This window comes from Delphinapterus leucas, chromosome 2, assembly GCF_059928025.1.
Source record: "Delphinapterus leucas isolate spDelLeu-1000000601 "Yukka" chromosome 2, BTC_Dleu_Yukka2, whole genome shotgun sequence".
Taxonomy (NCBI): domain Eukaryota; kingdom Metazoa; phylum Chordata; class Mammalia; order Artiodactyla; family Monodontidae; genus Delphinapterus; species Delphinapterus leucas.
In genome coordinates, this window is record NC_143130.1 from 156,119,201 (window position 1) to 156,387,344 (window position 268,144).

General features: G+C 42.8%; 7 protein-coding genes, 1 non-coding gene and 2 pseudogenes across 17 annotated transcripts; 5 read left to right on the plus strand and 5 right to left on the minus strand.

Annotated features, from left to right (window-relative positions):
* Positions 1-7,339: 7,339 nt before the first annotated feature.
* TMED8 (transmembrane p24 trafficking protein family member 8) lies at positions 7,340-31,499 on the minus strand. Of its 4 annotated transcripts, none has more exons than XM_089908018.1 (7): positions 31,127-31,215; positions 18,744-18,869; positions 17,575-17,656; positions 11,730-11,852; positions 9,855-9,996; positions 9,145-9,450; positions 7,340-7,888 (listed from the first exon to the last, which is right to left on the minus strand). In XM_089908018.1, the coding sequence occupies exons 4-7, from the start codon at positions 11,850-11,852 to the stop codon at positions 7,671-7,673; spliced, it is 789 nt and encodes a 262-aa protein (XP_089764144.1). In that variant the 5' UTR covers positions 17,575-17,656; positions 18,744-18,869; positions 31,127-31,215; the 3' UTR covers positions 7,340-7,670. The 4 variants fall into 4 exon arrangements, with proteins under 4 accessions (XP_089764144.1, XP_089764143.1, XP_022432153.2 ...); XM_089908017.1 differs by having other exon boundaries at positions 11,730-11,859; XM_022576445.3 differs by lacking the exon at positions 18,744-18,869 and having other exon boundaries at positions 11,730-11,859; positions 31,127-31,499.
* SAMD15 (sterile alpha motif domain containing 15) lies at positions 30,377-49,477 on the plus strand. Its single transcript, XM_022576442.3, has 3 exons — positions 30,377-33,341; positions 34,184-34,282; positions 40,023-49,477. The coding sequence occupies exons 1-3, from the start codon at positions 31,704-31,706 to the stop codon at positions 40,257-40,259; spliced, it is 1,974 nt and encodes a 657-aa protein (XP_022432150.1). The 5' UTR covers positions 30,377-31,703; the 3' UTR covers positions 40,260-49,477.
* Positions 42,392-61,873, minus strand: NOXRED1 (NADP dependent oxidoreductase domain containing 1). Its single transcript, XM_089908019.1, is given in 8 exon segments — positions 42,392-43,757; positions 51,857-52,021; positions 52,023-52,073; positions 52,721-52,873; positions 53,421-53,601; positions 57,907-58,118; positions 59,822-59,993; positions 61,804-61,873. Coding segments are annotated over 8 exon segments (1,182 nt in total). The 3' UTR covers positions 42,392-43,579.
* Positions 61,874-63,551: 1,678 nt separating this feature from the next.
* VIPAS39 (VPS33B interacting protein, apical-basolateral polarity regulator, spe-39 homolog) lies at positions 63,552-88,414 on the minus strand. The gene is made up of 20 exons (XM_022576444.2): positions 88,275-88,414; positions 85,437-85,529; positions 84,476-84,581; positions 81,991-82,134; positions 80,846-80,884; positions 80,428-80,492; positions 79,649-79,705; positions 75,769-75,861; positions 75,088-75,121; positions 74,480-74,582; positions 72,265-72,292; positions 70,824-70,897; positions 69,306-69,381; positions 68,732-68,866; positions 68,082-68,123; positions 67,670-67,759; positions 66,512-66,598; positions 65,844-65,933; positions 65,320-65,424; positions 63,552-64,563 (listed from the first exon to the last, which is right to left on the minus strand). The coding sequence occupies exons 2-20, from the start codon at positions 85,527-85,529 to the stop codon at positions 64,543-64,545; spliced, it is 1,482 nt and encodes a 493-aa protein (XP_022432152.1). The 5' UTR covers positions 88,275-88,414; the 3' UTR covers positions 63,552-64,542.
* Positions 64,527-64,605, plus strand: LOC149750331 (small nucleolar RNA SNORD36). The gene has a single exon (XR_016392300.1). It is a non-coding gene; the product is annotated as a small nucleolar RNA SNORD36 (small nucleolar RNA).
* A 468-nt stretch (positions 88,415-88,882) lies between the features above and the next one.
* AHSA1 (activator of HSP90 ATPase activity 1) lies at positions 88,883-96,777 on the plus strand. The gene is made up of 9 exons (XM_022576440.3): positions 88,883-89,074; positions 90,446-90,636; positions 92,396-92,478; positions 92,880-92,997; positions 94,105-94,193; positions 95,051-95,179; positions 95,637-95,738; positions 96,215-96,266; positions 96,384-96,777. Exons 1-9 carry the CDS (start codon positions 88,995-88,997, stop codon positions 96,554-96,556), a joined length of 1,017 nt encoding a protein of 338 aa, XP_022432148.1. The 5' UTR covers positions 88,883-88,994; the 3' UTR covers positions 96,557-96,777.
* A 3,289-nt stretch (positions 96,778-100,066) lies between these two features.
* Positions 100,067-116,759, minus strand: ISM2 (isthmin 2). Its single transcript, XM_022576438.3, has 5 exons — positions 116,404-116,759; positions 107,623-107,865; positions 106,180-106,531; positions 103,787-103,870; positions 100,067-102,499 (listed from the first exon to the last, which is right to left on the minus strand). Exons 1-5 carry the CDS (start codon positions 116,533-116,535, stop codon positions 101,982-101,984), a joined length of 1,329 nt encoding a protein of 442 aa, XP_022432146.2. The 5' UTR covers positions 116,536-116,759; the 3' UTR covers positions 100,067-101,981.
* Positions 116,760-126,806: 10,047 nt separating this feature from the next.
* SPTLC2 (serine palmitoyltransferase long chain base subunit 2) lies at positions 126,807-236,894 on the minus strand. 7 transcript variants are annotated; one of them, XM_089908021.1, is made up of 13 exons: positions 236,602-236,691; positions 214,449-214,526; positions 210,393-210,587; positions 200,232-200,386; positions 198,129-198,277; positions 195,920-196,044; positions 194,353-194,446; positions 191,218-191,323; positions 189,782-190,001; positions 187,336-187,462; positions 144,315-144,450; positions 141,532-141,661; positions 126,807-127,179 (listed from the first exon to the last, which is right to left on the minus strand). In XM_089908021.1, exons 3-13 carry the CDS (start codon positions 210,516-210,518, stop codon positions 127,060-127,062), a joined length of 1,488 nt encoding a protein of 495 aa, XP_089764147.1. In that variant the 5' UTR covers positions 210,519-210,587; positions 214,449-214,526; positions 236,602-236,691; the 3' UTR covers positions 126,807-127,059. The 7 variants fall into 7 exon arrangements, with proteins under 7 accessions (XP_089764147.1, XP_022432140.2, XP_089764146.1 ...); XM_022576432.3 differs by lacking the exon at positions 214,449-214,526 and having other exon boundaries at positions 236,602-236,885; XM_089908022.1 differs by lacking the exons at positions 126,807-127,179; positions 141,532-141,661; positions 214,449-214,526 and adding exons at positions 151,306-151,372; positions 166,790-166,830 and having other exon boundaries at positions 144,360-144,450; positions 236,602-236,894.
* LOC149750332 (small ubiquitin-related modifier 1 pseudogene) lies at positions 164,285-166,442 on the plus strand (annotated as a pseudogene).
* On the plus strand, positions 214,289-219,803 carry LOC111176210 (protein transport protein Sec24C pseudogene; annotated as a pseudogene).
* Positions 236,895-268,144: the final 31,250 nt, after the last annotated feature.

Sequence of the window (268,144 nt, forward strand, 5' to 3'; positions counted from 1 at the left end):
AAGAATGCACAAAAGCATCACGAAACTGTTACATAATATAAAACGCAAGAACTGAGCTATTTCAGGAACCATAGCTCAGTATCATCTATGTATCTCAGCAACACATTCAGTGCCACAGGGTGGTAAAAATATGGTGTTTTAAAGGAAAAACCACTCAGCAGGACATAACAAATAACAATTTCGGTAAGAGCTATTAGAAATCATAGGAGATGCTGACAGCATTCCTCATGATAGGGTACATGTAAAACAAGTTGACCTCAATAAACGATTGCTTGGGATACTTTGATTTTAAAGAAAAGACTGTGACACTGTTTCCCTTCCAGACCCCTTTTTGTAACGTCAGCATCAGTGCACAATACAGAACGATAAGGAAAGAATGCCATTGTGGTTGCCAGTTGCTTAAATATTTACCAAGAAAGCATGATCATCTTTCAATCAACTGATAGATCTCAGTGCATGGCACCAAAGCAGGACTTTCAGAAACATAAGCTAAATGGCATATAGTAGTTTAGAAAAATCCTTACCCAAAGTCTGGCTTCCTTATAATCCTATAATCCATCACTTTAATTACAAAGCAGCTTTCTTCTGGGGATTTCAAAACACTTCCCATTATTAAGGGAAATGGGTACACCAGATTCATGGGTTACTGGATTGCTTTCTCCAGACTCTACTTGCTCTTGAACATGGCTAAATGGAAATAATTCAACTTGATTAAATAAAAACAAATCCATTTATGGGACAATAATCTCAGAAAGGGCTGCTAGTGTTTTTAATACAGAATTTCTTAGTAAAATGTACTGCTTAGGACATGAGAGAAGGAATTAGGATAATGTTTTCCAGATGATTCTTGCCTGAACCTGAAAACCAACAATAACAGTCACTTACAGGTAACATTACAGATGAGGCATTTCAAACCTGAGTGAGAGAAAGAGTTCAGGAAGAGAGCTCCTTTACATGACGGTGAGTTAAGGGCTCTTCTGTAATCCCATATACTATAATATTTCAAACCAAAACTTAACAATTGTTCATGACCCTGTATCAGAACATTTAGAAGATACACTTTGTCCCCTGGAAATCATTTCACATATATTATTTTATCCCTAGATAAGTCAAAACTATCTGCTTAAAGTGACAGAAAACTGTGAATTTAATTTTGAAAAAGCCTGTATGTATCTCTAGGCTTCTGGGGCACCTCTTCCTTATCTCTTAAGAGTGAAGAACAGCCATGAAATGAACTCTGGTCCACATGCCTGGGGGACTAAAAGAAATCAGATCATGAGTTCAAACCAGTGACTGGGACTACAAATAATTTCAAGGCCAGAGTCTTGTGCCTTTGGACTTAGTTTTTGAGGGACTGACTGAACCCCACTATCAAGGCTTTAGGCAATTAATTGGGTTTTCCCAGGTTGGTGATAAGACTTTTAAATAGGAGGAGTTTTGCTTGGCCTTCTTGGTTCCAGCAGGGACATGCAACACCCCAGAGGGAGCAGTGATTTCTGAAATCTGGCCACGCAATACTTAGCAAAGTTTCTCTCACCCTTTGGGTCCCAAATCCTACCCTAACCTCACTACCTAAATAACTGGGTAGATGTCAAAGGAACGTCCACAGGTGCTGGACTGGTTGGACAGAGCAAAGGGGCAACACTGACCATAACCAGGTACCAAGAGAGCCAAAGCAGCTCTTGCCGGGGTGTCTCCACCCATTCCCAGAAAAGAGACCGCCAGGAACCAACTCCCAGAAGGTTCTCCTTTGCAGAAAGCCAGAGTCACTGCCCACAGAAGACTGGTTCCTTCAGTGGGCTCTGAAGCCAGACTCTGAGAACCTGCAGAGCTCACGCTCACTCTGAGATTCCACTCACAGCCGGTGACAGAATCTACTTCCCGTAGATGGAGGCCTTGCTCTGTTTCTTAGCCAACTCAATTAATTTGTCGTCCTCATCAGCATAGCATTATCACATCCTCTGCACTCACCTGGTAAAGTTAATAAGAGTTCCAACCACACAGTCATACACGAGTTACCCAGCTACCCCAATGTGGGACTGTAAGTCATGATCCCTCCTCAGCCCTACTTCCAACCTAGGTTGATCGCCTTTATCTACTCAACTCACGTTATTATTTAATTCTGATTAACCGGTAAACTGAGGCCTTGGATACCATGCTGCCAGTGCTAAACAATACTATAAATAAGAGAAGTGGAGGGGGGCCTCGTCCCTCTCTTTACCTCTCAGCTGTGTGGAAATGAAGGCCTAGGGACAGGATCCCATGTGCATGAAAATTGGGACTTTGGCCATAGGAATATTCATCATCTACTGGGTTGCTGGAAAGTACCCAACTTCTGACTGGTTTTAGACACCTATTCCCTATTTACTCCCCAGAGAATCATGCATCATGGCTCCATGAGCACAATCAAATACGATGAATACAATGACTTGCTCTCTAAAGAGCATAAATCCCTTAACAAGCTACCCCTCACAACAACAAAAAATGAAACCACCTTCCTTCAGACAGAAACTCACTTTCCCTTTTCAACCACTGAGATTCTACATGGATGGTGCTCTTTCCTTTTCTAGAAAATTCAGGTTTCTAAAAGGTATACACTTTTGGCCAGGTGGAAAGAGACTAGTTAAAGTGGTTGATTTGGACCTTTTAGACCTGGGAGAAATTCTAAATGGAAGCTCTAAAAGGAAAAACAAACTGTGTCTGTTTGGTTGGTCCCATTGCCTGCTGTGTGTATGACTGTCCCACACAGATTAAAGAAGATGGCGATTCCTACACCTCACAGGGAAGTCAGCCTACAGAGGGCAGAGCTTGTTCACAAACACACTCTTGTGGCTTGAGGCTCTTCTGGGATGTTGGTCAAAATTAACCTGTTTCATCCCTTTTTAGCCATAGTCAAAACCAACTGAGGCTCCAGTGACACAGCTGGAACTCCTCCTAGCCACTTTCTAAACTCACCATCTTTTTTCATGGCACTGGACTCACAAGTCTCAGAGAATATAGAGATGAAATCAATCTTCAGGTCAGGATTACACTTAGCAGAGGAGACCTACTGAAAAATATTTCTAAAGTCGATCCTGTTGGAAAAGACAGGTAGGTTTGGGATTTCTCCAACAAGCACAGTGAGAACCAGTGAGGCTTCTGGCCTAAAGAACAATTCCAACGGATGAAATGCAAACTAAAGAACTACACAAAATCAGGATATGAGCAGAATTCTGGGATACATTTGATAGCTTTTCTCTCTTCCTCTCATTGTTTTCATTCCTTACTATCAATATAAAAAGTCAGTTCACAAGCTGCATGAACTGTTTCACTCTTGCCCTTTCCTCTAAAACAATAGCCTTTTGTGTAAATGTTAAGGTCACTCGGCTCTGTACCTTAGAACCTTATACTTTGGGGGTAAAAGGCAACCTTTTGCAGAAAAGCAGTCTTAAAATAAATACAAAAATACAGACTTTAGCGTTTGGGCTTCACCTAATTCTTTCAAAGAGGGACTGGATAGGGCTCATCAAAAACATGCAAACACATATTTTCTCTAAATGATGTTTTACAACAATATCTAAACCCAGTGATCAAGATAAGACAGTGAGCTTTCAGGTTTAACTCTTTCATATACATATTATAAGGGACAATATATACTTTTTAAAAGTCTAAGGTTTTCTTTCCTAAATAACAGATTAAAATATTTTTAAAGTGCATGAATCAATTAAGAAAAAAATAACTAAGAATGGCCTAATTTCAAGTTGCTACCTACTTCCCTTTTAAAGCTACATATTATCTGAGGATTGAGTTTTAATTTCAGAGTCCTGAGGATGTGTTGGAAAGCAACAGAGATTAGAATAAAGTCCTTCCAGAGCAGTTTCACAATTACCTTCACTCTGACATGCCAGGTAGAGAAGAAAACATTAGAAATTATAGCCTGAGGGAGAGAGGAAATACAGCATGAGTTTTGAAAGATGGAGACCAAGAAACATTTTTATGAGGACCACCTCCCCAGGTAACTGGCATTGAATGAAATAATTTTGCTAATAAACCAGGAGCTCTCTGACATAGGAGAGCTGATGTCTGTGCAGGGAACATACTCTATTGGATACCTGTCAAAAGGAACAGAATGGCAGAATCATCTTTGTTTAAAAATTAGCAGTTTATAATTTTAACATCTATGTGCTGGATATACATAAGGGTGCTTACTATATACTTCTTTTTAAAAATTTTTTTTAAACATTCTTTTTTTAAAAAAATTTATTTTATTTATTTTTGGCTGTGTTGGGTCTTCATTGTTGTGCGTGGGCTTTCTCTAGTTGCAGAGAGCGGGGGCTACTCTTTGTTGCGGTGCGTGGGCTTCTCATTGCGGTGGCTTCTCTTGTTGCGGAGCATGGTCTCTAGGCACGCAGGCTTCAGTAGTTGTGGCTCGCAGGCTCTAGAGCGCAGGCTCAGTAGTTGTGGCGCACGGGCTTAGTTGCTCCACGGCATGTGGGATCTTCCCAGACCAGGGCTCGAACCCGTGTCTCCTGCATTGGCAGGCGGATTCTTTTTTTTTTTTTTTTTTTTTGCGGTACGCGGGCCTCTCACTGTTGTGGCCTCTCCCGTTGCGGAGCACAGGCTCCGGACGCGCAGGCTCAGCGGCCATGGCTCACGGGCCCAGCTGCTCCGCCGCATGTGGGATCTTCTTGGACCGGGGCACGAACCCGTGTCCCCTGCATCGGCAGGCGGACTCTCAACCACTGCGCCACCAGGGAAGCCCTCTTTTAAATTTTGTTTGCTGAAAATTTTTCAAAATAAAATGTTGGGAAAAATTAATACTCTAAACTTTCTAAAAGCCCCGCCTCTCAACAAAGTAGCAAAACTAAACAAACTGAAGAAACTTAAGAACTCAGCCACTCTGTGGAGAGACTTCCAGGCTCTCTCCTACTGTGAAGTACCTTCTTTCCATTGTATGTTAATACTTATTTATCCTCTAAAGAAGACGGTGAAGGTGAAAGCAATGATTTTCATTTGATTGTTTGGTTCTGTAAACTCAGACAGGGAGAGACTAAGGAAGTGACTACCTCTTAGGGTCTGGTGGACTATGAAATTCTCAGTAATTACTTGTGTTTGTTAAGTAATATTTTGTCCCTAAAGTTCACTAATTTCAGATACTTAATATAGGATAGTGAATTAATTAGATGGTGAATTAATTTACCTATTTTTTGTGAATGGATCAAAGAAGCACTGACTGCTAATGAAACACCAGTACAGAATGAAATGTAACAATGTCCAGGACTTCAAAAGTGACCAGACAATAAGAGGCACACAGAGGTGACGGGAACAAGTCCCTCAGGCTTCCTTGACGCAACAGAACTAGGATTCCAAAGAAAATAAGTACAGGCTCTGATGGCAAAAATAAACAACAATAAATGTTATCCCAGGGAGCTTCCAGTGGCCTGACAGCTCCATTTTAAGAGAATGTCAGAAGTTAATAATAAACGGGAAAAATAAGCCAGGCTTTAGCTGACTGGAGAACAGCTCAGTAGAAAATTATTTTATAAAGATTCTACTCAATTAGCTAAGGCGTGATTCAACTTCAGTGATGAAAAGAGCAGTCATACAGTTACCAGATGGGATGACGCAGAGCAAGTTTGCTTTCACTGCCCAAATAGGCAGTCACTAAAATAATTTCTAACTTCTTACAAGGTATATAAATTTGGGCCAGTATAATCCTCTATAAAATGCACTCAAATATAAAATAATGGAGGTATGAGGCCGCTCAGAGGATGCGGATGCTATGGTGGTCCACAGCATCCTCTCCTACTTGGGGCTTTGCCCCCAGAGGAACAGAAGGTGCGGCTGTATCACCCTTTGTTCATAACGTAGGTGCCACTACAGACCTATTGTGAGAAGCCCTGTTCTTTGAGTTTCTGCTTCTGTGCAGAGGGAAAACTTGGTGTGAGGCACCCACACAAGGAATGAATGAGCTAAAGGAAACATCGTGAAGAAGCTGACTCCTCAGAGCAGGCAAAGGACTTCGAAGTCCTAGAATCACAGGATGCCTCTGGTTGGCTAGTCAAGTCCTCTGCACAATCTGGGGCAAATGGGCAGATTCCCTCACAATCTAGAATTCCTAACAGGGAGCGCTGGGGTAAGCTGGCGTAATCCATCCATCTGAGAAGGGGCAGACTCCTCCCAAAGCATTACAGGACTGACCTGCAGGAGTGGAACATTATCCCTTCCCCACTTCTCCTGAAATCGTCAGCTTTAACTCCACAGAAGAGGTGCCCTCAATGGCTCAGAGCAGATGGAAGCCTTCTGAGAAACAGACGGAAACTGTCTCAAAGGCAAAATGAAATGTGCTTTAAAAATAAATAAAGTAATAAATAAATCTAATTATTCCTCAAAATCCTAAGGCAGTAACAGGCTTGACACAAGAGATAAGAAAGAAGGAGGTACAGATAATCGCAGTGGTCCCTTCTCTGCCCCCTCCTCCGCTGGGGCCCTGGGCACCCCCCTGCTCTGGTGACACTGGCTGCAGCACCCTGGGCCTCAGGGCCCACTGGGTGGAAAATGCAGTCGCCAGGGACTAAAGAACAAATACACCAGCAGCAACAGTGAAGTTTCATTATCACCTTTCCTGAGAGACTTTGAACACCAAAAGTTTTGAGCCCTCAACGCAAGAAACCTAAATCCAGAAACTCTAGAAATCTGACTGGTTCCAAAGCAAAATTTCTAAATAACACTCCTAAAGACCAAAAAAAAAAAAAAAAAAAAGTCGTGGGAAATCTGGAGTGTTGTTTTATTTGTTTTTTTTAACATCCTCTCTCAGACTGTACCCCTCCTTCTTTGATTATACAAAAAAAAAATAATTTAGTAATACCTGACTTTCAAAAATGTGGGTTCTGACATCAATCCAGTACCTAATTTCTACCCTTTCCCCTTCGACCACCAGTGCATCCTGAAACAGGAAGTGAAAAACTGGAGGCAGTTTTTCTTCCCAGAAGACCTTAGACTACAGTGATCATCATTTTGGATTGCATGGAAGTTCTTCCTGTAATGGCAAAGACACAGACTTAGAAAAGGGAAAAGAGGAGAGAAAGAGGTGGAGTGAAACCACTAGGACTAATAACACCCCTCCAGAGGCAGTGAGGGCTCCCAGCCTGTGCTAGAGACCACAAAGAAACAGCAGGTGGGAATATGGCAGTGGTGAGAGGCTGGACAGAGCTTTCTCCATCCAGGATACTGGGCTCCTTCATGGACAATGTGCTTTGCTCTCTTCCAGCCCTTTCAAAAAGTGGAGAGTGGGTGCCACTAAACACATCTGCAATAAAAGCTCTGGAAGAGAAGAGAACAGCAACTGAAATAATACACCTTGTACCAAAACAAAACTATATTTAAAACGCAACCCCCAACTTCCTTTCAGGCTTTTGCCTGATGGTTTCCTCCACAGAGAGATTTTGCTGGAGTCTAAAGCCAGAAGAGCGTGAGTCAGGGACCACGGAACAGGGGCACTACACCACCATCTGCAGAAGCCTGGGAGGGGGAAAAGCTACATGGGGTCAACAGTCAGGCACGCCAGCCAGGGCGTGAGGGTCGGGAGCCCCACGCTCAACTTTTAGCTCTTGCCTATCCAAAACAAGAGGCCCCAGCTGGCAGCCTGCTCCAGCCAGCAAACACCGCCTGCCCCCTGTCCCAGCGGGCCTTCAGCTGGTGTAGTAGATGTGGAAGTAGAGAGTCTTGTTGCGCAGCAGGGAGTAGGAGTTGTCGAACTTGAGCAGGTAGATGCCCTCGCCAGGGTAGTCGTGGCTGCCGGCCTGCACGTCTCGGTGGCTGTCCCGCCGGTACACGGGCATGACCTCCCCATAGCGGCCCCGCAGGGAGCTCCTGGAGCCTCGCTCCACGTCTCCAGCTGGGACAGGGTCTGCATGAGCAAAAGGCAGAGTGTCTGGATATGAGTTCAGAGACCAAATACGCCTACCTGAGGGTGAAAAGATGGACCAGGTAACCCAGTGGCTTTCACCCAGGGGAGATACTGTTGCCCTCCTATGGGCATTTGGAAATGTCTGGTGGCCTTCGGGCCATCAGAGTGACCAGTTGGTGATACGGGCATTTAGTGCTCAAGGGTTCAGGAGTGCTAAATATAGGGATAGTACCTTCTCAACAAAGCAGTGTCTCACCCCAAATGCCAATAGTGTCTGCACTGAGAAAGAGTGATTTAGCCTTATAGAGCCTTCCTAGCTCCAAGAGTATCTGGAAATTTCCAAGGGGGAGAAAAAGATATTTAGAAGGGAAAATTCTGACATCTTTTCATCCAACAGGTAAAAGAACTCGCTGAAGGAGGTGGGAAATGTGGAAAAGTGCTGAAATGCTGGAAGTGCTATATGGAGCGACCCCGAACTCCTACTGGTCCCCATGAAGGTCAGCAAATAAGATCTGAGGTTCTCCTCCTTCCTGAATACATGCAGATTTCCCTGCAGACTTGCTTTTCCATGAAGAAGCAAGTTAAGGGAATGACTTAATGACTTAATCTTTCCCGTAAGATTATATGGGAAAATAAAGGAATAAGGCTAATGCTTAGAACCTACTCTTATACTACAAAACAAACAAACAGAAAAAAGCAGCTTCAGGGCCATGTGAGTAGGCGCTGCAAGTAACAGCTGGAACAGAGCACAGAGACTATTTTTAAAACTGCTCTTGTCAACCAGCTGTGACAGTTTGGAGGGCGGAGAGAATCGGTACATTTAGCAAATTGTAATCACTCAGTTTGGTTCCAGACCAAGAATAAATGTAAATATCCCACAAGTAAGAGAGAAACATAAAATAATCTCAGATTTATACATGTGATCTGAAAAACACTGCCCATACATACACCAGCAGGGGTCCACCCCTTTTCCTGCCCCCAACCTATCCCTGTCCCCAAGGAGATCTTGGGGGACATGGCTAGGTACTGATTAAAAAGAAAAGAAGCTTTCCACTAAGGCATCAAAGCCACCCCACCAGAATGTTCTTTGAGGGTCTGACTTTGACCTGCATCACTCAACTTAGCTTGCCATGCTGAAAGGGATTCTTCACCTGCATTCTCAGGAAGAGGACGACAGGTACAACACAGGAAGTGATCGCTGCAAATTAGGTTGAGACAGAAAAGGAAACTGCAAATTATGTTAAAATTAAATTTACCTTCAATCTCCTCCTCTTCCTCCTCATCTTCATCCTCATCCTCACTGGAATCACTGACCTGCACCGTTATGTCAGTGCTGGTTACAGGGGTCCAGTCAAAGTAAACTCCAAAGCCAATGTCATAGTCATCGGTCGCAAACTCCCAGCAGACACGCTTCCCCTCTGGGTGGGTAGGTACCCGGATGGTCACCACCTCACCCCGCTTTACCACCAGACGGCTGTTCTTCTCTTTGCCCAGCTTGCTTTTGAATTCCTTCATCTTGGCAAAGGTCCAGATGCATGGAGGTGCCATCAGAGGCGGGGAGACTGAAAGGACAGGCAGCTCACTACTGAGAAAGAAACCCGGAGGAAATGCTGCCACACCCGGCATTTTGCTTAGGGAGGTTGTCATAGTCGAAGACATTCTTCCTACTGGCTTCCCTGACTTCTTTTCACAAGGAAGGAGAGAGCACTGCCCTGAGGTGTGTCAGCTACTCAGCTTAAGAAATAGGTCTCTTTACGTACCATATATATACCTGGTACTCTATCCAGAATGTAATATTCAGACACTAGTTGTTTTTCCTCCTTTTGTAATATAATCACCTATGTAATCTTATGCTTTCCCCTTCCTTTCTTTCTTTCCTTCCATCTGTCTGCCTGCCTTTCTTTAAGTACCCACTGGGAACCAAACAAAAAAAAAAAACCACCTTCCACACCCCCAAAGGTCTCACCTCTCCTGTGGTCCCCCAGAAGGTCTGCAGATTCCAAATCAGCTGAAAGAATATCTACAGCTCCTGTGTGCTCAGACTGGATCATAACGATGTCCCCAGACCTTGGCAGACCATGGTACTTAGCCATCTGCATAAGAGAGCTCTGGTTACAGGACATATATAAAGGCGGATTCCAATTAGCCTCTTTCCACCTGAAGGCTGCCTCCCCTGCCCTATTACCTCCACTCTTCCAACTCACAGTCTGAGTGCTAGTCAACATTCCTGCTCCCTCCTCCAGCCACAGGTTGCTAATAAATTCTACCAACTTTTTTTAATGCCATCAACATGTTCCCTAGTTTAAAGCTTCTTTCTTGTTCTCTCCTGCTTTTTGCAACTTTCCCACTTCAGACCCTTCATAAAATCCTTGCCCAAGGACATCCTCAAAATTTGCTACTGACTTTTCCATCGACAGCATTTCTGGGCGCAGCGTTTCTGGGCCATGCCTGCACAGTCTCTCCCTTCGGCTCCTCTCAGGACAGCTCTTGCATCTGGGCTTTAGCTCAACCTTCACTTGGCCACACATCCTCCTGCTACAATTTCCATCCACAGGTTACTTCCAGGTCACTGTCAATCAGTTCACCAAAGTACTGCAGAGAGAGAATCTGGCTCCTACTCTCTGGCTGTCTGTCTCTCTCTCTCACCCATGGCACACCTTGGATGTCTCACCCTATAGGTTGTCTCATTCACTAACAATGTTGTATAAATAATCACAATCTCACCTTAGACCAGCCCCAGGATTTGCATTTAAACAGTATATTTGCTGCCAGACATCTAACTTGCATGTAAGTGCAAATATCACTCGATACTCGCAAAGCCCTCACTGACCCAAGGCAGGAGCCTGCAGTCTCTCCCTAGTGGGTTTCACTTCAAACCACTCAGATTACCATTCCCCTATTTCATGCTATTATGACTTAATTTCCTGCCCCTTCTCCAAGCAGTTGACAAGCAACTCAAGAAGGAATGTACGCCTACTGCCAACACGGAAGAGCACATCAGTGAGACAGCAGTCCAGATAAGGAATCAGAATTATATTTGCAATAAATGAATGAATGAATAAATGAATGCTGTAATCCTCCCAGACTATTTTCTCATAATATCTGTTTCTGAAGAGTAAGTTCTCCAGCTCTTATTTCCAATGTTAAATGAGGTAAATCAGACTTTGACTAACTTGCTTGAATGAGTCCTTCCTCTTACAGAAGGTTAAACAAAAGATTTAGTTTGCAACTTAACAGTTGCATAGACTTAGTAAAGTCACTAACAGCTCTGAGCCTCAGTTTCCTCATCTTTAAATTGGGGACATAATGGTACCTATCTCACAGGGTTGTTCTCAGGAGTAAATGAAGTATTGTATTATGGATAAAAATGCTTTGTAAACTCTAAAGCATCATACAAATGTAACTATAATGTTCGGCACTGTCTTTACTGACACCATTTATTATTCTAATATATATGTTAATAATGGTACGAACAGCCCATCCCTCCATGGCAGGGAGACCACTACTACTGGTACCATTTCTATGGAATCTTTACCATAAATACCGAGTAAATCTACCACAAGAAAACTGAGACTAACACATAATCCAATGGTTGAAGTTTCCTCACATCGAGTGGATTTTAGACAACATGGGAACATTCATTGTAACACTTCATTTTTTGAATAGATGCTTACTGGGTGCTAGTACAGTGATGGGCCCTGGGGAGGATACACATGATCATTCCCCAAATAATTAAACCTGAGATGACAGTGCTTTCTAATTCCAACCCACCCAAATGCATCTAAATTCTGTTGTCACAAACTAGTGCTTTTCAGAGAGAGAGTAAGAATGTGCGCCCTACCTTGCTGAGGACCTGGGCCTGGTCTGCAGACAGCAATTCCTGTTCCACCGAGGCCTGTGCCTCCATGGCACTGGCTGCCTTCTGCTGATCTTCTGTGGCATCCTCCCTCACCGGAGATACCATCTGTGGCCTCCCAGAGAAAGAGAGCATGTCAGTTCAAGGACTCTTTTTTTTTTTTTCCTGGCTGCACCATGCAGCTTGTGAGATCTCAGTTCCCTTGTGGGATCTTAGTTCCCCAACCAGGGACTGAACCCGGGCCCTTGGCAGTGACAGCGTGGAGTCCTAACCACTGGACCGCCAGGGAATTCCCCTCAAGGACTCTTTTCAAAGGCACAATGGTCCTGGAGAAACTCAGAAAGAAAAAAACCTTCAAAGGGTACCCTCAACCCCTGTTTCCTCTGGCATTTGGGCCCACCGTCATTTCAGCTGACCACTGCCCAGGGCTGAAATGGCCTACAATGAAGCAGTGACAGCATGTGAGGGCTCAGGACTGACAACACCACATCCCAGGCTCCGAGAACCACGGTAAACACACAGCTCAGTCATCTGAGATAGACCGCAGGTCTGGTTTTTATTCCTCAGTCTGGGACCGATGCCATTTGCTCTGCACAGAATTTCAACAAAAGAAGAGTTAGAATCCCAGGTCTGTTCCACACATAAAGCTGCTGTTAGAAGCAAAGGGAGGAGGCCTCGCCTAAGCCAGAAACTGATCACAAAACAAAGGAAGTACAGACTGATTAGCAAGGCAACCCTCTCCGCCTTATCCCAGGAGCATTCAGCGTTTCCATTCACACCCTATCACTGATATCCATAGCACACCCAGTTCACTTTTTTAAGCACGTTAATCTACTATCCCAATAACTTAAAACACAACTATTGGGACTTCCCTGGTGGCGCAGTGGTTAAGAATCCTCCTGCCAATGCAGGGGACATGGGTTCAAGCCCTGGTCCGGGAAGATCCCACATGCCATGGAGCAACTAAGCCCATGCGCCACAACTATTGATCCCAAGTGCCACAACTACTAAAGCCCGCGCACCTAGAGCCCGTGCTCCGTAACAGAGAAGCCAATGCAATGAGAAGCCCACGCACCAAAATGAAGAGTAGCCCCCGTTCGCCGCAGCTAGAGAAAGCCCGCATGCAGCAACAAAGACCCAATGCAGCCAAAAATAAAATTAAAAAAAAAGAAAACCACTATTCCAATAGCTGATTTTAAAGAAGCAAGGGAATAATTTATGCTCTCTTCCATTTCTTCTGGCTTTGGAGAGACCAGAAAGTGAGTTAAGAGCCGGGGCTGTAGCACAATACCCCAGGCTTCTTGGAAATCTGTTGCCAACAAAAGGTGGCGTGGAGTCTTTAGACAAGCAGTTATCAAAGTATGGTCCAGGGACCCCTGGCGTCCTTAAGACTCTTTCAGGGGAGTCTGTGAAGTCAAAACCTTTTCATAATAATTCTAAAATATTATTTGCCTTTTTTCATTTTCATCTTCTCAAGAGTTTACAGTGGAGTTTTCCAAAGACTACATGACATATGATATCACAACAGAACGAATGCAGAAGCAGATCTGAGAATCCAACTGTCTTTTGTTAAGACACACATTAAAGAGATTTACAACATCCCTCTTCTCACTAAATTATTTTTTCTTTGGAAAACAATTGTTTTTCATTAAAGACATGTTATTTATATTAACATGTAATGAGTTCCTTATTATTTTAAATGAATAACTATTTTTTAATTTTCTAGTTTTAATTACTAGTATAGTAAACATTGTAAGATATAATTCACATAAACAAAAATTCTTTGAGGTCCTCAATAAATTTAAGAGTGTTAACTTTTGAGAACTGCTGCTTTAGGGTATCGTCCATTTCCTCAGACAGGCTGAGCAAACAACTGGGAAACAGCACTACAAACTGCACGGGGAAACAGAGGGCTTATTTTGGAGTTCATTAGTTTCTTCTTTCTTTCTTTTTTAACATAAACAAGAAAGATCACTCCTAGTTTATAAATTACCTCTTCTTCAGATAAAACAGAGCCATCTTTTGGGATATCTAAGTCACTCCAATTGACCTCAGAACAAACAAGAGGTAGTTACTATGAAAATCAGAGCTGTGGTTGATTATTCTGTGTGAACTATAAATTGGTCTAGGCTGTGAGCCTATTTTATTCTCTTAAACCCAGAAATTAGAGCCCATTTTGGTTCCTTGGCACTACTTATTATGTCTCCTCCTCTATTAGGAGGTGAGCTTGATGGCAGGGACTGGGTCTTACTCCCTCTAGACTAACAGCTTCCATGGCCAAGCTTGTCGCATGGAACCCTGAGGCCCTTTGCACTCTGACCTCATCTCCTAGAATGACCTCCTCTTGCCTTGCCCAGTCCACGCCAGTCACAATGGCCTGTTGAATCTTTGAGAGTACTCGAGCACCTCAAGCACTCCCCCACTGAGGGTCTGGGGGCCTGCTATGGCCTCAGCCTAGAATACTCTTCCCCCAGTTACTCAGGGCTTCCTTCCGTCCTTCAGGTTTCTGCTCAGCCATCACTTTGGGAGAGGCGTCCCCTCCCTGGCTCATCACTCTTTACACCCGTACCCTGTTCATTTTTCTTCACTGCACTGATGACTGCCTGACATATTATGTACCATATTTTGTTGACTGCGAGATGCATATTTGTTTTCAGATTTTAATACAACTGAAATACAGGATGTCCTAAAAACTGGTGGTATCTTAAAACTGCCGTGGGCCTGCAGTGACACGGAATCCCTCCTCAGGGGATTTGCATTTGCTTCTGCCAGGGCTTGGGAATGCTACCAACTGAGGTGACTTGAATTATGTTCTGTTTACGAGTTTTGTTTGGACCACACTTGCAGAGTGAATTTACACAACAGACTTGTGGCTCATATTCTCAGGGGAGGTATTTTTCCCCCCCTTACACAGCGCCAAGGTTGAGACATTCAAGTTGCCCTGCTCTCCTTTTCTGTGTGGAGCAACCTCTTTCCTTGTTTCTCTTTTCACTGAAGGGGCAGGCTTTTGTGGGAGGTCTCTTATTAGCCTATCTTGGGCATTCTTTCCTTTCTTGGTGGTATATAAAATAACAGTACATCTTATAGTTGATGACAACTTAGATTCTATGAAATGCGATGTATACTTTTTTTCCATCTACCTCCCCCACTAGAATATAAGCTACATGAGGCCCGGGATGTGGATTGTCTGTTCACTTGTGGTGTCTTCAGTACCTAGAACACTGCCAGGTAACAGCAGGCTCTCAATAAACATCTGTTGAATGAATAAATGAATACGTTAACTTTTGTTTGGGAACAAAAGAGGACTATTCGGAATGTGAGAACACAATAGTTAATCTGACCATCAGCCTGACCTTACTGTATATGGCATCTAAAATGTAGTTTCTTCCTTGCCTTTGTGCATGCTACTTTGCACAAATATGGTTCTGCTTATTTAAAAAATATTTTAAACAGCACATGCATAAATTTAATATTCACATTAGCATTTTATGCTCTGAAGAATTAGTGAAAGGTACTTTGGGAAAGATAAATTGCAAATCACTTGATGCAGGTGATAAACCATGTAAAGGAAAAACTCTCACTGTAAGCCTTCTGGTTTATGCTAACCCAGAGCAGGGAGGCCATCCCAAAGGGAGGGAGAGATTGGCCGGCCGGCCAGCCTCACTAGAAAAGACCGAGAGTCATGCCGTTTCCATTTCTAAAATATACAAAACACAAACACCAGACTTCAGGCGTCATGCATGCTGGATTTTTTTTTCTTCACACATCAGATTTTAGAAACAAAACTTGAAATTTTTATCTCCTTTTTTCTAAGAATAGTCTATATTCTTCACTCAAAAAATTTATTTACTCTTAATATGAAAAAATCAGCTCTGTACCAAAAGCCATCTCCCAAGGATCCTTCAAATCAGCATGTGCAGGGACTTCCCTGGTGGTCCAGTGGTTAAGACTCTGCGCTTCCACTGCAGGGGGCAGGGGTTCGATCCCTGGTCAGGGAACTAAGATCCCGCATGCCACGGGCCATGGCCACAAAACAAACAAACAAGAATCAACATGCGCAGAAAAAGCGTGGTGGCAGGAAAATGGAAGGACAGAAGGACACTCTTCTCACAGCATTTGATGAGAACATGAATTATCTCAAATAATCAATGCCTGGAGGAGGCTATGTCTTCTAAAAGTATCCTTATATGTAATAACCTAGTAGCTCTAAGCATAGAACTCAAAACCCTTCTGTTGCTACTTATGAGAAATAAGCTTTAGAGTAAACAAAACTAAAGCTGTGTGAACTTGGGGAAATTATTAAATTCACTGTTTCATTTTCCTCATCTTAAAAAAATACTTTATTCAGTTTGTTACGAGGATTAACTGAGATAATACATTTTAACACCTAGTACAGTATTGTACGAACAGAAATATTTGATAAAAAGTAACTATTTTATTATCATTATTACAGAGAGGCGTTCAATAAAGGGTGGCTATTATATTATTATCACCAACTGTATTAAAATTATATTAATTATTATTATTTTCCATTGTCTGAATTCTGGGGGAAAAAGTTTTATTTCATATACAAAGGAAGAAGAGAGAATTTCTACTTAAGAAATAACATTTTAAAAATATCATGGGACTTCCCTGGTGGTCCACTGGTTAAGACTCCACGCTTCCACAGCAGAGGGCACAGGTTCAATCCCTAGTCAGGGAATTAAAACCCTGCATGCCGTGTGGCATAGCCAAAAGAAAAAGAAATCTTAACATACCCCCACCCCCAGCAATCAACTTTGGGTGGGGCATGGAGACCACAGGTTCTACTGGACAGTACTGCACCATGAGCTGATCAGTTGGACTATAATATTCTCCAAAATATTCTCCAAAATAACAGTTTTTCATTAATTATTCCATTAATGTTTTGTGGCTTCCACTTATTCTAGGGCGCAGTACTACTGTTCCCTTTCTGCTATATACTCTGATATCAGTGATGGCAGAAGGATGAGATGGGTGGAGAGGGAAATTAAGAATGACAACCTGAAGATCATCCTCGTGGTTTAATCTGAAAATTACATAATAAAAAACTGCCTGCAACACTGTGTTTGTGTGTGTGCATTTTATGGGTAAAAACCAAACACATGTTCTCTTGAAAGTCCACCTGTGGACACTCTTTTTCTTTCTTTTTTTTTTGGGGGGGCGCTGCATTGGGTCTTCGCTGCTGTGCGCTGGCTTTCTCTAGTCGCGGCAAGCAGGGGCTACTCTTCGTTGCGGTGCGCGGGCTTCTCATCACGGTGGCTTCTCTTGTTGCAGAGCACAGGCTCTGGGCGCGTGGGCTTCAGTAGTTACAGCATGCGGACTCAGTAGGTGCGGCACACAGGTCCTAGAGTGTATGGCCTTCAGTTGTGGTGTGTGTGTGGGCTTAGTAGCTGTGGCACACGGGCTTAGTTGCTCCACGGCATGTGGGATCTTCCCGGACCAGGGATCGAACCCATGTCCCCTGCATTGGCAGGCAGATTCTTAACCACTGTGCCACCAGGGAAGTCCCTGGGATCCATTTCTAATGTTTTAACATTTTAACCTGGTCTTCAAGAGGAGATAAATGAAGACACTACACTATTTGTTACAGTTCTATTCTCTGAGAGTTAAAGAAAATTTTATAACCTGAAATAGACCTGCATTCCCCCTAAACACACTTAAGGATTGATTAATTAATGACAAAACACTCCATACTCTTCACTTCATCTTGTCTTCCCCCTTAAAGTCACTGTTTACTTCTTTCATCAATTACTATCTCAGAAGATAAAACCCCGAGAAGCATTATATCCAAAGTAGTTGCTGTCCCTACCTGTAGGGTGAGGAATGGGGTTCCGGATCAGAGGCAGAAGCTGCTAGAGAGGTGACCTTGGTGACTTCCAGATCTTCATTCTCTAGAAAATCATGGGAAGAAAAATTCAATACCGGAGAAGGAACACAATCATAATTATCTTGTATCTTTTTTAAAAATCTGGCAGTTTCAACCAACTTTCCCTTTCTAAAAATAATCTAGGCACAAACTTTATACTCTGGGAGCCCCAGTACATAAATTATTCAAGTCCAAGTATTCTCAGACCATTATAACCTACTCATAAAAAAAATGTCATTTTCCAAAACAAGTCCCCACAGAATTCATCTTAATTCAAGGATCACATTTCACAGAAAGCAAATGGTTAAACTAGGCAGAACGTAGAGGACAGAATGGAATGTAGAATGAAATGAACTGGAATTCAGTGCCAAAGTAGAGAGTGCCACCTCTACAATCGATCAGCTCACATCACCGTATCCAGGGTCGGGTAAAGGATTTTTGTAATTTCATTCATTTACTCACTCACTCATTCACCAATGACTTACTGAAAACCGCTCAGCATCGTCAAGGAATATACAGGTGAAATGTACAATGAAGACCAGTTTCCCAGGCTCACAACAAGCCTGTGACTGGTATTATCATTGCCACTTTGCAGGTAAGGAAACTAAGGCATAGAGATAGGATGCAAACCCAGGCAATTATGCTCTTAACCATTAGGTGTTACTAAGTTTCACGGTGTATTCATGTAGCCTTTCCTGTGAGCACTCAGAAAAGCATATGGTTTAGTGTGTTTAGATAACCCCTGGTGAACCTCCTCTAGTTAAGACAGCAAAAAAACTGAAGCCCAAAGTTCACTTCTCAATATAAAATATAACTTACTGATGTAAACCTCAAACACTGAAAATTTCAGAGTTTGGTAGCAACATAAGAGTATAAATGACAGGTAAATATTTGTGATTCAACTTTAGTCTCATTTTTTTTTTGTATGTGAATAGGATCTATTTTCTTTTTGTCAACTCACATTCTCATAGGTAGAAAGACCTTACAGCTTATGCTACCTGATTTTCCTCTTGTGAGATAATAGAAAATACATATATTAGTTTCTGCCCCCAGTTCCTGGCACAGAACTAAAACCTTTATAATTCCCTAAGTGATTAGAGCACTATGAGTACCTTTTGTTCTAATATTTGGTCTTTGATTTGGTTCCTGCCACAGAGTTCCTTAATCCCATGGAATTTCCTGGGTGATAACAATGTCTCTTGTTCTAATGAAGTGCCTCTTGGGCCCCTACATGGGGGCTGGTAAAGAGAAAGACAAAGCCATGATTAGAAGCTTGGGATTTTCAACCCCACCATCCTTTCTCCAGAGAGGGGAGAAGGGCTGGAAATGGAGTTAATGATTGATCACACCTACATGATGAAGCCTTCATAAAAATCCCAAAAGTAATGGGTTTGGAAAGCGGCCAGCTCAGTGAACACATCTCTATAGCAGGAGGGTGACCCACCCCAGCTCTGTGGGGACAGAAGCTCCTTCGCTTGGGACCCTCCCAGACCTCGCCCTCTGTATCTGACTGTTCATCTGTAACCTTTACCATATCTTTTAATAAACTGGTAAACGTAAGTGTTTCCTTGAGTCCTCTGAGCTGTTCTGGCATTTAATCAAACCCAAGGGGGAGGAAGTCATGGGAACTACCAATTTGTAGTCAAGTCTGACAGAAGTTGTGGGTAACCTGGGGAACTACTACTGGCAACTGGCATCTGAAGTGGGATGGGAGCAATCTTGTAGGATTGAGCCCTTAACCAGTGGGATCTGACACTATCTCCAGGTAGATGGTGTTTAGAATTGAGTTAAATTGTAGGACACCCAGCTGGTGTTGCAGAGTTGCTTGGTGTGGGGAAAAAACTCCACACATCTGGTGTCAGAAGTGTTGAGAGTGTGGCTGTGTGACAGAGTAAAGGAGAAACACAGGAGGACTGAGGTTTTCTTTACACCTCTCAACAAAGGAACTGAGTCTAAGACAAAAGTCAGACATTCCCCAGGGTCCCCTAGTCTGTGAAGAGGCCCTTTTCACCAAGAGATAACGAGAATAAAAAGTTCTTCCCTATGTTGACCTAAGTAAAATTCACTTCCTAATAAATTCTGCTCTTCGATCACTACTCCCCACAATATCCTTTCAAATATTTACAGCCTGCTATCACATTTCCTGCAAGTTCCTTCCCAGGCCGACCATCTCCAGTTCTCTCCATCATCTCTTTGTTCCATTTCAAGAAAAGAGCTAAAATGGACAACTTTTTCAGATGAGTCCTAAACCATGCAGAGTACATGGAGACAATCATCTCTTAATAAGGGCACAGTATTTCTTGACGTAAGACATTAACTGGGCACTAGATTTTTTTAACTGCAAACTTACCCCGTTGGCCTAAATAAGTCAATCAAGATCTCCAAGGGCTTATAAAAATAAACTTATTCCAAGCTCAGTCTCTCCTATGCTCTATTTTTGAAACAGATTTTTGGAAAATAACTGACATCTTAACTTAAGTGCAGGACTTCATGTATCCGTATTATTGATTTTAAATTAGGTTTTTGAAATGACACAAGTACATGCTTTGCGCATTGTAGAACAAATTAAATACAGATAAGAAAACATTCTGCATTTACCCTTCCAGACTTTAATATACAAATAATCCATTATTCAGTGTAGAAAAATCAGGAAATACAGACAAGAAATAAACAAAACAACCAAACACAATCCCACTAGCCCAAAATAACCACTGTTAACATTTTGGTGCATATCCTCTCAGAAATATATTTATACATATACATACACATATATGTGCATATTTATATGTATGACATATATAGATAAATGTATACGTATAGACATCTATATATTTATATATTTCCCCCCCCATCCCCAGCAATCAACTTTGGGTGGGGCATGGAGACCACAGTTTCTACTGGACAATACTGTACAATGAGTTGATCAGTTGGACTATAATACCTACTAGCTCAGGTATGAATACAGCTTTTCATTAATTATTCCATTAATGTTTCATAGTTTCTACTCATTCTAAGGCTCAGTACAAATATAAATGTATATATAATATTTATATATTATATAAATATTTATATAAAAATTCTATTTATATACCTATATTTCCAAAAGGACATGTACCTAATATTACTGAACATTATTCATGAAAATTTTTCAGGGTCAATAAAAATGGGACTAGGGCTTCCCTGGTGGCGCAGTGGTTGAGAGTCCGCCTGCCGATGCAGGGGACACGGGTTCGTGCCCCGTTCCAGGAGGATCCCACATGCCGCGGAGCGGCTGGGCCCGTGAGCCATGGCCGCTAAGCCTGCGCGTCCGGAGCCTGTGCTCCGCAACGGGAGAGGCCACAGCAGTGAGAGACCCGCGTACTGAAAAAAAAAAAAAAATGGGACTAAAAAAATAATTTAAAATGGCTGCATATTACCCCATAATTTCTTTAACCAATCCCCAAGCCCCTATTGTTAGAGCTAGACTCTGTTTCAAATCTTTCCCTGTTATAGAGAATTATGTTATATTAGAGATGTCTACAACCCTCTCTTAAGAACTTTGCCTGTCCACAGCCTTGAAGGGGCAGTCCTGTGACCAGGGAACACTATGTTGGCTATTGGTTTTGGGTGAACATCTGCCCCACAGTTTCCAATTCTCTTCCCCCAAGTCTGGGGTTGGTACCAGAGACCAAAACAAACTGTGAAGAGCCTCAGTCGGGTCAGGGACTGAGGCTACCTTTTGGAAGAAGCCTTTGCATGCCATGCAAAAGCAGATGACTAAGCAGAGGAGACAACTGTCAGAGACAGAAAATAATGCATTCAAGCAAAAAGAAACAAGGCGTGGTGGCGTCCAGGCAGCTGGTATCAGGTGAACCCGGATTAGGGACAACCAAAGAAAGCTGCACCTTGGCCTCCTCTGAGCCAAAAGCTGAGCCCTGGATTGTCATTTTATTATTTATAGGAGTTCTGGATACAAATTTTTGTCAATTGTATGTTATAAATACCTGCTTCCACTCTGTGATTTACCTTTTCACTCTTCTAATGGTGTCTGTCCTTTGATGAACCAAAGTTCTTAATTTTAATGTAGTCAAAATTTATCAATCTTTTCCTTTATTAGTCTTTGCGTGTCCTGTTTAAGATGTCTTTCCCTACACTGAGATCAAGAAAATACTCTCCTTTATTATTGTCTAGGAGCTTATTGTATTTTTTTTCACATTTTGATCTACAATCCAACTAGAGTTGATTTTTTGTGTTTATGGTGTGTGAGATAAGGATCAAGGTTTTTTTTCTTTTCCTTCCTTCTCTTAGGGTATTCAATTTTACCAGCAATATTTACCATTCTTGCCCCACTACTCTAAAGTACAATCTTTGTTGCAAATGAAAGATTTTGTTCCTAGGCTTTTATTTCTATTCCTAGGGCTTAACTGGGCTATTCTGTAAAAGCCTTAAAATAAGTCTTGATTGTAAATCAACTATATTTCAATAAAACTTTTTTTAAAAAGTCTTGACACCTGATACACCAAATCTTCCCATCTTGTTGTTCTTACTTGAGTGTCTTTGGTATTGGCCTTTCATTTCTTTGGTAATGGCCTTTCATTTCTATATCTATTTTAGAACCAGCTTGTCAAACTCCACCCAGATGGCCCACCAAAACCCTCTAGGATTTTTATTGGGATTGTATTTTATCTATAAATCAAGTTGGGGAGAATTGACATCTTTACAATACTGAGTCTTCCAAACTAAGAATATGGCAGATCCTTCCATTTACTTATTCTTTAATTTCTCTCAATAATAATGTATTATAATCTTCTGTATAAAGTTTTTGCATATATCTTGTGAGATTTGTTCCTAGGTATTTGAAGTTTCTTTATTCTGTAGTAAATTACATATATATATATATATATATATATATATACACACACACACACACACATATATATTTAACTTCTTCGCTAGTACACAGGAATGCAATGGAATTTTGCATATTGACCTATATCCAACAATCTGGACAAATTTATTAATTTCAATACATTGCCTATAGACTCTTTGGGATTCCCATGTACACAATCATCTGCAAGTAACAGACGGAATAGGACTCCTTTATAATCCCTACATGTTTCATTTTTCTTGCCTGACTGTTCTAGCTAGAATATCCAGTAAAATGATGAAAAGCAAGCGGTGAGAGTGGACAACCTTGTCCTATTCCTAAGCTCAAAAGGAAAACTTTCAAATTTCCCCATTAAATTTGATGCTGCTTGTAGGGACTTTGTAGATATGCTTTATCCAATTAAGAAAGTTTCCTTTTATTCCTCGTTTGCTAAGAGTTTTGAATCATAAGTAGAGGCTGAATTTTACCACTTTTTTCTGCTTCTACTAAACTGATAAGTTTTATCCTCTACTGTATTAAAATGGTGATTATACAGCTGACTTTTTTAAAAAAAATGTTAAAGCAACTTTTCATTCCTGGAAAAACCCAACTTGGTCATACATATTGCTGGATTCAGTCTGTTAACCTTTTGCTAATGACTTTTTGCACCTATGTTAATGAGGAAGATTAAACTGCAATTTTCTTTTCATCTGGGATCATTTTGATTCTGCCTAAAGAATTCAGTTACCTGTAGGTGATAAATCCTGTTTTTGATTGCCTGAAAATATCTTTATTTCACCTTCATTCTTGAAGACTATTTTCACCGAAAAAAATTCTATATTGGTAGTTATTTTCTTTCAGTATTCTAAAGATAATCTAGCTTTCACTGCTCTGTGCATAAGTCAGCTTTCAGTCTAATTACTATTCCTTTGAAGGCAAACTGTAATTTTTTTCTGGCTACTTTTAATATTTTTTTCTGGCTACTTTTAATATTTTTTTCTGGCTACTTTTAATATTTTCTGGCTACTTTTAAAAATGCTTTGGTTTTATAGAAGTTTTAATTTAATGTGTACCTACTGTGGATTATATACCCCTACCTGGGGTGTACAGGGCTTTGTGAATCTGTAGATTCCATTAGTTTTGGAAAATTCATAGCTATTATCTCATCAAACATTGCTTCTGTCCATTCTTGCTCTCCTTACCTTCTAGGACTCCAATTATACAAATGTTAGACCTTTTTACCATATCCTCTATGTCTCATCTCTTTCCTGAATTTTCCATTGTTGTATTTTTACATATTTTCTTCTGACCTTTCTTCCAGTCCACTGTTCTCTCTTCAGGTCTAATAACTTGTTGTTAAACCTATCAACAGAATTCTTCATTTTCATCTGTATTTTTCAGTTACAGAATTGCTATTTGGTTCTATTTTTATAAATTTCAATTCTCTGCCAAATTTCTCAACTTTCTCTTTTACCTCCTGAACATAATAAATATAATTTTTAATTGAAGTATAGTTGACTTACAATATAATTATTTTTAAGTCTGTATCTGGTAACTCCAAAATCTGATGCTCCTATGGATCCATTTTTACTGTCATTTCTTTTGATTTTTGTTCATATTGTGTCTTTTCATGCATTTGGTCATTTTTGATACATGCCAGAAATTGTTCCTATAAAACTGTTTGTCAAAATAATTTGAAGACTACAGTGACCCTTCAGAAAAGATTTGCCTTTGCTTCTTCCACATACCTGGGGGCACTAGCACCCTGGGGTTAACTTAATCCAATTTCATGAACTCAGATGTTTCTGAAGCTGAGCTGTAGTCTTTGCAATGGCCTGCTTCTAACTTACCCTTACTTCTAGAACATGGCCTTTCATGGTCCTAACCCAGAGAAAAGGGGGTTAACCAGGGTTTCCCCTACTTGATTAACCCCTGTTGCTTTAGTTCAGAGAAGCACTTCCACAGTCTTGCCATTAAGCCTCCCCACTTAGGAGTTCAGCATATCCTCTCAGAGGAGAAAGGAACCCCAAATTGGACTCTCATCCTTGGACCGCTATCTTTTTTTTTTTTTTTTTTTTTTTTTGCAGTACGCGGGCCTCTCACTGTTGTGGCCTCTCCCGTTGCAGAGCACAGGCTCTGTACGCGCAGGCTCGGCGGCCATGGCTCACGGGCCCAGCCGCTCCACGGCATGTGGGATCTTCCCGGACCGGGGCACGAACCCGTGTCCCCTGCATCGGCAGGCAGACTCTCAACCACTGCGCCACCAGGGAAGCCCTAGACCTCTATCTTTATACTTCTGCCCTCACATGGATCATAGCCTAATAATTATTCATTATCTGACTAGCTGACTAGCTTTCCAGGATCTTCAAGCAGATGCTTCTATTTTGCCAATTATTTCCTAATTGTCCCCAGCGGGAGAAATAATCCCAATTACCTAGTCTAACATTACTCAAAACAGAAACCTGCATTGCCTCTACCCTTTTCAGTTTTAAGATACCTTAGTGAATAAAATGGAAACAAAATAGAATTTTTACAAGTCTGCCTTCTTTCTGTCACTGGCGAACAGTATCAGCCTCTGTAAGTAGTGGATCACGGTGAAGACTTCGATAAGGTTGAATTTTTAGACAGAAATGAAAATTAGCACAAGAATAAAGGAAGTCAGTAGTGGATTTAAAGAGTAACATAATAAAATAAGCTGTAAGGACATACTGTACAACACGGGGAACATAGCAAATATTTTATAATAACTATAAACAGAGTATAACATTTTAAAATTGTGAATCACTATATTGTACACCTGTAATTTATACATTATACATCAACTATACTTCAATGAAAAAAAGACGGCTTCCCTGGTGGCGCAGTGGTTGAGAGTCCGCCTGCCGATGCAGGGGACACGGGTTCGTGCCCCGGTCCGGGAAAATCCCACATGCCGCGGAGCGGCTGTGCCCGTGAGCCATGGCCGCTGAGCCTGCGCGTCCGGAGCCTGTTGCTCCGCAACGGGAGAAGCCACAACAGTGAGAGGCCCGCGTACCGCAAAACAACAACAACAACAACAAACAAAAAAAAAGAATTGTATGAAAATCATCCCGAAGGAAATTTACAAACTGTATTTCATAGAAACTTTATCCGAGATAAAAAAAACTCCAGAAGAGGTCAGTTCCTGATGAGCAGAAAGGCAAAAAGAGATACATAGAATGGCTCCAACTTACAATATAAACACAGTGAAGAATCTCAGGACATGCTTGTGTGTATTTTTTCTGAATAGGTAATATATGCACATTATTCAAAATTCAAAAAGCATAAAAGTATACAGTGAAAACTTCCTCCCATCTCAGTCCCTTCCTCCAATGTTACTAGGTTTTGTATAGTCTTCCAGAGATATTTTGCATTAAAAAAGTGTGTGTGTGTATAAAAAGAATATATATATACTTTTTCACACAAATAATGGACATACTAGACATGCTAGCATACACGTTGTTTTTTCTACTTAACATCTCAGAGACCTTTCCATAACTATATATAAAAAAACTTCCTCATTCTTTTCCACAGCTGATTAACATTTCAATGGCTGGATATTCCATAATTTATTTAACCACTTCCCTATTGACATTTATGTCCTTTCTAATCTTTTTTTTTTTTTTTTTTTTGCGGTACGCGGGCCTCTCACTGTTGTGGCCTCTCCCGTTGCGGAGCACAGGCTCCAGACGCACAGGCTCAGCGGCCATGGCTCACGGGCCCAGCCGCTCCGCGTCATGTGGGATCCTCCCGGACCGGGGCACGAACCCGTGTCCCCTGCATCGGCAGGCGGACTCTCAACCACTGTGCCACCAGGGAAGCCCCTTTCTAATCGCTTACCATTACAAGCAATGCTATAATAACCTTGCGTCTGTGTCATTAAATAGGTGTGTGATCTATAGGATAAACTCCTAGAAAAAAAAGGATCAATGAGGACATATATTGTAATTTTGAAAGATATTGACAAATTGCCCTCCATAGCATTTGTATCAATTTCCACACCCCTCAGCAATACATGAAAGTTTGTGTTTCTGCACACCGTTGCCAACATATAGTGAGATATTGAACTACCCAGCATAGTTACGATTTTCACTTCCCTTATTGTGAGTTAGGTTGAGCATCTTTCATATGTGAAGAGCCACTTCTCATAGCATCTTAACAACTTAATGTATGCAGGGAAAAAAAAGTGAAAAGAGATATTGCTTTTGATTTTTAAGGTTAAATATATTCGCTAAACTATGTAAGAACTACTGGTAAAACAACTTGTAATTGGATTCAGAGAGGCAGGAAGTAAGAAAAGGAGAAAGAAATACATGTTTATTTCCAGAAGTTTAAAGTGTGGAAGATGCAGTCCTGTTTTAAACAGAGAGAAAACAGGGCTTCCCTGGTGGCGCAGTGGTTGAGAGTCCTCCTGCCAACACAGGGGATGCAGGTTTGGGCCCTGGTTCGGGAGGATCCCACATGCAGCAGAGCTACTAGGCCCGAGCTTCACAGCTGCTGGGCCTGCGCTCTAGAGCCCGTGAGCCACAACTACTGAGCCCACGTGCCTAGAGCCCACGCCCCACAACAAGAGAAGCCACCATAATGAGAAGCCCACGCACCACAACAAAGAGTAGCCCGTGCTCGTCCGCCACAGCTAGAGAAAGCCCATGTGCAGCAACAAAGACCCAACGCAGCCAATAAATAAATAAAAAAAAAAAAACAAAAAAAAACCCAGAAACCCAAAAACCACTGGGGCTCTTTGGCATAGACTTCCACTCTTTTGCTCCACCTAATATAGTAACCACCAATTTTTAAATTTTAATTGAAGTCGAAATAGCCACAGATAAGCAACATTTCCATCACTGCAGAAAGACTTATTGCACTGCTCTAAGTCCTACATAAGAATAATGAACAAGTTCACCTGACCTGTTTGCAGTCCTTGACGTCTACATGCATCAGTAGCTCTCAGGGTCATATATACCAGACCAAGTTCTGCTCACTTCAAGGTCATAACAGACTTTGCCCTTTATTTTCCCCAAAGCTCCCTAAACTTAAAAAACAAACAAACAAAAGAACGATGAAAGAAAGAAAAGCCCTGTTCTTAAGTGATGTAACATATGCCTCAGAGAGTTTCACTATATAAAGAGTGATCTCTCTCTCCTCTTGGGAACTGAAGGACCCAGGTGCCCCCAAATAAAAGACTATTAAAAACAATTACAGTTCATAAAACAACAAGAACACTATGACCAATGGAGAGCTTAGTTCAGAAGAACATCAACATTTTTCTTACTTTATTACCAAAACCGCAGCTGACAAACACGAAGACCCTCAAAAGGTATTCTTTGCCTAGAATACTTTTAAAAAACAAGTCATGGTTATTCTGGATAATTATAAATTCCTGCTTTGAAGAACAAGACACATTGAAAAAAATCAAAACCCTTATTTCAATAACAACTGAATGTCCAATCTCATTTCTTATTGCTGAGAGAATGACAGAAACCTCTTTTGTTGTTATTGTTGTTTTTGGCCGCGTGGCATGTGTGATCTTAGTTCCCCAACCAGGGATTGAACCTGCTCCCCTGGCAGTAGAAGCACGGAGTCTTCAACCACTGGACCACCAGGGAAGTCCCCTGAAACCTCTTTTGATTTCATTCTTAGGCCTCTATTGCTTACTCATTGGATCATTTTCCAGAGGAAGGTGGCAGAAAGATCCAATCAAACAAACTGCTAGTTCCAAGCAGTGTTTTGAGTTTACTCCCAAGCCTATACAACTCTGAGTTAAGCCAAATGCATGCTTTGCACACCACTTTGGAAACCCAGCTGAACTCTAACTCAAGGTTTCTCAACAGCTGCGCTACTGACATCTGGGCCAGATAACTCTTCATTGTGGGGGCAGTTCTGTGCACTGGAGGCTGTTTAGCAGGTTCACTGGCCTCTACCCACAAGATGTCAGTAACAGCGCTTCCCCTCCTCCCCAACCCAAGTTGTGACAATCAAAATGTCCCCTGGGAGAGGCAAAATCGCTGCTGGTTGAGAACAACTGCTTTCACCTAAAGAGCATTCTCGATATCTCAACCCTAATTCCTCATATTCATTTGATGCTCCTTCAAACCTGTGTTGAGACTTTGTCTCACAATCCAGCAAATATTTACAGAACCTCTAGGACACATCAAGGACTCTAGGAGAGAAACAGACAAGATAGAGTCTGTCCCTACCCTTAAGCTGGTTTCTTGGGGGTACGTACATAAAGAATTGTAATAGGGACTTCCCTGGTGGTCCAGTGGTTAGGACTCTGTGCTTCCACTGCAGGGGGCGAGGGTTCAATCCCTGGTCAGGAAACTAAGATCCCACATGCCGCACAGTGTGGCAAGAATTGCAATAAAAGACACCCAATTATATAAAGTTTTGAATGGTCGATTTTTCTTCCTGGGTACTCTCATCTTACCAAACTAAAAACCCCTAGACAGCAAAGACCGTAACCTGCCCTAGAATACCAATACTTGATTAATGGCCAATAAAAATAAAAAATAAACTATTCTGAACTTCATCATAACAAGGTGACAATTTCAGACAGACAGTAAAAACTCCACACCTAACTTGAGCAAATAAGTTAACTTCTCTCAGCTGTAGTTTGTTCTTCCGTAAAACGGGGAGGAAATGACTGTTGACAGGATTAAGTCAGATAATACAAGGAAATCTTTTTCCACATTCTGGCACAGAGTAAGCATTCAATTAATGTAAGCTATCATTACTATTATTTTATTAGCTATTTTATTAGCAACAAATCTTACCTCAAGGGGAAGAGCTTGCTCTGAGCTACAATAACAAACCCCTACATGACATAAAAGAAATCAACACTCACCCTGTTTTCTGAGGGCAAGAAGAAGAAAGTAATAATAAGTATTTCCATCAACATCCTGGGAGGAAAATGTGAATGCAGGAACCAATTACAAGGTTTGGGGGTGGGGGGAGAGACACACTCAGAGACAAACCCACTATCCTCCAAAACATTCCTGGACTATTCTTAAGACCTTTCTGTTTAAAATGCTTGGGTATATTTGCCACAAGGATCTAAAGAGGAAGTAAAAAAAAAATCCTTAATTTATAAATATTAACACATAGATGTTTATGAGACTTCCTAAGTGTTCATTTGCTTAATCGTTCAGAAAGTATGCTTAAAATTTCTATTGCTATAATGTTAAATACATGCCAGCAATTCTGAATTTACTACAAAGCATAAGAGTTCATAAGAAGGAAAAAAGACAACAATTGTTAGATATTTTAAAGTAAGAGAATATAAAGTCACATGAAAAAGCTGGGTGATTCAAAGCTGTGTGTGTGTGTGTGTTTGACCCAAGCAGCATTAGGAAATGGGAGATATTTAGGATAGAAGTAAAAGATGGGGAAAGTCACCATACCCGGAGATACACATCCAGGAACACCTCCTCTGACAGCACGTGGAGTTTCGGTGAGCAAAAACAGACCTTATTCTCATAACGGATAACACCAGTTTACTGTGTACCGTGGCTTAGGCACCAAGTGCCTCATACATAGTGGTCCATGCAACCCTATAGTGCCCACATTTTATAGATGAGGAAACAAACACAGATTAGTGACTTGCCCAAGTAAATTAAAGATTCACACTCCAACCCAGGCATCATGGCACCACCTCTACTGCTATACTTCATGATGTCTATTTTAATTTCAGAACTGGAAATTTAATTTTTACTTGCTACTTAGTGAGCCCAGTACTCTCCCCCTACCTACCCTGCCGTATTTCAAATGAGAATCTTTTTAGTTGCATCCCGTGTGGTGATGATAAGGAGGCTCGGAAGGTAAGTGTAATCGCTGGACACTTTCGCCTTCGGACACTGACAATGAAGTAATCCACATGGAGGAACTAGCGTGGGTGGAAGTAAGACAGTCTCCGGAACAAGGGGAGGGTCCTGGAGAATGAGGGAGGGTCGCCAAAGTTCCTATTTCAGCCCCGATTTCCTGCCTTGGCTCTGGCCGCTATGTTCATTCAAAAGACCCCAGAGCCCACCTATTTCCAACTGCGCTTTTCATCTCGCCCACTCTGAGAGGCGGAGAGGATGGATGCGAGGTGAGGCGCGGGGCCCTATATGCAGGCAGGCTAGAGCAAACGGGATTCTGGACAGATGAAGGCGAGGCTGCCTATTCGGATGGGGGCAGAGAGGCGCGTGGAAAGGCTGGGACCTGGGACAGAGGTGAGGATCGGGGTGGGGAGCCAGAAGCAGGGGCAGCAAGGCCGGTGGGGTCGGGGTCGGCAGCCAAGGAGTGATGGGCAGGCGTGCTGAAGGTGAAGAGGCGCCAGGGTCAGAGATGCCCTGTCACTATCATCCGGGCTGTTCTGAGAAAGGAAGCGGGGCAGGAACCAAGGCATTTCGAAACAGGAGTAGAAAATAATCTCGAGCGAAGACCAGGCCCTAAGGATGGCGGGGGCGGGAGTCGCGGCCCGGGGGAGCCGGGCCCGGGCAGGAGCGAAGGCAGGGGCTCCGCGCGCGAAGGGGCTGCCCAGGCCGGTCCGCTCCTCCGGGCAGCGCGGGTCAGAGCGCGGCCGAGCCTCGCACCGAGGTGCGGGGTCCCGAGGCCGGCGGCACCCACCCGCCGGCGCCCGGCCTTGCGTACCTGAGGCGGCCGCCTGGCTCCCCTCCACTCCCGGGCCGTCCCCGACGCCGTGCGCCGGCCCTCGGCGGGCTGCGGGGCTCCAGACGCCCGGCCCCTCAGCCGCCCGCTGGTCCGACATCTGCAGCGCGCGTCCGCAGCGCCTCCGCAGCCTGCCGCAAGTGGCTCCGGAAAGAGCCGAAGGCCCAGCGCGCCGGGAAGAGCCGAGCGGAGCCCGCGGGCCGGAAGGGGCAGCGCGTCGGCCCCCGAGCGGTCGCGAGAGCTCTGGCTAGCGGAGGCCTGCGACGCAGGCTCGGGGAGGGTTACTGCGTGCTTATGATCGCAGGTTTTTAAAGTCAGTGCTTGAAAGAAGAAACGAAACCTGGGGAAGATTCAGTGAGACCCGGCCGGAAGTCGTGGTATCCATAGACACGCTATCGGAAATTGGGGTTGCTAGGAGGCCTGGGCGCGTCGGCTAGTGTGCGTTACGGCAAAAGTCCCAGAAGGTTACGATTCCGGCCCCGGTGAAGATGAAGACCTGCAGCCTGAGAGACCAAAACTTCAGTCTCTTAAGGTGACTGAAGATGTCGAACCAGGCAGCATGGCAGAGGCAGGGCCAGAGCTGCCTGTAGGGACTGACCAAGAGCCACAACCAGAGACGCAAGAAGAGGGCTTCAAAGAGGAGACACCGGCGAGTGCTAAGAATATACACCTACGACTGAAACCCACCTGGACGTCCGAGGAAGAGGCTCCCCACAAGTCCAAGACAGACATTTCTAGCGAGATTGAGCTAGGGATTCCCAAAGAGGTAAAGTCGGAGACATCCAGACAGATAGAGCTTTTCAAGGATTTGGAGGTCCTTGTGGACGAAAAGCATGGGGAACCAGAGGAGGAAGCCAAACCAGATGTCGCAGAGGATATGCTCATAGAGGCAGCTAAGGAAACAGATCTAGAGCTACGAAAGGAAACCGAGTCTGAGGTTCCAGGGGCCACAATCAGTGAGACAAGATTAGAGTTACTAGAGGGGACCAAACTAGAGGTTTGGGAGGAGTCACTTAGAGAGCAATATGGAAAGACGGGTCTGGAACCTACAGAGCAGACCAAACCGGAATTTCCAAGTGAGAAACTAAGAAGATCAATTGAAGAGGCAGATCTTCAGCCACCAAAGATGACCACACCAGAGATTCCAGAGGAGACACAAAGTAAGTCACCTGAGGAGAAAAGGACAGAGCCACATGAGCAGGCCATACCAGAGTTTCCAGAAGAGAAACCAAGTATGTCTACTGAGGAAACACAAAGAAAGTCAACTGAAGAGAAAATTCCAGAGCCACTAGAAGAGATCGAATCAGAGTTTTCTGAGGAAAAATCAAGAAAACCAATTGAGGAAACAGTTCTAGAGCCATCAGGAAAGACCAAACCAGAAGTTCAAGAGGAGACACAAAGAAAGTCAACTGCAGAGAAAGTTCTAGAGCCACCAGAGGACACCAAATCTCCAGATCAAAAAGATAAGCAGAAAAAATCAACTGAGGAGACAGGTCTAGCACCATCACAGAAGTCCAGATCAGAGGAGACACTAAGAGAGTCAACTGAGGAGCAAGTTCCAGAGCCTCCAGAACAGACTAAACCAGAGTTTCCAAAGAAAGAACCGAGAAAGTCAACTGAAGAAACAGGTCAGGTGCCACCACAGAAGATCATACCAGAGGTGCAAGAGAAGACACAAACAGAGCCAACTAAGAAGATAGATTCAGAGTTACCATATAAAGCCAAACCACTACTTAGAATAGAGACACGTGTAGAATTTGCCAAGGAAGATAGGCCAGAACCAATCAGACTTAAGTGTTCTGTAGACAGGGATGAGCCAGAGTACTCTGACTATCAAACAAGAAAGTTGTTAGTAAAAGAAACTAAAGACGTTTCAAAAGACTCTGTGTTAGAGTCTCTTCCAATAAGTGAAGTAGACTCAGTGAATACAGATTATGAGTTTTCTAAAGAACTCCAAAATCTGTTTCAGTTTTCTGATACCAATTATGAATTCTACTCATATTACTCTGAGTCTCAGAGGGATTTAAAAGAGTCCTCTAATGAAAAGAAAGATCTGTCCCCAGAGTCAATGACACTGGTACCTAAAGATAAAGAAACCCAGCCAAAAAAAAGTACTGACCTACAATTTGGGTATCTTGAATGGAGCCCAGAGAAAGTTGCAGAGTGGATTTGCCAGCTAGGCTTCCCTCAATACAAGGTATACAAAAATGACATTTTTTGTAATCGTATACTCTCATTCCTCTACCTCTTATTCCTCTATCCTTACCTGAGCTTTTGCATCTTCACTAGAAGGAGTGTAGAAGAGGCATGGACTATGGTAGAGGTAACTTGGATTTTAATTTTGGCCTTTCCACTGATACATATTTGTATATTGGGAGAGGAAGGAAAGGTCACGTTTGTTTTTCCTATTCATCACAGTGATTATACTTCTCTGCAATCCTTGAATAAAGACTAAGAAATTTATGTAGGTTTCTTTTCATAGAAATTTGTATTTCTAAAAAGATTTCATCCAAGGTAGACTTTTTGGTACTTTGTTAGGTTGTTTTAGTAGCAACTCCCTTAACTTGAACTTGTACTATTAATCTTAGTGTCTGCCCCAAATGTGTTATATGTATCATGATCACCTAACAGTACTAATTTATATAGCCAATTAACCAAGGATAGTTTTCTTTTTTAAATAGGGTGAATCCTATTATTTCACTGCCAACTATGTTCCACAAACAAAACAAGATCTGAAATCTTTGGTACCACTGTAGTTAAAAATGTAGTTGAGGCAAGAAAGAAGCACTGGTTGTATCGTGCAAAAAAAAAAAAATTAAGCAGCAGTGTGAAATTTAATCAAGAGTTTAGATGGAAAATATGTGGGATTATTAAATTAAAATTTTTTATCAGTACAGAGCTAGAGACAAATATGATTTATTTATTCCTCCTCCCCTCCCTCCCTCTTTCCTTCCTTCCCACCTCCTTTTCTCTTTCTTGCTTTTTTTCTTCCTGTATTTGCCATACATCTTTTGAGTAATGTTCTCATTGTACTGATAGGAGTGTTTTACCACAAACTTCATCAGTGGCCGAAAACTCATCCACGTAAACTGCTCAAACCTCCCTCAGATGGGTATAACAGATTTCGAGGACATGAAGGTGAGTTGTGTATAATTTCCCACTAGAGCACTGAAACAGTGCTACCATCTCAAACCATCCTCCTTTTATTCCAACCTGGCCTCCAATTTCTCCCAAAGGTGTTATCATACTCCTAGTTTCCCAGGCTCGGAGTGGTTGCTTCCTCTCTTTCCTTTGATCCCCACAAAGATCCCAAGAACTATCAATTCCTCCTATAGCATCTGGTTTTCTCCATTCCCACTTTTTCAGACCTTTATCAGACCTTTACTAGAATGTACTTAGAATGTACCAGTAGCCTGCTTTTAGCCTCTGTCTATAGGCCCTTTGGATTCAAGGACCCTGCTTTTAGACTCTCACCTTCCAACTATTTATACAGCATACTACTCAAGGCTTCTTTGGATCCCCTCTACTTACAAGGTAGTCTCAACTCCTCAGCTTAGGATTCAGGCCCCTCCACAAGTTTTCTCCCACCACTGTTCTCTCGCCTGGTACTCTTCTATGTGAATCTTCTGCTTCAGCCTCACAGGTCCAGCTCACACCCTCACAAACCTGTCTTGTGCATTCTTCCCTCTGCATCTTTGCTCAGTTCCCCGCCTCCCCTGCAAGACTAATAGGAATCTTAACCATCCCTCAGGACCCAACTCAATTCTCATCTCCCCATGAAGTCTTTCCTGATCTTCCCAGCCCACAGTAACCTCTCCTCCAAAGCTGTCATACATTTTATGTCTCTAACACCTACAGAAGTGACTCACCTTTCCCTTTGTTCTTCCTACAAAATACTAAGATGACAGAGAATGTATAGGTGAGACTGGTGAGGGGTGCAGGAAGAAAGAAACACTAATTTTTTTCTTTTCTTTTTTCATGGAAAGACATTTTAAATATAGCAGTGTGTACATGCCAATCCCAAACTCCCAATCTACCCCTCCCCTCCCCGCTGGTAACCATAAGTTCGTTCTCTAAGTCTGTGAGTCTGTTTCTGTTTTGTAAATAAGCTCATTGTATCGTTTTTTTTAGATTCCACATATAAGCAAAATCATATGATATTTGTCTCTGTCTGACTTACTTCACTTAGTATGATAATCTCCAGTTCCATCCATGTTGCTGCAAATGCATTATTTCATTCTTTTTAATGGCTGAGTAATATTCTATTATATGTACCACATCTTTATCTGTTCATCTGTTAATGGAAATTTAGGTTGTCTCCATGTCTTGGCTGTTGTAAACAGTGCTGCAATGAACACTGGGGTGCATGTATCCTTTTGAACCATGTTTTTCTCTGGATATATGCCCAAGAGTGGGATTGCTAAATCATATAGTAGCTTTACTTTTAGTTTTTTAAGGAACCACCACACTGTTCTCCATAGTGGCTGTATCAATTTACATTCCCACCAACAGTGTAGGAGGGTTCCCTTTTCTCCACACCCTTGCCAGCATTTATTGTTTGCAGATTTTTTGAAGATGGCCATTCTGGCGGGTGTGGGGTGATACCTCATGGCAGTTCTGATTTGCATTTCTCTAATGATTAGTGATGTTGAGCATCCTTTCATGTGTTTGTTGGCAATCTGTATATCTTCTTTGGAGAAATATCTCTTTAGGTCTTCTGCCCATTTTTTGATTGGGTTGTTTGTTTTTTTGATATTGAGCTACATGAGCTGTTTGTAAATTGTGGAGACTAATCCTTTGTCAGTCGCATCATTTGCAACTATTTTCTCTCATTCTGTGGGTTGTCTTTTCGTTTTGCTTATGGTTTCTTTTGAGTTAAATTAGGTCCCATTTGTTTTCTATTACTCTGGGATATGGATCGAAAAAGATATTGTTGCAATTTATGTCAAAGCATGTTCTGCCTATGTTTTCCTCTGTTTTATAATAACCAGTCTTACATTTAGGTCTTTAACCCATTTTGACTTTATTTTTGTGTATTGTGTTAAAGAATGTTCTGATTTCATTTTTTTATGTGTGGCTGTCCAGTTTTCCAGCACCATTTGTTGAAGAGACTATCTTTTCTCCATTTTATATTCTTGCCTCCTCTGTCATAGCTTAGTTGACCATAGGTGCATGGGTTTATTCCTGGGCTTTCTATCCTGTTCCATTGATCTGTATTTCTGTTTTTGTGCCAGTACCATACTGTTTTGATGACTGTATTTTTGTAGTATAGTCTGAAGTCAGGGAGCCTGATTCCTCCAGCTCTGTTTTTCTTTCTCAAGATTGCTTTGCCTATTTGGGGTCTTTTGTGTCTCCATACAAAGTTTAAGATTTTTTGTTCTAGTTCTGTGAAAGAGAAACACTGATTCTTCTCACCTGGCCAAGGGAGCACTGGAAGCCACTATCCTGTCTTTCCCATTTATAGTGATGCACTAGCTTGGTAAAAAGGGGAGAGAAAGTCAATCTTATTTATTCTAGGGACAAGCTAGACAAGATAGCACTTGCTTCAGCTTTCTGTCTTAGAAAATAATTCACAAAATATTTTAAACTATTCACTCCATCAAGTGAACAAAAGAACTCTGTGATAAATATTTGGAGAAGAATATAGATGAATTGCTTATTCCTTTCATATGCATGATTTTATGTTACAAACTAGAGCCTTATAAGCTTAATAATATCTCAGGAATTTTATTACACCTGCCTTATTGCAAGCTATTTAAATAGCACAAATTCATAACAACATGTCAGCAATTGTCACTAAACAAAAATATATATTTTTTAAAATTTTCAAATGATTTTAGTTTTACAGAACAGTTGCAAAGATAGTACAGAGAGTTCCCATATACTCTTAAAAATATATATTTATTTATTTATTGGCTGCGTCATTCTCAGTTGCAGCACGTGGGATATTTCATTGTGGCATGTGGGCTCTGTAGTTGCAGCACTTGGGCTCTATAGTTGTGGCACATGGGCTTAGTTGCCCCGCGGCATGTGGGATCTTAGTTCACTGACCAGGGATTGAACTGGCGTCCCCTGCATTGCAAGACCAATTCTTAACCACTGGACCACTAGGGAAGTCCCCCATATACTCTTAACCCAGCTTACCCTAATGTTAACATCTTATGTAACCATTTATCAAACCATTTATATATTTATCAAAACTAAGAAATTAACACCAGCACAGTACTATTAAACAAACTACAGACTTTATTCAGATTTCTGCAATTTTTCCACTGATGTCCTTTTTTCGTTCCAGGATCCAGTTGGGGATACTATCTTGTATTTAGCTGTTATGTTTCCTTGGTCTCCTCCAATATATGACAATTTCTTGATCTTTATCTTTCATGACCTTGACACTTTGAAGAGTAGTGATCAGGTATTGTGTAGATTTCCCTCAGTTTGAGTTTGTCTTATGTTTCCCATGAGATTATGCTTTGGGGGGAGACTATCACAGAGATGATGAGCCCTTCTCATCTAATCATATCAGGCAGTACATGGTATCAATGTGATTTATTACTGGAGATGTTAACTTTGATCATTTGGTCAAGGTGGTGCCTGCAGGTTTCTTCATTACAAAGTTACTGTGTTTCCCTTTTCATATTCTCTTCATTAGGAGTGGGTTGCTGAGTCCAGCCCATACTCAAAGAGAGGGGAATTAAGCTCCACCTCCTGGAGGGAAGAGTATCAAAGAGTTTATGGACATAGAGTAAATACCACAGTAATCGATATACTGGGGGAGGTGGTTTGAGGCTATGCAAATTACCTGTTCCTTCTTAAAGTTTTGCCCACTAATTTTAGTATTCATCAGTGTATCTTGCCTGCATCAGTTATTACTATGTTGTTCTAATGATGATTTTGTTTCCTCATTCCTTCCATGTTTAATTGGAACTCTGCTTAAGGAACTCTTCTGTTTAATTGTCCCTTCTTCCCTATTTGGGAACTCTTTCAGTTTGTCTCCTGTGTCCTTTTGACATGTTCCCGTTATTTCATTTTATTGTTTTTTAGCATTTTCTGGCACTACACTTTACTTCAGACGCATTTTCTATTTTCCTTGCTACAGCCCTAGAAGCAGGCATGTTTCCAAGGAGCCCTGGTTGCTTTTATTAGAGAATGGTATTTAGAAACTAAGATGTGGTCACTAGTTGTGCTTGTTGCTACTGAGGTATTACTGCTTCTAGGCACTCTCAGCAGAAGGATGTAGGAAATATATGTATATATACTAACCCATGTATACACAAATATTTATCTTATTTCTGTAAGCATGTGTTCGTACTGATATCCCCGACTCTAGTCCATCACCACAGGGTTCATACTAGCTTTCATCCTTCCTACTCCCTACCCCACTTTGCTTCTTTATAACTTCTTTCTCTGACAGTGAGAAACCTGGCTCTGCTTATTTATAAATACGTATCCCTATAAGAAACAAATTTACCAAAAGAGTACAGTATTTGTGTACGGTTCTTTTTGTCATTAGCCTTACACTAACTAGACAAAGCACTGTTTTTCAAAGTTAAAGTTATTTAGGTCAGCTCCTTTCTTCCCAGCCCCCTTCAGTGAGATTTTGTCTTAATTTGTAATAAAGTTAGATTCATCTGCCCAGAGTTTATATTCCATCATGGGTTCCCACAACATCCTGGCTTTTAAAAATTTTACCTGCAGTAAAGTCACTCTTTTTAGTATACAATTCTGTGGGTTTTGACAAATGCACAGGGTCATGTATCCACCACCACAGAACTGTATAGAACGATTCTATCACCCTAAAACTTCCCGTGTCCCCACTGTAGTCAGCCTATCCCTCCACCTAATCCCTGGCAACCATTAATCTGTTTTTTATCCCTATAGTTTTTCCAGAATGTCACACGAATGAAATCAAATAATATGTAGGCCTTGAGTCTTGCTTCTTTCCCTTAGCAAAATGCATTTAAGATTAATCCACACTGTTATATGAATCAACAAGCAGATCTTGAGGACATGATACATCTGCTTTAATAATGGTATTTTAGCTATCTAAAATGTACTCCTAATGGGCAGTTTTGCGTCAGGTTAAGAATTGTCTGTGGTGTGAATTTTCCAGCCTTGTAACTATGGCCAGTAGTTTTAAACAAACAAAAATCCATTCCACATACTCCTTTGACTGTGTTCTAGCAGCAATTTCACGGACTACATTCTCACTCAGAGGCAGAATATGAATTCAAATAGCAGTGTTATAACAGACCTGCGATTAAAACTAGACTTTGAAAATGCACTGACAGTTTAGGATATCAAGTGGCATGGTACTCAATGAATACAAAGTATGTTTTAGAGACACTGAAATTGTGGCAAAAGATATTTTAAAAGAATATACAAGTATAGGCACTAATAAAATAACTGGAACTTTAATGTCTGCTTTTTAGTGTTTGAGATTTCTTTCCAGGCAAATAAATTGAATAACTGAGTAATAATTTTTTTCTTAGTTAACTGAGCCCCTTATAAAGTTATTTATTAACCTTCCTAGAGAAAGTCATGGCTCCTAATCTGAACATATTATCTGCTCATATCATTGGTCAAATTGCTCAGCCAAGAAAAAGAAATGAACTCATCCATGGCTATCTGATGCAAGGGTCTAGAAACATCTTTAAGTGGCACTTTTAAAAAGATAAATCATATGATGTTTCTCTTAAGAACTGTGTTTTGATAATGCCAGGGTAGGAAGCCTTTCAATGTGTTATCTCGTTATTATTTCCCCATAGAATTAGCTTAAGGGGTTAGCATTCAAGAGGTCTAGGAATCTAAGTAAAACTTACTTGATTTAGTTGTATTTTCAGGTTAATCCCATTAAAAAATTATCCTTGCATTACAGGTAATTTCTCAGCATACCCGGGAGCTACTGGGAATTGAAGAGCCATTATTCACACGCTCCATCAGCCTTCCCTACAGGGACAATATTGGCTTATTTTTAGAGCAAAAATGTCATAGTGGAGTTAAATATGATTCCTTGACCTTGTCTGAATTTGTGCAAGCAGTGGGATTACAGGATTATGCTCCAGAAATAACCACCCCTGAAGAGGATGCAGCATTATATTCCATTGAACCATAGGGCAAGCCGTTTCACTTAGCTTGAAAATCAAATTAAATTATGTGGGGGAAGAAGTGTGGTATTTCTGCATTTTCTTTTTCTCTTCATTCAGGATCAGAGTTAGAACTGCTGGCTCCATTCCTAGTTCTGCCAGTGACTCACAGCACCTTCCCTTTATTTGTGTCTCAATTTAGTCCCTTGTTAAAACAAAGATAGCAATATTTCTCTTTCTGGGTAATTGTAAGAATTCCTGATAAATTCTAGTACTTCATCTGGTAGTAGGAGCACGATGGAGAAACAGACTAAAAGTAAAATCACCTGCCAACCCAGATAATCCTCTTCATAAGTGCAGACAAGGGAACAGTTTTATTACTGAATCAGCATAAAATCAGACTGTGATGCACATTACAGGCAGGCCACTAAAGAGATTGCCAAGACAAGGAAATCTCACCCTTCTATATAGCCAGGCAGATATAATCCATTATTTACATGTTGACTGTCTGTATCCAAAGGAAAAATAAAAGTTCTCATATCTTTGTGACAAACAGAAAGTTACTACCTGGAGCCAAGCACTTAGGCTAAACCCCCAGCGTCAGGGAGACAAAGTGCCATCCTTCTAAATGCTCGCATTTCAAAGAGGCGGCTCCAAGGGCCCCCTCCCCCAAAAGACAGTCCCGGGATGGAAAACTGGCAGAAAGTTTATTCACCTTTTTAGAAGAGTAGCATACATCTCAAAAACAGAGAAAAAGGATTTATATTACAAGTTTTTAAAAGGAAATGTGTTATGCTGTTGGTGGGAATGTAAATTGATACAGCCACTATGGAGAACAGGATGGAGGTTCCTTAAAAAACTACAAATAGAACTACCATACGACCCAGCAATCCCACGACTGGGCATATACCCTGAGAAAACCATAATTCAAAAAGAGTCATGTACCACAATGTTCATTGCAGCTCTATTTACAATAGCCAGGACATGGAAGCAACCTAAGTGTCCATCAACAGATGAATGGATAAAGAAGATGTGGCACATATATACAATGGAATATTACTCAGCCATAAAAAGAAATGAATTTGAGTTATTTGTAGTGAGGTGGATGGACCTAGAGTCTGTCATACAGAGTGAAGTAAGTCAGAAAGAGAAAAACAAATACTGTATGCTAACACATATATATGGAATCTAAGGAAAAAAAAGAAGGGTCATGAAGAACCTAGGGGTAAGATGGGAATAAAGATACAGACCTACTAGAGCATGGACTTGAGGATACGGGGAAGGGGAAGGGTAAGCTGTGACAAAGTGAGAGAGTGGCATGGACATATATACACTACCAAACGTAAAATAGATAGCTAGTGGGAAGCAGCCACGTAGCACAGGGAGATCAGCTAGGTGGTTTGTGACCACCTAGAGGGGTGGGATAGGGAGGATGGGAGGGAGGGAGACGCAAGAGGGAAGAGATATGGGAACATATGTATATGTATAACTGATTCACTTTGTTATAAAGCAGAAACTAACACACCATTGTAAAGCAATTATACTCCAATAAAGATGTTTAAAAAAAGGAAATGTGTTATGAAAAAGGAGGCGGGAAGTTCTCATTCCTTTTTGGCATCAGAGAACAAAATTTTAAAAATATTTTTTTAGATTTGTATTTACCTGTTAAAACAACATGGCTTATAGAACTATATCATTGACCATGGACTAGGGTCTGGGGTTTGTTTACAAGGCATTTTATATGGTAACTCCAGACTTTTATAAAATGAAATTCAGACCAGAGTCTGCCTGTGACTGGACTGTTCAAAAGAAATTAAAAATACTTCTTGTTGCTTGAATGACTCCAATTCCACTCTAGTTTTATAGACTAACTTCTCTTTCTCTTCCCAGCCACACTTCTTAATCCTAAGAACCACTGTAGGGCTACCATAATCCAGAAGGGCAATGATGTACCCTATCCAGTTCCTTACATCTGAATGAATAGTCAAAGGAATCCATTTCTTTTCCTACTGAGAGAAAGAACAGTGCCTCAAATTAGCATTCATGTCACGTGTTAATGTTTGATGATGAACCTAATTTTTTCCCAAGTGGACTAGCAAAATTTTCTTATACCATTTAACACCATACCATTGAGTCTGCTTCGCTCACAAGCATGCAAAAAAGAAAAATGTAAATGATTTACCTAAGACCATGGTGGTTTACATGTAGAGTGAATGGTTTTGTTCCAAAGCACTTTAGCATTTGGCAAACAATAGTTCTGTTCAGTGACAGAGCATAGTCAGCACCATGCTTTCTCAACTTTATGGTTACTGCTTTGTTTTCTACTCTATTATAATTGACATAAAGTAATTGCAAAACGTAAAGGAAATAAATTTGAACTGTAGGTATAAAATCTATATTTTGTAGAATTATTTTTAGCCACTTAATATAAATGCTGGCTTTTTTTTGGTGGGGGGGGCTGTGTTGGGTCTTCGTTGCTGCGCACGGGCTTTCTCTAGTTGCAGCGAGCGGAGGCTACTCTTCCTTGCGGTGCGTGGGCTTCTCATTGCGGTGGCTTCTCTTCTTGCAGACCATGGGCTCTAGGCATGCAGGCTTCAGTAGTTGCAGCACATGGGCTCAGTAGTTATGGCACGCGGGCTCTAGGGCACGCGGGCTTCAGTAGTTGCGGCATGTGGGCCCAGGGCACGCAGGCTCCAGGGCACGCAGTCTCCAGTAGTTGTAATGCCAGCTATTTTTTAAAATGGTTTTATGGTTTAAAATAGTTTAAAGGGGAACAGCTTTAAATAAGATAGTACCAGAACAGTCATGTTTAGCTGAAATAAGCCTAAAATGAGTCATAATTCAATTAAGATTGTTTACCACACATTTTATTTTTCTACTCAAAGTGTGGGACAATCAAGGTGTATCATTTGTCAGCTACATACTGCTAAAGGGAAAGAATGTAACTACATACTGTAGCTACATATTGTAGGAAAAGAATGCTACAGAAGAAGTATGTAACCATTTAATAATGACAATATAACTTCTTGAATTTAGCTTTTAGACAAGAGATAATTTGAATTAACTGAATTGATAATTAGCTGCTGGGGAAGCAGCTTACTTAAGTGTGTCAGGTTATGTGGTTTCATTCAGTTGCTTCCAAAAGCCGGACACACCCAAATATACTGATGTAAAGAACCTTTTGTTTTATTCTAGATTTTAAAGAGCCATCAGTACAATTTTCTAATTCCTTACTGCCTAACATATGGCAGACACCATACAGTCACATGACTTCCACTGTCAATTATGATAATCAGGGCATTACCACTGTAGAGGGAGAAAAACATCCTGATTCCTGAGGTCTCTTCTCTTATTGGGATGAAAAACCTGTGGAAACCTCTGGCTCTTGTTCTTTGGTTAGGGTGATACCAAATGAATCACAGTATAGGTGGGTAAGGTTGTCCTGAAAAGTAGTGCTGTGTGAGAGATACTGGCTAAAGGGAGTTTCCTTGAGTTGCACAGCAGTCAGATCAAACCAGGGGAAAGGCCTGGGGTAAGGAAAAAAATAGTGTTACTTTTTTATGTCTGTTTAATACATCTGATTTTGCTGTTAAACATTTCCTTTAAAGAAAGTTCTCCACTTGGAAATAAGGTTCTTCATTTTCTATATCAAACTAATTAAAATTCTTAGTTAAATTAAAAATTCATCTGGGTCTATTCAACACGTGGATTTAATTGTACTTATGAGTTTTCACACTTACAATTCTCTAAGTGCATTTAGGGAGGAATTCATAATTAGAGAATGATTATGACAATCAAATCAACATCCTTTTCAGTATATTTTCCTTGAATTTAGAAAGAAAATACATAAGAGGATCATGGACATTAGGAATGGAAAAGACCTCATTTCTTTTACAATATCCTCTTCAAAAAAAAAAAAGATACCCTCTTCAACTGTATAGGGAAAGAAGTAGGAGTTAACATGCAAATAAAAATGGGGCAATGTTAAGTATTAGTCTGTAGTGGAATTCAACTTAAAAAGCATTAAGACATAGGGTTTTATAGTATTAAAAAAATCAGGAGTAAAGCAAGGATATCTGCTCTCACCACACTTATTCAACATACCACTAGAAGTTGTAGCCAGTGCAATAATGCAAGAAAAGGAAATAAAAGGCACACAGATTGGAAAGGGAGAACTGAAACTGTTGCTATATATAGATGACATGATTGTCCATGTAGAAAATCCAAAGGAATCTAAAAAAAAGAAAAAATCTCCTAGAACTAATAAACGAATTCAGCAAGGTCATAGGATATAAAATAAACATAAATTTTATTTATATATATTAGCAATGAACTCTTGGGCAAAAAAAACCTAAAAATGCAGTTCCTTTCACACACAAAAAATAGAATACTTAGATGTAAATCTAACAAAACATGTACAGGACTTGTATATTGAAAACTACGAAATGCTGATGAAATAAGGAAGATATAAATGGAGAGATATACTGTGTACATGGATGGGAAAATTTAACATTATAAAGATGTCAACTCTCCACAAATTGATCTATAGATGCAATGGTAAAACAAAAATTAGTGACAACACCAAATGCTGGCGAGGATGCAGAGAAACTGAATCATACATTGCTAATGATGTAAAAGGATATAACAACTTTGAAATACAGTTTGGCAGTGTCTTAAAAAAATAAACATGCAACCAGTCATTGCACCCCTGAGCATTTGTCCCAGAGAAATTAAAACTTATGTTTACACAAAAACCTGTACATGAATGTTCAAAGCATCTTTATTCACAATAGCCAAACACTGGAAACATCCTAGATGTCCTTCAACAGGTGAATGATTAAACAAACTATGGTACATACATGCCATGAAAACATAACTGCCATGAAAACTACTCAGCAATAAAAAAGGAATAAATTATTGATACACACAGCAACTTGGATGAATCTCCAGAGAATTATGCTAAATGAAAAAGGCCAATCCCCAAAGGTTGCATAATATATGATTCCTTTTATATAATATTCTTGAAGTGACAAAGTCATAGAAATGGAGAACAGCTCAATGGTTGCCAAGTTGGGGAGGAAGGATCAAGATGAAGGATCCCTAGTTATAGAATTGTTCTGTATCTTGACTGTATCAGTGTCTATATCCTGGTCGTGGTATTGTACTATAGTTTTACAATATCTGTGTATAGCCATTGTACTATGGTTTGTTCCATTGGGGGAAACTGGATAAATGGGTACATGGGATTTCTTTGTATTATTTCTTAATAACTGCATGTGAATCAAGATTATCTAAGAAGTTTTTTTAAAAGGGGGTATAGAATTAAAAAGTATAATCTACCAAGAAGATGTAAAAAGTACAAACTTCTGTTCATCAGATGATATGGCTTCAAACTTTATAAAACAAAGATTATAAATATAAAGAGAATTTGAGAAACTACAATCATAGTAGAAATATTAATATGCCACGCCTCCCATTCTAACAGGTCATCTGATGTAAAAAACCATATAGCAGCACTTTTCCAACTTTAATGGACATATCACTTGGGAGCTTGTAAAAAGGCAGATTCTGATTCCATACATCTGGGGTGGGGACCCATAATCTGCATTTCTAAACAAACTCCCAGATGATGGCATGGTTATCAGGCAGTTTGAGTGGCAAGGATATGCTGAAAAGGGGAGAAATAAAGTGAAAAAATATATTCTGAATGATAAGACCACCCCTCTCCCTACACACGTGCAGCTTTCTTTCCCCAAGTTGGGTCCCAAAGACTTGAAGATACCAATATTCAGGGTTTCCCAAGGAAAAAGCTGATCAAACCACTCTGTAGTAAAGACCACAGTAGCAAACACAGAGTTTCCAAGCATCTTTTTAGTAACCAGGATCTTAAATATGAGCAGACAGGACTTCCCTGGTGGCACAGTGGTTAAGAATCTGCCTGCCAGTGCAGGGGACATGGGTTCGAGTCCTTATCTGGGGAGATCCCACATGCCACAGAGCAACTAAGCCCATGCACCACAACTACTGAGCCTGTGCTCTAAAGCCCGTGAGCCACAACTACTAAACCCACGCGCTTAGAGCCTGTGCTCCACAACAAGAGAAGCCATCGCAATGAGAAGCCCTGCACTGCAACAGAGAGTAGCCCCCGCTCGCCACAACTAGAGAAAGCCCATGCGCAGCAAAGAAGGCCCAACGCAACCAAAATAAATAAATAAATTTATTTTAAAAAAATATGAGCAGACAATCAAGGTTCTCCATATACTTGAAGAAAGCTCTAAAATGAATGATAGAGACCAAAATAAATGGTCAAAAAAATCCTGAAGGAAAGACTCCTCAGAGAAGAAAAAACTCTATCATTTACATTCTCAAAGGGATAAAAGATGGTATTGCATAGGGAAATGACAACAGGATGCTACATAAAAAAGGAATATTTGGAGACTAAAAAAATCTTTGAAAGTCAAAATATAGCAAAATGAAAATATGTTCTAAATATAATAGTAAAAACAGGATAGTTGAGGAAATCTCTCAGAAAGCAGAACAAAAATGCAAAGATAATGAAAATAGGAGAGCTAAAGAAAATCAGAAGATCAGCCCAGGAGGTCCAATATTTGGCTAATAAAATATTCAGAAGAGAGAACAGAGAAAACAGAGGGAAGGGGAGGAAATTATCAAAGACATAATAGGAGAAAATTAGAGAACTTGACATGCAGATTGAGAAGGACCATTGAATGTTCTGTTTCTTTTATGGGTGGCAATTACATGGATATTTGCTTAACAATAATTCATTAAACTGTATATTTATGAATTTATGGAATAGGTACTTTTCTGTGTACATATTTTACAATCTTTTTTTTTTTAAGTTAAGGGGAAAAAGGGAGAGGCCCACCAACTGCCCAACACAGTGCATTAAAATAGACCCACATCATGACGCATAATAAAATTTCAGGATGCTGAAGTCAAAAGATACTATAAGCTTCCAGAGAGAAAAGGAACAGATTTCAGACCAAGCATGAATTGAAGAATTAGAAGGGCACTGTACCTCTCAACAGCAATTTAAAAGCTGAAAGATGATGGAGAAATGCCTTCAAAATTCTGAGGGATGGGCTTCCCTGGTGGTGCAGTGGTTAAGAGTCCACCTGCCAATGCAGGGGACACGGGTTCGAGCCCTGGTCCGGGAAGATCCCACATGCCGCAGAGCAACTAAGCCCGTGCACTGCAACTACTGAGCCTGCACTCTAGAGTCCGTGAGTCACAATTACTGAGCCTGTGTGCCACAACTACTGAAGCCTGTGCCTAGAGCCAGTGCTCCACAAGATAAGCCACTGCAATGAGAAGCCCGCACACTGCAACAAAGAGTAGCTCCAGCTCGCTGCAACTAGAGAAAGCCCATGTGCAGCAATGAAGACCCAACACAGCTAAAAATAAAATAAAAAATAAAAAAATTCTGAGGGAAAATTGTTTCTACCCTAGATTCTTTTTTTTTTTAATTCTTTTTGTTGCAATGGTGAATGGGATTGTTTCCTTAATTACTCTTTCTGATCTTTCGTTGTTTGTGTATAGGAATGCAAGAGATTTCTGTGCATTTATTTTGTATCCTGCAACTTTACCAAATTCATTGATTAGCTCTAGTAGTTTTCTGGTGGCATCTTTAGGATTCTCTATGTATAGTATCATGTCATCTGCAAACAGTGACAGTTTTACTTCTTTTCCAATTTATATTTCTTTTATTTCTTTTGCTTCTGATTGCCATGGCTAGGACTTCCAAAACTATGTTGAATAATAGTGGCAAGAGTGGACATCCTTGTTGCTTTGTATTTCTGTGGTGTCCGTTGTAACTTCTTCTTTTTCATTTCTAATTTTACTGTTGAGTCCTCTCCCTCTTTTTTTGATGAGTCTGGCTAAAGGTTTATCAATTTTATCTTCTCAAAGACCAGCTTTTTGTTTTATTGATATTTGCTATTGTTTTCTTTGTTTCTATTTCATTTATTTCTGCTCTGATCTTTATGATTTCTTTCCTTCTACTAACTTTGGGTTTTTTCTTCTTTCTCTAGTTCCTTTAGGTGTAAGGTTAGATTGTTTGAGATTTTTCTTGTTTCTTGACGTAGGCTTGTATTGCTATAAGCTTCCCTCTTAGAACTGCTTTTGCTGCATCCCATAGGTTTTGGATCGTCGTGTTTTCATTGTAATGTGTCTCTAGGTATTTTCTGATTTCCTCTTTGATTCCTTCAGTGATCTCTTGGTTATTTAGTAATGTATTGTTTAGCCTCCATGTGTTTGTGTTTTTTACGTTTTTTTCCCTGTAATGGATTTCTAATCTCATAGCATTGTGGTGGGAAAAGATGCTTGATGTGATTTCAGTTTTCTTAAATTTACTGAGGCTTGATTTGTGACCCAAGATGTGATCAACCCTGGAGAATGTTCCATGTGCACTTGAGAAGAAAGTGTAATCTGTTGTTTTTGGATGGAATGTCCTATAAATATCAATTAAATCTATCTGGTCTATTGTGTCACTTAAAGCTTGTGTTTCCTTATTAATTTTCTGTGTGGATGATCTGTCCATTGGTGTAAGTGAGGTGTTAAAGTCCCCCACTATTATTGTGTTACTGTTGATTTCCTCTTTTATAGCTGTTAGCATTTGCATTATGTATTGAGGTGCTCCTATGTTGGGTGCATATATATTTATAATTGTTATATCTTCTTCTCAGATTGATCCCTTGATCATTATGCAGTGTCCTTCCTTGTCTCTTGTAACATTCTTTATTTTAAAGTCTATTTTATCTGATATGAGTATTGCTACTCCAGCTTACTTTTTTTGGTTTTTTTTTTTTGCAGTACGCGGGCCTCTCACTGTTGTGGCCTCTCCCGTTGTGGAGCACAGGCTCCAGACGCGCAGCCTCAGCGGCCATGGCTCACAGGCCCAGCTGCTCCGCGGCATGTGGGGTCTTCCCAGACTGGGGCATGAACCCCTGTCCCCTGCATCGGCAGGCGGACTCTCAACCACTGCGCCACCAGGGAAGCCCCCAGCTTTCTTTTGATTTCCATTTGCATGGAATATTTTTTTCCATCCCCTCACTTTCAGTCTGTATGTGTCCGTAGGTCTGAAGTGGGTCTCTTGTAGACAGCATACATATGGGTCTTGTTTTTGTATCCATTCAGCGAGCCTGTGTCTTTTGGTTGGAGCATTTAATCCATTCACGTTTAAGGTAATTATCGATATGTATGTTCCTATTACCATTTTCTTAATTGTTATGGGTTTGTTTTTGTAGTTCCTTTTCTTCCTTTGTGTTTCCCACTTAGAGAAGTTCCTTTAGCATTTGTTGTAGAGCTGGTTTGGTGGTGCTGAATTCTCTTAGCTTTTGCTTGTCTGTAAAGCTTTTGATTTCTCCTTCGAATCTGAATGAGATCCTTGCTGGGTACAGTAATTTTGGTTGTAGGTTCTTCCCTTTCATCACTTTAAATATATCGTGCCACTCCCTTCTGGCTTGTAGAGTTCCTACTGAGAAATCAGCTGTTAACCTTATGGGAGGAGTTCCCTTGTATGTTATTTGTCATTTTTCCCTTGCTGCTTTCAAAAATTTTTCTTTGTGTTTAATTTTTGTCAATTTGATTACTATGTGTCTCAGCATGTTTCTCCTTGGGTTTATCCTGCCTGGGACTCTCTGCACTTTCTGGACTTGGGTGGCTATTTCCTTTCCCATGTTAGGGAAGTTTTCAACTGTAATCTCTTGAAAGATTTTCTCGGGTCCCTTCTCTCTCTCTTCTCCTTCTGGGACCCCTATAATGCAAATGTTGTTGCGTTTAATGTTGTCCCAGAGGTCTATTAGGCTGTCTTCATTTCTTTTCATTCTTTTTTCTTTATTCTGTTCTGCGGCAGTGAATTCCACCATTCTGTCTTCCAGGTCACTTATCCGTTCTTCTACCTCAGTTATTCTGCTATTGATTCCTTCTAGTGTAGTTTTCATTTCAGTTATTGTATTGTTCATCTCTGTTTGTTTGTTCTTTAATTATTCTAGGTCTTTGTTAAACATTTCTTGCATCTTCTCGATCTTTGACTCCATTCTTTTTCCGAGGTCCTGGATCATCTTCACTATCATTATTCTGAATACTTGTTCTGGAAGGTTGCCTATCTCCACTTCATTTAGTTGTTTTTCTGGGGTTTTATCTTGTTCCTTCATCTGGTACAAAGTCCTCTGCCTTTTCATTTTGTCTATCTTTCTGTGAATGTGGTTTTCTTTCCACAGGCTGAAGGACTGTAGTTCTTGCTTCTGCTCTCACCTAGATTCTCTACCTGGCTATGTTCTCGGTAAAATATTAGGTTAGAATAAAAACATTTTCAGACACAGTCCCTAAAAATTACTTCCTACGCAGGCTTTTCTAAGGAAGCTACTGGAGAAGGACAGATTCCACCATAATGAAGAAGGAAATGAATCCAGAGGAAGAGGGGTCCAGGAAAAAGAGATCCAGCATAAGAGAGAGGCAAAGAGAATCCCAGGATAAGGGGGAAGGAAAATTCCCAAACTGAAAGTGTACCACAGGTCATTGGTGATTAATTAGAACACAAAAGATAAGAGGGGGGTAAGATCAAGGATTACTTCCAGGTTCTGGCCTGAACAACTCTGCAAAGGAGCATGTAATGGCAACCTAAGTCCCCGAAGTGGAAAAGATCACCCAGGAAAAAAGTGTAGAATGAAAAGAAAGGAAGGCCTAGGACAGAGCCCTGAAAACTCCCAGATTTAAGGATAGGGCATAAGAGGAGCTGGCAAAGGAGGAATCGGAGGGGCAGGAGGAAAATGAAGAGAATGAGAGGGTATCATGAAAGCTAAGAGAAAAGATTGTTTCAAGAAGGAAGGCATGTTCAATAGCCAAGGAAGCAAAGGATTTAAAAGTGTCCAGTGAATTTAGTGACATGGAAGTCACTGGTAACAAGGGCAACCATTTTTCTCTATTAGATTATTAAAGATTAAAAAGAATGATCTAATAGTTATCAAGCTGTAGTGAAATGGCACTCATACACTATTGGTAGAAGTATAAGTATCACTTTTTTGATAAGCAATTTAGGAATACCTATCAAACATAAACTATATATAACCTCTGACCCAGAAATTTTACTGGTACAAGTGTGCAAAGTTTAAGGATGAAATGTTCAAAGCAGCCCTTTGTGCAAAATGTGGGGCAGAGGAACTACATTGCCATCAAGAGGAAATAGGATGAATAAATGTAGCTAAAGAAATGTATCCAATGGATGTCTGCACAGTGCTCATAAATGAAATAGATATGACTGTACTAACATAGAATGGTACCTATGATGTAGTAAGTATAATCCCCATGTTTCTAAAATGTATATATAGATACAGATATGCATATATATTATAATGACAATATAAATATATGTTTGTAAATGCATAGGTAGAAAGACAAAAATACAAAAACCATCAGAGGTAAAGTCTATGAAAAGGGATTTGGGGGGCAAAGGAGGGCTCTCACTTTTCCACTAGTTGAATTTTTTTGAGAAGAATGTATTCAGTTTATACATTTCTAAAGATAACATGAAAGGAAAAAAATAAAAAGCATCTTCTAAGAAAACTGTGTGGGAGAAGTTAGAATGGCCACTCATCTAATACTTTACCTTTTCCGAGACAGGTTCTTGGCATAGGCTTTGCTGACAAAATCTTGTGCTTGAAATTTTTGGAAAGACGCTCTATCTTTCTCACAGGCTTCAAAGTGCTTGGAGAGGAACAGTTCATTGAGAAGGCGCAGCGCCTGTGAGCGGGGCATGTCCTTTCCTGTGCAGTGTTCCTGCATAGAACACTCCCTCCAACCACCGGATATTGAGGATTATCCCCTAAACATCAATGAGAAAGGAAATGCCAGTTAGCACCGCCAAAAAGGTTTGCAGGGAACCTAGGACAAACCCCAGACGGTGAACAGCCACCTTCTGTCCAAGACAGTTTGGTTATATGAACCTCAAGATAAGCGCTCTTCCTTTCCAGGCCAAGAACCCTGTGTGTGCCCTTTATAACACATTGCATGTTGACCCTACCAGAGGAAGACAGATATGTTAATGTAGGCATTGCTGATGACAAATGCATCTCTAGAAATCTCTAGAATGGTCCTTGCCAATAAGGCAAACTGCAAGGTTACAGTAAGGAAAAGCCATTTAGTCCCAGACACTGCATCCTCTGGTTTAAATAGGCTCTCTCCTCTGGTTGTTTCCAATTCATCCTTAAAGGGTCTGATTAATCACACTTCTTAGCTTTCCCTAAAAAGGCTACTTTTTGCCACCAAAGCTGTTCCCATGTAAAACCTAAATAGCTGAGAATGTATCTAGCTTGTACTTATACACACACATACACCCTCAGCACACATGCATACACGCACACACACACACATGCACGCGCACACACACACACACACTCAGGGCTTTAATAAGATAGCAGTAGGCCAAGAGGAAGGTAATTTTTAAAAGTACCAAAAATATCGTGAGCCATTACCAGTAGGACTGTAGGGACAGGTAGCCTGAAGAATCACAGGGTCTTGGAGAGCAGCTGTGATTTCCTTATTGGCCCCCCAGATGCTGGCAAGATCTTCAACACACTGATACTGAGGTCACAAGACATTGGTGTGGTTCAGTAGGAGTTTCAACCTGAAAGTAAAGCCACCAACGCAGGAAGTGCAGGGCCCGGACTGGAATAAAGCACCACGTGACCCACTGAGTTTACATCCAGCCCCAACAATGTAGTCCCCTGCACAGCACTGCTCACAGGCAAACGCAGGTGTGGGTCGGCACTGGGGCACTACATCTTGGATGGATTGTTCACCCATCCACTCAACACTTATTCAATGTCACCACAAGCCAGGCACTGAGCTAGACACTCAAGGTACAAAAATAGTATCTGACACATGCTCCGGATCAATTTTCATGCTGTTGAGTGGCGTACAAGGGGAACACTCCTCAGCTTCAAGTAGCTGGAAGTAATGCTCTACTGCAGTTCTAAACATTTGCACATCAAAGAAAAGGTCCCACCCACAAGTGCTGGAAAAGCGGGGAAGACACAGTTTCAAAGGCTGGCTGGTCCTTCTGCCAATGAAGCTGCTTGCACCTTATGACTGGGAATGACCAACTCCAAGAGGTAGGGGCCAGGGTGGAGATGAGCAGTCCTGCCAATCCTGTGCTCACCCTAACAAGATACCTGGGTAGTGGGACGGCAGCCACAAAGCTGTACACAATGCAGGCTTTTCCAAGGCTGGTTTGAATTTCTACACAGATATTAGACAGCTGAGATGGCAGGCAGCAGAGGAATATCACGTTGGCCCACTCCACCAGAGAAGAGTTATGGTAAAAGCACTGGATCCCCAGTTTCTTGAATTCATCTGGGAGGGAATAAAGGAAGTCAGAAAAATCACAGTACAAAGAACTTTGAACTCAACATCAACTGTGGGGAGAGGATGACAATTATTTTATCTCAAGTCTTGTCACCACATTAATCAGAAGAGATTCCCTCATGCCTTCTAAAAGCCACACAGCGAAGCCCTGACCCCATGACTGTGGCAGCAGGTGCCACTGCAGCAGTGCTCGAGATCGTAAGATAATTCATCCTTACCTTATGTTTTAGACCAAATGCTAGAATTTTTCAGAGTGTCTTTTTTTAGGAAGAAAAAAAGTCTGAATGAAGCCTTCTCCAATTTACAGAATTCATCGTGTACCAGATAATGTACGAAGTACATACGTTATCTAAGGGAATCTCATAAGGACCTTATGAGACAGAGGCTAGTATTATTCCTATATTATAGATGCGGAAACTGGGGCTTCAAGAATTCTGTGACTGGGCTGAAGTTAAACAGCTTAACTGGCTTGAAATGATGGGAAAGACTGAGAGAGTGGAAGAGTATAGGGCAGAGGTTGGGAGGAATTTGCAAAAATATGCTTACAGTTTCAGTAAAGTATACACAATTTAATGTCAATAAGATATTTATAGATGTAGAAAGAAATGTGATAACTCATGAAGTTGCTAAAAACACTTCTTGGTAGTTAATCATTTAATTGTACTTATTGTGATCTGGATCCTCAAAAGTAAAAATGTGAACTCACATATGGTAGTATGTTTTAAGTGTTATCAGAGAACAGGATGTTAGACATTGCAGAGGTCAGTTCTTCTCTTAACCACCACAAGTATGTGATAAAGTTGATGCTGAGGTTATCTGGGTACTCAGGTACTTCCAGGTAGGAAGATACACAGGACAAAGAAGAACTTTAGAAAACATGCATATCCACTTTTCTTCCATATGTGGTCCTCAAAAGTGCACAGAAGCTGATGCTGAGCATTTTGAATTCTTGCTTCCTTAATACAACATACAGTGATATTCTATAACTGTAATTTTATTATTAATAAACATATTGCTTCCCAGAAGAATATATGCATTTTATTGAAATGTCATATATACTGGTCCTATTGATGAGATTTAAGAAATCTGCCTTGAGGGGTTAAGATTTTTTTAGTTTCCTTAATAAAGAAGGAACATTTACAAATCAATAAGAAAAATCATACAGGCATCCAACAGAAAAATTGAACAAAAAAGAACTCAAAAATAATGAAATAGCAATAAGCCTATAAAATATTTTAATTCTTCTAGTGATCAGTGAAAGACATTAAAATAAGAAAAATTGTAAAGGCATATTACAATGGTGATTTTAAAAAAACGATTCCCAGAATTAACAAGCGTGTAGTAAAATGGGTATTCTTACACACTGTTGATGAAAGTTTATACCTGAACAACATCCCTTGTAGGTCAATTTGAAAAAATATATTAGAAGTTTCTTTAAAAATTAAATATACCTACCATATGACCCAGCCACCCCATTCCCAAGTGTTTACTCAAGAAAAATTAAAGCATTTCTCCACACCAATATTTGTACACAAATGTTCATAATAGCTTTATTCCCAAACTGGAAACAACCTGAATGTCCATCAACAGAGGAATAGATGAACTATGGAGTATCCATGCAATAAAACACTACTCAGAAATCAAAAGAATATCAATACATGCAACAACATGGATGTATCTCAAAATAATTATGCAGAGTGAAAGAATTCAGACCATTGCGGGGAGGGATAAATTAGGAATTTGGGAGTAATAGATACACACTACTATATATAAAATAAACAATAAGGACCTACTGTATAGCACAGGGAACTATACTCAATATTTTGTAATAACCTATATGGGAAAAGAATCTGAAAAGGAATATATGTATATAGAATATATTCTGTATAATATATTATATATATACATATAACTGAATATATATAACTGAATCACTTTGCTGTACATCTGAAACTAACACAACGTTGTAAATCAACTATACTTCAATAAAAAAATTAATTATAAAAAGAATTCAGACCAAAGAAGAAGTACAAACTGTATGACTCCATTTATACAAAATTCTACAAAATGCAAACTAATCGGTAGTGACAGAAATCAGATCAGTGGGGATTTCCCTGGTGGCGCAGTGGTTGGGAGTCCACCTGCCAGTGCAGGGGACACGGGTTTGAGTCCTGGTCTGGGAAGATCCCACATGCCGCGGAGCAACTAAGCCCATGAGCCACAACTACTGAGCCTGTACTCTAGAGCCTGCAAGCCGTAACTACTGAAGCCTGCGCGCCTAGAGCCTGTGCTCCGCCACAAGAGAAGCCAATGCAATGAGAAGCCTGCACACCACAACGAAGAGTAGTCCCCGCTCTCTGCAATTAGGGAAAGCCCACGTGCGGCAAGGAAGACCCAACACAGCTAAAAATAAAATAAATAAACAATTAAAAAAAAAAGAAATCAGTTCAGTGGTTTCCTGAGTGGGTTCTGCAGGGAGGTAGAGAGATTCATTACCTTGATTACGTTGATGGTTTCACAGGAGCATACATGTGTCACAAAACATCAAACTGTACACTTTTATTTTTTTAATTTATTTTAAAAATATTTATTTCCTTAGGCTGCGCTGGGTCCTTAGTTGCGGCACGCAGGATCTTTCAGTTGTGGCATGCAGGCTTCTTAGTTGCAGCATGCGGACTTCTTAATTGTGACATGCATGTGGGATCTAGTTCCCAGACCAGGGATTGAACCCGGCACCCCTGCATTGGGAGCTAAGTCTTACCCACTGGACCACCACGGAAGTCCCTATACACTTGTTTTTTTTAAATATTTATTTTCTTTTTTTTTTTTGGCTGCGTTGGGTCTTAGTTGCAGCATGTAGGATCTTGGCTGAGGCATGTAGGATCTTTTTTTCATTGCCGTGCGTGGGCTCTTCATTGCGGTGCTCGGGTTTCTCTCTCGTTGTGGCTGTGGATTTTCTCTCTCTAGTTGTGGCACGCGGACTCCAGAGCATGTGGGCTCTGTACTTTGCGGCTTGCAGGCTCTCTCATTGAGGCACGTGAGCTCAGCAGTTGTGGCACACGGGCTTAGTTGCCCCGCAGCATGTGGGATCTTAGTTCCCTGACCAGGGATTGAACCCGCGTCCCCTGCTTTGGAAGGCGGATTCTTTACCATTTTTAAAATGTGCAGTTTAGAACTTCCCCAGTGGTCCAGTGGTTAAGACTCCGCACTTCAATGCAAGGGGCATGGGTTTGATCCCTGGTTGGGGAACTAAGATCCCACATGCCTTGTAGCCTGGCCAAGAAATTTTTTTTTAAATGTGCAGTTTATTATATACAAAGTATATCTTAATAAAGCTGTACCTGTACTTTGACCTAGTAATTTTGTTTTTTAAATTATGTACAAGGAAGTCCTACTAAATGAGACACAGTTACATAAGTTATCATACAGTCATACTTAGGAATACTATACAACCTTAAAATCATGAGTTTGAAGACTGTCAAATAATATGAGAATAGGCTCATGATACATTAAGTGAAAAAAGCAGGATACAAAAAGCTTTGTAGAGTGTTAATTACTGATATAATGAGAGGAAAAAATGGGAAAGAAATGATAACCCTGCTAGAATTATAGGTAGTTATTATTTACTTCCCTATAGGGTAGTTTTCTAAATTTTCTATAACATTCATATATTACTTTACATTAAAAATATTTTGAAGTATAATTTACATACAATGCGACACACAGATCTGAAGTAAATAGTTTGATCAACTTTGACAAATGCATACACCTATGTAACTCACACCTCTCTCAAGATACAGAATATTTCCAACTCCCCAGAAAGTTCCCTTGGGCCTCTTCTCAGTCTCCCCAGAAGCAACCACTGTTCTGATTTCTATCACCATAAGTTAATAAATGGAAACATTATAAAACTTTAAAAAAATTTTTCAGTAAATGTTATTCTAAAAAAATAAGACCAAATATTTGGAACTGGTAAACACCACTCAGACTCTAACTGGTCCAGTTAGAAAATTTGAATTGTTTGGAAAGCTTCTCTATATCAAAGACCCAGAAAGATATCTCGCCACCAAGGGCACAGGGAGGAGATATGGATATAAATATTTAGGTGGAGAAGAAAGTTGCTTTAAGGAACAAGTTAAAAAACCATCTTTCTGGCTTTTCTGAGGGCCAGCAAGCTGAGAACTTGGCATGCTGTATGCGAGGATTCCTCTTTTGAGGGACCCTTTCAAAATGGCCTCGTCACCACCTAAAGAGCACACCCAAGCCCCCCTTCTACTGCGCAGGGCTCCTCACCCAGGGCTTCTGGCCCCCGAGTGGAGATCCTCAGGCTGCCAGCTGGGATGGGGACAAGCTGAAGCAGTGTATGAGCCAGCTGCTTCCCAAGGTGGCCACCTCCAATGATGCCCACCTTTAACGCATCGTCATCAGGAGTATCTTCACGCAATCCAGCCAAGCGACATCTAGAAGTTTGCTTCTTCTGTAATGATTTTCTGGAGAATGATTCTCTGGAGAATGAACACAGACACACACCCAAGTAAACGCAGACCCTTAGTCCTTCTTGACTGTCAACCTCTGATGTTCTCTGGTTTAACTTCCTCACATGCAGCCTGCTGTGACACCTTAAGTACTTCAGAGAGAAGAATTCCAATTATGTCCCACTAATCCAGCTTCACTGATGGAATGAAATGTTCCTCCTGAGTGAATTTTCCAGGAAGTAAAGCATACCCCTTTCAAAGGATCAGAACTTGTTTAAAACATTCTTAAGTGAACATTTTTTGGGTTATATGTATTGTGCATTTCCCTGCCTTCTTAAACACAAGGTCTGACTACTTAACCATTTCTTTGACTCAGGACCATCACTGTAAACAGCCTAATTACAATTACACCTTATCCTGGAACATGGGGAGCCAGTTCCTTCATTGCTTCCCGTGCAGACAGCTGTCAATTTCCATCTCCATCAGGATGAGTGCACCCCTCTCCTACTATACACCTCCTCTTTCTAGTTTGCTATTTCAGTTCTGCACAAACCCAGGAAACCATGTAACTTAGCTTTTTTCCAAACGTAATGATTTATAAAAGTAAATGGTTTATAAGGGAAAACAGACCTAAGAAACTGAGGATCAAGGATCTGAGGCCACTCTTTCTGGAGGTTCACTTGACCCAAGATGAACAAAGTCGGACCTCTGAATACATAAGGCATTTTTTATGTTGTTATATGGCAATCTTATATTTGTTCTGTATTTCTGTGAAAATTGGAGTCTTAAAGCTCTGGAGTTTCCATGTAAGCATCACAAGCCCCATTCTATTTAAGGCTTCTCTTTTGGTTAAAAGGAGAGCATTTTCTCTCTGTGCCTGATCCTTCCAAATAGAAGATGCCTCCTGGAAGTTTCCCATGTTGGTTTCTCATCACTCACCTTGGAGGCAGCCAAGAGGTTTACTACGCATCCTTATCAGTCAGCCAGTCAGCAAACATCTTGAGTAGTCTGCCTCCTCGGGTATGTGCTGTATCTATAACATGTTTAACTCAGATCTGGTCCCACCATCTAGGAATTAATCTAATTTCAGAGAAAAGTAAACTGAGAAGCAGACTGAGGGGTTGGGGGGTGGGGACAAATGCTCCAAGAGTGACCTAGAGTTACAGAATCCAGGAGCCTAGTCCTAGGTACTTGGCTCTCACACACCTCCTATTTAAGCGTCAGAAGCCAGGACTGGACTGAGAGCTTCTTTGAAAATCAGTATTCCTGGTTTCAGGCAAGTCATCCGGCCATAAGGACCCCCAAATTTCCAGGAAGCTTTCTTGTGAGGAAGCATTCCACTGTTAGCTCAGCCCCAAAAGAAAAAAATGACCCCATTTTCAGCCAGTAGCCATGGAATGGCTAGTGATTAGTAGCTGTGGCAGACAAGCTGGTCATCCTGATGAGGGAGTGAATGATAGGATGGATGAACGAATGAATGAATGGATTATTTAATGTCTACTCACTGAAAGGAAATCACCACTAATCCATGCTTTATTACATAAACACAGCCAAGGGACCCTGGTGTGCATTTCCCTGGTGCTTTCAGACCAGCAGTACTCGAGTGTGGGTTGGAAAAGGTAGGAGGACCCTCCCCCTGCCAAAGTTACTCTCCAATATAAAAAGTTTAAGTCATCTGGATTCTCTGCAGTGAAATTCTTCTCCATCTGCCTGACCTTGGAGACCCAGGTTACCTCAAATTATGGAGTAGCTTGCAGAAGAAGGTTGCATGGGCACAGGCCTTGGTCATCAGCCCATGAGAACGGCCCAGCAAATACAGCCAGCTGTGGTCTTCCTCTTGAATCCCATACTCAAACTGCAGTGTCTCAAGGTCCTCTAGCATGTCCATCTCCAAACCAGCATCTCCTGCAACAACAGACACCAATCAACTCGGCTCCCTGTCCGGGAAGAAGAAGGAGTCTACACAGGAGGGTGTGTGTGCCCAAGTCTCAGGGCCTCCTGATGGTGGCTTCAGCACCTCTCCTCCCGGTTATGAACTGGCAGCTCTCATCCACTTCTCTGAGTGTGAGTCCTGGAGAATTCCTAAGCACTGACTACCCGTGAGTCAGGAATACTGAATTCATGGAAAACCTGGACAAAATCCATATAGGCTCCAGGCACAGTTTTCAGCAGATGCATTTACATTAACAATGGGTTTCACAGGCACACTTCTCCCTTCCATTCTCTCCTAGGTTTTAGACATAGGACTGAACACTTAGACCACATTTCACAGAAATTCTCCCCTTTCAATAAACTCTGTGTTCCCCACAGGGTAGAAAAGAACCCAAACTAAATATCACGGTCCTTTATCTAGGGCGGGGACATCTAGATTTTAGAAAATGAAGCCAGAGAGGTATAAGCCCATCCACATATATCTCTCACCAACCAAACAGAGGAGAAGATGGCTCTGCTCCTCAGTGGTTCTGGTACTGGAGGGTAAGAACTACATTTTCAGGGAGAATTACCCAAGAAGGTTGTCATTATGACTCCTTAGCTACCGGATTACTTCAGTCTTGGAGCCTTAAAGGGGCCAGCCCCACTTGGAGGTTTTCCAGACCTGCAACATGAGGGCAAGAATTCCTTCACTACTTCTTGGAGTACTACACCAGGGCAGTATGGGATCCCCCTTTTCCCAACAGAAGTTTCTAGACTTCTAGTTTTGTTTTTTTTTTTGGCAGACTGCAATATCATACAGATCTTAGCACTACTCAGAGTTATTTTTCAAACCCCTTCTTTTTGTGTTCAAGAAATCAATGAATAAATAATAATAAATAAAACAATAAACAAAATAGATAAAATAAATTCTGAGGATCTAATGCACATCATGGTGACTATAGGTAAGAATACTGTATTGTCTACGTGAAATTTGCTAAGAGTAGATCTTAAGTGTTCTTACCACCCCCACAAAAAAGGTAACTGTGAGGTGATGGACATGTTAATTAACTTGACTGTGGTACTAATTTCACAGTGTATATCAAATCATTATATTGTTATCACTTAAATATATACAATATTTATTTGTCAATTATACCTCAATAAAGCTGGGAAAAATAATATTCAAAACTCTAATCTATTTTATAGCAATGGCAAAATTGAGATCAGAATTCAAAACTGCTCCTCTCTAACCTTTTTAAATTAAAAAAAAATTTTATTGAGGTGAAATTCACAAAACAGCCATTAAAAAGTGAACAGTTCAGTATATTCAGTGTTGCTCACCCACTACCTCTAGTTCCAAAACATTTTCAACTCCCACCAAAGGAAATGCTATACCCAATAAGCAGTTACTCCCCATTTCCTCCCCACCCTCCCACTCAGCCCCTGGCAACCACATATCTGTTTTTATCTCTGTGGAATTACCTTTTCTGGCTATTTCACATAAATGGAATCATACAAAACGTGACCTTTAGTATCTGGCTTCTCTAATCCCTTTTGTAGGAGGGCTGTTAGGTCAATCGCTTTAAAAGCAAAGTCTCCAGCACTTGAAGTGAAGAGCAGACAAGTTTTCAAGTCTAAGAAACCCTTCCTTAGACCGTAACAGTGGGTAGGCCATCTGAATGTTGCAAGTGATGTTTCCTGATCTGAAGGAAAGAGACGCTCAAAACCTTCCAACTCAGCATGACAACGCAGCACACGTTAACTTGTATAAGCGTGGATTCTAGACCCATCCTTTACTTACGCATTCTCAAAAATGGGGATCTGCTGCTTGTGGCGTTGTAACACATCGAGTTGGCTAGGCTGAACTACATTTTCCAGCATTCCCTTCCCTGTCTGTTTCCAGTTAGGGTGTGCCACCACAGGAGAGGTTTCGTGCGGATCTGGAGGTGGAAGTGCAGCAGCCGTTTGTGCTTGCGAGGCTGGGCAGGCACTTTCACTGTCTGCGGGCGGCGCTGTTGCTGTGGGGCAGCAGTTGGGCCCGCAACTGCTATACCTTCCCTGGGATCCTCCTGTAGCTTCTCAACTCCTGGGCCAGGGGTGTGTTCAGCTGTGTGACAAAGGCCACCAGTGAGCTTCCCCTGCAGGTCATCCACTTCCTCAGGTTGGGGGCGGTGAGAACTGGCAGGGGTTCCAGTCCATCCTCATGGGCTCCAGCTCATCCTTGCTCCCCCTCCCCTCACTTCTTATCCATCTTCCCTTCCCACTGCCTGCCCTATGGATTTCTAGCTCTACCACCAGACATGAAGATAACCTTCCAGAGACTGTACCGGCTGCCACACTTGAGCAAGGTCAAAGCCCTGTAATGAATCCCACATGTAGATTAGACAGGTGGACAGAGTGGCAGACTATATAATCCTAGTGGCTCTGCTTCTCTAAATGAACCCTCATACACTAGTTAGGTCACCACTGTTTATTTGAAGATCGGTCAATAACTTCAGCACAATTTAGCGAATTAAACTCCTGTTTCTTCAATAGCAAGAGGGTTGATTCGGAAAGGAACCAAATATGAGGTTACCTGGAATTGCAAAGGCCATTACAAAGTACAGGAGCAAAAGATGGAATCTGATCCCCTTAGAGCAGGCTTTCTCCACACTGGCACTACTGACATTTGGGGCCGGATAATTCTTTGGTGCAGGGAGCTGCCTGTGCATTGTAGGATCCTTAATAGCATCCCTGGCCTCTATCCACTAGATGCCAGGAGCTCCATCCAGTTGTTGCACAAAAAGTGTCTCCAGGGCTTCCCTGGTGGCGCAGTGGTTAAGAATCCGCCTGCCAATGCAGGGGACACGGGTTCGAGTCCTGGTCCGGGAAGATCCCACATGCTGCGGAGCACCTAAGCCCGTGCACCATGACTACTGAGCCTGCGCTCTAGAGCCCACGAGCCACAACTACTGAAGCCCGTGCACCCAGAGCCCATGCTCTGCAACAAAGAGTAACCCCTGCTCACCGCAACTAGAGAAAGCCTGCGCACAGCAACAGACCCAACACAGCCAATAAATAAATAAATAATAAATTCTTTAAAAAAAAAAAAAGCGTGTCCAGATATTGACACGTCTCTTGGGGGGCAAAATTGCCTCCAGATGAGAACCACATTGCCTTAAAGCCTGCTGTGTGCCTCTGTACGGGCATCTTCTCTTCACCCTACCACTTCACCCACTCCACACAGCCACGAAAGCACAGAATCCTACAAGCTCTGAGAGAATCGTGCCCTCCCCTCACAGATTAAGATAATGAGTCCAGAGAGAAGGGGACTCGCCCAGCACCACACAGCTTGTCAGTGGTAGAGCTGGGACGAGAGGCCCGGTCTTCAGCCAGGGGGCAGTGCTCCCTCTGTTAACCACACGGCCCTGCTTTGCCGTAAGCACTGTTACTCCACAACCTGAAGTGCTGACAGGCTGCTGAATGCTGTCACCAAGGCAGATTTGTAGTGGTCCCAAGAGACGGGGCAGATGTTTCACTGTTCTGTACAAAATAACTGGGAGGGAAAGAGAAGGCACCAAGGAAGCAGCAGCTTTATTAGGAGTCTAGGCATGTCTGGGAAACCCAGTTCAGTCACGGAGAAGAAAGGCTAATATTGGTACAGGAATGCAGGAAACTGGCATTACAGAATATCCTCTCGAAAACCAACCATGAAACTAAAACCTCCATCTTAATAGCCTAACAGAAAAGCTGCTGAGTTTAGCCCCGGTGAAACTTGTGGAAGGTCCTAGTGAAATAATGAGATTTGTGCAGAAAAGGAGAGCTTCCTCCAGCAATGCTGAATCTGAGCTCCATATAAGGTTAGGGGTCTGGGTGGGAGGGAAAGGTAAGGGGGATGCTCTCATCTGTCACACAAGGCCACCTCGGGGTGCAAGTGAGAGAGGAACCAGTTTTTGTACAAAGGGAAGACCATGGCAGCAGAGGGACGCTGGCAATGTCTGTCATGAGGCGGAGGACTCTGTACAGTGTGAGGGCGCCTCCAACAGGTCCTGGCAACACTGGCAGCGCTTCCTGAGGCCCCTTGGGAGAGAGCCATTCCGGTTCTGTCCTGACTTCCTTCAGAGCAAAACTGCCAATGTCCAGCACCAAGTCCAGGGTCATAATTAGCTGAGGGGAATGGAGTGGCCACCCTAGGACACCTGTACCTCTCAGTCGAGGAGACTTCCTTTCTGGAGCAGTCACTTTCCGCAGACTAAGAGAGATCTTGCCCAATATGGGCCCAATCTAGAAATTATTCCCACCTTCACATAAGCACCAGGTGGAGAGAGTCCCTCATGAGGCAAAGCTTTAGATCTTGCCCCTCAGATGATGGCCCCTGGACAAAAGATCGGTCTGAAGCTGTCGGTGCCCAGGTGCTAGTCTCTGTCCCACAGGTAGCAGGCACTGCCTGCTGACGATGGGCCCGAGCGATGTGATGCTTAACTCTCCCAAGAAGAGCGCTCTCTACTTTCACAGGCAGGAAAGGAAGAAATGAGGCAGGTTTCAAGGGAGCTGATGCCACTTAATTCTTCCATCGAATTTGCTGTGAAAAAAACAAACAATGATCAGTTTTTCACTGATCCTTACAGATAGGCAGATGGAATTCGATAAAACAAGGCCCACATCTAGGTAATGTAAGGAAAAGAAGGATGCAGGGGGGGAGGTTGAGAAAAAAATTATTTTTAATGTGGGGGGGAGTTCATTTATTTAGAGATGGATTAAATACCTATTCTGTATCTTACAAGCCTGATTTAGGGCATTTATTCTGGTTCTGCCTGCCTGAGGACAAAGATTCACTAGCTTTAGCTTGTGGAAGGTTCCAAATATCTAACAGGGACCTAAGCTCCACGTTAACAATAAGCTCAGCAATTTTCTGCTATGAGAGATGAGTCAGCTGTGTTCCCCAAATAGCTAAAATCTATTTCACCCACTTCTCCCTCCCAACAGGAAAGTCACATCCAGCCCCAGGCAACTATGCAGTTTGGATATTCTGAATCTGTAACGTTTGTTTCTAGACTCCCAGCAGTTAGTCCTTCCTACCTGCTAGGTTTAACAATGATCAGAGGGCTACAATTGTCAGCGAAGGTCCCCACATCACCCTTATGTCATCCCACATCTCAGGAGTGACTTCTGCTGTTCTAACCAGTGCTTTTGCCCTGTAGGCCCATAGGAGACCCTCATCAAGAGATCCACAGGCTTGGCTGACAGCAATCCCATCCAGGCCGTGGGAATATAAACTCAATGCTACTCTATGAACTGTTTACTGACACTGCTGGAGGCGTAAGCTGCAGCTGCTCACCGAGCTGTTGAGAATGGCATCAATCTTCTCCTCCTCGGCAGATCCTTTATCCACCTTGCTCCTGTACACCAGCAACTGCTGACGATCCTTCAGGTCTCGGCAAGTCTATCACCAAAACAGACAACAATAAAAACCACCAATCAGCCTTCTCCAGAAGGGCCTTTTTCCTTTTGTCACTCCCGTTTTGAGCTAAGTTTCAAGGAGAAGCCAGGAAGCTACAGTGGGATAGCAGTGGGGTCAAGCACCCACTGAACTTCATGCTGAAGAGAAGTCTACAGAGGTTACGTGGCTTGATTCAGTTCTATGAATTCTCCGAGTGCAACGAATTTATAAAAGCAGAGAGAAACCAGTCAGAGGGCTGGGAAAATCATACAGGAGTGCTGGTCTCCAAACTAACTCTTGCCAGACCACTTTATCCACTGAGTTGAAACTGACAGACGAACCTCAGAATCTAGGACTTGAGACTATAATCTCCCACTTCCCACTGAGGTCTAACTCAGGGTTTTCATTTCTTACGGACTCACATCAATGACGACATCATGACACTTGAACTTGGTGGCTAAGTTCAACTTTGTGTCCACATCTTCCACCAGATTGACATACTCCTGTAATATCTGTGAAAAGAAGTACTTCTGATTAATGATTCCCAGATGTATTAAACCCAGAGCTCTGAAAGGTAGAAAAAAAAAATCCTGAAGAAGGAAAAGAGTCAGTATCTGCAGTCTACAATTCCCATCATCAACCACAGGACTAGTTTTGCAGAGGGAAATGAGGTAGACTCTCTGCAGTACCTCCATGCTCCCCCAGGAAAGAAGGGAAGGGCCCATTCCTCCTTATCCCAGAGCTAGATACCCATGCCAGCAACAGGTATGCCCTAGACCTGACCCCGTGCTGTGCCCCCCTGCTCCTTGATGTCCTTTCTCATTAAGTTCTCTTTTTGCATCATTTGAATAGTATGTCAGTACTCCACCTGGGCTAAACACAGTAGATGCTCCTCAGAGAGGGCAGACTTGGATTACTTCTTAAGGGCAGAGGAGAACTTCCTTCTCTGGCCTTTTCTATGTCAACGTGCAGTACAACCATTATGCTGCCTTTAAGATAAGACCAGAGCAGGTCAAGTCTCCCATCGCTGAGCCCTAGAGGCTGAAAGTTAGGTTTCCTAGAAGATCCTGTACCCTCTAAGAGCCATTACCTGGACAGGGGCACTGTTCTTGTGCAAAATTTCCACAACCCGATGGAAGCCAATGGGTGCTCTCTTCTTGGTATAGCCCAGCCAGTTCTGAAAAAGGAAGATGGGGCAGCTGTGGGTAGGCCAGACGTCTGAGCTAATCTCCCTATGTTTTATGGTCAGACTAGAATAACATGGTGATGAGGAGTGGATGAATGCGAGGCGGGGGAGAGAGAAATGAAGAGAGATGAGAGTTTCAGAAAAGTCAAGGAACTCAGGAGGGTGGAAAAGAGTCAGAGGTATGAAATAAGTTCTTAGATCTATAGGCACGAATGCAGAAAAATGTCTGTGAAATATGGCTAAATAAAATAAGCAATTTACTTAACAATCCTTGTAGTATGAACTTATCTGGGTAGACTAATCCTACCCTTTACATCTTTATATTCATATAAATGTTTACTTGTCAGTTCATGAGGAAAGGTCTGGAAAGCCACCCGTCAAACTTTTCACAGTGCTTGCCTTGAGGAAGGGACTGAGAAAGGAACAGGTGGACAATGGAAGAGGAACGTCACTCTTTACCCTCTACACTGTCATATCGTGTTTGATTTTGACACAGGCATATATTGCTTTGGTAGTTAATGTAGCCAATTAAATAACTAACAAAGGGGGAGAACAAAAAACTGTCAAACCCATAATGGAAAAATGGATATTTAAACATAAACTAATAGAGACATGACAACCAAATGTAATGCAAGATCCTTGACTGGATCCTGACAGCACACAAAAACAAAAACAAACAAAAAACAGCTCTAAAGAGCTAATTTATATGTATGATAATATTCTTATATTAATGTTAAATTTCTTGAGAATGATAATATTGTGGTTACAAATGAGATAAATGCTTAAGTAATTAAAGGAAAAGTATCATGGTATCTGCAACTTACTTTCAAATGTTTCAGCAAAAGAAAAAAAGCATATGGTAAAAATGTTAACAAATTAGTGAAGCAGGTGAAGGCTGTTAACTATTCTTTCAGCTTTTCTTTAGGTTTGAAACTTTGGAAAATAAAAATCTGAAGGAAAAATGTCTACCAGTAACTAGAACTTGAGACTCCCAGGAGGCATGGGATGACAAGATGGTATCGCCAAGGCATCAGCGGCATGGAACAGTCCCAGGGCACCCACCTTTGTGGTAAAGAGGGCATCGACATCATGCCAGGCCCGAAGCTTGGCGCGAGCAGCCAGGGCTGTCAGCACATACTGTTTTTCTGGGATCTAGAAAACAGACGTCAGGGGAAATTAAGGAGAAGTAGAAATGCATCAGGGGATGTGCTTGAGAATTTGGAAAGATAGGCAAAAATATTCCCTGGTGTTGATTCTGCCTCTTAAAATCCACAAATCTCTCAGGTTTCCAAGCCCCAGCACTGCTGCAGGCCATTCGGTTAAAACCTCCCCTCACTTCCCACAAACTTACTCCATTTTCCCCTTAACCTTGAACGTTAAGGGACTTACTACTGTGCAGGGATAGAAAGCAACATCCACTCCATGCAGTTACTCTGATACTACTTTTACCAAACACTGACTAATTTATATCTACCTTAAATGTCTTCTTCAGGTTGACTGGACTGCTGAATGTGCCCTAGGATGAAAGTGAAGAAGGAATTTTAGTGGTATTTCTCAAATACTACCAATCTCCCCTTTTCTTTTCCACTACATAGACAGTCTACATTTCACTCCGTAACCATTTAAACCCGGAAATTAATTTAAGAGAAAAGCTCCATCAGGTCTAACTGGATATCACCATAACCCAGCTTAAGAGGACTGGATTAACAGGTATGGTGTATTTCCCAACTTTATGCTAATCCTGTTATCATTATGATCATGCCCACCTATAGTCATTAAATTTACACCTCTTCAAAAAATGTTTTTAAAGTACCCACAAGTAACTATCCCCCGCTGCTCTTCTCTGTACTGTGTGAATCCATTTGAAACCATGGACCTTTGAACAAAGACTGCTATGGGAGCAGCACCGCTCCATGCCAGCTCACTGGAAGCCATGCAAACTCTTACAGACCTCTTTTCTCCTCTTGGTTCACCCCTGCTGAGAGCCAGGAAGGCTTCCCAGATGGATTGCCGAGAATTATGTGCACCCATTGTAAATAGGATATGCTGAAGTACTGGCTTTGAAATATGCTCGTCTTGTGCAGTGAGAATGTGTGGGGCCTTTCTTTCACGTTCTGCCTGTACCTCAGCCTCTGTGTAGTGGTAGAAGCAGGAGTAGAAAAGCGTCGTCACTAACGGCATGTTGAGGATAGAAGCTTTGCGGGGGTGCTTCCGGAAGATTTCAGTCTGTCCTGCTGATTCTAGATGTCGATCATTTGCCTGTGGTGGCGTGAGCCAAGTGAAAAAAAGGACAATGTCCATGGAGTAGAGGCAGGAGAGAAGCCTTTAATATTACAGCAGTTGTGCTTCCTACCCTAGGAAAGAGGCAAAGAAGAGAAAAAGAAAAGGAATTGCCTAGGATGGCCCAGAGGAGCTTAAAATCCAGAAAATGATGCCAGGCCCAAGTTGGATGGAGGAAGACCAGAGAAACAGTGATGAAATGGAGTTCTGGGAAATACTTCCAGGTTAATAGCAAGTGAGAAGAAAAAGGATGCCTGAAGACAATGGACAGAAGGCTACCACATAGAGAGAGAGAATGAAAGGCTCTTAGAAAATGTAACAGGAAATGACCTATGTGGGCAGAGCAGAAGTCTCCTAGCTGCTGAATGGCAGTGAGCTTTGGCACTGAAGCAGAAAGTGTAGAGACAAGGAGTCTAACCTCGATAATGATCTGACGTTCCAGGAGCGTGTAATGGTCTTGTATGTGTGCAGAATCTTCTGCTGAAAATGGCAAACTGGGAGAGGGCCAGAAGGTTAGTACCTCATTCTCTACTCAAACAGGAAACAAACCCAACTAAACCAAATCACCACTGTAAGCATAAAAAGCTCGTGGGGCTTCATAAATCTGACCTCAGTTCACCTTTAGAGCATCCCTGAAAGGCAGAGAGAGAGAAAGCAGAAAATAGAGGAGACCGTTGGCTGGAATTTTATATTTAAGGTTTTGTCAATTCGAGAAGGAGCCTGAAAGTCCACGAAATATACAGTCACTGGTGATTTTGCTGAGGAATGAATTAGAATCCCCTCATTGTGGGAGTTGGAATGTTTGATGAACGAGTCACTTAGCTAGTGACTGAGCCTAGCCAGCTGCCTATCATCCACATCCCCGTGAAGCACAGCGGTTCCTATCATTGCTTAATGTCAATGCTTAACTCTCCTTAAGGGGCACTTACCTTTGTTAGCAATTTTCTTTTTTTTTGAGCAATTTTTATTGGGGTATAGTTGCTTTACAATGTTGTGTTAGTTTCTGCTGTACAGCTAAGTGAATCATGTGAGCCATTTTTTAATGCAGAGTAATAAGGTAAAATCAAGTTACACAGCACGGCGGTATGTTTGTAGATCAGTAAAGATCTCAGAGCTCTACATAATGTCAAGGGTCCCATCTTCAACACTACATTGTATTTTTACACATGAAGAAGTTGAGGGACAAACAGTGTGTTGCCTAAAAGCTATATGGTAAGTCAATGGGTAAGGCCAGGAATCAAAGCCAGATTTTAAACTCCCAGTTCCCAGACCTTCCTTCAGAAAGTGCTGCCTTATTCCCCTACTCCACTCACTCCAGGAAGAATTCTGAAATTCAATTACACTCTCCCAGATAAGTGTGATCCCCAGCCAATTTTTGGAAGAGATAAAGAAGACAGCAAAAGCTACTTCCCAGAGAACTGTGTGCCCCATCACTGGAAGAATAATATGTGGGGCTGGTTTTTACAGGGATTTATATTCTGAATGAAAGCTGGACTGAATCAGTAGTTCTTGGACTGTGGAGTTTCAAGGACCAGTAACACTGAAAATAATATATAAGGTAAAATGTTGCCAACTTTTTCTTTTAATATATAAGGAAACACAAAAAAAATTACAACCCATTTTTCTACCAAAAAGGGGGTGGAGGAGGAGGGGAAAAAAAAATCCCAGAATAAAAGGCAGTCTTTCAAATTAAATAAATATAGCTTTAGGAGAAAACTCTCTACATTGTCCTTATTATTCTCAACTTACCACCTATCAGAGAAAACTCTGTGGGGGACTAGTGTTTGGAACCACTGAATGAGATGATCATTAACGATGCTTGTATGATCCATTGTTAGCCTTTCCCTGCAACCATCCATCCATTCTACCCTTTTTTAGTCTCTTCATTGCTCTGTATAAGAGTATTTATAGTTAAAAACATTTCTCCCCCACTTACCCAATGCAGGTCTTAAGAAATTCTTTTCGTTTCTCGGGGTCCTGAATGTTCAAATGCTCTCGATAATGGGTTAGCTACAAAAAACAGAGAAAGGCTTTGAGCTATTTCTTTTCCTCAGAAGGGCAAGGTAGCTCTGTAAGTAGATTTCCCATGCTTAAAAACTAAATTCTCATTACCAGAGATTCCTCTGTGAATAGATGAGGGGGCAGGGGGTGGGGAGGAGGGCAAAGAATGATTCAAAATTATTATCTCTAACTGCATTATCCAATATGGTAGCCACTAGCCACTAGTTTCAAGAAAAAGTTGTTCTTAGGAAATCTTCATATTCTACGGGGATAAACTAAAAGCAGACTCTCAGCTTTGCCAATTGCAAAGTTTACAAGGTTGAAAAACTCCCAATTTATATACAACAGCATGCGTGATAAATCATCTTCAATTCAAACATAATACAGAATATGAAGAAAATATGAAAGTTTTAGATAAAAATAAGTTATGCAAAACACATTTATTTTCACTGATTAATCAAACTTCAAAATAACAAACTTTATAAGAATGCTATTTGAAGAAAATTCCTTATAGTTTTGAACCTACAGAAATTAAAAATGTAAACAAAAAGTTTTTCAAAATGATTACTACAGATTCCCAATCATTTTGAGTAGATTTAGATAAAGGGTTTTTGAGATTTTCCCATGCCCTGAATATTTAGTACAAATTCCTTTTACAAAATATTACTGAAAAACATTTTCCTGAATTATATTCTGTTGCGCAAAGAAGGTTAAAAATATATTACCACCAATGTGTGGTACAGCGACTAAAAGGACAATCCTGACATTGACGGCACTGAGAAATTCTTACCCCTGCACTATAATGTTCAACTTTTTAAATGGATCACTGAAGTCTGAATAATACAATTACATTTTTGGTAAAATTTCAGATTTATTCTTGTATTCCAGGAGTTTCTTCTCTAATGGTGAAAATTTGCCCCAAATCAATTTTAAAAGTCATTGAGCTCTCAGCCAAAATGTGTACTGGGTGCACCACCAGCAGCCTGACCTATCTTCCTTCATGACCTGTATCTGGTTTCTTATCCCTCTTTGCTTTCAGTATTATCTTTAGTATTAGAAGCCAAAACCCCAAAGCTCCAACAAACCAAGAATTGAAAACAACTAAAAATTAAGAGACAAACTCCAAACTGACCAGGCCAATTTTCATTCAGCTATTAAAAAAAAATTATTCATAAGCCCAATCAAAACAGCATATAAAAAGAAACAAAATGGTACATCATTTGGATTGTTTTTAGGCTTCCCAGATGCCTTTCTCTCCTGGATATAATCAATACCAAAGGAAAGAAAATATTCAATCAGTTTGGGATCTTGGAGGCTGGGTTTTGGCTTAGACTTCTGTTAAAGAGGCCCCCAACTGAAACAAAGGCCACACTTACCGCAAGCTCTTCTGTTCTATCTAGGAACCTGGGAAGAAGCAGAAGGCAGCAGGGCATTTTTATTTATTGATGTGTGGCAGTATAACCTCACAAAATAGGATGACTGCTCTAAAAGAAACACAATTCAAACTCATTTGCCTCTATACATAAGATAAACTCTTCTCTTCTTAAACTCTCTACTAATCAGCAACACCTTGAGAACACATGGTGGATCAGGCATCATCGTTCCCCCATCTACCTAGCTGAGCAAAGAGCAAAGACGACACTGCAGGGCACTAATAACTGTAATGTTAACAGATCTGACAGAAAGGCTCAGAGCCTCCGCAAAACCTTAGCCCACAGCAGTCTTCTGTTTTTTGTTTTTTTTTTAAATACAGCTGAAGAGTTTTTTTTTTTAATAAATGTATTTATTTGTTTATTTATTTTTGGTTGCATTGGGTCTTCGTTGCTGCGCGCAGGCTTTCTCTGGTTGCGGCGAGCAGGGGCTACTCTTCATTGCGGTGCGCAGGCTTCTCATTGTGGTGGCTTCTCTTGTTGCGGAGCACGGGCTCTAGGCGCGCAGGCTTCAGTAGTTGTGGCTCACAGGCTCCGTAGTCGTGGCTCGTGGGATCTAGAGCGCAGGCTCAGTAGTTGTGGCGCACGGGCTTAGTTGCTCCATGGCATATGGGATCTTCCTGGACCAGGGCTCGAACCCTCCCTGCTGTGGCCTCTCCCGTTGCGGAGCACAGGCTCCAGACCTGCAGGCTCAGTGGCCATGGCTCACGGGCCCAGCTGATCTGCAGCATGTGGGATCCTCCCGGACCGGGGCACGAACCCGCGTCCCCTGCATCGGCAGGCGGACTCTCAACCACTGCGCCACCAGGGAAGCCCCGTTTTTTTTTTTTTAAAGATGAAAACACTTTTCTCTGTCATTACAATCTTGGAAACAGGTTGTCTATACTGCCCTCTGTTGTTTTCAGGTACAGCATACAATGTGTTTGGTCTCTCCCCAAAGGTGGTAAGGCCTTGGAGAACAAAGACTTGTCTTCTTACCCTAAATGGACCACTATAATTAACATCACTAATTTGGCATAGAGGTGATACTTAATAAAGCCTTGTTGATTAGGAGGGAAAGAAGGAAGGAAAGAAGGAAGGAGGGAGGGAGGAAAGGGTTGGGGGAACAACCTGTCTCGATGAACATGTCTTCTGCAAATTCCTGGCTAACCATCTGTAATCTTGATCCTGCCCAGGTGACCTGCTTTCCCCACCTTAGTCTTCAGGGCAGCTCATCACTGTGCTGAAGCCATGGGGTAAATGAAGTTACCTTGGGCCACATGTCAGCCTAAACAGAGGTTCCAGCCCCTTCTCTGATACTGAAGAAAGGACATAAAATAGTCCCTACCAGTTGAAATGAGACAGGGAAGAAACACATGATAGAAGACAGCCGCCCCCAGTAGATACGCCTACCTCTTGCCTCTCTACCTATCAAAATCCTACCTAGTCTCACAGGCCCAACTCAATTCCTAATCACTTCCATGAGGCTCTCCGCAGATATCCTGACTGAAAATTATATATGCTTCTTCTGCTCTTCCACTGTACTTCTCACTGGCATCACTGGGGACCAAGTAATAAAAGATACCTTTATTCTAGGTCTTTTGTAAGAAAATACGTAATAAATATTAATACTACAGACTAGGCATTATGCTGAGTGTTTATACACATGAACTCTTTTCATCTTCATAATGACCTGTGGGGCGGGTATCATCATCTCCATTTTACAGATGTGAAAACTGATGCTTGGAGAGGTTGAGTAACTTGCTCAAGGTCACGCTATGAACTAAGTGGTGGAGACAATATTCAACGCAGGTGCTTGACTCCAGAGCCTGGTTCTTAAGCACCTGCTGCACGGTCACTTTATCACAGGTTGTGGTACATTATTAGTTATCCCATCATGTTTCTTTTTTCTTTCTTTTTTTCTTTCTTTTTTTTTTTGGCCGTGCTGCACGGCTTGCAGGATCTTAATTCCCTAACCCAGACTTAACCCTGGCCATGGCAGTGAAAGTGCCAAGTCCTAACCACTGGATCGCCAAGGAATTCTCCCATCACGTCTCAATATCCTGTCTGATAAGCATTTCCATAAAAGAGGGGCAGTGTCCTCTCTTTCTCTGTATTATCGCCCAGAGTGCTTTGAACAAAGTACTTAACGAACTTTATAGACCAGATGATCAGTTCTTACCTAAAGAGGTCCAAAAGCAGCTTTTGATCCCCTATCTCCTTAAGGAAGTGAATGAGATGTCTCAGGGCAACCTGCCGTACCTCCAGCTCTCGGAAGAGGATCTCTAGCAGGCAGGAAGAAGGAGTTAGATGGGGAAAGATTAAAGCCTATTACTCAATAGGAAATTGCTCTCCCTACTCACACATTCCAAACATGATCTCCTCAAAATCCACCAGAAGCTAGGAATGGTTTTCTATGGTGCCCATCCCTATGGCTCAACCCACCAGCAACATACTCCATGGTCCAGGGCAATGCTTAGCCTTTGTGCTAACTTTCAGTTCTCACCAACACAAACATCAGGCACTGAGCATGGACTTTCACATCCTCAAACCCACATAGCCTGTCTGTCTAATAAATGGAGGGGCTTTGTAGTTACTGTAGTTATCACCCTAAAGGAAGAACAACTGCCCTCACGGTTGTGATGTGTATTCAGAAGTCTCAGGCCACCCCAGCTGTCCCTAAAATAGACTTGATGCTGGTAAATTCTGGTATGAAAGCCACAATGCCATTCTCCCTTCAAATGTAGTAGACACCTTACTGACTGAAGATTTCCCTTAAACCACGCTCACCTTTGCTCAATGTCCTCTTCAGGAAGATCAGAACCTAGAGGAAAAAGAGAACTAAGAATGAATTATCCTGTGTAACCGTCCAAACACAAGGCCCTGCCTGAGCCCCTGATGTCTAGGAATGAGGCCAGCAACTCATTAGGAATCTCTGCCGGTCTATACAATAGGTTTCTCTATGTGATAGAAGGACAGGTGATGGACATATGGAATGAGCTGTGTCTTGGGAGTCCACATACCTGTGCCCCTACTGGTGAGAGGCACCTCCCTCCCTGTGTGAGAAGCTGCTCTCACATCTCTCCTCCTTCAGATTATTTTTGAGAACACGAGGTGGCCAACCTACTGCTTCTGGGTCATAATCAAGAGTGCCACACACAATGCATATCCTGCCAGCTAAGCCTTAGAACACGTACTTCTGAGAATCTTCCACTTCAAGAGGAAACCCAGGGTCTCTACTTGACATTACCAACAAGGACCTACTGTATAGCACAGAGAACTATACCCAATAGAATCTGAAAAAGAATAGCTACATATATAACTGAATCACTTCACTGTACACTCAAAACTAACACAACACTGTAAATCAACTATACTTCAAATAAATAGATTTTTTAAAAATCTATTCTGATTAGACTTTCAGAAACAAATGAAAACAATACTTAAACAACAACAAAACCCACAACTCACCGCAGTGATGACGTTTCCATCACGCATGCTTACTGCTTCTTCTAGGAGTTGTAGCTTGTCCTGTAAGGAGCGGAATCTTTCCAGGGAGCAGACCTGGCAGCGTAAGAACAGAATTGGTGTGCAAGGAAGACAATTTCCTATATTCTTTTGTCACTGAATACTGAAGAATGGGCAAGAATAAACTAAAATGTCCCCAAGGAGAGCTTCTTTGTTTTTACACAACAGCCCCCAGCACTCTATGAGCCAAGAGATTCCCATCATACCCTCCCTAGTTCAGCCTTATGCTCTAGAAGATGCTGATGTCCTGATGAACTCTTGCCAAAGTCAACGGGTAGAGAGCTCACTTGTTCTCTTTTCCTCTTTTTCTTTAAATCTGTTTTTTCGGTTTGTTTGTTTGTTTGTTTTCAAACCCTTGTGTTGAGGGCCGACTTTCAGTAGGTCGCAGCGAGGGAGCTGCTCTGCTACGAACGAGACGCTGATCCAGAAGCAGGTTGTCTACGAATAGTTTAGGACCAGGTTCCCCAGGAACGTGTGGTGTGTGATGGGCAAGGTGGTGGCTGCCTTTCCAGCAGCGCCCTATGTCCTAGGACGAAGGGCTCTCTGCACCAGACCCTGGTCCCGAAGTTCCGCAGGGTACGCCATGCCACCGGAGACAGTGGGGGACCAGCTATCTGAGGCCAACTTGTTCTCTTTTTAATGGGGCATAATTTACATAGCATAAAATCTACCCTATTTAAGTGTACAGTTCAGTGAGTTTGGCAAGTAAATAATTCCATGTAACTACTACCACAATCAAGAAACAGAACATTTCCATCACCCCAGAAAGTTCCCTTGTCCACTCTGATGTCAATACCCTTCTCCCATCCCTACCCCCCAACAACCACTGATCTGTTTTGTCACTAAAATTTTGCCTTTTCTAGACTTTCAGAAAAACAGAATCATACAATATGTACTCTTTTGTATCTGGCTTTTCACTCAATATAATGTTTCTGAGATGGATCTATATGTTGTGGTATTAGTAGTTTGCTCCTATTTACTGGTGAGTAGTTTTCCATTGTATGGGCATACCACAAGTTTTTAGTCCATTTACTTACTGATGGATATTTGAGTTATTTCCACTTTAGGGGCCGTAACAAATAAAGTTACTATGAACATCTGAGTACAAGTCTTTGTATGAACACATTTTCATTCCTCCTGGATTGTAAATGTCTAGTAGTGAAACTAAATGTGTTTAATTTTGTAAGAAACTGTCAGACTACTTCCCAAAGTAGTTTTACCATTCTACCTTCCTGCTTGCACTGTATGAGAGTTCCAGCTGCTCTGCATCCTCCCAATGCGTGGTAAGATCAGTATTTTTAAATTTAGCCATTACAGTGGCTGTATAGTGATATCTCAGTTTTAATTCATGTTTTCTTGATAACTGATAATGTTGAGCATCTTTTCAAGTGATTATTGGCCACTTATGTATCTTTTTTGTGATATAACTAGTCAAATCTTGAGCCAATTTTTATTTATTTATTTTAAAAGATTTATTTATTATTTATTTATTTATTTAATTTATTTTTGGCTTCGTCAGGTCTTAGTTGTGGCACACGGGATCTTGGTAGAGGCATGCAGGATCTTTCGTTGCCACATGGGCTATTCGTTGCGGCGCGTGGGCTTCTCTCTAGCTGTGGCATGTGGGTTTTCTCTCTCTAGTTGTGGCGTGCAGGCTCCAGGGTGTGTGGGCTCTGTAGTTTGCAGCACACAGGCTCTCTAGTTGAGGCACATGAGCTCAGTAGTTGTGCCTCGTGGGCTTAGTTGACCCATGGCATGTGGGATCTTAGTTCCCTGACCAGGGATCAAACCTGCGTCCCCTGCATTGTAAGGCAGATTCTTTACCACTGGACCACCAGTGAAGTCCCCTTGAGCCAATTTTTAAATTGGATTGTTTGGGACTTCCCTAGTGGCGCAGCAGTTAAGAATCTGCCTGCCAATGCAGAGGACATGGGTTTGATCCCTGGTCTGGGAAGATCCCACATGCTGCGGAACAACTAAGCCTGTGTGCCACAACTACTGAAGCCTGTGCACCTAGAGCCCGCCTGCTACAACTACTGAAGCCCACGCGCCTAGAGTCCGTGCTCCACAAGGGAAGCCACCACAATGAGAAGCCAGCGCACTGCAACGAAGAGTAGCCCACGCTTGCCGCAACTAGGGAAAGCCTGCACACAGCAACAAAGACCCAACGCAGCCAGAAAGATTTTAAAAAGTTTAAAAAAAAAAAATTGGATTGTTTATCTTATTACTGAAGATAATTCGTTATATTTTATATACATATTCTGGATAAAATCCTTTATGACACATGTATTTTGCACATATTTTCTCCTAGCTATGGTCTTTTTGTGATTTCTTTCGTTTGTCTGTTCATTTGAATTTATTTCATTTTATTTATTTTTGGCTGCACTGGGTCTTCGCTGCTGCATGAGGGCTTTCTCTAACTGCATCAAGAGGGGGCTACTGTTCGTTGAGGTGCACGGGCTTCTCATTGCGGTGGTTTCTCTCGTTGTGGAGCACGGGCTCTAGGCATGCAGGCTTCAGTAGTTGTGGCTTGTGGGCTCTAGAGCGCAGGCTCAGTAGTTGTGGTGCACGGGCTTAGCTGCTCCATGGCATGTGGGATCTTCCCAGACCAGGGCTCAAACCCATGTCCCCTGCATTGGCAGGCAGATTCTTAACCACTGCACCACCAGGGAAGCCCGTCTTTTTGTGTTTTTAACAGTGTTTTTAAAGAACAAAAGTTCTGGGCTTCCCTGGTGGCACAGTGGTTGAGAGTCCACCTGCCGATGCAGGGGACGCGGGTTCGCGCCCCGGGCCGGGAGGATCCCACATGCCGCAGAGCAGCTGGGCCCGTGAGCCATGGCCGCTGAGCCTGCGTGTCTGGAGCCTGTGCTCCGCAACAGGAGAGGCCACAACAGTGAGAGGCCCGCATACTGCAAAAAAAAAAAAAAGAACAAAAGTTCTTAATTTTGGTGAAGTCCATCTTTTCAATTTTTCCCTTTCCATTTGATGGTTTTTGTGTGCTTAGGTAATAAGTCTTTGCCTAACCCAAGGTCACAAAGATTTTCACCTATATTTTCTTCTAGTTTTATAGTTTTAGCACTTATTCTACATTTAGGTTTATGATCCATTTTGATCCATTAATTATTATGATGTCAATTCTCCCAAAATTGGTATATAGATTCAATGCAATCCCAATCAAAATCCCAGCAGCTCTTTTGTAGACACTGACAAGCTGATAGTAAAATATATTTGGAAATACAAAGGATCTAGAATAGCTGAAATAATTTTGGAAGAGAAGAATAAAGCTGAATAACTTATATTACCTGATTTCAAGATTTACTACAAAGCTACAATAATCAAGGCCTTGGTAATGGCATAAGGATAGACAAATCAATCAACCAGAAGAGAGTCCAAAAAGAGACCTACGTATATATGGCCAATTCATTTTTGACAAAGGCACCAAAGTAATTCAATGCGGAAAGAATAGGCTTTTCAACAAATACTGCTGGAACAAATGGAGAACCACATGGGAAAAAATGAATGTCAATTTTTACCTCACACCATACACAAAAGTTAACTCACAATGGATCAGACCTAAACATAAAAGATTGTTCTCACTCTTACAGGCACTACTTTTCACTCTCATCCATCACTCTTTCCCCCCTTCCCCATCAAAGCAACACTAAACCCTGGAGAATCAGAAATTTTGCAGCTGACTTGTCTTCTTAGTGGATTGATTTTCCTCCTGAAAACCACTTCATTTAACAAATATAACTGAAGAGAAAGGTCAAGCTGCCCAGCTTCCCAAAAAATCTCACAAGAATTCTCTCCCCAGTGGCCTTACCTTGCCCTTCCGAAGGCGTCGCACTGTGTCACTGGGGCTCCAATCATTGCTGTAATCCTGAAATATTAGCAACGCATGAATCCCAGGAAGTTAAGGGATCAGAATTGTAAGTGTGCCCGCTCCTCATCTCAAACTCATAAACTTAGTCCCTAAAGGGAAGATATTTTGTGGAAGGAAACGGATGAAAAAATAAGAACTGGGATGGTCTTGTTCTGAGTTTCTTAAGGAACTAGAACAGAGACAATACAGGCAGGAGGAGTTGGATCATACAGGGAATGGATCAACTAACAAAACCAGCAACGCTATGCCTAAGTGATTCAGGATTTCAACCCCTAAATGCAGTTTTGGGACTCTAATTAACGGCTTTGCCAACAGAGGGAAAGAGAGGAACGTGTTCCTTTTTTGGACCTTATGATATCGTTTCTTCCTTTTGAATCGATTTGCTTTTTTATGTGCTTCATGGGAATATGAGTTCCACCAAGCTTCCAGACCACAGCGGTGATCAAAAGTTTCAAAGTACAACCTAAAAAAGGCAGCATAATGGGTAAGGAAAGTGTGCCAGAACTGAATCAGAAAATAGAGATTCTGAGTCCAAGTTCCACCATTTAACTAGCTGTGAGACTCCAGGCAAGTTCTGTTTAGAAATCCAGTTTTCTTACCTATAAAAGGGGTTTAAAATCATACCTGCTCAAAGATTTGAGAAAATCAAGCAAGATAACATATGTCAAAGTATGTCAAACTGTATGTAAAGATATAACACAGTGTAGGATATAACTCACCCTATACTCCCCCTTGGGTCTCCCTAGCTCTGGAGCATAGCTCTTGGCAGGTGTGTCCGACAGAGCTGAAAAAGAACAGGCAACTGATTCAGAAAGGCACCATCTCCTGCCATTCCCTTCCTCTACTGCTTCCTTCTCAGGCACATTTTTTTTTTTCATTTGGCCCCCAAGGTATCATTATGGCCCAAAGTAGATCCCATTCCTCCCCCAAAGACAGCATCCCTAGAAGTTACCCTTTGCCCCTGTAACCGAATGGTCTTGACCTCCTTACTCAGCATCAGAAAATCTTTCTAATAATGATGATAGATTCAGAAGAAATGTCATCATCTAATTATCACTTGTCCCCATGACTCCCCAGGTTGTACCCCAGATCAGTAACATCTCCCACAGTAATCAAGAGAAGAGGGTCAATGCCTACCATCAGAGAGGGACTGGAAACTTCCAGGTCTAGTTCTCCCTAAAGGTAAAGTACACATAAGGTCAACAGTTCAAGTCAGAGCCATTCAGGCTTGGTTAAGGATGCAGTGCACATAGAACTTTTTTATGCAATATGAGAACTTAAGGCTTAAAAAAGTTTTTATTCAACTTCAGAAATTTGAGGTGCTACAAAAAAAAAAGGCACTGAGGAACAGTTTTTAAAATTGTGGTTAAAATATACATAACATAACTTTACCATTTTTAAGTACACAGTTCAGTGGTACTGAGTACATCCACAATGTACAATCATCACTACTATCCATCTCCAGAAACTTCTCATCATCCCAAATTGAGACTCTGTACCCATTAAACACTACCTCCCATTCCTCCTTACTCTCATCCCCTGGTAACCACTATTCTACTTTCTATCTCTATGAATCTGACTATTCTAGGTATCTCACAGAATGGAATCATACAGTATATGTCCTTGTATGTCTGGCTTAATTCACTTAGCATAATGTCCTCAAGGTTCATCCATGTTGTAGCATGTATGAGAATTTTGATCCTTTTTAATGCTGCATAATATTCCACTGCATATACATGCCACATTTTGCTTATTCATTCTTCAGTCAACGGACATTTGGGTTGTTTCCATATTGTGGCTATTCTGAATAATGGTATTATGAACACTGGTGTATAAAAATACCGGTTCAAGTCCCTGCTTTGAACTCTTTTTGGTATATACCTAGAAGTGGCCTGCTGGATCATATGATTGTTCTATGTTGAATTTTTTGAGGAACTACCAAACTGTCTTCCACAGTGGTTGTACCATTTTATATTCCCACCAGCAGTGCACAAGGATTTCCAACAGAAACGCACAGGGGTAGGGAGGAATTCTGACCTAGGCAAATTTCTTCAGTACCTGTCACAGGGTTAATGTCAGTTTTGTTCATCATGTTCTAGAAACCCAGTCCAAGCCCTGTGAATTCCCCTCACTTCTGCCCTGCCTGATCCCCAACTGCCAGCTCCAAAGATTTTTTGTCCCTCAATAATCTTTTTCTTACAGAGTAAATGAAAATTATAGCCTCAGCGGTTTTTTTAAGAAAAAGAAAAGGACTCCCTGTCCCTTTAACCATCACTCTTTACCTCTAAAAAGGCTGCTCAGGGAGTAGGTAGAAGCAGGTTTGGGTAGTTGTGCATAGGAGGAGAAGCTGTTTCGGTTCTTTAGCTGTTCACGCTCATGGTTTGACCCACTATTACTAGCAGTCTCTTTGATGGACCACGAGATACCTGCAAGATAATAAGATCTAGATCAGTAATTCTCATCCAAAATAATGCCTTGGCATCCAGCATTCCAATAAACTCTAAATGATTTTCATTAGAGGCTCTGGTCCCTTGTCAACATGAACTTAAAAAATTGGGGCAGGGAGAAAGGACAGAATCAAATAGACCCATCAACAGAAAAAAGGGGCAAAGGAACTGAATAAATGGATCACAGAAAAGGAAATACAAGTGGCTATTAAACATGTGAAAAGATGCTCAACCTCACTCTTAGTAAGAGAATTACACAAAATAAAAGTACACTGAGATACCACTGGCCCCCTGTAAGACTGGCAAAGACCCAGAAGTTTGGTAATACCCTGTGTTGCCAAGGCTATGGTAGAGAAAGGAATACTCTGACACTGCTGGTGGGAGTGCAAACTGGTGCAACCCCTGTGAAAGGCAACTTGGCAATATCTAACCAACACAGATGCAAATATTCTCTGGCAGTAATTCCACTCTAGGAATTGATCTTTCGGACACTCTTATATGGGCAAAATACAAGGTTATTGACTGCAATATAAGCAACAGAAGACTGGAAACAATCTAAAGTTCATCAACAGTGGACTGGTTAAATAAATTATGAGAAATCCATACAATGTACACTATGCTGCTATTTTTGAAAAGGAAGAGGCAGAATGAGAAAGCTCTTTATGTACTGATATGGAAAGATCTTCAAGCTATACTGTCAAGTGAAAAGAGCAGGGTATAAAGTATGCTACCACTGGTGTAAAAAAGGGAGTAAAAATATATATTCCTATATGTATTTCCAAATGCAAAAAGAATCTTTAGATGAATACACAGAAAGCAAACAACAGCAGTTGTATTTTGGGTGGCCAGGGCCTGAGAACTGAGTAGATGCATGACAGTGGGGGAGGGAAACTTTTCACTGTGTGCCTTAAATACTTTTTAAATCATGTGACAGTATTTCCCAGTTTAAAAAAAAACTTGGGCTTCCCTGGTGGCGCAGTGGTTGAGAATCTGCCTGCCAGTGCAGGGGACATGGGTTCGAGCCCTGGTCTGGGAAGATCCCACATGCCACGGAGCAACTAGGCCCGTGAGCCACAACTACTGAGCCTGCGTGTATGGAGCCTGTGCTCCACAACAGGAGAGGCCGTGATAGTGAGAGGCCCACGCACCGTGATGAAGAGTGGCCCCCCGCTTGCCGCAACTAGAGAAAGCCCTCGCACAGAAACGAAGACCCAACACAGCCAAAAAAAAAATCCCCCCACTGAATTAGCAGAGTTTAAAAACAAAAAAGCTTTAAAAATACACTTAAAAGTCAGATGAAGGGACTTCCCTGGTGGTGCAGTGGTTAAGAATCTGCCTGCCGGGCTTCCCTGGTGGCACAGTGGTTGAGAGTCCACCTGCTGATGCAGGGGACACAGGTTCGTGCCCCAGTCCGGGAAGATCCCACATGCCGCGGAGCGGCTAGGCCCGTGAGCCATGGCCACTGAGCCTGCATGTCCGGAGCCTGTGCTCCGCAACGGGAGAGGCCACAGCAGTGAGGCCCACGTACCCCAAAAAAAAAAAAAAAGAATCTGCCTGCCAATGCTGGGGACACGGATTCGAGCCCTGGTCCGGGAAGATCCCACATGCCGTGGAGCAACTAAGCCCATGCGCCACAACTACTGAGCCTGCGCTCTTAGAGCCCGTGCGCCACAACTACTGAGCCTGTGCTGCAGAGCCTGCGAGCCTAGAGCTCCGCAACAAGAAGCCCGAGCACGGCAGTGAGAAGCCCGAGCACCGCCCGCCAGCAGCAACGAAGGCCCAAGGCAGCCTAAATAAATAAATAAATAAATGAAAATTAAAAAAAAAAAGTCAGATGGACTCTGCAAAGGTGTAAGTGGTATTACGAACAGCTAAGCAGTGAGACTTGGTGGCTAAGGAAATCAGTTCTGCTAGCCAGTTATGAGCATTTCAGTCAGCAGTTCCCAAATATGACTGCATATCAGAAGCATCTGCAGTGCTTATTATCAATTGAGACCCCACCCTACCCCCCAACCACCCCCATCCCCAAGACCTACTGAAGCAGAGTCTCTGGAGTGAAACCTAGAAATCTAATTTTAACAAGCACCCCAAATAAGTCTGAAATAGCCAGCCAAGCATTAGCCCTAGGGTAGCAGGCCTAGAGAGCCGCATGGAAACTACTGCTGTACTTCCCCAGTATCTTCTCCTGGGTTAAATTTCCAGATGTGTGCTCATCTGAAAATAGTTTAGCCTCATTCCCTTCCCTGACAAGTATTGAGGAGACTTTACTAGTGGTAAGAACCCTGAATAATTAATCCTTCCTAGGGCCTCTTGTACTTACTTCCCACAGGTTCCCCGCTCCAGCTGACTCTCTCCAGGTCATCGTCGTCATCATCATCATCCACGAAGTCTCGAAGGCTATTCACTGCCCGCTTGGATTCCTTTAACTGCAGACAGACATAAGGCAGGGCACTCAGGCAGTCATCACTCTCACCTCTCTTTCTGACAGCCAAGAAGGCTGAGGAACTGGCTCTTGAAGATGGCCAACGTTTTCACCCTCTGCAACTGAAAGCCTAGCCTGCTAGACATTTGCCAAGAAAACAATTTGCTTTTTAGCCCACACTGGAGTCCAGTGACAAAAGGTCAGGAGGAATCAAAACTGCTTTTGAATTCTAATCACACTCCTGGTATTGACTTGCTTTGTAGTGAGGTTATCCATCTCTCCAAAAATGAATCTGCTTCCCCATTTGTAAAATAGACACAATAAAGACAAACTTCCAATCCAGTTCATCCTTCAAAAATAATAAATTGGGCTTCCCTGGTGGCGCAGTGGTTGAGAGTCCGCCTGCCGATGCAGGGGACGCGGGTTCGTGCCCCAGTCCGGGAAGATCCCACATGCCGCGGAGCGGCTAGGCCCGTGAGCCATGGCCGTTGCGCCTGCGCGTCCGGAGCCTGTGCTCCGCAATTGGAGACGCCACAACAGTGAAAGGCCCGCGTACCGCAAAAAATAAATAAATAAATAATAATAATAATAATAAATTATATCACATGATAAAAGACAGGGGGGTTCTTGAAAAAAAAACTCAAAGAAATCAATCATCTTAAGAATGTAAAGGAAAAAGGGCAGAGAGTTGGTTTTTACAATCCCCCTCTTTTCTCAGGGTTCTTTTCCATGAAGATTTTTCTAAAGATCTGACTGAAAACACTTCTGAGCCTCATGGAGACAGGTTACTGAGGATGCAAGGGGAAGGGTACACAGTGGAAGAGGGTGAGACCTTCAGCAACTGTTCATGGAAACCTACCTGTGAGAGCTCATCATCTTCGTCATCAAAGGTGAAAGCCTTGAACTTGGAGCTATTCCAATACTCCTCCTCATCACCCTTTGTCCAATTCATCTGGAGTGAGAGGAAGATAGATATATGTCCCTTTCTGGATTCCCCTCAAAAGAGCTCCAGAAGTTTTAAGTTCCTAGACTACAAACTCCCCACAGTAATCAGGGATGTGTGAAAGTGTCTGGTAAAGCAAATACTGAACATGCCATATAAAATCAGATCCTTGGGTCTCCAATCAAATCATACTTTTGATCCTCTGATTACCCACAAGTAGTCATTCATTCTTAGAGCTGCTACTTTCTTCACGGCACTCTCTCAGGTGCTGTAAGGAATATTTAAAGTGCAAAAAATAGTCCCTCTCTGAAGGACCCTACAATAGAACTCGGGTAATCAGCATAGGTTATGTATAAAGGTAATAGTACAAAGCAGGCAAGTGTTAAAAGAATGCATCACGAACTTTGCTGAATATACAATATCAATCAAAGCAAGAATATAACAGATAATAACTGCATTCATGTACTCAACATGTATCTATTGAGTACCATCTCTGAGGCACTGTTCTAGGCTCTGGGAATACTACAGTGAATAAAACTGACATATATCTTGCTCTCATGTGTGCTTGTTAAATGCCTTAAGGCAAGCAAGCAATTAAAGGAAGCTAAATTATCCCCCTTGTATCTTCAAATCATGATTAATTTATTAACAAGTATTGGCCAAAATGTGGGAAATGAGGGCATGGCCAAAAAAGTATATAAAGAATCAGTCAAAACACAAGTCCCTCTCATAACTACTCTAAAATTAGATTTCACCCCGAAAAAAAGTTTTGCCTTAGAATTACAGACTAAACTATCAATGCCAACTGGATTAGAGTGAAAACTGATGTAAGCCAAGAACCAGGTACTGAACCTTCCACAGCACCCAAAATAACTCCAAAGGCTACAAAGTGTCAAATTCTAAAATATCAATTTGCTTTTTCTTTCATCTCAGTAGCACCTTTCTCAATAGAAGGTTAAGAAACCTCATCATGGCAGCCCCATTGAGGCTCCCAATGGCCCTTAACATACTCTGCTCTCACTGTGTTTTCAGGGGATCCAGGGATGGCAAAGGTAGGAAGACAACTTTTTACTATCTGGTTCTTTCCCATTGCGGACATCACTAATTGATTTCTACTGAACCCAAATATGGCTTAAAAATCTTTTTGTATATTTAATCCAGGGAGTCAAAACCAAATAAAAAAGCTAGCAGAAACAATAAAATCATCCCTTATATTGGAACAAGCATAGGCTTTGTAGTCAGGCAGACTTGAATTCAAATGTCGCTTCTCCAATTCTGAGCAAACTGGGTAAATATTGTTATTTACTTCTAAGCCTTGGAGAAAGTGATATCCTACCTCACAGGGTTGCAGTGAAGAATAGGAGTCAAGAAACAGCTAACAAACTGCCTAGCATAGAGCAAATACTAAATGTTAGTTGTTTTTAGTATAGGATATCTTCTGCCATCTTTCTATCTCAGCCATCTGCAAAATTTGGGCGTAACAATAGAAACCTACCTTTTAAGACTGGTGTGAGGCTTAAACCAGTTAAAACAATACATGTAAAGCACATATGCTGACAGAAAACTAATGTTCAGTATTAATTTTTATTATTAATAAATCGCTATCTTGGAAAAAGCTAGAAGAATATTTCAAAGCATTCCTGAAGCTTAAAAAAATTTTGATACAAAAATTCTGAGTAGCCATCACAAACACTGAAAGTGTGCATGCAGCAGGTAAATGCCTCTGATACAGGTGCCGGTTTATAAAGCACTTTGTAATCCTCAGAACAACCCTGTAACGCAGGCCTGGCAGATTCCATTTCACTGATGAGGGAAATGAGACAAAAAAGGATTAACTATCGAAGTATTAAGCTAAAGCTAGCTGCTCCTAGCTAATCCAGGTTTTCTGTCTCCTGGGTCATTTCCACTCTGATTTGCATGGTCCTTTTATCACTCTAGGGAAAACGAAGGCAGGTCATTACTACAGTAAATAAATAAATGTAAATATCTACGGATGGGCATAGAATGTGTCTAACAAACCCAAAAATCCACCAGAGGATTTCTGGAATCTTTTTTAACCATGCAACAGCAGTGGACATCTGACACTAATCTGTACTTCTAGCGCCAAGTCAGAACACAGATTTACTTAGCAAATAAAAAGATAATGATTTAACGGTTCTAGAATTTATAAAGCAACCAGGTACAATTTTAAGAGGGACTGAGAAAACTGCTTCAACATGATTTAAAATATTTCAAAGGCTTGTCCTTGTCGCTTGTTTACTGAGATCCCACCATATAGCTTAGTAGATCCGAGGGAAGAACAGGAACATGACAAAGAAAGGAAAACGATTCAACCAAAAATATCTATAACCAACACGCTCCCGGCCTTAGGACACCCCAGAAACCAGCTACTGAGAAGTTACATTCGGATTCATTTATCATTTTTAGAGCCAGGCTACGAACTGAGACGAGGAAATGTGGGTTAAACTAATAAGACTCTACGGGCGAACGTCCAGGAAACACGGATCAACCACAGTGGCCAGAGCCCAGAACCCTGGTACAGTAAATGCTCGTTCAAAATCAGTTGTCTGGCCTCACTCGCGGCCCCAACCCCGAGTGGACAGCGGCTGCCTGCCCACGGGTCGCCGGGACTGGAGTAACAGAGTCAGGCCTGGGGGGCCTAGGGACGCCTCAGAGAACAGGGTGAAAGGATATGGATGCGGAGAGGCTTGACTTGGCCAGATATGTGGCCCAAGGGCTTTGGGACACCCTCACCTCTTCCACACCGAGCCCTCCCTCTCAGGTCAGCGTCAGAGTCCTCAGCCGTTGGTCCGGCCTTTCTAGACAGGTTATGCGGCATAGAAAAGAGGCGGAAGGGGATAGTCCCGGAGAGAGGCGGTCGGCTGTGGGGACGAGGTCCGTGGGGTCAAAAAAACGGCCGCAGGGCATGCTAGAAGTTGTAGTTCTTTCTGCCTCCGTCATCGGGCGCTGCCTTGACGGGCCACAGGGGCCTGTTGACTACAACTCCCAGAATCCGCAGCGTACCGTGCTTAAGTCCTTTCCTCTACATTTTCCGCGGTTACCCTGCGGGTCAGTCAACAAGACTACAACTCCCATGAGGCTTAGCATGGCCGATTAAGGGTTCAGGGAAACAATGAGAAGTGTCCCTTGTGTCTCCACGGGTGAGGAATGACCGTGTGAGCGGTAGCATTTCGTGTCTTTTAGGCGATAACCCGAAGGAGTTTGAAGGATCCCTAGAACAGACAGAAGTCAAGGTCCGGCGAGGCGGAACGGAAGCACCTGGTGGGAGGGAGGAGGAGCCGGAAGTTGAGGCGGGGAGGGGGCGGGGGCGGGGAGGTGGAGGGAAAAGCAAGCCAGGAGGTTCTGCGGCCGCTTCTAGTAGTTTCCAGGCGCTGCCGGGCGGCTGGGTCCGCGCGGTCCTGAGGCTGTGGCTGTGGCTGCTCGGGAGCTGGTGGCGGCGCGACCGGAGAGCCGATGGCCAAGTGGGGTGAGGGCGACCCACGCTGGATCGTGGAGGAGCGGGCGGACGCCACCAACGTCAACAACTGGCACTGGTGAGGGCCAGCGGGCCAGGCCGCGGGAGCGCTCCGGCCGGGCCAGGGTTGCAGGGTCCCTGGAACCTCGGCCGGGACAAAGCTGGGGCCGAGGCAGCCTTTCCTGCCCGGAGATGGGTGTGGGTCCTTCCTGTTACAGGGGTCCGTAGTCCCAGGTCCTTCCATCCTCCGGCCTCCGTTTCATTGGCGGGGGAGGCGGGGGGACGACATGGAGGGCTGCGCCCCAGACGAGGGGTTTCAGATATGAGAACAGAACCCCTTGGCTGCTGCATTCAGCCTGAGCGGGGAGATGCTTCCCACTCGTGGCCGCAGGAGTCAGTGAGACCCAAACCGCCGTGGATTGTGTTGGGAGACTGCAGTGTTAGTCTCGGGAGGGTTGGAATTCCTATTTTCCGGCTTACGGGTGGAATTAAAAGTCAGTCATAGGGGACTGCTGCCTCACTCCAGAAGGCTAAGGTTTAGAACGTGTTCTGCCGGTGCCCAGAGCCCAGTGATGCTGAAGGCGCCGTGGCCTATCACCCGGAACTATTAAGTTAGTTGTATTGTAGCTCCAGGGACTGCCCCTGGTTGCCGGGCAATCATGGTTTATAACCCAGCCACTCTTAAAAGCCTGCTCTCCTTCATGAAATCCTCTACAAGTAATGTCTTATCTTTTGAGTCCAGTGAACTTTGTTCATACTGTCTTTACTGTATTTTTACTTTGTTGCAGCTCTTTTTACTGTTGTTTTCTCTACTAGTTAGAAAGTGGGGAGGTAGATAGTTTTTCTTCTCTATATCTCAGCCTGCTTCCTTTCCTCTTAACACAGAGTGTTTGACTTAATTTTTGTTTGTTTTGAAGTGCCGGACTTACAACATTGTTTTCATGGCTATTTAGAGGGCATAGAATGTGTAGAGCCTTTATAGCATAGCCTGAATTTGACAGGTCAAAACACTGTGCTAATGAGATCAAGATTATTGGTTTATCGTTACTGGACCTTTTAGCTCAATACTGCATTCTGTTGGCCCCGTTGTGTGCTCCTGACTTCAGCAAGATGTGCACAGTTTTCCACTTGGTCAGACGGGGGCGCTGCGTTAAAGTGTCTAATGCTGACCCCAGCACCATCATGCTGAGAAAGGAAAGCAGAATTTTCCATTTAGTTTGAAACCACTCTATTACAGCAGTTGTCCTTATTGATAGTATGGGACTCCTGGTCTTCCTTTTAGGAGTCCCATACTGTCAATAAGGAGTAACGCGTTTGTGGACATACTGGAGTGGGGCTGAGGGTTTTGTGTTCTTTTCCAGCCTCCTTTAGCCTTGGATGCTCTTGCATAAAGCAAGCAGTTGTATCCTTCATTTGGCTGCTGGTCCATAGCTTTGTTTCTGTTTCGCAGGACAGAGAGAGATGCTTCAAATTGGTCCACGGATAAGCTGAAAACACTGTTCCTGGCAGTGCGTGTGCAAAATGAGGAAGGCAAGTGCGAGGTGACAGAAGTGAATAAGCTTGATGGAGAGGCATCTATTAACAATCGCAAAGGCAAACTTATCTTCTTTTATGAGTGGAGCATCAAACTAAACTGGACAGGTAAGTCTATGCTTGGCTTTTAGGACAGAGGTTAACCGCGTTTTGATTGACCTGTTCAGGAGCCGGGGAGAACAGTTTTTGAGAGGTTATGAACTTTTTTCAAGGGAGATAATGCTGTTTTGGAGTCCTATTGAAAACAGTATTGGATCCTGAAATTCTTCTGCCACTGTGGGACACTATTAATGGGTTTCCTCTATCAGAGTCTCACAAGTCCCCAGTGATGAAGCAGCTGAGCTGCTGAATCTTTGGACCTGGTCTGTGTTGGGACATATAATGTGACATTTCTCAGACTAGCTATTTCTGCCTCTTGGATGATTTTTAAGTGGGGAAGGGGAGTTTTTTGGTTTTCTTTCTTTTTTTAAATTTTTTTAAACTCTCTCCAGTGTGACCCTAACAGTTCAGAGTGCTGTGGTAATGAAGCTTGCATGTGATTATAACTTGGGTCAGTTTTATTCTCTAGCTTAATGTCCCTTTTGTGAAGATATTAACATAGAATTGGGCCCATGGTTAGATGGTCCTGACTGTTGAGAGGCTGAATTTTAAAAGACAGTAAAGTTAAAAGGGTACATATATGGGGCAAAGCATGAAATAAATTTTTGTTTCAATAAACATTTCTCAAGTGAATGTTAATAAAGAGGGGAAATGTATTTATCGTCTTTTTTTGTTTTTTAAACTACTAAAGCACAGCAGTCTGGAAGGAACCTTAGGTATCATCTTGTCCAGTCTCCTTTTTATAGATTGAGAAACTGAGGCCTAGAGAAGTAAAGATAAATAAGTGTTTTGTGAGTTAACTTTGAAAAACAGTTAGTTCCGCTGTAACATGACACGTGTGTCTAAAGATCACCACACTGTGCAGAATCTCTCAACAAAAACCACAGGGCTTGTCGGGAAGATGGGGTAGGGACGTGACACTACACTCAAAAGTTTTATCAGAAACTAACACACCGTTGTAAAGCAATTATACCCCAATAAAGATGTTAAAAAAAAAAAGTTTTATCAGTGATTTTTTTAAATTTAGGAATGTAAAAATTGATGGCACAGTTTACACATGTTAAATCATAAGAAATACATAAATAACATGATAAATATGATGCTTTACTTTGACAAAGACCTGAAGTTTGCTTGTGAAAGTGGGCGTCAGAAGCCTTGAGGCATGTGGGTTATTGTGAGGTGGTGGAAGGGGAGTCACCTGAAATGAGAAGGAGCATTGTAACACCACTAGTGGATGGCGTGGCTCCTAACACACAGTGAACCGAAGTCACTGGCAGACAGATGTTTGAGATGTGTATTTCGCGTATTCCTATACAGCTCCATTCAGCTGGGTTTGGGTTTCTTTGGGTTCACCTAGTGTTTCTCAAGGATGAAAACACATATAAGCAAACATGAAATTCATGTTATGATCAAATCGTCCCTTAATATATCAATAGTATTGGAACAAATTTGTATTTTCCAGACAAGCGTTTTAGCAGAGCTGTCTGTATTGACTGTCAACCAAGTCCTCCTTAGCGGAGTTCATGCTGGTGCCAAATTCACATAATTCTTGATCCCACACTGTAATAGCACAGCCTCAAGAAATCTGATGGGGAAGGACATTTCAGGGTGGGGGGCAGTGGCTGCATCTGGCATGGCATTCTCTCAGAATAAAGAAGGTCAGTTCAGTTGTCCAAAAGAAGCGTAAGCAGAATAGTAGTTAGCACTCCAGAGCAGAAGAGGAGGAGAGAAGAGAAGGAGACTGATAACATTGCATTACTTTTGACAGGTACCTCTAAGTCTGGGGTGCAGTACAAGGGCCATGTGGAGATCCCCAATTTGTCTGATGAAAATAGCGTGGATGAAGTGGAGGTTTGTGCTTTCTGTTTCCTCATCTGTCTGAGTCTTCCACATCCTCTTCTTCTCAGATGAGAAAAATGACCTGTCATTCAACATTACAGGCCAGGCTTGGCCCCAGCATTCAGAGCCCCAGTCTGCAGATGACGCTCTAGGTCTCTGGTGCCATCGGGAGCCCCCAGAGCAGCTTGTGCTTATTTAATTACCTTGCTTTAGTGAGTAGTGTGGGTTCTAACATTAGCCGCCTTTGTCTTGGCAGAGAGACCTCGAGAAGGAGCACTCCTGGGGATTGTACAAAAACCTCAACCCTCGTTTCCTTTGGAACTGTTAGCAGTTATCTGATTGCTCAGCCCTGACATTCCACAGTGTGGGTGCCTCTCAAGTTATTTACCACCTACTTCTGGTCTTTCACTCAGATTAGTGTGAGCCTTGCCAAGGATGAGCCTGACACAAATCTCGTGGGCTTAATGAAGGAAGAAGGGGTGAAACTTCTAAGAGAAGCAATGGGAATTTACATCAGCACCCTCAAAACAGGTATCCCTTGAGTACTTGCGAGTGCCTTGAGAAGATAGTTTTCCACCAGTCAGATGCTAATTAAGGGGCTTGACAGGTCTTTCTTTGGCAAATGGATAAAAATTTGGGGGGAGGAGGCTCATTTCATCTAAAAATCAGTCTATAAACCTTAAGTAAGGGAAAGATCTAGAGATATGTTGTCTAACGTGTCGGCTGTTGAGCACTTGAAAGGTGGCTAGTCCAAATTGAGATGTGCTGCGAGTACAAAAAACGCTATGGATTTTGAAGACTTAGTATTTTAAAAAAAAAGTAAAACGTCTCAATAATTTTTTGATACTGATAACATATTGAAATGGTAGTTAGGATATATTAGGTTAAGGATATTGTTAAAATTAATTTCACCTGTTTGTTGTAACGCTTCAGTGTGGCTACTAGAAATCTTAATATTACATTTGAGGTTGAGATTGTATTTCTGTTAGACTTGCTGATCTAAAGAGTTGGCAGCCCCAGACTCACCACGTGAGCATAGTGTCCTGCACCATTTTTGATGCGCATTCTCCAGGGACATTTAGAGGGTTATGTGAATAGTAGTCAGCTCAGCTGTCCCCTAGAATTCTAGTTCTGCCAGTGTGTTCTGATCCTGGCGTCGGAGTACATATGATCATCATCAGAGGGAACCGGTATAGGGGTGGAAACCTTTTTTGGTGGGAGCCAGTGCTCTGATGCCATAACTGGTTGTGGCTGTCCTACAGAGGCAAGGCAGAGTGGAGAAAGGGGCCTAAATATGCAGCTGTGGGTATCTTGGCACACTCTTGAAGTCTTTGGAAGTGCCACTGCATTCATTGGCTGCCATCCACAGTAGACCTCACGTACACTTAACAAGTCGTGATGCTTCTAATTGAGTCAGGGGTTTAAAATAATCCCAGTGAACATACTGTGTTCTGTAGCATACACTCAGATACCTGTCTGGCATAGATCAAAGTTAAAGACGCTAAAGTGGATTACTCTTCCCTCCCTTGTCGTGACCTCCATCTGAGTTAAGATGGCCATGTTTGTCAAACTACAATGAAACCCTGAGTCTCAGCTACTAAGAAATAACTTCCAAGATCTGGGATTTTATCTTTTCAGAGTTCACGCAGGGTATGATCTTGCCTACAATGAATGGAGAGTCAGTAGACCCAGCCGGGCAGCCAGCACTGAAAACTGAGGAGCACAAGGTAACCCGTGTCCCCATGTGCTGGGGCGGGAGGCCGTCTGGAAAGGGAGTTAAGGCACTGCCTCCTTCATAAGTCTCTATATCAGCTCTTTCTCTCCCACCCTAACCTCTGAGCCAGAGCTGGTGCTTTGTAGAGAGTCCACAGAGTGTAGTTGTCTGTCTCCCCATCTTTAACCTGGTGTTTATTCATTTATAACAGACCCCTTAGAGCAAATGGAAGCCATCAGGGACTTCAGAGTCCGACTGTTGTGTTTAACCCCAGTGAGGAGGTTATGAACGCAGGGTGGTCTTCACCTATATGCATCTTAAGTATTATGTCTACATTTCATACTTTGATACTAAAGGTGTCATCAAGGTGTCAGGGGTTACGTAGATCACTAACTTCACCTAACAGGAGACTGATCGATTTCACTCCATTTGCAGGGTGAGCAAATATTTTTTCTGGAGATGGCACTGGTGTGGTTTGGGTTCAGCACTTGGTTTTCAGCCCTGTTGCCCTTTTGTCAGCACACTGGAGGATATTCTGGGGGTGCTGCTTCCAGCTATTTAAGCATAGAAATTCTGCTTGAGAATCACCTGGGGCTCTTCAGAAATACCTTATGATTTGGTGTGCCCTTCAGCAATGGGCTTTTAAATGAGCGTCACTTTCTTTCACCTAGAGTGGCATTGAGGATTTGCTGGGAAAGTTCTCCTTCTGACTGAAATGCCCGTGCACATAAATTTCCTCTAACTCCCTGGAATAATTAGCCTTGGAGGTGAAAAAGTTTGTGAGAATGAATAGCAGGGCTATCCCTGAAGCCCTGTTAATTGAGGTTTCACCATTACTCTAAACTGACAATTTCACTGCCACTTCCACAGGCTAAGTCTGCTCCTTCAAAAACCCAGGCAAGACCTGTTGGTGTCAAAATCCCCACTTGTAAGATCACCCTTAGAGAAACCTTCCTGACATCACCAGAGGAGCTCTATAGAGTTTTTACCACCCAGGAGGTAAGTATACTCTTGTCCTTCCAGCTCCTGGCATCTGCCATCCCGAGTGACTGGAGTTGTGGGCACATCCCCGCATTGTGCGGAGGAAGTGCTGAGTGGAACCGTGAAGCTTTCCTTGTACACTCAGAGGCAAAGGGAAGACACTTTTGTTCAACCCACTCATCAAAGTGGATTCGTCTTCTTTTTTCTCTTTTATGCTAGTTTTGGGTCATGTAAGTGGGAACCACTGGAATCATTCTCGTTAGAAAAGTAAATGGATTCGAAATAATGGCATCCGAGGTTCAGAAAGAGTTACTTGAGTCGAAGCCTGGTCTCTAGTGGAACAGAAAAGAGCCTGAACCTGGTTCTTGGGCAGAGTAGTGTCTTTGGAAGTGAGAGCTGAGGCATACAGGTGTCAGCTGGCACTTCTGGGTCCCACTGAGAGCCATGCATCTTCTTACCTCCTTTTGCTCTGCAGCTTGTTCAGGCCTTTACCCATGCTCCTGCAATGTTAGAAGCAGACAAAGGTGGCAAGTTTCACCTGGTAGATGGCAACGTCTCTGGAGAATTCACTGATCTGGTGAGTACGTGCTTGCCAGGATATAGCTTTTGTCTGGTCAGAAGAATAACATTTCCTCCTTTTCTTTTTCAGCTCTGTAGATAAAATTTAAGGCTGTAATCTCTTTGGTTAGTAAAACCTCATTTTGTTTTTCAAAAGAATGCTACAATTGAGTTCTCTTGCTTTCATATAAATTTTTCTTTAGTGGGGTAAAATTGCTTCTTCCTGGAAAAATCAAACATGGAAGAGAGGTTAGATACATTGGTGGCTTACGGCTTTCCGTTTGTGGCACTGAAATTTCACGTGGGCACAACTTAGGAGTAAGAGGAGAGGCTGTGGCTGATGCCAGTGCAGGAGCTACCAACTCTGGTCCACTTTGTCCCATCAGGGGTGCAGCTGCAGGTGATGGGCTCCGTATGAAAGGCAGATGGGTGATGCTTGCTAGGACTGGGTACGTTGCAGTCTGTAGTATAGGCTGACCTCTTTGATTATTTTAGATCCCTGAGAAACATATTGTGATGAAGTGGAGGTTTAAATCTTGGCCAGAAGGTAAGCAAGCATATGTATTTATTGCCATTGCCCCCAGAACTTTTTCTTTTTCCCTTAGCCTCAGACCCACATGGAAACCCTGGATCTGAAACCTCCTTCCCCTTTGCCTTTCCCCAGGGCACTTTGCCACCATCACCTTGACCTTCATTGACAAGAATGGAGAGACTGAGCTGTGTATGGAAGGCCGAGGCATCCCTGCCCCTGAGGAGGAGAGGACACGGCAGGGCTGGCAGCGGTACTACTTTGAGGGCATCAAACAGACCTTTGGCTACGGCGCACGCTTATTTTAGGAACAGCAGCAGAGGGTACAGCCCGCCGAACACTTCAGTCCAGCCCTCTCCTGACTGGGGCTTGTGACTTACAGGATTGCACCATCCCAACCACTAACTTGGGGCCGGGGCCCCTTCCCTTCATGTATACCTTGAGTTTGTGCATGTTTTCTGCTGGGTGGGAACAGAGGGTGATTTCTCTTTTATGTGTACATACGCTAAATAAACGTAATTTAAAAATCGTGCATGTCTGGAACCTGTGTTGACGGGGTGGCTGGTATTAAGAGTTCCCTTGAAGGTTTTGAACAAAAAAACAAACAACGGAGGGGTTTTATCTCCGTTCTGCATAAGTGTATGTAATTAAGAGGCCTGAAAAGAGCCTACTTCTCACCAGCAGGCATTCCTGAGCCCATGTCCTTTCATACTGCAGACTGGCAAAACGGGTCTCTTCCCCTCACTGAGGGAAACGTGGGGTGGAGTTTCCCTGGGGTGAACGGTACCAAGAAACTTTATCGCTGGTCCAGGTGGCATCCTGGGCTTCCCACTCTGCATGGCCTCTTGTCCTCTTCCAAGAAGAGGTGATCAACCAGGTGCTGGTTTGAGGTGTAGAAAGAGACTCCCCACCCTGTGACCAAGGGGAACTGTGGGCTTTGGGCTTCTGTTCACTGAGCTGCTGTTTATTGAGCGGTTACTATGTACCAGACACTGCACTAAGCACCTCCCTTACAGTAGCTTATTTCGCCCCCGTGAAACAGGTACTGCCATTACTTCTGTTGTACAAGAACCTAGTCCTTGGATTTCTTAACGCATATCCCAGACCCTACAGCAGATAATCTAGCAGAGTTGGAATTTGGAACAAGGACCATAACGGCAGAGCCAGTGCTCAAGTCCAAACCACTGTCTACTGCCTTGTTGTCGCGTTCATCCCTGAAAAGAAGCAGCTGCATTTCTAGCATGTTAGGCATCCTTCCTGGAATAGGAAATTCCAGGCCTGTTGTTACTCCCAGAAAGAGGAAGAAACGAATATAGAGTATTTTTAAATACCTGGTTCCATTAAGCAAGTTTACTGAGCACTGACGAAGGGGTTCCAGTGGGGTCCAGATTGCCACGTTGCAGGAAGAGGTAGACTGTACCTTCACAGGGAGGGTCATTTTCCTCGACAAGCCCTGCCCTGGTGACCTCAGTGTGAGTCAGCACCCTCTAATCCAGACACTACCTCCTGCAGTTACAGCTATTTCCTTCATCTGTCCTTGCCTGTTTTATTAGGTGGCAGTGAGGTCTGCAGGCTAATCCAACCAACATGACTTGGCCAAAATGTAATTAAAGTAGGAAATCAGTACTGATCCGGCTAATTTAGACCCCCAATATCCTCTTTGGCTTGAATTAATCAACAAGTGCTGGGCTGAGCTAATTTGCATCTAGTTCGGCATTATATCTGCTTCCTGGGGCTTCAAACAGATACTTTTTGATAAACTACCTGTGCTCTAGCTTGAATCAAATCAAGGACCCCTTGGGACTTCCCTGGCAGTCCAGTGGTTAAGACTCCGTGCTCCCAATGCAGGGGGCATGGGTTCTATCCCTGGTCAGGGAACTAAGATCCCGCGTGCTGCACGGCGTGGCCAAAATCAACAAAAACAGCAAATCAAGGACCCCTCCTAACACAGAGACCAGTGACAAAAAAGGACCCCTTTCACACCTGGCGGGAGAGTTACCAATTCCAGAATACCTAGGAAAAATCTGAAGTGAAGTTTCCAAGTGTCTTAGTAATAACCAAAGCACCAGGCAAAGTTCCTGTTATATGACAGCTCGGTAACATTCATATCCCCAGTACTGATGGCTGTTCCAATTTTCACCACTTCCATTTCACTGATAACATTTTGGTTAGCCATCGGAGCCTAAAAAGCAGAATGACAGAGCTAAAAACAGAACTTTGGCCTTGGGTTTGAATTGTAAATGTGTCACTTCCTAACAAATTGGACAAATTTCCTCATCTGTAAAATGGGTAGTATAATAGGTACCTATAAGAGCATTAGAGATGGACGTAGAAGCTCTGGCCCCCGGTGGCATGTTACCTGCTGACTTCTGGGCTCCCAGGCCCACACATTTTCCCTTGAGCAGGAATTGATCTTCTGAAAATCTGGCTAATTGGCCAAATTGCAAATCCTAGGCCAAGGGTTCTCCTCAACTAAGAACCACCTGAGGGGAACCTGTTAAATGCAGGAAAGTGGGCTCCACCCCTAGATACTCTTAGTGGGTGTGGGGTGTGGCCTGTGAGCTTACATTTTAATATCCCAGGTGATATTGATACCAGGGGTGGATTTTGAGAAGCACTTCAACATGTTAAGAAAATCTAATTGTAATAGAGGAGCCAAAGAAGCACATCTGGGTCCCTTTTGTGAACAATGAGACAAAGGATCTGAAACATCCTGTCTTCCAAGAGACGAGGGAGGCCAGCAGGATCTGGCAGGTTTGTACTGTTGGTTGTTTTAAACCCTAGTAAGAATTCAATGTGACCCGTCTTTTTTTTTTTTTTTTAATTTATTTTTGGCTGCGTTGGGTCTTCATTGCTGCATGCTGGCTTTCTCTAGTTGCGACGAGTAGGGGCTACTCTTCGTTGCGGTGTGTTGGCTTCTCATTGCGGTGCCTTGTTGCAGAGCACAGGCTCCAGGTGCACAGGCTTCAGTAGCTGTGGCACACGGGCTCAGTAGTTGTGGCTTGTGGGCTCTAGAGTGCAGGCTCAGTAGTTGTGGCACACGGGCTTAGCTGCTCCACGGCATGTGGGATCTTCCCGGACCAGGGCTTGAACCCGTGTCCCCTGCATTGGCAGGCGGATTCTTAACCACTGCACCACCGGGGAAGCTCTCAACATGACCAGTCTTGCCTAGCCTAGAACCTTTTACGAGGTAACCCAGAGGAGGAAAAATGGGGCAAAAACAAACATCCAGGTGCCTGGGGCAGCTAAGTTAGAAACAGCTGTGGTGTTCGTGCTGGATGCGTAGCCACGGATGGCTCCTGGTATCCGGGATGGGAAGAACAGCCAGGTGAGCCAGGATGGCCTACACTGGACCAGAGCGGGGGAGGGTCCTCTCTGATTTCATGGGCCTCTCCTGGCTCTGATATCAGCGGCTCCTGAAATCCTCCCTTTAACAGGGTCAGTGACCCCTCTGTGATTCTTTCTGCTCACACACAGGTGTTCCCTAACCTGGCAGCCACCTGCACAGCATCTCTTTCTCCTTTGTACAGTTTGAATAAACACCATTTTATAGCTGATCAACGCCCCAGCCCCTTCAAGGCTCCTTTTCAGCCCCCTTTTCTTTAGTTTCTCTCACCTGTGGCCTGACGTGGTAGCAATTTAGCATGTCACTTGGATTAAAAATGGGGCTGGTTAAGTTCAGTCTGGGTAATAGACAAAGCATTAGGTATAGATTAAATTTAGACAGTGTGTTTAAGTGTCAAGGTAAATTATATTAGAAAGGAGGGGAATTAGCCGTTTCCTGTGAAAACAGACTCTGGGATATCTCTATCTTGTTATTTATTTTTTTTAAGTTTCAGCTAAAACATAATTGAAACATTCCTGTGCTAATTGTATTGAATTCCCCAGACAAGAGACAGGGAAGGGAACTTGGCTACCACCTAGTGACCCGAGATCCTGGCCTCTCTGACCCTGTAATATTCTAGTTGCACCAGAGTGCTGTTAGACGGTGATCCCGGACCAGACTAATAAACCTCCCTCTAGGTGTGATGTAATTGGAAATATCTGGCTTTCTGAGTTTCTCCAGGTAGTGGCTCTGAACACACCTTGTCTCATTCTGCTTCCTGATGTGACTTCCCCAAATGCCAGAAGTGACAGTGGAGTGTGTGGTAAGGGTACCAACTAAGGTAGGGCTCTCTCATAGGTGTAGCTCTTGGGACAACTCTGCATTGGATCCCCTTGCAGCAAGTTGCTTGGGGAAGTGGGGTCACTTCCTCTGGTGTAAATGCAATTGATCTATCTGACCAAAGGACTTGGAGTGAATGTGCCCCTAAGGTCCTGCTAGCTCTTCCCTGCCTCCTAGGTAACCCTTTACGAGTTTGAGTAAAGATAACCAAGTAAAGATTACCTAACTGATGTTTAATCTAAACTAAACTCTGCACCCCGGAGCTCTGCTGCCCAGCAGGGTTAGGTAATCACAAACGCAGTCCAGGGGAGCTTGGCTTGGACTGTAAGCAAGGGCTCCCTACACCCCTCTGCTCTGCTGGGGCTCCAAATTCTTCATCAGACAGAATTTGAAAATAAAGTGCTTTATCGCTGAGGTTCCCAGAGAGTTTCAGGGCAGCTGCCTAGGGGCTAGGACTGAAGTTCCCTACTTTTGGAGGCTTTTATGAACAGAGACAGTTGGGATATCAGCATTTCAACCCCACAGAAGGCAAGAAAGTGTGGTTGCAGAGGGAAGGGGGAGATGGGGGGTGAGGGGAGGCAGGGAAGAGGCACGAGGTGTGCTGGGAGAGCTGATCATATGCATCTCTTCCCAACTCTGAGCTCATTGTGTTCAGCGACATCACCTTGGGAGCCTGAAGTGGGCCACAGTGGGAACGTTTACACCACAGAAATTGCCCAAATGCTACAAATTGAGGCTGTCCCCCTGCCACCCCCCAGGAGAGCTGATTTACCAGCTCACCCTGCACATGACCCATCCTTCTGGGCTGGTTCTGAACCCACCCCAAGCCTGGCCGCTGTGCTCATTCAGGGCGCTGTGATCTCCCAGCCCCACACATTCCTACAACCTGGACAGAACAGAGGTGAGCTGGACAAAGAAAGGGACCAGCATTCATTGATCTGTTCCGCACCTGGATCCTGCCTTGTCTTGGCTGCCACGGCCTGTCTATCCACTTACGGTCCCACTGATGGCCTTCAGCCCTAGACTGAAGTGGTGTCCAACGAAAGGCTGCTCAGGGCTGAGGTTAACCCTCCCAGCGGGGGTGGGCAAGTGGGCCACGTGCGACCGCTCAGCGCTGAGGAGGGCTGCTGGCCCAGGGCTGGTTGGCTGCTGGCCCGCGGGCTGGGATGACGAGACTGGCCCTCACGGCTGGGGCTCTAAGTGACTCACTGCAGGTCCCGGGAATCAGGGTGTGTGGAGAGCCGGGCACACACCTGAGCACAGAGGGAGAGGGAGGACAATGGGTGTCCAGGCTGCGACAGCGCCTCCCAGTGGGCAAGAGGTAAGGCCGCCACAGATACGCATCTCGGGGCAGCCCCGGGGGCCTTGGGAGCTGAGCTCCCTCCTCTCACCCTGGGCCTTATACACTCTTCAACCTTTTCCCCAACCCCACACCGACACCTGGGGTGCTGACCTCCCCGCCTCAGGTTCAAAGGCAGAGGGCTCGAGGCACCAGACTGGCCTCACCAGGTCTGGGCCAGGCAGGGTGAGCGGCCCGTGAGGAAAGTTCTCCAGCACAGCAGCCCTCATTAGAACTCCTTGGCCTCCTGCAACTGCGCCAGGTATTCCTCCTCGGGGGGGTTGTCCGTGCAGGCCCGGCCATTGTTCGGGGGCCGCACAGCGTGGTAGCGGCTCCAGTCCCCCTTACACAGGATCCAGGGCAGCGTGTCCACCTTGAAGTGCAGCTCGGGCGAGAAGTCGGTGCTGACGAGGTCGGGCGCGCCGGCGCCCTTGCCTCGGGTCAGCAGCCGGCTGCCCGCGTCGTAGCAGCAGTGCTGGGCGGCCAGTGTGCTGCTCTCCCCGGACAGCAGAGAGCGCAGGCAGAAGCGGGCCGTGGGCTGGTACACGTCCAGGCGCTCACGTGGGCCGCTGGCGTCCCTCCACCGGAAGCTGCGGCCCTGGTGCTCGTCCTGCAGGCTCACAGCGCTGGACACGGCCTCCAGCGGGTACGCACACGGGCAGCTGGGCAGGTCCCGCAGCACCTGGCTCAGGTACTTGGCTAGGAAGTCACTCTTGCAGTTCAGCCACTTCTCACAGCTGTCCACATCTGCAGAGGGCAGGGGAGCGTGGGAAAGGGACCGGTCAGCCCCTGGGGTGGGGGGGACTGGTCAAGGGCCAATGCACGGAGGGGGAACGCCTAGGCCCCAGCTGGTGCAAAGCTGTGGCTTGGTAGGGCCGTAGGGGCAGGAGGGGAAGGACCCACACCAGAGCGGGGGGCAGTCTGACGTGGCCGCCGCTGTTAACAGATAAGGGCAACCACACACCACTCAGGTAAGCTGAAGCAACAGGCCGTAGCTGAATGGACATCGGCCAAGGGGCTGGAGGAGGGGCCTACAGGCCCTCTGCGGAGCTAGGCCTTGTCCCTTTAGATGCTGGATGGCGGGAAAGATCCTGGGATCGTGGGGAATGAGCTGGGGCGGGTGGGGGCAGGGACAGCAGTTTTAGCCTCTTGGTAAGAAAATGTTTCACAGTTTTCACCACTGGCCCATTCTTGTTCTTAACTTTGCCTTTCTTAGGCTCACTCTGTCTTTCTGGGCCCCCTGCGACCCCTCTGTCTATGCTGCCCTCCCCCCCTCTCCCTACCTTGGAAAATGTGGCCTCTGACCCTGGCCACCCAGAACAAACTGCTCCTCCCTCTTTGCTGCAGACCCTTGGGCCCACTTGGCAGTGCTGTACCTAAGTTGGTTGTGTGTGTCTTTCCCCCGAAGACCTGAGCCCCTTGAGGGCAGGGACTGGGCTTGGTCTTCTGGGAATCCCCTGCCCCACACAGGGCCGGGTGCACCCTCCCGGCTCAGTGAGCTTCTGTGGCGTTGAGCATAGGACCCATCTGCAAGGGGGCTGTGGGCAGCTGCCTGCCTCCTTGTGGGGTGCAAGAGACACAGGTGTGGAGTGTGCTGGGGAAAGCGCGGCCCGCTCCAAGCTGCTGGAAGGGGCAGTCCTGGAGCTCTGGACCCTGACCTGTTTTTGAGGGCAACTGCTCCCCAGACAGAGCCTGCCAGGAGCCTCCAAGAGTGACCAGGGAGTGGAAGCTAGAATGTCCCCATCCTATCCTGCTGCCAGGGAGCGTACGCCCCACTAGATGGTCTCCAAGCTCTGGGCTCCCCTCAAGACCTTCTTCCCAGAAGGAATATCAGGCTGGGAAAGGCCAATGGACCTGGCTAGGGGGTTTGGAAATGTTACGGTCCCCTTGCTGGGGAGGCTAACCTTCCACCTGGAAGATGTACCCTCTGCCTCAGTGGATGGAGGCAAGATTCCTGCCCGCGCAGTGAGGCTCCACCTTCCCAAGAGAGGTTTCCCCCAAACCCCCAGGGGCAGGGCCTAGCCCCCCACTGACCTGGGCTGAGCAAGTCCGTAGAATTGTGGGCCAGGGGCCGCCACCCCTCACTGGGGAAGCCCAAGGAGTCCTTGTCCTCAGCGCCTTTGGGAAGAGAGGAGGCCAGGCTGGTGGTGCCGCAGGGCACCTCTGTGCTCCCGATGGGAGCCCAGCCCTCACTAGGCTCTCGGTGCCCGTGGCATCTGGGACAGGCCTGGCACAGGGCAGGACCACCATGTGTGTGAGCTTCCTGCCTCCCCTCTCCCAAGCCCACCCTATACAAGGCTTACATGCCCACATTCCCAGGGGACCAAGTTCAGCGTGTAAGCCGCTCCATCTGCAGGAGCTGCGGCTCATCTCACCAGGACAGGGGGGCAGGTCGCAGGCACGGGACTCAGTGGCAGTGCAGGTGTAGCCACAGGGCCGAGTCCTCTGCTGGCTGCCGCTGCCGCAGCTCCCACTGCAGGGAGACCAGCGGCTCCATTCCTCTTGAAGCTGAGTCTGCGTCAAGGCAGGGAGCCAGGGGTGAGGAAGCAGAGCCCACGGGGTGCCTTGGTGCGAATTAGCAGAAGGCACCCCTTCCTTGGGAGGATACGGCCCGGGCCAGGACACCCCTAGCGGACGGAGCATGGGCTGAATTTCAGCCCCACTAGTCTGCTCATCTGGGTACCCCTGTGCAGTGAACACCCGGGCAAATGCAGAAGGTGTCACAACTCCCAGCCTCCCACTCTGTGCCCACACAGCAACGAAGAGGTAAAGCCACCTGGAGGCCACCTGCCCACTGCTGAGGGGACCTTGGGCAAGTCCCCCGACATCTCTGAGCTACAGTTTTTGTGCCAATCAAAACCAAGAGTGACAATACTTCCCTGGCACTGGGGGTATTAAAGAATGTCCCTGCTCCCCACGTCCTGGTCTGAGGGACCCAAAATGCACCACGACAGTACCCACAGGCCTTTGGCTGCACGGGCCTGAGACCCAGGGCTCTCTGTGGAACCCCCAAAGTACTGACACACACACCCAGCTCTCTCCTCGCTTCCCAGGCAGGCCTGAGCAGGCTGGTACCAAGTGTTTAAGGAAAATCAATGGAAGAAAAGCTGAAAGTCATGAAAATTCTGCCTGTTAGCTTACATGACTTTGGTGAAATGGAAAAAGCCTGCTACAACTTAGTCTGAACCAACGATGAGACAGCAGGGCTCTGGGGAGAAGTGCTATAACTGTGTGTGAAACATGTGTGTACCCAGGGAAAACTGAAACTGCAATATGCAAAAATAAAAATGCCTGGGGGCTTCCCTGGTGGCGCAGTGGTTGAGAGTCCGCCTGCCGATGCAGGGGACACGGGTTCGTGCCCCGGTCCTGGAAGATCCCACATGCCGCGGAGCGGCTAGGCCCGTGAGCCATGGCCGCTGAGCCTGCGCGTCCGGAGCCTGTGCTCCGCAACGGGAGAGGCCACAACAGTGAGAGGCCCGCGTACCGCAAAAAAAAAAAAAAAAAAAAAAGTGCCTGTCATGGGGCGGGGGACAGGCTTTAGGTGGTATTTTCTGAATAGTCTACGTTGTTATGTTGCTTTCTAAAAAAAACGTAATAGCCAATACTTTGTTTACTATGTACTGGCACTTTAAAAGTACTAACTCACGGGCTTCCCTGGTGGCACAGTGGTTGAGAATCTGCCTGCTAATGCAGGGGACACGGGTTTGAGCCCTGGTCTGGGAGGATCCAACATGCCGCAGAGCAACTAGGCCCATGAGCCACAACTACTGAGCCTGCGCGTCTGGAGCCTGTGCTCCGCAACAAGAGAGGCCGCCATAGTGAGAGGCCCGCGCACCGCGATGAAGAGTGGCCCCCACTTGCCACAACTAGAGAAAGCCCTCGCACAGAAACGAAGACCCAACACAGCCAAAAAAAATAAATTAATTAATAAACTCCTACCCCCAACATCTTCTTAAAAAAAAAAAAAAGTACTAACTCACTTACTACTCTCTACACCCAATTCTACATAGTCAGGGTTGTGCCCATGTCCATTTTAGAGAAGAAGGAACTGAGGCCCAGAGAGGTTAACCTGCCCAAGGTCACTCAGCTGGTAAGCAGCAGACCCAGGATTCAAACTCACACAATCTGAAGGTGAGGTCAGTTGTGAGTGGTGGGATTTATAATATTTCTTAATTTGTTGGAAACGGATATGAATATATATATTATTAATAAATGTCTGTTCTGCTTAGGGGATCTCAGGGCTGTTGTGAGGGTCAAATGTTTGAAAAACAAACAAACTTTGCAAGCTATGGGTAATGCTTGGCTGATGATGGTGTCTGCGCAGGCCTAGGCTCCAGGCCTCCCCAGCTGCCCCTGCCCGGGAAGCTCTCACCCCCATTTCCACTCAGGACCCCCAGGGCCGGGGATGTCAAGATGGGGGAGCTCACCGGAGCTATCAGGCTCCTTGAAGGCCCGGTCCCCGGGGGACAGCCAGCCCCGCTCCCAGCCTCCTGCGCCCCCACTGAACCCATGCTCTTGGTCATCGTCGTCTTCCTCGTCGTGGTCCTCTTGGTCCTCACTCTCACGGTACTCTGGAGGGTAATCCTCCTCTTCCCCTGCGGCTCTGCCCTTGAGACTGGGCCTCCCTTCCTCGCCCTCCAGGTAGCCCCAGAATAGGGGCCAGAAGAGTTCCTTGGCCGGCAGCCAGCTGGGGGCCCCCTGGGACCAGCGATTGTTAGGCTCAGCCAGCAGGTCCATCTCCACCTCAGCCTGGGGGTCCTCCACCACTTCGATGGTCACCTGCAGAGGTACAGACACACCCGGCCAGTGAGGGAGGGCTCAGAGCCAGACTCCAAAGGCAGGGGAGATGACAAGCCTGGGGGCAGGGGGAGAGGCCCAACCTTTTCTCCAAACCAGCCCATTCTTTTGGTCCACCTTCTTGGTCTCCCCGGGCACAGAGGGTCACAGTCTAAGACCTGGCTGTGCATCAGAATCTGCTGGAGATTCCTGAGCCCCTGACCCCACCCCAGACACGGATTTAACTGGTGTGTGAGGTAGGGCCAGGCGTAGTGGTCCTAACACGTGCCGGGGTGGAGACCCACTCATTTAAGAAAAGCTGGGTTTGAATTCTGGCTCCAGCAGCCCACAGGCTGCGCAACTGCTGGGGCCACTGACGGCCCTGAATCTCCATTTCCTCATTCTAGGGCCAGAAAATGAGGCCAAATGACAGCAGATCCCCACAACAGCCCTGGGGAGGGCTCTCGCCCACTACATCGTGGACAGGAAATAAGTAACGTGAAACCATTTATGTGAAAGTGAACTTTAAAAACGTCACTTTGGGCTATTACAAAGCGATAGGAGGTCACAGAACAAAATTTGGGGAAAGGAACAAGCCAAATATAAAGAAGAAAATGGAAATCACCCATATTCCATCTCTGACAGGTAACATTTTGGTGATTAACCTTCCAAGTTTAGATATAGAGACACACAGACACACACACACACACACACACACTTTTAAACAACTTTAGAATGTTGTGTGTTCTATATTTTTGTGACCTTTTTTCTCTTTTGGTGAAAATGTTTTGTAAGCTATACATGGTACACAAAATGCAGGAATTATTGTCATTAGGGATTCGGGACTGATGGTGGAGTATGTAAACTGGAATTCCACCAACCCCTCTAGTTTTCTCTCCCATAAAGCCCCTCTGGTGGGCAGGTCACCACCCACTGCTCCACAGGCAGGGCAGGGGCTGTCACCTTCTCCGACCTGCACAGGACCCCTGCCCTCCAAGCAGTACCGGATGGGACACCTGACCTCAGAGCTGAGCTCTTCAGCCCAGCTTCTCTCCAGGTGTCCACTGGGCCCACGGCGCCCCTGTAGCTCTCACCTGGATATTGGGGTTTGGGGCACTCAAATCTGTGTTGGCCAATCCCGGCAGCTTCTGCAGCTCCAGCAGCAAGGGAGCGTCCTCCAGGGTCCCGGGCAAGGAGGTCTTGTCCAGGGTCAGGGCTGCTGGCTCAGTGAGAGCCCAGCGCCTGTGTCGGCGCAGCCCTGCCTGGAGGCGGGCTCTGGAGAGCAGAGGGGGCTCCTCTTCTTCTCTAGGAGAGCTGGGGTCTGGGGAGGCCGAGACCTGAGGGAGAGATGGGAGGGAGGGGTGCCTGAGGTCAGCGCCCATGCGAACCCGGAAAAGGCTGGTGGGGGGTGGGAGCAGGGGGAGATTCGGGAGCCCTGGGGGCAGACCAAGTCACAAACTCGCCTGGAGACCGTGTATCCAAACGTGTCTGCTTTAACACCTCAGAGGGTGGACGGCGTCCACAAAGCACTCGGGCAAATGATGCCAGCGCGAGGCACGAGAAGGAGGGTTCAAATCAGGTTTCTACACGTGGAAGAGACACAATCCAACCTGCTCATTTCACAGATGAACAAACTGAGGCCCAGAGGGGAAGTGAGATGTTTAAGGCGGTGGCTCCAAAGTGCAGTTTGCAGACACTTGCCTCAGAATCCCCCAGGGCCCTTGTCAGAGAACAGACACCCAGGCCCTCCCACGTCAGGGCAGGAAGGCTCAGGAAGGCCGACAGGGGCGTGGGCAGCAGACCCAGGCCCTTCCCCTCGGCACACTCCCCTGCCACCTGGCCTTCCCAAGCCATCCGTGCGGGGGCTGTATTTCTTGGCATCCCTGACCACAGCAACCTTCCTCCGCCTGCTCACGTGGGGCCCGGCCCCTTTTCCTATTCCAGGCTGCTTGTGTGGCCGTCTGTCTGCCAGTTAATCCCCTCCACCAGCCAGTGCCATGAGGTCCACACTGGGACTGTCCTTGATGCAGCTCAAACACTAAGTGAAAGCAGTCCTGGATGTCTCTGACTCTTGCTCTGGCCTTCTCTGCTCAGGCGGTGGAGCACTGGGTCGGCACCTACCTCCAGGCTGCAGCCATTGCCCAGGTCTCTACACCAGGGCAGAAAGAGCCCTGTCCAGGGCTGCCTTGTGAGCCTCAGGGGCCAGGAGCCTGTGGACCCTGCCTCACCCAGGCCACAGCCTCACCCAGGCCACAGCCTTCTTTCTCCCTCTACACCAGGGCAGAAAGAGCCCTGTCCAGGGCTGCCTTGTGAGCCTCAGGGGCCAGGAGCCTGTGGACCCTGCCTCACCCAGGCCACAGCCTTGAGCCCACCTCCCGCCTCATACCTTGGACAGTGTGGTACGGCTGAAAAACATGGGTCTGGAGAGTCAGATCAGCTTGGGTTCAAATCCCAGCTCTCCTTCTCACTTGCTCATTCAATTTGATGATTTCGCACCAACAAAATGAGAATAATAATTCCTACCTGGAAGGATTGTCAGAATTTTATTTATCAAACACTTCCACAGCATCCACTGTGGCAGGCACTATTCTAAACACTTAGATCACTCGTTTAATCCTCCCAACAACCCTCAGAGGTAAGGGCTAGCTGTCATCTCCATTTTGATCATGAAAACTAAGGCACAGAAAAGGCAGGTAACTTGCCTGAGGTCACACAGGCATTTACTGTTAGAAGCAGGACTTGAACCAGGCAGCCAGAGCTCACACTCTTAAACAGCATGCTCCAACACTGCAGGTGGGAGCGCTGAGAGTCTACTTCACATATCAGGGGCTGAATCAGTCTTGTTTCTCATGTCTCTCCCCTTTGACCCCCTCCTTCTGTGGTCCCCAGAGGCCTGGCTCCAAGGCTCCTGCACTGGGACTTCCCTGGTGGTCCAGTGGTTAAGACTCCACGCTTCCACTGCAGGGAGCACGGGTTCGATCCCTGGTCAAGGAACTAAGATCCCGCATGCCATGTGGCGCAGCCAAAAAACCAAACCAAAACAAAAAACAGAACCAAAACAAACAAGGCTCCTGCACTAAACACCTGGTCCCAGGGCAGCCGTGGGCCCATCTCAACCGGGGCCCAGAGTCTCTCGATGAGTGAAAGTGTTCTGGTCCAGATAGCCGGGACGGATGAGCAGAAGATGGATAGATGAGTAATGGAACAACCCAACCCCTTCTCTGGCCAATCCTGGAGGCCTGGAGCATCCCCAGATGCCACCTTCCTAGCAGTTCCCACCCATAATTCCACGGAAGCCCTAACTGTCCCCACAACTTTGCACAGCAGTTCCTCTGTCTGCAGCCTCTGGGCACAGAAACAGGCAGACGTGGGGCAGCAGCAGTTCAGGGTCTGCAGCCTTTCTAGCTGATTTACATGCCCCAGCCTCCTGGGCACAAACACCAGGTTTCATCTGCGGACATTTGGCAATGACATTTGTAGTTGTCACAGCTGGGGCGGGGAAAGGGGTGCTACTGGCATCTAGTGGGTAGAAACCAGAAATCTTACAATGCATACATAGCACAACCTCACAGCAAGGATTATCCAGCCCAGAATGTCAACAGTGCTGCGGTTAAGAGACCCTGCTCTAGGGTCAGGCTGCCTGCGTCTGAATGCCAGTGGTGGCCTGGCTTCTGACCTCTGGGACCCTGGCAGGCGACATAACCTCTGTGAGCGTCCTCATCTGTAAAATGGGAAACGGTGATGGGAGAGGGCTGGCACCGAGCAGGCATTCAAAGTGTCCGTTTCCAGCCCTCCCCACCCTGGTGCCCAATCGGACCAGACGATGAGCAGAGGCCACAGAAAGCCCTGGCTCAACATCACAGCCACACACACCACCCTTCCTCTCTTGGAGCCTCCTGCCCTGTGTGTCAGCCCCTGGGGAACTCCCCGGAGTGGAGGGGGACATCTGATCTTAGTTTGGGTTTCCTGAGAAGCCGACGCTGAGACAAAGATTCAAGGGCAAGTGGTTCCTTTGGAAAGTGATCCCTGGAGACACCAGCAGGGAGTGAGGCAGCAAGTCAGGGAGGGAGGCAGCTAATAAAGAATGCTCCATGGAGCCAGTGACCACGGTGCACAACTGGAGCGCATCCCACTGGGCGCCTCAGTTATGCCAATGGTCATCGGTTGAGGGAGGCTGGGTGGGGGAGAGGATGGGCACTCCAGGAGCTTCGGGCTGGCCATGCACAGCTCAGAGCAGGCCCTAGTGCCAGCAAAAGCCCTCAGGCAACTGGAAGTGAGGCCTGCAGGGATGTGGGCAGAGCACTCAGAGCCCTGACGTGTAAGCACCGTCTGAGCGCATCTTCCGTACCGCGCCTGGACCACGCCCTTTACATACCTTCTGACACTTACTCCAGCTAGGGTGTAAGCTCCGTGCAGGTAGAAATGTTTGTCTGCTTTGTTCACGCTGTATCGCATGCCTAGCACAGTGCCTGGCACGCTACAGGCGCTCAGTAAATCATTTCTGAGTGATTGAATGAATGCCAGCACTGATGAGGGGTGAGTGTGACTATCTCTGTGTTAACGATGAGGCTGTGGAGGCTCAGAGAGGGTAAGGGGTTTCCATAAGGTCTCACAGGTTACAGTATGGGAGCTTAGGTTCAAACTCAGCTCTGCCGGATCTCAACGCCCAGGCATCGGTGCACACGCGCCTGCGCAGACACTCAGGCCAATTACCCCTCAAGGGCAACCCCCTCTGCATTCAAAAAGCGCTTCGGCTTTCATCTTCTTGCCTGGCCCCGAAGGTGGTGGTAACGAGTGCAGGCTGGAGGCCACATCACCTGGGATCAAACCCCAACTTGGACACCTACTGGCTGTATGACCGTGGGCAGGTTACTTAATCTGCCTTAGTTTCTCCTCCTGTAAATTAGGGAAACGGCCGGCCATCCCTGTCTCATAGGGCTGTTGAGTTAGAACGGCGCCTGGCACATGCAGTGAGTGTTACCTAGAGGTGCTGATAGATAGTTCTCAGAGAGAGAGCGGGCAGCACCCCTCTCACCAGCACGGTGTTGGTTCTTTACATCTTATTTGGTTTGAAGACCGCCCCCCTCCACTACTGATGCAGATCTCTGGGCGGTGTATTTCCATGACATTCTGAAGCAACTTTGGAGGCTCCCGCCTGTTTAAGAACACCTGCCCTATCCCATGGAACCACCTCCCACATCTTTTATGCTTAAATGTGGAGTTTCACACGTGTACAAATACACAGCTCCATTCTTTTGGGGATGGTGTCATTACCCAGATAAACACGAGATATATAGATATACACCAAGATATGTCCCCACCATTCATTCTCTCTCTCTCTCTCTCTCTCTCTCTCTCTCTCTCTCACACACACACACACACACACAAACACGGGCCCAGGCATATGCTCCCAGGCTTGGCAGGGCAGCCCTGACCCATGTGTTTCCAGTTAACATAAGAGCCCCCCCCACCCACAAACCCTTACTGCATTGCTTGAGCATTGCCTGCTAACCTGCTTCAGCTCCCCTCACAGTCCCCCCACTCTCCCTTCTCCCCTCTGCCTCTTCTCAGGGGTCAGGAACTTGTTCCGGATAATGAAATCCAGTTGCCAGGTGCAGTCCAGCATCTCTCCTCTGCGCAGCCACTGCTAAGGCCCGGGCGCCTCCCTACAGAGCCCGGCTGCACACACAGTCACCACGGCTTCCTGGAGGTGCTGGAGCCCCATCATTCAAAGGCGGTTGCTTCTCCAGACAGGCCAGAGGACCACCGGCAGAGGAGTGGGGTTGGATGTCACCCTCCTCGCTGGTGTGCGCTGTTCTAACCCAGCCCACCCTGGCCTGGGAGGGAGACCTACCTCAGAGCACGCCCTCCAAGCCCCAGGGCTGGCTTCATGCTGTGTGACCTGTGCACTTGCACAGCACGCTGCACAGGGTTTACTGCTCTGCTGTTGCCATCTTGAAATGCTTAGAGACCCCACGTTTTCATTATGCACTGGGCCCCATGAACTACGTAGCCAGTGCTGTCGAGCACCCTGCAGATACGGACCCAATGAATCCTCACAACCACGAGGTACCAGCATCACCCTCACTTCCTAGAGGAGGCAGCCAAGGATCCGAGGGGTGGAGGAACTTGCTCAGGGTTACACGGGGGGCTGGCAGACCAGGTTTTGAGGCAGATGAGCTGGCTAGAGAGTCTGTGCTATTAATCCTTGTGCTTTGCCAGCTCCGGGCACGGGCAGCACCTTCTAGTTCACTGCCTGCCACTGTGGGGTGTGGAATGTGTCGAATGAACAAAACACTAGGACAGGATTTTCTGCTTTTCATATCCATCCTTCCCGTTGATCCTCATAACAACCAAGTGAGGTGAGAAGGGCAGGGACGATTAGGAGACTGAGATCCAGTGAGGCTGGGACTTGCCTGGGACCACTGAGCAGCCCAGCCTCCAGGTCTCAGTTCCTGACCTTCCTTCTCTCCCTCAACCACCTTTCCAGTGGTTCTGACCTCTCAGAGAGAGAAGAATGGTCTGGAGGGAGAACAAAGTTCACAGTCAAGAGGCGGGAAGGTGCCCAGCTGCAGGAGGTGGCGGAGGGCAGGGCCACAGGCTCGCCTCACACAGACCTGGGTTCCAGTTCCCCTTCTGTCAGTTGCTCACTGATTAGGCCAGAAAGACCCCAACCAAAGAAGGCCTATCTTCAGAAAAATACCTGCTTCTCGGTGCCACCCACCTGGCAGATGAGACCTTTCAACCCACCATGCCCCTCCTGCAGTCCAGGCCCTGCTGCCAGGTAACTGGCTGGATGATGCACCAGGACTGAAGTGCTGCCTAAGTACCCCTACCACATGCATGACGCTGCCCCGGGTTTGGGGAGCTCCTTCCTCTGTGTTTAGTCCTTCATCTCAGCCTGCACCCTCACAAAGTACTTCCTCCCATGGCAGCTGAAGCCCTGCTGCCGCAGCATGAAATGTGCCCAGCTCTGCCCCGTGGGGGAATCCTTCCTGCGGGACAGTCCTTGAAGCCGAGGAGCTGCCCTCTATCAATTCTTCTCTCTTGCCTAGTTCTAACCTCCATTACCCTCTTGTGGCTGCAAGTCCCCAGCTCCCCTCCGCCCTGCCCCAGGGTCTTCCCTTGCTGGCCTAGGAGGTCGTGGGTGCCAGGGTTAGGTGCCCAGGGGCTGGAGAATTAAGCAAAGCTGGGTTTGGATCCTGGCTTAGTTATTGGACCCATTGTCAGTTTCCTTGTCCTTCAAATGAGGACAAGACTATAGGAACACAAAATGCCCTGCAGCTGTTTGGGTGGTGTTCTGATCCCGACTAGAATAGAAGATACCCAAGGCAGAGCTGTATCATTCTTTGCTCGTCCAGCACCCAACAAATTGCGTGGCCCCAGCCCCTTGTAACGACGAGGCCACCCACGTGGACAGTGCTTTCTCACCCCGCATGCCACCCAACAAAGTGGGTTCTCATTCCCACTCGACTATGCGAGTAAACTGAGGCTCAGCAACAGGCCTGCCCAGAGAGAGGATGGCATATTTTGTTCACGATAGTAATGATTTCAAGACTTTAGATGAGCAGGCTGGAGCATGACACGCAAAGGTCTCAGTGTAGCTCTGGAAAGACAGACCTGGCTCCCAATCCCAGTGAGGCTCACCATCTCTGTGCCTCGATTGTTTTCATCCGGAAAATGGGAATGATGCCCATGTCAGACATTTGACAATGAACTAACATCATGTTAAGTACTTTGTACTGAGTCTGCCAGGCCCAAGGGATGCTTACTGCCCTGCAGTCATCCTACACCTTTGGATCCAGGGGGGGTTTATGTCCTTCAGCTTCTTCACAAAGCCCCCTGGGCTGGTCAGCGATGTCTGACACATCACCAAGGCCCTAGAATAGCAGTGTGCACTCTCTCAACATGATTCCTCAGCTCACACCTTCGATGTGTGACTGCTTTAGCACACATCATCCACACTTGGGAAACAATGTTTGAGCTGGACGGGACCATGGAGGTGACTTAGCCCCTCATTTCAAATGTCAGGAAATTGTCCAAGGGGAGTCACACATGAGTTAATAACCAGCTGGGACCAGAACCCCAGGCCTCGGGCTCCAAGCTCTGTTTTTCCTCCATGCCAGTAATTTGTTTGAAAATGTTTCTGAGGGCTCTGCCAGGCTCTATACCAGGGCTGGGGATGTGACTTTGGCTCTGAAATAACTCATCCTCTGGGCTGGCCTTGGGGGAAGATCTGGCAAACATACTAAAAATAATTACAATCAAAGGGGTAAGTAAAAAAGTATGCCAATTCAGTTAATTTTATTTCCATTGTCATCTCCACTGAGGAAGTGGACTGGCCAGAGGCTGTTCAGTTCCTCTAGATTTGTCTTCAGCTGTGGCTCCTAACAACGGGCAGGAAGAGCGGGTATCCCACAGGAAATAACGTCTGGCTCTGGGCAGTGGGTGCTACAGGCATCTAGTGGGTAGAGGCCAGAGATGCTGCTAAACATCCTACAATGCTACAACTCACAACAAAGAAGTGTATAATCCCAAGATGATGGTAGTGTGGAGGTTGAGAACGCCTGGTCTACAGGATGTACTCTCAACAGGGGGAAAAATTAGATCTTGGAGGAGGAGGCAAAAAAATCTAAGTATTATTGCAAAACAATGGTTTGTAACACTCCAAAGGGACTTAGTGCATGAATAGAGAGCATATCTGTGGTATTAAAATTTCATGGGGGAGGCACTTAGAACAAATAGAGTCTAAAAATCTCCTTAGGAGGGAGGGCAGTCATGAAAAAAAGATGGACAAACAAGGGTCCACAGAGACCACCCCCCCCCCTAAAATGCAGGGGACGTGCTTTCTTCCCGTTGCCTCTGGAGGGCCTCAGCAGCCTGGGCACTGACAGGGCCCCAAGCTCAGGCTCTCGCTCACTTCACTGCTCTCCTGCACCCGCCTCGGGCCCTGAGTGTCCTCATCTGGAAAATGAGAAGAGCCACTCCGGCCTCCCCCTAGAATTGCTCCGTGCACTGAGAGGCCAGGACCCCCTGCCACACAGGCCTGCTCCCGTGAACCCTGCAACAAGTCTGGCGGGCTTTGTCCCCATGGGGATGAGTCCGCTGTGGTCCAGGAGGGAACGGCTGGACCGTTGACCCCTGGCGACGGGAGACGCGGGTTTTGACAGACGGTGATTTCTCTTCGTGTCTAAACTACTCTTGGTCTCACTCCTCTGTCTTCGGTCGCCCGCAAAAGCCCACTCACAGCCCCTCCCCACCCCCAGAAAGCGCTCCTCTACCTCTTACCGACCTCTTCTGCTTGTTCAAGTACCTAATGATATAAAGGTCCCACCCAGCAAGTTGGAGGCCCCCACTTACTACCTCACCTTCTCTCAATTCACACCCCAAAGGACCCAAATCCTTTGAAGATTTGATTGAAGAGGCTGCACCAGGGGCTCACTTCACCGCTGGAACCTCAGCAACACCCGCCCGCCACTCCGCAAAGCGCTGCGGTCCTTGAGCATCCTCCGGACTCCTCTCGGAGCGCGCACCTGAACCGCATGGCTGCAGGAGAGGTTCGCTCAGGGCGAGGCGGCCGCGGGGACGCGGCGGGCGGATGGGAAATGAAGCCGGGAGGCTGCAGGGTGTCTGCGCACCAAACTCAGCACAGAAGTAACGTTTCTCCCCAGGGTGACCTGCTTCACAGCCCGGGGGTGTTTTCCGCAGGTCCGGCGCACTTGGCCGCCGCCCGATGCCCGCCGACGTCCGGGCCGGTCCCGCCCCTCGCACTCGGGGGCCACCACTCGCGTCCCGGTCCTGCTCCCCGCGCGGCCAGAGCTGGGGGCCGGGGGAGCAGGGACCCAGCGCGCCGCAGCCCGCGCCGCGCCGCTCACCTCCGCCAGCCTCACGTGGCTCCAGCCGGGGCCCCGCGGCTTCCGCAGGGGGAGCGCTCGCACCGCGGCCAGCAGCGCGGTCAGCAGCACCACGCAGAGGGGGAGCGCCGCGCGGCCGGGGAGTCGAGGCATCCTCTCCCTCCCGAGGCTGCTCCGCCCGGCGCCTTCGCGCCTCCCGGGCCGCTCCGGCGAGTCGGTTGACGCCGGGCCTCGCCTCCTCCGGGGGCGGGAGCGCTGGGACGGCGGCGCAGGCCCGGCAGCGCCAGCGCTCAGGGCCCGGGAGGGGAGCTCCGGCGGCCGCGGGGGCGCGCGGGGCGGGGGCGCGCGGCTCTCCTTTCTCTCTCTCTCTCTCTTCTCTGATCTCTCTTCTCTCTCCTCTCTCTCTTCTCTCTCTTTTCTCTCTGTCTTCTCTCTCTTCTCTATCTACTCTCTCCTCTCTCTTCTCTGTCTGTCTGTCTCTCTTTTCTCTCTCTCCTCTCCTCTCTCTTCTCTCTCTCTCTCTTCTCTCTCTCTCTCCCTGGCCCGGCGTGGGCGCCCCGGCTGCTCTCAGGTCGGCGCTCGGGGTGTCCCCCGCCCTCCCCGGAGGGGTGGCCCCTCGCGCTCCCGGACAAGTCTTGGCCCAGCGAGCGGCTCCCTTTGATCTGGCCGCCTCCCCGCCCTGAGTGCCCGCCGCTGTCGCCGGCGCAGCCCCAAACGAATTCCTGTTCGGGGAAAGTCGCAGCCCACTTGCCGGCGCTCTCCAGTCCACCTGTGCGACTCCTGCGGGGTCCTGAGGGCGACGCCGGGGCTCACCGACCGCCAGAGCCTCGCGGGCTAGGGACGCGCCGCAGCCCAACGCGGGAGCCTTCAGCTCTTGGGCAAATGTGCACCAAGGTAGGGTGGCTTGGGGAGGAAGGCCTGGAAGTAACTCCCCCAAGGCTCTTCCAGCTCCCCTGCTGGAGGTGGAGACTCGAAAAAACACCTGCCACTCTACACTCAATTTCCCAGCACTTCAAGAGCCAGGAGAGAGCTGAGACTCAGATGTGAGGATAAAGTCCCAGAAGGACAGCAGCTAGCCACGTTTGAAGGAGTGGTCAGAGATCCTGCCCTGCCACTGGGTGTCACCTAGTTTCATCCTGGGTAAAACAGTGGGGCCACCCACTCCCTCCAGAGGGACACTCGTGCAGGGATCCTCCCGTGTAGGGCGTGCGGTCATGAAATAAAACCTCAGCTTATGACAATGATCAGAAACTATGAGTGGCAGTGACGATTTTCATGGCTGGGGGCTGTTAGGGACTGTGAGCTCCGTGACACAGGGCAGGTGGGGTGGGGTTTGGACAGGTAGGTGAGGAGCAGTCAGAAGGCATTATTAGGAAGATGCCTACCCAGGGGCCATATGGAGGAACACAAAGGCTTCCTGGTTTCTGGGCAGGGACAGCAGATCCCTGGAGGTGCTGGGAAGGATGCCAGAAACCTGGCCATAGGGTAAAATTTGGGATCTGGGTTTAGCCTTAGAAACTCTTAGGAGACTAAGCACATTTCTGAGAAACCATTCCTATCCCTAACAGCACTGCCCAGGACTCTGCAGTTGTTGTTGTTTTTTTAATAAATTTATTTATTTTTGGCTGCATTGGGTCTTCGTTGCTGCGTGCGGGCTTTTCTCTAGTTGCGTCGAGAGGGGGCTACTCTTTGTTGCGGTGCGCGGGCTTCTCATTGTGGTGGCTTCTCTTGTGGAGCACGGGCTCTAGGCGCATGGTCTTCAGTAGTTGTGGCATGGGGCTCTCCCTCGCCGGCTCTAGAGCGCAGGCTCAGTAGTTGTGGCGAACGGGCTTAGTTGTTCCGCGGCATGTGGAATCTTCCTGGGCCAGGGCTCGAACCCATGTCCCCAGCATTGGCGGGCGGATTCTTAACCACTGCGCCACCAGGGAAGTCCTTCTGCAGTGTTTTGAATAGTGCATCACAGGGGTTAGTTACAATGCCGATCTGGAGTCTGCCACAGGGGTTTGAACCTTGCTTCTATCATTTACTAAGAAGGTGATATTATTGGGCAAATTCTTTGACCCCTTGGTGGGTGCTTTTGTCATCTGTAAAAGTGTGGGGTGTAGGGAGGGGCTACCCACCTCACAGATGTGAGGAGTAAATAAGAATCTAAGGACTTATATTAGGATGAACTACATGAAGTTGCCACTTCTGGGTCAAAAGGGTCAAATGTTGGCAATTTCATGTGGTTCAGCCTAATAAGATGTCTGGTACATGCTGAACTCTCAAATATTAGCCCAAAGAAACCTAGCATTTGAGCAACCTGCTACGCCATATTGCTTTTACTAAATGCGAGGCCACTGTGTTCTTTGTTTTTTAGGATTTTTTTTTTGTAAGACTATTTTCACATCCAGTCGAATATTTTGTCTTTTCATCAAACTTTTGAACCTTCCCCCAGATTAAACATGGAGTTTGAAAATAAGGAATTCATTCGTTCACGTGTATCTGTCTCCAAGTCAGTAACTACCGCTAATGGGAGCCCTTCCCCTTACCTGGCCAGCTATAATAGCCTCCCGATTAGTCCTGCTATATCTACTCGTTCTCACTCTTTCCTCCCCAAATGCTGTTGGTTATTCTTTTCTTTTTCTAATCAACTTTATTGAGATATAACTTACATAAAATAAACACACCTATTTTAATTGTACAGTTCAATGAGTTTTGACAAATGTATACATCCAGGTAACTACCACCACCATCATGACTTAGAAATTTCTCATCACTCCAATATCCTTCTGTGCACTGCAGGAAAAATAAATATGCTTCAGTGGAAAATAATGCATTGTCTACATACAGTGCATCCTTTTAAGTTATCTGATTCTAGTCTTTCATTGTCTTGGGGCTGTTTTACAACTTTGTAGGTTGTAAGTAACTAATAGCAAAGCAAAATACTTCTTGTCTATATAAATGCAAATTCTGTCCTGTTCTGTGGAGGTTCGATTGACCTCCCTCCCGCTGTGTGGAGGAAATCAGTTTTGTCTTCACTTGTACATTCACTTCAGTATTCCTGACCTATACAGTTTCTGTTTTTCAATACCTGCTTTGAATTGGCTGTAATACCCTTAACAGGTTTCTCATTAATGAGTTAAATAAAATCTTTCATGTTTACATCTGTAAGAGAGTCATGATTTTATTCGTTTTTGAAAATTATCTTTTAACAGTCCCTTTGTACAGTTAATCCCTACCTCCCTACCCTTGGCTCCTGGTAAGCACTTCTCCACTCTGTCATCATAGGTTAGTCTTGCCTTTTTAGAAGTGTCAGTGTAGTCGCATTCATGTATTCTTTTGTTTGGCTTCTTTCTTCGAGCATGGTTTTGAGGTTCCTCCATCTAGTTGTAGGTGTCAGTAATTTGTTCCTTTTCACAGCTGAGCAGTATCCATCATATGACCATTCTGCTGCTTTCCCCATTAACTATGATAGCATTTGGATTGTTTCCAGGTTGGGGCTATTATGAATAAAGGAGCTATGAATATTCAAGTGCCAATTCTCTTGTGGACATGCTTTCACTTCTCTTGGGTGAAATTGCTGTCAAAAACCTGCCAAATTGTTTTCTCCAACGGCTGTACCATTTTGCATTCCCACCTTTGTCAACACTTGGTATTGTAATTTTTTTTTTTTTTTTTAGTATTTATTTATTTATTTATATATTTATTCTCGACTGTGTTGGGTCTTCGTTTCTGTGCAAGGGCTCTCTCTAGTTGTGGCAAGCGGGGGCCACTCTTCATCGCGGTGTGCGGGCCTCTTCACTATCACGGCCTCTCTTGTTGTGGAGCACAGGCTCCAGACGCGCAGGCTCAGTAGTTGTGGCTCACGGGCCTAGCTGCTCCGCGGCATGTGGGATCTTCCCAGACCAGGGCTCGAACCCGTGTCCCCTGCATTAGCAGGCAGATTCTCAACCACTGCGCCACCAGGGAAGCCCTGTAATTCTTTTTCTATTTAGCCATTCTAGAGGGTGGGTGAGTAGTAGAATTTTATTGCAATTTTAATTGGCCTTTCCTTAATGACCAATGATATTGAGCATTTTTGCATGTGTTTATTGGCCATTAGTATACTTCCTTTTGTGAAGTGTCTGTTCAAATCTTCTGCCAATTTTTAATTTAATAATCTTGCCTTACTGAGCTTTAAGGATTCTTTATATATTCTAAATAGAGAGGCTTTGTCAGATACATATACTCCGGACATTTTATCCCAGTCTGCAAACTACTTTGTCTTCTGAAATTTTCATTCTGATAAAGTCCAGTTTATCAGTTTTTTTCAGTCATGCTTTGTGTGTCTGAAGAAATCACTGCCACCTAACCCAAAGTCACCGATTTTCTTTTATATTTTCTCCAAGAAGTTTCATATTTATTTTTTATGCTCAGGTCTATGATTTGAGTCAACTGTGGTATGTGACGTAAGGTTGAAGGTCCTTTCCCCATTTAATTAACTTGGCACTTTTGTCAAAAATCAGCTAACCATACACATGTGGGTCTATTTCTGGACTCCCTATCCTGTTTTATTGTTCTATATGACTAATCTAATGCCAGTTGCAGTCTTGGTTACTGTAGCTTTGTACAACGTTTTGAAATCAGGTAGTATAAGTTTCTTTACAAAATCGTTTTGACTATTCTAGATCCTTTGCATTTCCACATAAATTTTATCAACTTGTCATTGTGTACAAAAAAGCATGCTAATGGGTATTTTTAAAAAAATTTTTAAAAATTTATCTTATTTATTTTTGGCTGCACTGGGTCTTTGTTGCTGCCCTCGGGCTTTCGCTAGTTGCGGCGAGCGGGTCTACTCTTCATTGCGGAGTGCGGGCTTCTCATTGCGGTGGCTTCTCTTGTTGTGGAGCATGGGCTCTAGGCACGCAGGCTTCAGTAGTTGCGGCACGTGGGCTCAGTAGTTGTGGCTCGCGGGCTCTAGAGCGCAGGCTCAGTAGTCGTGGTGCACGGGCTTAGTTGCTCCGCGGCATGTGGGATCTTCCCAGACCAGGGCTCAAACCCGTGTCCCCTGAACTGGCAGGCGGATTCTTAACCACTGCGCCACCAGCAAAGTCCCAAATGGGTATTTATTTTTTCAATGCTTACAACTTTTCACTGGTTTTCCCCGGTGTGTAAGATAAAGTCACCCAGTGCGGCAGCCTCTGCCACCTCCTGCTGAGCCCCACTTCACCATTCTTGCGAGCATCAACCACACTCTTTCTTTCAGATCCTCCAATCCTTAGAAAAGTTTCCTCTATCACCTCTGTCTAAACCAGACACTGGTTCCAATCTTATCAGGCTCTTTACCTTTCCTTCATGGCACTTAGCAGTTTCTAACACAACATATATGGTTCATGTGCCTATTTGTTTACAAAAGTAGGAACCATAACTTTCTGTTCGCTGTTATTGGTAATGCTCAGTGCAGTGCCTGGCATGGAAACAGCACTCAGTATTTATTGGTTTAATGAATAGAGGCAGATACAGCTTTCAGAGTATTTTATTAGAGCAAAAGAATATATTTCATGGGATGATTCTTAAGTCATCTCAAGTAGTTCCCCTTCAGCTCTTAACAGGCACTCTCAAAATGGATACACCTCCCCCAACCCATCATTTATAGCTTGACAGTCATCCAACAACAACAGCAACGAAAAGTCATCTGGCAAAAAAAGGAGACCAGGGAGGGGTGTGGGTAAGGGAGAGAGTGACATTTTAACACAACACTAAATTTTAAAAGGTTTTATTTATATTTCCCCTTCTCTTTCTCAGATTATATGAGCATTACAGGACTGGAGAAGGGTGATCACAGCACCTCTCGCAAATTCCAGTTTACAGGAATGAAAAAATATGGGCCAACAAAATAAGATCTCGGCTCTCCATAAGCTATTTCTCTATTCTTATTTTATCTCTTTCCCCCTTCTTAATGTTAGCTACCTTTATCCAGAGAGGGATCATCAAGACTGTTGGCATGCTGGCTGACATGGTGATCTCACTAGTATCCTGTGAAGAACCATCAAGGATGCTTTCTATCGTTCCAACCATTACCACCACTGAGGTAACAAGACCTAACATCAAGGGTGAAGACAAGTCACCACTCCCCCCTAGTCAGTGATATGTCCCACACTTCCTTGGAAGGCCTGGGCCAAACGACAAAGCTTTGCACAAGAAACTCGGGAACTGTGTTGGAAAAAGCAGACACTGAGTGGGCTTAAGGCTCCTTGTGTATGGAAGGATCCACTATCCATGCAGACAGCAACAAGGCAGGACACTTGGCACATCAGGGCACTGCTCTAATTTTTACCTTTCATTCAACCTCCCCGTAACTGCTCCAAAAGAACAGAGCTTTGGGTGTGCTTCATGAAAAACACAGTAAAGGCAGTTTAAGAGCCACTGAATTCTTTATGGTCAGTTTAATAAACTCATCATACCACAAAAAAATCACAGTTTATAAGGCCATTTATCACGTGTACTACACAGTAAACAAGACCTTGCCCACAGCTCTCCCAAGTCAGTCACAAGGATGACTGGGAATGTGATACCTCAGATTCAGGAGAGACATTAGAATAAACATTTCCAATAAGGGCTCAAGCTAGCCCCTTCGGTTTCCTCCCTAGAAAAGGCTCAATCTATAGCAAAAGGTGCTTAGAAAACAGAAGTCATTAGAAATGACAAAAGGGGCAACAGCATTTTCTACATATTAAAAGCAAAGGGATCACTGGCCAGTCCTGGCATTTCCTCTGTATGATAAGGGAGGAAGCCAGCCTAGAAACCCAGCTATCTGGGCACATGGCAAATGGCTAGGAGCCTGAACACTGCATTTCATGTGGATAAAGCTGAAGAGAGAATGGACAAGCTTTTCTTTACGTGGAAGATGTTTTAATTAACTGGCTTAACGGATTAAGCAAACAGCTGCTCAACAGCCAAGAAGAATCCTTTGATTTTCGTAAGTCCCTCTTCATAACTCCTTTGGGCTAAGATGATTTTACCTGTGTGAAGTACTCAACAGTTCTTGACCTTCATGAAAGTGGACAGAGGAAAACCACAACTTTCCCATTTTTTCTAACCACATGGGTTATAGCAAGTACAGATTAAAACCTATTCTGGCTTACCTAGAACGCCAGGAAAGACACCCTGGGAATTAGGGCACAGCAATTCTTTATATAAGAGAACCAGGAGGGACCTCCCTGGCGGTTCAGTGGTTAAGACGCCGCGCTTCCACTGCAGGAGGCGCGGGTTTGATCTGTGGTCGGGGAACTAGGATCCTGCATGCCACGTGGCACAGCCAAAAAAAAAAGAGAGAGAGAGAGAACCAGGAGACAGTCAATTGTATTTAACCTTTTCTAGGTGGTTTTGCCACAAATTCATAGAAAACAAGAACCCAAATTCTCTTTCTTCACTGTCTATGACATGACTAGAAGTTCTGTGCTGCTGCCCAATCCAGTATGACAAGGGGCCGGAGATCCTCATCAATTTGGAAAGAGGCACATGGGGGAAGAAATAGGGCCTTGGCCTCTGAAAGGGCATCAGGCAAACACGCAGCCCTTAGTAGTTGTGTCAGGTTATTTCTGTTCACCTTCCATGACTACATGAGGAAGAGGGCTGTCTGACCATATGAAATCCTCACCTTATCACGAGAGTTTAAGACAGTGACGAGAAGTTCTTCAAACAAGCAAACAGTACTCTGGGCTCTGGAGACTGGAATGTTTTTTGAAAGGGAAAAAATGTTCCAAAGCAAAGCAAAAAGTTTAGTGCTTCAAAGACCCTGCCCCTGAACATTCTCTTTCAATGCTCTAGAACGTACGCCATATTCTACGGTAAGGCTTTTAAAATAAAGGTGGGAGGAGAATCTGCCACTGCCACTTGATCCATTCTTTGGGTGTGATTTTGATGTCCCCTAGTTATAAACTTCCTGGTTTCTGATGTGATCTGCAGAAAAAGGTGGTATAAACCTGAAACGGATGAAGACAAAGCTAAATAAAAAGAGGGATGAGAAAAAGTAATAAGGATTAATCACACCTCTATCGACTAACTCTGATGATCAGCCTTGGTAGTAATGGTTAGCTGATGCCTGTTTGAATCCCATCAGATTCTTGAAGTAGGCTGTGTTAAACCATGTACTAAACAATACTTATTTGTCCCAGATTTCTACTCATTCCCAATGACAGTATTTATATACACTTGTGTTTCCCCAAGTGCTTGGTTAAGTAATGATATTTGTGATATGACTGGACCCTAGATTTATATTACAGTTTCAAGAAGAGACAACCAGTGTGTGTAATGTTTTGTCCTCTAGAAAGCAGAGGTCCTAGAGAGATCACAGGAGTTTTCTCTCTTCAAAATAAATCTGTAACTTAACTGCATTTATCCTGAAATAACTGCATGGCTAAGTGATATATATATATATATTTAAAGCCCATATTAAGTGACATTTTAAGTTGCAGTGACTTCATGCAAGCCAAAATAAAAGACTGGCCATTAAGTTCATTGCTTTAAGTTTGTGACTTCTGCAAACCCTACATCACTAAATAGTAACTTCAGTGCAAAAGCTCTCTGGTTCTAATGGGGTTCTATGGTGAGGACCTAGATGTGCAGGAAAGGTTAGTAATGCATTTTATTTTACAGGACTAATTACTTAGTTACCACAATCTTTTTTACTTCAACTTGTACATGCTAAATGCAGTCCCTGCATCTCTACTTGGTTCCTTTCACTTTTTTCTATTCTTTAAAAAATTAAAATAAAACCTTGGAATATTTCAAGGGCTTAAGGCTCTCAGATGCTGCGAGTGACCAAAGATAACTTAAGACATGAAAACAAAACTTCACAAACAATAGCATTGCTTACATCCTCCACTATATGTATCTGCACAAAAATACCACAGCTGATGACAAGATGCCCAGGAGAATTTGGACTGAAAATTTTTACCAATAAAAGGAGTGATTTCAAAAATAGAGATGTACAAAACTACTTTCACACAATGTTTTTCCATTCTGTTCCCAGTCCTTCCCCTATAATACTAAAAGACAAGCTGATCTTGGGTATAAAAAAAGTCAAAAGTTCTCTTCACTTAAGCTTTGGTCAACAGAAGAAAGTAAGAACTTTAACATGGTGATTTTCAGATTTGCTCTTTGGTCAAGCAGTATAAAGCTCGCTGAAAGAAATCCCCTTACTTGGTATGAAAACAGAGTCAAAATAGAGGATCCCAGTTTAGCAATAAATAAGTGTTCAGAATTTCTCAGGGAAAAAATAAGGGGTAATGGAAGGAGATGGAGCCCCTAAAAGCCCCAGATGCCAGGTTAGAACTGCATTAGGACATTAAGAATAAAAGAGAAATATCACTCAGAGTGATTTTTTTTTTTTTTTTTTGCGGTATGCGGGCCTCTCACTGTTGTGGCCTCTCCCGTTGCGGAGCACAGGCTCCAGACGCACAGGCTCAGTGGCCATGGCTCACGGGCCCAGCCGCTCCGCGGCATGTGGGATCCTCCCGGACCAGGGCACGAACCCGCGTCCCCTGCATCGGCAGGCGGACTCTCAACCACTGCGCCACCAGGGAAGCCCCAGAGTGATATTTAAATGGGTCATCTTCTAAAAAGGGTAAGTTAATAAACTTTAATCCTTAAATTAGGAACATGACAAATGATTTCTGAGCGGAGATTTACCAACATTCTCCTTTATCAGTTGAAACCCTAATATGGACCCAAACCCAGGCAGAGGCTGTCATAGTTTTGAGAAGTAGAAAGCAGTCAGGAGGAAACCACAGACATTCTACAAGGAGCAATCACCCCTCTCCCCACCACCCCTGCCCTCACCCGCGCAGGAGGGCATGTCACTCTGCGGAGCAGCTTGGTACACAGAAGAGTGCGTTGTGAGTCCACTTCGGCACCGAGGTCTGACCAGAGGGGGATGTGGGTGCTTTTAAAACATTTAAGTGTTTTAAACAGGGGGTGGGAGTGTTACATTCCAGCTTGGGAAGAACCCAGAAACTGGACATGCCCTCAGATGGTGACCATTACGAAGAAACATTTGATGGTGAAGGAAGATATCATCTGGTGACCAGAACACAATGGAATAAGACCAAGCCTTGGAGGCTCCTGGCCAGGGAGGGATATACAATGACAGGGAGTTTCAGCAATGTTAGTGTTTACTACTTTTCTTAAATGGCTAAACTTAAGACACATTAAAACGCTTTGGTTGATTACGTGACTGGTTAAACAAGGATTCCAAGGCTGGCAACCTCTGAGACCTGGACTGGAAGTAAGTGGAAGGCACTTGCTCCCCAGGAAGGAGGGCCAGGTGAGTCTCGAGGCTGTAGTGCCAGGGCCAGCAGGAGCTTTGGATGGGCCCACATCTGTGAGGCGGCTGGGAGAGGAAAATGGCCTGTGTGGTTAGCCAGAGACAGGGTAGGGTCAGTGTGATTTCACAAGTAGAATAGTTATAAAATAAAACATTTTTTAATGGACAAAAAAGCAAAGTGAGTCACCTCTTTTTTTAAAGGTGATGTAGCAAAGGAAGGATGTGAAGCAGTTTTTCACTATTTACAAAATATCATTTAGAGTGGAGGTGGCCACCGTCAGTAGTTGAGGAAATCTCTTGCACAAGAAGTGTGGTTCCTGCAACTGGACTGGAAAGGCCACACACTCTCCTGGGTTAGGGAGAGTTCCTTTAGGGGAGCACCAAAAGGCTCAGTCTTCTGTTTCTTCATATGTAGTCTCGTCAAAGGGCCTGTCCAATAGGGGTACCGACCGATGACGGGAATATTTCAGGTGCAATAGGTCCCCGACTTCATCTATCTCCTTTAAAGCCTAAAATATACAAGACAGAGCAGAGGTTAGTCAGAGCCAGGAGGAGGAAGACACATTTGGTGCTTTATTTTTCTAAAAACAATCATGGCAAGATTATCCTGTGGTGGGACCATGTCCAATGCATTTACTCTGAGCAGACTAGAGTCTAGCAATGGAAAGGGCTGCTTTTTGAGCAAGGACATCAGGCTGACCATGAAGAACAGGTTGTGAAGAGCAGGGATGCAGAATAAAGGGTATAATTCATCAAAATAGGACATGCTGGGAGTTCCCTGGTGATGCAGTGGTTAAGAATCCGCCTGCCAATGCAGGGGATTGGCAGGGGACAGAGGTTCGAGCCCTGGTCCGGGAAGATCCCACATGCCGCGGAGCAACTAAGCCCGTGTGCCACAACTACTGAGCCTGTGCTCTAGAGTCCGAGAGCCACAAGTTCCTGAGCTCGTGCGCCACAACTACTGAAGCCCACATGCCTAGAGCTGGTGCTCCACAACAAGGGAAGCCACCACAATGAGAAGCCCGCGCACCGCAACGAAGAGTAGCCCCCGCCTACCGCAACTAGAGAAAGCCCACACGCAGCAACAAAGACCCAACGCAGCCATAAATAAATAAATATTTTTTAAAAAAGAGAAAGAGCGTTTTAATATTTTTAAAAAATATATGACATGCTTGGAAGAAGAAGGAATATGTATCCTGAATTTGCCAGGCTGGCTATAATTTGTCATTTCTCCTTTTACCCTCCAGTACTTGCTCTTTCTGTTATCACACTACCACAAAAGTGAGGAGAAGTCTGCACTGGGATGCTTCCTAGATGCAAGATGAAGAGAGTCCCCAAAGTGGGCTGCTGTGCAGACTTAGTAAGAAAAAGTGGAAGCCAGCAAGGAAAGGAACAGAGCCAGCATTTAAACTCAGGTTTGATTTAAAACCCCCACATCCTACCATTGAGAGATTATCTTGTCTTTCCATCAAAACTCTCCCAGTATAACTTTCTTTTCTATAAAACCTGCTCTTTTATTTTTCAAATATGTTTCTTATAAAAATTAAAACACTAAGTCTCTTCCTGATTGCAATTCTAGCCCTACCTGGTAATCTGTGTATGGTTTCTTATATGTACTTAAAAACAAACAAACAAAACCCAACTTCTGGTTGAAGTATACATACATACAGCAAAGTACACAAATCATAGTTCACACAGTTAACTTTCCAAAAAGCAGCACACAGAGAGTCAGAATAGAGAATGACAATATAAGAAAGGGATATATGTTCAGAATTTCTTAGAAAATATTTAATGTAAGGACAAGGAAATTCCAAGCCCCAGATACCTCTCAGAAAAATCCATGGAAGATAGCAAAAATTTTGGAATCCTAGATTCTAAGGCTTTCTAATAAAAGCACCTGGCTCAGGTCACAGAATGCATTTTCAGGTCATGGCAGCTCTCCAGCCCTGTTATTCACTCCCCAAGCACATGTGGATGTTGCCTAGTGGGTCTAATAGGCCTCAGCTCTGGAGACAATGGCTCTATCTAGGACACCATCTCATTAGACTAAGAAAGGGTAATGTGGGCAGTAGAAGCCCTATTGCCTAAGTCTGACTCTCCAAATTTCCATCACATCATATAAATCTTCTGTCCACTCTCATGGTTGTAATCCCATATGAAAATGTACATCTTCTAGTTCAGAAATCAGTTGATTATCAGTAAATAGACACATATACCTGTTCCTAAATTTAACTTTAAAAAAATCACTGTTTGTAGAGAGGAAAAAGAAACACCAATAAATAGTATTCCTTATTTATTCTAGCATAAGAAAAAAATACTCTTCACTCCAAATGTGAAAAATATAAAAAGCAAATAAGAGCTGGACTTCAACATGCTATCCGAACAGTGGTACCTTTGGGAAGAGGTTTAATTAAAAGCTCCATATAGAAACAATTTAAGATTGAATTTCAGCTGAGTGAACCCATTAACTGTTTATTCCCCTGACCTCTGATACAGGATTTATTAATTTAAAACAATACATGACTTACTAAGATCACAAAGTAAAGGATATTCAGAAGAACATGATATTTTTCATCAATTAAAAAAGAAAATGAATAGAGACAGAAAAAAAGCCACAGTAGCCCAAAGGGATCTAGATAACAAGATTATGACTGATACCACACCAAACATCTCAGATGAATGGGTTTTATTTATATAAAAGGTAAAATTATGCGACTTCCCTGGTAGTCCAGTGGTTAAGACTCTGTGCTTCCAATGCAGGGTGCCCGAGTTCAATCCCTGGACGGGGAACTAGATCCCACATGCCACAACTAAAAGAGCCCACATGCCGCAACTAAACATCCCGCATGCCGCAACGAAGATGCTGTGTGCCGCAACTAAAGACTTGGTGCAGCCAAATAAATAAATAAATAAATATTAAAAAGGAAAAAAAGAGATAAAATTGTAACTAGAAACTGCTGGTCATGATGTGGGGTTACCTGGTTAGATTAGGAATAATGAAGCATTACAAGTACCAACTGTCAACAAATAGTCTACACTTACACTGAACCTCCAGATCACAGGGTAAGATGGGTTCTTAGGGAAAAAACATGTTAATTTAGGGTTGAGTATGGCCCTTGAATAAGAGAATATTCTCGGATAGTTGTGCACCCCTGAGCTAATAAGCTTGCTCTTCTTTTAAAAAATAATAGCTTTATTGAGATACAATTCACATGCCAAAAAATTCACCTTTTTAAAAGTTTACAATTCAGTGCTTCTGAGTATATTCACAAAGTTGTCAACTTTCATCACTATCTAATTTTAAAGCATTATCACCTCAAAAAATAAACCCCATACTCATATCCTCATTCCTCCTTTCCTAGGCCCTGACAACCAGCAATCTATTTTCTGACCCAATGACTTTGTTTATTTCAGACATTTCCTATAAATGTGGTCTTCTGTGTCTTCTTTCACTTGGCATAATGTTTTCAAGGCTCATCCATGTTGTAAGGGTACAAATTCATTCATTTGCATGTGGTTATCCAGCTGTATAGAACCACTAGTTGAAGAGACTATACTTTCCCCATTAACTAGTCTTAGCCCCTTGTTGAAAATCAATTAGCCATAGATGTCTGGGTTTATTTCTTGACTCTTAATTCTATTCCATTGGTCTATAAGTCTATCTTTATGCTAGTACTCCACTGTTTCAATTACTGTAGCTTTTTTTTTTTTTTTTTCTTTTTGCGTACGCGGGTCTCTCACTGTTGTGGCCTCTCCCGCTGCGGAGCACAGGCCCCGGACGCGCAGGCTCAGCGGCCATGGCCCACGGGCCCAGCCGCTCCGCGGCACGTGGGATCCTCCCGGACTGGGGCACGAACCCGCGTCCCCTGCATCGGCAGGCGGACTCTCAACCACTGCGCCACCAGGGAAGCCCCAATTACTGTAGCTTTGAAGTAAGTTTTAAAATCAGGAAATTTGAGTCCCCCAACTTCTATTTTCTTTTTCAACATTGTTTTGGCTATCTGGGGCCCCCTACAATTCCGTATGAATTTGATGATCAGCTCTTCTACTTCTTCCAAAAAAAAAAAAAAAAGCCATTGTAATTTTGATACGGATTGCAATGGATCTACAGATCTTGCTGTACTCCATATGAACAATATTAAATCTTCCAGCCCATGAACATAGGGTATCTTTCCATTTATTTAAATCTTCTTTCATTTCTTTCAGCAATGTTTCATAGCAATATGCAAGTCTTTCACCTCCCCTGGTTAAATTTATTCCTAGGTAGTATATTCTTTTGAATGCTCTCGTAAATGAAATATTAATTTCCTTTTCATGTGTTCATTGCCGGTGTATAGAAATACACTAATTTTTGTGTCTTTTACTCTGCAATTTTGCTGAATATATTTATTAGCTCTAGCAGATTAGTTTTTTGTGTGTGAATTGTATAGCATTTTCTATATACAGAATCATGTCATGGGGCCCATTAATAAATGAAAGTTCGTTTTTATCTCATAATGTTCATGTTTACTTCCATAAAAAAATCATAAGACAAAATGACTTCAACAAACCTGTGGTTTCAAAAAATGCACTTTATGCTTAAAAAAAACCTAAATGGGGCTTCCCTGGTGCAGTGGTTGAAAATCCACCTGCCAATGCAGGAGACGTGGGTTCGAGCCCTGGCCCTGGAGGGTCCCACATGCCATGGAGCAACTAAGCCCGTGAGCCACAACTACTGAGCCCACATGCCACAACTACTGAAGCCCACGAGCCACACCTACTGAAGCCTGTGTGCCTAGAGCCCGTGCTCTGCAACGAGAAGCCATTGCAGCGAAGAGTAGCCCCCGCTCACACAACTAGAGAAAGCCCACGCTCAGCAGTGAAGACCCAACGCAGCCAAAAATAAATAAATAAATAGATAAATAAATAAACAAATAAATTAAAAAAAAAACAAACCTAAATGGAAGGCAAAGTCAAATAATCCTGCAAGTGGATCTTATGAGAAAAATATTAGCACTCTCAACTGGTAAACACGTTTGTTGGCAACAGAAATCTAACAAGATATACTGGTTACAGCTAAATTATTTCTCTCTTTTTTAAAAAAATTATTTATTTATTTGGCTGGGCCAGGTCTTTAGTTGTGGCATACTGGATCTAGTTCCCTGATCAGGGATTGAACCCGGGACCCCTGAATTGGGAGTGTGGAGTCTTAACTGCTGGACCACCAGGGAAGTCCCTAAATGATTTCTTGAATGTTTACAGTTATCAGGAGTAAAAACTGTTAGAAAACACAGTGAATTACTATAGCCATTGCATTTAATGACACAGATATTTTTTAAAAGGTGTGCTGAAACTCCTAAACACCCAGATAAAGTAGAGTGGAAGAAAAGTTGATATTGCTGGGTTAAAAAATAATCAATGAAGAAATTCACCAGTAAGATTTTTGAGTAAAGGGAAAATCTATTGGAAAAAATCCAAAAGGTATAATCAAGATAAAAAAGAAGAAAAACAAAGATACAGTATCAATAAACTGAATTCAATTTCAGTGTCAGAAGAAGATTAAGAATATACTCATACTGGTAGGAGTTTTGCTACGAAGAAATAGGGAAGAAAAATCAAAATCTTTAGCAGTTAAGAAAATTAAAATGTCAATTAAACTTTTAAAAACATACATTCATAATATTCTTTAAGATTAGTAGCTCTCCAATGAATTAATATTCTGATATTTCTATCAACTAATTTTATGCAAATATGTTCTAGAGCTCTATAAACTCTCAGAAAGTAATACTTATGTAATATAAAGTCTGAAATCTTGAAGGTGTTAGAGACAAGATGGTGGAATAGAAGGACTTGAGTTCACCCCTTCTCACAAAAACACCAAAATCACAAGTAACTGCTGAACAACCATTGACAAAAAACACTGGAACCTGCTAAAAAAGATATTCTACATCCAAAGACAAAGAAAAGGCCACAATGAGATGGTAGGAGGGGCGCATTCACGATATAATCAAATCCCATACCCACCGGGTGGGTGACCCACAAACTGGAAAATAATTACATGGTAGAGGTTCTCCCACAAGAATGAGAGTTCTGAGCCCCACATCAGGCATCCCGGCCTGAGGGTCTGGCATCGGAAGGAGGAGCCACCAGAGCATTTGGCTTTGAAGGCCAGTGGGGCTTGATCGCAGGAACTCCACAGGACTGAGGGAAACAGAAACTCCACTCTTGGAAGGCACACACAAGGACAAAAGGGAAAAAGCAGTGACTACATAGGAGCGAGGGCCAGACCTACATGTTGGTCTTGGAGGGTCGCTTGGGGAGGTGGGGGGGCGGATGTGGCCCACTGTGGGGACAAGGTTACTGGTGGTGGAAGTACTGGGGAGTACTCATTGGCATGAGCTCTCTGGGAGTCTGCCATTTTGACATCAAGACCTGGCCCTACCCAACAGCCTGTAGGGTCCAGTGCTGGAATGCCTCAGACCAAACAACCAACACAGCGAGAGCACAGCCCCAGCCATCAGCAGACAGGCTGCCTAAAGTCTTCTTGGGCCCACAGCCGCCTCTAAACACGCCCCTTGACATGGCCCTGTCCACCAGAGGGACAAGGCCCAGCTCTACCCACTAGTGGGCAGGCACCAGGCCCTCCCACCAGGAGGCCTGCACAAGCCTCTAGACCAGCCTCACCCACCAGGGGGCAGACACCAGAAGGAAAAGGAACTACAACCCTGCAGCCTGTGGAATGGAGACTGCAAACACAGAAAGTTAGACAAAATGAGACGGCAGGGGAATATGTTCCACAGAAGGAACAAGATAAAAACCCCAGAAGAACAGCTAAGTCAAGTGGAGATAGGCAATCTACCTGAAAAAGAATGGAGGCACAGACCGAGAAGGTACAAGAAATGTATTACAAAGAGCTAGAAGATATAAAGAACAAACAAACATAGTTGAACAAAACAATAACTGAAATGAAAAATACACTAGGAGGAATATATAACAGAATAAATGAGGCAGAAGAACGGATAAGTGAGCTGGAAGACAGAATGGTGGAAATCACTGCAGCAGAACAGAATAAAGAAAAAAGAATGAAAAGAAATAAGGACAGTTTCAGAGACCTCTGGAACAACATTAAACATTAAACCAACATTCGCATTACAGGGATCCCAGAAGGAGAAGAGAGAGAGAGAGGGCCTAAGAAAATACGTGAAGAGATAATAGCTAAAAACTTCCCTAACACGGGGGAAAAAACAGTCACCCAACTCCAGGAAGTGCAGAGTCCCATACAGCATAAAACCAAGGAGGAACATGCTGAGTCACATATTAATCAAATTGACAAAAACTAAAGGCAAAGAGAAAATATTAAAAGCAACAAGGGAAAAAGCAACAAATAACATACAAGGGAATCTCCATAAGGTTATAAGCTGATTTTTTCACCAGAAACTCTGCAGGGTAGAAGGAAGTGGCACAATGTATTTAAAGTGATGAAAGGGAAAAACCTACAACCAAGAATACTCTACACAGCTAGGCTCTCATTCAGTTTTGACGGAGAAATCAAAAGCTTTACAGACAAGCAAAAGCTGACAGAATTCAGCACCACCAAACCAGGTTTACGACAATTGCATAAGGAACTTCTCTAGGTTGAAAATAAAAGGCCACAATTAGAAACAAGAAAACTACAAATGGGAAAGCTCACTGGTAAAGGCAAACATACAGTAAAGGTAGGAAATCATCCACACACAAATATGATATCAAAACCAACAATCGTGAGGAGAGTACAAATGCAGGATATTGGAAATGCATTTGAAATTAAGAGACCAGCAACTTATAACAATCTTGTATGTAGACAGACTGCTATACCAAAACCTCATGGTAACTGCAAACCAAAAATCTACAATAGGTACACACAAACAAAAAAGAAAGGAATCCAAACACAACACTAAAGATAGTCATCAAATAACAAGAGAACAGAAGAGGAAGGGAAGAAAAAAGACCTGTGAAAACAAATCCAAAACAATTAACATAATGGTAATAAAAACATACATATGGGTAATTACCTTAAATGTAAATGGATTAAATGTTCCAACCAAAAGACACAGACTGGCTGAATGGATACAAAAACAATACTCGTATACATGTTGTCTACAAGAGACCCACTTCAGATCTAGGGATGTATACAGAGTGAAAGTGAGGGGATGGAAAAAGGTATTCCATACAAATGGAATTCAAAAGAAAGCTGGAGTAGCAATACTCATATCAGACAAAATAGACTTTAAAGACTGTTACAAGAGACAAAGAAGGACACTACATAATAATCAAGGGATCAATCAAAGAAGAAGATATAACAATTAGAAATATATATGCACACAACATAGGAGCACCCCAATATATAAGGCAAATGCTAACAGCCATAAAAGGGGAAGTCAACAATAACACGATGATAGTGGGGGAACTTTAACACCCCACTTACATCAATGAACAGATCATCCAGACAAAAAATCAATAAGGAAACACAGGCCTTAAACGACACATTGGATTTGATGGCCTTAATTGATATTTATAGAGCATTCCACCTGAAAGCAGCAGAATACACATTCTTTTCAGGTGCACATGGAACATTTCTCCAGGATAGATCACATGCTGGACCACAAAGCAAGCCTCAGTAAATTTAAGAAAACTGAAATCAAAGTATCTTTTCTGACCACAATGCTATGAGATTAGAAGTCAATTACAAGAAAAAAAACTGTAAAAAACACAAACAATTGGAGGCTAAACTATATGCTACTAAACAAGCAATGGATCACTGAAGAAATCAAAGAGGAAATCAAAAAATACCTAGAGACAAATGAAAACATGATGATCCAAAACCTATGGGACACAGCAAAAGAAGTTCTAAGAGGGGAACTTTATAGCAATACAAGCTTACCTCAGGAAATAAGAAAAATCTCAAAGAAACAACCTAACCTAACACCTAAAGCAACTAGAGAAAGAACAAACAAAACCCTAAGTTAGTAGAAGAAATCATAAAGATCAGAGCAGAAATAAATGAAATACAGACTAAAAAAAACAATAGAAAAGATCAATGAAACTAAAAGCTGGTTCTTTGAAAAGATAAACAAAATTGATTAACCTTTAGACAGGCTCATCAAGAAGAAAGGGAGAGGGCTCAAATCAATAAAATTAGAAATGAAAAGGGAGAAGTTACAACTGACACCACAGAAATACGAAGGACCATAAGAGACTACTACAAGCAACTATATGCCAATAAAATGACAACCTAAAATAAATGGACAAATTCCAAAAAGGTACAATCTCCCAAGACCGATTCAGGAAGAAACAGAAAATATGAACCGACCAATCACAAGTACTGAAATTGAAACTGATAGCAGTTAACTAATTTCCAAAACTAATTTTCAATAAACTAATTTCCAAAACACCTAACAGGGACTTCTCTGGTGGTCCAGTGTTGAGACTTCGCACTTCCAACGCAGGGGGTGTGGGTTTGATCCCTGGTCAAGGAACTAGGATCTCACATGCCATGCAGCGTGGCCAAAAAATAAATAAATAAAAATACTTTGTGTGTGTGTGTGTGTTTGTGTGTGTGTGTAGAAAAACTCCCAACAAACAGAAGTCCAGGACCAGATGGCTTTGCAGGTGAATTCTATCAAACATTTAGAGAAGAGTTAACACCTATCCTTCTGAAACTATTCCCAAAAATTGCAAAGTAAGGAACACTCCCTAACTCATTCTATAAGGCCACTATCACCCTGATACCAAAACCACACAACAATACCACAATGGAAGAAAATTACAGGCCAGTAACACTGATGAACATGGTCGCAAAAATCCTCAACAAAATACTAGCAAAGTGAATCCAATGATATTTTAAAAGGATCATACACCATGACCAAGTGAGATTTATCCCAGGGATACAAGAATTTTTCAATGTCCGCAAATCAATCAGTGTGATACACCACATTAACAAATTGAAGAATAAAAACTATATGATCATCTCAATAGATGCAGAATTTTGACAAAATTCAACACCCATTTATGATAAAAACTCTCCAGAAAGTGAGCATAGAGGGAACCTACTTCTGGGAGTTGCCTGGTGGCCTAGTGGTTAGTATTCAGTGCTATCACTGCAGTGACCTGGGCTTGATCCCTGGTTGGGAAACTGAGATCCCACAAGCCACGTAGTGCAGCCAAAAGAAGAGGGAACCTACCTCAACATAGTAAAGCCCATATATGACAAACCCACAGCTAACATCATACTCAATGGTGAAAAGTTGAAAGCATTTCCTCTAAGATCAGTAACAAGACAATGATGTCCACTCTTGCCACTTTTATTCAACATAGTTTTGAAAGTCCTAGACACAGAAATCAGAGAAGAAAACGAAATAAAAGGAATCCAAATTGGAAAAGAAGTAAAACTGTCACTGTTTGCAGATGACATGGTACTATACATAGAAAATCCTAAAGATGTTACCAGAAAACTACTAGAGCTCATCAATGTATTTGGTAAAGTTGCAGAATACAAAATTAATACACAGAAATCTGTTGCATTCCTATACACTAACACCAAAAGATCAGAAAGCAAAATTAAGGAAACAATCCCATTTGCCGTCACATCAAAAAGAATAAAATACCTAGGAATAAACCTTCCTACAGAGGCAGAAGACCTGTACTCTGAAAACTATGTGATGCTGATGAAAGAAATCAAAGATGACACAGACAGATGGAAAGATAAACCATGTTCTTGGATTGGAAGAATCAATATTGTCAAAATGACTATACTACCCAAGGCAATCTACAGATTCAATGCAATCCCTATCAAATCACCAAGGGCATTTTTTGCAGATCTAGAACAAAAAATCTTAAAATTTATATGGAGACATAAAAGACTCTGAATAGGCAAAGCAATCCTGAGAAAGAAAAATGGACCTGGAGGAATCAGGCTATACTGACTTCAGACTATACGATAAAAGCTACAGTAATCAAAACAGCATGGTATGGGCACAAAGACAGACTTATAGATCAACGGAACAGGATAGAAAGCCCAGAAATAAACCCATGAACCTATGGTCAATTAATCTGTGACAAAGGAGGCAAGGATATACAATGGAGAAAAGACAATCTCTTCAATAAGCGGTGCTGGGAAAACTGGACAGTTACATGTAAAAGAATGAAATCAAAACATTCTCTAACACCGTATACAAAAAACCCCTCAAAATGGATTAAAGACCTAAATGTAAGACCAGATACTATAAAATTCTTAGAGGAAAACATAGGCAGAACACTCTTTGACATAAATCGCAGCAATATCTTTTCGGATCCACCTCCTAGAGTAATGAAAATAAAAACAAAAGTAAACAAATGGGATCTAATTAAACTTAAAAGCTTCTGCACAGCAAAGGAAACCATAATCAAACAAAGAGACAGGACTTCCCTGGTGGCACAGTGGTTAAGAATCCGCTTGCAAATGCAGGGGACACGGGTTCAATCTCTGGTCTGGGAAGATCCCACATGCGGCGGAGCAACTAAGCCCATGCGCCACAACTACTGACGCTGCGCTCTAGAACCTGTGAGCCACAACTACCAAGCCCATGTGCCACAACTACTGAAGCCCATGTGACCCAGAGCCTGCGTACCACAACTACTGAGCCCACGCACTACAACTACTGAAGCCCGCATGCCTAGAGCCCATGCACTGCAACAAGAGAAGCCACGGCAATGGGAAGCCCATGCACCACAATGAAGAGTAGACCCCACTCACCGCTAAGTAGAGAAAGGCTGCGTGCAGCAATGAAGACCCAACGCAGCCAAATAAATAAATAAATAAACAAACAAACAGACAGCCCAGAGAATGGGAGAAAATATTTGCAAGTGATGCGACCGACAAAGGGTTAATTTCCAAAATATACGAATGGCTCGTGCAGCTCAATACACAAAAACAACCAACCTAATCAAAAAATGAGCAAAGATCTACACAGACAATTCCCCAAAGAAGACATAGAGAGGGCCAAAAAGCACATGAAAAGATGCTTAACATCACTAATTATTAGAGAAAAGCAACTCAAAACTACAGTGAGGTATCACCTCACACCGGTCAGAATGGCCATCATCAAAAAGTCTACTAACAGGGCTTCCTTGGTGGCGCAGTGGTTAAGAATCCACCCGCCAATGCAAAGGACACAGGTTTGAGCCCTGGTCTGGGAAGATCCCACATGCCACAGAGCAACTAAGCCCATGTGCCACAACTACTGAGCCTGTGCTCTAGAGCCTGCAAGCCACAACTACTGAGCCTGCGTGCCACAACTACTGAAGCCCACGCACCTAGAGCCCGTGCTCCACAATGAGAGAAGCCACCGCAACAAGAAGCCCACGCACTGCAACGAAGAGTAGCCCCTGCTCACCGCAACTAGAGAAAGCCCGGGAGCATCAATGAAGACCCAATGCAGCCAAAAAAAACAAACAAACAAACAGTGGACCAGGCTTGACTAGACATCATGGTACTCTTCACCACTGCACACACTTCAAAAAAAAAAAAGTCTACAAAGTCTACAAACAATAAATGCTACAGAGGGTGTGGAGAAAAGGGAACCCTCCTACACTCTTGGTGGGAATGTAAGCTGGTGCAGCCACTGTGGAAAACGGTATGGAGGTTCCTCAGAAAACTAAAACTAGAACTACCATATGATCCAGCAGTCCCACTACTGGGCATATATCCAGACAAAACTAAAATTAAAAAAGATGCGTGCACCCCTATGTTCCTAGCAGCACTATTTACAATAGCCAAGACATGGAAACAACCTAAATGTCCATCAACAGAGGAATGGATAAAGAAGATGTGGTAATATATACAATGGAACATCACTCAGCCATAAAAAAGAATGAAATAATTTGCAGCAACGTGGATGGACCTAGTGATTGTCATACTAAGTGAAGTCAGAGAAAGAGAAATATCATATGATAACATTTATATGTGGAATCTAAGGAAATGATACAAATGAACTTATTTACAAAACAGGAATAGACCCACAGACTTAGAGAACGAACTTATGGTTACCAAAAGGGAATGGTGGGGGTGTGGGATAAATTAGGAGTTTGGGATGAACATATACACACGACTAGATATAAAATAGATAACAAGGACCTACTGTACAGCTCAGGGAACTCTACTCACTCCTCTGTAATAACCTATATGAGAAAAGAATCTGAAAAAGAATAGATATATGTACATGTATAAACTGAATCACTGTTGTACACTTGAAACTCACACAACATTGTAAATCAACTATACTCCAATATAAAATAAAAATTTTTTTAAAAATAAAAATAATCAAGATACTGGTGAGAAGACAGACACCTAAATCAATGAGACAGAACAGACTTTTCAGAAATGAATTTACACAATATATTCAACTGATTTTTGACAAAGTTGTTAAGGAAAACACATGGAGGAATGATAGCCTTTCTTCAAAAAATGATGCTGAATATGAATAATAGCCTAAAAGACCTCTAAAAACTTGATAATATGAAAATAAAAGATAAACAATGAAACTTGGACATGAACTTGTACAGATACTTTATCACAGAAGATACACAGATGGCAACTGAGCACATTAAAAAAAAAAGGTTCAACAACATTTGTGATTAGGGAAATACAATCTAAAGTCATCATGTTATCCAATATACATATTAGAGGGACTAGAATTTAAAAGTATAATGGACGCAGCTTCGATCCCTGGTCGGGGCACTAAGATCCCACATGCTGCAGGGCAACTAAGCTCAGATGCCACAACTAGAGAGAAGCCTGTGCACCGCAGCGGAGGATCCCACATGCCATAATGAAGATCCCGCATGCCGCAACTAAGACCCGACGCGGCCAAAAATAAAATAAATATTTTTAAAAAATTAATAAGCCAATCCTAATTCAGAGAGAAATAAGAAAAACATTAGAAATACTGATATTGATACGAAGGTGTGCTTTACTAAAATATGTGGGATTCCACTGACATGGTGTTCATTGGAAAATCCATATCCAAATCAAAAAGTTAGAAAATAATAGCAAAATAAACCAACAGAAGGATAAGAAAAAATTCAAAAGGGAAAAATACACTAGAAATTCTAAAAAAAAAAAAATTAAACAAAAAATGCTAAAAAAAAAAGTCTGAAGTCTCAGGTGTGAAATAATAGCATATTAAGAGAATATCAAGAGATGAGAACATATTAAGAGGCCATAAATAATTACATTCAGTAATAATTATGAGCTCCTACTATGTGCCTGGCACTGTGGTAGGTCCTGGGGATACAGAATGAGAAAAATAGACTTAGTTCCTCCTAAAGATTTATCTAATGGCAAAGATTGCCATTAAATAATTACAGGTGTAAAGAATTTCCTAGGGGAGAGTCTTAGGATTTCCAGAAATATCTAGCCTAGAGGGTTTGGGAAAACCCTTGAGCAAGTTTCTTTTAAGTGGAGATGTTAAGAATGAGTAGCAGTCAGCCAGGCAAAGGGGAGAGAAAGGTCAAGAGAGAAACTGCCACAGACAGAACAACGCCCAAGAAAGCTCAGGGGAGAAACAGCTAGAGTAGAAAGAGAATGTAGAGCTGTAGAGATCATAATGAGAGAGAGTGGAACAAGATGAAGCCAGAAAATTCCCTAAAGCCCTGATCATGCAGGGTCTGGTGGGCGATGCTACCAGTTGTGCAATTTTTTGTAAACAGCAATGTATTAAGCAGCATTGTGCACTCCCTCCTCTACTTCACCAGTAAACACCTCAGGTGCCCAGAGAGCATCAGGACCAACAGATGATTAAGTTCACCTGATACACAGGCCTTCTTAGTATAAGGTATATTATATCAAAGTGAAAATGTCTACTTACAGTATCAAGCATTTCTTTGGTATGAGCTGCTGACAGGCAAAACCTGGCTCTGGACTCAATGATTGGGGTAGCAGGAAATCCTACCACAACGACACCGATATTCCGCTTTAGCATCTCCCGTCCAAAGGCGCTGCAGAGGGAAAACAAGAAAAGAAACCAGGGAGAATAATAAATCACACAGTACAAAGGCCTGAATGATGTAAACTCTTGGGTGATACAGGCACTAGACAGTTCTATTAGGAATTTCTTCTAACTTCTATGAAAGCTAAAATTGACAGTTTACAAAGACTTCTTTTATTCAATCCTAAAGTGGTCTTATCCCAAATAGTTTCCTTCAGAAAGGTGAAAGAATATTGTTGGCACAGACCAATTTTTAATAGGGCTTGCCTAAAGTAATTTGCAACTGTAGCCTTAAGGTGTCACTGACATGTAACAGTGGTTCAGAGGTTTCAAAATGAACTTGAGTTTAAAACCTGGTCCTTGCAGGCTTGGCAGTTTAAAAAATTCTTAAGCTTAAGGATGCAAAGGATCTGGACATCTTTCTGCTGGCAGAAAGGCTAAGCACTAGCCTTCCAGACCAGGCATTTTTTGGATGGACTTAAGTGTTGAGCTGCCTTTGTAATTCAGGGATTCCTTTGGTGTTTGTGAGGCCAGCTCATCCCCAGACTTCAGATGACCACCCAGACCACACAGTTCTTGTTTAACGCCCCCATCCCAAGTCAAACTCGTGGCATGTGACCTTACTCTACATCTGTATCTTGCCCTAATTAACACAATTCTAACTTTCATGTAAATTTTGTTATTTACTAAATTACGTTATTCTTTGTCCTTTTCTCTTGTTGACCTACCTTATTCCTTTCTGACTTTTCCCTTAGCTGTTTAAAGCATTTGTTTGAGAATAAAAAATTCCACTCACTTTAGTAATAGCACCAGCTTTCCCCACTCCTAGTAACAGTACATCCTCTTCAATGTGTTTCCTTTGTGTCAGGCCAAGTCCTGCATCTTTAGCACATGCTCCCGAACTGTCTAGTGCTTTATTCCAATTCTGCCTTACTCTCTCTAAATCTTAATTATAATGTACATAGTCAGTTTCACCTGTATAGAATAAATTAGACACAGTCCTCTCTAAAGAAAGCGTTCTAGACTAAGTCAATCCTCCAGAACAGGTAACTTTTTGAGTTTATTTATGACGATAATTCCATTTAAAGAAGAATGAGGGAAATCCTACACTTCTGCTTTGGTGTAGGATTCCCTCATTTCCTCCATCTCCTCTGAAGGCCATAATGCCAATTGCCCATATGACTTCCTACTGGAAACTAAACTCCTCTTTTTCCCTCAATGAGCACCCTTTCCCAATATCCCCCATTCACTAACTTTGGAATCACCATACTTCCAGGTTCCCTGATTTAATTTTCCCTCCTATATTCACTTTAATCAACGTTTATTGAGTGCAAGGGGCTGTGGTGCGCGCTGGGGATTCAAAGATGAATAGAAATATTTGCTCCTTTAATGAGTTCCATTAAACCTGAGAAATGATCCTTACTCAATTTTATATTTACAATCCAGTCAAAACTCACAAATCTGAAAAGATGTGCCTTTTTTACTGAACCTATACTAAGCAGATGACTCCTTTATTTTATTTTTAAAATAAATTTATTTATTTTTGGCTGTGTTGGGTCTTTTTTGCTGTGCACGGGCTTTCTCTAGTTGCGGCAAGTGGGGGCTACTCTTCGTTGCGGTGCGTGGGCTCTAGGTGCGTGGGCTTCAGTAGTTGTGGCACACAGGCTCAGCAGTTGTGGCTCGCAGGCTCTAGAGCGCAGGCTCAGTAGTTGTGGTGCACGGGCTTAGTTGCTCCGCGGCATGTGGGATATTCCTGGACCAGGGATCAAACCCGTGTCCCCTGCGTTGGCAGGCGGATTCTTAACCACTGCGCCACCAGGGAAGTCTGACTCCTTTATTTTATATCTCTGGTGCAATTTTGCACATAATTATTTTGCAAATAATTAGATTTGTCCACTTCATATCTGCTTTTCATATATATTTTGGTTTCGTTATACATCTGTACTTCCCAAATACACTGAAAGCTATTCCAGGGCAAAGATTTCCATTATACACGCCTTGCACAGGCCAGAGAGGCTGGTGTAAAGTGCACATCTGACCTCATGGCTCACTGTTCCCCCTTGGGCACTGCACTTCAGCTCCACTCACCTCCTGCTAGTCTTCCATCAGCTAAGTATGTTCCTGCATTGTGGCCTTTGCACAGAAGCTTCTTCCTCCAAGTGGCTAACTTGCTCAGCTAGTTCAAGCTCAGATGTCATCTTCCCTTACCCCTGAGGCTGTCGAGGGTGACCACCCCATTTAATACTGTAATCTGCCCACCCACAGTGCACTCTCAAACCCCATATCCTGCTCTATTTTTTCCTATAGCCCTTAACACTTTCTGGCATATTACATAATTTCTTTATTTATTACGTTTGTCTGACTCTTGCCCCAGTAGAGCATAACCCCACAAGGACATGGATTTTTCTGTGTTTTGTTCACTGATCTATCTCAATCCCCCAGAAGAGTGCATTAAACTCAAATGTTTGTTTAAGGAAAGACTAACAAGTTAACATATTTTACAAATTGGAATCCACTTGTTTAATCTACGGCAGATCTAGCAAACAAAGGTTAACATAATGAGGCCAAGACAATTTTACCTAACAAAATATATAAGCCTGGTCTCACATCATGGTAAACCTTAAGTCTAATAAGAGGGCAATCTGTAATCTGCAAAAAGGTACCCAATTTTGGCTGGCATGTAGAGCATCAGAGGCACCACTGGAGAATCTTCATTTCCATAGATGATGAAGCCCATATTTTTCAGACGCCTCCTGAAATATCTGACGTTTTCAGCTAACTGCTGTATACACTCTTTGCCTGGAAAATCATGGGGAGGGAAACAAAATAATACTAAGAAAGAAGAAGTGGAAAAAGACAGCAATCTCCTCCATCTCTATTCTATCAATCAATTCTATGTTTTGTTTCTTCCTTTCCCATATAAAATATTTTTGCACAGTAAACTGTATGGAATATAAGTAGAAACAAATATATCTTGCGTTTGTATTCTGTCATAGTAGGTGTTGATAGCAGATTTTATAGTAATGTACAAAATAAAGTTTAATGACCAGTATTTCCATGGCACATTAGCATCTTCAAACATTTTCATTGATACTACCTCATTTAACACTCTACCACCCCTTTACAGTAGGTTGGATAATTATTATCATTTTCATTTTATATATTAGGAGACTCACAAAGGTTGTGAGTGGCCTACAGTTACACAATACTGAGTGGCACAGTTGACTAGAAGCTAGGCCTCTCAACTTCAATATTCATTCCAAAAACCGTGCTGCAAATAATTTTACACATAAGACCAGAGACAGAACCTTTCAGAGCCCCATATTTTCCTCTTAAGAGTTTATGTTACCATTTCCCTAAAACAACTACCAGACAGCAATAGCATACACATATAATAATGTAAAAGTCATATTTTTAATCCTACTTTGTTCATCTTCCCTAAAACACAAATGGATTAAGACACACATTTCTCTAACTGCTGATTGACTAAATATTTGGCCTGGTTTTGACTTTATGGTAGGTCAATCTATGAACGGATGTCCAAAAACAATCGTTCTGTTACAGAGAGCAAGACATAAATTCAAAAGATCAGCTTGCAAAGGGCGAAGAACTGTTTTATGGTTTTCTAAATCACAAATACTCACAAATAAGAAAAGGTTGCAGTCATTTTCACATATATTAGAAAGCCAGCAAATTCATATTTTAAAAAATACAACCATACAGTTCAAAGGTAAGTTAATCAATTGCAAATACAGATGACTAACAAATGTCCTTAGAATCAAAACACTAACATATCCGTCATTGATGGGAAACTACTCGAGATAAGTTTGCTACAAACAAGCCCAAATTAATACTCTATATGTAAATAACTTCAAGTTGACCGGAGAAGCACATACAAGCTTAGATTAGTGTGAGCACTGAAGAACATCACTTAAGTTACGACATACATCTTACACATATTAAAACAGACATTAAGGTATGTTAAGTTTATGTTGACAACTGATGAACCACGTACTCTAATTTTCCCCTAGAAATACCAACACATGCTTACTCTACATTTAGAATAAGAGACTTCCACTTCCAGCCATGATAAAGTACTAGGAACCGGATTTTCTTTCCTGTTTGTAAACAACAGAAAGCTGGACAGAGTATATTACAAAATGGTTTTCAGACATTGGGCCCCAGGCAGTGGGGGACTGTGCTGCTGCAGAGAAGGGAAAACAGAAGTGAGTCTCTGGATTGTCCTCATACCACCTGGAGACAGGTCCCGGGCTGCTCCAGGAGTGGGGACCTAGTCTTGTCAGTTGAAGACATCAGATTTTGGAGTTGGGGAGGCTAAGGTGGCTAGAATTTACTGGGCACACAACAGGGGAGGAGGAAGGTGCACAGAGAGACCTTTGGGGGTCTACAGAAGAGCATCTGGCAAAGTGCTGATCTGAACACGTATGAGAAGAAACTATGAGGGGCTGGAGAAAGCTCCAACAGAAAGCAGCAGACTGAACAATTCCCAGCACTCATACAGTTGGGAATAGCTTCTATTTTCACCAACCAAAATGGAAAGACCTCAGAATCACATTAGTAGTGGAGCTAAATTAGCCCTAGACTAAAACTTGCTCTGGCCCACCCTAACACCCCTTAAAAGCAAGTCTTAAAAGGATCCAATTGATTCCAAGAACAAAGTCCAACATTATTACCTAAATGAATACAAAATGCAGCCCCTAGTAATGTAAAATTCACAATGTGTGACGTATAATAAAAAATTCTAGGCATTCAAAGAAACAGGAAAATATGACCCACCAACTAGGAGAAAAGTCTATCAATAGAAACAGACCAGAAATGACAGAATATTAGCAGACAACGATACAAAAATGCTATTATAAATATACTCCATACATTCAGAAAAGTAGAGGAAACATGATGAAGACAGAAAGAAAATACATAAAAAGGGAACAACTGATACATGCAAAAATGATGAATCTCAAAAGGATTATGTTAAATGAAATAAGTCAGACACAAAAGACTATACTCTTGTGAATTCATTTATGGGAAATTCTTAAAAAGACATAATTACAATGATAGAAAACAGATTAGTGGTTGCCAGGGAATGGAGAGAGGACTGACAGCAGAGCGGTATGAAGGGGACTTTTCAGGGGTGACAAAAACATTTTATACTTCAGTTATGGTATGGTTACATGACTGTATACATTTGTCAAAACTCATGGAATTACACACTTAAAATCGGTGAATTTTATTGTATATAAATGATATTAAAGGTTTTTAGAAACTGTGTGACACATCTGCTAATTTAGTGTACATTAATTTTTCCTGTACCACTTATTATTTTACAACTTGCTACCTTTTTCTTATCACAAACTACCTTTTGTTAAAATATTTTTTTCTTATTCCGAGATTATCAAGAAAAATTATCAAGGAGAAGAAGAAATGCTAAGAGATTTAGACCTTACCTTTTCCACCTATGGCTATATCATTCTAAGCAAGTTCTCTGTAACAAAAGCAAGTGGAAATCTCAGTCTCACCATTCATTGTCATCTGTTCCTTGACAAGAAGAGTCCCAAAAGAAAACACATCTAAAATAACATTCACAGGCAAAACTGGAAGATACTGAGAATAGGCATTTAAAATTCCCAACTTATATATCCTTATTATTGCTGAATAGTATTCCTTACCAAAGATATACCACAATTTGTTTACCCATTTATGTGTTAATGGACATTAGAGTTGAGATTACCAACTTTCATTTTGGCAGTTATAAAGTTCAGATTTAAAAGAATTCTCTCTGAGGGACTTCCCTGGCAGTCCAGTGGTTAAGACTCTGTGCTGTCAATGCAGGGGGCACAGGTCTGATCCCTGGTCAGAGAACTAAGACCCCACATGCCATGTGGTGCAGCCAAAAAATTAAAAAAAAAAAAAAAGGATTCTCTCCTAAATAGAGGATGTGGATAAAAGGGACCCTTGTACACTGCTGGTGGGAATGTAAATTGGTGCAGACACTATGGAAAACAGTATGGAGGTTCCTTAAAAAACTATTGATAAAAATAGAACTACCATATAATCCAGCAATTCCACCTCTGGGTATATATCTGGAAAAAAAGAAAACACTAGTTCTAAAAGATACATGCACCCCAATGTTCACAGCACTATTTACAGTAGCCAAGACACGAAAGCAACCCAAGTGTCCATCAACAGATGAATGGATTAAGAAGATATGGAATATATACCATGGAATATTACTCAGCCATAAGAAAGAATGAAATAATGCCATTTGCAGCAACAGTGATGGACTTAGAGAATATTATGCTTAGTTAAATAAGTCAGACAGAGAAAGACATATACTATATGGTATCACTTATATGGGCATATATCTGGAAAAGACGAAAACTCTAATTCTAAAAGATACATGCACCCCAGTATTCACGGCACTATTTACAACAGCCAAGACATGGGAGCAACCTAAATGTCCATCGACGGATGAATGGACAAAGATGTGTGTGTGCAAGTGTGTGTGTTTGTGTATACACACACACACAGTGGAATATTACTCAGCCATTAAAAAAAAGAACTAATGCCATTTGCAGCACCACGGATGGACCTAGAGATTATCATACTAAGTTCAGACAGAGAAAGACAAAATCATATGACATCACTTATATGTGGAATCTAAAAAAATGATACAAATGAACTTATCTACAACACAGAAACAGACTTACAGACATAGAAAACAAACTTATGGTTACCAAAGGAGAGAGGGAAGAGGGGAGGGACAAATTAAAAGTATGGGATTAACAGATATAAACTACTATACATAAAATAGATAAGCAAAAGAATTTACTGTATAGCACAGGGAATTATACCCATTATCTTATAATAACCTATAATGGTATATAATCTGCAAAAATAATGAATCACTGTGCTATACTCCTGAAACTAACACAATATTGTAAATCAACTATACTTCAATTAAAAAAAATTCTCTCCTAAATATTTATTTAAGCATCTTAGTCATGTCCAAATAAGGAAGAATTACTATAATTAGCAACTAACAGCTCAGTTTCATTTGCTTCTAACTGCTTTAGGTGGATATGGTAAAAGAATGTACTACAGTTGACCCTTAATCCACATATAATTTATAGTCGGCCCTCCATAGCTGAGGTCTGCAGATTCAACCAACCAGGGACCACGTAGTATTGCAGCATTTACTGTTGAAAAATATCTACATGTAAGTGGACCCGGGCAGTTTAAACCTCTGTTGTTCACAGGTAAACTGTATTTATACTTTATACACAAAGAAACAGGCCCATAAATGTTAAACTACTTTCTCTAAGGCTTTTCATTCAGTAGGAGGAAGATCAAGGTTCTGACTCCCGTTTAGCGCTTTTTCTTCTAAACCACAGCAAGAAATTATGTACTTTTCAAACTTTAAAGTGTTTAACCCTTTATTGGGTAACAATATCTGTATTTTACTTTTTAAACGGCACTTACTAGCAATGAATAGGATAGGGATGAATGGGTGAAGGAGCCTAAGACACAAGGCAAGTATGAGACAAGTGGAAAGTAGTTCTTCCAATAAACTCATCTGGAATAGCAAACTGCAATCATCACTGGTGAGTAGGGAATAAAGACTGAGGGGAAGAATCAAGACCAGTGCTGGAGAAAGAAGCAAACTCAATTAGAAATAGTGGTCATAGTGAATCCCAGCAATTAAGTGGTCTGTTTATCCAACAAAACTACTAGGCTGAACCATGAAACTGCCAATATTTGACTATTTTTGACCTTAAAAAGGCGATTTCTTCTGATTCAACCTAATAATTTCAAAGATAATAATAGGAAAAGCAGCCAAGTTAAGTTACTTACAAATCAGTAAGCTTTTGCAGTTATATGTATTGGGAAAGTGGTTGTCCCTTATTCCTGAAGTGACACTGAATTTTAAAGACAACACTGTTACCCATTTTGAATTAAATATCATATAAAATACCAGTTAATATTAATACAAGAAGCATGGTACTTAAGTCCAATCTGCTAGCTCAGTTCTAAAGAGTTTTCTTACTGCAGAGCTGCAGCAAGTATTTGGTCTAACACAAATTTAAAAACAAAGAAAGGTTGGCCTTGTTAAAAAAAAAGATACTGGGCTTTCCTGGTGGCGCAGTGGTTAAGACTCTGCCTGCCAGTGCAGGGGACACAGGTTCGAGTCCTGGCCTGGGAAGATCCCACATGCCGCGGAGCAACGAAGCCCGTGCATCACAACTACTGAGCCTGCGCTCTAGAGCCCGCGAGCCACAACTACTGAGCCCACATGCCACAACTACTGAAGCCTGAGCGCCTAGAGCCCGTGCTTCACAACAAGAGAAGCCACCACAATGAGAAGCCCGCACGCCACAACGGAGAGTAGCCCCCACTTGCCGCAACTAGAGAAAGCCCGCGCACAGCAACGAAGACCCAGTGCAGCCAAAAATAAATAAATATATTTAAAAAAAAAAGATACTAACTCTTAAAAGGTCTTTATCCTTGCCTCAGAGAGAACACAGATGGTAATATAAGAGATCAGCATTCTTCTCTACTTTTCAAACATAAATCTTTACTTTTAAGGGTGATAAAAAGCATAAAAGCAATTTAGAGAAAACCTCTGTACTGATTCTCTTGAAGTTCACAAATGAACCTTACTGTGTTGGCTGTCCTTCTGGAATTCCTTAATACAATTTGTTAGAATGAAGCCATTTTTAGAATCTCTTCAATTAAAACCTACAGCCTGGCATGAAAGAGAGAAAAGTAAACACATATGTGTAGTTAATGTCCCAGAAAATGTAGCAGATAACTTTAACTGGTCATTTTTTAGTCCTCAACTTCTTGTAATAAATTTTATGCTAAGGACGGAAGTAATGAATATGATGGATCAATAGGTTGTGATGGCATCATTAGTTTTAAGAAATAATGATGGCATCATTATTTCTTTTAAGGAAATAGAAAGCCTAAAAAGGGTGGAAGATGGAGGTAGAAGGAACAGCACAATTATCTACGTATTGATAACCATTATATATTGATAACTTTAAATCACTTTTACAATACAGAATTACATAGAGAGTTATATTTATTAACCACTGCTAAATGCATTTGCAGTTGTACTAACTGCATTCCAGACATTTTCAAAAGAAATATTTTTACCAAGTCTTAATCCAGATTTCTCAGGGTTCTCAGGCTTGTAATCTTAGGGTTTGAAGGAACTACTCTGTTATTACTCAAATAAAATTCTGTAAGCCCTCCCAGACAGTTATTAATCAGAACAGATGGTGTTCTATGAGATAAAAATTTTCTGAAGTCTCCGGGCCAGTTAAAAAAAAAAAAAAAAGATAAGATCTATGCACAGAACAAGAAATACAAAAGGCAGCAGATACTTTGTCTTAAACGGCATTAGTGCTAACTACTCAGAACTCAGGCTTCAAAAGATATAACAAGTACTCACCTGTTTACACAGCAATATAACTTTCAATTTAGCTGATGAGCTTTTATATAACTTATAATCAGCAAAATGAGTTTGAGTCTGCAACTTCAAAAAAAACATTTCCGGTGTTAACCAAAATCTTTCAAAATAAAGGACACAAACATGACTGATGTTCAGTCAGAGTTGATCCCCTAACTCACATTATACTCCATTACACAGCTCCTAATCTTCTTAGATTTCCTGGATATGCTGATATAATCTGCCTTCCTGGGAAAAATAAAATAAAGTTACTGCTATTCCTCAGACTTACACTTTGCAATTAATCATAATGGGCTAGAAGAATTTGAAACTGAAGAGCTTCTTCCCCCCTCCCCACTTCTTCTTAAAGGTCATAATATCAAAGCACATACGGGTTTTCTCAGTTTAGGGTCCCCAAAACAGAATACATAGCCCCAAGAATGGTTTCAGTTAGCTTTCAGCACTAATTAGGAGTTATGGGACATAAGGCAGGATGAAATATGGAAAAATACTACCCATCACCTTCTTCTAATTTATACTATCAAAGACATTACATTATGAATATTTCACATAATATCTCTTTAATACTTTATGTCTAAGAATTGAACTTAACTATCAATCTTTCAGTTTACTCATCTGTCCAAAGACTTATTTTTACTATCTGGAAGGTTACTTTTTCTAATATTTTACTTTGGTTGGACTATACTGCAGAGTGAAAAGGAACATGTTTCACTCCTGTGGTTTTTCTCTTGAAAAGCATCTTCTTTAAAAAATAGAATAAACTCAGACATCCTCAGTGTTTACTCTGCCTATGTTAAACACATGTCTCCATTGATATCTAAAACTGGAGCTTATATCTTGAAGACTTCTTATACAAGTCTTTATAGTATCAGGTAACTCAAATCACATGCAAACTATGTTTTCAAAGGCTATTTCCAAAGTAATTATGGAAGCTTCTAGTACTGACTCCCTTTAAAGCAAAGAAACTATGTAACATAGTAAGCACAGTGCCAGGCTCAATAAATGCTTCTTCATTTTCCTTTTGCCGGTAAAGCAATTTCTAATCAGGGGAAAATTATATTTAGCTTCAGTTATTATATCTCTAAATATTACCAAGTCAACTACTAACCAGCCTTACTTCCTGATAAGATACTACTTTATAGTCTTCCATAAGTGAATGGACGAACGTGTTGATTTATATTAATTTAAATGAACTTGGCATTCTCTTGCACTAGTGGTACTATATCTAAATCCAATATTAGGACAACAGCTCCATCTCCTCAGCGGGAAGTACTCTGGGCTTATGCAAAGGAGGAGTTAGGTGTGCCTTAATTACTGCCGTTATAGCAGCTCCAAGAACTGTAAATAGTTGGCATGGCAGAAAATCTCAGATGCAATCACAATGACACTTTCAAAAGAGACAAGTAAACCTGGGCTAAGAAGAAGAATTCAAATTCCTTTCTTGCTCAACACTTAAAACCACAGCATCTTTCATACACCACATCCGTAACTTCTGAGAAGAAGAACAGATTATTAGTAGACATTCTCATCTCTCTCTTTTGGAAACAGAGGCAACTCTAAGAATTATTTTGCAGCTGAGGAAACTAACTTAAGACCCGAAGAGGTTATGTAATTCCAAGTGGAAGAACCAGGATTTGAACTCTCTGATTCTTCTGGTTTCAGACTGTTGTCTTAACCACTACTCATTGATCCACTTTGGCTTCTATATTAAGTAGAACTGACTAAAAGGAAATACTAGGAATAAAACGCCTAAGAATAAACCTACCTAAGGAGGCAGAAGACCTGTACTCCAGAAACTGTAAGACACTGACGAAAGAAACTGAAGATGACACAGACAGATGGAAAGATACACCATGTTCTTGGATTGGAAAAATCAATATTGTCAAAATGACTATACTACCCAAGGCAATCTACGGATTCAATGAAACCACTATCAAATTACCAAGGGCGCTCTTTGCAGATCTAGAACAAAAAAAACTTAAAATTTGTATGGAGATACAAAAGACCCTGAATAGCCAAAGCAATCTTGAGAAAGGAAAATGGACCTGGAGGAGTCAGGCTCTCTGACTTCAGACTATACTATAAAGCTACAGTAATCAAAACAGTATGGTACTGGCACAAAGACAGACTTACAGAACAATGAAACAGGATAGAAAGCCCAGAAATAAACCCATGCACCTATGGTCAATTAATCTACAAAAAAGGAGAAAAGACAAGCTCTTCAATAAGTGGTGCTGGGAAAACTGGACAGCTACATGTAAAAGAATGAAATTAGAACATTCTCTAATACCATACACAAAAATAAACTAAAATGGATTAAACACCTAAAATAAATGTAAAACCAGATACTATAAAACTCTTAGAGTAAAACATAGGCAGAACATTCTTTGACATAAATCACAGCAATATCTTTTTAGATCCACCGCTTAGACTAATGAAAATAAAAACAAAAATAAACAAATGGGACCTAAATAAACTTAAAAGCTTGTACACTTGAAACACTATGTATAACTGAACCACTTTGCTGTACACCTGAAACTAACACAACATTGTAAATCAACTATACTCCAATATAAAATAAAAATTAATTATCTGGCTCTGCTCTCAGGAAAAGATGTGGTGCCCAGAGGCCTCCTTTCATCCTGCATTCTTCTTCCCAATTTCCACTGTAAGATTTCTGTCATTCCCCCATCTTCCAAAAGGGGGCATCCTACAAAATTTTGGTCAACCATTGCCAGTGTTTCTCAGTAAGACTACTATTGGCATTTGGGGCATAACAATTCTTGGTTGTTAAGGCTGTCCAGTGCCCTGTAGAACATTTAGAATCACTGGCCTCTCGGCAATAAATGCCAATAGCATCTCTCCATAGCCCAGTCTGTGACAATCAAAAATGCCCCTAGACTTTTCCAAATGTGCCTTAGGAAGGCAGCACTGTTGCTGGTTGGTTGAGAACTCCTACTGGTCCTGTTATTTCTTTATAGGAACCATGGATTTCTTTTCTTTTGTATCCTTAAACCTGATTTGGAGATGCATTAGCTATATGATTTGAAGCATGTTTTTACGTCCCTTAGATTCAATTACCACATTTACTCTAGAGGAAGATATAAACGTAGGGCAATTTGATATATTTAGAGTACAAAACCACACATAGGAAAACCTAATATAAAAACACAAGCTAACTGATTAACAGTATATTAAAAGTACCATATACTTATGGTTAAGTAGGGCCTTTATTCAGTAGGCCCTTTCTTTATATATGTTTGGATTCCTTTCTGGAATTTTACTTCTATTTCATTAACTGGACTGTTACAAATTATTATAGCTTACATATAACATATAATTGCATGTATAATTTATATATTTATATATAAGATATATATAATTACTTGTATTTATAAACTACATATATAGCTTATATATAAAAAAATTTACTCCCCAGTTCCTCTACTCTTTGGAGTTTTTCACCTCAATTATTATTATTAATTGAGATATAATTCACATCCTTTAAAATTCATCCTTCTAAAATGTACAATTCAGTAGTTTTTATCTATTCTGGACATTTCATATAAATGGAATCATATAATATGTGACCTTTTGTACTGGCCCCTTTCACCTAACATAACGTTTTCAAGTTTCATTCATGTTGTAGCACGTATCAGTACTTCATTCCTTTTTACGGCCAAATAATATTCTTGTACAAATATACCACATTTTGTTTATTTATTCATGAGCTGATGCACATTTGGGTTGTTTTTGATTTTTGGCTATCATGGATAATGCTGCTATAAACATTCCTGTGCAAGTTGTCATGTGGACATATGTTTTCAATTCTGTTGGGTATATACCTAACAATAGAATTTCTGGGTCATATGGTAACTATATATTTAACTTTTTGAGTTGGAAACTGTTTTCCAAAATGGCTGGGTTATTCTACATTCCTGTCAGTAATATGGAAGTATTCCATTTTATTAGATCCTCACCAACAATGTTATTGTTTATCTTTTTTATTTTAGCCATCCTAGTGGGTGTAAAGTGGGATTTTGTAGTTTTCATTTGCATTTTCTTAATGACTAATAGGTTGACCATCTTCTCTTCTGTGCTTTTTGGCCATCTGTGTATCTTCTTTGGAGAAGTGTCTATTCGAATTCTTTGCCCTTTTTTTTTTGCGGTACGCGGGCCTCTCACCGCTGTGGCCTCTCCCGTTGCGGAGCACAGGCTCTGGACGTGCAGGCTCAGCGGCCATGGCTCATGGGCCCAGCCGCTCCGTGGCATGTGGGATCTTCCCGGACCGGGGCACGAACCCGTGTCCCATGCATCGGCAGGCGGACTCTCAACCACTGCGCCACCAGGGAAGCCCTCTTTGCCCATTTTTATTTTATTTTATTTTATTTTAATGATTGCTTTCATTTATCTATTTATTTATTTTTGGCCGTGTTGGGTCTTCGTTGCTGCACGTGGGCTTTCTCTAGTTGCAGTGAGCGGGGGCTACTCTTTGTTGTGGTGTGCAGGCTTCTCATTGCAGTGGCTTCTCTTGTTGCAGTGCACGGGCTCTAGGAGTGCTGGCTTCAGCAGATGTGGCTCACGGGCTCTAGAGCACAGGTTCAGTAGTTGGGCACACGGGCTTAGCTGCTCTGTGGCATGTGGGATCTTCCTGGCCCAGGGCGCGAACCCGTGTTCTCTGCATTGGCAGGCGGATTCTTAACCACTGCGCCACCAGGGAAGTCCCGTCCATTTTTAAATTGAGTTGTTTAATTTGAGTTGTAAAAGTTCTTTATATATTCTGGACACTAGACCCTTTTTAGATATATGGTTTGCAAAATTTCCTCCCACTCTGAGAGCTGTCTTTTCACTATCTTGCTGGAGTGTCCCTTAAAGAACAAAAGCTTTTAATTTTGATTCAGTCCAATTTATCTATTTTTTTCTTTGGTTGCTTGTTCTCTTGGGTGTCATAACTAAGAAACCACTGCCTAATCCACAGTCATGAAAATTTTACATCTATGTTTTCTTCTAAGAGTTTTATAAATTTAGGGACTTACTGGCAGTCCAGTGGTTAAGACTCTGCGCTTCCAGGTCAGGGGGCACGGGTTTGATCCCTGGTTGGGGAACTAAGATCCCACATGCCGCGCAACATGGCCAAAAAAAAAAAAAAAATAAGAGTTTTATAAATTTAGCTCTTACATTTAGGCCTGTGATCCATTTTGAGTTATTTTTGTATATGGTGTGAGGTATGGATCCAACATCATTCCTTTGCATGTGGATATCCAGTTGTCCGAGAATCATTTTTTTAAAAGACTATTCTTTCCCCAATGAATTGTCCTGAATACCAACTAACCATAAGTAGAAAAGTTCACCTCTGGATTCTCAGTTCTATTTCATGGTTTATATATCTATACTTATGCCAGGATGACAATGTCTTGTCACTACAGCTTTGGGACATGTGAGTCCTTCAATTTTGTTTTTTTCCGAGACAGTTTGGCTATTCTGGGTCTCTTGTTTTTCCATATGATTTTTAGGATTAGCTTGCCTATTTCTAAAAACAGGCAGCTGGGATTTTGATAGGTATGTTGTTGAATCTACATACTTGAGGAGTATCACTACCTTAACCATAGTAAGTCTTCCAACACATGAGCACAGATATCCTGCCATTTATTTAGGTCTTCGTCCTGTTCATTTTTGTATATTTTTTTCCTTGGGTGGAATTATGTAAATATTCTCAAAATACTGAATTGAGTTGGGAAGATAGGGCAAAAGGAGGAAATGAATAAACACATTAAATATAAAATGATATGTTCCTAATTTGGAGTAAGAATAAATAATATTTCTCTTTTTTTCTACTTCCATTTCTAATATCCCCTAATGGGAATGGAATGTGTTTTTAAAGTAGTTGAAAGGTTACAAATGTTGGCAAAAAATATGGAACAATACATTGCCAGTGAGAGACTGTAAACTGGTACTTTGTTAAAAATGGCAATATATGCTGAACCTAAAGATATGCCTACTCTATGACCCAGCAATTTCATTCCTAAGTACATATACCCAACAGAGTTATGTACCAAATGGCATGGGTAAGAATGTCACTCTTAGTAACAGCCCAAATCAGGAAATAACCCAATTTCCATCACCAGAATGAAAAAACTGTGTTATATGCAAACAACAGGATACTGGACAGCAATGAAAATGAATTATTGTTTCACCAAAATATGTGAATGAATCTCAAAGACATATGATGAATAAAATACACTAAATTCAAGGGTGATTGTATGTACTGTATTGTAGGTAAGATTCCATTTACATGAAGTTCAAGAACAGGCAAAACTAATATATAGTGACAGAAGTCAAAATAATGGTTATCTTTGGCAAGGAGGAATGAATCGGGAAGAGGTACAAGATAACCTTCTGGGATACTGAAAATGTTCTGCAACATGATCTGGGTGGTGACTAGACAAGTGTGCATTATCCACTAAACTGTAAGTTTAAGATTTCTGCACTTCACTGTATCCATGTCAATACTTCAAAAAAAAATAAATTTTAATTATTTGGGAAGTAAACTGGAAAGAAAACTGGAATGAGGTTAAATGTCTGATCTCCCATTTTATAATCTTAAGTATATCTAACTACTATTTAATAATCACCGTTTTACTTAAAAAACAAAACCAAAACAGAACCATCTAGACATTACAGGGGTGGGCTCAAGCATTTTCCTCTTAGCCTTTGTTGTTTAAGACAAATCTAAAAAAAACCCAAACTTTTTAGTGCTGGGTGTTCCAGGAATTTGTAAGACAGGGGAAGTGTTATGAAAACAGCACTTTGGAGTTAAAGCCCTTGCCCTGAGGCAGGAAATGAAAGCATAAAGGGATTGGCCCTTCCTTTTAAAAAAAAATCCTATGGGGACTTCCCTGGTGGCACAGTGGTTAAGAATCTGCCTGCCAATGCAGGAGACACAGGTTCGATCCCTGGTCCGGGGAGATCCCACATGCCATGGAGCACCTAAGCCTGTGCACCACAACTACTGAGCCTGCACTCTAGAGCCTGTCAGCCACAATTACTGAGCCTGTGTGCCACAACTACTGAAGCCCAGGTGCCTAGAGCCAGTGCTCCACAAGAGAAGCCACCACAGTAAGAAGCCCGCACACCACAACAAAGAGTAGCCCCCGCTCACCGCAACTAGAGAAAGCCCACGTGGAGCAACGAAGACTCAATGCAGCCAAAAATAAATACGTAAGTAAAATTTTTAAAAAATCATATGAATGAACGCACAAATCAGACAATACTGGCCAAAAAATATTTATTTTTCATCTGTGCATCTACTTTCATTCCCATAAAGTTATTTTTTCCTAGGATGTTTTAGTATCAGTTTTTCTTATACATACTTTGTCGAGAGAGAGGCTGATAAAAGGGTGGCACCAAGTATTACTAACACATCTGGTTCAGACTGCCTACTGTAAGACTGCCTTTTAGGAGAGCTATGGGACATTTGCATATCCTTTAATAGGGGGAATTACTGGGATTCCTGACTCCAATTAGTCAGGAAATCAGAGTTCCAAAAATAACTTTTACTTCTTCCAAGAAAGGGGAAGTGGGTTCACAAGTGAACACTTAGATTTGACACCAATATTAATAAGAATTATTCTGTAATCTCTGAAATTTTGGGGAGCCCAGTGGAAACCAATTGAATTTTGAATCCCTATTATAACGGCTACCTATTTTTATAAAAATAAATATGCACATCTATAAAACTCAACAGAACATGTAAATTTGTTCCACATCTTATTACTTACTCCATATAAATGATGAACTCTTTCATCACATTCAATATTGTCAATTAAAACAAAAGTGTTCATATTTGAGAAAGATGACCAATTTATATTGGTAAGTCTATCAAGTAAGAGTTTTAAAAAAACCCTGCATGTACAGCAGTTGTGTATATGCTTCAGGATTTCTTAGAGAAACTTAAACATTAAAGAAGCTGAATTTAGGGGCTACTAACATTTTTTAAGCCTCAGGGCAGCCTAACTTTAAGATATAAAACTATTTTTTAAAAAACAGAAATCTTGTACATAAAAATAATTAAATAATAAAGATCTCATTTATTTCAGTATACATTTGCTAGAGATACAGGAGATACAAAAGTGGTATGATAGCCATTACACCAAAGGCAAAAATCTCACCAGGAAGACTACACAGAAAGGGGAGAATATATTACGTGCTGGGTAAGCACACATTAGACAAAGCTATCCTGAGCACCCATCTATTATGTGCCAGACCCTGCTCTAGGCCCTGGGTAGACTGTATCGAATAAAAGACACAAAAACCCCTGCCTGCTACGAGCTTACATTCCAGTATGGGGGACAGACAACAAAAAAGATGAATGCCTCACTCAAGCACTCATTCTGCTCAAGCGCTGCCTCCATAAAGCGTCAAGACCCAAAAGCAAAGCACACCTGCATTTCCAAGGACCAAGTAAGCCAGTCTGGTTGGAGCTGAGCGAGCCAAGCAGGGAAGAGTGGGACCAGAGGAGGTCAACAAAGGGCCAAATCATAAATTTATTTATTTTACTTATTTATTTTTGGCTGCGCTGGGTCTTCGTAGCTGCACGGTCTTCCTCTAGTTGTGGCGAGCGGGGGCTACTCGTCCTTGTGGTGCGCTGGCTTCTCATTCTGGTGGCTTCTCTTATTGCAGAGCATGTGCTCTAGGCACATGGGCTTCAGTAGCTGTGGCATGTGGGCTCAGTACTTGTGGCTCACGGGCTCCAGGGCACAGGCTCAGTAGTTGTGGCACACAGGCTTAGTTGCTCCGCGGCCTGTGTGATCTTTCTGGACCAGGGCTCGAACCCGTGTCCCCTGCATTGGTAGGCGGATTCTTAACCACTGCGCCACCAGGGAAGTCCAGAGGGCCAAATCAGAAGGGCCTCATAGGTCTTCATGTTAAGACTCTGACTTTAAGAAGCAGGAGAAGCCCTCTGAGAGAGTTCTTAAACAAGACTGGCATGACCTCCTATGCTTCAACAGGATCACCCTGAGTGATACATTTAGAAGACAGTCAAAGACAGAAGCAGAGAGAGCACTGGAGAGATGACTGTGGTTTGGACTAGGGTGACAGCAATAGGTATAAAAACTGGAGGGAGGATATATTTTGAAGGTAGACTAAACTGTTACCAATGCTTAAAGCACATAGGAAATGCTAAATAAACATTTAATGAAAGAATGAATCTTGAAAGGTGGGAGAAACCAGTGTGAACTAGAGTACTCAAGAAAGGTATGAGTCATAAAATTTTACTGGTACTCTGCATGGATAGCTCCTATTCCTAATTTTCAGCATTGTTCATTTATCTGAATCCTTCTAAACCATTTTTCGCTTGACTGATCCCTCTACTATAACTGGTTATTAAATCCAGGTGAAAGTAGACAGGAGTCTAAGTCAAATAAATAACAGTGGGGATTACAGTGAAGTAGAGAGGTTCAAAGACATTAAGGAGGCATAATCCACAGGCTCTGGTGATTAAATATATGGAATAAAAAAGAAGAGAAAATATAATAATGATCTCTTCTTCGGACAACTTCATGAATAAAAGATGCCATTATCTGAAAAAGGGAACACAAAAGAAAAAGCAGGTTTGAGGGGAAACAAATGGAAAAGGCTAAAAACTTTAGAGAAACAAAACAATTTTGGGAAACAAGTATTTTTGGAGTCTAAAGGTTTAAAATTAAGTATATCAAGACTACTGCTTCCAGGGATTTCCCTGGTGATCCAGTGGTTAAGAATCTGCTTTCTAATGCAGGGGATGCGGGTTTGATCCCTGGTCGGGGAACTAAGATCCCACATGCCGGGTTTCCCTGGTGGCGCAGTGGTTGAGAGTCTGCCTGCCGATGCAGGGGATACGGGTTCGAGCCCTGGTCCAGGAAGATCCCACATGCCGCGGAGCAACTAAGCCCGTGCGCCACAACTACTGAGACTGCACTCCACAGCCCACGAGCCACAACTACTGAGCGCGTGTGCCTAGAGCCCATGCTCCGTAACAAGAGAAGCCGCTGTAATGAGAAGCCTGCGCACCGCAACGAAGAGTAAGCTGGTGCAAAATTAAAATTTGGTTCCTTCTTAGGTTAAAAGGACAAGATTTTTCCCCCTATTCGTCTGCGCTTGATAGTAAGATTATAAAAGACAGATCTTATGTTTTGTCAAAATAATCACTTACGTTCTATGTTGTCTTTATCAGATCTTTGATTATTTAAGTAAACCTAGTCCTCTCAATATTAAAAGAGCTAAGTTTTGCACAGTACTAAATATATAACCTTCAATAATTGCCTGAGAGGGCTTCCCTGGTGGCGCAGTGGTTGAGAGTCCGCCTGCCGACGCAGGGGACATGAGTTCGTGCCCCAGTCCGGGAAGATCCCACATGCCGCGGAGCGGCTGGGCCCGTGAGCCATGGCCGCTAAGCCTGCGCGTCTGGAGCCTGTGCTCCGCAGCAGGAGAGGCCACAACAGTGAGAGGCCTGCATACCGCCAAAAAAAAAAAAAAAAAAATCGCCTGTGAAATCTTTGTCACTTTGATTAAATGGATAACTGAGCATTGTTCCACAGTGACCTATGATCCTATTTGACGAAGTATTTTTAAAACTTTTGATATCTTTGACAAATTTCAAAAATAAAATTTTAAATAAAGTCTTTTTTGACTTAGAACTAACTCTGAAATATTATTTCAAGGCCCCTGAAATATCTCAAAGATTGGTTCTCTCCTTATAAAAAGGGATATGTTAAGCTAACTAGGCTTATTTCATATATTAAATTACATGGGAAGCATTTCCAAATAAGTAATACTAAACCTTCTTTATTGTATGTCTGTATAGATATATGTTATAAATATTTCAGAAACTATGTGAAATTCCTAGAAATCTGGTATGTCCTGAAATAATGTTATCAGTCATAATTCTAGTTATCTTAAAATATTGTATGTCACAGAAATAACCCAATTTCCTTGTCAACTGCACTGTCATCAGATCTCTAACCATGCCAGGGTAAGAATTTATAGAATTCTAACTTAGAAATGGATGACTTCATAAAACTGTTAAAAAAAGATCAAAACCATGAATTAATTCCATGGGACTAAATGAACTGATGAAGATGATTATAATTTTTATGACTTTTTGTTTTAAATATTATCAGTTCTTTTATGCTTTGTCAGAGTCCCCATTTATGTTGGATTCACAAGCTGACAGACCTCTCACAATGTGACTTCCTTATCTTTTGTTATTCGTAGGCACCATTAAACACTGTGTGGGAGGGGAATTATCCTAGCAGAACTCATCAGCTTTTTGTTCTTGCCAAAATTATGGAGTAAATTCTAACAACCCTAGAATGAAACTGTCCTCCAAAGCTGCTAAATAGGCAATTAATATCCTCATTTTCTTCCCTCCCATAAATGACTACTAGTCAAAACTCCTCTAATCCTGTGGTGTTATTTATGTGCCACTGCTAAAAGTAACACGAACAAAATTATTATTTGTATATATGTGTATATATATGCATGCAAAAGAAATCTGTAGACTATATGCCAAATAACTGACACTGGTTATTCCTGCTTATTTTCTGTGACATATATTTGGGTTTTTGAAAATGAGCATGTATTGCTTCTATAAACAAAACAAGAATGAATGAATAGGTAAATTCATTTAAACGTAGTATTAAAGGGTTAGGACTCAGCACTTTCACTGTCGTGGGCCCGGGTTCAATCCCTGGTTGGGGAACTAAGATCCTGCAAGCCGCACGGTGCGGCCAAAAAAAAAAAAAAGGAGTATTAAAATTCTGTATTTGGATCCTTAACAGGCTGATCCCCGAATTGCATATATTCATACAGCAAGAGGACTCAAACAAAATAAAACTATATATAAAAAGAATTCCAAAATCAGAACTTAAATCAGAACATAAAAACACATCTTCATATTTGTACAGATAAACATAAACTCTATATCCATCAGTTTTACTTGTTGGTCTCTTACTTTCATTAATTAGAATCATATAACAAAGTTCCCAAATTAATTCATTTGTTCTTCTTGGCTGTTACTGATGATCTACTTTCTAGAAAATTGCCAAGGGTATAAACATCATGTATGGGACCAACTAAAAATGAATTAATGAATAGAAACTAAAATATAAAGTTAACTGAACTTAATATTGTAAAACTGTCAACATTCCAAGGGAACCAGACTTTAGAACCCAAAGTTGGGTCTTCACTGTCAAGCCCAATATGGAGGGAAAAAAGTTGATAGGCTTAGACAGAGTTTATTCACTCATTTACTTCTCCTGAAGCTGAAAAACATTAGAGGCAAATTTCAGTATCCAAAAAAGTGGGCTAATCAACTGAGGATACTGTGATGGCTTTTTTTTTTTAATATTTATTTTTATTTATTTATTTGGTTGCACCAGGTCTTAGTTGCAGCGGGCAGGCTCCTTAGTTGCAGCCAGCGGGCTCCTTAGTTGTGGCTCACGGGCTCCTTAGTTACGGCTTGCCAGCTCCTTAGTTGTGGCATGTGAACTCTTAGCTGCAGCATGCATGTGGGATCTAGTTCCCTGACCAGGGATTGAACCCAGGCCCCCTGCATTGGGAGTGCAGAGTCTTAACCACTGCACCACCAGGGAAGTCCCCGTGATGGCTGATTTTATGTAACACCCTGACTAGGCTTCATGGGCCCCAGATATTTAGTCAAACATTACTCTGTATGTGTCTGTGGGGGTGTTTTGAATGAGAGTAATATTTAAATTGGCTGACTGCCCTATGTGGGTGAGCCACATCCTATCAGCTGAAAGCCGAAATAGTACAAAAAGGTCCCCCCAGGTAAGAAGGAATTCCTCCTGCCTGTTAAGGTGGGACATTTTTTTTTCTTCTCCTGCCTTCATACTTGAACTGAAGCGTCAGCTCCTCCTGGATCTTGAGACTGATGGCATCTGGACTAGATCATTTGGGTCTCCAGTTTGCCTGCTGTAGATCTTGAATCTTGTCAGTCTCTATAACTGCATGAGCTGATTCCTTATAACATCTTTCTCTCCCTCTTTCCCTCTACCTCCCTGTAAAAATACTGCACAAGGAAAGCCCAGCAAATGCTTTATGATAATGATTTTAGCACTGATGCCTTAGAAAGCGTGGAACCCTCTCCAAAAGACAGCAATCTATTCATTTGACCAAGTTATTCCAGGTCCAATGGGACTTAGATGATACTTAACAGAAAATTTTCTTGAATAATGGCCATACTTTTACTTAGAAGTTAAGAACAATTTCTAACTGCTGTTAGAGCCACTTATCTTCTACTCTCTTTTCTACTTCTCTCTGCAAATGGCCACAATCCCCGGTACTATCGTTTGAAGTATAAGCATAGAATTGGAAAGAATACTGACCCATGTAATTACTGTACTTCACTTAAATGGTTTTGGTTATAAAGAAGAGATAAGAACCACTTCCCGCATCAAATATAAAAATGACCAAGTACTTCTTTTATCCTTTATCAACTGCAAAAACAAACAGCTCTCTAGGACCTGGGAACAGAGCACCCTGTCACTGACGGGGTGTTGTTCAGGAAAAACTGAATGGGAGACATTACTCAAAATCACATATAGCAGCAAATATCTTAGAATAAAAAATCTTGTAGCCATGCTCTCTATACATCCCCACAAGAGCAGGCAGGCTTCCTAAATAATTAAAAACTGAACAAGTAGGAGGCATAGCAGAAGTCCCTCCAGCCATAGTGTTGTGTTGTGGGGAAGAGACGGATTTGTAAATCCTAGAGCAAGGTTCTGCCTACCCGAGGCGATGGCTGGGTGGAGACCCTGGGGGAAGCCACTGTCACCATGTCTGACCAGGAGGCAAAACCTTCAACTGAGGACTTGGGGGATAAGAAGGAAGGAGAGAACACTAAACTCAAAGTCATCAGACAGGATAGCAGTGAGATTCACTTCAAGGTGAAAATGATGACGCATCACAAGGAACTCAAAGAATCATACTGTCAAAGACAGGGAGTTCCCATGAATTCACTCAGGTTTCTCTTTGAAGGTCAGAGAATTGCTGATACTCACACTCCAAAAGAACTGGGAATGGAGGAAGAAGACGTGATTGAAGTTTATCAGAAACAAATGGGGGCATTCGATGGTTTAGATTTTTTTATTCTTCTCCCTCAATCCTTTTTTTATTTTTAAAAATAGTTCTGGGCTTCCCTGGTGGCGCAGTGGTTGAGAGTCCGCCTGCCGATGCAGGGGACACGGGTTCATGCCCCGGTCTGGGAAGATCCCACATGCCGCAGAGCGGCTGGGCCCGTGAGCCATGGCCGCTGAGCCTGCGCGTCCGGAGCCTGTGCTCCGCAACGGGAGAGGCCACGACAGTGAGAGGCCCGCGTACCTCAAAAAAAAAAAAAAGTTCTTTTGTAATGTAGTGTTCAAAACAGAATTGAAGACTGGCACCCCATTTCTTTAAAACATCTGGTAATTTGAATTCTAGTGCCCATTATTCATTATTGTTTGTTTTCACTGTGCTGATTTTTGGTGATCAAACCTCAGCCCCCTTCATATTGCCCTCTCCTTTTTAAAAATTACATGTGTGCACAGAGGGGCCGCCTTTTCCAGGACTGTGCATTTGCACGCTTGTGATAAATAACAGCGACTAATGCGAGTGTTCATAATGACTTTCCAATTGGCCCTGAAGTTCTAGCATGTGATTGCTTCACTCCTGGACTGTGACTTTCAGTGGGAGATGGAAGTTTTTCAGAGAACTGAACTGTGGAAAAATGCCCTTTCCTTAACTTAAAGCTACTTTTAAAATCTGAGGGTCTGGACCAAAAGAACAGGAATATCAGGTTGGAGTCAAGATGACAGAGGTGGTGAGAATAATGACTAACTCCAAAGATGGCTTCACTGCAGAGAAAGCATTTTAAGATGAAAGAAAAACCTTGCTTGAAGATCCCAGAAAAGTTCTACTTTTCATTAGCAGTTAAAGTTATTCATGCAGAAGTGTATACAACAGAACACTGCTCTTTTTGGTACTTTTTGGCCTGGGATATGGGTTTTAAATGGACACTGTCTGTACCAGCTTCATTAAAATAAACAAAATATTTGTTAAAAAAAACTGAGTAAGTAAAGGTAACAATGGGGGGAAAAAACCTTTTCTACAAGTAGTAGCAAATATTTGGTACTTGTTAAAATTTTGATAATTTTTGCTTATTTTATGAATCTTACAAATGTATAGATACTGAAGTTGATTTTCATGCCAACAGAAATATATTGATAATTAACAAGGTTAAACCATGAAGGAATTTCTACTTCATGATATATATATTTTTCACATTTAGATGATACCGTAGTTGGTGAGTTGGGCAGAAGAGGGATTAATCCTTAACTAGGTCCTAAAGTTTTCTTCGTTAAAGAATCAGTCTCTTCTTCATTCATCTTTCTAAATCATCAGTAGTCACTCTCTTTGAACAGCTCTAAAGTGAGGGGGCAAAGCAGCAGACAACGCTCTCAACTCTCACCACAGCACTTTCTAGATCAATAAATTATGTACTTGTCACAAGTATCCAGTCAGGATGCATCATGAAGAGCAGCAACTCATGGCCTCCTGGAAGGAGCAAGAGAGACAAAAGAATGCCAGCAAACACACAAATCAACTGACCTTTATGGTCATCCTTAGTTCTTTAACTTCTACATGAACACCTGCAGAGATGTAGATGAAAATTAACATCATTATATCTAAAAATATCTTAAAATACCAAAAGGGACTGGAGAAGGAAGTAGTGGTGGAAGAGAGAATAGAGCATAGGATGTAAAAAAAACATCAATGAAGCTATTTTTAAAACCACACTATGCTGGAACTTGAATTTATCTATTCATGTTTTTCACATGACCCCAGACAAAGAAGAATAAAGTCTCCTATTTAAAAATGTTACCTTGGGACTTCCCTGGTGGTGCAGTGGTTAAGAATCCACCTGCCGGGGCTTCCCTGGTGGTACAGTGGTTGAGAGTCCACCTGCCGATGCAGGGGATATGGGTTCGTGCCCTGGTCCGGGAAGATCCCACATGCTGCGGAGAGGCTGGGCCCGTAAGCCATGGCCGCTGAGCCTGTGCGTCCGGAGCCTGTGCTCCGCAACGGGAGAGGCCACAACAGTGAGAGGCCCGCATACCGCAAAAAAAAAAAAAAAAAAAAAAAAAAAGAATCCACCTGCCAATGCAAGGGATACAGGTTTGAGCCCTGGTCCGGGAAGATCCCACATGCCGCAGAGCAACTAAGCCCGTGCGCCACAACTACTGAGCCTGTGCTCTAGAGCCTGCAAGCCACAACTACTGAGCCCACATGACACAACTACTGAAGCCTGCACACCTAGAGCCCATGCTCCGCAACAAGAGAAGCCACCACAATGAGAAGCCCGCCTACTGCAACAGAGTAGCCCCCACTAGCCGCAACTAGAGAAAGCCCGTGCGCAGTAACGAAGACCCAATGCAGCCAAAAGTAAAAATAAATAAATTTATTAAATAAATAAAATAAAAATTAAAATGTTACCTAAAACAAAAGTAAAAGAAATATTAGCTAAAAGGCAGGGCAGACTGACTTTAATAACACTTAAGTCCCAATTAAATGGCACTAGACAATCTTCCCGTTAGGTTCTTAAGAGTTCCAGGGAACAGAGGAAAATAAATGTACCTTTCTGCTCCAGTGAACAGTCTTGTAAAAGGGATATTTATAAGGGACTTTCAGGAAGCAAGTGTTCAGTAACTTTGGAACACTGAAGCAAAATGAGTGGGAACTAGGTTTACCATCTTCTAGACGCAGCCCCTGTTTTGCTAGACTGTCAACAAATATCAAAGTGCTCAGCTTGGGCAATTGTTAAGTTAATGAACACCAAAGGAGACAGCCCGCCCCTCCCTACCCTAGGGATACTGTTCTAAAGCAGCCCTTTGGTTCTTTATCTCCCTACAAGAATGCATACAAGTATTTGAATCTACTCTCCCATTATTACTACTGCTATTTCTCTCAACAGCTAGAGCAGCTCGTTAACACCAAGCACTGCACAGTGAATTCCTGTCACAAGCACTTGTTTATCACCCTCTCCCTAGTAGTAGTTTAATCCTTTAATTAGTTTTAATGCCCAAAACTAGGATTTCCTGAGGACTGCCACAGGATGTGCAACAAGCAGCAGGGGCCAAGGCTTTAAGTTGTTGATTCAATATAATCAAGAATTTTTTAAAATGGTTGCTAACGCAGAGCCAGAAACAGGGCCCTAAACAAAAGGAAGAAAAGAGGCCAAGTGCCTCTGAAAAATTAAGGAACTGAGTTTTAAAGGGTGCCAGCTCACAATTAGGACAGAAAGGCTTAATTTGTCCAGACTGTCCTACTGTCCTCCTTTGGTACTGGAACATATCACAAGCTACTTTTAGACAGAAATGAAGGGATGAGGAAATACGCGTACTGTGGTCAAGCACCCACGGACAGATGAAGAGGGTTAGCAAATACAGCAACCACTGGTGAAGGCGAGGCTTGGAATTAAACTAGTTTCAGAGGCGGAAGGCAAGGCAGTAAGTAAGAATTTCACAAAACTGATTAGGACTGAACGTTTTAAAAAAAGAGTATATAGTGAGCAAGGCCTTTTGTAGGTTACGTACAAAATTTGAGAATCTGAATTAATAGGCTACAAAAAATACAAGTAGCATTAAAAAAAAATAAAACAAAATAATTCCAACCATCCTTAAGAGGCCTGAACATAGGTCTCTGAATCCTTAGTTGTCTCTTTTCCCTCTCCTAATTTGTTCTAACTTCACCTATGCCACTGATTCATTCAGCAAGGATCACCAGCTCCTTAGAAGGAAGCAGCAATGCATTTAGATTTCCAAAAACAATGAAAATTGGCAACTTAACATCACCACCAAACTCCTGTTCCACAGGCCAATATTTCCCTTATTTTTCTTTTAAAAGAAACATCAAATATCTTGTCTTCCAATTTCCTTTCTTTTCCCCAATTACCACCAATCAGTAGAGTTGCTTTTGGTTCTCATTGATGTAAATGAGCAAGAAAAAAAGAGAGAGAATCCTCAAATCTCTTAAAAGTTAGTTTGCATTATTAATTGAGATTTTATTTAAAATGCATAGTCTAAGGCCTTGTCCACCAAGACTCATGGTCTGGTGAAACAGACTCGAATCCTCATTTTTAACAAGCTCTATAACTGTGGTGCTCAACCCTGGCTGCACATTAGAATCATCTGGGGTGCTTTTAAATAACATCCTGCAGGAGCCTCACCCCCAGATAGTCATGGGTCTGCAAAGGGGCGTGACACTGGCATTATTACTAATTTTTAAGCTTTCCTGTGTGTGACCAAGGTTAGGAACCACCATACTAAAAGTAACTTTGACGCAGGTGGTCCATGGATAAAGTTTGAGAACAGGGGCTTAAAAGAGTACACCTTAATGAGATCCTTCTGAAACTCATTCCACGTATCTACGTCAACGTAGATAGCAGGCAGATACAAGTATTTAGATAATTTATTTTTTCTAAACCACAGGTGACAATTAAAAAAAAAAATCAGGGCTTCCCTGGTGGCGCAGTGGTTGAGAGTCCGCCTGCCGATGCAGGGGACACGGGTTCATGCCCCGGTCCGGGAAGATCCCACATGCCGCAGAGCAGCTGAGCCCGTGAGCCATGGCCACTGGGCCTGCGCGTCCGGAGCCTGTGTTCCGCAACGGGAAAGGCCACAGCAGTGAGAGGCCCGCGTACCGCAAAAAAATAAAAATAAAAAAAATAAAATGCTCTTCAAAAAGCTCTCAAATCTTAAGGAAAGCCTTAAGGAGGATATCTGGTTCTTAACTGAGAGAGTCCATCTATCTTGTCACTTATTTATACATATTAAGTATTCCTGTGGCAATAAACTGCAATAAAGTTGATGAAAATCTAGGATCAAGTCTCCTAGATAAAGCCCTCAAAAATAATTCTGGGGGGGCTTCCCTGGTGGCGCAGTGGTTGAGAGTCCACCTGCTGACGCAGGGGACACGGGTTCGTGCCGCTGTCTGGGAAGATCCCACATGCCGCGGAGCGGTTGGGCCCGTGAGCCATGGCCGCTGAGCCTGCGTGTCCGGAGCCTGTGCTCTGCAACGGGAGAGGCCACAACAGTGAGAGGCCTGCGTAATGCAAAAAAAATAAATAAATAAAATAATAATAATTCTGGGGGAGGGACTTCCCTGGCGGTCCAGAGGTTAAGACTCTGTGCTTCCACCGCAGGGGTCACAGGTTTGATCCCTGGTCAGGGAACTAAGACCCCACATGCTGCACAGTGCAGCCAAAATTAAAGAAAAGAAAAGACAAATAAAAAAATAATTTGGGAGGAAAAAAGCAATTCCAACTGTGTTAATATTGAGAAAGGGACTTCCCTGGTGGCACAATGGTTAAGACTCTGTGCTCCCAATGCCTGGAGCCCGGGTTCGATCCCTGGTCAGGGAACTAGATCCCACATGCATGCCACAACTAAGAGTTCGCATGCCACAACTAAGGAGCCCATGAGCCGCAACTAAGGAGCCCGCCTGCTGCAACTAAGACCTGGCACAACCAAATAAATAAGTAAAATAAATATTAAAAAAGAAAAGATTGAGAAAGTTATTCCTCTTCAACAAACAAAACAGAGACTGGGCTATAAAGCTGACAAATTACAAGTGATGAGAAGAAATGGTCATTCATCTCACCCAAACAGTAAATGAACAAATCAAGTCATGGAAAAAAATCTTTAAAATTAATTTTATTATGAAATAAAACTAAGGTAGTTCACCCACTTCAATCTTAAAAAAAAAATAATAATGTGATTCACAGTAGTTTAATTAAGAGTTTAGCTCCCTTATATCATCTTACCACATCTTCTCCAATATGAGGGGCATCGACTTCGGGGCTCCTTTCCTGTCCAAGGGGAACATCCTCAAACTCCTTATTTATGTTGTGCATTAATAACAACATTCTACTAAATGAACAAGTCTGTTCAAAGGTTAGCTTCCAGCCTGCTGCCTGTGGGCATCTTAACAGCCAGCTTAAAACAAACTCTGAAACAAGACGCAAAAGGAGAGACCACTCTTGTGGCAAGAAATTTTTATTAGCACTTGGATTTGGAAGAAATAAATGGGAGTGGAAGAAGTAATAGACAGACCATGCTACAAAAGCTCTTGAGTATTCAGGATAGATTTCTGAAGCAGAGAGGGAGGTTAAAGGGGTTACTGATCCATGGAGAGGAAAGAGGTAGGCTTTCATTTGTAGGGGCGATTACTCACAACTAAACTTAGCTGTTTTTTTGAAAATTCGCAGACAAGAAATCAGAAAATTAAAAATAGATTATGAAGTGAATGGAGTTCAGGAAAGCCACATTCTACTTGAAGACAAAATATTGAGAAAACTTATCTTGTGTGTGAGCTCAATTTTCTCTACCTGTAAAGTGGTTATACTGCTTGCTGATTTCAGAAGGCTTTAGCCATTCGTTAAAAAGCCCTTTTTGCTAGATAATAAAGAGGCTACTTTACAGAAAGAAAATCTTTTTCTTTGATTGCTGGTAATTTACTAAAGTGATATATATTCCACAGGAAAAATCCATTTAGATAGAAAAATTAGTAAGAAACATAAAGTCAATAAGATCTGAATTTGCTTCAAATAATTAGCTGGATTTAAGGAAGTTTAAGGGGGTTTTTTGGGGGTGGGGGTGAGGGAGGAGGAGAAGGAAGGAGGGAAACCAAGAAAAGGGGAAGCTGAACAAAAGAAGAATTTATTTGTGGCTCTGAAACCAGTCCTTTCTGGAATCTTACCCCTACCACTAGACTATACACATTTTCAAAGGCAAGGATCATGTATTGTTCAACTCTGTACCCCTCAACAGCAAACCCACCACAGGATACAGAGCAAGTGCTTGAGAAATGTTTGATAAATGAAGAATTAAATATTTCTCAACAGTGTTCTAGGCTGTAAGTTACAAGAAAGGAGGGATCTAATCTACTCTCCAGCATTAAATATACTGCTAAACTGTACCGTGGCTAAGAATTAAACTGTGTTCTCTAGAAAACTTGATTTTTACTTAGATGAATCTCTAATAGTGAAATAAACAAATTACATAAAAGCAGATACATAATAATAAAGAAAAAAGTGGAACCCAAATATTCCTAGGCTCAGAAAGCATAGGGATTGGAAAGAAGGGTACCCAGGTTCAACCAAATGAAAAGCCAGCCTGCCTGCCAAAGGTAACGAGCGGATGTCAGCACCCCCTCTCCAGAAGCAGGAAATTCTCTTTATGACCACTCCCACCGCCACCCTCTCTCAAGACTGTTTTCTTTAAGGGTTCTGCCCCCTCAGCATGGGGATCCTGGAATGCTTTAAAAAAAAAAAAAAAGCTTTTAAAAAAAGGATGGGCAGAGAATCTGAATAGAAATTTACAAAAAAAGCTTCTCAGTTCTAATTAGCTTTTGACAGTTCTTGGGATTCTCAAGGTGATCATTTAACACCTCATTAACAAGTCTATTATAGGAATTAATTCAAATGAGCCAAACCGAATTTTAATTAAACCTCTATCTGCCCAAGGTATTCTTTTTCTTCCTCCTATGCCAACAGCCACCTGAATGAGCTCTCAGTTCCCTTCAATACTAAGAAGTACAAAAAGTGCAGTTTTCTACAAAGAAAGTTATTTCTGTCATCATATTAAAATTTATCTAGTAAAATGTACCTATCTAGTTTATTTTGTTCCACAATTTGGCCATTCTGGCTTAACATTCAAGTATACAAGCAACGTACTTTAAGAACCCATCCATTTTCTAATATTTCTCGATCATGTGTGTGTTCATTCATTCACCAAATTTATCAAAAGGCTACTAGATTTCAGACACTAAGCTAGGTGCTGTGCTTGTTATTAACTACATCTTTGGACAGAAATAAAATACATCAAAACACAACTCTGGAAAATGGAAAAGCGCAATTTTAGTTCCTTTGGTCAGACATTTTGCCTTGATTCATATATAGATCTTACAGCTAAATTTCTATTACTGGGCGTGGATTAGTGATGTGTGAAGTAAAATCTAGAATTTCAAATGTCTTGTGTAATTTGTCAGAATTTCCTAGGTCTCATTTTTTTCTACTCACCAGCCTGTTCTAACTCAGTATGTCTACTCAAGGTACAAACATAATTCCTAACCACTGTTATCTTAGGTAAGACAGCTCTTAGGTGGTTCCTAGGCAAGACGGCTCTCAGCATCTACCCATCACTGTAGTCACATGGCCCTCTCTTCTTTGAGAAAAGGATAGGAATTGGAGGGGAAATGTGGAAAAGATTGGGAGAAAGAAGAAAAGAGTGCTTACAAAGTAGGGTAGGAAAAGGATCTCAACTGCCCCTGCATGCTGCAGCTTTTCTGAAGGCTCTACACTCTCATCACCAAAGAATAACAAGTCTTCCCACAAAAAAGATGAAAACATTTATCAATAATCGACCACAGACTATTTGTGTGTATGTTTAAGGCTTACTTTCAAACTTATCTTAGGCAGGATTTACTTTCATGTAAGTTATTAATGTACTCTGGAGTCTAAAACAAAAGAAGTTTTAAATATAAAAGTAACATATTCAATCTGGTAAAATAAAATTCTAATAGTACAGAAAATTATTAAAAAAAAAAAAAAAAAAAAGAAGTTTCCCTCCTCCACCCAGCCACCTCCATTCCCACTCCCAGCAAGAAGTTCCAGGCTCTGTTTCTGGCTCTCTTCGTGGCTAGTACCAAAATGCTGAATAATAAACTTACACCTCTGCTGCCTCTTCCGTCAACCCTGGATGGTGCTTAGATAAGGCATCTGCACTCCTACTTTCCATGTTTCCTCCACTAATCACCACCACTTTTTGTAATACTACTATTTTAAAATTCTTCTAGTGGCTAGTTATCTTTATAAATTTAAAGACTATTTCTTTCTTTTTTCTTTTTTTTGGCCTGCGCTTCGTGGCTTGCAGAATCTTAGTTCCCCAACCAGGGACTGAACCCAGGTCACAGAAGTGAAAGCACCGAGTCCTAACCACTGGACTGCCAAGGAGTTCCCTAAAGACTATTTCGTAATTTCAAAATGTGTTGTTTATAAACTTAAGACGGTATCTACTGACTCTGAAGAGAAAAAATAAAGTATGAATACCAATAAGATACACAGGACTCAAACGTAATTCATTCAGGACAAAACCAAAAATTATTAGACATGCTGAATGTGGCAATAATAAACTTCATATACTTATTGGAATTATGCTATTATTAGCCAATTAGCGACATGTTAAAGAGAAAAAAATCAAAATTCAGTAACATAAAATACTTGAGATATACAGTCAAAATTACAATGAAGGGGGGGCAATAGAGGGGTGAGGGGTGGGAGGCACGAACTATTGGGTGTAAGATAGGCTGAAGAATGTAGGGTACAACACAGGGAATATAGCCAACATTTAGTAATAACTGTAAATGGAAAGTAGCCTTTAAAAATTGTTTAAAAAGTTAAAGATTTTTTAAATTAAAAAAATCTTATTTACATTTAAAAAATTGCATGAAAAGGCTTAGAGAATTGCAATGAAAAGGCTTAGAGGTTTCATTATATGTTCAGTATTTTAGGACTGGGACAACAACTGTAACATCTATCATATAAGTCTATTGACTGACTTACACACTTTGAAGAAAACATTGTGTTCAAACATCAAGCACTGGCTCTGTGAGACAAAATTATAAGTGTGAGACATAAAGTTGTGAAACATGGCTTTTGGAAGGAAAAACTCAATCAGCACAAAGGTGTCATAAAAGACAGCATTTCACTTTGTTGTGAAGAATGAACAGAATTTCGGTGACAGGAGGATGAGCATTCTGTCAGAAGCACCAAATTGGTTTAAATGAGGGTACAGGAAAAGACGGTTAAGCTAAAATCAAACTATAGAGGATCTCAAACATCATATAAAGAATTGAACTTTATTCTGTAGGCAACTAGGAGTTACTAAAGACTGTTATTCTATATTTCGGCATCTTTAGGCAGACACCAACAGAAGCTGTATGTTAGGAAGATTAATAAGTGGTACAGGAAAGACTGGAGCAAGGAAAATGCAGTTATGAGTGGTGCAACTGTTTAAGGAACAGGGAGTCAGGGCCTGAAACAGTCATATGGCAGTGGGAATAAGCAGAAGTGACAGGCAGAATCAACAGATTTTGACTTAGACATGGGGAAATGTGACTACGATTTCAGGCCTACATAACCTGAGGACAGTTATATATTTAGTTGAGAAGATGAAAAGAGGATACAATGAGAAAAAGCAGCATAATTTCTGTGCTGTTCCTGTTAAAGATACGTAGGCTGAATCTTAATCACGAGGAAACACTAGATGAACCCAAATTGAGGGATATTCTGTATAATAACTGGCCTGTAATTGTTAAAAGTGTCAACGTCACAGAAGTCAAAGAAAGACCGAGGAACTGTGACTGAAGAAGAGTAAAGAGACATGACAACTAAGTACAAAAGGTGACTCTAAACCACATCCACAGCCTCAGGATGCTGGTCTGAGGAACAGACAGTAATAATGTATCATTATCAGTTACTGAAATAATTAATAACATGTTCATATTAGTTAATTAAATAACATATTAGTGTAAATTTCTTGCTGTGGTTGGTTGTATTATAGTTCTGTAGGAAGTACACACTAAAGCATTTGGGATGATGGGGCTTCAGATCAGCAACTAACTCTCAACTGGTTCAGGAAAAAAGGTTTTTTTGGGCTGTACTTCCAACTTTTATGTAAGCTTGTGAGTGTTTTACGGATAAGAAAAAGATTTAAAAACATTATGATGAGGGGCTTCCATGGTGGTCCAGTGGTAAAGAATCCACCTTCCAATGCAGGGGATGTGGGTTCAATCCCTGGTTGGGGAACTAAGATCCCACATGCCTCGCGGCAACTAAGCCCGCATGCCACAACTAGGGAGTGTGCACGGCACAAACTACAGAGCCCATGCGCTCTGGAGCCCACGTGCCACAACTAGAGAGACGCCCTCATGCCGCAACGAAGAGCCCACGAGCCACAATGAAAGATCCCGCATGCCACAACTAAGACCCGACACAGCCAAAAATATAAATAAATAAGTAAATAAAATAAATATTTTAAAAAATTATGATGAGAAACATCAACTCTGCCATATGACTACAGGTCTACATCACAGAATTTAGGGACAAACATTTGAAATTATTGTGACTTTTTTTTCATAATTTTTAGTTCTCTTCCCCAGAGCCAGTTCCTTAAAGCCAACAGGGAAAAGCAAGAACACCAAGGAAGATTAGAATGCTCCTGTTTTTCCCTACAATTGTCCATTTGTTTCCAGAAGTTGCAGGAAGTTTCAAAAAATGAAATAATATATACATTAAAAATAAAAGACAGGAAAGATGATCGTTGTACAGCAACAAGAGACGTGCACTGCACATCCACAAGGGTCCATATTGGGCCAAGAAAGAAGAAAATAAATACTTTTGTAGATGTAATATATGAGCTCCTTAAGTTCCTAAATCAGTCTCAAAAATGAAATTGTGCCTCAAATTTATGATCATATATAAAATGCTAACAGCTCCAATAACAGAGTAGCTTAGAGAAGATATAAAAATTCATGATCTTAAAACACACACACACATACCTTTCAAACACTGTATGTTCAGAAAAGTGAATCTGAGTCTCAAAGGGGTAAGGGTGTGGTAATGAGATTAGAACCCATAGATGGTAGTGCAACTGGCCCAGGGAAAAAAGCAAACCAAAAAACACTGTGCTGCTCAAGCTCAAGGCGGACTAGAAGGACGTGCGCTCACTCCCTCTTGCGAAAGCACAGGAATCACAACTAACTGCTGAACAATCGCTGACAGCAAGACACTGGAACTCACCAAAAAAGACACCCCACATCCAAAGACAAAGGAGAAGCCACAATGAGGCGGAAGGAGGGACGCAATCACAATAAAATCAAATCCTATAACTGCTGGGTTGGTGACTCACAAACTGGAGAACACTTATACCACATAAGTCCACCCACTGGAGTGAAGGTTCTGAGCCCCACGTCAGGCTTCCCAACCTGGGGTCTGACAACGGGAGGAGGAATTCCTAGAGAATCAGATTTTGAAGGCTAGCGGGATCTGACTGCAGCACGTCAACAGGACTGGGGGCAACAGAGACTCCACTCTTGGAGGGCACACACAAAGTAGTGTGCGCATCGGGACCCAGGGAAAGGAGCAGTGACCCCATAGGTAGGTCTGGAGACTGAATCAGACCTACCTACTAGTGTTGGAAGGTCTCCTGCAGAGGCGGGGGGTGGCTGTGGCTCACCACGGGGACAAGGACACTGGCAGCAGAAGTTCTGGGAAGTACTAATTGGTGTGAGCCCTCCCAGAGTCTGCCATCAGCCCCACCAAAGAGCCGGGTAGGCTCCAGTGCTGGGTCACCTCAGGCCAAACAACCAACAGGGAGGGAACCCAGCGCCACCCTTCAACAGACAAGCGGATTAAAGTTTTACTGAGCTCTGCCCTCCCCAGAGCAACACCCAGCTCTACCCGCCACCAGTCCCTCCCATCAGGAAGCTTGCACAAGCCTCTTGGATAGCCTCATCCACCAGAGGGCAGACAATAGAAGCAAGCAGAACTACAATTCTGCAGCCCAAAGAACCAAAACTACATTCATAGAAAGACAGACAAAATGAAAAGGCAGAGGACTATGTACCAGATGAAGGAACAAGATAAAACCCCAGAAAAACACTTAAATGAAGTGGAGATAGGCAACATTCCAGAAAAAGAATTCAGAATAATGATAGTGAAGATGATACAGGACCTTGGAAAAAGAATGGAGGCAAAGATCGAGAAGATGCAAGATATATTTAACAAAGACCTAGAAGAATTAAAGAACAAATACCTAGAAGAATAAAAGAACAAACAAACAGAGATAAACAATACAATAACTGAAATGAAAATTACACTAGAAGGAATCAATAGCAGAATAACTGAGGCAGAAGAACAGATAAGTGACCTGGAAGACAGAGTGGTGGAATTCACTGCCCCGGAACAGAATAAAGAAAAAAGAATGAGGGCTTCCCTGGTGGTGCAGTGGTTGAGAGTCTGCCTGCCGATGCAGGGGACATGGGCTCGTGCCCTGGTCTGGGAAGATCCCACATGCCGCGGAGCGGCTGGGCCCATGAGCCATGGCCGCTGAGCCTGCGCGTCCGGAGCCTGTGCTCCGCAACGGGAGAGGCCACAACAGTGAGAGGCCCGCGTACCGCAAAAAAAAAAAAAAAGAAAGAAAAAAGAAAAAAGAATGAAGACAGCCTAAGAGACCTCTGGGACAACATTAAAGGCAACAACATTTGCATTTATAGGGGTTTTAGGAGAAGGAGAGAGAGAGAAAGGACCTGAGAATATATCTGAAGAGATTAGAGTCAAAAACTTCCCTAACACGGGAAAGGAAATAGCCACCCAAGTCCAGGAAGCACAGAGAGTCCCAGGCAGGATAAACCCAAGGAGAAACACACCGAGACACACAGTAATCAGCTTGACAAAAATTAAAGACAAAGAAAAATTACTGAAAGCAACAAGGGTAAAATGACAAATAACATACAAGGGAGCTCCCATAAGGTTAACAGCTGATTTCTCAGCAGAAACTCTACAAGCCAGAAGGGAGTGACATGAAATATTTAAAGTGATGAAAGGGAAGAACCTACAACCAAGATTACATTACCCGGCAAGTATCTCATTCAGATTCAACAAAGAAATCAAAAGCTTTACAGACAAGCAAAAGCTTAAAGAATTCAGCACCACCAAACCAGCTCTGCAACAAATGCTAAATGAATTTCTCTAAGTGGAAAACACAAGAGAAGAAGACCTACAAACACAAACACATAACAATTAAGAAAATGGTAATAGGAACATACATGTCGATAATTACCTTAAATGTGAATGGATTAAATGCTCCAACCAAAAGACACAGGCTTGCTGAGTGGATATAAAAACAAGACCCAAATGTATGCTGTCTACAAGAGACCCACTTCAGACCTAGGGACACATACAGACTGAAAGTGAGGGGATGCAAATGGAAATCAAAAGAAGCTGGAGTAGCAATACTCGTATCAGATAAAATAGACTTTAAAAAAAAGACTGTTACAAGAGACAAGGAAGGACACTATATAATGATCAAGGGATCAATCCAAGAAGAAGATTTTACAATTATAAATATGTATGAGCAAACACAGAAGCACCTCAATACATAAGGCAAATGCTAACAGCTATAAAAGAGGAAATCAACGAAAACACAATAATAGTGGGGGACTTTAACACCTCACTTACTCTAGTGGATAGATCATCCAGACAGAAAATTAATAAGGAAACACAAACTTTAAATAACACAATAGGCCAGATAGATTTAATTGATATTTATAGGACATTCCATCCAAAAATAGCAGATTACGCTTTCTTCTCAAGTGCGCACGGAACATTCTCCAGGATAGATCACATCTTGAGTCACAAATCAAGCCTCGGTAAATTTAAGAAAATTGAAATCATATCAAACATCTTTTCTGACAATGCTATGAGATTAGAAATTAATTACAGGGGAAAAAATGTAAAAAACACACACACATGGAGGCTAAACAATACATTATTAAATAACCAAGAGATCACTGAAGAAATCAAAGAGGAAATCAAAAAATACCTAGAGAGAAATGGCAACAAAAACACGACGATCCAAAACCTATGGGATGCAGCAAAAGCAATTCTAAGAAGGAAGTTTATAGCTATACAATCCTACCTCAAGAAACAAGAAAAATCTCAGATAAACAATCTAACCTTACACCTAGAAGAAACAGAGAAAGAAGAACAAACAAAACCCAAAGTTAGTAGAGGGAAAGAAATCATAAAGATCAGAGCAGAAATAAATGAAATAGAAACAAAGAAAACAGTAGCAAACATCAATAAAACGAAAAGCTGGTTCTTTGAGAAGATAAACAAAACTGATAAACCTTTAGCCAGACTCACCAAGAAAAAGAGGGAGGACTCAAATCAATAAAATTGGAAATTAAAAAGGAGAAATTACAATGGACACTGCAGAAACAGAAAGCATCATTAAGAGACCACTACAAGCAACTCTATGCCAATAAAATGGACAACCTGGAAGAAATGGACAAATCCTTAGAAAGATACGTATAACCTTCCAAGACTGAACCAGGAAGAAACAGAAAATATGAACAGACCAATCACAAGTAATGAAATTGAAACTGTGATTAAAAATCTTCCAACAAACAAAAGTCCAGGACCACATGGCTTTACAGGTGAATTCTATCAAACATTTAGAGAAGAGCTAACACCCATCCTTCTCAAACTGTTCCAAAAAACTGCAGAGGAAGGGACACTCCCAAACTCATTCTATGAGGCCACCAACACCCTGATACCAAAACCAGACAGAGATACTACAGAAAAAGAAAATTACAGGCCAATATCACTGATGAACATAGATGCAAAAGTCCTCAACAAAATAGTAGCAAACAGAATCCAACAGCATATTAAAAGGATCGTACACCATGATCAATTGGGGTTTATCTCAGGAATGCAAGGATTCTTCAATATACACAAATCAATCAATATGATACACCATATAAACAAACTGAAGGAGAAAAACCATATGATCATCTCAATAGATGCAGAAAAAATTTTTGACAAAATTCAACACCCATTTATGATAAAAACTCTCCAGAAAGTGGGCAGAGGGAACCTACCTCAACATAATAAAGGCCACATACGACAAACCCACAGTAAACATCATTCTCAATGGTGAAAAACTGAAAGCATTTCCTCTAAGATCAGGAACAAGACAAGGATGCCCACTCTTGACACTATTATTCAACAGTTTTGCAAGTCCTAGCCATGGCAATCAGAGAAGAAAAAGAAATAAAAGGAATACAAATTGGAAAAGAAGTAAAACTGTCACTGTTTGCAGATGACATGATATTATACACAGAGAATCCTAAAGATGCCACCAGTAAACTACTAGAGCTAATCAATGAATTTGGTAAAGTTGCAGGATACAAAATTAATGCACAGAAATCTCTCGCATTCCTATACACTAACAACAAGAGATCAGAAAGAGAAATTAAGGAAACAACCCTATTCACCATTGCAACAAAAAGAATAATATGCCTAGGAATAAACCTACCTAAGGAGGTAAAAGACCTATACTCAGAAAACTATAAGACACTGATGAAGGAAATCAAAGATGACGCAAACACATGGAGAGATATACCATGTTCTTGGATTGGAAGAATCAATATTGTGAAAATGACTATACTACCCAAAGCAATCTACAGATGCAATGCAATCCCTATCAAATTACCAATGGCATTTTTTACAGAACTAGAACAAAAAATCTTAAAATCTGTATGGACACAAAAGACCCCGAATAGCCAAAGCAGTCTTGAGGGAAAAAAACAGAGCTGGAGGAATCAGACTCCCTGACTTCAGACTATACTACAAAGCTACAAAATCAAGACAATATGGTACTGGCACAAAAACAGAAACAAAGATCAATGGAACAAGATAGAAAGCCCACAGATAAACCCACACACCTGTGGTCAACTAATCTGTGACAAAGGAGGCAAGGATATACAGAGAAAAAACAGTCTCTGCAGTAAGTGGTGCTGGGAAAACTGGACAGCTACATGTAAAAAGAATGAAATTAGAACACTTCCTAACACCATACACAAAAATAAATTCAAAATGGATTAGAGACCTAAATGTAAGACCAGACACTATAAAACTCTTAGAGGAAAACATAGGAAGAACACTCTTTGACATAAATCACAGCAAGATCTTTTTTGACCCATCTCCTAGACTAATGGAAATAAAAACAAAAATAAACAAATGGGATCTAATGAAACGTAAAAGTTTTTGCACAGCAAAGGAAACTATAAACAAAACGAAAAGACAACCTTCAGAATGGGAGAAAACATTTGCAAACGAATCAACGGACAAAGGATTAATCTCCAAAATATGTAAACCGCTCATGCAGCTCAATATTAAGAAAAAACAAACAACCCAATCAAAAAATGGGCAGAAGACCTAAATACACATGTCTCCAAAGAAGACATACAGATGGACACGAGGCACATGAAAAGCTGCTCAACATCAATAATTATAAGAGAAATGCAAATCAAAGCTACAATGAGGTATCACCTCACACTGGTTAGAAAGGGCATCATCAGAAAATCTTCAAACAACAAATGCTGGAGAGGGTGTGGAGAAAAGAAAAACCCTCTTGCACTGTTGGTGGGAATGTAAATTGATACAGCCACTATGGAGAACAGTATGGAGGGTCCTTAAAAAACGAAAAATAGAATTACCATATGACCCAGCAATCCCACTGCTGGGCATATACCTAGAGAAAGCCATAATTCAAAAAGACACATGCACCCCAATGTTCATTGCAGCACTATTTACAATAGCCAGGTCATGGGTGCAACTTAAATGCCCATCGACAGATGAATGGATAAAGAAGATGCGGTACATATACACAATGGAATATTACTCAGCCATAAAAAGGAACGGAACTGGGTCATTTGTAGAGACATGGATGGACTTAGAGACTGTCATACAGAGTGAAGTAAGCTAGAAAGAGAAAAAACAAATATCGTATATTAACACATATATGTGGAATTTAGAAAAATGGTACAGATGAACTGGTTTGCAAGGCAGAAATGGAGACACAGATGTAGAGAACAAACGTATGGACACCAAGGGGGGAAGTGGGGGTGGGTGATGGGGTGGTGGGATGAATTGGGCGATTGGGATTGACATGTATACACTAATATGTATAAAAGAGATAACTAAAAAGAACCGGTTGTATAAAAATAAATAAATGCTGTGCTAATTGCAGCTTATTTAAAGCCTCTAGTCCTATAATTCTTTGAATTCTTTGAAACTGAAACAGGAGGAAAAAATAAATAAATAAAGGAAATCAAGTTCCTGGTGACTCTTTGCTGTCTTTAGTCCCATCTGCAAGGGAATTCCATTGGCTCGGCATCCTGTTTGGTGAGAAAAGCTTCTGGAGTGGCCCCACAGGAAGGACTGTTTATGATGAAATAAGTTTACACAACAGAGAAATTTAAAACATGCAATATATAAAACTATTATGTCTTACAAGAAGGAGAAGATATTATGTCAAAAATGAGCTTTTTCAAATAATGCTTAATATTTGTATGCCTGGTAACAAAAGTCAGAGAATAATAGTAAGGACATGACAAGAAAACCAGCTTCTTACTTTTAATATTCCCTTAAACCAACATTAAATCTAGGACCAAACCCTAACATTACATGATCTTTTCCCCTCTCATTCCTAAATAGAAATCATATGTGAGATATTTACCACAAAGTAAAGAAAGAGTTCTTCCATTTGCAATATCAGTATTATCATATAGCAGTCTCTTCTGTTCATATATGGGTTACACTTTGCTTCCCCCATTCCCAACTCACAGTGCTACTGAAATTCACTGAAAGGAAAACCACTGGTATAGGTCTTAGGCAAATCTGACTCTTTCTAGACAAATTTCTTCAAAATATAATCATGGGTATATTATATTCTGTACTTTTCATGAAAGCTGAAAGGGCAGTAAAATTCTTAACCTATCTGAAACAGGCCACAAGCCTGCCAATATTAAAAAGCCCACAGAAACTATTCAAGAATTTGAGTTTGATACTAGACAAGGCAAGAGAACCAGTGTGTCTGTGTTTTCATATCAACCTAACACCCCTGCAGGACAAGAGTCTCCCCGCTGTCCTCACCTCACTCACTCATCCTCAGGCACTCTACCTATACTATTATGCTCCTGCCACAGTGGCCTTCATACTATTGCTGAACATGGAGTCACCTACTCGGGGCCTTCTAGCCCTGGATTTTCAGGGTTAAATTCCCACCTCGCTCAAGTGCTCCATAAAATCTTACCTTCTCAATGACCACCCTATTTAGAATTACAAACTGTGTCTCCAGAACTCCTCAACACCTACCTTTCCTGCTTTTTCCCAGAGTACTTACCACTTTCTGGCAACTGTATGATTTATTTCCCTTATTAGAAACCCCGCAAGGCAGGAATTTGGGGGTATTTTATTCTTTGATGAATCAGCACCTACTACACACAGCAGGCACTCAAATATTTGGTGAATGATTAATAAAACTTCAATTCTTCTATGGCACAGTAATCTCTGGGATTAATACAACAGCCCACTACTCTCTACAGCCCCAGTAACCCCCAAGTATACACCTCATTCAAATGATCTGCTTGGATGCCCACTGCCTATGGATTCTGATTCACAGAGTCTAACATGTAGTGAGATACTCAATGTTTGTGGAATTAATGAAATTCAATGTTCTGGACATATGAAATTAAGTTTCTCTTAAGGTAGGTGACTTCTATTATAAAATCACACTCAGATAATTAATTGCAGATACCTCTTTTTTAAAGGTCACCTTAAGGCATAGTCAAAAGGCTACTGTCTGGTTCCACCTTTTTTCTTCAAGGACAATGAAAAGATGCATTAAATGATGTCATAGGGCTTCCCTGGTGGCGCAGTGGTTGAGAGTCTGCCTGCCAATGCAGGGGACACGGGTTCGTGCCCCGGTCCGGGAAGATCCCACATGCCACACAGCGGTTGGGCCCATGAGCCGTGGCCACTGATCCTGTGCGTCCGGAGCCTCTGCTCCGCAACGGGAGAGGCCGCAACAGTGAGAGGCCCGCGTAGCGCAAAAAAAACCCAAAAAATGATGTCATAAAAATAAGCATTGCCTTAACCCACTCAAATCTAAAAGAAATCAGGCCAAATTTAAATAGGATCAGGTAGCAGGCTTTATGAGAAATGGTTAGATTTTTATTATCCTCTATTCTGGGAGAGAAACAACATAACCAGCAGAAGTCTGTCACACTAATTAAAAGTTTTAGGGACTAATTTTAAAATATATTATCTAAAGGCTGGTAGTGGCAAGTTTTAAAAATGGCCACAAATTCTTTGACCTGCCTCCCATTTGCGGTGGAGTCTGATTCCCCATGCCCTGCAATCTGGGCTGGCCTTGGTGGCTTGCTTGTTAACAACAGATCACAGAAGGTCATGGGGTTTCAGCAGGTTCTTTGGGAATGCTTGCTCTCTGCAGGGTCCTATCTGGATACCTGGTCTCCATGCTGTGAGGAGCCCACAACACAGGGAAAGGACACGTGAAGGTGCTCTGGTCAACAGCCTCAGCTGAGCGCAGCCTTCAAGTCACTCCAGCCCAAGTGATGTGTAAGTGAAGAAGCCTCCAGATGACCCCAGCCCCCAGCCATCAGAGTCTTCCCCAGCCGCCTGGGTCTTCCAAGTTCAAGCCCCAGACACTGTGGAGCAAAGACAAGCTATCCCTGCTGTGCCCTGACCGAATTCCTGACCCGCAGAATCTGTGAGCATAATAAGATGGCTGTTGTTTCACACCACTAAGCTTAGGGGGTGGTTAGAGAGGCAATAGATAAACTGGAAAATGAGTGCTAACCCAAAGTCTATATCTAATTACCATATTTCATTTTCTGTCTACCAGTAGAGCCTAGATTTCATTATTTAGCACAGATAAGTCATTTATCCAGAGGTCACGCATCACATGGATCCATGCTCTAGGATAGGGCAAAGAAATTATCTAAGGTAACTTTGAGAGCGGTTACCATTCGTTTTTCAGTCACCTAAATCTGTGTGCTGAATCAACAAGGCTGATGCACCTATGGCAAATAACTAGCTAAGTGCTAGCTATGTACATATATATATATATATATATATATATATATATATATAAAGCATAGATACACATACATTTACATATATGAGCATATATGTACACTCAGGTCAAAGCATACTATTTCTAGTAATACCTTATATGAGAGAGAGAAGATAACGCTGTAGCTTTGTTAGCAGGGAGCTTCTCACAAGGCTCCATGTGGTGTTCACGACATTAATGAATTATATTCTTCCCCAAGGAATCAATTTATGAAACTAAAAATGATCAACACTTCCAAGAGATAACAAGGATGCATGTACCACAGATCAGAAAAAATATTAAGGGAAAATTCTGATTTAAGAAAACAGGCTTAAATCAATGAAAATGAGACATACTACTTTTTTCTTGTTTTTCAATGCAAACCAGATCAATCTTACCACAAAATATTATACAGCTGAAGAGTAGAGAGCTCAAGGCTGATAACATGAAATATTTCACTAGAGCAAAAGTGATTTTAGAAGCATTAAAAAAGCAAATGTATGTCTCACACTCACAATGGAGATTCTTCTCAAAGTGAAAAAACAAAACAAAAAAACCCAATTGCTCCCCTTTATTATAACTTTTCTGTAGTCAACACTGCCCTCTAGTGATATAAAAGTCAAATATCAGAAAGCGAACATCACTGTTGGTTCACTTGAGTAATGTTTTAGTCAGAGAATCTAGTTTGGACTACAAATCCCAGCAAAGACAGAATAAATAGATTCAGGATGACCTTTATTATATACTGTACGTTAAATTAGAAACTCTTTTAAAAGGCATTAAATCAAGGACACTAATTCACGGAAACAGCAGCTTTTAAATACTATGGGAACAAAACATCGCTACACAGTGAATTACATCTTCACATACAATTATGCAATTCAAGAAAGACCCTGAAGGGCTTCTCTGGTGGCGCAGTGGTTGGGAGTCCGCCTGCCGATGCAGGGGACACAGGTTTGTGCCCCGGTCTGGGAGAATCCCACATGCCGCGGAGCGGCTGGGCCCGTGAGCCATGGCCGCTGGGCCTGCGCGTCCGGAGCCTGTGCTCCACAGCGGGAGAGGCCACAGCAGTGAGGGGCCTGCGTACCGCCAAAAAAAAGAAAGACCCTGAAGACTTATCACCTAAGATATGAGAATACGTAGGATAGTGAGATTAAAGCCTCACCATCTGCAGACAAGAAAATTCAACAGGAAATGAGCCAGGCTAGTTCTCATGGTGTGTGTAAACACACCGAAAAGTGTCCCTAGAAACCAAGACCTCACATACCTGCCAGCACTGCCCATTAGTGTACCTGACTCCTCCTTTTAGGAAAAAAGCTCAAGAAAAAGAGTACTTTTGATTGCTAAGTATTTACTGAGCCCAGGAAATTTTCCAAGAAAAGAAAGACTTACCAAGGGTGGTGCCATCCTGCCCCATGATGCACTTCATAGAAGTGATGATCTGCTCCACAACAGGTGGTGACAGTGATGTGGCGTACACTGCGCTATGAGAATGTATCCGCAGATAGTCGATCAGCTCCTGGGGAGTTCACAGAAGCAAGTCATTAGAGGCAGTGCGTGAATTCACCAGCAGTGTCACTGCCTTCCTCCAAGGTGACAGAAGCCTCCTCCCTTCAATAGCACTGGAAGAGGCACATCTATCTGAGACACGAGATCAACCAATACGGTCAAAGCACACTGTCAGCAACAACTGGGTCAGACACATGGCAACATCCTTAGGCTTTGTTTTGTTTTGTTTTTTTGGCTGTGCTGCGCAGCTTGTGGGATCTTAGTTCCCAGACCAGGGATTGATCCTGCGCCATCAGCAGTGCAAGAGAGGAGTCCTGACCACTGGGCCACCAGGGAATTCTCTGTTTTGTTTTTTAAACATGCCACAACATGAAAGGAAGAAGAACTAGCTTTAAAGAAGACCTCTAAACTTAGAGAACATATCATTTAATGTTATAAACAGCTCTGCAATGCTAAATTCAACAAGAAAGCGTTCGAATTGCTGTTTAGATACAACTTACTTCTAAGTATTACAGAAAATATCATTTGCATCTCATCCCATGCCTGCAAAGCTCATCCTTACATTCCCGAATAAGAGACAGGTCTCTAATATCCATTTTAAAAACACTAAATGTCCTCTCCAGATAAACAGAGATTTATAAAATGATATAAATGTGGCAAAAGTTAAACAGAAATTCATTGGGTCTTTCATAAGGACACTAAAGCCATCTCACTGAATAAAAAAAAAAAAAAACTTGTCTGTCAGTCACAAAAATTTCAGAACAATCAGTTGTATATCTCTATTCTCTGATACCTTTTAACTTCACTAAGTCTTTATATAAAATGTGCACACAAAGAAGCTTATGTTCCAGAACCAAAACAGGAGACAGAAAATGCCGCCAGAGAACAGTGTAGATACTAAAAATTGTACAAAACCAAAAAAACCATAAATACACTGTACCTCAATGATCTCCCAGAGTATTATTTTTCTATCCTTCTGTTTAGCAACAAATCTTACCAAAAACCAATCAATTCTCCAAAGTGAGCCTGGTCCTTTTAAAAATGGAAGTAAATATCTATTGAACTTGACTAAAACCACTGATAATGGGGTTTCTCTAAAAGACAATGAATTATTAAGAGAAAGTCCATGCTTTAAGACTCCCAGCGTCAAATTTTAAAGAGGAATTTTTAAAGAGGAATTTAAGGACATTTATTTAAGGACATTTAAGCACCTACCATGTACTATGTACAAATACTTGACATACACTGTTTTTTTCCCTAATACTGGAGAGTTTTTTTAAAATAACAGTTTTATTGATATACAATTCACATACCATAGTATTCACTTTTTCAAACTGTATAATTTAGTGGCTTTCAGTATATTCACAGAGCTGTGCAACTTTCATTACTATCTAATTTTAGAACATTTTCATTACCTCAAAAAGAAACCTCATACCCATTAGCAGTCACTTTCCACTTCCCCCATCTCCTGAGGCCCTGGCAACCACTAACCTATTTCTGTCTCTATGACTTGCCTATTCTGGATATATCATATAAAAAAAAATACTTTAGCCTTTTGTGACTGACTTCTTTAATTTAACATAAGGCTTTCAAGGTTATTTCTACGTTATAGCATGGACATATATTATATTTTAAACCTTAACTACAATCTTATAAGCCAGGCACATTTATCTCTGTTTTCCTGATAAGGAAATCGGAGGGTTAAATACTTTGCCCAAGGTCTCATGACGTTTGGGAAATACTCAAACCTAGGGCTCTGTCTCCATGGTTGAACCATTTCCACCATGCTACACTGATTCTCGAATACCCCAGAGTTCATTATGTAATTTTTGAACTGGAAAATACAATGCCTTGTTAGTACACCAGAGCTAGCAGAGTAATCTTTTTTCTTCCTGTCTTGATGCTCACCCAAGATGCATCTGAATCCAAGGGCAGGGGAAGAAACTGGTCTTCTATCCCCCACCAGTTCCCATGACATCCCCACTATGTTCGAAATAGTGAGCACAGCTCAAACCCAATAGAGACTATGGCAAACAGGCAGCACCGCTGTGTGTTCTTTCATACAAGAGGGTATTCTGTACTCAGACCAGGATGTAGTTTAGAACGAATAAGAAAACAACAAACAATGAACAGAACCAGCTTATCAGAGTCACTCACCAGGCAGCTGAAGTGTGAAGTGGGCTGGCATTGTACGCCTAAATCACAAACAAATTTAGGATCTCCACATCCAAGTTTGGGACTCTATCTGCTAAATGTGAGTAACCAAATTGAAATCTAGTAGCCAGTACCTTTATGAACCTTAACTGCTCGATTCTCAGGGCCCATTTACCTTCTTGCCTCCGATGTATCCTCCAGAAGCACCAAAGCTCTTTGTGAATGTTCCCATCATAATGTCCACATCCTCAGGATCCAGGCCAAAGTAATCCACCACACCTCGTCCTGTAGGGCCCAGAGCCCCAATGCTGTGAGCTTCATCTAGATACAAGTATGCCTTGTATTTCTTCTTAAGGGCAATCACTTCAGGAAGGCGAACAATAGATCCCTCCATGCTGGCAAAACAGGGTAAAAAATACACACACTGAGACTTCTTAACTCTCAAAAATTAGGAGTTGGACACTTTATTATTATTAATTTTTTAAGTTTACTGCCTTTTTAAATGGTCTGACAACTCTGCCTGTGGTTTTTTTTTTTTTAGCAGTTTTAACAATTCTTTATTTCCTTGGGTTCATACTAACTCAGGTGAACTTCCAGACAACTTTAGAATAAAAAAATTTTCCCCAGATATATTACACTTGTGGTCCATAATCTTCTCATTCAGTCTCAACAACACCATTGGAACCAAGTTGCAATCTATATTATTAGCCTTCTACATAAAACATGTAACAGTTCTTAACTTACTTTTCCAGTATATTTTATAAGGCAGTCCTGTTATTAACTCACTACTCCCTTCCAGCACTTATTAAATCTTTGTTCATTAATAGACTGCAATGGTTTTTTATCCCCCAAAGGAAAAAGAAAGGATTAATATTTATTGAACATCAACAAGGTGCCGAGTTCATTACACTAGTTTTCCATATTCAGAGTTACAACAAGATTTGGGAACAAGAAAAAATAAGATTACCCTCCAAAGGCTAAACTACAAAGCAGCACATGGTGAAGGAAATTAGCCAGCCTTAAAAGAAGCATACCTGTGGTTTTAAACTGGCAAAGAAAGACAATGCCATGGATAGGCAGATATCCAAAGGAAAGGAGACTGGATCTTTTAAAACAAACACCAGAATACAAGTGATCTTAATTCACCACAGAGGGACAGAGGTCACAGTAGATTCTTCTAAAGTTTGTAATTATAGGCAACATTAGACTTTGCATCACATTGCACGTGTAATTAAAATTACATGAAAAGAATAAAAAACATTAGGAGATGAGAGAATAAATGCAAGGGCTGCAAATAGGTAAGCAAAATAAAATATTTCTTAAAATTAAATGGCGTGTAATTTGTTCTGACATATTAGAAAACATATTCCAATTCTTGCCCCTATGTATAAACCCCCTCTACAAACAGTGGAAAAATAAAGGAGCCAAATGGAAAGGAGATCTGGAGATCATACAGCATGATGGAAAGAATAAAGAAGAGCCAGGTATTTTAACAAGTTAGAAACCCTGTCTCCTTAGTTCCAGAGGAGTCTAGATTAGTGTCCCCTTCAGCTTAAAACTTCTATGACTCCATGGCGCAAATCAGACATAAGAATAATAAAGCAGGATTACCTATATATTCCCTCCACAAGGATTAGAATTTTCTTCCAGGGCCTTCGTGTCCGAGGTTGACCATAAACAATGGCATCTTTCAACAACTTCTCTAGGCTTTGCATATCTATGGCACACAAAAAATAATTTCAGCACAAAGTATCTTCCTCTTTGCTAACTTTATTCCTAAAGTGCAAATATACATTTCTTATTCAGGAAGTGTGTCTCAGATAGCAAAGGACATTAACATAATTAGAACTGGGCAGAAAAAGATAGGACCAAATGGGTAAGCTACTGCTGGCTTGAATTAAAATCTCATCTAGAATGTAACAAGTGTTCAAAACCACAGAAACTCGACTAAATGAGTGTGGCACAAGTGATTCAGTTGGTTAGCATGCTTATGAAATGACCAGTGTATCATGTGAAATACCCTGCCATTCAGTTAGCTTTTTTTGTATTTATACAATCAACTGTATCTTTAATCATTCAGAAGTAAATGCATGAAGAAGGCTGAGCAAGAAAGTGTGAATGAAGTACTACAAATACATGCACCTCCTAAGAAGCAAAATATGGGAGAAAAACTTCAAAGTGTACACCCCATTTCCTTTCACCTAGGATATATTCAATAAAAGCCTGCTAAGTAGCTTTATCTTGGTAGTGGGTTGAATATACACCAGTCTGGGCAAGCATGAATCTATGTGTTAGCAAGCTTGGCCATCAGTTGAGACTGTTCCATGTCTGACTTGACCAGCTGCCTGTCCACGACCAAGTTCTTCTGGCTCTGTTGGTCATTAAGGTGGTTAACAGGCCCAGGAAACACTTGGCTAGTACTACCACTAATGAGGAGCATAATTTTCCTGTTAAAGACAAATGCTTTGAAGACCACTGCTACCACCACTACAGACTGCATACTTAAAATATCTGCCCTGAAACAATGCCCCTACGAACCCCCCGCCCAAAAATCTATGCAACATTAAGTCTAGGGTGTGTTTACCAGGGGTGGGAGGCATCCCATAAATCTGATTTTATATTCTTTACTGTTCACCACTGAAGGAAAGGGTTACAAACTTACATGAATTTGCTCTCTTCATAAAAGAAGAGAGCAAACTGGCAGAAAAGAGAAATAAGATAATAAGAACACATACTACAAACACAAAATGGCCAAAAGCTGTGACTGTGTTTACACCTTTGGTTATTCGTAACAAAACAATCTATCTGCTATCTAACCTAGAGATAGGAGATGCTCCCACAAAGTAAAAAGTCTCATCTGAAGCCACTAGTCTTGCTGCAGAGGGCGACATGTGGCAAACAGCAGGAGACAAGTAAAAATGGACTCATTGTTTCAGTTTCCTCTGTTTATATACAGAAGGGAAGGGAAAAATAAACACTGATTCAAAATTTTAGATGAAAGGAAATATCTATGGAATGCTTGACCATATTATCTACTCAGGAAAAAAAAATTCAATACCTCTCTCATAGTATACTCTCCAAATCCCATGTAAACTAAAGATTTAGATAAAAATGGGGAAGGCCATTACACAAAATCCAAACAAAAGTCTTAAGACAATAAATGTGACAACATAAACATTTTAATAAGTCTGCACAGCAAGACACTAAAAATAAAGTTAAAAATAAAAAGTATTGCAACATAAAGGGCTCTTATAATCAGTAAAAAGAGAAACAGTTTGGGGCTTCCCTGGTAGCACAGTGGTTGAGAGTCCGCCTGCCGATGCGGGGGACATGGGTTCGTGCCCTGGTCCGGGAAGATCCCACGTGCCGCGGAGCGGCTGGGCCCGTGAGCCATGGCCGCTGAGCCTGTGCGTCCGGAGCCTGTGCTCCGCAACAGGAGAGGCCACAACAGTGAGAGGCCCACGTACCACAAAAAAAAAAAAAAAAAGTTGCTCAACACTTAATAATCAAAGCAATAAAAATTAATATGTTATTGGACTTATTAGATTAGAGAAGATTTTAAATGATGCATAATGGCCTATGTTGGCCTGTGAGTAGAAACAGTCACTGTTTTTGAGTTGAGTTGTTGTGTAAAAATTTGTACCATATTTGCAGGCAATCTGGAAAAGCATAGCAAATTTATACCATTTTAACCATGCATTCTAAAGACTGCTGGGAATTTATCCTAAGGTACTAACCAGACCAGTGAGCAAAAATGTGAATGTTAAGTAGTACTGTTTCTAGCAGAAAAATTCAGAAACAACCTGGATGTTCAAACTCAGGGACGGACTGAATGAGGGCACTGCCTGCCACCCTGGCATTACGGGAGGAGGACAGTCACACGTACTCCAAAGTTCCCGATGTGTTGCAAGAAAACAGCAAGTCACACGACAGTGTTTAATAAATCCCATTTACATAAAACAAAATACTGTATATATCTTTCTCACTGTAAAACATTTTAGACAAAACAAAGACAAAAGGAAGAAAGTTATTACCATCCATAAACCTCCATCCAGAGGCACAGACCTAACATTTGGGCGTATATTCTTTTAGCGTTTTGTCTATATATGTACACAGTCTGGTAAATGATGATACTGAACAGCTTGGTAATCTTTCCTCTCTACATGAGGGTTTTAACTTGGAAAGTTATGCATTTTTATTGTGATTATTTTAATAATGCACAAAGATATCTCCATTTAGAGAGAAAGGTCTGGCTTAGTCCCACTCTTCTCCGTGCTTATACAGCACCTGTTCATATCTGCATTTCAGTATTCATCTGTTGTATTCTAACTACTGGTTTGTCTATAGTCTCTTTAGCAACCAGTCAGAGATCCTTGAGATCAGGGAGCTTGCTTTATTCACCTTAATACCCCGAATGTTATGACAAGACATACCACAGGCATCTAGCAAATGCATACTAAACAAGTGACTTGTAAACAAGGAAGATGAAAAAGTTCAAAGTAAAAAAAAAAGAACAATGTTTTTTTTTCAATGTTTTTACTTTGTACCAAAAGGCTTCCTTCAGCCTTTATTTTTATTCCAATGAGAAAGATAATAACTTTTAAAAGACTGGACCAGAAAGACATTTTAAATGTTGCTACTTCAGTTTCACTTATATTTCCTATTAATGTAATTAATGTTACCACTGCCACTAACCCAAAGAATATTACACACTAAAGCCAGCAGTAAATTCCATAACAAACTCACTGTTGTGCTTGAAGACTCGAATGGTTGCTCCTGAGAGTCTGGCTCCTAGAACCAATGATGCATGGTTCAGTTCATCACTCAGAATCAGGCAACCCTGCAAAACCACAAGCACAGGAAGGTAAGAAGCTGGGGGGAAAGGTTTAGTTAGCCAAACCACAAAATGCTAAAATCATTAATAATTATATCTTATTAAGGAAAGCCTGCACAATGGCAAAGTTATCAATTTGCTCTGAAATCTTTGTTTATATTATTATATTAATATTATATATGATATTGATATTATATTTATTAGTTTATTATATTATAATAAAATATTATATAAATCATTATTACTGTTTACATGCTATAACTTTTTCCATCCTTTTACTTTTAACCTGTGTCTTCAATTTTTTTTTTTTTTTTTTTAATTTTGGCCATGCCGTGTAGCTTGCAGGATCTTAGTTTACCCAAATAGGGATTGAACCTGGGCTCACAGCAGTGAAAGCACTGAGTCCTAATCACTGGACCAGGGAATTCCTTGTGTCTTTAAATTTAAAGTAGGTCTCTGGTGGAAGCCTATTTAATTTTATCTAGTCTGACAATCTCTATCTTCTAATTGTAATATATAAACCATTCATATTTAATATGATATCAATATAGTTGTGTTTAAATCTCTTCTCTTGCTTTTTGTTTTCTACCTGTCCCACCTATTCCTTGAGGAACCATATATGTATGTTAACGTAGTCCAAGTACCTCATTTCAAAAAGGAAAATTTGAGGCTCAGAAAGGTTGTGACATGCTCATGGTCACACAGCTAAATCTGACCATATAACCAACCAAAAAAATCTCAGGTCTTCTGCTCATTAATACACTGATTTTTCAATATACCATGCCTAGATATCAATGTTAAAATGAGATGTGTAGGGCCAGCCCTTGAGGGCCCTTTCAAGTTGATAGTGCCAATCTGTTAAAATGTGATTTACAAGGTCTCTTATCTTTTATCTCTTCCACTGTCCCCTCACAAACTCTACCCACAGAAAATAAGATACATACATATATATTACTTTTAACTTATTATTTACCTATACTATTACTTTTAACCTATATTATTACCTATATTATACATATATGTATTATATATATATACACAGATAATTGGCCCATATATCTCTGAACAACATGCATTACCATAAGAACAAGTATTAGGGACCTATATATTTTCATATTTTTCTATTACAAAAAAACCACCTGATAAATAATTTCCAAACTAAACACCCTTTCTTCCATAATTTTAGTCTTTTATGAGAATTTATTTATGAGAATCCCTTTAAAACTGTATGAAACGAAGAAGGCAAGAGTCATCTAATGGAAGGAGAAAAGATCATGGGTTCCAGAGAAAAAGCTTCAACTGATAAAAGTCTCCATGGGATACACTTATACACAAATTATATAAAATTTTATGATAGAAATATCTTTGGGTAAACTATGTTTAAAGTTTACAAGAGCTTCTGGCTTGCCTGAATGCCTTAAAAAACAGAAGAAGATATATATACGAGGGAGTTTTCATAAATGACAGACTAAATCTTACTTTGCTAACAAGAGCAGGAATGTTCATTGAGTTTGTTGCAAATCCCATGCCATATGTCATAGCAGCTTCCACTCCCAAGAAACTTGCCACAAGCTTCTCTAGCTCTTCATGCTTGTCCAGGTTTCCTGTGTGAAGAAGTTAATGAAGTCAATACCACCAAACCCCAAATCTAAGAATTACTCATTACTTTATAAAAAGGAATCATAGTCTATGTGTTATAACCTTTTCAGACTAAGGTCTATGAAGGAGTCAGTATTACGGAGAGTAAAGGCTCATAAAGAATACAATAGTTGAATAAAATCCGATGCAGCACCTGTGGTGGCATTTCTATAAAAAGCGTTGCCAACAATTTCTCCCATTCCTGTTCACACTTGCTGGTTCCAAGTCTATGCCTTAAGGGGACTGGCAGCATCTGCTTTTATACATTTGAAGTCAGCTGCCGTGTAAAATAGTCTAACTAGCCTGGTGTAAAGACAGATCATGTGGACAGGGAGGGGCTCTGGAGGATGAGGGACTATGGAAGGAAGGGGCAGGGCTCACCACTCAGCTGAGGCGCCAGACATGTTAGTGACACTATCTTGGATACTCTATCGTCAGTCATAATGCTCCACCCAACTCCACATGGAGCCGAGATAAAATGTCAAGTCCTTTCCAAATTACAGGATCACAAGCAAATAAGTACATGTTTCTGTTTTAAGCCACTAAGTTTTGGAGTGATCTGTTATGTAGCAAAAGCCAAGTTAAAAAACACCTTCCCTCACTTTGTATTATGATTTTACATCAAATGCTCAAATTTTACATCAAGTGCTCAAATCCTTAAGGACCGAACAACACTGATTAATGATAATGGCTGCATGCAGAGAGAAAAGCAGCAGAGAAAGAAGACTGCTGAACTTGGATACTATGTGTCCTTAAAGCTTAAGCAAGTCATTTATCCTCTCCGGGCCTGTTTCTTATCTGTTAAATACCAATAATAATATTTGTTCTATCTACCCCATGACATTGTTGTAAAGATCAGAAGGGATAAGATGTTCGAGAAATTTATACAATATAAAGCGCCGTAAAGACATAAGGTGGGCTTCCCTGGTGGCGCAGTGGTTAAGAATCCGCCTGCCAGTGCAGGGGACAGGGGTTCAAGCCCTGGCCCGGGAACATCCCACATGCCGCGGAGCAACTAAGCCCGTGCACCACAACTACTGAGCCTGCGCTCTAGACCCCGTGAGCCACAACTACTGAGCCCATGCGCCACAACTACTGAAGCCCACGCACCTAGAGCCTGTGCTCCACCACGAGAAGCCACTGTAGCGAGAAGCCCACACACCGCAGCGAAGAGTAGCCCCCGCTCACCACAACTAGAGCAAGCTCGCGCACAGCAACGAAGACCCAATGCAGCCAAAAATAAATAAATAAAAATTAAAAAGTATCCTTTTAAAAAAGATGTAAGGTATGATTACTCTATGTCGTCACTGCACAATGCTCCCTTAACCACATCACTGGGGATAGACCCATGTGAAATAATAATGAATTGTTGCTTTAATCTACTAAGTTTTGGGGTGATTCACAGTAATAAACATCCAGAAAGTTGCCTTATAACTTTTATGGTTATCAGTTCTCTTGAACAAAATGCAAAAATTAGGAATCCTCCTTTGAACTTAAATAAATCTCTTTGTAGAAATCTGTTCACTTTCACATTTTATAGGCTTGTAATAATAATAAAAGTTAATGTTTATTGAGGGTTTACCATGTTACAAGCACTTTACATGAATTAGCTTATTTAATTCTTGAAACACCTCTATAGTGTAGGAATTATTATTAGCCCCAATTTACCAGTATGGAAGCAGGTTAATGCTCATATGCCCATGAGCTCAGTACTGGTAAGTAGTACTCTCAATCACTATCATTTGCAAAAGCCAATAAAGTCAACATTAAAGTTATAAATGAAACAAATACTTAATGGAACTTTTCTAGAGATGTTCTGTAAGTATAACATAATGGAAAAGATAAATATATCTCAAAACACACTGAAAGCATTAAAATCATCCATCACTTCAGAAAAATAAAGCATTCTTTTTACCTGATCTAAACTACATGGGAAAGTATGTATTTGGATGCTCTATACAGTATTCTAGCTCTATCTCAGTATTATTCCCTCCTGAGTAAAAAAGTTAAGAATAAGAACATCAGCTGGCCAAACAGAGCCTACACTTACCAATTTCCTGCCGAGTGCTGCACACTCCAACTCCATATTCCTCCAGGACTTTGGCAGCTGCCTCTTGACAGGGTCCAGTATTCCGTGCAAACCCAAGATAGTTGTAGGAACCCATGTTTATAACATCTTTAATTACATTCCCTGTGTACCTGTATTTCAATAGCATAAAAGTTCATGAAACTCAAAAGCAAATCAAATACATGTGATAATAAACTTATTGATAATACAAAAGGAAGCACCATCTATAGGAAGTAGAGAGAATATGGTCTAGATGAAAAGCAACTCAAACTCACTACCAATTAGGAAGACGGAAGTTAAAACAAAATACCAGTTTTTACTTATCAATAGGGATGTTTAAAAACTGACCATATCATGGGAATTCCCTGGCAGTCCAATGGTTAGAACTCGGCGCTTTCACTTCTGTGGCCCTGGTTCAATCCCTGGTCAGGGAACTAAGATCCTGCAAGCCATGAGGCAAAGCCAAAAAACATTTTTAAAATTTTTTTAAAATAAATAAATAAAAATAAAAACTGACTACATCCAGCGTTGGCCAGGACACTCTCATACGCTGTAGATAAGAATATCAGTCAGTACCTTTCTTTGGAGGGCAGTTTGACAGTACTTCTCTATTAAAAGATATACATATCTTTGACTCAGCAATTCCTACACACATATAAAAGGATATACGCTTAAGGATCCTTTAAGAGTCACTACACAATTTGTCTACTGTGTCCCTTTCCCAGGCACACAGACCAGTGACTTTCCACATGGTGGAAGCTCAGTCAGCCTGGGACCCCGAGTGAGGACAACATGGTTCAGAGGCTCCACCGATCTAAGATGGACATGAAGTAGGGACAAGAAATAAACTGCTTCTGTCTCAACGCTGAGGTTTTGGGGGTTTTTAACACAGGATGACGTAGCCCAATCTACTCTACATTATATGTATCTATACTGTAGAACACTAAGCAGCCACTACAAATAGTGAGCCTGCTGTGAACGTACACAAGAAGGATGCTGTTACCGGTATGTTAGCAAGTAGAAAAAGCGAGATATAAAATAATTTCCATAGTATGATCCCATTTTTGTAAATCAAAAACTACCTGTGTGCAACCCCAGTAGTACAATATATATATATACACGCCATAGAAAACATATGGAGGAATAATATACAATAAACTGATAACAATGGTCACCTCTGGGAAGTGAGGATTTGTGGCGAAGTGGATTTGCAAAAGGATAGTGGTTAGCTGTCATAGGGAACCTTCAGTTTATTTGTATTACTTGTCTTTTTTTAAAAATAATGACCATACAACCATGTAATGCCTGTACAATATGAACAAAACAAAATCTTACGAATATAAAAAGTTTTCTAAACAATTCAATCCATTTAAGTAAAAATACTCCTTGAATCATTTGAGAAATCAAAATATCCATAAATAAATTCAGATAACTGATTCTGGTAAATGGCATAACAGAAAGGATGTTTTTTCTTTGTGTGAGTTTTTTTAATAAGTCAAATTTTGTTTTCAACTATAATCCAACACAGTGACAAATGTAGTAGCAAAATGCATTTAAAAAATCTCAGGACTTTCCTGGTGGCACAGTGGTTAAGAATCCGCCTGCCAATGCAGGGGACACGGGTTCAAGCCCTGGTCCGGGAAGATTCCACATGACGCGGAGCAACTAAGCCCGTGCACCACAACTACTGAGCCTGCACTCTAGAGCCCGTGAGCCACAACTACTGAGCCCTCGCGCCACAACTACTGAAGCCACCTAGAGCCCATGCTCCGCAACAAGAGAAGCCACCACAGTGAGAAGCCTGCGCACTGCAGCAAAGAGTAGCCACCGCTCACCGCAACCAGAGAAAGCCCGCGTGCAAAAACGAAGACCCAACGCAGCCAAAATTAAATAAATACATAAATTTATTTTTTAAAAAAAATCTCAGTAACAATGAACAATATGAAAGGAAACTAATCATGCTGTATTGTACTCTCAGCTTCCACTCCTATTTTGACAGAATATTCAAATTGCAATACAACATCTTCTGAAGTGAAGAAATTCTTTTTTTTGTTGTCAAGAAACAATTTCCCAACCGAGACTCACTTGAACGACCAGTTGTAATCATGAGACTGTCTCTCCATGATGTCCACCCTGGCCCCAGGCACACTGCAGATGGGCCGATTCCAGTTGTCTCTAATCCTCATGTAGAGGTTCCTTGTATAGAAGTTTTCGAAATCCTGATACAATGACACAAAGTCCTGCCAAAAAATGGTGAAAATACTATAAATTAAACTGAGTTCCTTTGAAAAGTTTTACAACTTCCCTTTTCGTAATGCAAGAGCACTTTAAGACGTCAATTATACAGAATTAACTGATATGGAAAACATTGGAAAGGCATCAATTCCTTATGTTATTTTTAAACAACTCAATCAGGTAAAATTCACTTAGCTTTGACCATTGGGCTATAAGAAATGGTTGCAAGTAACTATCAGACAGCTCAAAAGTAGAGCCAAAGAATTTAACTTAGTAAAGCAGGCCTCATAAAAATAAACCTGGTTTGTACAATTCTGTCATTAAATGGTTTTCCTTCCTAAAAACCTTAAAAACATGTCTTCTGCCCCGCCCCCACCAGTAATATATTAGGGGAAATGCCATAAAAACCCCTATAATTTCAGTTTCAACCAAGAAAAATAATTCCAAAATTAAGATTTCATCCTCTGCATATTTTCAAGGATCAAAATGAAACAAATCCAAAGAAAAATTATAAACAAGAAACACTAAAAGGTAGGTTATAGAAAGACACCTACTTGAGGTTTCTTTCCTTGGATGGGCGTTTTTAAAAAGTCTCAAAATGGGACTTCCCTGGTGGTGCAGTGGTTAAGAATCCGCCTGCCAATGCAGGGGACACGGGTTCAATCCCTGGTCCGGGAAGATCCCACATACTGCGGAGCAACTAAGCCCGTGTGCCACAACTACTGAGCCTGCGCTCTAGAGCCCATGAACCACAACTACTGAAGCCCACACACCTAGAGCCCGTGCTCCGCAACAAGAGAAGCCACAACAATGAGAAGCCCGCGCACCGCAAGGAAGAGTAGACCCACTTGCCTCAACTAGAAAAAGACCGCACACAGCGATGAAGACCCAGTGCAGCCAAAAAATAATTAAAAAAAAAAAAAATCTCAAAATGAATTTTCATGATCAGGGATTTAAAGCTCTCCCTTCCTCCCTGAAAATAAGTGATGCTAAAATTTAAGTCTGTAAAAATTAAGTCACAGTGGAGCTTTAATTAGTGCATAATGTTCTGCTCAGAATGCAGTGACCAGACCACGTGAGGTCTACTTGAAGGTAAAGAGCAAGCCAAACAAAAAGAGAACTGTACTACAGCTTTATGATAGCCGGCAAATCACGGAGCTTCTAGCCCTCAGATCTGGCTTGGTGCCAATCTAAATTCATCTTTTAAATAAGCTAGTCAAAAACATTAAAAGTTTAAGCCTTATTCTGTAAAAGATTTTCATTGCTAAAGAAGGCTCTACATAAAAGTTTAAAATTAACCTTCTATGACATTGGACTCTAAAAGTGCCTACTAAATAAGCCTCACAGTAGATAAAAATCTCCTTAAATAAAGCTAAGCAGAGTCACAAAGAACTCAGGAATTTGTGGTAGCTGATACCATCTCTCCTGCAATTGGTTCTAACATTTACATTTCCTAAAGAGAAAATATCCATAAATAATGTGTCTGTCACAATTGGAAATTTATTACTTAAATACTATGTCCCGTTTGATAGTCTTTTCTTTCAACATACTGGATCAATTAAAACTGGAACAGAGACACCCAAATTCTAATTAAGGACTTTCCTTTAACTATTATTCACCATGCATTTATTTCACAAAGGAAAAAACAAAAAACCAGTCTCCAGTCCTTCTCAATGGGTAAACAGTACTAACTCTTCTTGATCTCATTTCTTTACAACTTCCTGCACATCAATGTTAAAGGTATTAACTCAAATACTTGAGAGAAATACTCCATCATGGACAAGTTTTTATTAGCGACAAAACGCAGTATTTTTTGCTTTTAGTATATAAATATCAGAAAAAACTTAGAGTCCGGTCCTATCTACCAGAAGGGTTACTAAACCCCAAAGAGAAAAGGGCTGCAGACCAGAATGAGGTGAGCTTTGGGTAACCTGTGACAGAGCTGTCTGAGGTTAGGAGGGCAGGGATGGGCTCTGATCTGAACAGAGAGACCGCCAAGATCAGGGAGCTCTGCCTCTCCTTACAAGGAGAGAACGACTAAGTCCCTGAGAAGGGAACAGGCTTGCACAGTGAGGAAGTTGTCACAGTGAGGGATGTTTGAGACCCAAAGCAGGTGAGACAGATGGTAGAAGACAGGGACTTGTGGCCTGGGTAGCAGCTTTGACTGCAGTTAAAAGGTTCAGTAGAGATCCGAAGGGATGCTAACCAAACTCGCCGCAGCCTTGCGATGAAGTAAGAAAGGGAATGGAAGGGGACCACGATTTGAGGTTCTAGTTCTAGGCAATAAGAACGTCTGTTTCTAAAAACATATACACTTTACACTTGAAATATTTTAGGACTAGGGGTAAACTAGAGGACTTCTCATTCATTCTTTCAAATCTTTTATTGGACACTCAATATATGTTTGATTCATTGCTAGACTTGGGATACATTAAGGACAGGAGAGTTCTCTCTGCAAACAATGACACCCCACACCCCAGCCTGCTCCACATCCCCCTCCCCCTCTTCTTCCTCCTCAGTTTAGTCACTGTGAAATGACTTTAGTCAGGGCCAACCTAATACTCATTTGTTCAGGCACTGAACCAACATTTACTGAGCAGTACTTTCCAGGCACTAAGCAAGGCACTGGGGATAAAAATGAGTAAGACACAACCTCTACACACTGAAGGATCTCTTAGTGTAGTGGAGAGGCACACAAATAAAGTTACAACACAATATAACAAGTACTGTAGAGGGAGGCTTGCCCAGAGACAGCCTAACTGGTAGGTGAGTGGCAATGATAGAGTCAAGTTCGAACAGCCTTACGGATACCCTCCTCATGGACACCTCTGAAGATCTTTACAAACCCCATACACCAGCACAAATCCATGATAAGCAGAAATAAAACCTAGCTGAGACCACCTTGGATTGTTGGGCTTGAGGTACTCACAAGTTAAGTGACTTCTACTACTGGCCTGAAAGGTAAAATTGAAATTCATGGATTTGTTAATTAGGGATCAGTAAAGACCTTACCCAAAGTAGTCTGGGGTCATCTTAATTACCCAATAAACATCCTTTATTATTTAAGCCTATTTGAGGTAAGTCTTGTAGAAAACATCGTATATATTGTTTAAAATAAACAGGCACCTATTCTACTGTCTATACAGGCCTTAAGACCACAGGGTAATCTATTAATATATAACCAGTGGGATCTGCAGCACCCCAAAACCCAACACTTTAATATATCTGCAGGAAAGCTATGATTGTTCATACCAAGTGGGATAAAAAAGAGCTGTAAAGAGCAACACATCTGTTCAGGTCAGGTTTTACCACCAAATGTGTTAAAAAAAAAACTTTTGGTTTTCAGATATTTTAGAGTTTTGATTGTAGATATGGGACTGTGAACCTTCTGGAAAAGTATAGGATGATCCTGACAAGTGAAATTGTGCCCCAAAGAGTTAACAGAAGTTGATAACTAAGAGAAAGTCTTGAACTTGTCTTACAGAACAACAGATAAGGGAACAGCTTGTTAAAAACCCTTTGCTCGTAAACTGCTTTCATTGATTAAGTTCGCCTTAGTTTTTTTCTTTCTCTTTTTGCCTCTTCTATAACTGCAGGCCTTCCCAGCTTTCACACAGCCCCAGTTGTTTTAAAGGAACTTGGAGTCTGCTCCCGCCCAGTGTAAGCTGGCTGGGGGCTGCATGGGACAACTGACCCTAAAACTGGGGCTGCACAGATGTTCAGTAAATGGCCTTTTAACATCAGAGGGCCAGAAAACTCTACCCTCAGACCAAGCTAAGCGACTCTAGTTTGAATATGAAGAAGCATGTAACCCAAATGTGCCTATGCAGAACAAGGATTACCTCACCTTTTCTCTGCCTTTAATCACCTTTCTCTATGCCTAAGACCACTCTTGCTTATCCCATAAATACCCCAACCTCCTTGCCTTCAGGGAGGTGGACCTGAGACTTGTTCTTCCATCTCCTCGCTTGGCTGCCTTATGAATAAACTCTTGGCTGTAAACCAACCCGAGTCTCAGTGTTTGGCTTGTGGCATCTTGGGCAAACAGACCTGGTTCAGTAACACAAGTATTATTCTGGTATTTACATATTTAGGCACCATATTAACCTCTGCACATAAATGAGTTCTGAAAGCTAATTTCAAAAAAAAAATCACAGGGGAAAAAGGTTGGGTGCTACCACTTTCAGAAGTTGACTTTATAAAAATTGGCCCTGTTCGTTAAGACAATTCAGGCCAACATAGATGCATGCCCAGGAGTTCCCAATTACTGAGTACTTATGATATGTGTTGCCAAGGGCTTCACATATTTTTTCTCTTAAGTATCCCTGAGCTCTCTTACAGAAGCTATTACTCCCATTTTCAGAAAGGCAAAATGGCTTTCCCACCTAGAGACCTGGCCAGAAGCAGAGCCAGGAACTGATCCAGGTCTTTTAATTCCAGAGTCTATGCTCCTAACCCTAGCCACAATGCCTCCCATTCTGTGCTGCTACTAAGTCAATCTGAAGTAACTTTCTACGGCATTGAAAGCACGTTAAGACCACTGGACTATTGGCCCTCCCACCCCTTTCCTATGGTCGGCCTACAGCCAGCATGTGTGTATGTGCAAGCACACAAAGAAGCAACACATTCACACACACAGTAATAGTGCACAATAAAACTCTTTAAAAAGGTTTATTTTGGATATAGCTTTTCAGTGAGAAATCCCAAGAGGAAACAGATGACTGCTCTATACAATGGAGTATGATTCAGCAATAAAAAAATGAATTACCAAAGTATACCACAACATGGATGAACCTCAAAAACATTCCAAGTGATAGAAGCCAGACACAAAAGATCACACATTGTATGATCCCATTTATATGAAATGTCTAGAGACAGAAAGTAGATTAGTGGTTGCCTAGCATGAGGTGCAGGAGGAAGGGGTGACTGTTAATGGGTATGGGGTTTCTTCTTCAGATAATGAAAACGTTATAAAATTAGCTTATGGTTTTGGCTGTACACTTTCTGTAAATAGTAATAAAAATCATTCAACTGTACATTTTAAACAGGTGAACTTTATGGTACATAAATTATATCTCAATAAAGCTATTTAAAAAAAAAATTAAGTAGGGAATTCCCTGGCAGTCCGGGGGTTAGGACTCTGTGCTTCCACTGCAGGGGGCGTGGATTAGACCCCTGGTTGGGGAACTAAGATCCTGCAAGTGGCACAGTGCGGCCCCCAAAAAAGGTGACTGCTTGACTGCTGTCCTGGGCTCCACACTTACCACAAAACTATGGAAAGTAGAGCTCTTTTTAAACCCACAGATAAAAAAGACAAACCAATTGATAATCCCCCAGCTTAACATATCAAGCAACTATACTCATTGTTTCCAAAGATACTGCTAAAGTGACAATTATCAGAATATTCTTAGTAAGCTACTTTTTGAAGGAGGCCAAGAATAAATCCTTCCAGGAATTTGAATTAATGTATTTTAATTCTTTTGTAACTTGAAAATTAAAATATATCAAGATATAGACATATAATGTCCCTTCCCAGTATCCTATCCCTCCCATTTCTGAATATATGATCATGAACTGTAGAGGCAAATGTTAAAGTTTAGTAAGTGTGTGGTAACTATCTACCACAATTTACTCCTTAGATTTCTAGGTATTTCCTATCTAGATACTAGAACATTTTTATTAATTCAAGCTTTTACTACACCTATCACATACATGTTTCTGAACTACCAGCCTCACCTCACACAAAAAAGAAACCAGACTGAGAGAAAACATTTTTATCCAAAACACCACCAATAAGAGAAGATCAAGCAGTAAAGAATTCCAATAATTTTAGCAATTTATATAAAATAGAACACATTTATGCTAACTCATCTTTATTAGCATGACCATGTGGTTCATTTCTACCCAAAGCAACATATGAAGAACTTGTATAAATAAACAGGCTCTCTTTTGTAATGGAATGAGGGAGAAAATAAGGATGTGGTTATGAACACTACTCACTCAGAGAAGTGAGAAAGTAGCAACATTATATTTGCATTTTATGATCCTAAGCAAACACTTTCCCTCACCTCTTCCCAGTGTAACGCTTAAAAACTGGCCTATCCCTCTCACTACGTCTAAACCAGCATCAGAAAACAAACACGATCTGCCATAATGCTAAATGAGCCTTCCTTCCCTTCTAATAGCTGAATTTTTATAAGAAAATGGCAGAATTCAGCTGTTTTAACTGCTAATATTATCTTCTGTGAAAATCCTACTAAAATGAATTTGAATAAACTAGTACAGTCCTCCCCTAAACAAACTCTAGAGGCAAATGTCCCCCTCCATCCTACATATTTCCTCCTATTACTTCTTTCAAGAATTATTTCCTGGGGACTTCCCTGGTGGCACAGTGGTTAAGAATCCACCTGCCAATGCAGGGGATACAGGTTTGGGCCCTAGTCCGGGAAGATCCCACATGCCACGGAGCAACTAAGCCCGTGCGCCACAACTACTGAGCCTGTACTCTAGAGCCCAAGAGCCACAACTACTGAGCCCGTGTGTCACGACTACTGAAGCCCGTAAACCTGGAGCCCGTGCTCCACAACAAGAGAAATCACTGCAATGAGAAGCCCGTGCACCACAACAAAGAGTAGCTCCCACTCGCCGCAACTAGAGAAAGCTCGCGTGCAGCAACAAAGACCCAACACAGCCAAAAATTAAAATTAATTAATTTTTAAAAAAAAGAATTATCTCTATGCTACTCAGTTTACTTTTTTGTTCTACATCTGCATACAATTCAAGTACTATTTACCTGCACAGTGCTTTGCAAAGGCCCATAATTTTGAAGTGTTTATGTTCCCTCAACAAAATTAGAAACTACTTAAGAAGAAAATCCACGTGTTCCAATTCTTTTTTTTTTTAAATTTACTTTATTTAAGTAATTTATTTTTGGCTGTGTTGGGTCTTCGTTACTGCATGCTGTCTTTTCTCTAGTAGCGGCAAGCGGGGCTACTCTTCGTTGCAGAGCATGGACTCTAGGCACGTTGCAGAGCACGGGCTCTAGGCGCATGGGCTTCAGTAGTTGTGGCACATAGGCTCAGTAGTTGTGGCCCACGGGCTCTAGAGCGCAGGCTCAGTAGTTGTGGCGCACGGGCTTAGTTGCTCCACAGCATGTGGGATCTTCCCGGACCAGGGATCAAACCCGTGTTCCCTGCACTGGCAGGTGGATTCTTCTTCTTTTTTTTTTTTCTTTAAAATAGATCTTTTTTGGAGTATAATTGTTTCACAATACTGTGCTAGCCTCTGTTGCACAACAAAGCGAATCAGCCACGTGCATACACACGTCCCCACATCCCCTCCCTCCTGAGCCTCCCTCCCACCCTCCCTATCCCACCCCTCTAGGTCATCTCAAAGCACCGTGCCGATCTCCTTGTGCAATGCTGCTGCTTCCCACCAGCCAACTATTTTACATTCGGTAGTGTATATATGTGGATGCTACTCTCACTTTGCCCCACCTTCATCTTCCCACCCCATGTCCTTAAGTCCATTTTCTATGTCTACGTCTTTGTTCCTGCCCTGCAACTAGGTTCATCAGTACATTTTTTAAATATATATTCCATATGTATGTGTTAGCATACGGTATTTGTTTTTCTCTTTCTGACTTACTTCACTCTGTATGACAGACTCTTGGTCTATCCACTTCACTACAAATAACTCAATTTCGTTTCTTTTTATGGTTGAGTAATATTCCATTGTATATATATGCCACATCTTCTTTACCCATTCATCTGGCGGGCAGATTCTTTACCACTGTGCCACCAGGGAAGACCCCTCCAATTCTTTTACACAAAGTTAAGTACACACAGGCAGCCCCAATACTTAAACAGTCAATTTACCCTCTGGAGACATGAAAAAGTTCCAAAGATAATGTCCTCATTCACAAAATAATTCAGATGCATCCCCATCGGTTCACTCATTCGTTCATCACACTTTGAGACAGCACCAGCTGTGCAAACTCTCCAGTCACTAACCCTGCTCAAAAATGCCCATGACTCCTCATTGCCTACCAAACATTCAAAACACAATTTCTCATACATTCACTTTCCAGGTTCTCCCAAACATTCCTCATGCCTTTGCGTACACTTCTATCCCCTCAGCAGGAACGCTGTCTACACCACAGTCAGCACTCCCCCCAACCCCCATCTCTACATGTCAATTATTAGGTCTCTATAGTGTTTAGACACTATGAGAGGTCCCTGTATATAAAGACTTTCTAGTTTGAATATGTGAATAAAACTTTAGCCCCCATCAGTCACAACCACCATCACCTCAGTCTAGCAGGAAGATACTGGTTTGTACACAAGTCATTGTAATACTGTACAACACAGTAAGTACATGGTAAGCTAATAACCTACAGTAAGTAGGCCATACCTAAGGGATGTAAAAAAATCAACATATTGTGGATGCACCCTACCAGAAAATCTATTTGGGATGTACAGGGGTAGAAAAAAGTGAATCAAAGAAATTTAATTTTTTTTCAATGATGAAAATTAGTTTCGCCTACTGGATCGAGTTCTGAATGCAGGGCTTTGCTTTTTTTAGCAAAAAAATATACCTTTGTTTATATATATATATACAGCAGGTTCTTATTAGTTATCCAAAAAATACCTTCTTAATGAAATGAACTTGTAGGCATTTCAGGGCAATGAGAAAGAGGGCCAACTTGTGGCACCAGGGCTGTGAAGGGTGCAGAATGGTTGAGATGACAGAAGAACGCCTGGATCCTCAGTTCTCCCAGTTTCAGGATCCTCAATCCCTATGCTGATTGGTTTTGGCTTCCTCGTAGCTGATGAGGTCCTTCCCTTTCCCATGTTTCTTGGTGCTTTCTCCCCCTTCCCATGTCTCCGTCATCCATTCCCAGTGTTTACTGGCTCCCCTCTCAGTGTTGATCTTAATGCCACCACATCTGCCCCTCTCCTCTAATGTCCCATGAAAGTGAGACGTATGATAGACAAAAAATTTCTAACTTCTGAATCCCTTCTCTAATCTAGTGCCTTCCCTGGACTAGAGGACAACCCTCTCCATACTTCACATGCCAAGAACAAACAAGTTTGTTTTTCATAAAATCAGGCATTTTTCACTCTAATTCTATTTATTTTTTTAATGAAAAAAACAAACTTTATTATGGGATAAAGAAAATCTTTTATCATTTTAAATAATAAAATTTAAAGCATTAAAAAAAATGCCCATAAAGAAATATTTTGGTTTGGGAAAGAACATAGTGTTCCTTAGTCCAAGACAAATTAGGTTGTTTTATTTTCTTTAATCTTATTGGAGTACAGTTGACTTACAACTATTTTTTTTTAAGAGTAGATAATACATGTATACTGTACAAAACTCTAGAGGCACAAGGGAGTATGAAGAGAAAAGTGAAGTGAGGTGAATGCCGTCCTCCTCCCCAGAGACAATCAGTATCATCTGTTTACCATTACTAAAACGAGACAGTTTTCCACAGAAACAGAGTAGCTCAGCCAAATTCTGCTTCAGGGCTTGTTTTTCTGTGGAGAAGAGGCGATCTATGAACCAGACATGTATGTGTAATGTGCCTATGTGAAAACACAACATGAGTTCTAAAGAACACAATCTTTCCAGAAGACTGTAGACACAACTTGGGATACAGTATGGTATTGTGAACAGAAAGGACATGGCTTCTGGCTCTTCAGAGAACTGTGTCCACGTACCAGCTCTGACATTAGGCATCTTGGGAAATGTTACTTAACCTGTGAACTTTAGCTTTCTTGTCCATAAAATAAGAATAGATTCTTGTAATGATTCAATTAAAACATGTTAAATGCTTTGATTTCTCCATGCCTTTACCCTTGCTTTTAGCTTCCCTTGTGGAATGTTTTCATTTAACTGCATCTAGAATATTTTTTTATTTTAATGTATACCCAAATATCTAAAGAAAAAAATGAGTGAAAACCGCAAGATAAGAGGCTTCCATTTACAGAACCAAAGACTAACAGTTACCTTTTGTTCTTCTCTTTCTGTTGCATGGTGACACTTTTCAATTCTCCAATGCCTTAAGAAATCTCGGAGATATCCAAAGAGAGTGAGGACACCATACCCCACATAAGTAAGCACAGCAACCAGCATTGGCGTCTCTTCAAAACCTTCATTAAATGGTCTTTTATATAGTCCTCCATTTTGTGTAACATGATGTATCTAAAAGGGAGGTTAAAAATGTTTCTTTCAGTCATGGTAAGAAAAGGAGTGCTACTTAAAATCTGAGTCCTTACAGATCTGCATACCTTCAGAATTCTCTAAGTAATCGTCAACCCCCCCCCCCCACCACTACCAAACATCTGCTAAGTTCTAAGCGGGGACTAATTTTTTTCTGTGGAAATAAGTTTTAAGTTATACATACTTCAGATGAACAGCAAAGAAAAGCAAGGGGAGAAGGACTGTGTAAGAACAACGCTTAACACTGATTTCTATCACTTGATTTTCTGCAAGAGATCCTAAAATGCTACGCTTAGGGAATGCATAATTTTCTTTGTCCTAATGAAGAAAATAAAAAATATAAATCAACAAAGAGAAAGCCTATCCTGAAAATAGTATATTAGTTTACAAATAATCGAAAGTCAATTCAGTTTTAGAATAAAATAAAATATTTGTAAATGTTTTACTGCTAAATATTCTTAAAGCCACCGAGCCACAGCATTTCAAATAATTATTAGCACTAGGCATCTATGGAAACACATAGTTTATACTAGCCTTTGTTGTCAGTGTAACACAAATAAATTATTCACAAAAATAAAATGCTTACATTAAGCGATCTAGCACCGTGTAACGCAGGAAGGAAGTGAAATCCAACACAAGGGGAAAAACTGTTGGAGCGATCACTAACAGCCCTGAAATCATTCTGTCCTCCTTCATCTCGACCAAGTGACCTTTTCCCAACATAAGATTATCCCTAGTTTCCTCTTTAGGGATATCCAAATTTTAACATACAAACACCAAGGTACTGTACTTTGATCTCATAGCTGAAAGCTGTTTACTCTTTGGTCAATTTTAATGGAAATGTTGTTTTACAGAAAAATTCCACTAAAGTAGTTTGTGTGTCAACTTTAATGTTAACTCTGAAACAACTGATTGCTGTGAGGATGGTCAATCACAATTTACCAGGAACATATTTTCTACTGAGCACTGTACTAGAGTTAAGAAGAATTCCAAAGGAATAAAAGATTCTTTCTTGGCCTCTCAGGCAACCTGATCGAAGAGCTAAATATTCATTTGGGAAAGCTACTAGAATGCTACAAGTTAGACCAGTTTGGAAACAAATTACTGTATTTGACAAAGGAAAGACATTTGGATCGGCATGATACATGAAAGCTGTTGGTAATGATTCAATTCGATGGCCTAAAGAACCTCTGAAAACTATTCATAAAACTGGCTTAGGTCTTCATCAATATCTTCCCCAGCGGTGGAACTCTGTGCTAACATTTGCTGTTTAAACTTTCATGCAGGAGCAAAGCTGTAATGTGTTTAGAACAGAACAGCTAAAAATGAACCAATATCTGAATATAGAAAATTGTTTAAAAATTAGTAATAACACGTAAGCAAGCAATTAACCTGGAAAAAGCAAAATCAAGAGCACTTAAAACACAAGAAAAATAACATTCTGATTATCTTGTTTTTTAATCAATTTATTTATTTTATTTATTTATTTTGGGCTGCATTGGGTCTTCCCTGCGGTGTGCAGCCTTCTCATCGCGGTGGCTTCTCTTGTTGCCGAGCGCGGGCTCTAAGCACGCGGGCTTCAGTAGCTGTGGCACGTAGGCTCAGTAGTTGTGGCTCACGGGCTCTAGAGTGCAGGCTCAGTAGTTGTGCCACGTGGGCTTAGCTGCTCTGTGGCATGTGGGATTTTCCCGGACCAGGGCTTGAACCCATGTCCCCTGCACTGGCAGGTGGATTCTTAACCACTGCGCCTCCAGGGAAGCCCCTGATTATCTTTTTAAAAAACTATATCTAAAAATACTTTGCCATAAGAACACACCAGTACCCAACTCATTGTAACTCTGAAATTGTTTACACTATTTTCTCTCAACTGAATATACTAGTAAAAAGTAAGGCAATTTTCAGAGCTCCTAAGTCTCTAACAAATGTGTGGCAGATTTATATGCCAGGAATGCTGTGGGTGGATCTCTTTAAAAGAGATCCACCTTTATTTCAGACACACCCAAACCATTAAGACCAAGTATATTTATACAGTTGGTTGGACTGACTAGGAAGGAGAAAGTTAAATCATTAGTTTGCTTTTAAATATTGTGTGATTCTACCATAGCCTCACTTAATAAAATTAAATGCATTTTAAGGAACTGAGATTCAACTATGAAGTAACTTTTACAATGTGGCCTCAAAGCACAGTTCACTATGGTCATTCACAGAGTCAGAATGGACAGACCAACTGACATGCAAACTTCTGACAGGTGAAAAAGTCTTAGAGAAAACAAAATTACGTGACCTTCAAATGCAGATGCTAAATGCTATCTCTGACACGATTCAAACAAAAATAATGGTATTACCATCTTATACGTGTATAATATTCTACAAGGGAAAGCACCAGGCTTATTTTGTTCACTGCACAACTAGCACTCAGGATAGTATTTATTAAGTGCTAAGAAATAATAAGTACTCGATAATGTTTCCTTTTGGGAATTCCATGGCAGTCCAGTGGTTAGAGTCTGAGATTTCACTGCCAAGGGCGTGGGTTTGGTCCCTGGTTGGGGAACTAAGATCCTGCAAGCTGCGTGGAGTGGCCAAAAAAAAAAAACAAAAACAAAGGAAAAATAGTAACGTTTCCTTTAATTACTATTAGTATTACAGAAAGTATTACAGAAAGTGGCACCTTATAGGAGCTCAACAAGTATTTGTAAATGAAAATACACATTATGCTCTTTGCTCTGTCATAGAAGGGGTTAACTTATGATGATTATATAATTAATATTAGAACATTTCTAGAACCCATATCTGATACCTTCTAGTCTCAACTGGACTGGAGATCAAGTTCACTCTAAACAAACACAGGCTACAAACCCTTACAGAATATTTCATATTCCGGATTCACCATGCAAGAGGGCTCTTAAGAGGCCTTTCAGTCACTCTAACTTGAGAATTACACTGTCGACAAGGCAATCAAGAAAAATATTAGCATATCACTCCCTCCAGGTCAAAAAATTTCACATTAAGCAGACAAGAGTGTGACACTCTGTATTCTTATTCAAGAGAAGTTTAAGAACACCAATGAATACCAAGACACATTTGCCTGAACAGTAATATTTTTTCTAGAAAATGAAGAAGGAAAAAAAAAAGGCAAAGGAAGAAATTTTTTTAAAGTCGACTAAGCACACACCATAAAACATGACTTTTAGGAGGGCCATGGGCAGAATGTTAGAGGCTGAGTGTTTGTGTCTCTAACCCCATTCATATGTTAAAGCCCTAAAACCCCAGTGTGAAGGTATTTGAAGGTTGGGCCTTTGGGAGATAATTATGTTTAGGTGATGAGGGTGGGACCCTCTCCATGTGATTAGTGCTCTAATAAGAAGAGAAGGCAGAGATCTCCACTGAGGAAAGGCCATGTGAGCATACTATGAGAAAGTGGCTGTCTACAAGCCAGGAAGAGGGTCCTCGCAAAGAACTGAACCTGCCAGCACCTCTGATCTTGGACTTACCAGCCTCCAGAATCGTGAGAAATAAATATCTGTTGTTTAAGCCACCCCATCTATGGTATTTTGTTATAGCAGCCTGAACTAAGACAGAGGTAAAGAGACATAATGCACATAACCTACCCTCAACTGGTTCAGGAGAAAATAAGTGTGAGTGTGTGTGTGTGTGTGTGTGTGTGTGTGTGTGGAGAGAGAATGATGGAGAATTTCTTCATGAACCATTTGTGAGTCAGTTGCAGTTATACTGTACCTTTATCTTTTAATACTTCAGTGCATATTTCTAAAAACAAAGATATTCTTTTACATAACTATAGAACAATTATCAAAATCAGGAAATTGCTAGAATACTAATACGTACTTTATTTAGATTCCGCTAATCGTCCTAAGAGTGTCCTTTGCAGCAAAAGAAAGTCCTGGAAAATGTATTGTATTCTCTCTTTAGTTTCAGAAAAGAAAAAAAAGGGGGTTTTCATTACTCTGTAAAATGACTTAGAAGGAATAATCCTGAGCAGAGGTTTCGAGAATCCCATGAAAGGACACAAAGTAACTATGCAATTTTGGGGAAGTAATTATTGGAAAACAGAAGCTTACATTTCTGACATAGATACAAAATCACATAAGCATGATTTTTTAAAGCAAATAAACACATTCCCGCTTAATGTGACAGCAGGATGACAGAACCTGCCTATCACAACAGAACCTGCCCACCTGGTAGACAGCTTGGGACATTATTTAAAAAATTAATGTCCAATATGAACCACCCGTTATGCATGAGCAATCAAAGGACTGTTATGTCTTTTCCTTTAAATGAACCCTATTCATTTCCAGTGATACGCTGTGTTGTTCCTTAAAATAAGTTCTGCCGAAATGGTTCTTTATTGGAATTTTACTGAAAATATACTAGCCTCTCACTACTGCCTACCACACTTACTAGAGAAAATAGTTTGGAGCTTTATGCCCATCACACAAGCTGTGCCACACTCTGAACATATATTTCCAGAAGTGTCTTCATTTTCTTGGCAGGCAAATTTTGAAAAGTAGGGAGTCCACATTTTATCTTGCAATCAGGGTAAGTTCCCGAATTTCTGTTGGTAAGTAACTCATATGGAATGGACTAAGGAGAGCTTCCAAAGCCAGCTGTGAAACAAACCTATATTTTGACATTACCATATTCCTACTGAAAACTCAAAAATGCAGACCTCCAAGTATATATGCACTGCAGGATTTCAGTCAGTGTCATCCTTTGCACTCTGGGCAGTGATGTTCTGCACAGGAGTTATTGTTTTCACTTGCCACTCACAGCTCTGTAGCACTTCCCTATCTCTAGATAAGCATCAGGGTATGACAGACGGATGTAATAGGAGATTGGCGTACCAGTGCAGCTCTGCCACAAATTCCGCATCTTTTTCTGAGCTCTATTCCACATCTAACATGTTCGAGGCCTGTAACACCGTACCCTCCACTCTGGCTTTGTAATTGACATGAACTGGAAAGGCAACCCAGTTTGCATCAGTCTCCCTTCTCTGGGAATACTCCCTTATACCAGGGGTGGGTCCCTGGTGGTCACATCTGTGCAATATGACCGATTTCCTGGGTCATAACTGACTGGCACAGCAGTAGGCACCTATGCCAAAATGAACCCAACAACCCTCTCTCGTGGGGATTTAAAATTTCAGTGGGGAAGGAGTCTGAAGGACACTGGACTGCCAACGTCCTGGAGAAAAGGTCCATAAATTCCTGTTGCCAAGGTGTCAAGCGCTGTGTTATTTCCTGCCATTTTACCTTTTCTGAGTTGTTCATCAATTCCTCCCTACTTTTTCCTTTTCTTTTGTTGTATACCTATCATCCTTGCAACAAATCACCTTTTTGTTTAGCTAGAGTCAGTTGCTATCAACTGAAAGAAATTTAACAGATACAGAGTCTATGTTAAAATTCTTAGAACTTCTTTTCTGCACTTACTGAACAGGTTTTTATATGTTGGCATAGCCTGCAAACTTTTATGTCTTTAGCAAATTTTTAAAAATGGCTCCCCACTTTGTCAATTTTGTGCATTTGGAATATTGTTGACTGTCTTATCTAGGATAAGGGATACCTGGTTCAAAATCCTAAGTACTTACTTCCCTATATTAAGGGACATCAGATTCTAATTGCCTGCTATAACTAACCTCTTCCCAGGTTCTCAATAATACCCATGAAGATAGAGCCAAAAGAGAAAAAAAGTCAGAACTAGTATTTTTTTTTTAAAAAAAGGGCAATAAAAGGCCTCAAATCAAAATTCAGACAGTATCTGTCTGCTAAGATCATCTAACTACAGAGAACATGCTCATAACCGTTAAACAAGACTAACTTTTCACAGTAGAAAAGTCACAAACTAAAGGGCAAGTAATAGACTATTTAATATAAGATTTTTTTTTTTTTGCAGTACGCGGGCCTCTCACTGTTGTGGCCTCTCCCGTTGCGGAGCACAGGCTCCGGACGCACAGGCTCATCGGCCATGGCTCACGGGCCCAGCCGCTCCGCGGCATGTGGGATCTTCCCGGACCAGGGCACGAACCCGTGTCCCCTGCATCGGCAGGCGGACTCTCAACCACTGCGCCACCAGGGAAGTCTTAATACAAGATTTTAAGGGAACTGGAAGTGGAGCCTGGGAGCCTTGACATTAGGAATGAAGTCGAACCTGGATCTGGAGCCGGGTGGAACCAAGTCAGTCAGCCCCACCTGTGCTGCCATTTGGGGAGCCTCAGCCTGTCCACCCAGGGTGTCATCAATCTGGCTGTGGTAGGCAACCAGGACCCACAGCCCCACCCCCTGTGGAGCCTCCAGTGGCCCAGTGCCAGGCTATGGGCAAACCCCTCCCCCAGGTGTTTCAAGAGTCCCACCTTCTCCAGGGGCACCTCTAGCCTCAACAGCACAGGGCCCTTGTGGCCAGACAGCATATGGCCAGTTTGGCCAAGGAGAGGTACAGAATGGGCCAAGCTCCACTGTTCAGATGCAGAGGCTCCCTGGGTCTCAGCCATTTGGATTAGTCCCACTGGCTCCCGTGGTCAGCCAGCCAGCTGTGCTTCAGCCCTATGGCCCTCCCCTGACAAGTACAAAGGTGACTGCTCAGCTGGCCAGAATGCAGATCAGTGGTGCTGTGGCCCCAGCGCCTCCCGCTCCGGGTCTAGCCTATGGTCCGCCAACACCACTTGCCTCAGCCTCAGGAAGTTTCCCTAACACCGGTCTGCATGGCTCCTACCCTCAGGGCCAGGCTCCTCCCCTTAGCCAGGCCCAGGGTCATCCTGGGGCCCAGCCTTCCCAGCAATCTGTCCCACCACAGGCCTCCAGCTTCATACCCCAGCTTCAGGGGGTCCTTGAATGCCTTTGATGACTGGTCCACTCCTGCCTGCACAGAGTTTTGGGGGGCCCCCAGGGAGCGAGCCCAACCATGTGTCCTCACCTCCCCAAGCTCTGCCCTCTGGCACCCAAATGACTGGGCTCCCAGGACCACCACCACCTATGCACTCCTCCCAGCAGCCAGGCTACCAGTTGCAACAAAATGGTTCCTTTGGACCAGCCCAGGGCCCTCAGCCCAATTACGGAAGTCCCTACCCAGGAGCAGACACTTTGGGCAGCCAGCCAGGAACACCTCAACTATTGCCTCCTAAGTGCCTGTACCCTGATGCCATCCCGAGCCCTATTCAGGTTGTTGAGGATGACAGGAACAACCAGGGTTCAGAGCCAATGGTTACTGGTGTATGGGGCCAGGTGCCACCCTTAGTCAACACCAACTTCCTGGTGAAAGACCAAGGGAATGCAAGTCCCCGATATATCTGATGCACATCCTATAATATCCCTTGCACATCTGCAGTGTCTAGCAGGCTCAGGAGCCCCTGGCAGCTGTCATCAAGCTGCTGGCAAGCCTGCCCCCAGAGGAGGCTTCACCATATATCACTGACCACGGGGAACCTGGCCCTTCGCGCTGCAATCGCTGCAAAGCATACATGTGCCCCTTCATGCAGTTCATTGAGGGAGGGAGGCGTTTCCAGTGCTGCTTTTGCAGCTGTATCAGTGATGTTCCCCCCCCAGTATTTTCAACATCCGGATCGTACTGGCAAATGTGTGGATGCTTATGACTGTCCTGAGCTATCCCTGGGCTCTTATGAATTCTTGGCCACTGTAGATTACTGCAAGAACAGTAAGTTCCCCAGCCCTCCTGCCTTATCTTCATGACTGATGTCTCCTACAATGGCGTCAGGAATGGTCTTGTTAGGCTCCTCTGTGAGGAGCTCAAGTCACTGTTAGACTTTCTGCCTAGGGAGGGCAGGGCAGAAAAGTCAGCAATTCACGTTGGCTTTGTCACCTATAGTAAGGTGCTCTGCTTCTACAATGTGAAGAAGCTCATTGGCCCAGCCACAGATGATGGTTGTATCTGATGTGGGTGACATGTTTGTGCCACTGCTGGATGGCTTCCTGGTCAACGTCAATGAGTCTCGGGCAGTCATCACCGGCTTATTGGATCAGATTCCAGAAACATTTGCAGACACAAGGGAGACGGAGACAGTATTTGCTCCTGCTATCCAGGCTGGCGTGGAGGCTCTGAAGGCTGCTGGGTGTGCAGGGAAGCTATTTCTGTTCCACACCTCCCTGCCCATCGCAGAGGTCCCAGGGAAACTGAAGAACAGAGACGACAGGAAGTTGATCAACACAGACAAGGAGGAGACTCTGTTACAGCCTCAGACAGGTGCCTATCAGACACTGGCCAAAGAGTGTGTGGCCCAAGGCTGCTGTGTAGACCTCTTCCTCTTCCCCAGCCAGTATGTGGAAGTGGCCATGCTCTCTGTCATACCCCAGCTAAGTGGTGGCTCTGTCTATAAATATGCTTGCTTTCAGGTGGAGAATGACCAGGAATGGTTCCTCAGTGACCTGGTCAGAATATACAGGTCACTGGCTTTGATGCTGTAAAGAGGGTCCTGACAAGCACTGGTATCCGTGCTGTAGATTTCTTTGGGGCTTTCTACATGAGCAACACAAAAGACGTGGAGCTGGCTGGGCTGGATGGGGACGAGACGGTGACTGCGGAGTTCAAGCACAGCGACCGGCTCAGTGAAGAGAGTGGAGCCCTCCTGCAGTGTGCCCTGCTCTACACCAGCTGCGCAGGGCAGTGATGGCTCCGCATCCACAACCTGGCCCTCAACTGCTGCATCCAGCTGGCTGATCTGTACTGAAACTGTGAGACTGACGTGCTCATCAACTACATGGCCAAGTCTGCACACCGGGGCCTCCTGAACAGCCCTGTGAAAATTATTTGTGACCCTCTCATCACTCAGTGTGCCCAGATCTTGGCCTGTTACAGAAAGAACTGTGCCAGCCCCTGCTCTGTGGGACAGTTGATCCTTCTTGAGTACATGAAGCTACTCCCAGTTTACCTGAACTCTTTGTTGAAGAGTGACGTCCTGCAGCCTGGAGCTGAAGTCACTACTGATGACCGCGCCTGTGTCCAACAGCTAGTTACCTCCACGGACATGGCTGAGACCAACGTCTTCTATCCTCAGGTCCTACCATTAACCAAGTCTCCCCATTGAGAATACCACTGAACCACAGGCAGTTCGAGCATCTGAAGAGCATCTAAACAACGGGGATATATATTGGGTTGGCCAAAAAGTTCGTTCGTTTTTCATAACATCTTATGGAAAAACCTGAACAAACTTTCTGGCCAACCCAATACTTGCTGGAGAATAGGCTCAACCTCTTCCTCTGCGTGGGAACAAGTGTCCAGCAGGGTGTTGTCCAGAGCCTCTTCAGCGTCTCCTCCTTCAGTCAGATCACCAGTGGCTGGAGCGTTCTGCCAGTTCTGTATAATCTGCTGTCCAAGGTGCGAGGCCTCATTGATAGTTTGAGGGCACAGAGATGACGGTACCTGAAGCTTATCATGGTGAAATAAGAGGACAAGCTGGAGATGCTATTCAAACACTTCCCAGTAGAAGACAAGAGACTGAGCGGGGGAGAATCCGATGTGGACCCTGTCTGTCATATGCACACAAACACTTCCCAGTAGAAGACAAGAGCCTGAGCGGGGGAGAATCCGATGTGGACCCTGTCTGTCATATGCACACAAACACTTCCCAGTAGAAGACAAGAGCCTGAGCGGGGGAGAATCCGATGTGGACCCTGTCTGTCATGTGCACAAGGAGATTTGGCAGCTACCAAGCTATAGTAAGTGGGTAAACAGCATAGGCTCCAGGCCAGCTTCCAGAGGATACCCCAGGACAGCAGAGAAATTGGGATAGTTCCATATCTTATAAGTCATGTAAGCTGACCTCAGTCTCTTTGAAGGAAGGGGGAGGTATAAGGAGACACCTTTTTTCTGGGCTCAAGTATCCTACCACTCTATCACATCCTGCTGTTGGAAGGTGCCCCTATCCCCTCACTTTACCCTCCTTTTTCTAATTAATCCTGTCGTAATGAATGTAGTTTTTCAGTTCACTGTATATGATTTGGTGTTGGAGGATTTGGAGCCACCCAGACCCTCACAATATTATGTGTCCCTCTGGACCAGCCTCCAAGAAGAGAAGGGCAGGTGGGAAGGAGTAGGGATCCCAGGGGGAGGGGCTGCTAATTCATCTCAGTGTAATTAACAACTTCCTCTATTAGGGATAAACATACATAGAGGTGCACAAGAGTCAGGTATAGACCATACACAGTAGAGAGAAAAGGGTTCAGTCTTCTAGGGCCTGGAAGTCAATAGCCAACTCAAGAGTCACTAAGGGTGGTTGACTAGCTTTCCTGCTCTGCTTCCACTGTTCTTTCTCTCTCCTGCAATGATTGGTGATCGCTTGGTGGACAGAGGAACATTATCAGAGATGAATGAGCTTGGGAACAGAGTTGTAAAGTGTATTAACACCTGGGAGAGGTATCAGCCTCCTTTGCAGCTGGAGAGGCCCCAGCACTGGATGGTTCTGTAGGGAGCCTGGCCATCAACCTGCAGTACCTCACAGAGCCAGCCCGCATCCCACTCTGAGCTCCTGCTGGAAACACTGCTCTCCAAGCTGGGGGTTGCTGGGGAGAGAGGCAGAGGTGGCTAGTCTCTCCTGCCAGGACACCACTCAGGCTTTCATACTGACAGAGTGGCTGACGGTTATCTCCCAACCTGACCCGGCTGCGGCAGGACAAGGGCTAGGCTCAATGGTGGCCAGGCTTGCCTGCTCCCAGCCTGGGATACCCCTGCTCTGGACCTCTCATTTCTCTTCATTAGTTTATTTTTCAATGCACCTTTAATTTGCAAAGAAATAAACTAAGATGTAGGGAATTCCCTGGCGGTCCAGTGGTTGGGATTCCACGTTTTCACTGCCGTGGGCCTGGGTTCAATCCCCGGTCGGGGAACTAAGATCCTGGAAGCCATACGAAGCAGCCAAAAAAATAAAATAAAATGTAAAAAAAAATGTTTAAGAAAATTGACTGTTCAGGAAAAAAAAAACCAAACCCCTAGTTAGAGCTTTTCCTCATACCGTACTGTGGAAGAGACAGCTAACTCGCCCCTTGTATATATTCTCCGTAAGTTCCCATTGGTAATAGACTCTCTCAGTTTTAGCTGGGTACAAGGCTACCCAGCTACAGTCCACATTCCCAATCTCTCTTGCAGCAAAAGGTAACCATGTGAGGAATTTGGGCCAATAGGAAGTGAATAGAAATGATGAGTACCACGGCTGGATTACATCCTTTAAAACAGCAATTGCTTTCCCTCACTTCTCTTTCCTTCTGCCTGTGGCCTAGAACATAGATGTGGTTGAAGATGCTAACTGAAGACAACATCCTCAAAGGCTGCAAGACAACAGAGAAGATACCTCATAACCTACCTGCCCAGGACTACCTGACTATCTCCAGACTTCACAAAGAGAAATCATTTCCATCTTGTTTATTTAAATGTCACATTTATAGCAACAAAAACAAAAAAAATCAGAAAACAATATTGAGACTTTTGCTTCCAAGCTGGAGGTAATATGTAGAGGCAAGCCATCACTTTCACAGAAAAACTACATAAAACTAAACAGATTACTCAAAACAAGAAGTAGTTTTAAAGACAATGAAGAATTGTTTTCCATGCAAAGAGAACAAGATGACCTAAAATTCCATAGAGGGAAAAGCCTTTCCTTGGTGAGCTGATATTGCTAGTCATTTTCTCTCCTCGTGGTATTTGCAGAGTTTGAACAGGAACTGATCATAACTGGACTTGCCAGAGGCAGAGAAACTCTACCAAGAGAAAGAAAAACCAACAGAGTCTATAACAGCTATATAGGTTAGTATGAAGAGTCTCAGATAAGTGACCAGTTTTCTGCATAGGACGTTTACTAAGTGCTGGAGAAGCTGGGGAGATGGACTAGAAAGGTGACTTGAAATCAACCACAGTCTTACAATGCTTAAGAGGTAAAGTCATACCAGAGGGAGGGGCCTACAACAAACACACAATGGATCTCATCCTTGAGACACTGTACTCACTAGAGTGAACTGAATTTACCTAAAAACTCAGCCCAGGACTTCCCTGGTGATGCAGTGGTTAGGAATCCGCCTGCCAATACAGGGGACATGGGTTCGATCCCTGGTCCGGGAAGATCACACATGCCACGGAGCAATTAAGCCCGTGTGGCACAACTACTGAGCCTGCACTCTAGAGCCCGCAAGCCACAACTACTGAGCCCATGTGCCACAACAACTGAAACCCGCGCACCTAGAGCCCGTGCTCCGCAACAAGAGAAGCCACCGCAATGAGAAGCCCGCGCACTGCAATGAAGAGTAGCCCCCACTCGCCACAACTAGAAAAAGCCCGTGCACAGCAACAAAGACCCAATGCAGCCAAAAATAAACAAATAAATTTTTTTTAAAAAAAAACAACAAAAAACTCAGCCCAGCCCACCCAGCTCAATCCCTGGTTAGATGGAGGTGCTCAGGCCCTTGACATAGCTAAGACAGCAAAAGGCAAAAATAACATTGACTTTAGTCTCTGCAGGTATTTTTTTTTTTTTTTTTTTTTTTGCGGTACACGGGCCTCTCACTGCTGTGGCCTCTCCCGTTGCGGAGCACAGGCTCCGGACATGCAGGCTCAGCAGCCATGGCTCACGGGCCCAGCCGCTCTGCGGCATGTGGGATCCTCCCGGACCGGGGCACAAACCCGCGTCCCCTGCATCGGGAGGCGGACTCTCAACCACTGCACCACCAGGGAAGCCCTCTGCAGGTCATTTATTCAGTGTCCAGCAATCAATCAAAAAATCCTGCTTTCCCAAGAGGCTGGGAGAGAAAATAGGAGTATGACTGAAGAAGGCACGGTATACACTAGTCTACAGTCACCTTATACTTCAGTACTGCTAGTCTTGGGAAATCTCTCACCCCTTGATCCCTCCCTTTAATTTCATGTCCCCAGAAGTGTAGATTCCTGTTAAAGTCTTTTAACATTTCTAAAACTGCAAAAATAATTTTCAGACATCAAAGACTCCCCTAGGAACCCAGAGCCCCCTTTTTACCAAAGAGCTCAAAATCATCATAATCATCTCATTCTTTTCACTCATTCAACAAATATTTCATTTCTATCTATATGTCAAGATCTGTACAAGGTATTTGACCATACAAATAAGAGCAGTCCTTTTTCAAGTGTTCAAGAATTCTGCATTTTTTAAGAGAAAAAGCATGTGAAGATCAACATGATTTTTGAGATAAAAGAATAAAGAGGGCTTCCCTGGTGGCGCAGTGGTTGAGAGTCCGCCTGCCGATGCAGGGGACACGGGTTTGTGCCCCGGTCCGGGAAGATCCCACATGCCGCAGAGCAGCTAGGCCCATGAGCCATGGCCGCTGAGCCTGTGCGTCCGGAGCCTGTGCTCCGCAACAGGAGAGGCCACAACGGTGAGAGGCCCGCATACCGCAACAAAAAAACAAACAAAAAAAAGAATAAACAAACTATTTTAAGGGATACTGTCTAAAGGGATTTATATATAAATGCAGAGGACGAAAAATGCACACAAAGTGAGAAGCATTTCTATTACAAGCAATTCTCAAGTTGTCTCACTTTTCTTCTTCACATTACTAATGACAAAACCAAGGAAAATTTAAGCTATTTGTCCAGTCACAAGAAAGTTAGATTCAAAGTCAGGACGAGAATCCAAGTCTCTACATTTTCCATTTGTTACCATTTCTTAGTCATATTCCTGAGATTTTCTATGAATCAAATTTTCTTTTAATTATTTCAGAGATAATACAACTTAATCTGATTGTTTTAAAATTATCAGTGGCTTAAAATTAGAATTTAACTTTAAACTCAACCTTCGTGCTCATTTTTGCTATTTCATATAATTAGCTATTTTTGCTATTCATATTATCAGCTATACATGGACTGAGATAAATGGTTATATGAGTTTCGTTTCCCCTGCTAAAAAAACCAGAATTAACACTAATTAACTTAGCTGCCCTGGAAATAACCTGCTTCCTTTGCCTACATACAAAGCCACAATTGTACGGGAGGCGATAAAGATATTATCCTTCAGCATGAACAGCAGAGGTCTCCAACAGATACTTCTATCACAGTCTTCTGTCCATTTTAACACTGGGTTGTCTTTTTCTGTTTTGGCCGTGCTGCATGGCGGCTTGTGGGACCTTAGTTCCCTGACCAGGCATTGAACTGAGGCCATGGAATTGAAAGTGCCAAGTCCTAACCACTGGATCGCCAGGGAACTTCCTTGGGTTGTCTTTTTATTGTTGAGTTATAAGAGTGCTTTATACATTCTAGGTAACAAGTCTCTTATCTGCTATATGATTTTCAAATATTTTCTCATTCTGTGGATTGTCATTTCACTTTCTTCATGGTGTCCTTTGAAATACAAGCTTGTAATTTTGATCTAGTACAATTTATCTACTTTGGTTGCTTATACTTTTGGAGTCATAGCCAAAAAACCACTGCCTGATCAAAGTCTATAAAGGTTTATACCTATGTTTTTTCCTAAGAATTTTATAGCTGTAACTCTTATATTTAGGTCTTTGGTCCATTTCGAGTAATTTTTCTGTATGTGGTATAAGGCAGTGATCCAAGCTAGTCCTTTTACATGTGGACGTCCAGTTCCCCCCACACCATTTTTTTAAAAAGGTCATTCCTTCCCCCCCTTGAATTATCTACTCTTGTAAAAAAAAAATCAACTGACCATAAATGTAAGGGTTTATTTCTGGACTCTCAATTATATTCCACTCATCTCCAACTTTGTTCTTCTTTTTCAAGACTTGGTCTATTCTGGGTCCCTTACATTTTCATATGAATTTTATGATCAGCTTGTAAATATCACCAAAAAAACAAGCTGGGATTTCAATGAGTTGCACTGAATTTGTAGATTAATCTTAATATTAAGTCTTTCAACCCCTGAACATCGGATGTCTTTGCATTTATTTAAATCTTTTTTGATTTCTTTCAAAATGTTCTGTAGTTTTCAGTGTACAAGTCTTGCACTTTTTCTGTTGCATTTTTTCTAATCATTTAATTCTTTTTGATGCTATTGTGTGCAAAAGTTGTGCTTTGATGACATTAGGGTAATCACGCTATATGCTAAGGTCATAAACATTTTCTTTTATATGCTATAGCTTTATATTTTTTGATGTTCACATATGAATATCTAACAACCTAGGACTGATTTTTACAGAGTGGTGTGAAGTTGGGATCTATTTTTTTTTCCATACTACTTGTCTCAGCACCACTTAATAAAAAGGCAATCCATTCCCCACTGATTTGAAATGCCACCACCCTTATCTATCAAATTCCATATTCATAGTGTACTCTTTCAGGGTTTTCTATTCTGCTCCATTTATATACTATCTGATCAAAATCTACTGCCTAAATAACTGTAGTTTTATGGCAAGTCTTATTATCTAATAAAGATGACTACTCCCATCTAATTTTTCTTCAAAACTGCCTTGGCTCTTCTTGGCCCTTTGCTTTTGCACATGCATTTTAGAATCAATTTGTCAAGAAAGAATAAGACAGAGGGAGGGAGAAAAAGAGAAGAGAAAAACACTTGGAGGGTAGGATTTTAACTGGAACTGCATTGTCTTAAAGATCAATTTGAGGAAACCGACACTTGTAACACATTTTCACCTGTGAATTTTAGGAACCCAAGCTGACTCTGTGTAACATTATATTTTGAGATAGTGGTTTTATTCATTTAAAGATACGGTTTGGGGCTTCCCTGGTGGCGCAGTGGTTGAGAGTCCGCCTGCCGATGCAGGGGACGCGGGTACGTGCCCCGGTCCGGGAAGATCCCACATGCCGCGGAGCGGCTGGGCCCGTGCGCCATGGCCGATGAGCCTGCGCGTCCGGAGCCTGTGCTCCGCAACGGGAGAGGCCACAACAGTGAGAGGCCCACGTACTGCAAAAAAATAATAATAATAAATAAATAAATAAAATAAAAAATAAAAAAGATACGGTTTGGATCACTTAAGTGGTGGTTCACTGCATTTTAGAAATCAGAAAAAAAATTTTAATCTTTAAACCTCCTTTAATTTATTTTACAAAATGATATTCTGATTTTATACACATGCGCGCGCACACACACACACAAACACACACATCTCCTGAGTGAGCAATCTCATTTCTAGGCATTTATCCTAACAAAAAAACCCAGAAGTGTTAAGAGAAGTACAAAGGGCTCATATATCAGAAATACTGAGAAAAGTCTAAACATTATGCATGAAGATTGGTTAAATAAATTACGCTATGTATCTGTACTATGGAATTTATGCACCCTTTAAAAGAATGATGTTTGTGGGGGAGGGGCTATATAGGGGTAAGGAGAAAAAGGGTTATTATGGGATTACATGAAATCATGTGTGTGAAACTTTTTTCTTTTTTTGGCCATGCTGCACAGTTTGCAGGATCTTAGTTCCCGGACCAAAAATTGAACCCGTGCCCTCAGCAGTGAAAGCACAGAGTCTTAGCCATTGGACTGCCAGGGAATTCCCCTGTGTGAAACTTTTGAAAATTGTAAAGCACTGTAGAATTTACAGAATCTTTCATTCAACTAAAAAAAAGAAAATACATTGTAGGGACTTCCCTGGTGGTCCAGTGGTTAAAAATCCGCCTTCAAGTGCAGGGGACGCGGGTTCGATCCCTGGTCGGGGAACTAAGATCCCACATGCCGCAGGGCAACTAAGCCCATGCCACAACTACTGAGCTTGCATGCTGCAACTAGAGAGCCCGCACACTCTGGAGCCGGTGCACCACAACTAGAGAGAAGCCTGTGCTGCAACAAAGGATCCCGCATGCTGCAACGAAGACCCCGCGTGCCGCAACGAAGACCCAACAAAGCCAAATAAATAGGTAAATAATGTTTTTAAAAATACATTGTAAAAAAATGATGTTTGTCTCTACTGACTGATGATAGATTATATTCATGATACTAAGAGAAAAAAACTGTAAAAGATGTAGTACGATCTCTTTTATGTAAAATTGTAACCCAGTCCCTCTCACATTTATATATATATATATATATATATATATATATACACACACACAATACACACATTTATATGTATACACACACACACACACATATATATAAATACATGGCAGGATATATACCAAAATGTTACAGTATTTATCTCCAGGTTATAGAATTTCAGGAGATAAAGCTGACCCTTGAACAATGCTGCAGTTAATCTCAGTATAATTTATAGTTGGCCCTCCATATCCAAGGTTCCTCCACATCCACGGATTCAACCAACCACAGACTGAATAATATCTGCATAAAAGTGAACTGGTGCAGTTTAGACCTGAGTTGTTCAAGGGTCAACTGAATTTATTTTCTTCATAATTTAAGAAATATTTCATATTTCTTCATTTATTTCATATTTCTTCCTATTTTCTTCCTATTTTAATTTAATTTCTTAATTTATTTTCTTTAAACATTAACATTTAATGTTCTGCAAGTATGGTATTTTTCCAACTCCTATATTTTCATATAAAATAGTATGTAAAGTATGTTGACTTTACAAGAGAAACACTACATCTGTTCATTTTAAATCTTATTGAAAATATGCAAATTTTCAAGAAATACTTGTTTTTAAAACGAAAAAATTTAGAACTTTCAAGTATATAAACTATTGTAAAGAGTGTAACACAGGTGCTAGTCTACTTAAGGGCAAACTCTCCCCACTGAAATTTTAAATCCCCACGAGAGAGGGTTGTTGGGTTCATTTTGGCATAGGTGCCTACTGCTGTGCCAGTCAGTTATGACCCAGGAAATCGGTCATATTGCACAGATGTGACCACCAGGGACCCACCCCTGGTATAAGGGAGTATTCCCAGAGAAGGGAGACTGATGCAAGCTGGGTTGCCTTTCCAGTTCATGTCAACTACAAAGCCAGAGAGGAGGGCACGGTGTTACAGGCCTAGTACATGTTAGAGGTGGAACAGAGCTCAGAAGAAGATGCGGAATTTGTGGCAGAGCTGCACTGGTACGCCAATCTCCTATTACATCCGTCTGTCATACCCTGATGCTTATCTAGAGATAGGGAAGTGCTACAGAGCTGTGAGTGGCAAGTGAAAACAATAACTCCTGTGCAGAACATCACTGCCCAGAGTGCAAAGGATGACACTGACTGAAATCCTGCAGTGCATATATACTTGGAGGTCTGCATTTTTGAGTTTTCAGTAGGAATATGGTAATGTCAAAATACAGGTTTGTTTCACAGCTGGCTTTGGAAGCTCTCCTTAGTCCATTCCATACGAGATACTTACTCACAAAAATTCGGGAACTTATCCTGATTGCAAGAAAAAATGTGGACTCCCTACTTTTCAAAATTTGCCTGCCAAGAAAAAGGGGACACTTCTGGAAATATATATGTTCAGAGTGTGGCACAGCTTGTGTGACGGGCATAAAGCTCCAAACTATTTTCTCTAGTATGGGTAGTAGGCAGTAGTGAGAGGCTAGTATATTTTCAGTAAAATTCCAAGAAAAGATCAGCCTCTATAATCAACTCTCAAGAGATGAAATCTATTGTCATCCCTAATATCTAATTTAAATTCCTCAAAAATCACCAGTAAGTTCTGAATTGCCAAATCCAGTGACATGATAGAGTAAGACAAAGAATACAACCCAGGCTCTATTAACTTCCTAACTGGGTCAGTTATTTAAATGATTTGGAATTCAGTCTTATTAGTAAAATGGAGATAATATTCACCTACCAAGGGCCCTGTGAAGATCAGATAGGTTAAAAGGCTGGGAGAGGCCCTGGCCACAGTAAATGATACCTATTACCATTATTATTCTTGGTTTCTGACCACCAAGATGTTGCTTACACTGCTTAAAGAAACACCCTCGGGCTTCCCTGGTGGCTTAGCGGTTAAGAATCTGCCTGCCAATGCAAGGGATACGGGTTCGAGCCCTGGTCTGGGAAGACCCCACATACCGCGGAGCAACTAAGCCTGTGAGCCACAACTACTGAGTCTGCACTCTAGAGCCCATGAGCCACAACTACTGAGCCTGTGTGCCACAACTACTGTGCACAGCAATGAAGACCCAACACAGCCAAAAATAAATAATAAATAAATAATTAAATACATAATTTCTCTTTAAAAAAAAAAAAACACCCTCCGTTTCCTTGGGCTTTCACACACCACTTGCCAACACTTCTGTTCTTTCTCAACCAACCTGCTGCAGCAGTGGTGTGTGTTTGTGCTTGCCTTCTCGCAAGAACACTGATTCCCCAATATTACACCCTTAGTGCCTCCTCTTCTTGCTTAATGCCCTCTTCTATCTACTTTACCAATTCCCATGGCTTTAACTACCACCCATCCATTCCTTCAACTAAGATTTCCTGAGTTCCTATTACATACCAGGCACAATTCAAAGAGTAAAACCTCAGATGTTTGCTGAAGGGGCTGACTTATTAGGCAGCAAGAGGCTTATTTAGAATAATTCAAAACCACCACATTTGACAGGTCAGTACTTCATCTGTACAGTAGTTTCTAAAGCTTTCCAAGTCATAAAAATTGTTGAATATTTTCCCCGACCTCAATATGTATTATTTGGAGTAAGGCTGGATCACACCCATAGTCTCAGTATAACTGCATATTTCACTGTACTTAGAAATTATCAGAAAGCTGGGACTTCCCTGGTGGTCCATTGGTTAAGAACCTGCCTTCCAATGCAGGGGATGCAGGTTCGATCCCTGGTCGGGGAACTAAGATCCCACACGCAGTGGGGCAACTAAACCCACACACCGCAACTACTGAGCCTGCGCACCACAACTAGAGAGAAGCCCCTGCACCGCCAACGAGAGCCCTTGTGCAGCAATGAAAGATCCCGCGTGCTGCAACTAAGACCTGGTGTAGCCAAATAAATAAATAAATAAATATTTTTTAAAAAAAAAAAAAATAAAAATGAGCCACCAACACAGGGGTTATCTCAATCCTTTAGGGTCTTACAGTATACATGTATTTTTTCTACAATCAGAAGCAAAAATTATTTTAAAACAAAAGGAAAAATTGCCACCTTAACCTTCATAATGGGTCTTGAAGGTAGTCTTAAAGACAACAAATGTTAAGCTAAATTTTCTGAGCTTAAATCAGTCAAGAGCAAAAGGCTTACTTGCTTAATGGGTTTAATGGGTCACAAATTACAAATTATATTATAGAAGGCTTCTTAGAAGCTATTCAGAAGGCAACTGGCTTTTGAGGCCACAAACCATGTATTTAATCAAATAAGGCACACCCACTCAGAATGCAAACACAGACTCTACCCATCCTCTCAATTGCCTATTCTGCCAATAAACACTGCTTCTTTCTTTCAAAAATGGAATCTGATTGAATCTCAACCAATTAACTACTCGTTCAGAACACTATGAAGTTTCTGGGGCACCTAGTCCAACTTTAAAAAGTGGGCAAGTCTGCATTCCCTGAATATCCAAGTTCTAAAATACTATATTAAGAATACAGTGGTTTATATATTAAACACGGGTCTCATTTCCCAAGAATTTTTATTAAAGAGAATTCCTGAGTACCTCAAATGACTCTGGAATCTTTCACATCCAACTAGTAAGACTTGAAGTGTTCTTCCCCTTGGAACAAAAAGCATTTGAAACAAAAATCTAGTCCCACGAGTTGTAAACAGTTAACAATATTTTTTTTGCAAAGCTTTGAGGTCTTTGGATGTCTCATCAGGCCCTGAAAAACTTGAACAGGTATACAGGCCATTCTAGTTACTCCTCCGGTTCCTCTGTCATAACTAACTTCTCCTTTTCGCAGGTAATGTTTCCTCTCAGTGGAAACAAAAGCCTAGTAGCTACTCAGTAAACCACCTCTCATTAGTTATTCATTTGCCTTCTTCTACGTATAAGAAGCAAAACCAGCACTTTGTTCTTTCTACTTTTCTTATCATTTAAATAAGAACATAACCTGTGCCCCAATTCCTCCTTAAGAATCTTACTTATTCTGGCAGCTAGAAGGCTATCATCCTTCTAATATCTCATTAAAACTATTCCTAAAGGGAAGAATCTTAGGTCCAAACTCTCTCCAAGGCAGATAATTTTTTTCTTCCATATTTGTTAGCTAATTAAGGAAGGTTAAATGTGTGAGCAAATCTCAAAAGTTCTTTAAAGAAATGGAAGACCAAAAGAAAGTAATGTTAACAAGGGGCTTTAAAAGTAGAAACCAACTGTATTATATTTCAGGTGCAATCAAAATATGGCATTTATTTAATCAAATGTTAAATCCACAGTAATAAACTCTTGGTAATTAAGATCACTGAATACTCCAAATCGCTGCTGAGAAAATTTCCTGCAAAGCCTCTAGAGGTCTTTAAAAATAGGATAGAATCCTCTACCAAGATTAGCTTTAATAAAGTCCTACAAATAGAAAAGGGAATGAATTACATAAACCCCTAAAGGTTCCTTCTAGCTCCAATTCTGCCAAAGCTTCCAATTCTCTTTCTAAGTTTCCTTAATACTAACTGCCACCTGTTACCTCAAGAAAGGCTGACCCGCTTCTCTCACTCTTCTGAATGGCAGGGAGGAAAAATTACCATTTCTCTTCCTTGTGAAAACTCTATCTACCGTCATCATTAAAAAACAGTAATGTCTACACCCATAAGCATGGCTACCGTAAAGAAAAAACCTAATTCTCCTGCAATGTCTCTCCTTTACTCTCACACTACCTTGCCACTAACACTTCTGACCAGATGTTTGGGGGGTGGGGGGTACACACCACTAAGCAATACTGTGACATCAGCTGGGTGTCCTACATTGTTTTTTCCTTTTTTAAAAAATTGAAGTATATAGTTAATTTACAACGTGGTGTTAGTTTCAAGTGTAGGTGTCCTACAATTTAACTTACTTCGATCGCTATCTACCTGGAGATAGCGGCAGATCCCACAGGTAAGGGCTCAGTCCCACAAGACTGCCTCCACCTCAACTTCAGATGCCAATCTCAAGTCCAGGTTGTCACCTGTGCTTCTGACCAACCAGAGGTTCCTGGGACTCTCTCTTCGTAGAGCAGCTCACAGAACTCAGAAAAATTGTTTACTTACTGTTTACCAGTTTATTATAAAGGATCCAGATGAACACCCAGATGGAAGAGATATGTAGGGCAGGGAAAGTGGGGAGGGTCACGGAGCTTCCAGCTGTGCCGCTCTCCCAGCATCTCCACGTTGTCAGCAGCCCAGAAGCTCTCTAAACCCAGTACTTTGGGGACTTTTATGGAGGCTTCATCATGCAGGCATGATTGATCATTAACTCCATTTCCAGCCTCTCTCCCCTCTCTGGAGAACTGGGAGGTGGGGCTGAGAAATCCAAGCTTCTATTCATGGCTTGGTCTTTCTGGTGACCCCACCCAGGAGCCCACCAAGAGTCAGCTCATTAGAACTAAAGATGTTTCTATTGTCTAGGAAATGTCAAGGGATGTAGGAGCTCTGTGTCAGAAACTGGAGGTCAAAGACGAAACATTAGGACAAAAGATGCTCCTAGTGCTCTTATCACTTAGGAAACTACACAGGTTTTAGGAGCTCTATGCCAGCAGCAGAGGAAGTTATATACATATATTTTTTGTCCCTATAATCTCACAGCTACTATCAAAAAAAAAAAAAAAAGAAAATAACAATTGTTGGTGAGACTGTAGAGAAACTGGAACCCTTGTGCACTACTGATGGAAATGTAAAATGGTACAGCCACTGTGTAAACAGTACGGTGTTACCTCAAAAAATTAAAAATACAATTACCACATGACCCAGCAGTTCCACTGCTAGGTATATACCCAAAAGAATTCATGGTCTAAGAGATATTTGTACATCCATGTTGATAGTGTCATTATTCACAACAAATGAAACAGGGAAGCAACCTAAGTGTACACTGACACATGAATGGCTAAGCAAAATGTGGTATATACATACAATGGAATATTATTCAGCCTTAAAAAGGCGGTACATTCTGATACATGCTACAACATGCATGAACCATGAGGATGTTATGCTAAAGGAAATAAAGTCAGTCACAAAAAGACAAGTACTTTTACTTATATGAGGTACTTACGGTAGTCAAATTCCTAGAGACAGAAAGCAGGACGGTAGTTGCCAGGGACTGGGAGGAGGGGAGAATGCAGAGATACTGTTTAACGGGTACAGAGTTTGAGTTTTACACGATGAAAAGAGCTATGGAGATGGATGGTGTTGATGGCTGCACAACATTATGAATGTATTTAATTCCACTGAATTGTACACTTAAAAATGGTTAAGATGGGGCTTCCCTGGTGGCGCAGTGGTTGAGAGTCCGCCTGACGATGCAGGGGACGCGGGTTCGTGCCCCGGTCCGGGAAGATCCCACATGCCGCGGAGCGGCTGGGCCCGTGGGCCGTGGGCGCTGAGCCTGTCCGTCCAGAGCCTATGCTTTCTACCACAGGAGCTATTTACTCAAACTCTAAACCCAAATCCAACAAAGAGGCAAGCATACAGACTCCTGAGAGGGTAGAGGGATCTTAGAAGTTTCTAACTTCTCTTCTGTTTGTTAAAAGACAAATGGTGGTATATGTGAGGAAATGAACTTATAGCCTGGGTTTAAAAACCCTGTTACAGGGCTTCCCTGGTGGCACAGTGGTTAAGAATCTGCCTGCCAGTGCTGGGGACATGGGTCTGGGAAGATCCCACATGCCACAGAGCAACTAAGCCCATGCGCCACAACTACTGAGCCTGCGCTCTAGAGCCCGCAAGCCACAACTACTGAAGCCCGCCCACCTGGAGCCGGTGCTCCACAACAAGAGAAGCAACGGCAATAAGAAGCCCGCGCACGGTAACAAAGAGTAGCCCCTGCTCGCCACAACTAGAGAAGTCTTGTGTGCAGCAACTAGAGAAATCTTGTGTGCAGCAACCAAGACCCAACGCAGCCAAAAATAAATAAGTTTATTAAAAAAAAAAAAAAAAACCCTGTTACACTCTATTTTAGAAAAGGCAAGACACATGCCTGTGCACTTGACATCTTATGTGTATTTTTACGGCATAATTGGCAATATTTCCCCCAGAAACTGGGGAAAAATACACAGGGCTTGGAGCACTAGCACATCACTTTAATCGAAACAAAGACAACTTTAAAAAATATTTTAAAGATACTCTTGCTCTCATGAAGTTTCTTTTGCTTAAGGAAAAAGAAACGGGGGGGAAAAAACACCCCACAGACAATAGTCCTCTTATTAGTGTAAAAGCTACATACCTAAAGTCTTTGTTTTAAAAAGACTCCTGAGAAATTGTTTTCTAGAAGGGATACTGCACCCCTAAACATTCTTTAGGGCATTCCACCAGACCATTCTTCCAAATGCCCCCATTGTGGCTTGAGTGAATTTTTTCACTAAAATATATTAGAAAAAGTCAGGGAGATTTTCCAGTTATACAGATTTTTAAATTTCATGTTAGCAACTTGATATTTCTTCATCTTATCAGTCAGCAATCTCTAAAGAAATGTCATGCCCACCAATGCTAAACTGTTCAGGATTATGGGAGGGAGAAATCTGATTTACTAACTCAGAACATAAGTGTGTTAAATGAAAAGAGCACTTAAACACAAAGCACCTCTATCGTGTGGACACCTTGCTCTTGATTTCCTTCTCCCTCTTAAAAATCATAACGCACTCATTGGCCTGCAATGTATTTTCTAACTCCCACCATGAGGTTTCCCTTTTACAATTTATACAACAATTGTGTCTTATTAGCCATTTACACTGCTGGGAAAACAACTTCTTCCATGGCTTACAATGAGCTGATTCTTATCACTTCCTGTCTCACACAATTATTTCTTCAAAAATGAAAACAAATTTTTTGAATCTGTATATTATGTTGCCTTACACCTTACAACTTCAGGGGAGGTCAAGTCTCTTTTATGTATTTCCCCCCAACTCTTGTGGTCTTAATATCTCAACCTGACCCGGAGAAACGCTTTACTTTCTGTCTCACACCAAACAGTAACAGGCCTGTCTCTCCTATCTACTGACTGGGGGAGAAGGCTGCCAGATATTTATGGTAATGCCAAATTACAACAGTCACATTTCCTGCCGTGGGGAACGGACTATTGGTGAAAAAAAAAAGGATTTCCTTAATTTCTTAAAGAGATTTATAAGTACCAAAGTCAACTGCAGACATCTCAACGCTCTCTTCCACCAACACTGACCTTGCATCTTTTTAACCAGCTCATCGTTAAAAACACATTTCAGCCATAACAGCTGTCGGTCCAGAGAACGTGAAGCTTGATAATAATGACTGCCTTGAATTCAGAACTTTTCAAAATATTTCAGAACTGCCTGGACTGGGTTGGTGATTCAGCCTTGGTGCATTAGTACACTCATCACATGTCACCACCAGGCTAAACCATCCCCTTGTGAGATAGCACTCTTGCTCAAGGGGTCAGCAGGACCACCTAACTCAACCTGGAGCCCGAGATGGGGGTCTCACCTCGGGCCAAGACCGAAACGCTTTTTAGGCTCCGGACCGGGTTCACTGCCAGACTTGTGGTCCAAGGCCTTACTTGTAGACGGGGGTAGGTACGTGGTAGGAAAAGACTGGGTGTGTTTCCGCCTGGTACCACCTCCTAACTTGCTTTGTCTCCTGAGGATCCTAAATGTGGTTTTCCCTGGAGGGCTTCAGAGCTCTAGGAGGAAGCAACCACCCGAAGGCCACAGGAGGGAGGCTCGGGGGAATCCTCCTGGGGTCCCAGGGGGCACTCCCTGCCTCTCCTGGGGGGCAGACCCCACTTCTGGCGGGATCGGGTAGAGGAAGTAGAGCCCAACCTCTGGGGGGAGGTGAGGAAGACCTCAGGCGCGGAGAGACTGCGGAGCCCCAGCGCCGCCCTTGAGCCTTCCGGCCCGGGGCAGGCCCAGTCAGTGCCCGGACACTGCCACCAGCACACCTGATCCGCGCCCGGCCCCGCGGACAGTCACCGCGACCCCGCCCGGCCCCGCCGCCTCTCCGCAAGGGCGCCAGCCCGCGGGGTCCCGGCCCACCGCCCCAGCCCGGCCCGGCCGCCTGGTCCCACAGTACCTGGCCGGCAGCGGCTGCGGCAGTAGCGGCGCTGATCCTCACGTACCCGTTGCGCACCTCCCCGTTCGCCACGCAGTCGTTCGCCCGCACCGGGCGACGACAGCAGCACCCTCCGGGCTCCGTCCGCATCGTCCCGGCAGCACTAGTCGCAAGGCAGGATCCGTAAGCGGCGGCCGAGGCGGTAGCTGCTCCAAGTCCCCCTCCGCACCCCTCCAGCCTCCCCGAAACCGGAAATGGCTGCACGCCGCCGCCAATTCCCTGCCGGGCCGTCACATGGGGGCGGGACCCACTCCCCCACGAAGCAGCGGATCGCCGTAGGCTGGGCCCGGGAGCTGGAGACCAGGCGGGGCGCGCAGGAGTGTCGTGAGCCTGAGGACTGCTGACCAATCTGGAGGAGGAGGAGGCGGACCCCAGGCTCCTACCTGTCCAATGACGGGATGGAATAAAACGGCCCGCGGGTGTCAAGGGGGTTTTCTGAAGCGACCTTTGGACCTGGGACCAGGTATCTAGAGCGGGTTCCCTCTTCTGGACAGGTGGCACCGTCTCTACCCTTGCCTCCCGGGAAGTTCTCGGGTTTGAATCCCAGCCCTTAATTTAATTAGCTAATTCTTCTGTGGGTTTTTATAGTAAGCCTTTTTCGACATTCCTTCACCATTCTTCAATATGCATCATACATTAACACATTTTAAGTAATGATTCGGGTGTCTCTTTGCCTTTCACATCTGTCCCTATCAGGGTTTTCTGTACAACTTCCTTTTAAGAACACTTCCTTGAAAAACAAGAAACCTGGTCTTGTTCCAGCTCTGACAGTAACCAGAAGCTAAACCTTGAGTGTTTAACCACTTTAGGAGCCAAATTCTTTAAAATGGAGTTAATACTTCCTGCTTCATAGACTCATTGCAAGAATTACATTAATAAGCCATTTTGCACCTATCACAATACCTGGCTCATATTAGAAGCATAATGTATACATATTATTTTTCATCCCTTTAGCTCTATATTCCCATAGTTATTAGAAAGAGAAGAAATGGATTTACATTGTAGCAAGAAACTTTTGGCTACCCATAAAGAATTTAGTGTCGGGGCTTCCCTGGTGGCGCAGTGGTTGAGAGTCCGCCTGCCAATGCAGGGGACACGGGTTCGTGCCCTGGTCGGGGAAGATCCCACATGCCGTGGAGCGGCTGGGCCCGTGAGCCATGGCCGCTGAGCCTGCGCGTCCGGAGCCTGTGCTCCGCAACGGGAGAGGCCACAACAGTGAGGGGCCCGCGTACAGAAAAAAAAAAAAAAAAAGAATTTAGTGTCATGTTTAAGAGTATGGACTCTGGAGTCAGTCTGCGTTTGAATACTGGCTGTGCCACCTAGAGGGGTGGGATAGGGAGGGTGGGAGGGAGACCCAAGAGGGAGGAGATACGGGGAGGTATGTATATGTATAGCTGATGCGCTTTGTTATAAAGGAGGAACTGACACACTATTGTAAAGCAATTATACTCCAATAAAAATGTTTAAATAAATAAATAAAGTAAACAACAATAAAAGGCTGACCAAAGGCTGGAATGATTAGGCAACAGGAGTTCTGATGAGGAAGGCTGGTTGACAGTGACAAGTCTAGACTTTCTATACAGGAAGTTTTCAGGGCAGGAATCTGGTTGGAAGCACGGGTAACGGATTTAACTGGGGCTTAGACAGCGAGCTGAATGAAGCTAGGGAAGGCCTGGGAGGAAGATGTGGAATGAGCTTGATCTTGAAGGATGAGCAGTATTTGGAGAGCTGGAAATGAGAAGGAGGGGGCGGGTGATCCTGGGAGAGGGAACCTTTGGAAGCTTAGGTATAGAGGCTGGAAACAGCAATGCCTTACTGGAGAGTGAGAGTTAAGGAGCCTGGCTAGATTAAGGAATCCTGCTAGGCAATCCCTCCCTCCAGAGGGTAGGACACCAGGGCCTTGTCTTGTTCTGCCACTTACTCACCATGTGTGGTCTTGTACAAGTCATGCAACATCAACCTTGGCTTCCTCACGCATCTTACGAAGTTAATACCTGTACTACTTACCACACAAAGTTTTTGTGAACATAAATGATATAATACATAAATGATCTGATGATCTTGCACACCATTGCTAAATCACAAAAGGGATGCCCCAGAAGGCGGTAGGAAACACCCCAGACTCCATGTACACAGGAAAACAACTCCTTCCAGAGGCATAAGCTGCCGTATCATCATTTTACTGAGTTCATGTGCAAAGTTCTGTGCAAGGCACCAGGCTTACAATTCTTCTCTTCCTCCAAGATTGCTCAAACCTCTTCAGCTGTGAAACCTTTCTTGAACTCCAACCTCTAGGCAAAATCAGTCACTTTCTTCTCTGTGAACTTTATACACACCTGTGTAGGCATATGTCACATTGCTTTGGGATTCTTTATTTTGAGAGGGAGGGCACACAATGATTAGAAGCAAGAGCTCTGTAGCCAGACAGGATTGGAGCCCCATCTCCAGCACTTAGAAGCTTTGTGACTTTGGCAAACCTGCCTAACCTCTTGGTGACTCAGTTCCTTCGTCTGTAAATTGGGACATATCTCATAGAATTATGAGAATTAAATAAGAAAAGCATTTAGTACCAGGGCCTGTCATATAATATTCAATAAGTGCTGGCGATGATTAGTTCAATGACCTACTTGTTAAATGAATGAATGATTGAAGACATTAATACCCCAACTACACAGAGGGCAGGCTCCGTGAATTCAGGGGATTGTCTAATTCCTCTTGGTGTTCTCAGCACCTACCATAGTGCCTGAAACATAGTAAGTGCTCAATAAATGTTTGATCAGTGAATAAATGGAGGAATGAATGAAAATCCGGCCCTGCCTCCAAGGAGCCTTCTATCACATGGAGACTGTGAATTGAATTAAGGTCGTTTTGATTGCAGATAAGCCAATATTAGAAAACTTAATCAAGAAAGTTATATTTTATACACTACCAAATGTAAAATAGATAGCTAGTGGGAAGCAGCCACATAGCACAGGGAGATCAGCTCGGTGCTTTGTGACCACCTAGAGGGGTGGGATAGGGAGGGTGGGAGGGAGACCCAAGAGGGAGGAGATATGGGGATATATGTATATGTATAGCTGATTCACTTTGTTTTAAACCAGAAACTAACACACCATTGTAAAGCAATTATATTCCAATAAAGATGTTTTAAACAAAAAAGAGAGAGAGTTATATATATTTATTGGCACTCTCCTCAAGATAGGTAAGTGTTGGGACCCAGAAAAGGATCCCAAACCTCAGCAACAGAAAATTATAGACCTTCCCCCTAGAACCAGCTCACTTCTGAGGCTTAGCGGTCAGCCACCTACAACTTTCACATGCCCTAGGTAAAGCTTATAAACTCCCAGGAAACAGAAATTTGATTGGCCCAGTTTAAGGTGAGATGTCTAATGCTTGACCAATCAATGATGGTCAAAGCCCAAGGTCAAGCTGCTGGAGGTGAGGAATCAGTTACAGAGAAGGAGGATTCACTGTGGAGAAGGAAGGAACAACCCTATCATTGCCCACTACAAGGAATGGAATGGAAAGGACAAATAACAATTGCTTGGAATCAGTATTAAAGGAGGAGGCTTCCAGTATAGTATTTTTTTAAAGGGCCATGCAGGACTGCAGCCTAGGAAGAGAAATAAAGTGAGAGAAACTATACAGCCGGAGGAGCAGCTGGCCTGCACTGTCAAATAGGGGTCTTGGTTGCATGCAGCACAAGTTAATGCTGCCTGACTTGCACAGATGGGAATTCACTGGAAGGTTATTAGCAGCTCAGAGACCTGGCTGAAGGCTGGGGGGCCAGGCTTAGAAAAACTCAGGAGTGAGCGGAGATCCAGAGGGCTAGGCAGCAAGGACCTTAGCGAGGGTTTGTGGCAGAAACTGGTGAGCACACCACCATCAAAATAAATGAGCTCTAACCAGCCCTTCCATCCTTGAGTCACTTGCCCAAGAGTCAGTCACGGGAGAGAGTATCTGATTGGCTGACTTTAGGTCACATTGGTCCATGGGGGTGGGTGGCAAACAAAGAAAAGGGTGTGATACCTTCATCTTTCATGGTGGAAGGTGCCTAACAGGATCCACCTCTCCAAAAGAGGACACAAAATGAGCAGAGGACTTTCCCAAAAGGAAACTGAGGACCTCATAGAAAAAGGGAACAAACACTGGGCAGGCGAAAATGACCAATGTCCAATAGTAGTTAAAATGACAATAGAATCATAAGGTAGAAAGGGCCTTCCAGAAGAAATCTGCTTTGGTACAAAACCCAGGGCTGGACAACTCAGAGCTGAGTCGATCTGATCCTGACTCTGAGAGCATCACTTGGTCTTCGCTTTCCAAACCTTTCATGCTTCATTCAATCAGTTATCTCTTTTGGACTTCCCTGGTGGAGCAGTGGTTAAGAATCTGCCTGCCAATGCAGAGGACACGGGTTTGAGCCCTGGTCCAGGAACATCCCACATGCCACGGAGCAACTAAGCCCATGTGCCACAACTACTGAGCCTGCGCTCTAGAGCCCGCGAGCCACAACTACTGAGCCCGCAAGCCACAACTACTGAGGCCCGTGTGCCTAGAGCCCGTGCTCCACAACAAGAGAAGCCACCGCAATGAGAAGCCCAGGCACCGCAACAAAGAGTAGCCCCCACTCACCACAACTAGAGAAAGCCCGCGTGCAGCAATGAAGACCCAATGCAGCCAAAAATTAATTAATTAACTAATTCATTTTAAAAAATCAGTTATCTCTTTGGCCAATCATTCAACAAATAGTTTTTCCTGGGCATCATTCTAGGTATTGCAAATACAATGATAAGCAGATAGAAACATGGTCTCTGCTCTTGTGGAGCTTACAATCTTTTTTTTTTTAAGATTTATTTATTTATTTAATTTATTTTTGGCTGCGTCGGGTCTTAGTTGCAGCACGTGGGATCCTTCGTTATGTCATGCGGGCTCTTCGTTGTGGTGCGTGGGCTTCTCTCTAGTTGTGGCGTGTGGGTTTTCTCTTCTCTAGTTGTGGTGTGCAGGCTCCAGGGCACATGGGCTCTGTAGTTTGTGGCACGCAGGCTCTCTTGTTGAGGCACGCAAGCTCAGAAGTTGTGTCACGCAGGCTTACTTGCCCTGCAGCCTGTGGGAATCTTAGTTCCCTGACCAGGGGTCGAAACCGCATCCCCTGCATTGCAAGATGGATTCTTTACCACTGGACCACCAGGGAAGTCCCCGAATTTACAGTCTTGATTTACAAGAAATGGGTCCGTTAGTTCCCTTTTTATTACTCTTAAGCTAATACAATGAATTTAGAGTTACTTCTTCTCTCCTAGAGTTTCTGGCCCTATTTTTGCTGGAATATCTTGAATAACGTTTTTGGATCATTTTCAGTGACAATGTTTGCATTCACAAAACTTAGTCGGCCCTGAGACAAGAGTTTAGAATGACATTGTTGTGAGGCCTGAGCTGTTTAAAGGAATGATTGCAAAAGCAAAGCTTTAAGAGGAATGATGTTTCCTGATTGGTTTGGGGGTGCCTGCTGAGCATCCAGTAGAGTGATTTTAATCTGTGTCTAACAAGGCATCTGCAATCAGAGCTCAGAGATGAGACAGATGAACACTCGAGGAATAGGCAGCTGGAGCCTGTCTCTCAGTGGTAGAGCTCTGCCTGGTGTTTCCTTTGCCCTACGCAACCACCACACTCGCACTGCCACCCTGGACTTCCTGTGGGCACTCACTGCACGGGTTATTGGAGTCATCTGAGGCTCTGCTTCAGGAAGTGGACTTCTGCATCCAGCTCCAGGAAGGAGGAGGAGGGCGTGGTGTTGCAGATAACGATTACAGAGATGGTGCTGGTATTAGTCAAGACTCTGCTTTGCAAGTTTTGAAACTGAGTTCAAACTGGATTAAGCATAGAGGAGGTTCGGCTCACATAACCAAAAAGACTAGAGGTGGATCCAGGTGATCAGGAATCAGAAACAGATTCCTTGGTTTAGCGTCCCTCTGAGTTGGCTTCATTCCCAGATAGAGAGAAAGCCTCTTTTCTGGGGTCCCAGTGAGAGTCCTAGCTAAGCTCCCATTGGCCCAGCTCAGGTCACATGTCTCAAGTGGATGCTGAATTGTTTGGCCAGGCCTGAATCTTGTGCCCACCCACTCCTCCAGTTCTGAGCCACAGGCTCTGAGAATGGGAGATCAGTGGTTTCCCAAATGGAAGAGATGGGTGCTGTTACCAGAAAAAGGGGTGTTGGGCAGGCATAAACAACAGATGTCCGTATACTGCTCATGTCGAATATGCTGATGACAAGAACCAGGGGAAAGGAATGCCTAGGAGATTCTCAACACTTTAGAAGATGTTTTAAGAAATACTGGTTCTAGGTGCTCCCTCTTCCCAAATCTAACCTCTGAAATTTACCCCAAATTTACGTTTAGTTAAACTGATTAATATTTTATCATCTTCATCAAACTGTCATCTCAAAGCGATTAATAAACATCCTCTGTGTATGTAGTTGTATAAGAAAAAGAGAAATATCATCTCTACAGACAGAATTTACTCCTTAAGAGCATTAACCGTGACAAAGGACTCAGAGACAAGCATACCAGCTCTGAATGTTATGCATTGTCAACTTTAAATGACGTAAATTAAATTGTACTGTATGTAAAGTATACCTCAATAAAAAAATAGCTAAAAGAAAAATGACATAAATAAGAAGGGTCATTCGTCCTGAGGCGAGGTGGCATATGTATTCCATGGAGTGATGAAGTTTACATATTTAAGCAGAATTTGTTTACGGTGAGGAAGCCATTTCTTTTCCACTTCATTATAGAACTCTTCAAAGATTTTGCTGTCTTCCCCACCACTCTCTTTATATTCACTTGACAATGCTACATAATTCTTGTACAAAATAATTTCCTTTAAAATGGCCTTTTGGGGTTCTTCCCCCATCCTCAATATTTCCTAACTTTTTTGCACTTTTTTTCCTATCTTTTACTACCCCCCAAACCAATTCTGGTACCTGCTGTCTGGGAGAGCCATTTCAACTTGTATCTAGAAGAGGGCTATTCTGTTGCTTATGCTCTCGGGGTATCTCCAAAGTCACACAACAAGTTCTCTCAGTAGATGTCCTGCAAAGCACAGGAATTAGAACAAGTTCTGGGGATGCAACAGAGGTGCTCAAGCAGTTGACAGGGAAAAGGAACTTTCTTGTACCTACTTTAAGACACTGATACTCTAATATTTCAAAATACAGTATATTTCTGTTTTATATCAATAACACCTTTTAAGACATAAATGACAACTGTAGAGTCACCTTCTATTTCATTCCAAACCTGCCTTTCCCCATGCTGACCATCCCATGCTAATCTGCCAATCTATATCTCACATTTCAACTGGTTGCTTCTCCATCATCTATTCCATTCTTCCTTCACTGGTCAATAGTCATATAGTTAGAGTTAACTATTGCCTGGAGCCTTGCCACAGTGATTGGTTCAGGGACAGACACAGGAACTTAGGTGATTCAATCATGGTAAGACTGGAGATTTGGGTTCAATGCTTGGAGGGAGGAAATCTACCTGTTCTTCCAGAAGGTGTGCTGTATGAATGTGAAGCCTACAGCTGCTGTAGACGCAACATCAGGAAGTGAGCAAAGTCAAAATGGATTAAAGAACTAAAGGTAAGAGCTAAAAACTATAAAATCCTTAGAAGAATATAATGGTATAAATCTTCATGACTATGGATTTAGAAATGGTTTTACATATGATACCAAAAGCATAAGCAACCAAAGAAAAAATAGCAAGATTGGATTTCATCAAAATTAAGAATTTTTAGTATTCAAAGGACACCATTAAGAAAGTGAAAAAACAACCTACAGAATGGGGACAAATAGGGAGTTCCCTGGTGGCAAGTGGTTAAGAATCCACCTGCCAATGCAGGGGACACGGGTTTGAGCCCTGGTCCGGGAAGATCCCACATGCCACTGAGCAGCTAAGCCCATGCACCACAACTACTGAGCCTGCGCTCTAGGGCCTGCAAGCCACAACTACTGAGGCCTGTGTGCCTAGAGTCCGTGCTCCACAACGAGAGAAGCCACCGCAATGAGAAGCCCACGCACAGCAACGAAGAGTAGCTCCTGCTCACCGCAACTAGAGAAAGCCCGCGCACAGCAACAAAGACCCAACACAGCCAAAAATAAATAAATAAATTTATTTTTAAAAAAAAGAATGGGAACAAACATTTGCAAATCATTCATCTGATAAGAGACTTGTATCCAGAGCATATAGAGAACTCTTATAGTTTAATAATAAAAAGACAAATAACTTGATTTTGAAACGGGCAAAGGATTTGAATAAACATTTCTCCAAAGAGGAAATGCAAATGTCTAATAAGCAAATGAAAACATGCTCAACATCATTAGTCATTTGGGAAATGTAAATCAAAACCACAACTTCGGGCTTCCCTGGTGGCGCAGTGGTTGGGAGTCCGCCTGCTGATGCAGGGGACGTGGGTTCGTGCCCCGGTCTGGGAAGATCCCACATGCCATGGAGCGGCTGGGCCCGTGAGCCATGGCCGCTGAGCCTGCGCGTCCGGAGCCTGTGCTCTGCAACGGGAGGGGCCGCGGTGGTGAGAGGCCCATGTACCGCAAAAAAAAACAAACCCACAACTTATAACCACTAGGATAGCTAAAACTAAAAACCAGACAATAGCAAATGTTAATGAGGATGTGGAGGAACTGGAACCCTCATACATTGCTGGTGGGAATGTAAAATGGTTCAGCAGCTTTGTAAAACAGTTTGGCAGGTCCTCAAAATGTTAAACATAGGGTTAGCATCTGACCCTGCAATTCCACTCCTAGATACCTACACAGGAAAAATGAAAACATATGTCAACGCTAAAACTTGTATACAAATCTTCGTAGCAGCATCATTCATAATATCTAAAATGTAGAAACAACTCAAATGTACATCAGCTGTTGAATAGATAAAGGGTCATATATCCATACAATGGAATATTATTTAGCAATAAAAAAGGAGTGAAGTACTGATACATGCTACAACATACATGAAATTTGAAAACGTTATGCTAAGTGAAAGAAGCCAGAGCAAAAAAACTATATATTGTTCCAGAACAGGCAAACCAGAGACAGAAAATAAATTAGTGATTGTCTTGGGCTGGGGTGCGGTGGGGTATATGTGGGGGTAGAATAAGGAGAGGGCAGAGGGATTGGGAATGACTGCTAATGGGTACAGGTTTTGGGGGTGGGACCATGAAAATAGTCTAAAATTAGATTATGGTGATGACGGTGCAACTCTATAAATACACTAGAAGCCACCCGCTGCATTGTATACTATAGGTGATGAAGTTTAATAAATTACATCATGATAAAGCTGTGAGAAACGAAACCTAAGATACTTTACTAAGCAAAACAAAACAAAAAAACAACCAACTCTCACCAGGATACTGTCGTCTTCTTTGATAGGAAAGGGTCTGCGTTTTATAAACTCTGTCATTTCAGCAGCACCTACCTCAGTACCTGGCCCATGGAGTACTTGATAATAATTGAATAAAAGGAAGGAAGGAAGGAAGGGAGGGAGGGAGGGGAGAAGGGGGGAGGAATGGGAGGGGAGGAAGGAATGGATGGATACGACTGTGTTATTCCTTCAAAAACTATTCACTTTCTATAGTGTGCCGAGAGCTAACATACATTATCACTGGCCCCACCCTGCATATGAGGAAACTGAGTCTCCTAGAACAGGGGTCCCCAACTCCTCGGCCTGTTAGGAACCCGGCCGCACAGCAGGAGGTTAGGGAGGGCGAGCAAGCGAAGCTTTATCTGCCCCGCCCCATCGCTCCCCATTGCTCACATTACCGCCTGAACCACCACCCCACTCCCCTTGCCCCACCCCCATCCATGGAAAAATTGTCTTCCATGAAACCGGTCCCTGGTGCCAGAAATGTTGGGGACCGCTGCCCTAGAGGATCAGTAACAGACTCAAATCCATATACTAGTCGTGAATGGCCGAGGGAAAATGAGAACCCAAGGCTGTATACACCGAAGCCAATAGCCTGTATATTAATTTCTATAATTCTGGTGGTGAGGCTTAAGGACAGACTTCAGAATATAGGGGTGAATCTCAGCTATCTTGATACGAGTAAGAGAACTGTAGACGCATGTGCATCAGGGCATTGACTGGGGGCGCTGGGAAGGGAAGGAAAGGGATAACTGCTGAAAATCCATGTTAAGTGTCACTGGGGTTCAAAGGGTCCCAGTAAATAATACCCTTAACTTCACTAAAGTTCTGAACCGAGAAGTAAGACAAAAGGGTCAGCAGATGCGGAATTAAAGCATTGGGTTAAATTCATGGGCTTGGAGCCTTTGTGAATTGCACAGGGCCCTGTACTTGGTTTAATGTTCTGCCATCACCATCTTGAAATTTTCAGTGACTCATTTTGTACTGGGTCCCCCAAATTACGTACCTTACAAAAATGTCACCTGAAAAATGTCACCTTTATTACTGTTATAAGGGATCTGTGGCTTGTGTGTGAGTGACAACTTCTCACCTCCAATCTAGACCTTGGGCAGCCCACCTAAGGGAAAGTTTGAGGCTGCAACACATATGCATGTTTCTGTCTCCCAATGGTCCTGGTGGAGAGAGAAAGAAAGAAACCAGATCCTCCTAGCCAGGACCGTCAATAGAGCATCCCCACCCAGGGGAGAACATACCCCACACCAACCAGGTACCCCATTCCACCTCCCTGGGGAAGGAGGGACAGGAGGTAAGTCAGAGAAATGGGGAAAGAGGCATTCTCTTTTTACAGGAGTCTTAGTCAAGATTCTTTTAGTTACAAGTAACAGATAGAGTTAAATTAGCCTAAATGGAACAGGAAGTTTGAGGAAGGTGTGGCAGACACTGTTTGTTTTATATGCAAGACCATCCCCCCTCCCCCTCTTACCTTCCTCCTTGCTGATTTTATTCAGGTGCAGGAAGGAAATTCCTTGATTTCACAGCAGCTGTCCTGCCAACCCCAGGAATCATAATTGGTCTAAACTAATCATGGAAAGCTAATTCCCCTTTGCCACTCACTTTTCCAGCCTCCCTTGCAGGTAGAGTAGATATTCAACACTGTTCTAGCCAATATAAGAGGAAGTCTTCTGCGGAGCCTGTGAGAAAGAGGTATTTCTCTTTACTAACAAAAACTGAGCCCCTTCCTCTCTCCTCTCTTCTTTCTTACTTGATGCAATGATGTGAAAACATGATGTCTAGAGCCATGGCAGCGATATTGAGACCATGAGGCAACAACAAGCACAAGAATGGAAATTCATCATGCTGAGTAGCATAGCCAAAAGGTGGAAAGAACCTGGGTCCTTAATGACATAGCTGAACTGAACACACCCCAACTATGCCTGCCTCCAGACTTTTTAAATGAAAAAAATGTCCTAATGGTTCAAGCAACTGTCATTTAGGTCAGAAGTCCCCAAACTTTTTGGCACCAGGGACCGGTTTCGTGGAAGACAATTCTTCCACAGACAGCAGCGGGTGGGGTGGTGGTTCAGGCGGTGATGTGAGCCACGGGGAACGATTGGGGAGTGACTGGGGAGCAGCAGATGAAGCTTCGCTGGCTCACCCGCCGCTCACCTCTTGCTGTGCAGCCCAGTTGGGGACCCCTGATTTAGGTTATCTCTTACTTGCAGTAAAATACATCCTATCTCACACAGGCTTATATATCACATTCATTGCGAATCTCAAGGAACCCAAGGGCAGCTGCTCTCAAAGGTCAGGAAGCAGGAACAAGAAAGCTGTCATATCCTTAGGGAGTCACTCTTCTAGCCTCATCTCTGCTTCTGAGAATTTGTGTCCTTCTTTCTTCTCTACAGACCAGTTTTCACTGATTCAACATTCACATGGCAAAGCCCTCCCTGTCTGCATTTCCTGCACCTAAGAGACCAGCTCAGGTTGCCATTGGAATCTCCAGCTCAATTCCAAAGTCTGGAAGAGAGAATAGGCTTGACCCATTTGTGAGTCCCGTACCTCCCTGGCCCAGTTAATACCATGGAGGCAAGGTCATGTGCTCAAACTCAAACACGGCTACCAAGGGCTCACCCAGAAGTGTGGTGTGTGTGAAGTTCTCAAAGAAGGGAGAGACAGGGGCTAAAAGATACCCCTAAGTGTCTACCATATTGGGTGAGGAAGAAAGGGAGGGAGATAAAAATCATGTTAAGTACTTTAGGGAGTGGGTGAGAAGGGGCCAATCAGCCTGAGAGAAACAGATTCCAACAGCAGGTGAAAAGCTGAGAGGTAAAAGCTATCCCTGGGCATTGCTGAAAATTCCTCAGAAAAGAAGTCAAAATTCGATCTTGTAAGGACTTTTCTTGAATGAGTGAGGAAAAGAGGTGGGTAAAGAAATAAGAAGGAAAGAAAGGACTGGCCCTAGAGAAGAAAAAGAGTTGTCACTGAGAAAATAGAGGGCAGGATTAGGCATCCCTCTAACCTCTCAGCCCAGGCCCACCCCAGAAGAGTGAAAGCCAGGACTTGAGGCTATTTCAGGCCGAAGTCCCACAGAGAACGTGCGTTTGTGTGCATTTCCTAGCAATAGCTGGCAGCAACGTTTCTGTCTAGAAAAGGTCACTGAAACAGATTGGGGTTAGCCTTAATATTGTTTCCCTACAGAGATCAGAACACTTGCGTGGAGGCCAGAACGCCGCCCTGCGGGTCGCCAGGTTTTCACGTGGCCCGAAATGATAAGTGCAGTAATGGGGCGGCGGCTGCGAGCGGGGCCGTGAGCAGTTCCGAGAAGCGCAAGGGAGGGGGGCTGGGGGCGTGCGGGGCAGGAGGGTGTGACTTCCACGCTCTTTCCCCTCCTGTGCGCTGGGAACGGCAGGGGCGGAAAGGATGCGCTGGCGCAGGCGCTAGCCCGGGAAACTGAAGCCTGTGTTTGGCGAAAGCACCGGAAGGAAGTCGGGGAGGTAAGATAGCAGGGGTTCGGAATGACAGTTGGACAGTTCTTGGAACACAGAAGCTGGGGTCGATTTCCATCCAACTGTCCCTCCCTCTTTGCCAGCATTCGTACGTGGTCCATCCGCACAGCAGTAGCCAGCCCTCCACCCCACCCCCGCCCCTTCTTTCATCGCTCCGCTCCTTCGGGAGAAATCAAGTCTGTTTTGTTCACTTCAGAACCTCCAGGGTGTGCGCTGCACATCGGAGATGCTCCACAAATGTTTCTTTAATGAGTGAATGGAACTTTGTGCGTAGAACAAATATATAAACAAGACATAAACAAACATACTGACCGTCTGATAAGGGAGTACTCAGGAAGGAAAGTAAACTTTTACGCCATTTCGTCTCTTTGAAATGTTGGATTTGTTTTCTGCTGGTAAAGAATGAGGAGGCAGGGAAAAGATTTGGAACCCCTGGATCAATTAGTAATTTCCCAAATTAATTCGTTCGCGGGGAACTTTTGTTGAAATGACATTTTTACCTGGAAACCTAAACAGTTAAAAAAAGATTGAAAACAGGAACAGCAAAACCAACAGCTGCTCTCCTGCCCCATCCTCACGGAAGAGCTGGTTTTAATAAACACTCATTTACTACTACTCCGGGGTTACTGGGAAAGAACTGAAGCCCAGATGGATGTGAACTAAAATTATTGTGGTATGGGACTTCCCTGGCAATCCAGTGGTTAAGACTCCGGGCTTCCACTGCAGGGGAATGCAGGTTCGATCCCTGATCGGGGAACTAAGATCCTGCATGCTGGGCAGCGGGGCCAAAAAGAAGAAGAAAAAAATTATTGTGGTAATCATTTAACAATATATGTTATGTCAAATCATTATGCTGTACACCTTAAACATATACAGTATTGTATGTCAATTATATCTCAATAAAACTAAATAATTTAATTAAAAAAAAACCCTAAAGCCCAGAGAGGCTAAGTGACTTACCCAGTGTCACACAGCAAAGAAGGAAAGAAAGAGGGCAACAACTAAAAAAGCACAGGAACTTGACTAAAAGCCATCAGAAAACTATGGCCTGCAGGCCATATTCTGCCTGCCACCTGTTTTTGTACAGCCTGAGAGCTAAGAATATTTTTTATATTTTAGGTATAGCTAAAAATCAAAAGACGAATAATATTTTGTGACAGGTAAAAATTATATGAAAGTCAAATATCAGTGTCTATAAATACAGTTTGATTAGTACACAGTCATGCCCATTCACTTACTGCTCCTTTCACGCTAAAAAGGTGGAACTGAGTAGTTAGCATGCAAACTGTAAGTGGCCTGCAAACAAACCTTGAAATAGTTACTATCTGGCCCTTTACAGAAAACATTTGCTGACTCCAGGTCGGGAATTCTCAGCAGTTCCTTAGGTTTTCGATGGCTTTGGAAGGCCTTAGATGCTGGGGACTGGCTGGGGTATGTGAAGGGTGAGGGGTGAGGGGAGAGAGGACTGCATATATTGGGGTGCTTTTTATTGGCTGCGTTGGGTCTTGGTTGCTGCGCGCGGGCTTTCTCTACTTGCGGAGATCAGGTCTACTCTTTGTTGCGGTGCTCAGGCTTCTCACTGAGGTGACTTCTCTTGTTGCAGGGCACGGGCTCTAGGTGCATGGGCTTCAGTAGTTGTGGCTCGCGGGCTCTAGAGCGCAGGCTCAGTAGTTGTGGTGCATGGGCTTAGCTGCTCAGTGGCATGTGGGATCTTCCCGGACCAGGGCTCGAACCCGTGTCCCCTGCATTGGCAGGCAGATTCTTAACCACTACATCACCAGGGAAGTCTGATATTGGGGTCCTTTGGTTAAAGGCCCGGAAACCAAGGGTGAGTTCAGGGCCAGGTGTAGGTAGTACAGAAAAAAAGGCAGGCCTAATGTAAGGTGTTCTGTGGTAATTAGGAAATCAGGGCCAACCTGACTTTCTGAGACTCTCCCATAATGTGTTCCGGACACTGATTATAAACGAGGGGATTATAAACACGTTTCTAGGATGCTGCGCCAGAGGCTCCCAGCACTGTTAGGAGACTGACTACAGATCGCAAATTATAAGAACGCACTGGTAATTATGGCCGACAATGTCAGCTTCTCACCAGGCCCTGTCCCTCCTCCTATTACATTAGCTAACACTTACTGAACACTTTCTCTGTGTCAGGCACTATGCTAAGTACCTTTCAAGCAGTATTTCCTCTGTGGGCTAGACTTTAATATTTTTATCCCCATTTTGCAGATGAAGAAACTGAAGCTTAGTGAGACTAATGTTAGTGAGACACTTTGGCGACTGAACAAGGAAGTGGGTGGGGTCAGGATTCAAACTCAGGTCAGCCTAATTTGATAGTGTCTTTCTTAAGCAGCACACTGCATTGTCAGTGAAGGAAGCTGGATATATCTTAGTCCATGCAATGTCTTTGAGAATGATAGAGTGAATCATTCAGGGTCTGATCAGGAAATGGGAAACCACTGTGAGCACTTGAAATAGAGGGAGTTTAATGCAGAGAATTGGTGATAGAAAAGCTGAGAAGCCCGAAGGAGACAGTGAGACAGCCCAGAACTTAGCAATGCCAGGCAGCTACCGGAGCTCCTCAGCTGCAAGGGTGTCTTCGTCTGTTCAAGCTGCTATAACAAAATACCACAGACTGGGTGGCTTACACAACAGAACTTTATTTCTAACAATTCTAGAGGCTGGGAAGTCCAAGATCAAGGTGCCAGCGAGGTAGAATTCATTCTGAGGCCTCTTTTCTAGGCCGCTACCGACTCACTGTGTTGTGTGTGATGGGGGAGAGAAGGGGTGGGAGGGAGGGAGAGAGAGAGAGAGCTCTCTGGTGTCTTTCTTAAAAGGATCAGTATTCCATCCTGATGACCTCATTTAACGGTAATCACCTCCATAAAAGACCTATCTCCAGTACAGTCATGTTGAGGGTTAGGGCTTCAACATATTTGAATCTGGGGCAACACAACCATTCAGTCTGTAAGGAAGGGTAAAAAAGGAAGGTGGTGTTATGGAGACCAGGGATGGGGTCAATTGGTTTAAGTCATAACTGTGGAGGGCCTGCCCAGCAGGAGGTAGAGGCACCGAAAAGATTCAGCAGCTGTTGGGACTGTCCTGGTGGTCCAGTGGTAAAGAGTCTGCCTTGCAGTGCAGGGGATGCACGTTCGATCCCTGGTCAGGCAGCTAAGATCCCACCTGCCGCAGAGCAGCTAAGCCCGCCTGCTGCAACTACTGAGCTCACGCGCCTCAACTAGAGCCTGCGTGCCACAAACCACAGAGCCCACGTGCTCTGGAACCTGCGTGCTGCAACTACAGAGCCCATGCGCCCTGGAGCCTGCGCGCCACAACTAGAGAAGAGAAAACCCGCACGCCACAACTAGAGAGAAGCCCACGTGCCACAACGAAAGATCCTGTGCGCCTCAGTGAAGATCCCGCATGCCGCAACTAAGACCCAATGCAGCCAAAAATAAAGTAAGTAAGTAAATAAATAATAAATAAATCTTTAAAAGAAAAGATTCAGCAGTTGCTACAGATGCTGTTCAAGGCAATGAGAAAAGGGGGAGATACTCTGGCCTTTCCCTTTCTCCCACCTCCTGATTTCCTGTCTTCTATTGGCTAGGCCCAGCAGGAAGCCAGCTGGCTCGGGAAGTCGTGGGAAATGCAGTCTACAGGAGCCAGTCCTGTTTTGACACAGAGCAGGGGGAGTAGGTAAATAGATCTGGGGCTTGGACTGGCCCAAGGAGCTTCATAGAAATTCTCCTGCTCTGTGCTTGGCAAACATAGCTTAGGTTGTCATTACTCAAGAGCCATGGTGAGTTGCCTACCAAGAACTCATGATGAATTTAAGTATAAATTCAACATACATGTGGTGAAAACACTCCTAAAATATGTGGGTTTTTTAAAGGTGCCAAAAGACATACACACACACACACATATATTTATGTATAAATATATACCGTGATCCCACCTGTGTATGTCTTACAGTAATTAACACTATAGCTGTTGTAGTAAACAACCCCAAAGACTCCATAGCTTTACAGAATAGCAGTCTAATGTGGGTTAGAGGTTCTTCCAAGTGGCTCCCCTTCCAGTGATGACTTATGATGGGATCCTCCTATCATGTAACTGTGCCCCCATGCAAACATAGAGAGCCATACATATAGCAGAAGGGCTGTGCAGAAAAGTGGGCGGGTCCCTTTAGGGGAACCTTCTGGAAGTGGTATATATCACTTCTGCCCGCCTTCCACAGGCCCGAGCTGTCACAGAGTTCCAACTTAATTGCAAAAGAGGCTGAGAAATGTAGTCTTTCTGCAGGCCCAGGAAGAAGAAAAGGGCTTGATGAGCCACTGTGTTTTTTTGGGGTTTTTTTTGCGATACGCGGGCCTCTCACTGCTGTGGCCTCTCCCGTTGCTGAGCACAGGCTCCGGACGCTCAGGCCCAGCGGCCATGGCTCATGGGCCCAGCCGCTCCGCGGCACATGGGATCCTCCCAGACCAGGGCACGAACCCGCGTCCCCTGCATCGGCAGGCGGACTCTCAACCACTGCGCCACCAGGGAAGCCTCCGAACCACTGTGTTTTTTAAAAAATAAGCAAACATATGCTTGTGTGTGCATAAAAATGTTTCTGGAAGGATATACATAAGCAGGACCAGCTACATAATTTGGGGGCCCAGTGCAAAATGAAAATGCTAGGTCCTTGTTCAAACGTGATTAAGAATTTCAGATGGTAATGGTAGCACATTAAACCAAGTGCAGAGGGCTGAGCATGGGGGTCTGGGTGACTGCAGAGGTAGTACACCCATGAAGCTGGCCCTGATAAGAAACTCCTAACGGGATTACTTCTGTAGAGTGGTACTGGGAATTGGGGCAGGGAGCGAGAATTTGCTTATCATTTTATACTCTGGCATTTTTTTCCAGGTACATGTATTATGGCAATAATTTTAAAATATTTCACTCATAATGGATTTGAGCTGAGACATACACAGCCACCTTAAAGAGGCAAAATGCCTTCCAGGTTAGCAGAACTTGACACAGTAGCTTGATTGAAGCCATTGGCTTATCTCAAGAAAGAATATGTCTGTTGGAAAGGGGTTTGTTCAGCAATGGGTACTTAAAAAAGGATATGCAAAAAAGCAAACATTGACAGTGCCCCATCTAAGCTTTGTCCTGGGAGGGTGATACATGTGTATCTGATATGTGTATCTATATATCTGTAATTTTATGTATCATATAAAGAGAGCATTTTATGAGTATATAATTATTTTATGAGTTTAAATTTACGGCATTTACTGGACTTCCCTGGTGGCACAGTGGTTAAGAATCCGCCTGCCAATGCAGGGGACACGGGTTCGAGCCCTGGTCCGGGAAGATCCCACATGCCGCGGAGCAGCTAAGCCCGTGCACCACAACTACTGAGCCTGCACTCTAGAGCCCGCATGCCACAACTACTGAAGCCCGCGGTGAGACAACTACTGAAGCCCATGCACCTAGAGCCCATGCGCCACAACTACTGAAGCCCGTGCACCTAGAGCCCATGCTCCGCAACAAGAGAAGCCACCGCAATGAGAAGCCTGTGCACCGCAACAAAGAGTAGCCCCTGATCGCTGCAACTAGAGAAAGCCCGCGTGCAGCAACGAAGGCACAACGCAGCCGAAAATAAGTAAATAAATAAATTTATGGCATTTACTTCTCAATGAATGAGAAAATGTAAATCATTCTGATATACAGAAAAAAAAATGGAAATTTTTGCAATCTGTTGTGATATCAGAGGCATCAGAGTTAGTATTTTTGCTTTGTTTGCCCATGTCTTGGTCAGGATAAGTTAGATTATGCTGTCGTAACAAATGATCCCGACATCTCAGTGGCATGTAACAAAGGTTTATTTCTCATTCAGGCTCTATATCCAGCAGGGAGCAGACTCTGCTCCATGTTGCCTTCACCTCAGATCCTGGCTCTCCTCATTGTGGTCCAGAGAAGAGAGAACAACGATGAACATCTGTTAGCTCTTAGAGCTCTGACTCTGAAGTGCCACATATCACTTCCGCTTGCATTTTATTGTCCCAAACAAATCACATGGTCAAGCCTGATGTCAACAAGGCAAGGACATATAATCTCATCCAAGGGAGAAGCAGTGAATACTCTTAAACAACAGTACAGTCTACCACAGCAAGATACTACAGAAACTGGATTCATTATAAATGATAAAAGCTCACCTGACAATCTCAAGGATTCTAATTAAATGAATCCCCAAACTTGAAGTAAAAATGAGAAAGTTTATTTCAAAGATGAATCACTAGGTACTAAGCTTATTCTTATCATAAATATAAAAGTCAGATAAGAAGCACCCATCTTAGAACAAACATTAAGCTCTCTATATTACGTTACTATCACCATGTGATGTGTTAAGTATTCATGTTTTATTGCCCGACTGATTCTTACCCTGTGATAAGAGCAAGTCTCTAGGAGATAAACCTGACCTTTGCTCAGTATTCAATTGAGTGCACAGGGCATGTGCTCCTGTGGTGTACCCACTTGGATAATTTCCCATGAGCATACATGCCCAGGCCTAGTATTTTCAATAAAAACCAGTACAGAACCACAGTCTTCTCCGTCAGTGTGCCATTTACAAGGTGTTCAAGTATATTCATAGACGTGCCAGGAAAACCCATCCCAAGGACTGCTCCAAAGTCTAGCTGCACTATTTACCATGCTGTGGTATCCAAATAAAGAAATAGGGCTTGGAAATTCGAATACCTGAAAAGGTCAGGTGATAACTTTAGTGATAAAATGGATGACAAAGAGCCCTTGACCTTCAAACTCATTGTCAGCAGGCTAGGGGGAAGGGAGGAGACTGACTGATAAAGGGAAGAATCTGAGCTTCTAGGAAAAGCAGGTGCTACTCAGCTCCAACCAGTGGTTGCTATGTAGAAAAAAAAAAAAACACACCTTTTTTCCCTTATGTTGCAAATTAAATTTATGTGTGAAACCTGCTGATTTTAAATTTTGTCACTAATTCAAATTTTTGAATAACTGTGTGAGCCAATCTAAACACTGTTGTAGGCTAAGCTTCGAGCTATCAATCTGCCATCTCTGAAGTAGGTAAACCAGGATAGAGAGATTTGGAGGAGGGAGGAGAAATCTGGAGAGAAGTAGAGGAGGACTCCCGAAGGAGGGAAGGTGGAATGGAGCAGAGCAGCAGGAGGAAAGGGATGGGGACAGATCCTAGAGGGAGAGGGACCTGGGAAAAAAGACAGAGATGTTGAGACAGAATGTTTAGAAAGCTTCATGATGTGTAAACTCTTCACTCTTCTTTTCATAAAACCTTCAGGAAAATAAGACTTTCAGCACAGGCGCTTTGGGAGTCAGATCTGTGCTTTCTTTGTACAGTGGTCCCTCGGTTCCAGGACCCCTGCGGATACCTAAATCCAAGGATGCTCAAGTCCTCTATGTAGGATGGCTAGTACAGTGGGCGCTTCGTATGTGGGATGCAGACCCTGTACATCACTGTGTTGAGACTGGCTGCAAAGAGGCCCAGTTACATTTGAGTTGTGTTTGAGACTCCTCATAATGCCCCTTGTTCTGAGTCCAGATCGCAATCCAGTTTCCCAGATGGGAGGAGAGGCCGGGGAGGTGGGAAATTCAGAGCTTGGGTCTCAGAGGCAGGAAGAACTGGGTTTGAATTGTGGGTCCACCGCTTATTTGCTCTAAACATTTCTGAACCCCAATGCAAAGTGGGGATAAAAATAGTACCCACTGTATAGTGTTGTAGAGAGACTTATTTAAGAAGATAAAATGCTCAGCACAATACCTAGCACACAGTACGCACTCAACAGAGTAACTGTAATTGTTATCGTTACTATTTATATATTATTATTTTCCTTTGTAGTCATAAGCGCATAGGGAGAGAACTTGCTGGTCAGCAAACACAAGTAGCCTATCAATCCATTTACAAGTTTTACTTATTAGAAAATGATTAAACAGCTCTCCTGGTTTTATACATCGGTCTCTCAGGGTTTGGTGGTGTGAATCAGCCATTGGGGCATGAGTCCTGCTTTACACAGTCTGGCATTTTTCCTTTTGCTGAGAAATTTACCCTTAGTGCCTCCCACTCTGGAGGGATTATTCCCACAGTCTGTGGGCTTCTCTGGGCGGGAACCAGGTATTAGCTTCACAGTCCGCGCTTCTGGAAGGGATTAAAGCCTGCTGTCTGCTGAAGTGGCTTCGTCTCCCTCTCTCCCTAAACCCTGTGCCATGGTCTGCTCAGTTGTAAAGGGAAGAGAGCAAATTACCCAAGAGAGCAGTGTTTCATTACTATGGAGGGAAATACCATGTCACTTGGCTCCCTTAGTTTTGGTAACATGAGTAGGTAGGAACTTAGCTCTGAGCAAATAGTATAAGATGACGTTCCTATGGCTTTAGGCCACTTTATACATAGACCTTTTACGACCAATTGGTATAAGGACCTCAGGAATCTTCTGGAACCAAAGGTTCCAATATTCCCTATACCTGTTCTTAGTCCTCCCCCATGGAAGTATGAGAATTCTGTTCAGGTGAATCTGATTGGTTTTTGACCTGGATCTTGTAGCAGCATTATTGTTTCAACCCAGGACTGCTGGAATAAAATTACCATGAGATAGGTCTTCATTTACAATTCAGACTAATATGGAATCACACACACACACATCTGGAATGCTACAAACCAAACTGAAAACAGTGATTATCTTGTTCAGGTGGGATGGCTGGCAACTTTCACTTTCTACTTTAAACATGTGTATGCTTGCATTTTTCACAAGACTGTATTACTTTCATAATCAGGAAGAAAAAAAAATGATCCTGTATTTCCATTTTGAAGAAAAAAAGGAAGAAATGATAGCAACCTAGTCACTTGAGTATTTCGGGTGGACAAAAAAGTGTTAATTTAATGCTTGTTGCCTAAATTAGAGGACAGAGAGCAGAGAAGGCAGGCAGTCGGGAGAAAGGAAGGAGGGAGCAGGGATGACACACGCTGGTCCCGCCAGGGGAAGGGGGACAGCAGGGACTGTGGGCAGCCCTCCGGGGCACAGAGAGTCCTGTGGGAGCAGCTGGCTGTGTTAGCACAAACCCTGACAGGTCGCCAATTTGGGTTATTAATTTAGAGATGGGGAATCAGGGATCAGTTGTTTTGGCAAATAGCTCAAAGTTACACCCTGTTTCTTATTCTTGATCTTTACACTGCAAACTATGCCCACGGGTCTGCCCTTCCTGGTTAAGAATGTGTGACCGGCTCTGAGTCTGGAACAAGATGGGAGATTTAGAATCAAGATTCAGAACCAGGAACTTCCCTGGTGGCACAGTGGTTAAGAATCTGCCTGCTAGTGCAGGGGACACGGGTTCAAGCTTTGGTCCGGGAAGATCCCACATGCTGCGCAGCAACTAAGCCCGTGTGCCACAACTACTGAGCCTGCGCCCTAGAGCCCATGAGCCACAATTACTGAGCCCATGTGCCACAACTACTGAAGCCCGCGCTCCTAGAGCCCGTGCTCTGCAACAAGAGAAGCCACTGCAATGAGACACCCGAGCACTGCAACAAAGAGTAGCCCCTGCTCGCCGCAACTAGAGAAAGCCTGCGGACAGCAACAAAGACCCAAGGCAGCCAAAAATAAATTAAATAAATAAATTTTAAAAAGATTCAGAACCAAAGGACCTGAGAAGAAGTGTGGCAGGCAAAGCCAACCCTTCCTGTCTGCCATTAGTTCAGGAACTAGACTGAGGGCTTTCCAGGCACCAGTCACAGGGGTGGCCGTGTCCCATGCTCAAGATCCAGAGACAAGAGAACAGGCTTCTCTCAGGCTCTTAGGCAGGAAACAAGGACATGTGTCCGAGAGCCGTGGTCGAGGAGGTGGCTTGGAGCGCAAGAGAGCGTTGTGGCTGCCCCGCTCTCACTTGCTGTCCATGTGTCCTTGGGAATGTGACTTAACCCCTCTCCTGTCAGTTTCCTCATCTGTAAAATGGGGATGATCATAGCGTCTGGCTTTGGGGTTATAGTGAGGATTAAAGGGCATAATGCCTCTAGAGCCCTCAGCGCTGGGACTGGCATTACTGCTCAGTCAGCATTAGCTATTGTTCTATAGAAAAGTGCTCAGAGGGACCCCCTGAGGGGTCGTGAATTCTCCCCCAGGGAGCCGCAAAGAAGAGTGAAGTGGGTCCCTACGGAGGAGTAAGAGTTTGTTTGATGGGCAGTTTATTGCCAGCAAAAGAACAGAGGTGCGAAAAGAGCAAGCCCTCTGGCCTGACCTAAGCACAGGTGTGTGTGCCATGTGGGAGGCAGAGGTTGCGGGGGTGGAGGTGTGTGTGCGCGTGCGTGCGCGTACGTGTGTGTGTGTGTGTGTGTGTGTGTGTGTGTGTGTGTGTGTGTGTGTGTGGTGGTGGGGCAGAGGCGGGTCCTGGAAACGTAGGCTCGCTTAACATTGAGAAGGGCCTTGTCAACCAGGCTGAGACCTGGGCTTTTTTTTAAAAAAATAAATAAATTTATTTATTTATTTTTGGCTGTGTTGGGTCTTCGTTGCTGCGCGCGGGCTTTTCTCTAGTTGCGGCGAGCAGGGGCTACTCTTCTTTGTGGTGCGTGGGCCTCTCATTGTCGTGGCTTCTCTTGTTGCGGAGCACGGGCTTTAGGCACGTGGGCTTCATTAGTTGTGGCACGTGGTCTCAGTAGTTGTGGCTCGCGGGCTTAGTTGCTCCGCGGCATGTGGGATCTTCCTGGCCAGGGCTCGAACCCGTGTCCCATGCATTGGCAGGCGGATTCTTAACCACTGCGCCACCAGGGAAGCTAAAGGCTTGGGCTTTATTTTTCATTTGAAGCCCATGGAGGGGTGTGGGGGGCGCTTGAGAAATTTTGCTTGTATTTGAGGTTTCTAAGCAAAGAACAATAGGATCAGATATGGGTTTTGGAAAGCAGGTTCTGGAAGAGGTGTCCATTCAGGAAAGTGGCCAAGAGCCTCTAGCTGTTGTCCCCGGACTGGTCACTAGAGGGAGGCCTGGGCTCAGAAGTGGCGCCTCACTGCCTGTTGACAGTCTGCTGGTCCCTGGCCTAAAAGGGATGTTACGGAGGCAATCAAATCCTGACTCACATCAGCCCTTCGGCTGAGGCAGGCTTGCTAGATTATGGACAAGCACACTGGCAAGTTAGGAAGAAAAGGAACGCCGCTGGTATGCTGTGGGCACCTTGACCTCCATGCATCTATAGATACATGCATCTACACAACTGACCCAGCCCATCTTCCTTCTCTTCCTGTCCCTGCCTCGCCTCCACACCATGTGTGAGGACACCCCAGCCTGCATGGCCAAGCTTTGTCCATACTCCAGCAAGTAACCTGCGGGCCCAGGGGTGCATACACTGGTGGGAAAATGAACCTGAGGGTGAGGCCTGCAAAGGCCCAGGGAGCAGGCCCGGGCCATTTGGGAAGAGAATTTTGGGATTCTGGGTGCTCAGAGCACAGTCTAGAAAGAGGTTAAGAGCTCTGGGTAGGCACCTCTGTTGGGCCTTGAGGAGAGGATTGTGGCTAAAGCAGGGAGCAAAGGATGTGTCCTGTTTCACCCAGATCCTGAGTGAAGGATTTTGTGTTATTTCTGTCTTTCCACGTGATATCCAGCTTGAAGCCCAGAAGCTAGTGGGCAGAATTGCTTCTCCTTCTCCAGCTCTTGACTGGCCTCTTGTGTGAGAGAGCAGAGTCACTTTTCCTTTGTCGAGGACTCTGTGGTTTTAAGAAAGACCTCGAGTTCTTTGACACTCTTCTGGAGAAATGGAGCTCAATTCCCCTTCGGGGCTGGACTCTTTTCTGAAGAATACAGAGAAAGTGATGGTGTTCGACTTTGGAAACTAGGTTATAAAGGCACTGTGACTTCCTCTAACTGCTCTGGTGACGCCCTCAGCTGTGTCAAGGGGGCCCTCAGGCAGTCCTGTGGAGAGGCTGCGTAGGGTGGAGCTGAGGCCTCCTGCCAACAGCCATGCTGGAAGCTGATGCTCTAGCTCTGAACAAGCTTCAGACGAAGGCAGCCCTGACCTGCAGCCTCATGACCGTTCAGCTGAGGTGCCCCTGGGACACGATGTGAGATAATACACATTTGTCATTTTAAGTCACTGAGTTTGGTGGTAGTTTGTTATGCAGCAACGGATAACTACTGCAGGCTTCAAGGGGTTCCCAAAAGTTAGCATTCTTATTTCCTGCCTGGGTTTTGCATAAGTCAAGACATAAAACAAATGAAACGTGCAAGATGAAATATCACCTTTATTGGTAGTAAGAGACCAGTCTTTAGCCAAATGAGTCTGCTAATACTGAGACCCAGAATTTAAGCAGACGTACCCACCCAATCCCAACACTGAGTGGAGACAGTCCTTCCCCTTGCAGAGGGGTCCTGCCCTATAAGAGTAAAAGCAAGAAGGTGGGAAGAATGTTTACTCAACAGGTGGGCTCACACCCAAGGGAGACAAGATGTGGGCCGAGTCAAGGATGCCCAAATATTCTTTCCAAAATTAACAGTCAGTCACTACTCACTCTTCACCACTCTACTCACAGGGCAGGAGGAGCAGTGGGGGCAGAGAGAGTTCCAGAAATTCCACTAATCAAGCTTCTTTCACTGGGAGGAAATGTCAGGAGTGAGGAAGAAGTTCCCTCCCTCATATCCTTCCTTTCTATCTGTCTGTGGTCCTATCCCATGCACGTGACCTGTGACCTCTTTCTTCCCTCTAGGGTTGGCACCCCTGGCATCTTTCTAATAGTGTTATTCTTATGCCTGTTGTGTCCTGGGAACTTGATGCTTTGCACAGTGCTCTGCATATAACAGGCCCTCACTCAGGACATACTGGGAATCACGATGCTTCAAACTTGCCATTTTGAGACTGAGGTTTTCTATTTTCTCTTTAGCTTGCCCTGTTGTTCCTAGCCTTGGGGGCACTGTCTTATTAAATCATCAGTGCCGATGGACCAAACCATCTTTGCAGGAATATTGTATAAGTGTGAAATCATCAATCTTCTTCTTTTTTTTTTTTTTACGAAGACCCCATCAAGGAGAATCATTACATTTTATGGGTGAAAGTGTGGTTCTGAAAATTACTTAATGATCAGCAAGCAGTGGCAGAGATCCAGAAGAGAACAGAAAATCCTGTCATCCATTCTGATAGCTCAGTAATAATATGCACATCTATTTCACATATACAGCTATTTCAAAGTCTGATTACATTTATTTCTTATCATTGGGAATCTAGTGAAATAGCTATACTTTCTTTGCTCTTTCTCTAAATTTATTTACCTGTTCCTTACTAATGGACATTTAGGTTATTTCTGATTGTTCACCGCCACAAATATCATTGCTACGAACATCCTTGTGCTTTCAGGTCTCCCTGCCCTGATCCATCCTGTCCACTGCTGCCTGAGTTAAGGGAGGGGCAGGGACAGAACCTCAGTAGGTGCTTAGGGGCCTCTGGGTAAATACCTGCAAGGTTTTGGCCTAAGCCCTTTCCTCCCTAGAAAACAAAGAAGCATTTGTGCACCGGCCACCACTGTTCCTCTCTCTCTTTCTTATCTTCTTGGGCATCATGAAAGGGTTGGAGATGACGCACAAAGATTTATAAAGGAAGATGGAGATACGGCTCTGTGTTAGGAACGCAGGAAAGCATATGGACCCTGGCAGGCTTCCATGTGGACCTGTATGGGGGCTCTGCACTCATGTAGCCCTTTAAATTCCCTGGAGGGCTCTGTGCTGTCTGGGGGTGCTTTTGGAGTCCACATGATTGGCCGAGGTGTTGCAGGAAAGGGTATGAGCTTGGGTGTCTACGATGGGGAGGCAGGCGCAGGAATGGGCTTTGCTTCTGCAGAGGGATTTCTGCCAGAGGTGTGTGTGTGTGCGCATCGCGGGGGCTGCTGACAGGGAGCTACATGTGCCTGAGTGTGGATGTGACCAAACTCAGGGATATGCTGCTGTTAAATGAAGCGAGGCATTGCCATGGCAACATAGCTCTCTGTTCCCAGCCAGATGCCAAGCCCTTAAATTATATTTTTCTGGCTGAAAGCGCCTCAATCACCTCTGGTCTCCCAAGCAATGGGGGTGCGGGGGCAGCAGATGCCTCACCCTCATCTCCAACCTTTTCACAAAGCCCAGAGGTGATAAGCAGGGGAGGTGTCATGGGGGCACTGATGAATCTTGTCTGGGGAAGGCCCTGGGAGTAGCCTCTGGTGAAGGGGCTTGGGGACAGCCATGGATAGGCCCCCCCTTCTATTATCTCTGGGTCCAGTGATCTGGGGTTAACATTCTCCAGCACTTCATTCTAGAAGGAAATTTGTACAATGATTGTCAGTAGAGATGCCAATCATTTCTTCTGCTAATCATTTCCTTTCCTTCCACCCATTAGCCTTCCTTTGATTTTGATGAGCAAAGTATCCCTGTGTCCCTGGCCACAGCTGACCGGACAGGGGGAACATGTAGAATACCAAGCAGATTCTCCTCCAGCAGTCTGGATGGGGGTTAATAATCTACTTGCAAACAGCCTGGAAGGTTTAAGGTGCAACTTGGGGGCAGCTTTGTGTAAGTAAAGTCAGCAAAGAGGGTCTGCAGTCCCAGGAAGCAGACACAGGCAGAGGGAAGTAAAGACCAGAGAGGGTGGTTGAGGGAGGGAAATGTGACAGTTGCTGTGGTCCAGGGGTCTTTCCTGCTTCTGGTTCTCAGGGAGGCTCTGTCCATTTCCTGCCCTCAGATGCTTTTTGTAATTTGGTAAGTTTGTGTCTTGCAGTGGAATGGTCCCTGATTAAGGCATGAGGAGCACTTGGATAGGGTTTGGTTGGTGATGCTGGAAGTGCCTTTTCTAGCCACATTCCCACTCAGGATAAGCAGTAAACTCCTCAAAAAAGGTTGCCTGGAAAATCTTCAATTGTCCAACAGTATTTTATTGAGCAGCTATGTACCAAGCAGTATTCTAGATGTTAGGGAAATATCAGTGAACGAGACAGAAGAGAACCTGCCCTTAGGGAGCTTGTTCTTTGGAGGACACATATAATAGAGTGAACAAAGGACATGATAGCAGACATTGCTAAGGGCTATGAACAAAACGAATGTTCAGAATCATAAACTATTAAGGTTTGAAAAAGTCCTCAAAAGTTTCCAGATGCTTTTATTCCCACAAGACCAAAGAAACAAAAGAGATAATAAATGGCCTTTAGCCACACAGGAGGGTAGTGAAGCTACGTCCAGCTCATTCTTTGCCAGCTTTTATGTTCCTTCCTGTAGGAAGCCTTTCCCTTCCAGCTCTGTTACATGCCCCTCCTGTTGCACCTTGCACTTGGCTCATCACAGCATACTTTATTGTCTGTTTACAGAGGTATTTTTCCCACTTACTGTAGGACCTGAGGGCAGGAACAATGCCCATCGCATTCACATAACACTGTGACTCACACTGCATAGATGCTTACTAAAGTTGCTGGATTAATAAATAACAAGGGCTGCTGCTTGACAGACAGCAGCAACACTGATGTTTCTTCAACTCCTGTAGGCAATTCTTCTACCATGTGACCCCTCCAAAGGCAGGAGTAGTTGGATAATGACACAGACATGGCATGGTTGTCTTCAGAGATAGGAGAAGAATCTTCCATGGCCAGAACCCAGGCAAGGTGGTTTGTTAACTCTTTTACAGCTGTTGAGATCGGAGCCTTTGTGTTGAGTACCTCTTAAAAACGAAGGCAAAACGTTTAGGGCCTCTATCTGGTGGCTCTCAGGAAGTGCTTGATTCCTGTTGATGGGAGCAAATGGGAGCAGCCGGCCATCAGTTGGGCACATTTTCAGGCCTAATCTCACTTTGGAGACGGGACAGTTAACATCTAACAAAAGGGAACACACACTGAACCCAGGAAAGGTACACGCGCACGAACACCCACCAGTGTGCCCCCAACAGCAGATTTTACCTCTCCTCCCTCTTTCCCTCACCTAATAAATAATAAATCTTAGGGCCCTGTGGCCTTCAGTGCTATCTAGCCAGCCATAACCCTAGAATACAGTAATCTTTTTCAGGGGAGGACTGTGGCCCTCGCCAACTGGTTCAACCTTAAGGCTGACTGTTTACTGCCCTAGCAACCAAAGCCCACGCTGGGTTTCCATGGCGGAGGTAGAACAAGGTTTCCAGGCGCGGCAAGCTGAGCTTAGGACAGACACAAACGTGATGGAGGTTGATTCTCTTGCCTGGATGGATAGGATCATACATTCCCTAGTCAGCCCATGGAGAATCCCAACCCAGAAACGAGAACTAAAGCCTTTGTGGGAGCAGCTGAAACTGGTTGCTTTCTGCATCACTTAACACAGTACCCGATCTTATTTATAATAGAAAACTTCCAGAGAGTTTGGAGATTTATTTCCTCCATTTTTCATTACTGCATATAATTCTTTATAGGGTTTGCTATGCATAATTTAAAAAATATATGAGTAATACATAAATATGTTCTTATAAAGAAATCAGACCACACAAAATCATATAGAGTAAAAAGTCCCTTCTACCACCTCCCAACCCCTCTCCTTCCCACTGTTACGTTTGGATGTATCTTTTCCCCCATCTTTACACACACACATGCACGTGCATATACAGATAACAGTCTTGTTTAGTTTTTACATTTTAATTCATACACTGTACATAGAATTTTGCTATTTCATGTTTTTCAATAACCAATGTGTCTTGGAGCACTTTTTTTTTTTGGCCACACTGCGTGGCGTGCGGGATCTTAGTTCCTGGACCAGAGCCCCCTGCAGTGGAAGCGCGGAGTCTTAACCACTGGACTGCCTGGCAAGTCCCTTGGAGCACTTTTCATGTCAGTACATTACCCAGTACATTATCGTGAAGGGCCCCATAGTATTAATATTCCATAGTGTGTATGAACCATAAGTCAAATAACTCTTTCCCTACTGATTAACATTTGGGTTGTTTCTAGTTTTCCACTATTTTGAACACTGTAATGAACATCTTTTTACACATATCATTGTGTCCCTGATAGGCATTTCTATAGGGAAGATACCTAGAATTGCTGCGTCAAAATTTAGCTGAACACTGATAATATAATAGCTTTATCAATGTAAATTTCATTTTCACACATCCCACCAACACTGGCATCCATTCATTCAACAAATATATAGTGAGAAACTACTATGGGCCAGGCACTGTTCTAGAAAACTTAGGGCACACCTCTGCCTCAGGGCACTTAGAGTCCAGTGGTGGGAAACAATATTATTTCCTTGTTTCTTAACAATAAGGAAAAAAGAAATTACTATTAAAAAGAAATTATTTCCTATAATGAAGTTTTATGTCCTAAATGCTATGGACAATAGTGTGGTAAAGAACATGAGGAATGGCAGCGGGGTTGAGATTTTGAGTAGGACAGTGAAGGCGGGCCTCACCCCGGTGATTCTGAGCCTTCCTTGAAGGAAGTAAGTACAAATCTCAGAGAAGAGAGTGTTCTAGGCAAAGGCAAGTCCAGCTCACAGGTCAGTATGTGCTTGGTCTGTTCAGAGGGGCAGCAAGGAGGCCAGTGTGGCTTGAACAGAGTGGGCGAGAGGACCAAGAGAAAATGGGGGGCCAGAATGGGGAGGCACTGGTAGTCAACTAAAAGGGCTTTGGCTTTTACTCAGCCCAACAAGTGACATTAGAAAGTTTTGAGCACCAGAGTGACATGAGCTGCCTTAGGTGTTAACAGCCCCTCTCTGGCCATAGTTAAGAATAAACTATGAATAAACTACAGGAGTAGAAGGTGGGGACAAGCATGGAAGGAGTCAGAAGGCTACTGCGATAATCATCCAGTCGACGGATGATAGTGGCTTGGGTCGGGGTGCTACAGGCAAAAAGAAGGGATTAGACTCTGGATACTTTGAGAGCAGAGCCATACTGACCATTAAGAAATAGGGTGGAAGTAAAAAGAACAGTCAAGAGGTTAAAATCTCCTTAAGTTTTCCAAACAGATGGGTACAAACATCTCATTGCTTTAATTTGCATTTCCCTAACCCCTCCTTACCCTCCTCTTTCTCTTGGTTAACACTTGATTTCCTTACCAACAATCCTGCTTACTGGGTAGCTTTGCTGTTTAGCCAAACTCTGAGGTTAATTTCTCATTTTAGAAGAACAGCATTGCAGAGCTGGTAGGTAACACAGGATTACTTGGTCAAACATCCTTAAAGGTGAGAAAACTGGGTTGCTCAAAAAGGTTAACTGAGGCTCAGCGGAGTGACTTATTCAAGGTCACCCAGCTAAGTGTTGGAGCTTTATTAAAATTTAGCTTTCCTGATAACCACTCTATTTCACTTTCCATCGTCTATACCATCTTCTTAGAAATCTGTTTTTCCAATAAAACTAATTGAGAACCAACAAACTCATTTCCATGAGGGCTCAAATTTGGATAGGATAGTTGATCAAAAGGATTGTCAATAAAAATTTACTACGCAGGCTAAGAAACTAGATTTGCATTGTTTTTTCCACTGTAATCTTCGAAGCAGGAGAAAACAGGTGAGGTGTCTTTCCTGCCTAGCTCTGCCAGCCCCTCATTCACACTGAGATCAGTAATCATTCCTCGGGCTCCTTTCTGC

Excerpts from the sequence above, each read along its gene's own strand:
- ISM2 (XM_022576438.3), bottom strand. The coding sequence starts at position 116,535 with ATGCCTCGACTCCCCGGCCGCGCGGCGCTCCCCCTCTGCGTGGTGCTG. Across the intron at positions 107,866-116,403 it reads GCCACGTGAGGCTGGCGGAG|GTCTCGGCCTCCCCAGACCC; the intron begins GTGAGCGGCGCG and ends TCTCTCCCTCAG. Across the intron at positions 103,871-106,179 it reads CAAGGAGCCTGATAGCTCCG|GCGCTGAGGACAAGGACTCC; the intron begins GTGAGCTCCCCC and ends CTCTTCCCAAAG.
- SAMD15 (XM_022576442.3), top strand. The coding sequence starts at position 31,704 with ATGGCAGAGGCAGGGCCAGAGCTGCCTGTAGGGACTGACCAAGAGCCA. Across the intron at positions 33,342-34,183 it reads TAGGCTTCCCTCAATACAAG|GAGTGTTTTACCACAAACTT; the intron begins GTATACAAAAAT and ends TTGTACTGATAG. Across the intron at positions 34,283-40,022 it reads CAGATTTCGAGGACATGAAG|GTAATTTCTCAGCATACCCG; the intron begins GTGAGTTGTGTA and ends CTTGCATTACAG.
- TMED8 (XM_022576445.3), bottom strand. The coding sequence starts at position 31,244 with ATGTCGGACCAGCGGGCGGCTGAGGGGCCGGGCGTCTGGAGCCCCGCA. Across the intron at positions 9,997-11,729 it reads AGGCCCAGGTCCTCAGCAAG|AGCTCTCTTATGCAGATGGC; the intron begins GTAGGGCGCACA and ends TCCTGTAACCAG. Across the intron at positions 7,889-9,144 it reads GGAAGAGGAGGAGATTGAAG|ACCCTGTCCCAGCTGGAGAC; the intron begins GTAAATTTAATT and ends TTGCTCATGCAG.
- VIPAS39 (XM_022576444.2), bottom strand. The coding sequence starts at position 85,529 with ATGAATTGGACAAAGGGTGATGAGGAGGAGTATTGGAATAGCTCCAAG. Across the intron at positions 65,934-66,511 it reads AGAACAGTGCCCCTGTCCAG|ATATTACAGGAGTATGTCAA; the intron begins GTAATGGCTCTT and ends TTCTTTTCACAG. Across the intron at positions 65,425-65,843 it reads GTCATGATGTCGTCATTGAT|ACTTGCCGAGACCTGAAGGA; the intron begins GTGAGTCCGTAA and ends TTTTGGTGATAG.
- SPTLC2 (XM_022576432.3), bottom strand. The coding sequence starts at position 236,730 with ATGCGGACGGAGCCCGGAGGGTGCTGCTGTCGTCGCCCGGTGCGGGCG. Across the intron at positions 196,045-198,128 it reads CAGCACTCGGCAGGAAATTG|GAAACCTGGACAAGCATGAA; the intron begins GTAAGTGTAGGC and ends TTCTTCACACAG. Across the intron at positions 144,451-187,335 it reads GCAGGATGGCACCACCCTTG|GCAAAGAGTGTATACAGCAG; the intron begins GTAAGTCTTTCT and ends ATGATTTTCCAG.
- AHSA1 (XM_022576440.3), top strand. The coding sequence starts at position 88,995 with ATGGCCAAGTGGGGTGAGGGCGACCCACGCTGGATCGTGGAGGAGCGG. Across the intron at positions 92,479-92,879 it reads ATAGCGTGGATGAAGTGGAG|ATTAGTGTGAGCCTTGCCAA; the intron begins GTTTGTGCTTTC and ends TCTTTCACTCAG. Across the intron at positions 96,267-96,383 it reads GTTTAAATCTTGGCCAGAAG|GGCACTTTGCCACCATCACC; the intron begins GTAAGCAAGCAT and ends GCCTTTCCCCAG.